General features: G+C 39.4%; 4 protein-coding genes across 7 annotated transcripts; 1 reads left to right on the forward strand and 3 right to left on the reverse strand.

The window, feature by feature from the left end:
- Window positions 1–15014: 15014 nt before the first annotated feature.
- LOC127625194 (disks large homolog 4-like) lies at window positions 15015–206193 on the reverse strand. 4 transcript variants are annotated; one of them, XM_052100337.1, is made up of 22 exons: window positions 206120–206193; window positions 116871–117032; window positions 109674–109730; window positions 58940–58993; window positions 58338–58388; window positions 58127–58251; window positions 50571–50740; window positions 49758–49894; window positions 47919–48063; window positions 47361–47499; window positions 44629–44785; window positions 41385–41487; window positions 39018–39132; window positions 35532–35708; window positions 35298–35340; window positions 33461–33491; window positions 33290–33337; window positions 31465–31566; window positions 30814–30986; window positions 30616–30728; window positions 22673–22764; window positions 15015–20710 (listed from the first exon to the last, which is right to left on the reverse strand). In XM_052100337.1, exons 1-22 carry the CDS (start codon window positions 206147–206149, stop codon window positions 20604–20606), a joined length of 2331 nt encoding a protein of 776 aa, XP_051956297.1. In that variant the 5' UTR covers window positions 206150–206193; the 3' UTR covers window positions 15015–20603. The 4 variants fall into 4 exon arrangements, with proteins under 4 accessions (XP_051956297.1, XP_051956279.1, XP_051956290.1 ...); XM_052100319.1 differs by lacking the exon at window positions 206120–206193 and adding an exon at window positions 200754–201015; XM_052100330.1 differs by lacking the exon at window positions 206120–206193 and adding an exon at window positions 144774–144890.
- Window positions 206194–219025: 12832 nt separating this feature from the next.
- Window positions 219026–229099, reverse strand: mepcea (methylphosphate capping enzyme a). The gene is made up of 5 exons (XM_052103727.1): window positions 228540–229099; window positions 223535–225533; window positions 221280–221498; window positions 220589–220712; window positions 219026–220480 (listed from the first exon to the last, which is right to left on the reverse strand). Exons 2-5 carry the CDS (start codon window positions 225503–225505, stop codon window positions 220428–220430), a joined length of 2367 nt encoding a protein of 788 aa, XP_051959687.1. The 5' UTR covers window positions 225506–225533; window positions 228540–229099; the 3' UTR covers window positions 219026–220427.
- A 4251-nt stretch (window positions 229100–233350) lies between these two features.
- her1 (hairy-related 1) lies at window positions 233351–235241 on the reverse strand. The gene is made up of 4 exons (XM_052093859.1): window positions 235200–235241; window positions 234912–235007; window positions 234719–234812; window positions 233351–234135 (listed from the first exon to the last, which is right to left on the reverse strand). Exons 1-4 carry the CDS (start codon window positions 235239–235241, stop codon window positions 233351–233353), a joined length of 1017 nt encoding a protein of 338 aa, XP_051949819.1.
- Window positions 235242–247674: 12433 nt separating this feature from the next.
- Window positions 247675–248596, forward strand: her7 (hairy and enhancer of split related-7). The gene is made up of 3 exons (XM_052094196.1): window positions 247675–247719; window positions 247852–247947; window positions 248078–248596. The coding sequence occupies exons 1-3, from the start codon at window positions 247675–247677 to the stop codon at window positions 248594–248596; spliced, it is 660 nt and encodes a 219-aa protein (XP_051950156.1).
- The last annotated feature ends 23025 nt before the right edge of the window (window positions 248597–271621 follow it).

The following is a 271621-nucleotide window of genomic DNA, read 5'->3' on the forward strand; positions in this document are numbered from 1 at the left end:
AAATTTTGCATCTCATTTGGAAACCAAGGTCCCAGAGTCTGGAGGAAGAATGGAGAGGCACACAATCCAAGATGCTTGAAGTCCAGTGTGAAGTTTCCACAGTCTGTGTTGGTTTGGGGAGCCATGTCATCGGCTGGTGTTGGTTCACTGTGCTTTATTAAGTCCAGAGTCATCGCAGCCATCTACCGGGACATTTTAGAGCACTTCATGCTTCCTTCAGCAGACAAGCTTTATGGAGATGCTGACTTCATTTTCCAGCAGGACTTGGCACCTGCCCACACTGCCAAAAGTACCAAAACCTGGTTCAATGGCCATGGTATTACTGTGCTTGATTGGCCAGCAAACTCGCCTGACCTGAACCCCATAGAGAATCTATGGGGCATTGCCAAGAGAAAGATGAGAGACATGAGACCAAACAATGCAGAAGAGCTGAAGGCCGCTATTGAAGCATCTTGGTCTTCCATAACACCTCAGCAGTGCCACAGGCTGATAGCATCCATGCCACGCCGCATTGAGGCAGTAATTAATGCAAAAGGGGCCCAAACCAAGTACTGAGTACATATGCATGATTATACTTTTCAGAGGGCCGACATTTCTGTATTTAAAATCCTTTTTTTATTGATTTCATGTAATATTCTAATTTTCTGAGATTCTGAATTTGGGGTTTTCATAAGCTGTAAGCCATAATCATCAAAATTATATCAAATAAAGGCTTGAAATATCTTACTTTCCTTGTAATGAGTCTATATAATATATTAGTTTCACCTTTTAAGTTGAATTACTGAAATTAATGAACTTTTGCACGATATTCTAATTTTTCGAGTTTCACCTGTAATTTCCATTTTCATCATTTCCACCACAGAATTCTACAGAATTTAAGAGTGTGAAAAATGTTTTAACAAGAAGAAACACCCATGTATGATTTTTTATTTAATATAAAAATATACAGACTGAGTCTAGTAACGTGAGGTGTGAGATTTGTGGAGCTCGCTTTTCCATCACCTATGGAGGCCGCACCTACATTGCGCAGTAAGCTCATACATGTTCGCACTGCGATATTTACCAAAACATTGTGTGATCCGAAATTTTCTTCTGCCCCCACAAAATCTGATGCTGTCATATGCAACATACTCGCTTTTGTGCAGCTGCACTATCAGAAACTAGTGCAGCATGGCAACACACGTCTCCTCTCTCTTGGTCCAGATCTTGAAAGAATACGACACATTATCAATGGTCTGCGTGCATACTATCATTCTCAAGAAAAATGCCCACTGAAGGTAGTAGAGCAAGACCTCATATCAGCCACAGAAATGACTTTGCACATTCATGACCTGAGAAAAGTCTTACAAGCCAGGCTGGATAAATCATTCATGCCCTTTGACATTAAAAAGCATTTGGATGCCCTGGTTGAAGCTGGTGACATGCGAGCGGAGGATTTCTTTTGTGTAGTGAGAAATATTTCTTCAAAATTGGAGCCGCTCATTGGAGAACACAGAAAAACTTGTGTTTTTTACAATAATTTCTTGAAAGCCAAGCTTACACTGAGAAAAATTGCTGCCAGCGAAAAGTACAAGGTGACAACAGTTACAGTTACAGATGCGGATGCACCCTCTACTTCACATTGATCTGATCCTAGGTAGGATATGTCAGTTTCATTTTTGTAGGGAGGGGGCTTTCCCATTTTCCACAAGCAGGAATATGGTCACCCTACTTTCAAGGCAAGTCAGTCCATTCGGCATCCAACTTGGGAACACTCCCGGGCAGCTATTTTCTATCAACACAGCCCCTATATGCTTGAATGGGGAAAGACTGAAATCTCCAAAACAATTGGTCAAGATTTTGATCAAATAACATATTTTAAATCAGCAGTAAAGTCTAACAACAATGTTATCATAATTGTGCTTCTTTAACTCAGATTACGCTACAAAACACTATTTGTCAGCAGGGTGTAAACCCCCCCCATTCCAATTTCTCCCATTTATTTTTATACAAGTGCTCCGTCTTGGGCTAAATAGTCTCTGACATGTTCCAACAGCGGGTAACAGTGTAGCTGAATGCTCTCCCATCATGTTTGGAGGGTCAATAAGTCTAAGCTTACTGGCCCTCCTTCAAAACAGCCTTTGGTCTTCTTGTAAATAAAATGGTTAAAAGAAGTGTGTACTACTCTGCAATGAGTCTGACTTGACCCAATCCCACAAACAAGGCCTGAGACATGCATACACATACACACTTCACATTAATATAAAGAGAATGCAGATCATAATGACCCAACTAGTGGTCAGCTGTTTGCTAACATAAACATCTGTTCTGGAAGTTTGGTGAATTGTCACTGGATGTTTCTCTCTCGATCTCAGGAATGTGTTGTGGACTGAAGGGGTGTGTTGCAGTAGCAAGCGTGAAGAGTGGGATAATGATGAAAGTATCTGAGGAGATACCCAGTGTCAAGACCAAAGAGTCACAGGGGGAGAGGTGAGAGAAGAAAGCGTTAATGGACGAGTTCAACTACGGTGTGTGCAAGGGACAAGATGGATCTGAAACATGTACTGGTAAAGTGTTTTACAAGAAGTGACATACTACGTCTAAATACTAAAATCCAATCGTATCTGTTAGTAACCAGGGCGATTTCGGTTAGGGTCTCATTTAAAACATTGAACGTGTCATAGCGCTCCTAGAAACCATTTTTGCAAAACGAAATTGCGTGCCTTATTACACGTTTCGCTGCAGTTTCCCAGTGAAATGTATAGTTGGGGGGTCACTCGCCAAAAGCAAGTGATATTGTATTGCAATCAGACAAGGTTTTTTCAATAAAGATTGATATTTCTCTGTGATGGAGAGCCTGCGAGTTGGTCTCCACCACGGGATTTTATTGTGTTCAATGGACTTATTTAATATTCAACTTTTCAAGATTTATTGGGGTTTTAATTGTGCAAATGTTTTATCCGTCCTATTTATTGTATTCATTGGTGTTGTTTTTAACTCTCATGTGTCTTTTGTTCATATGTTTTTATTCTATTACATTGTATTTAAGAATGGAGAGTTCATTTTAAGTTAAGCTAAATGGTATGTTCCAATTAGAAAAGGCGGGAAATGTTTCTATTTAACCCAGCCGCCACTAGAGGGAACGATGAGGTGTGTTTAGAGTACATGGACAAGGTTGCTAGCGCTGCTTGGGCTCAATTTACTCTGGCCTCTATAGCTGAGGGAGATGGTACTGTTTTAGTACCTAAAACAGGTCTAGCTTTTACACAGTGTTTTTTTTTATGTAACCTTGGTTTTATATTCGCTTTTAAACACATTTTTATTTGCACATTTGGCACCTCTGATGGATTAAACATCTTTATGGAACACCATTCCTTCTCTCTGGTGTGATTCTCCTTGTGACCGCTCCGGTTCCTATCACATTCTCACTTTGCGCTTTATAGTTTTGAATGAATACATTATATCAGTTCGGGCAGTTGCATACTGTCGCATAGTTGCAGGAGTTGAAATATTTAAATGCAAATCGGAAATTCAATTTTGGCATCCGCAGACGGTCGAAACCCCTCAGAGCAGATGTTTGACTTCCGGCCTGTCGTTTGTCGCATAGTCTCACTCCCACTCCCACTGCGTCTCACACTTACGGTTCAAGTGAACCAACTAGTAGTACCAGTTAGCATTGATCACACCCTAAAGCTTTTAATTCCGCCTGCAGCTACGGTTTCCTCTGGGTTGCATTTACAGTTGTGCCACATATGTCAAAAAAACCTCCCTTAATGCCGTCTTTCCTTTTCTAGTCTCACATCGCTTAGGGCGAGGTAACTCTGACATCCGATATATCCCTGAGAAAAGGGGAATAATGGGTGTGATCATCACAGATATTTTGTTTACTTGCTGCTATGTGCCTCAATCAAAACTGCATACCTGTTATTTACCTTGTAAACTGTAGCAGCCTTGTACGTTTTAAACATGACTTTGGACTGATAAAAACCTGTGGACCCTGACATTTGGAAATTGCATAAAGCCAATCAAATTGGACTTAGTCGTTTGTATAATGTCGGCTGAGCCAGTGCCCACCTCAGGTTATGAAGTCTCAACATTCATCCAATATAAAACTGTAACAATTATGCTGCTTCTTGTGCTTTAAAAAGTCTTACTAAGAAAGCAATTGCACTGATCGTAAAGCTAATTAATTGTCTTAACTCGACAATTAAGATGAATTGAGTTATCAGTTACCACAGTGTGTCAAAGCCACACACAGTCTTTTTGTACTTTTCCTTTTGTCCATTGAACACACTGCCTCATTTGAATATTCAACATGATATTAATAATTTATACATTTGTAGAGTTTGATAAGCACACTAAAACTGCTCTGCACACTTAGTTCACCCATAGTTCACCCAAAAATGAAAATTCCATCATGATGACTGTTTCAAACCTATTTATTTCTTCCATGGAACAGTTAATTTGCAGAATGTCCAAGTGGCTCTTTTCCACACAGTGAAATTAAATGGAAATGGGGGCTGTCAAGCTCCAAACATTTCTAAAAAGCACTATAAAATTATGTAAGGTAGGCCATGAAGAATGTGAATCACCAACAGCAAAAGAAGAAGAATGTGAAAGTGGAAATCTATAGGAAAAAAGGACTTAAATGTTTAACTGTTTCTCTTTCCAAAATCTCAAAAAATGATATAAAAGTAAGTATAGTATAAAAGTAATCCATACCACTCCAGTGGTAAAATCCATGTCTTCAGAAGCGATGTGAAAAGTGTGGGTGAAAAACATATCAATATTTAAGACCTTTTTTATTTTAAATTTCTTCTTTTGTTATTAGCAATTCACATTCTTCGTGCATATCGCCACCTATTGGGCAGGGAGGAGAATTTATAGTAAAAAGGACTTAAATATTGATCTGTTTCTCAACCACACCCATCATGTCGCTTCTGAAGATATGGATTTAACCACTGGAGTCATATGGATAATGTCTATGCTGCCTTTCTGTGCTTTTTTGAGCTTCAAAGTTCTGGCTACCAACAGAGATGAGATATTCTTCTAAATCATGAGAGAATTTTCATTTCTGGGTGAATTATCCCTTTAAGGAGTCCAGCCCTTTGGGAACACTGATAATTTCCTTGCAACTTTCAAACAACAGTTTGCTTTGTTGAATGTGTTTACTTGCACAATCTTACACCGAGCATTCTTAATGTACAACATGTCATATCATGAAAACACGCCAGTGTTCAATTATCAGGTAAAGGTCATAAACAGTTTAAGCAAATACCTGAATTGACAAAACCCTTAAACACAAAAGGAAATACATCAAAACTGTATTTCATTGTGATTTTGAATAGATTTGAAGTCAGAACTGTATACCACAATGCAGCTGGTGGTTGGAAGGGAGGGGCTGAAAAGTGAGAGGGATTGGTGATGTCAGCCAAAAAAGAAAGTCATTTCAGAGGTTGAGCAAGTTATTACATTTTGATAAAAGGTTACTTTAAAAAAGAATAATGTACACTGATGAATAATGCACAATAAAAAACAAACAAACATGTACTAACATAGTAAATCAGGTCAATTTTGTTTTCTTGTTGACTTAACACATCTGCCGTAACACACATGCCTGCTTAAACCCAACCAGTCCCATTTTAATTGGGGACATTAGAATTGAGACGACACATGAAAATGCTTTGTTGCCATGGTGACCAGCCAGGATGGAGAGGTGTAGTGCGGGTAATTGTAAATGTGTGTGTGTGTGCGTGTGTCTGTTCAAAATGTTCAACACCAAAAGCCACATATGCAACACACTCACGTACAATGCGTAAACTAGCTCTCAAAGCTCTTGTTTTCAACCTGATCTGGTGACAGAGGTGAACAAACAGTCTCATACCTGCATGACAGCATATCAAAAGAGAGCTCAGTGCAGGTTACACACTCCCTGCAGGATTACACACAACATGCTGCTGCTCTGTTAAACTGACCCCATTCTGACTAACACCTCCAGAGCTGAGAAAACAACCTGAAACTAGCCATTTTAATTAGGGCTGTCAATCAATTAAAATTGTAATCAAATTAATTGAATCATATGCAGATTAATTAATTGAATGAATCCCATAAATCAATATTTGCTGAGAAACATATATATATATATATATATATATATATATATATATATATATATATATATATATTCAGATATACATTACATTATTGGAACCGTAATAATAATAGACATAATAGACTGATTTTGAACATTCTTCATAGGCAGCAACTCCACGTGCCATTTTTTGCATATGCTTTTCATAAAATCCTCCATAAAAGAGTTGAACCAAACCAACCAGCTCCGAGGTGAATCACAACATGCAAACTTTGTTTTGTGTCAAAAAATGTAGGTACAAGACTGCGTACTTACCGTCTTTCGTGAGAGCACAAACTACAATACAATGAAGCATTGCGAATAATGTAATCAAGCAAAAAACAATGGGAATAACTAAATATATTTATTTTAGATTGTTGATTATAAGTATAGATATAGAAACAATATATTGTAAGTTTATTGCAAAATATTCAGATATGTACAAAAACACTATATACAGTTAAAAAAATCTGCATTATTTATCCTTTTGATTGTTCATTCAATAATTCACAAAAATCTAACCTTTAATTGAAGTAAAACAATTGAAAGAGGTGAAATATCTCATTATTAATTAAACATATTTCATATTAATTAAAGTATATTCCCATTCATATTTTACATTTTGCAGTGCAGCTGGGTGACTAGGAACATGAAATTGTTCAGCCATGACTTCCTGTTTCAAAGGGGTATAAATATGAGGTAACACACAGGCCAAATTCCCATAATCATCAATCACAGTGGGTTAGATTAAAGAATATAGTTCTGATGTTCGACAAAAGGTTGTTGAGCTTCACAAAATGGAAAGTGGCTATAAGAGCCAAAGTATTAAAAATGTCCATTTCCACCATCAGGGCAATAATTAACAAGATCCAATCAACTGGAGATCTTAAGAATCGGCCTGAAAGAGGATGTGTGTCTATATTGTCTCTATACACAGTGAAGAGGATGGTTCAAGTGGCCAAAGAATCTTTAAGGATCACAGCTGGAGAATTTGAGAAATTAGTTGGGTCTTGGGGTCAGAAAGTCTCCAACAACAAACTCAAGCGCCTTCAGATTGCCAGACACTACTGGAACTTCAAATGCAACTGAGTTCTATGGTCAGATGAAACAAAAAAAGAGATTTTTGGCAACAAACACCAGAGATGGGTTTGGTGCACACAGAGATTAAGTACCTAATGCCCACGGTTAAATGTGGTGCTGGATCTTTAGTGGACATCTTGTTCAGATACATGGCATCACAGACTCTATCAAACACCAACAGATAAAAAATCTAAATATGGCTGCCTCTGCCAGAAAGCTTAAAATGGGCCGTGGATGGATCTTCCGGCAGGACAATGATCCAAATCAAATGTCAAAATCAACACAATAATAGTTCACTGACCACAAAATCAATGTTCTGCCATGGCCATCCCAGTCCCCTGACCTGAACCACATAGAGAATTTGTGGGGTGAACTGAAGAGGAGAGTCCACCAACATGGACCTCTGAATTTGTAGAGTGTGTATGGTGGAATGGTCTCGGACCCCTTGCTAGGTGTTCTCCATCCTCATTAGGCATTATAGGAGAAGACTTAGAGCTTGGCAAAGGGAGGTTGCAAAAAGTATTGAATTAAAGGGTGCCAATAATTATGTCCAATGCGTTTTGGAGAAAATTATTGATTTAATAATGAGATATTTCCCCTCTTTCAATTGTTTTACTTCAATTAAAAGTTAGATTTTTGTGAATTATTTGAATGAAAGATCAAAAGGATAAACAACGCATATTTACCAAAGGTGCCAATATACGTATTTGGCCAATACTTTAAGTAGATAAAGTTGAAAGGAGACTCCATTGCATCACTCAGTGTGCTTCATGGGAGTGGGCGGTCGCTCCAGGGCTCGTATAGCTGTTTTTGTTGGCTCGTGGTTCTCTGATTATTGAAGCTTTCTCTCTCTGCTGGATCATGGTTTGTGTAGTTGTTCACCAGGAATTCCCAGGGAAGGATACACATGATGATACCATAGAATTTGGCCATAATGAGATGTCTTAGGGAGCAGTATAAGTAGATACCTACCTTTTGGAACTGCCTCTGCATCGGGAACGCACCTATAATGCCACTATATAAATGCCACCTCCAGAAGGTCAGTAGGTTTTGGAACAGACCGATTGTTTATTTCCAAATTGAACAAGCCTATCATTGGCCAACTGTCATTAGCAATCCATTTTGCCATTGAATCCGTCATTCTGTCCGAGAAAGACTAAGGACGCGTCTATTTGCATGCATCAGACGGACACTTGAAACATCTAATTTTGGATGCATTGCATCATAATAAGCGTTTTAGGATGCATTCGAGTTGCACCCGGTCCAGCTGTGTTTGAACTCAAGAATGCACCTTCATCTTGGGCTGTCTAAAAGGTATCAACCTGCAGCCTAAGTCTCACAAAAGTCTTATTCACTGTTACTAAAGTTAGTGTTAGATTTAGAGGTATGGGGAAGGTGTAAGGTTTCTGTAGTCTCCAAATAAAAACAATAAACACAGTGTTTGAAAATCGCACATGGCTCTCGCATTCTGGGAGGTAAAAGTAGCCAATCATTTTGATGACGGTCTTTCTGTCTGGCATTGCAGAATAACCAGAGCACAATTTCAGATGTCATGCGATGATATTGATGATATTCTCTGAGCGAATTATGTATTCACATGGTTGTTGAGGCAAAGTCACATGACTTTCTTTTTTTTACTTTATAAATTCTATTGGAATATATTTGAGTTCATGCGCATGTCTTCTTATCGAATAAATGTATGTGTGAGAGTTTTTTGCATCTTGTTGTTTCCATTCAAGAAAACCACTCGATTACATAAAAAAATAAAATGCAATGTTTTGAAAGTGACACAGAGACACAGTATTTAAACACTTTCCTAAGTCAACCTATGAGTTTCTTATTTGCACATTAAATTTGGATAGTAAAAAGTATTTTAACATCGAATCAATTACACTCTTCACTTTTAAGCACTTTTTAATCTCCAAAGGACCATCCAGCCAACTCAAGAACTCTATACCATGAATAAATGGTTCTTGATAAGTCTGCTTTCATTAGCCAAGTTGTGATACCCATCCAGAGAAAGGCCAATGGAGCAGTTCCATGCCACACTCACTCACACACACACACACACACACACACACACACACACACACACACACACACACACACACACACACACACACACACACACACACACACGGTAACCCCCTACTGTTCACACTGCATGACCTATTTCCTGTTTCAAACAATGGGCAGATGACACAATCAGAAGGTGCTGGAAACTGTGTTTGTGAGAATGTGTGTGGTGGGAATATTCCCCTCCACCTCAAAGATGATTTAGAATTACTTGCATTTAAAACTGTTTGATACAATAACAATTACAATAGCCAGTATTGCAATACTGCTACAGTACCAGTACCTTCAACTTCATAGTAAGCACTCGTTAGTTTGTGAGGGTTTTGCATTGTGTAAATGTCTTACTTTGTACATTAAATAAAATCTTTGCAATTGTTGCTGTGAAAATGGGCAATTAGAACCATTTAATATTTATATAAATGCATCCATTATTATTTAATTTATTATGCAATGATTGCTATTTTTCATGGGAAGAAATGCTAAAAATGCTCAAGTAATTGGTTAAGTTAGCATATTATATTTGGAAGCAACAATATGTTTTCCCTTTGCATAATAGTGTGAGAATTTTCTTTTTTTTTTTTTTTTTTATAGAAAAAAGTATGAAAATGTGTATTTGCATGTATTTTTATGGTACAGTTCTATAAAGCTTTCTTATATTATACATTTGACAAAATTGTTTTGTACAGTGTAAATGTCAGTCTTCTTTTTTTGCCATTTATTAACCGAACTTGGAATTTTTTTAATCCTTAAGTATACATATTTAGCTTAACTTCAGACAAAGGTTGCACAAACTGGTGCCTTTATGCATTGCCATTTACCTTATTTTTTAAATAAGTAAATAATATCACAAGTGAGAGAAAACATAATGTTATAACATGAGGGTCAGTGCTCGAAATGAAATGTCAGAATCACAAATATCGCAATTTTGAGATCATTTTGCTCTGCTCTGTTGTAAACAAATCAGAGTTTTCATCCCATATCTCTGCAGAAGTTTGTTAAATAGCATGTTTTCATTGCTTGCTCTTTCTGTTTCTCCTTGACCTCCTTTCTCCTATTCCAGCCTTTCTCCAATTTTATTCTGCAATCAGCCCCCCTGTCTGTTCCATTCACATTTAGTGTGACTGAAAGGCATGACCCAAAGCCTTCTGACAGCCATAGCTGATAAAGCAATTGGCAGTCTCAGTGCTTCCTCAGGTAAGACCCTATACACACACACACACACACACACACACACACACACACACACACAAACTTACCATGTTTCACAAAATACACTGTTTGCATGTTTTGCTTTCTGACTAATCACATTTGACAATGATGTTAGGAATGAAAGCCACATTTTCTCAGATCATTTGTTGTGTTTGATGCCCTGAGGGTAAGCTCTAGCTATGAAAAACACTCACACACAGGTTATTGTATATCAGGGCGTTAAGGGAGCATCTTTTGTTGTTTAACTTCCTCACAGGAAGAGGGTGCAACCCCGAGTTGATGGAGATTATGTTCAGAATGGAATTCTACCTTACCACTTACTAAATTTTGCACTGTATACTCTGTTTATTACATACTATTTTAGAAAAATAGTACATGAAACAGCAAAATTCCACGATACACGTTTAAAAGAGGGCTGATATTTGTCAAATGACCCCATTAATTAGCATTTTTAATACAAAAAACATGTTAAAAAACACGGTTGAGATTTTGGTTCATTTATCACATGGGAAATGGAAGGTCAAGTCAAGCACATTGCATTGGGATACAGTAGGCTATTCCATATTCCACATTTAGGCAAATGGAGTTGGTCATCTGGGTATTCTTTGCATACTATGGAGAGCAAACATAATACACGCTGTAGTAATAGTAAGCGTACTACGAAAGCGTGGCACTCCAAATACAATACATGACTATACATGAGCTATCAAGAGAATGTAACTTAGCAAGTTGTGATTGAGGTTAAAACAGAATTCAGAATGTTTGTATTTTTGACAAGACCACTGACTATTAGATAAATATAGGATTCAATTAATTTGCTTTTTAAACAGAAGTCTGGACCGTTCTGAACAGTTTAAGTTTGCAGGGAAATTGTTTGGATACGTGGCTCGAGACACCCACCTGCTGGCTGGTACATGGCTGAAACTTTCAAGTGCCCTTGGGAAGCTAGGCTACTAGTTCGAGTATGTCACACATTCATTCCGAAATAAAATACGGAAGAAGCCAAACTTAAAAGGTATTATAAGGTACTGTACTGTATTTTTGTATAAAATAACACATAGTGAACGTCCCTATTACTGTCAGACATCACTGAAATAGATGTCATGAAATATAACAATTGCCTCTGGAACCACTTTATGCTTTTAAACAGCCTGGGGGTAGACTGACTACGTTTTTAGCCAAAGTAGTCAATCGTTCTGTGCGTTCACATGTCAGCCCATTTTTGGTCAAAAAGAAACTAAGAGCACCAGTCTCAAGTTGTGAGAATGCTAATTTGCTACCATTGCTTTTGACAACTATCCTAGTACAGTTGAAGTCAGAAGTTTACATACACTTAGGTTGAAGTAATTAAAACAAATTTTTTTAACCACTCCACAGATTTTATATTAGCAAACAATAGTTTTATCGTTTAGTAATTAGTTTAGTTTAGTAATCTATTTTTGCTTGATATAAGTAATTTTTCTAACAATTGTTTACTGACAGATTGTTTGACTTTTAATTGACTATATCACAATTCCTGTGGATCAGAAGTTAATTGTGCCTTTAAGCAGCTTGGAAAATTCCAGAAAATTATGTCAAACCTTTAGCCAATTAGCTTCTGATAGGAGGTGTATTGAATTGTACACTGTGGATGTATTTATTCTACCTTCAAACTCAGTGCTTCTCATCATGGGGAAATCAGCCAAGACCTCAGAAAAAAATTGAGGACCTCCACAAGCCTGGTTCATTCTTTGGAGCAATTTCCAAATGCCTGAAGGTACCACGTTCATCTATACAAACAATAGCATGCACGTGTAAACATAAACATAAACAAGTGTAATCAGACAGCTCTAGAAGTAGACGCATTCTGTCTCTTAGAGAAAAGTGCAAATCAATCCCAGAACAACAGCAAGGGACCTAGGTAGACAAGTATCTATATCCACAGTAAAACAAGTCCTATATCGACATAATATGAAAGGCTGCTCAGCAAGGAAGAAGCCACTGCTCCAAAACCAATGAGCCAATACATTAGGTGTGTTCAACTTCATGCTGTCTGTGCTAACAGATTTGTGCTGGACTTGAAGCAGTGCATGTCGGTTAGAAATTTTTTCCGACTTCAACCGGCACCACAGCCACGTCACCATTTCATCAAAGTACCTTGAGAGTTATTCGAAAGTAGCCAGCTGGAGCCACCACTGCTCCAGAGGAGCCGCACTAGCTCTGATGATGACTCAGCTTATTCATGATTGTCCAGACTCACAACCTGAACGGGTATATGGCAGAAATAAAAGTAGTGTATAGTAGGACAATATGCCATTAACATGGTGTTTATTCTGACACCTCCAGTTCAGTGAAAACTTTTACAACACTGTGTTTTAATAACAGTACATCATGTTTATATCATGCTATATTCTGTTTGTCATAGTAATATCATGTTTATTTATATATATAAAAAGGTCTAAATGATTCACGATTCTGAATCCTTTATCAGTATTAAAATAATACAGGCTTTTATTGGACTATCTTCTTGGACACACAACAGGGACTGTATTAAGCAGCACATAAACTTCTCAAATGAACAAGGTCTGGTTATTTTATTTAAAATTCAAACATCTATCTGTCTACATCCCACATCTGCAATAAAGAAAGTAAATATTGCACAATCTTCAATGACTGGTGTAGATTCAACATGCGACTGGAAGCAAAGTGTCCGGCTTGATGGCTCTCTTTTTGACTCCTCCCCTGACTGCAACTGGCAAATCTCACCGTTTGTAAGGCAAGGTGTATTTGAACTCGAACACACCTATTATGACCACTCACAGGTGAAGCGAATAATGTTTATCATCTCCTAACAAGGCCACATGTCAAAGTCTGGGTAGATTAGATGTTAAGCAAACAATCAGTTCTCATATTCAATGTGTTGAATGCAGGAGAAATGGGCAGGAGTGAAGACCTGAGTGACTTTGTCGTCTGGCCATAACAATTTTGCCCTTGTCAGAGCATCTCTGGAACGGCAAGGCTTGTGGGGTGCTCCCGGTCAGCAGTGGTGAGTACCTACTGACAGTGGTCTGAGGAGGGACAAACCAAAATCTGGCGACAGAGTATTAAGCGCCCAAGGCTCATTGATTCACGAGAGCAACAAAGGCTGTCCCGTTTGGTCCGAACAGACAGAAGGTCCACTGTGGCACAAGTCACAGAAAATTGTAATGATGGTTACGGGAGGAGTGTGCCACAACACACAGTCCATTGCACCCTGTTGCGTATGGGGCTGCGTAGCCGCAGACCGGTCAGAGTGTCCATGATGACCCCTGTCCACCGTTGAAAGCGTTGGAACTGGACCTTAGATCAGTGGAAGAATGTCGCCTGGTCCATTCAGTCCTCTTTTATATCATGTGGACGGCCATGTATGCGTACCTGGGGAAGTGATGGCACCAGGATTCACTGTGGGAAGACGACAAGCCGGTGGAGGGAGTGTGATGCTCTGGGCAATGTTCTGCTGGGAAACCCTGGGTCTGGTCATTCATGTGGACATCAATTTAACACGAGCCACCTACCTAAACATAGTTGCAGACCAGGTACACCCCTTCATTGCAATGGTATTCCCTGATGGCATTGCAGGATAATGCGCCCTGCCACACTGCACACATTGTTCGGGAATGGTTTGAGGAACATGATGAAGAGTTCAAAGTGTTGCCCTGGCCTCCAAATTCCCCAGATCTCAATCTGATTGAACATCTGTGGGATGTGCTGGACCAACAATTCAGATCCATCGCGGCTCCACCTCGCAACTTACAGAACTTGAAGGATCTACTGCTAATGACTTGGTGTCAGATACAGCAGAACACCTTCAGAGGTCTTGTAGAGTCCATGCCTCGTTGGGTCAGCACTGCTTTTGGCATCACGAGGAGGGCCGACAGCATATAGGCAGGAGATCATAATGATTTGGCTCATCAGTTTATACTGTATACTGCTCTTTATTTATTATTAAAATCATATGTGAAGCAGTATGCAATGCTAAACATCTCAAAACATTGTACATTGTAATGACCTCATCACAATATATGTTTAATTCTAGCGTTCAGTTATCATCTCGAAAGTAAATACTTGTTTTGCATTTTAGTCCAATTTTAGCAGTCCAATTAGATAATGAGCCAAGACGGAAATGTAACAAAGCAATGTAGGGATTCTGGTTCATTAATCACACTGTGGAAGGCCAAGGTGATGGCATTTTATGGTGGAATACAGTATTTCTCATAGTTGTATATAGTATGTTTTGGCAAATGTAGTACTGTAGGTCATTCAGGTATTCTACGCACACAGAAGAATTGCGTACTATGCACAGTATATATATACTGCAGAATTAGTATGAGTACTCTGCATTGCATTATTGCATACATTATCTCAGGCAGTCTGCTCTGTTGTATACTGGATTGTTTAGCATGGGAATTCCATACAGAAAATTGCAGAAAAATACAGGTAGCATGCTATTAGCCATCCACTCCACAATAAAAGCTTCTACAGAACAGTCTATAACATAATAAGTTTTTATTATTTTTGTAGCTAATTTACAACAAGCATCTCACTGAAATTTAACATTTTATAGTCCGATACTGTCATTGGTAAATCTCTCTTTAAAGATATATCATTTAAATATACTTTTGCATCATATGGCATTGTTGTATTTTCATAATTCTTTTAAAATAAAAGCAGTATGTTCTCTCTGTTGAGGATAATTAGAATAATGTTATGGCAAATACAAATCGATAAAATACATTTGATTCTTTCAAATAAATAAATAAATGTGAACTCATAATTCATTCTAGTTAGAGAAAAGTCATATATTTCTCTTGGTAATACATCGTTTAATGTGTGTGTGTGTGTGTGTGTGTGTACATTTGTGCAGGTGTATTTGCTTCCCCATATTATATAGAAAGCAATATACACTCATCAACCACTTTATTAGGTACACCTGTTCACCTATTTATTCATATAATTATCTAATCAGCCAATCGTGTGGCAGCAGTGCAATGCCTGACATGGTCTTATACTGTTGTAGCCCATCTGCTTCAAGGTTTGTCATGTTGTGCATTCAGAGATGCTATTCTGCTCACTACAATTGTACAGAGTGGTTATCTGAGTTACCATAGCCTTTCTGTCAACTAGAACCAGTCTAGCCATTCTCAAGGCGTTTCCGTCCGCAGAACTGCCGCTCACTGGATGTTTTTTGTTTTTGGCACAATTCTGAGTAAACTCTAGAGACTGTTGAGTGTGAAAATCCCATTAGATCAGCAGTTACAGAAATACTCAAACCAGCCCATCTGGCATCAAAAATCACTGAGATCAAATTTTTTTTTCCCATTCTGATGGTTGATGTGAACATTAACTGACCCATATCTGCGTGATTTTGGGCATTGCACTGCTGCCACATGATTGGTTGGCTAGATAATTGCATGAATACTGTAAGTAGGTGTACAAGTGTTCCTTAAAGTTGTCGGTGAGTGTATGTTCTTATTTTTTATTACTTTTGTATGGCCAATAATATAAGTAGGGAAATGTATTTAAGGGCTATGTTTAAAATAGTATCAATGTGTTAAATGCGTGCAAGTATACGTTTTTAAAATTCACAGTAAATTAGAATTTTTGTGCAGCCCCACTTTGGAAACCAAAGCAAAAGTGCTTGTCTTCACATGAAACCCAGATGTAAACAAAGCAGTAAACAACTGAATAAACAAACAAACAACCCCTTGAGGAAAACAAGTATATAAAATCTATAACAAAAAGAAATGAAAAAAGAAAACATCAAGGAAAAAAATTGCCACTGCACTCCAAACACACTCAAACATCGAAATTTAAACGCATAAAGTCAAAAGAAATGAAGCGAAAGTAAAAATGCCACCAGTTCGCCCTCTCTCGTTCTTTCTCCATTTTCTTCGTTGCCAGAAATCATAGTGTCTGTTGCATCATTCATCTTTCCTTTTAATAAGTGCAAATATTTCACTCTTATTAGTCTTTCACAAAAATTGGGTCAGCTTTAATTTCAAATGGATTGGAATAACCTGGAATTGATTGTTCACAGTCTGTTTAAACCATCACAGATCACGACACTGATTTACATTAAAAAATCATCAAATTAATCAAACGCATCAGTCGAAACCGAATCATTGGACTGTGTTATGAACAAACTGTGATGTTTGTCCTTGTGTTAGTCCTTGGAGAAAGCACTGCATCGATTTTTACAGCATCACTGTCATGGCACAAAAATGGCAAAAAAGCCAATTTATCGATCTGCCTTTCTAATGTTGGCTGGGGTGGAAGTGGGAGCTACAGTGGCCCCAAAAAGTATATGGACGCTTTAGCCACACTTAAAAAATGTCTTTGCTTTATATAACAAAATACCAAACAAAGTGGCAATTATTTTTAAATAAAGATAAGCACAAGCACATACCGGTATTTTAAGCTACAAATCTCACAAATGATCGATATGTTTTAAATGATAAAACAATGGACATACTGTTTAAAATGAAGGTACACATTAGTTGTGAACTTTCTGGATATCAATCACTAACAAAGTTAATGTGATTAACTGCACCCGTGGTTACTCTGATAGGACACCTGTGAGAACTTAAGGGGAACTGACCTTCAATACATCCACTAGAAATCACTTTGAGACTAGTTGATGTCTTTGCAAAATTACTCAAAAAATGAAGTTGGTTCTAACAAAAGCTTTAGCATTATTTGTTTGCATGTGCCACTTGGTTTGATATTTTGTTATCCAATGCAAATACATTAATACATTTTAAGCGACTTACTGTATGTGTCCAAACGTTTTTGGACCAACGTATGTCAAGCCTCACAAAAATTGTTTACAAGTGAGCGCTGAGATCTGAGGAGGATAATTATTTGGAGGCAGGCAAATTGGTTGCTTAGCCAAGCTAAACTCTCTAGCTGGACCTACTATCATATTCCAATATAACAAGAGCTTCAAGACCAGCTCCTCTTCAACTTTTTGATGGCAAAGTAATCAAAACAGCAATAATCTGGTGCAATGTAACTGATGTCTACTGATTGGATGTCGAGATGCATCTACAATTCCATTACAATAGTCAATTATAATCTGATATACAGCATAAAACCATTGTAAAACACAACATTTTCCTGATAGTACGTGTGTGTATGTAAATGTGTGTGCAGAGTTTATAGATGTGCTGAATGGTCATTAAGGCTATGATCACACCGCAGATAAATGTGGCCCAAATATGATTAAATACGGGAAAATAGGCGTCCCACACAGGACCTCTTCATTTCGGCCAAAAGACAGGACAGTTGGCAACCTTACGTGATGGTGGGGCATTATACCTTATTGCTATACAGATGTCTTCAATGTGGGACGTTTCGCCGCCAGACAGCCTTGAGTGTTTCTCTGTTTAAATACAAGATAAAAGGTGTCCCGAAAGGGATGTTTTCATTTCAGCCAAAATACAGGACATCCCAGCTAATACTGGACAGTTGCCAACCCTACACGATGGTGTGGTGTTAAACCTTTTTACTAAACAGATGCCTTCAATATTGGACGTTTCGCCATCTGACCATCATGTGTCCCCATAGGACGTCTTTACTTCAGCCGGCAGGGTGTTATACTTCATTACTTAAATACGGGATACTTAAAAATACTTCAAGGCTTAAATATAAGACACAAATTGTCCCATACAGGACGTCTTGGTTTTGGCCAAAATATGGGACAGTTGGCAACCCTACACGATGGCAGGGTGTTGCATCTCATTACTATACAGATATGTTCAATACAGGACCTTTTACCAACTGACCGTCTAGAGCATTTTGCAAATTATATATGGGAAAATAGGCATGCCCTAAGGTACATCTTCAACCAAAATACAGGATATTTGGCAACCTCATGTGATGGCAGATTTTATACTTCATTACTACACAGATGCCATCAATATATGATGTTTCACCATCCACCGCATCAAGCGTTTCACCGCTTAAATACAAAAAATTCTTCATTTTGGCCAAAATACGAGATAGCTACATAGGCAACCCTACGTGATGGCGGGGTGTTATACATCATTACTATACAGATGTGTTCAATACAGAACCTTTTGCCGACTGACCATCTTGATTGTTTCACTAATTAAATATGGTATAATTGGCGTCCCCTACGGGACGTCTTCACTTTTGCCAAAATACGGGACAGTTGGCAACTCTATGTGATGGCAGGGTGTTAAAACTCATTACTAAACAGATGCGTTCAATACAGGATGTTTCGCCTTCCGATTATGTCAAACATTTCGGCATTAAATACAAGATGTTTTCATTTTGGCCAAAACATGACATAGTTGGCAACCCTATGCGACGGCAGGGTGTACAGATGTGTTGAAAACGGCACCTTTCACTGACTTAACATCTTGATTGCTTCGGTGATATTTTTTATTATATTGATTGCATCCCCTACAGAACGTCTTCAATTTTTCCAAAAATATGGGACAGTTGGCAACTCTATGCAATATATTACAATAAATATATTAATTAATCAATGTCAGAGTATTGCCCAAATCAAAATTTGGGCACTTCGCTTGCGGTGTGAACTTAGCCAATCAGCACAAATGCCAATTAGAACTGAACTGAAATCCAACAATAGGTATGTAAAAATGACCAAATATTTGATGTTTGAAGCTTTTTGATAATTTACCAATGACTTCATGATATAAGCATGGCAAAAACTGGTTCCATTATGAGTAGACTATGGAAGAACACATGCCGAGGATCCTGATATTGCACAATAAAGAGCAGCCTGGAGTCAATATGTTTGAGAGCGGCACGCTCAGGGAGCAAATCCAACTGAGCAAATTAATTTCATTTAAAAGGAAAACATCAATAGGGCTATTGCAAGAAGTCTCAGATAAAAGAAGGCAAAAAATGTCTGTTTGCTTATGTCTAAATGGGTATGTTTACATGTGAGTGCAAGAAAATCTAAGAAAACATAAATACGTAATATGAAGCATATGGAGTTTCCTTGATGTACAGAATGAAATTCACTGTCTGCATTTTCTCCACTATCATCCAAACCCTTCCTTTTTTCCATTCAATGTGATGAAATGGCTGCAAAATGTAAAAGTGAAGTGTGTAATTTCAGAGTCACCAAATGAAATAGCAAAAAAAAATAATTCAAACCATTTTCTGCCATTGGTCAAACAAGCAGACAGTCCTGCCCCAAACTCACATCATTGGTTGAAACACTGTTGCGGGCTGATCAGGATGCTCAAACAAACAGAGCAATTTTTTGAAAGTTTACACTTTTGGGGGAAATCAACCTACAATTTCATAACTCATAGCTCATAACTCTGCATATTAAGATACGATAGGTGAAAGTATATTAACATCGAAAAAAAAAATTGCACACTTCAGCTTTATGGGGAACATTCGAAGAACAAACTTCTTGTTTTGTCAACCGGTCCTTCTTGGATGTCAAAAAGCACAAATCAAGCTCCTCTTCATATCAAATAACTAAAAAGAAATGAAACACCCTTAATGCTGATAACTGGGTGACTGAGTTAATGTCAGTCTCTGAGTTGTAACATCTTTGATATTGAATATTTCAGAGCATTATTAATACTGATAAATACACTTTCATTCCATTCAGTTCAATTCACCATTAGGATTGTAAAACAAGCTCCTTTAATTAGGAATTGCTCTTGAATGTCTCATTCCAGTAAAAGCCAAGGTGGTCGCTCTTCCCTCTCGAATTGTCTCCCATTCGGAGAGAGAGAGAGGGAATCTGACAATATACAAAATTTCTTTGTAGCATCCCTGTTCATAAAAACAGCTCACTAATCCTGTGGAAGAGGATGTTATTGAGAGGGAGAAAGAGAAAAGGACTGAGAGAAAGACCGAGATAGGAAGTGAAAAGCAGAAACAGGAAGTTACAAAGCTGGATGAGGAAACTGGAGGCAGGTGCAGCTCCATGCCATCATTTCCTGTTGCCTCCTTGATTTCTTCCTCTCTTTTAATTCCTTTCTCTCTCTCTCTCTCTCTCTTTGTCTGTTTTTGTGAGCCCTTTAAGTCAGAGCTCCACAGTCCAGGACAGGTAGGCCAAATGGTGACTGGACGAGGTGGTTCGGCTCTGGGTTGGCTCTCACAGACGCTCCCTGGTGGGAATCCAGATATAAGGCCCTGACTGCTCCTCAATCACAGTTTTCACTTTGTGATAGACCTCCTCAAAACTGTCACCCTCCACAATTGCTGTGATACAGGGAGACAACAACAAAAAATGCAATACGTTTTTACAGGAAACCCATTTAAATAAATATAACTTTAAATGAATATTCTGGGTTTAATCGTTGGCTCAACAACCATAATGCTAAAAAATAAATGGCTTCCAACATTTTTAGCATTTCTTCATTCGCATAAATGTGTACAACACAACCTATTAATTATAAGGTGAACTTAGAGTGATACATACAGAATAATTGTGAGTTCCTAGAACTTCTTTGGCTTAAAAAATCCATAAAATTACGATTCAAGCAATCAAGTACAGAACTGAGGTTGTGGTGAATACATGTACACTAGAGGTCTTCATGGGTCCAAAAATGTGTGCCCGAACCCGGAGAGACCCGGAAATGTGCTGTCCGGAACCGACCCAGACCCATCTGTTATTTGAAGTTTGGACCCGGACCCGTGCATAACTGAAAAATGCCGTAAATTTACAACCCGGAACCGACTCGGACACAAAGACCCGATTGAACCCTATCGGCAAAGATCCGACAAATGCGAATTTGCAGCTTCGCAGTTTTTTTGTATCTCTCATAATAAGATAACAAACCACTGTTTGCCCTTTTGAACTATAATAACGATTGCTGGTTCAGTGCCACGACCGCTGATGTTAGCATCCCTAATTTGCTGTCATCTGTGCTCTTTGAGACGTGTCTGGTGGAATAAGTCCCGCCTTCTAAATAAAAGAGCCAATCATCAATTGATAAAGTCATCACGTCACTACAGATGTTAAACAGACCCGGGACCTGAAGCACAAGAATGGGACCCGACCCGGACCTGGCTGACCGTTTAAAATATGGACCCGAACCCGGGTGGACCCGTGAAGACCTCTACTGTACACCCTAGCACTTGAACAATTTACGCACATTTGTTTGGTCAAAAGGAACTTATTATGGCATATAATTGGTTGTTATTATGAATTCATAGAGATTTAAGCTCTTTTTAGTATTATTGATGTTGTTATGTGTAAAGCCATCATTAGGGTGTTTAGTGTTCCCTTTGGTGAAGTTGGATCCTGTTCAATCTGTGTCATTTTTCATTTCATATGTGAATTTGTGTCGCTGAAGTGAAGCTTTATCTGCACTTCTATGGGCAATCCATTGATAAATGACTGACCTCATTATTTTCTTTTGAGCCTATTAAATTAAGTTGAAACAACATGTTATTAGTTGTTAAATCTTATTCGCGTGACATACCTATTTAAGTGAATAAAGTTTGTGTATATCTAAGGTTTTCTAGTTATGCTGACATAGATGACCATAAGTTGAGTGTACTTAAAAGGTGCTACATATATATTTTAAGTAAATTCAACACATCAATTTTTTCATTGTTCATCTGTCAGTATCTGCAGCTTTCGATTACCACGTAAAATTATTTCTACTCATCACTTGTTTATAAAAACAAACAAGAATTCAACAGGAATGCCCTTACAATGGAAGTCTATGGGGCAATCGAATTCAATGTTTCATGCTGTTCATACTTTACTTTAGGTTAGTAATTAATCCTGGATAGTTGAGTGTCGATATATTCGTTTGAGTTTTGCAGAAGAAAGAAAGTCATCTGGTTCGGGATGGCATGAGGGTGAGTAAACATAAGAGGATTATCATTTTGGGGTGAACTATCCATTTAAGCAAGGCTTCATAAACCAGGGTGAAACGAGGTGCTAACCCTATTTCAAATGAAGGCAACTGTGAACACTTTTAACCATCTTAACTTGAGTTTAAGTGTAGTGGGAAAGGCCTAAAAGTGTAGTAATCTCAGCTTAATTTAACACATCTACAATATCCATTTTAAAGTCAATTCAGAAGATTCTCCTACACAGTCAGCACAGAAAAGGCGAAGTAAAGTACACAGTTTCCTGCTGGCCCTGTAATTAGAAATGTGTCAGTTTTCCTCCAGCACACAAGAGGGCAGTGTGTGGAAGAGTCTTACCAGAGAAGCACTCCAGGAAATCTTGCTCCAGTTTAATAGCACGGTCCATGCCTTTCCTGGCCTGTTCCTCAGTTAGACGTGTGTTTATCTCTCTAGATAAAACATCAGAGATAACAGGAGTTGTCAATTTCTGCTGTGAATATGTATGTAGGTCTTCATAACACATACTGTACACTGAGGGGTATTGTTTTCAAGTCAACATTAACGTATCGGTTACCTAACGTAACCTCGGTTCTCTCTAGATGAGGGAACGAGTATTGCGTAAGCTAGCTTACGCTACGGGAAAGATTCATCTTTTCTGAGATATTGAAGCCAAAAAATTATCCTTAATTTTGTATCCATTGTCAACCCAGTGCGGCAGCTGCAGACCTTGAGCGGGCTAGCTAGCGAGCTCATTGGTTGCTCTGCGGCAACTGCTGCAGCCTATAGACGAGCTTGGGCGAACTCGCATCCAATGAGAGGCGTCCGCGCGCTCACTGCATCAAAGCCCGCCAAAAAGGGCGTGACTAGAGTGCATATAAGCGTAGTTCGTAGGCTGGAACCCTGGTTTTCATTGACTGCAGCGAAAAGTCGCTCGTGGCGCGAGCACGGCCGGCTACGCAATACTCATTCCCTCATCTAGAGAGAACCGAGGTTACGTTAGGTAACCGATACGTTCTCTTACGAGAGGTTCTCTCGTATTGCGTAAGCTAGCTTACGCTACGGGAACCCATTGTCAACGCCGTGCGCGCCAAGCATCGACTTTATGAGCCCCAGGGAATTAAGGGGGAACCCGGGGGAGCCCTTATGAGTGGGGAAATAAGATTTGGCCGGCAAGAATGCGGGTCAGTGTTTGTGTAATATATAAGCACATAGTGGGAAGGGAACGACAGAGTGGCGGTGCCGGTCTGTGTGGAATGTGTCCCATCAGTGCAGCTCACCAGGGGAGCTGTAGCGTATTAAACCGCTAGTAGTTTTGCCTGCAGAGCGGGCACTTCCATATTGTAAAATCTGACAAATGTGGAGGGGGAAGTCCATCCCGCTGCCACACATATGTCGTGAATGGGAATCCCGCTGGACCATGCCCACGAGGATGCCATGCCTCTAGTGGAGTGAGCCCTAATGCCCAACGGGCATGGCAGGTCTTTTGACGCGTATGCAGCAGCAATAGCGTCCACTATCCATCTAGATAGTGTCTGTTTCGAGGCAGCGAGACCTTTGGTGCGCCCTCCGAACGAAACGAAAAGCTGCTCAGAGCGTCTGAAAGCGGTGGAGTGCGCGGTATACAATCTCAGTGCTCTGACTGGGCAAAGGAGATTGGCGTCGCGTTCACTATCGGATGCTGGTAGCGCCGATAGGGAAATGACCTGTGCTCTGAAAGGAGTACCGATCACCTTGGGAACATAGCCGTGTCTAGGTTTTAAAATGACCTTGGAGTCACTTGGTCCAAACTCAAGACATGCAGTGCTGACAGACAGCGCGTGAAGGTCTCCCACACATTTGACTGATGACAGGGCAGTCAGAAAAACGGTTTTGAGTGAAAGGTATTTCAAATCCACGGATTGAAGTGGTTCGAAAGGGGGGGCTTTCATAGTTTCGAGAACTATAGAAAGATCCCAGATAGGAACCGATGGGGGGCGCGGGGGTTCATCCTTCTAGCTCCCCTAAGGAAGCGGATGACCAGTTCGTTTTTTCCCCATGACTGGCCGTGCAGGGGTTCAGCGAACGCCGCAACGGCTGCCACATACACTTTGAGCGTGGATGGGGATCTGCCCTTATCCAGCAGCTCTTGTAGAAATACGAGCAGCGACGACACCCCACATGTCGGCGGGTCCAGGTCTCTGTCGGTGCACCATTTTGAGAACACAGACCATTTTGACGCATAGAGTCTTCTTGTGGAAGGGGCTCTAGCGTGTATAATGGTATTTATTACTCCTTCTGGCAGAGCGACGGGTAGTCGTTGATCACCCACGCATGCAGTGCCCAGCGCTCTGGGTGGAGATGCCAGATTGTGCCGCGAGCTTGAGAGAGGAGATCTGCGCTCACTGGGATGGGCCACGGCGCTGTCAGTGACAGCTGCGTAAGCTCCGGGAACCATGTCTGATTCTCCCAACGCGGGGCTATGAGGAGCACCGAGTGACGCGTTTCCCTGATCCTCTGCATTACCTGTGGCAATAGCGAGACGGGGGGGGGAAGGCGTAAAGCGGGCGCCTGGGCCAGTCCTGGGCCAGCGCGTCCTCGCTTTTCGAGAAAAATATCGGGCAGTGAGAGTTCTCTTCTGACGCAAAGAGGTCTATCTCTTCTCTGCCGAATAGGTGCCATAACGTCTGGACTGTTTGAGCATGCAGGGACCATTCCCCTGGGGGAATATTGTCTCTGGACAGTCTGTCCGGGCCGTCGTTCAGGTGGCCTGGCACGTGCGTCGCCCTCAGCGAGCGCAGGTGGCACTGGGACCAACTCAGTATGCGTTCCGTCAGATGGAAAAGGTTCCTGGATCTGACACCGCCCTGACGGTTTAGGTAGGATACCACAGATCTGTTGTCCGAATGGACCAGGACGTGGTGACCCTGAATGACCGGGAGAAAGCGCACGAGCGCGTACTCGACCGCTATCATTTCCAGACAATTTATGTGAAGGAGCTTTTCCTGAACTGACCATAGGCCGAAAACCGGAGAGCCCTCGCAGGCCGCGCCCCAACACGTGTTGGACGCGTCTGTCGAGATGACTTTTCGGCGAGATACAGCTCCCATTGTCACTCCTCGCTGATACCACTCGGCCACTGTCCAAGGCAGCAGAGCTGAAATACAGGTCTGAGTCACCTTGATGGGCTGGCGGCCTGTGGCCCAAGCCCGGCGAGATGCGCGGGTGCTTAGCCAATGCTGAAGCGGGCGCATGTGCAGTAAACCCAGCTGAAGTACTGCTGTGGCTGAGGCCATGTAACCTAGCACTCTCTGGAATTTCTTCAGAGGCGTGAGGCTGTTCATCTGAAAAGATGCGGCTAGTCTCTGAACACGGCGCGCGCGCTGTGTAGATAAGCGAGCCGTCATTGCCACGGAGTCTAGTTCTATCCCAAGGAAGGAAATTGTCTGACTGGGCTGTAGTGAGCTCTTGGTCCAATTGACTGCAAGACCCAAACTGTTCAGATGGCTGAGGAGAACTGCTCTGTGAGACAGAAGCTCCATATGTGACTGAGCCATAATCAGCCAGTCGTCCAAATAGTTCAGAATTCGCAAACCCTGACTCCGCAGGGGTGCGAGCGCCGCATCCATGCACTTCGTGAAAGTATGGGGTGCTAAGGACAGGCCAACGGAAGGACGGTGTATTGATAAACCTGGCCATCGAAGGCGAATCTCAAGAATGGCCTGTGACGGGGATTTATCTGAATCTGAATGTATGCATCTTTCAGATCGAGAGAAATAAACCAGTCCCCCTGGCGCACATGCGCGAGGAGTTTCCTGATTGTAAGCATTTTGAACGGTCTTTTTGCAAGCACCTTGTTCAAAACCCTGAGATCTAATATGGGTCTGAGGCCGCCGTCTTTCTTGGGAACAAGAAAATAACGGCTGTAAAGCCCCGACTCGCTCAGAGAGGGTGGCACTTTCTCTATGGCCCTTTTGCACAGAAGGCTTGCTATTTCTGAACGAAGCATGCACGCTGCTTCCGTGTTCACAGTGGTTTCGAGCCGCGCTCTGAAGCGAGGAGGGCGGCGATCGAACTGTAGCAAATAGCCCTGTTGTATTGTGCTTAACACCCACTTGGATATCCCTGGAATAGCTTCCCACGCTTTGAAGCGTAACGCTAGAGGGTGAATGGCCAATTCGCTCTGATTGCCGCACACAGAGCGCTGAACAAAATGTGTGAGCGCGTTTAGTGTGTTTATGCATGATTGCTCGCAGACAGCATGAACAGGCTGTTTTGTGAGTGACTTCCCGATTGGAATGAATGGGGAAAGAGTCACATCTGTTACGTGATGCGCAAGCATAGTCATGGGCACGGGACTTACACACAGAGGAATGTTTGCTGGCCGTGTAACAGAGCGGGCAGAGAATGGGCACGCGCACGTATTCGTGGGCGCATTTATTGACTCTAGCGCTCGAGCGGTTCGTAACCGCTTTATGTGAGCGTGCTCTGGTGGGGACACGAGACATGCAGTGCTTGTGTGCAGAAGTGAACACTGGATTGTGGGCACGTTTTCTACACATAGGGCTGGTCGTGTGACAGAGCGGCCAAAGAATGGGCGCGCGCATGCATTTGTGGGCGCCTTCATTGACTCTGACGCTCGAGCGGTTCGTAACCGCTTTATGAGAGCGTGCTCTGATAGGGGCACGGGATGTGTTATGCTTGTGTGTAGGGGCGAACACAGGGTTGTGGGCACATTTTCTACACATAAGCTAAAATAAATCTTGTTTGCTCTTTACAAGATTTATTTGGGTCGCCGTGAAAACGGCGTTTGAGTGCAGGCAAGCGGGCAGTGTCACCGGCTTGTTGGCTGCTAAATTCACCACTGCAGTAGCCTGAGAGAAGGGGACTGACAGGGGGCGAAGCTTTGACGGTGGTCCGGCCGCGGCGGGACTGAGCCGTCGTTTGTTCAACAAAGCTAGGAGGACTTCGGTTGTTCAGGTTTCAGCGCAATCTTAGGCCGAGGCCCGCGGGGGGGCGGTGGTCTACGGCGGCTGTCTGAGCGCGATCTGGGGCGGCCGCCCTGTCGGCGCTGGGAAGTCTGGCTTTGTTGAGCTGGGCGCTGTGAAGATGCTCGTGCAGGAGGCTGGTTACGTGGGTGCCCTGCAGAGGAGCTAGCGCGGCGAGGCAGGAAGAGATTCATGGCTCGGGTGGCTTTCTGGACTTCCGAAAAACGGTCAACAATGCCACTTACCGCGGAACCGAAGAGACCGGACGGAGAGAGCGGCGCGTTGAGGAACGTGGAGCGCTCAGTTTCTCCCATGTCGGCTAGCATTAGCCACAGGTGTCTCTCGGTTACAGTCAGCGAGGCCATGCACTTCCCTATAGCTTGGGCTGCAGCTTTGGTGGCGCGAAGGACGAGGTCCGTCGCGCTCCTTAGATCTGTAACAGCCTCTGGGTGCCTGCCTCTCTCATCCCACTCCCGAAGAAGGTCCGCTTGGAGGATCTGCAAGACGGCCATGGAATGCAGAGCAGATGCGGCTTGGCCGGCGGCGGAATAGGCGCGGCCAACACAGGCGGAAGTAGTTCTGCAGGCCTTAGACGGGAGCACTGGTTTAGACCGCCATCTCGCGGAGGGCGGGCAAAGGTGTGCTGCTACCGAATCCTCGACCGGGGGATGGAAGAGTAGCCCTTCTCGGCGGCGCTGTCCACTGAAGCGCGAGCGGTGGAGACGTGGGATCGAGTCCTGGCCGAGAGAGGCGCGTTCCACAATTTAGAGAGCTCGGCGTGGAGTTCCGGCAGGAAGGGAGCGGCCCGGGCGGTGACGGCTTTGAAGAAAACAGCCGTCAAGTCTGTTGGGAGCCTGCTCAGGGGCGGTGACCACTCGAGCCCGAGGCGGTCGACGGCCTGTGTGAGGAGGCGTATCAGTTCCCCTTCGACTCCGGCGCGGGTCCTGCTGGATTCCTGGGCCGTTGAGGAGGCTTGTGACCACTCCTCGCTGTCCGAAGCCATGATGGAACAGCAGCCTTTGTCCTCCGCCTTGCTCTCCGAGGTGGCAGCAGTGCGGCGTCCCGGGGGGGGGGGCGGGGAGGGTGAACGCGATGCTCGAGGGAGGGGCTCCGGCGAGACAGTCGCTTCTAAAACCGGTTCCGGCAGCCTTTGGGAGCGGCGCTTCTTCCGGCGCGGCGAAACAGAAGGCGGCGCGGCAGCTCCGGTTTTGCATACTTCGAGTCGAGCCCGCAGGGTCGACATCGGAAGCTCCTCGCAGAGGTCGCATCCGCCGTCAGCGAGGGCGAGCTCTGCATGCCCCAGTCCCAGGCAGAGAGCGCAGATGATGTGTCGGTCTCCGGCGCTGAGAGGAGCGCGGCATGAGCCGCAGGAAGTGCGAGGCCTCTTTAAAAAGACGCTCGATACTCTTTTGTGAAGTTCGCTGAGGAACTTAGCTTGCTCTAAAAAAGGATACGTCGCCGGATGGCGTAGCTCGCAGGATGGCTGAAGGTGGCGAAGACAGCCGGCTTCTTCGAGCGCTGTCCACGCTTGCTAGATGCCCCTCGAACGGCGACGCGGCTTCCAGTTCAGAGATGCGAAGAGCTTCGCTGAAGAGATGAAAATCAGGGTTCCAGCCTACGAACTACGCTTATATGCACTCTAGTCACGCCCTTTTTGGCGGGCTTTGATGCAGTGAGCGCGCGGACGCCTCTCATTGGATGCGAGTTCGCCAAAGCTCGTCTATAGGCTGCAGCAGTTGCCGCAGAGCAACCAATGAGCTCGCTAGCTAGCCCGCTCAAGGTCTGCAGCTGCCGCACTGCGTTGACAATGGATACAAAATTAAGGATAATTTTTTGGCTTCAATATCTCAGAAAAGATGAATCTTTCCCGTAGCTTAAGCTAGCTTACGCAATACGAGAGAACCTCTCGTAAGAGAACCAGAAGTCACAACCCATTTTACTTCCATAATGCAACATATTTCTAAGCAAAACATATTCAATGAAGATTTTTTACTTTTATTTAGGGACTTTATTTTATCCAGCAGGAATTGATTGAATTGTGAAAAGTTGTCTTTTCAACCACACGCGACTGTGCGTTTGAAGTGGACTGTGGAGAACTACTCCCCTCCTACTACTGAGAAATACCACCGGCACCCACATTTAAGTTGACTTTTTAAAGGTGCAATCAGTAACTTTTGTCTTTGTTTTATCTTGTACTTACACTGGCACCTAGCGGCTTGGATGCAGCATAATTTAAAATCAATAGTTTTCAGTTTCAGCTGACATTGTAGAAATGTATTATTCACAGTCAGCCATTATTACTTTAATCAATGTGTGAAAGTGTCCAATAACAGGACGGTTACTGAGATTAAGCGAGTAGTATTCAGCTGGTCATGTGATTCTAAAATGACAGCCCCCATGTGTGGACCTTCTCCATGTAGAATAAAACAGCTTTTGACTGTTTTAACATTAACCAATAGCGTGGAGTTCTGGAAAATCTTTTATACATTCTAGATAAACTTGTGCAGGTACGTTTTTTTAAAAGACACAACAGCATAAGCGTCATTCTACAATATGAATTTAAGCATGTATTATGGCGCAGTCCCTAAAAAGTTACCAACCAAATGGCGAGTTGATTACTCCAACTCCAACGGTATTATTTCTCCCTCACTAAACCATAGAATATTTGTACGAATGAACAGAGGCTGAGCTATGGTCCATTAAGCTAGAAAATATTAGATTTTATTATTAATAGTAGTAGTAGTAGTAGTAGTAATTGTAGTAATATTTTTTTTATTTATCTATTTAATTATCTTAAAATTGTACTTTATTTTGATTTATATTTATTCCTTGCACCCTCTATTGGATTTAGGAGAGAATGTAGATTCAAAATGCGAAATATGTAAATGGTCTGCACTTATACAGCACTTTTTTTAAACTTTGAGGTTACCGCTGTGTTCCAATCACCCATTCACACACACATTCACACTCACACTCATACACCAATGATGGCAGAGCTGCAACGCAAGGTGCTAGCCTGCCATTGGGAGCATCTTGGGGTTCAGTGTCTTGCCCAAGGACACTTGGCATGTGGAGTTGTGTGGGCCAGGAATCGAACCGCCAACCCTGCGATTGGCAGCCGACCCGCTCTACCACCTGTGCCACAGCCACCCCTAATGTAGTTAGAATTTTGGAAATATTTGAGTGAAAATTTGAATTTTATTTCTTAGCCGTGTTGACAGCCCTAGAGACCAGAAACGTGTATTAAAAAGATAAATGGGGTCTCTTTTGATTTCATGTTGTCATTAAGCATTTACATTTACAAAAAGGAGAGAGTTGTTGTTTGCAGTTACGTACAGGACGTTCTCCAGTGATTTGGGCCGTACGAAGATGGCAATTGGGTGGAGCTGTGCAGCCTGTAGCCTTCGAACAGCATTTGCAGACACATCCAGAATACAGTGCTTACCCTGCTGCTCACAAACACACAGCAATAAATATATTAAGACTTGCAAAGAGGATGCACAAGTTTTTTTTTCACCAGAACTATGTTCTAACCTGTTCAGCCACTTCTCTGACGCTCTGAACACTGGTTCCATACAGGTGGCTGTTGTACTGGCCCGCTTCAATGAATCGATGGTTCTGAATGTCTTTCTCCATCTGTTCCCGGGATGACACAAAGTGATAGTCCCGCCCATCCACCTCATACTCCCGCTTGGGTCGTGTCGTATCTGGAAAAGAGTAATGATGTCATCTTGAGACAATTATATCAGTTAGTTGTAGTCTCAAATAGCAAGACTTCAGCATAAAGTCTTGTCCACATTACTGCTTATCCTGGCCAAGAACTGCTGCTTAGAGAGGAAAAAACATCTGACAAACATTTTTTATTTTTACAAAATCAGACATAACCATAAGAGCAAAGTGCCAGTGTTTGAAAAAAAGTTGTAAAAGTTAAAGTAACTAATGAGAAAAGTACTCAAGTAAAAGTAATAAAGTAGGTGATATTAAATGTACTGAAGTATTTGTGATTCCTGAAACTAATAAGGACTGGACACTGGAGAACTATCACCGAGCTGTTTTATTTTGTGTGGTTTGCCTTCACCAAAATTATAAATGGGTCTGGAGAAATGAATCGGAGAAAAGGTGTTCATTTTCTTTACAAAATTTAGTGTTATGTCTGACAGTATTATACTGAGTTGATATACTTACGAGGCACACAAGAGCCGAACTTATCTGGGAACTCAGAGAGAAGGTCATCATTCACTCTGTCCTTCACTGGACCCAAAATAATGATCGGCCTTGCGTAGTGCACTACAGAGAAGAACAAAGACAGAGACTATATTGGGACATATACTAGAAGACAAAGCAATAATGGAAGGAAGGAGTGAGAAAGTTAAGAGGCTCTATTCCTAACCCTAGTGAGCTCCTACCTAGACAGTAGGGGTGTAACAGTTTAAAAATGTGTCAATGCTTTGTGGAGATAGGAGTTCTTTTATAATTATAAAAAAATATTATTTTAGCATCTGTTCTATCCAATACAAGCAATGTATTATGCATACAATGTTAATGTGGACAATATGCATGCATACAAATGGAAATTGCTTCATTGGCACAAGAAGCTCTAAAATACTACTGCACACTAGTAGACACAGGTGTGGTAAAAGGGACGAATTACCAACCAGGCCAATGGGCCAGTGGGCCCTGGGCTTTAAGGTTGCACGATCTAGTTTGGTGATCCCCCCGCTAGAAAACCCTTTTAGGCATAAACAACAAACACCCTACAATCCACCATGCTCTACAACTTTTGAGCATGAAAAAGGAACAAATGATTTTTGATAAACACTGTTGATATTCAAACTCAACTGCTAAAACAAACACACCCCTACTTTCAGTGCTCCTTTGGAAGCCCCCCCCCCCCCCCAAATTTTATGCACACCAGCTCCAGACACTCACAACTCTCCTGCTACTAAATCTAACATCATAACAAAAGCATATATGGGTTCTGTGAAACCTAGCTACATTTTTGTTACCCATCAGAAGAAAAAGAGCAACTTCTGCATCCATCTTCAAGCCTCTGAGGTCTCTCCACCGCTTAAAAGCCTTGCAGATGTTGACGCGGCTCCTAGCCCTCGACTTATCATAATCCTTCTTTTCTAGTTTATATTTGTCTGACCTTTTTCTCTTGGTCTGTTTCTCAGCCATTTTTCCTCCTTGGAGTTTAGAAAGTTCACATCAGAAAGATTTGCCATCTCTCTTCTAATTAATTTCCCTCTCACTCTACCCCCAACCCCCATCCTGTGCACGTGCAAGAACCCCCCCCCCCCGTTGCTGATTGGCTGGAGTAGTGTTGTGTGGATTGGTCCTATCCACTTTGTTTTTGGCCCATTTACAGAGCCAGAGCTGTGTACAAATACTAGATTTTTTATCACAAATAGGTGATATGTGCCGAATTTGACAAAAAGTGTATTGGATTAAAATTACTGAGTGCACTTTTTATTTTTCTTGATTCAGGCTTAGTTTAAAGAATCATGATACGAACCGTGAGTTCAGTATCGTGAACCGAATTGTGAGATGAGTGAATAGTTACATACCTACTAGACAGTGTTTACAGAAAGATTTAACTGCCTTACTTGCCCACATTTTAACACCTCATTGTGGCAAGCTCAGCGCAAATCTTTTGCCAAGATAGCGGATTAAATGGAGGGAAACGTCCATTTTAAAACTATTCATTCAGTAGTGAAAAGGCTTGATTGAAAATAGTTCCATACAATTTTAAAAGTGATCTATTGTACCCAAAATGTATTGTTTGTGTTATTAGAGTATCAAGTTGTTAGCTTAGCAATTTGCTAACATCAGAATCTATTGGAATCTATTGTGAGTGCTAGTGAATTCTCACATGTACTTAAGTTGCTGACTATTTCTATTCAGTCACTTATCAAGTTCCATTTCAACTAGGATTCCTATGTAGACAGCAAGGCAGCTCACTAGGGTTTAAAACAGAGTATAGATGACACATCATGTTGCATTCTCTAACCTTCCACTTGCGCAACTGTCTCATAACTGTTCACTGGATCTTCCCTTGCTGAAAGAAACCACATACACATGAATCAATTTATTTTTGATAAATACATATGACAAAAAATATTATTTTAATATTTAAGGCTGTTTTGTGCTGTATGCAATCAAACGTTTAGATGTTACTCACCCAGTGAGCCTGTACTGTCTCGACTTCGGTCCTAAGGTAAATGCACATGGGACAATGATTATCAAATTGCAATAGAGTTTAAAAGAAAACGTAGTCTAGTTATTTCATTATTCATCCTGGCTTACAGGGGTTAATGTCCTAAAGGTATAGAATTTTAAAAACAGAGACATTGAGGGAGGAATTCCATAAGAATGAATTGCGCCCGGTAAAAGTGCCGGTTATCACTAAAGGATTTATACAGATCAGGAAATGATGCAAACACGCCCACAGAATTGCTGCAGAACACAGTTTGCATGCACAATTCTGATCTTGCTGGCCGATTCTGAGTGCTATTCAGGGGAGGATGCAGCAGACCACTGTAATCTGACACACTTTGGACTGAACAGCATCACTTACTGTGAGCCAGACTGTGATCAAATGCCGAAAGTGTGCTTGACTACACCGCACATCTGGATACATGCCAGGTAATAACACTCTTCAATATCATTTAATTCTTATTTTGATGAATTATGTACACAAACATATTTTTAAAATAAAAATCACCTGCTTTCATTTGGCAGTAATGGCACGATCTAAATTGCAGCAGGCAATTTTGTGAACAAGCCTAATTTACATTTGGAGGCGTGTTTGCACGGAAAGAAATGACAATTACTTAAAGGTGCTGTAAGCGATTTTAGCTGTTCCACATCCACAAGAATGAACGGTTGGATTAGCCATGCCCACTCTTTCCAAAACTCCCTTCTCCAAAGATACCAAATGAGCTTTACTGAGACCGATATTGTGCAAAAATGGTTAGTAAAAACAACAGCAGCAAAATAGCGCCCTCAACTGACAACTGTTATGAACAACATGGCTTAATAATGAGTCTCAAAAATCTGCAGCAACTACAATACAACACTATGAGAATGAACAAAATGATTGACAGGTCGAAAGTGTCATTGTCCGCGGCTCGCAGACACATTTTTGTTTGTTGTTTACAGAGTTTAGATCTGTCACAGAGACAGGTGAGATATCTTACAACACTTATTTTGGTAATATCTCTCAGGGAGTTGGAAAAGTTTTGCATACCTTTCCATGAAAAAAATTGCTCACAGCACCTTTAATTTTAATACTCAAGGCGCAGCACAATTTCAGTGCTCAATGCACCAGTTTAAACTAGACTGCGGGCGGTTAGTGAATAAGATGCAGTTTGTTAGTGAATAAAATACCATGTGCAAAAGTGGTGCAATTTTTCTGTGAATTAGGCCCTTTGTTTACATGCACAACAATATTCAGAAATTAACCAGAATGTGGCCATATTCTGGTTATGTACGAATCATCTAAACACGATAACCTACTTACAACCTGTTTTTAAAAAATCCAGTTACTAGAAATTTAAAGAAGATTTGAATTATGCTGATAACTATGTACAGAGGAATATTCCAAAAGCTATAAATCATGTAAACCTCTTTGGAATAAAGGCTTAATCAGAATATCGACCTTAATCGGAAAATGATGTGCATGTAATATGGCCACTGAGTGGCTCAATAACAGCAGTGAGTATGTGCTGAGAATTGATGTGGTGTAGTTATCTGTATCTACAGTGAAACTGCACTGCAACACACTACAGGCAGTACAAGCACATAATGCTCAGAGGAGTCAATGCTTTAATAGAACAACTCCCTGTAACACTCCCATGGGCTGTACACATACACCAGAGCTAGTCTAAACTAGACCCTGATTATAGAGAAATCATACAAATCTCCTCATAGGAGACAAGCCAAATGTTTTTGAGTAATTCAAAGAAAATTAGGTGTCTGGCCCAGTGCAATTGTTTGTGTTTTATTAGGCAGCTTACCCTTTCTTTTGACTTCAATCGCGACCACTCTTTTCTCTCAACCCTGGAAGAGAAAATGGTTTGAATGAATAACAAGAGATAACAATCAGGATGGAAATGTCACTCAGTTTTTAATTGTACACCCCCAAAAGTAAAATAATTGGTGCTCGAGTGCTTCTTTGTAAGGGCACTGAAGACTAGAGGTAAAAGTGTCTCAGAATACAGAGGAGAAAGCAAACACACACACATACACACCTTCTCTTGCTTGGAATGAAGCCAACCTCCTCCTCATCGCCCTGTGGGCTGACTCTGCAGGCCTGCCACCACTCCTCATCTCCACAGTCCAGAACATGCAGCACATCTCCAAACCTGAATCCCACAGCCTGACTCAAGAAACCACAGTCTGCTGTCTTATCATAGTCAAACAGAGCCCTGCCCAGAGAAACAGACAGAGACCATTAGATATGGAATAAAGAGAAGAAAAGGCAGGTCTGTAACAAAGTTTGTAAAAGTTCCTTTTCTCCCAATTTGGAATGCCCAATTCCCACTACTTAGTAGGTCCTCCTGGTGGCGTGGTTACTCACCTCTCTCAAGTCTCAGTTGCCTCCACTTCTGAGACAGTCAATCCGCGCATCTTATCACGTTGCACGCTGTGCACGACACCGCGGAGACTCACAGCATGTGAAGGTGCATGCTACTCTCCGCGATCCACGCACAACTTACCATGCGCCCCATTGAGAGCGAGAACCCATAATCACGACCACAAGGAGGTTACCCCTTGTGACTCTACCTTCCCTTGAAACTGGGACAATTTGGTCATGTCACTCAGAACACCCTGGATTCAAACTCGTGACTCCAGGGCCAATAGTCCGCGTCAATACTCGCTGAGCTACCCAGGCCCCCAGCATTTATTTAATGAAAATAAATACAATTAGAACTATAAATATAAACTATATAAATATTTAAACTGCCATAGTTGTAGCAGAAATTAATTGTATAACTATATAATATATAATTATATAACTCACTCCTTGAAAATAAATTTAGTAGAGCTATATTTATAATTTCATATTATTTAGCATGAATATACCACATTTCTTCCAAGATACCATAGTTGATACCATTATCAACTATGGTAAATCCATGGTCATTTTTTGGTAAGAGCGGTAATGTGTGTATTGAAAATCTTTCTAATTTATGTCTATGCATGGCACAATGTTTTGTCCTGTTTGCCTTGTCCATGCTGTTTAGAATGTTAGGCTGTTAAATAAGGTTTTAAACTACACATTTTGGGTTTTCATTTGGTTTTGCAACAGAGAATTCTATCCTGAATTTAAATGGGTTCCCGCACATTGTTTCCCACTTGTTCTTTCAGAGCTGTTTATAATATAATTGCAATTCTGAATGAGATTTATTGCCAAGTATTCACACGTACACAAGGAATTTTTTATTTGATGCTAGAAGAAACAAGTGCACACAGAAAATTACAGTGAGACACAGAATATAAAACAAGGTAAGAGTGCAAATAGGCATACAAAGAATAGGGGGGAGAGTGGGGGGATTTCTCCTGAAATCCACTATCATATCCACTGTTTTAAGTTTGTTCAGCTCAAGGTTGTTTTGACCACACCAGACAGCCAGCTGTTCATCCTGCCATCTGTATGCAGACTCGTAACTGTTGCGGATGAGGTCGATGACCGTGGTGTCGTCTGTCAACTTCAGGAGCTTGACAGAGGGGTCCTTTGCAGTGCAGTCATTCATGTACAGGGCGAATAGCAGTGGAGAGAGAACACATCCCTGAGGAGCACCATTGCGAACAGTGAGGGTCCCGGATGTGAGTTTACCCAGTCTCACTAGCTGCTTCCTATCTGTCAGAAAGCTGGTGATCCATCAACAGATTGGGGTGGACATGGAGAGCTGGGTCAGTTTGGTTGAGAGAAGATCAGGCACGATGGTATTGAAGGCTGAACTGAAGTCCACAAATAGGATCCTTGCATAAGTCCTAGGTCTGTCGAGGTGTTGCAGGATATAATGCAGTCCCACGTTGACAGCATCATCCACAGACCTGTTTGCTCAGTAAGCAAACTGAATGGGGTCCAGGAGGGGTCCAGTGATGTCCTTCATGTAGGCCAAAACCAGTCTCTCAAATGACCACAGACGTGAGAACAACAGGTCTGTAGTCATTAAGTCTTGTGATTTTTGGGTTTTTAGGGGACCAGAATGACGGTGGAGCATTTGAAGCAGCAGGGAAATTCACAATGCTCCAGTAATCTATTGAAGATCTGTGTGAAGATGGGGCCAGTTGGTCAACAAAGACTTTCAGACAAGCAGGTGAAACACCATCTGGGCCAGAAGCTTTCCTTGACTTTTGTTTCAAAAGGACCTGGCACACATCCTCGTTGGTGTGTGTGAAGTGAAGATCAGAGCAGGGGAGGAGTGAGAGACTGGAGTTTTCAAACCTGCAGTAAAACACATTCAGTTCATCAGAAATTAGTTGATGAGGGGGAGGTGTCTTGTCCTTGGTGATGCTTTTCAGGCCTTTCCACACAGATGCAGGATCATTGGCTTCTTTAAGCCACTCTGATTTCATTAGTCAGTGTGTTCTTGGCCTGGTTGTATAATATTTTGACAAAGCTGTCTGAGTTTTCCTGTAAACCATGGTTTATCATTATTGAATGATAAAAATGTCCTAGTAGGATGCACATTTCCTCACAGAAACTGATATATGATGCCACAATATCTGTGAGCTCGGCCGGGTCTGTGGCTGCAGTCTTAAAAGCACTCTAATCAGTGCTGTCAAAGCAAGCCTCTAGTTCCAGCTCTGCTTCATTAGTCCATGTCTTTACAGTCCTTACTACAGGCTTAGCTGATTTTGGTTTCAGCTTGTAGGTTGGGAGAAGATGAACCAGACATTGATCAGAGAGTCCTAAAGCTGCACGTGGCACAGAGCGATATGCATCTTTTACAGTGGTGTAGCAGTGGTCCAGTATATTTCTGTCTCTGGTGGGGCATGTGATGTGTTGTTTGCATTTTGGCAGATCACGGGTGAAGTTAGCTTTATTAAAATCTCCCAGAATAATGATTCCGGGTGTTGTTGCTCCATGTCTGTGATGTGATCAGCTTGTGGCGGGATGTAAAAACTCCAGAATTAATGAGGAAAAATCCAGCGGCTAGTAGAAAGGCTTACAGTTGATGAAGAGCGCTTCTAAATTAGACCAGCACATCTTCTTCAATGCTGTTACATCTGTACACAAACTTTCGTTTATGTAAAAGCATGTTCTACCACCTCTCTTATTCCCAGATGATTCCGCAACACCATCCGCTCTGAACAGTTGGAAGCCCGGTAGATGAAACGCGCTGGGATGGCTTCATTCATCCAGGTTTCCATGAAAGTTAGAAAGTCCTTATTTGTTTTGTTTATACTCGTTTTGTTGGCGAGGGAGCGGACATTCGCCAGATGAATACTCGGCAGCAGAGTCCGTCACGTTGACGAAGCTTCACAAGCGTGCCAGGTCGCTTCCCTCGCATGTGTCTTGTGAAAATGTTGCAAGGTCATATTTGAACTCATATCTCCATCATTAGCACCACAGCCCAATCTGTTGGAGCTTGTACGCTAACTAGGAAGTCATGGCTCCAACAACATTGAATTTTATGTGTAGCAAAAAATTATCAATGAATAGCAGGCAGTGAGATTTGTGTTTTCATTGTGCATGTGTGTGTGTGCTTGTGTTGTATGTTTACCTGATATAGAATCCTCTTTTTGGGTTACTACGTAAGGTTGTGGTCCCAGAGCCCATACTGCTGTTCATTAACTGCTCTCTCAGGTCATGAATCTTTGCCTCAAATCGACTGTACTCTTCACAAACAAACACAAACATTATCAAACAGAGAACAAGTGCTACATCATCAAAATATAATTTGAGCTGGTTTAGACAGTACGTTGTGCTATGTGTACAGGGACTCCAAAATTAACTTTTAGCTACACCTACAAATTAATTGAGAAATTTTACAAATCTTAAAAATGAAGATAAAAAACTTGATTTCAACTGAGTTGCTTGGCTGTTTCTGTATATTTCTAATACTGTATGAATAGAGCATGCCATTGTCTCATTTGTAGTGGTCAACCGATATGGGTTTTTTTTAATGATATTTGCCTTTTTATCATTAGACAAGGAAGTTAAAAGTTACAGGGAAATGTTGAGGAAAGGCTGACAGAAAATGTGCTTTAGAGGAAGATGAGCAATCACAGGATGCTGGATTTGCTCAAGTTTTGTGAGGTTTGTTTATTACATCTGTTTAAATGAGATATTCGCATATTTGCAGACTGTATATGTTATCAGTTTAATTGATATTTGCCTTTTTTATCATTAGACAAGACAACTAAAAGTCAAAGGGAATGTTTGAGGAGAAAGAGGTAGAGTGAACCATGCGAGCACTTTAACTCTGCGAGCATCTATGCGGCTCTAATATGCGGACTGGTGCATGTGTGTTGTACACCGGTCTATTACTGTAGTAATGTGAAGGCACGTAAAAGAAAAAAACTGTGATTGGCTGTTTACATGTCTCAGATGTTTAATATGCAAGCAGGCACCCTCGTGGCTCTAAGAAAAACAAATAGTACAAAAAGGAACATTTATCGGCTGAAGTCGATATATCGGTCAAACACTACTCCTTCGCTGAATCATACTCAAGCCTGTCTCACAGTGAAACACCACCTGTCACACAAACATTGAGACCCAAATTTCTGTTTTGAAAGCTTAGCTGTATAATGTGTCTCCACATGGAGTTCTTGAGTTGTGACAATAAAACAAAAGGAAAAACTCCTTGCTAAACTTCTGAGCAAAAAAAGTGTTGAAAGATGTGTGACAGTTACTCTGCTTTCTTAAGCAGACACTTCACAACAGATTCAGACAAACAAAATAAAAAAACTACTAGCTAACAGTTTTAAAGGGATAGTTCACCCAAAAATGAAAATTCTCTCATCATTTACTCACCCTCATGCCATCCCGGATGTGTACAACTTTATTTCTTCTGCTGAACACAAACAAAGATTTTTATAAGAATATATCAGCTCTGTAGGTCCATACAATGCAAGTGAATGGTGACCACAAATTTGAGCTTCAAAGTTTTGGTCACCATTCACTTGCATTGTATGGACCTCCAGAGCTGAAATATTCTTCTGAAAATCCTCATTTGTGTTAAAGAGCACCTATTATGGTTTTTCAAATATTACCTTTCGTTTGTTATGAAGCTGTTTGTGAATGTAAAAAATTCTGCAAAGTTTCAAAAATCAAAGTGCACGACAAATGGAGTTATTGACTCCCATAAGAAATAACTGATTCTGAACACCTAAAATGAGTCTGTAGTAATTCCAGACTTACTTCCTGTACTAACCTATGTAATTTGGTAACAAAAAACCCACCTCTGGTCTGTATACGTGTACAGCCAGTGCATGCTGTTAGCCTATTAGCAGTTAGCCTCTGCTAACCGGCTAACTCATGTTATTGTCAAACTACATATAAACATACCACTGAGGAACGTACTGTTCATGTCATGCTTGCGATGGTGGTTCGGGTTGATCTTCCGATGTATCATTATCAGACTCAGGCTCAAGTAAGGTAAGGTAAAACTAAAATTTTTTCAGACGGAGCTGAAACTCGGATATGGTAGTGGGCATTTCCTTTCCGACAGGCGCTGTAAGCAGTAGACCAGTCACAACAGACTGGGACATCTGACCAATCAGAGCAGAGTAGGCTCTCTGAAAGGAAGAGTTTAGAATGAATCCTTTACAACGGATCATTGAACGAGTCGTTTTTGACACTGGGAAAAAAAGTTAATGCTGCAGTTTAAATTATGAGCAAATAAAAAGTGTTTTTTTGACCTTGGATGCATATTGTATGAGACCTTTAAAACAAAATTAGGCACAAAAGTTGTACACATATGGATGGCATGTGGGTGAGTAAATGATGAGAGAATTTTCATTTTTGGGTGAACTATCCCTTTAACTACTCTCCAAAGCTAATATTTACTCAAATTTGGTACTTGAGTGTTCATTTTGGACCCTGTGTGTGGGATTGTCCAGCCAAATGTGTGAGTGTTTGTTGTTACCTTCTGGTCTATACTGGGCGATGATGGTGACCGTTTGTCCAGCATTCTTTAAAGCAGCTGCTGCTTGTTCATGCGTAGCTGCTCGCAGATCCACACCATTCACCTGACATACACATGCACTTCATTATAATTACATAACTACAGCATCATCATAACAGCAAATCTGCTGCATTTAATTTCTCCCCAAATTGCCATTACTGTAATGTGAAAAAATGTTATCATCTTTAATGTAACACAGCAGGCAAATTAATATTTTTAATAAAACAATTGCATACATTTAACTCTACAAATACCCATATTTAATGAACAAATACTACCATCATATTTGGAATCACCATGATATTTTTATGTTTTTGAAAGAAAATAATTTTCTTCAACAAAGCTGCTTTAAATTGATCAAGAATTACAGTAAAGACATTTATAATGTTAAAAATGACTATTCCTTTTTAAATAAATGCTATATACTGCTATATGAACTTTCTGTTCATCCAAGGATCCTCCACTTTCAACTTAGGCAATCTAGCTGTCAATTTATAAAGATGAAGTTCAGATGAAGTTGCATCCTTTGCTTTCTATAGCACTTCCTAAAGACGTAATTGATTTGTAGGACACTTTTGTCAGATCTTATGATCAGAATTTTCTAACAGCTGCTCAACACTTCAAATTTAGGCTCATCCATCCACAATACTCATTTCTAATCATTCACAATCCAGTCTTTAAGTTCTTTTGCCTGTTCTACCCTTTTCTTCTTATTTGCCATTGTCAGATGTGGCTTTTTCTTTAAACCTCTGTCTAAATGGCCAGCATCACAGAGTCTTCTCTTCACTGTTGCATTCTGCATGTACTGGTCATTGAAGCCACCAGTTTAAGACCTGTGAGTGGTCTGTTTCTCAAACTAGAGACTCTGATGTACTACTAGTCCTCTTGTTGTTGTGTTGTTATCCGCTTCTCTCTTTGTCCTGGTCGGATTCAGTCACATTGTTTTTCTTTCACTTCAGGGCTGAAAGGTTGCTGTCATCATCGGCAAAAATAGAATTTGAAAAAAGAATGGCTATAAAATTGCAAGTTCAAACAGTTATAATAATATTAAACATTGTAATGTTTTTGGCAGTCATTTTTTACAATTTAAAGCATCCTTGGAGAACAGAAGCATCAATTTCCTTTAAGAGCAAAAATGTTTAAGCAATTCCAAACATTTGAATGGCAGTGTATATTTAAAGTTGTTCTTCACATTTAAATGCTAATAAATATTTTCTTAAATATTTACATAAATATACATCATGGTAGTAGTATTTAAATAATACACAATTTTATTTACAGCAATGAGAATAATTGTCAATAGGGATGCTCCAAAACCACCTTTTCTCTTCCGATCCGATTCCGAAATCCGAAATCTCAGTATCGGCACATACCGATACTGATCCGATACCAGTGTTGTTTTTTGCATAATCGGTTTAGAATTTCTTTAAATTATTTTGTGGAACTAATTGGGTGTGCTCTTTAATATGTAAAGAAACCTCTAACTACACATTATTTCAATATAAATATATAGCTTATTAAGAAACACTTTATTATTAACTAGTATACTGGATAATGGAGCATTTTTAATATTTACTTATTAAACACAGCTTTTTGTGATTCACAGAGCTATCGCACGTCATCAATTGGCTTTGAATAAAATGTATGAGTCATATGAACTGCTTTAATTGTGTTTTAATGGTTCTTTTATGTCATTTTTGGAGCTTGACAGTATCGAACATGACTAACACACAGTATCGGATTTGATCGTGCTCGTTGGCCCAATACCCGATCCCTCTAAAAGCTTCAGTATCGGAGTCGATACCGATCCAGGTATTGGATTGGTGCATCCCTAATTGTCATGGAAATAATGCCACAATGCAAATTCTTATGTTCCTAAATCTCTAAGATGCCTAATTGTCACAGTGAATTATACTCAATCTAAAATTATGATGATCAACATACATAATACAGTGGCAAGAAAAAGTATGTGAACCCTTTGGAATTACCTGCATTTATTTATAAATTTGTCTTAAAATCATGTTTGCTCTACATCTAAATTAAAATAATGAACATACACAATCTGTTTTAACTAACTACACACAAATTTGATACTGTTATACATACTGAATACCTAATTCAAACGTCCACAGTGTAGGTTGGAAAAAGCATGTGAAACCCTAGGCTAATGATGTTAAAAGCTAATTAGAGTCAAGAGTTGGCAAAACTGGCATCCAATTAATGAAACGAGATTGGAAGTGTGGGTTAGAGCTATAATTTGACTTATAAAAAGCACTCAAATATTTTGAGTTTGCTATTCACAAGAAGCATCTGCTCGCAAAAAAGAGATCTCAGAAGACCTACAATCAAGAATTGTTGCTTTGCATAAAGCTGGAAAGGGTTACAAAGTTATCTTCGAAGAGCTTCGATATTCATCTGTCCACAGTTAGACAAACTGTCAATAAATGGAGATGATTTATTACTATGGCTACTCTTCCTAGAAGTGGCCGTCCAGCCAAGATGACTTAAAGGGCACACCGCAGAATGCTCAATGAGGTAAAAAAAGAACCCTTGAGTGACAGCTAAAGACTTGAAGGAATCATTGTAAATGGTTAACATCTCTGTTCATGAGTCTACTATTACAGAAAACATTAAACAGCCATGGTGTCCTGCTGCTGCTTCCCAACAAAAACATTGCTGCACACCTGAAGTTTGCCAAAGACTGCCTTGACACTCCACAATGCTACTAAAATGTTTTGTGGACTGATGAAACTAAGGTTGAAATGTCTGGGAAGAACACGCAGCACTATATATGGCATTCAAAGGGCACCGCATACAACATGAAAGTATCATCCCAACTGTGAATTTTGGTTAGGGAGCATCATGATTTGGGGCTACTTTGGGGCCTTGATCAATTAAGATGAGATGAGATCAATTGATGCAGAAAACCAGCTATTTCCAAAGGGTTCACATACTTTTTCTCGCAACTGTACATAAAATCAACAATGTGAATTTGAAACAATGGCTTGATCTCTCCTTTTATCTTGGTACAATTCAGCAGCTGGGTGTTTGAATATTCTTGAAATGTCTGTACTCTTCTAGTATACTCATGAATTAATCTGTTCTGCATATATCTGCAGAAGATTTCTCACAGGTCCAGTTTCATACTGAAAATCAGTGTTGTTTATACATGTGTAAATGTGTGTATTTGTTTGCATGTTCTCACACTCAGAATCTGATCTCCTTTGCGGAGTTCTCCGCTCAGATCCGCAGGGCCTCCTGCCAGGATGAAAGAGATGAAGATTCCCTCACCATCCTCTCCTCCAACTATATTAAAGCCCAAACCCGTTGATCCTCTGTGGATCACAACACGCCTCGGGTCCCTGAGAACAAAGAAAGAGAAACAAAATAACAGAAAATGAAGATACACCATAAAATATTACCAGGATTTTACAAGACTTTAGGCGCAGGGCTATGCACAATGACTGTGCTTTAGGTCTTATTTAATTTGCATGAGAATGCTAATTCGAAGTAAATGTTTTGTGCCTGGAAAACGTTTAACTAAGCATGCATTAGCAAAAATATAAGCTATTATTTGCTATTTTTGTGAGAAATAAGTCCTTGCTCTTAAGATGTCAGAGAACCATATCTATTCTCAGTCCACAGTCTGTACTCAGTCGGTGAATTTGCTGTTTGGTGATTCCACCAGCAGATGCTTTCAGTTCAAGTCAAATGCCTACATTCAATTAGTCCTGACTAGCACCACCTTTTCCATGCTTTTCCACTGCTTGTGTGACATATCGCATGGCACTTTGCTTAACCTCTTCAACTCTGTAGACCCGCCAGCAGGTCCAAAAGGGGGTGCTATATAGCGAAAAAAGTTTACGCTTAAAATGTTCAAGTCTCCGAATACATAAGTTAGATATATGGAGTATTGTTTGAAAACTTAAAATCTGAACTTTTCATAGATAACCATCACGTCTGCATTTGTTACATAAAAATAATAAAATAAAGCCTGAAATCATTTGTGTGGAAAATCAGCGCTACCTAGAAGTTATGTGTTAAAAATATAAGTCTTTCAGATAGTACTAAAAAAAGACTAATCTTTTATCAAATGAAAGCTCTCATTCTCAGGAATGTGACAGCACAGTTTATTTTGTTGCCCTAATACCACAGTTTAAAAGATTTTCAAAATAATCACAAAGTGAAATATGATTTATGTAAGACATCAAATAAAAAACATCTCTTTTATACACCGAACACAGCTGCTATAAGCCCCAAATAGCCAAAAACATTTTTTAGTTTTTACTTCTTTCTGAGCTTGCTTTTGTGAATAATCAAATGTTAAATCTTAGATGTCCAGAACAAAATACGCAATCCAACAGGAAAGCACAATTAACAAATAATCAGAAATATATGTTATCGACTGTTGATGATAAAATGTTATACATCATCAAAGGGGAGACTCTCAGCTTTCTAATGACACTGAGAATGAGCTTCTAGTCCACTCAGAGGCCGAGATATTCAATGAAACTATGGAGGTGGTGCATGAACTGAAAATTAGACTGAATGTCTATGGGCGAACAAATCTGTGAGGGCTAAAATGTGTTAGAGCGCCACCTACATCTCAGACTGACATTTTGTAAAGGAAGGTGATAGAGGAAAAAAAAATTCTAGTACTTGCTGCCATCTAGTGGAATACATTTAGACTTTTTAGAGAGAGATGGAGTGAAAGAACCAGAATTACAAATGTAGAAAAAAAAAATACAATAAAAAAATCTATTCATCATAAGATTGTAAACATCTACAATATTATTTATGAATAATTGTAGTCTCTTTTCTTTTTATTTGGGGAGGGTCTGTAAAAATTAGACCACAGTATGTGAGCTTTTAAATTTTAGTGTGAAAAATTGCAAGTGCAGCACAAAAAGGATCCAGAGTTGAAAAGGTTAAGAGCACCTACACACTTGAGCTTACGCTGCATCAGAGAACGATGCCAATTTATTGATTTCAATGGGGATGGTGCCTTGGAAGTATAGAGAGAGAAAATGCAAGGGTTTGCGATAATGATGCTCTGACATGTGACCAAAAGTTGAGAGAATTTCACCTTTTGCTGCAATCAATCTGACATAGGCATGCATTGAGTAATGAGAATCTAGGAAAGGCGGGACTAGCTGCGCTATAAAATCGATGGCGGACAAACTTATGCATGCTGTGTATTTATTCCCTATCCTTTATTATTTTTCTCTACCAGGCTAAAATTTGGTAATTGTAGAGAGAGAGCCATGGTAAAGTGGTTCATTGTTTACTGGTATATTGTTGGAAATATTTACGTTAAATAAAAAGCCATCTCTATCCGTGATCGCCACAGCAGGATTGCTGCTTGTTTACAAACTGAACTGAATTTCCACCACGACTAACTAGCTAACTAAAGGAGTTTTTATCTTAACTTTTTATCCTGTTCCCTAAAGACAAAGGAAAATGGTGTAAAAATTAAGCCCAGCCAACAGATCTGCTTTGTTGTTATTTGTGGCGAAAAGGCCGGGAATGTATTTTTCCAATGCGCTCAAATTAAATTCATTTTTTTAAGCAAACGATACAATGACTAAATCCTTTGAGTCATAAATATGAACACTATTGGTGTAACGATCAATCAAGGATTATGACAGACTGACTTTTTGAAGATTTGAATACGTGGGCTAATAATAGCTAATCTAGCATCACAGGAGGTAACATCACAAAATGATTCCAAAGAGCGCACGAGAGCATCGTTTTCTAAAAATAAATAACATATCTAAACAGTGTAGCGATCTCCTGAGAAAATAGTTCTTCTTGTATACCTTCTGACTTGTGTTAGAGTCTTTAATCAAGTCCGAGTTTCCATCTCTTTTTATTTTTCCAAGGTGATGGAACGCTGTTTTGAACCCTCTGTTGAATCACTGTCATTGAGTGCTTTACCTGGGTAAGTCATCATCTCCCAGCAAGCCATGCAGCACAGGAGAAAAGCGGCTTGGTGAGGTGGGAGTGAGGGCTTGTGGGTAATCTGAACCAAGGAAGTTTGGATGTCCAAGATCCATGTCCAGCTGCGGAGAGTATGCTGGAGTGTAAACACACAAAATCATCATGACCAAAGATCCATCAGTTCATATTGGCCGGCTTCTAAGTGACTTCTGGAAGGTAGGAACAGGTTTGTATCTGTTTGCCAGGAAACACTGCTTTGTTTGCAGTGTTATGGTGGTTTATTACTTTGGAAGGAAACTCTGACCCCAGTCTATGCGAATCTTCCACAAATCACCTTGTTGATGTTTATTCTGCCTTTGGCGAAGAATTGTATTATATGAACAAGCTATTGCTTTGCTGCATGCTTGTAGCTCTTTGCAGTATCATTGATTTCATATAGTTATTTTTTTTACTTTTTGAGAGACTTAATTTCATGCCATCACTGTACACACTATTTGTAGAAATAGTTTATTATACCATATCACATAACTTAGATGTACAGTTTTATATACTTACTGCTTGTGAGGTCTGGTGGGTTGTAGTTGTTGGTAAGGTACAGGTTATTTGGCTTTGCCACTCTGAGATAGACCACCTCTGCTGTGTTCTTCAGCGCCCCCACTGCATCCTCATGCATCACATCTTCTAAACACACATTATTCACCTGCAATTGACATATACAGGCAGATACTGAGATTAAAATAATATAATTAAACTTCTATTAAAGGTGAACTTTGAACTTGGAACTACACTGACATCTAGCTGCTTGGATGCAGCATCATTCAAATGCAACATTTTTCAGTTTCAGATGACTTTGTAGAGATTCACTATTCATAGTTAGCATTATTCAATTTAGTCCATTAGTGAAAGTGTCCTTTAACATTACAGTTACTGAGATTTAGCGAGTAGTATTCAGCTGGTCATGTGATTCTAACATGGCAGCCCCCATGTGCGGACCCTCTCCATGTAGAATAAAACAGCTTTTATAAGGTTACTGATATGACTGGAGTCTTCATTTTAATCATGAATGTATGCATATGTTTAAATTATTATTATTATTTTTAAATGAATGTCTTTATGAGTAACATTTTTTTAATAAGGAAAAAAATACTAAGTGCACCTTTTAGAATAAAGGAATTTGAATTCCAGTTTAATTAGCCCATAAAATAAATAATTAATTTGTGTGCCTTTTAGTCCATGTCTATAGATTTGACCCCACTATATGCTAATGTACTTGATATACATTAGATATACACTCTTAAAATGAACAGTTTTTCTCATCCGGGAAAATGAACCAACATTACTGATGAGTCATCCTGCACGCAGGGGCGTGTACAAATGTGTGTCCAATCAAATACTCTCTAGAATGAGAATGTTATGGTTTACATAAATCATGGTTTCCGTTAAAAATGAAAGGCTATTGCCTGTTTTAAAAAGGGACAACCACTTTGATATTCTGTTTCAACAGAATTGAAAGACATAAATAAAGCATTGAATGTTTTGTTTTTTAAAGGAACATACCAGGTTAAATACAGCTTAAACACTATTTCCCACAGAGAATCGAAAAATCGCATGTACAGCACTATAAATCTTGGGATTCAATTGGGTATGTGTCCCATGGGTTTAAAAGCATAAATGCAAAGCTTGTAATAACATTTCTAAATGGTTATTTTCTAGGTGGATAGACTTCTGTTTATGCATAACCAACATACCATAATTCTTTACAGTTCATTACGTCCATTTCTCTGTATCCTTGTGCGAAAACCATGCGCAAGTTACTGGGTTAAGCAGATTTACATGTACATGATTGAGTTGAAAGCACACTTGCCCCATAGACTTTTATTATAAGTGTATTACTGTACATGTGTTTCCTTTGTTTTTACAAACTGAGGGCAAGTCGAAATAATTTTCTGTAGTAAATGACAATACACTTGAGTTGAATTAAGAAGAAGATTAAAACATTACAACATTCATAGAGTCCCTGCAGTGCCTCCACTAAACAGCAGGTGTCATTGAAGTGACATTACAACAATGGCTTGGTGATGTTATTTCAGCTCTAGTACAGCTGTCAGAATCCATAATATTCTCATGATTCCTATTTATCTTTACATGTATGTATTACATCAGCTGGCCTAAACAAAATACAAATAAAACTATAGGCTATATATATTTACTTGTATATTTACAGCATTTTTTGTACTGATTTTGGGGGATTCATTTAAATAAGATCATATGTGTTTTTAATCGTAATGGAAGGTAAGAGCAAAATTAAATGACCAAAAATATTTAATTAACAATCCACATCTGTTGAACATGAACAACAGGTGTTCTAATTCTACACAAATCTGCCAAACTTACCGCCAGTATCTTGTCACCAATCTGTAGTCGTCCGTCCTTATGCGCAGCCCCTCCTTCTATAATCTTTGTGACATAAATGCTGTTGTCTCCGGGAATGTGCTGGTTACCGACACCGCCCGCTATACTAAACCCTAGCCCTGAGAAACAAACACACAAGAAAACTCTTTACAAAGATATAGAAGCAAGTAACAACACTGAAACAACTTTTGAACTTTTCATTGATATTTCAGTCTAAATGTGCACTCTTTCCACTTTAAAAACACTTTATCCACAAAAGAAAATAAATAGTACCTTCGGCAAATCTGTTGGATTCAAAAGTCTGAGAAATGGTAAATTGTCTGCACCTATATATAGCGCCTTTTTAAAAGTAGCTGTATTTAAAGCACTTTACACTGGTGTCTCATTCACCCATTTACACACCAACGACGGCAGAGCTGCCATGCAAGGCGCTAGCCTGCCATTGGGAGCAACTTGGCGTTCAGTGTCTTGCCCAAGGACACTTCGGCATGTGGAGTCCTGTGGGCAGGGAATCGAACCACCAACCCTGCTATTAGTGGACAACCCGCTCTACCACCTGAGCCACAGCCGCCCACATAGGAAATCTTTCATTCAAAATGTAATTTAAACCTGTAAATGAATTTAAAATGACATAAACATGAATGAAAAATATGCCTGTGAATATGGTTTTTCTAAAAGCTTTTGCTTTATGCTGCATCCACACCACTAGGTGTCAGTATAAAATACTTGACCACTTTCTTAATGGCCAACAAAACAAAAACTATATATAAAAACTATAAAAACACAAATTCATACCTTTTGGCCCTTTGATGAGCTTCATTTCGGTGACTTTCTCAGCCACAGGTTTTCTGCGTAATACATAAAGTCTGACGATAGCGCCCGCCTCCTTAAGGGCCTCCACCGCCTGACTGTGGGTCACTTCCCGAACATCAACGTCATTCACAAACAGAATACTATCATTTACTCTGAGAGAGATAAAAAGAGAGAGAGAGAGAGAGAGAGAGAGAGAGAGAGAGAGAGGTAGGGGAAAGAAATAAGCAAGCAGTTACTAAGGCAGTTTTAGCTTCAGTATTGACAATTGACACCTGTCAGAATCAGGGTAACTCAGCCTAAAATGTACCACTGAATTGACAGTTGTCACTCACTTATAGGTTACGTGTCTTTTAACTCAGATACCCAAGCATTGATATTGACGATCTTTATTTTCCTCCTTGACAGTGTTTTTAGGGAGCCACTGATTATAAAGAATCTATATTTTTAAACATATATTGTTTTTTCTTGTTTACCAGAAGAAGAAAATATCCCTAAAACAAGAAATTCTGATAAATCAGAAAATGTATCTTGAATCAAATTGCCCATCTTAACCCCTTTACATAGGTGCCGAAACCTGGGAGGGAGGAGGGATGACCGTTGTCCTCGACACTGCCGTCCACCGAGGAAAGTGCCGCTGCCATCTGCCAGGGGACTGAGTAGCCCGACTTTCCAGAAGCGGGGAAGGAGGAACTGGACTCCCCAACCACCTAGAGTGATGGAGCCGCTGCCAGAGGCGGAGGAGCGCCCTGCCAGCCGCCAGAAAACACGGAGGGGTTGAGTGAAGACAGCCGTCTGCGAGGGGAATAGGGAGTTGACTCCCTCCACTTGGGGAGGAGTGGCTTTCGTCTGCATGAGAGAGTGGAGGTGTGATCAAGGACCACGCGATGGTGCATTAAAGAACCGGTGAGGGATTTTCCTCTCTTTCTCGCTCCGTGTTGGCCTGTCCCTCGCCTTTTTTTTTGTTGTTGTTGTTGTTTTTCCCCTCATGTCTCCTTCCAGATCGAAGAAGGCAGGAATATCCCACCAGCAGACGGGGCACAAGGAAGATGCAGTGGCGGGGAGAATGTACTTCATGCTGGGGGCTCATCCGGCCTGAGGCAACGCAGGGAGAAGCGAAGCGCGGAGGAGGGCCGGACCGGGCCAGGATGACGCATGCCCGGACCCCAATCAGCCTGATGAGGCAAGTGAGGGATAAAGGTGACCGGAGACGGCAGTACGAGAGAGAGCGAGAACTAAGGGCAGCTGCCCTGTATGTGTTTATCATTAAACTTTATTTATATTGTCAAGCGGGTTCACGCCTCTTCCTTGCCCATCTTAACCTCTAATACGGCTATGTATAAAACTTCAACTAGAAAATTTTAAATATCAGATTAGTATAAAATGATTTGGTGTATGCTTATGCAATAAGCAAAGGGGTAATCATTGGTAACAAACTGAATTTCACAGACCACATCTCAAAGACCGCAAGATCATGTAGATGTATACTCTACAATATTAGGAAGATAAGACCCTTCCTCTCTGAACATGCCACACAACTCCTTTTTCAGTCACTTGTCATAACTAGATTGGACTACTGTAACACTCTCACTGCAGGCCTCCCTGCATGTGCAATTATCTGCAAATGATCCAGAATGCAGCAGCACGTCTGGTCTTTAATGAACCTAAGAGAGCACGTTACACTACTCTTTGTCTCTCTTCACTAGCTGCCAGTTGATGCACAAATTCATTGCTCTGATGCTGGCATACAGAACAGTCACTGGGTCTGCTCTAGCATACCTAAAATCATTTCTGCAGAGCTACGCACCTACTAGAAGCCTGCAGTCAGCTAAGGAACATCACCTTACCAACACAAAGAGGCACCAAAACACTTTTGACGTTGGTGGAATGACCTTCCCAACTTCCCAAGGAATAGTTCACCCAAAAATGAAATTTCTCTCATTATTCACTTAACATGATGCCATCCCAGATGTGTATGACTGTCTTTCTTCAGTAGAACACAAATGAGGATTTTTAGAAGAAGATAGAGCTCTGTCAGGTCATTATAATGGAAGTCCACGGGTGCCAGCACTTTGACGGTCCAAATCGATCAATGAATGTCTCACGTAAGAAACAGGTCAATAATTAAAACGTTTTTAACTTTAAATCGGCGCTTCCATCCAGGGTTCTGATGCTGTTTGAAATGGCCGAGATCTTGTGTGATGTTTGTTCTTCTGTTGTAAATAAGCACGCTTCCGAATTCTCACATGAACTCGCAACGCACTTACGTCAAGCTACGTGATGCGTCAGGTGCTGGAAGGAAGTGCTTTGATTTATTTTTTAAACAAATGTACGATTTGCTTCAAAAGACTTTCATGGAGTCACATGGATTACTTTTATGCTGCCTAAATATGACTTTTGGGTGAACTACTCCTTTGTACTACATGGAGGCATTCACCGTTGAACAGCTTCCGGAAGTGACATTTCAAACGCATGAGATGTGTCTAGCTTTATCACGTTAGCCAACCTTAGTTTAACACTTATATCAAAAACAACATGCATATTCACACAGCGTGGGGTGATGGTTAATTTTAACTTACATTTGTAGGGTGCTGTCTTCACTGAAGTTGCACTAGTTGCTAAATTCAGCATTGTTTACAACTGTTTTGTTAGACCAGCATTGCAGTCAGGTAACTGCGCCCCTTTCGCTACGTACGGCAGACCATGAGTGCTGAGTGCATGAAGTGTCCAACATGCCCCACTCCGTTTTTGAAAGTTGAAGAAGTGCATCATTCCGGGTACTTGTGGTACATTTTGTTGCATTTTCAGTTTTACCATAATACTCGCATTACTAACACTACAAAATGATTTAGAATAGTGCAGATCAGAGTTTCCTCTGACATTTTGGTGCCGGCCAACGTGTCCTGGAATGAAAACGTTTGCCAAACAATTTGAAAAAAATCCGGTCATTTCATTTCTGTGTTTATTTTGCACTGTAACGCAATGGACTTTGCATAATAATGTGATATAATAATGACACAGATGGTATTATTCTACATTTGTTCTATATAGCTGCTTTTCTACCAAAAAAAAAAATGGCTGTCATGGAATTAGCATCTAATTAAAAAAAAACATTCAACAGGGAGCAAAACTTTGCAAAGCAAAAAACTAAACAAAATTTCCCTCATGTCCATTAGTTTACAAAGAAATATGAAAATGACAAAAATCGTCAGGTTATGTCTAGGGCTGTCCGATATGAATAATATGCTTCTATCTGACACACGCATCTGTGTTTCATGTGAGTGTCGTGTGCACTTTCTCTGGAGCACGCAAGTGTGGGAGAGTCCAGCAGGCTTCCAGAAATTTACAGGAAAGTCAGAGCAGGATCACTCGTGCTACTTAATCACTTCTGAACCAGGAAAAACCCTGAAGAGAAAAAACATCTCCACAGCAAGAGACGACATCCAAACAAGTCAAGAAAATGAGGAGCTTGCTATTAAAACAGGTGCGACATCTGGTGTGGGTTCAATCTGTTTTACCTCCTGAAAATGTCTGTCATTTATGTTTTTGCAAGAAGTGTTTATAATAATTTGATAAATAATTGTTTACAGTATTTGGTTATTTTCTGCAAGAAGTTTTTATAGGCCTATATATATACGTTGGCAGCCTAGTATTTTCCTTATTACATTGCTTTGAGAAGATTTTTAGTTTTTTGAGGAAAATGTATAATAATAATAATATGGTCAACAACATATACTTGTTGCATAATGTGAAATTTAGCATTATGGTAATGATTTAAAACCAAGTTGTTGTTTTTTTACTTTGATTATTGTCAAGTTCCAAATTAAGAGAAATATAGAGGAAGTATTTAATTTTCTGACTGGATTATCCAAAAAATAGGCATTACAACATGGTTATTTAAACATAAAAAGGACTATAGGCTACTCTGTGCTATATGCTGTTATCGTGATATAACCCCTAGTTATGTCATATATTTTTTCTGAAATGAGAAGCTTCTCACTGTGGGCACGTGAGATGGGAATAACACAGGCTGCTTTTGCCAGTGTGAGTTATAAAACCCGCTGTAGTCGTGGATTAGAAGAGCTAAAACCACAGTGTCAGCGAAGCGCTGTAATCACTCGGATAGTGTCACGCTGTGCATTTGTGGCATCAACTAAAGAAGTGGATGTTGCTTCGTGTTTAATATTTTAACCGGACATTGTGTCTGACCATGTTTGAATTTGTTGGACATTAGGATGTTTTAACAGTCAAAAAGAGTTTGGGACACATGTTTTTTTTTTAAGTTTTTCTCCCTTCTGGGAGTTTGTTTTATTAATAAAGAGTTTATGGTTTTGAACTCTGCATTTGGGTCCTTACATCTCCCCAATCCTGTGACATTATGAACTGGCTAGCTAGGACCCAGCAGAGTTCATGTGCATTTTTCTCAAAGACCTCTTGGGGCCTGCGAGATGGAAGGGCTGGGGCCCATCTCCTTCTGGGATTTTGTGGGCTAAGTCTACCACCGTAAGGAGTGGATAACACAGGCAGCTATCCAAAACTGGCCATTCCACCATTCCAGCCGGAGACTGTCAAGCCCCCAGCCATTCCCAAACCCATACTAGGAGAAGGAGGAAATGGGCACCTTCTTCTAAGTCGCTGCCAGTGCTTCCAGCCATGAAGGCTGCTCCCCTGCTGCTGCCAGCACCCACGGCCAATGAGCCAGCACCCATGCCTGCCATGGCCGATGAGCCAGCACCTATGCCTGCCATGGCTTACGAGCCAGCGTCCACACCTACCATGGTCAACGAGCCAGTGCCCACACCTGCCATGGCTAACGAGCCAGCGCCCATGCCTACCACGGCCCACAAGCAGTTTAGGCCCATGCCTAAACTGCCCACACCTGCCACGGTCAACAAGCCAGTGCCCACACCTGCCATGGCCAACGAGCCAGCACCCATGTTCCCTAATTCTACCACGGTCAACGAGCCTGTTCCACTCTCCAGTCACTGCCAGTGCTCCCAGTCATGGAGGCTCCTACCCAGTCACTGCCAGTGCTCCCGGCCATGGAGGCTGCTCCACAGTTTCTGCCAGCTCTTATAGCCATGAAGCCTGTTCCCCCATCTCTGCCAGTGTCCACGCCTTCCACGGCTTCACCCCCTGAGACTTCCACAGCTCTGCCCTCTGAGCCGCTCCCTCCTAAGTCCTGCCCAGCGGCCACAGCCCAGAACTCTGTCCCTTCTGCTCTGAGGCCGCCTTCCAGGCCTCCAGACCCTGTCTCTGTTCTGGGGCTGCCTCCCAGGCCTACAGACCCAGTCTCTGCCCTGTGGCCACCTTCCAGGCCACCTGACCCTGTTTCTGCCCTGTGGCTGCCTCCCAGGCCTCCTGAACCTATCCCTGTCCTGTGGTCACACCCAGGCCTCCAGACCACCGGATGCCGGCCCTTATTTTAAGTTTCCTTCCTGGTTTCCCTCTCTTTGTTGTGCTTTCTGTTCTGTGTTAGTATATTTGATGTTCCCATTTAGGGATGCCAGGGGGCACTGTCACGCCCCGTCAGACCAAAATCCAGACTGACAGAGAGAAATGGCTGTGGCATTATTGCCCATGTCTGTCTTCGTGTGAGCGTGCGGTCCCTGTTTTATTCCCAGCCATGCGCTCATCTGTCTGTCACATAACTGTATATCTGTATATAACATAATTGAGTAACATTATTATTGCCCTACTGCAGTTTCCTCTTTATATTTACCTGTTGTATCTTATTTTTTTTCATATTTCACTGTTTACATATATGTTTTTATGTATATTTCAAATATTTGTATGTATATGTTGTACAGTACAGTGCAAAAGTTTTAGGCACTTGTGAAAACTTTCAAAGTGAGAATTTCTTAACAAAATAATGACATAAATAGTTTTCATTAACCAATTAACATCATACAAAGTCCAGTAAACAGAAAAACAGATAAATCAATATTTGCTGTGAACACTTTTGCCTTAAAAACAGCACCAATTCTCCTATTTACACCTGGACACAGTTTTACTTGATTGTTGGCAAATAGGATGTTCCAAGTTTCTTGGAGAATTCACCACAGTTTTTTTTATTTATCTAGGCTGTCTCAATTCCTTCTGTCTCTGGGCCCCCTGTTCTTCTATTCTATTCTATTTGCAAAAGGAATGTTTGGGAGTATAACATGTATATTTCCTATTGACACACTAAAGTAGTAGATATAAATAACCATCTTAAGACAAATGTTTTTGTGAAACATCTAATGTGTACATCTTAAGACTTTTGTACAGTACTGTATATGTATATTTTTGTATTCTCTTTGCATTGGAAGCTTCTGTCACCAAGACAAATTCCTTGTGTGTCTAAGCATACTTGGCAATAAAGCTCATTCTGATGGATGGGTGTATAGAATATAGAGGATGGATGGATGGATGGATGGATGGATGGATGGATGGATGGATAATTATGAATAATTGGATAGGTGAATGGATGGATGATGGATGATAGGTGGATGGATGATGGATGGATGGATAGGTGTATGGACAGATGGATGGATGAATGAATGAATGTATGTATGATAGATGGATGGATGAAGGATGGATGAATAGGCAGATGGATGATGGATTGATAGGTGGATGATGAATGGATGGATAGGTGTATGGATGATGGATGGATGGATGAATGGATATGTGGGTAGATAGATGATTGGTGGATGGTTGATGGATAGGTGGATGGATGATTGATGGATGGATGGGTGGATGGATGAATGGATATGGGGGTGGATGGATGATTGGTGGATGGATGGATGGGTGGATGGATGAATGGAGGGATTGGATAGGTGGGTTAATGGATGGACAGATAGGTTGATAGATGATGGATGTATAGATGGATGGATGGATGGATCAATGAATGGATAGGTGGATGGATTATGGAAAGTTGGTGCCAGTTCTTTTTGCTTTCAGAACAACACATCATGTAATAAGGAAAACACCACTATTATTCCTTCAGATTACCATTACCAAGCTTGCATTTTTTAAAAATAATAATATATGAATTTTTTAAGATTCCACACTTTTTATGCTCAGTAATCAAATAAGCATATTTGTGACATTAACTGTAACAAATTTTGTACAAAAGGACTGTTTTTCTTTCAATAAAGCGTTTACAAAAGATGCTTTGGGAAGATTCACATGCACATCGGGTTATGCAAAATATTTTCATGTTTTGTTTTGGGGGGGTGGGGTTGCATCGGCACAGCCATTGACCAGGAAAATAAAAAATGGCACTCCATGTCAAAAAGGTTGCCGATCAGCAGATAAAAAAATACTCAAGCCAGCCCGTCTGGCACCAACAATCATGCCACAGGCAAAATCACTGAGATCCAATTTTTTTCCCCAATCTGATGATATGAAGATTAACTGAAGCTCTTGACCCATATCTATGATTTTATGCATTGCACTGCTGCCACACGATTGGTTGATTAGATATCCACATGAATATGTAGGTATACAGGTGTACCTAATAAAGTGCTCATTGAGTGTATGTGTGTGTTGTGTATTACCTGAGTCTCCCGTCCTGTGCTGCAGCTCCTCCTGGAATGATCTTGGTTATGAAAATGCTGGGATCATCTCCTACATGTGGATTATCAGTACCTCCAGCAATACTGAAGCCCAGACCAGAGTTACCCTACACACAAACACACATTAACTTGTTAATGTTACCAAAATTGGCATATACAATTCTTCTATAAGAATATATAAGCATAATCTTACCCTTTCCAAAGTAATCTCTTCATATTCAATCTCTCCTTCTGCTCCATTCACCTATAAGACAAACAAACACACACACACACACACACACACACACAACATACAGTACAATCGACACACCAACTGTCCTACAGCTATTAATTCTGTATTGAAAATGCTGTGTTCATGTTAGGGCACATTCCAATCAATAGTGACCATCCCTATGCCCTATTTCCTTCAGAGGGAAGGAATGTTGCTATGAGGTTGCTATGGTTTTCTAAGTGGTTCTTAGTGCACTGCTAAGTGAACACTAGGCTGTTCTGGGTAGTGTCTAGGGCATTGCTATGTAGTTGCTATGGTCTTCTGAGTGGTAGTTAGCATGCTGTTGGGTAGCTAGGGCTCCATGATATTCTGTTACCTAGATATGGCTTTGATCTCCTTCAGTGTAATTCTATGGGATTTTTTCCCCCATTTTATTGTCTGCCAGGTAGAAATCATCAAGATCACTTAGAAATGTAATATATTACAGTTTACAGGTTTGTTCAAATCCAATGAGCAACAAAAGTGCTACTTGCCTGAACAAGATTAAATAGACTGAATATCTGCCTTCTGGTTCTAATACTTACATAAGGTGAGCCATCCAATGTATCTGTATTTACCACTACAGGTGGAGAGTTCGCCTAAAGGAGAAAGAAAGAGATAATTTTTAAATCAGTGCTTATTAGGGAGCAGAGAGAGGGGCTACTTTGGAAATACCATACTACTTTACTATCACACTGTTTCTGCAATATGCAGCATGAATACAGTGCACAATATGCACATTTTCCAGACACAGCATACTTCTGTCTTGACCTTTCATTGACAGTGTGACAAATGAACTGAAAATGATTTGAACCATGACTTTTGCATGTTGCATAATGCATTCTGTTTCACATGTTATTTCTAAAAAAATGGGGAGCACACAGTATTTACTGCACAGTGTGCTTGCCAAGGTCTTTAATAGCCTGAACACAGTTTACAGCTACATCCTATCGAAATCAAGCCACTCATACCAGCAAACAGCATATACAATACATCGACTGATGAGCTGTTCTTCAAAGTGCACTACCCTCTATTAGTACAAATCACAGGCACACTACAAACAATTTACAGCGACAACATCTGCCAGCGTCTCTATTGCTTTGCAATAAATGCAATTAGGACACACATACACAAGCAGTTATTCCTTCGTGCTCTGTTCCAAACTACTGCCTTTTATTACACTCACTGCAGCCGCCCACATCATCACATTAGGGCACACTCAAGTACACAAGCCATCAGAAAGTCATTCAAGTGCTCACTGCCCCGCGGGTTACATGGCCACCGGAGAGAAAGTAAGACAAATCTTAGCGAGCTGAACATTTCTCTGCAGCCACAGGGAGGAACGTGTGTCTGTGTGCTTTGACCCTCTACAATATACATACACACCGAGAAACCATTTTTATGGTTGTCCAATCCAATACATCACTCGTATAGCTGGCTACTTCAAAAGAGAGTGTGTTAATAGTGTGTGTGTGTGTGTGTGTGTGTGTGTGTGTATATATATATATATATATATATATATATATATATATATATGGCCTGTCAATTTATAAAATATTTTAATAAAATTAATCCCAAATAATTAATAGCAATTAATCATTTTTTATATATATATAGACAATACAACAGTCAGGTTCCGGTAGTAAAAATCCCATTTATTTTCTCCATGGGCTAACTGACTTTTAACTATAATTATAAACATTTAAAGACAGACCTACAATTAGCACCAAGAATGTTAATCAATGGTATATGCTTTTGTTGAAGCAGTCTGCATTATTTCATATGATATCGGGTTTATCAATGGAAATCATGGCGAAGAACTACACTACCCGGGAATGAGAATCATAAAGTAATTGAATGATTCCGGTTACCAATTCCAATGATTCCGATTCTAATTCACTTAACAATTCCAAGTCAGGTGTTTTATAGAGTCATTTGTTCGGGAATCAGAATTCACTCAGTAGATTGAAAAGAACCAGCTCATTAAAGTCATTCGAATTACAATACAGTGTTCGGCATGTATCGTCAAAATATTGCATGTGTGAGAATCATTAACGGAACTGAAAATAATGAAAATAATATGGTTTCGGTAATTAAAAAAAAACAACAAACCCCACAGCAACCACCCACTCCCATGACACACAATCGAGCTGGTCTGCTTACACTTTCAAAATGGTAGTATGTCACAAACGCCGGCGAGAGCACCTCCGCAACTGGCCACCGGAGATCTGACTCACCTGAATTCTGATCACCCGTGCACCCACATACCGGGCTTGATTAATTCACAGCTGATTCACATTCCAGCTTCCTCTACTTAAGCTTCACGCAGTGACATTGTCACTGCGAAGTCTTGTTTGTTCCGGCTACACTACTGAGCGTTCTAACTACTAAACCTGATTGATTCTCTGCCTACCGACCTTGCTTACCTCTCTGACTACGATTGATTGCTACCTACCTACCTGAAACTCTTGCCTGCCTCTTCGTATTACCACTTGCTGCCTGCCCTGACGATCTGCCTGCCTCACTACGTGCTCAGCCTGTCTACGATTGCCCTGCTTACCCACTGCTTGACCATTGCCTGTTTATCTCTGTGAGTTCAATAAAGTAACTGCTGATGGATCCCAACTTACCTGAGTCTGTGTTACAAGTATATATTTGCATATATCTGAATATTCTGCAATAGAATTTAAATGTTTTTTTTTATTATAATCAACAACTTCAAATATACAGTTTAATATTTTTCCATTGTTTTCAATTTGATTATGTCTTTCACAGTGCTCCACGGCATTATATTTAATGCCCTCTTAAAAAAGACATTAAGTACATAGTCTAGTACCTTCGACTTTTTCTGATTTTTTGCAAAGTTTCAAATCAAAGTTTGTCATAGTGTGATTCACATCAGAGCTTGTTGGTTGGATGCATGGTTTAGAGCTCTTTTATCAAGGACTTTATGAAATCCCTATAGAAAAAATTAATGAGAAATATATTTCCAGAACCAAGACGGCTGAAAAAGCGGGCATGTACTGTTGTGCTCTATAGATCTATATGCTATGCTAATGTATTCCTAAAAGATATAAATATTTTTTACTAGACATATTTAAAATTTACAGTATTTCTCTTGTGGGAGAACTGACCAAATATCTTGAATAGGGCTGTCGATTTAACGCGTTAATAACGCACGATTAATTATACAAAAAATAACGTGTTAAAACAATTTACGCATTTAATCGCATGCTTGTAGTACCACGTGTATACTCCAGAGGGCAGTAAGTGAAATTTCAGCTTTGTGAGCAACACATAGTTTATACAGTGAAGAAAACAACACAGATATGCATTACTAAGGGTTCAAATGCACAATATGTGTTTAAAGACTGAGTATTAAACCATATTTAACTTGACACAGTGACCTAAACATTTTATTTTTATGACGCAACACACCCGAGACGTGACACAAGCATGTCTGACGCAGGTCGTATGGTAGGGTGACTACCTGTCTTAAATTTAGCTTTGTCCCCCGTCCCGCAATTCATAAGCAGTGTCCCGCAATTTTGTCTATATAATTTTTTATCTTTATAATTATTTCGGCATCATTTTATTTCATCGTCCTTTACTTACAAAATCACTATAAAAAAAAAGTTAATAAGAAAACACTGCACATGCGTAGCGCAGCCTTTTTTTCTTGAAAGAGCAGGAAAACACTGGAGAAAAAAACTGCAACAGAAAACGTCTAGGTTACGATTAATTAATCGGGACCATGTAATTAATTCGATAACATTTTTTAATCGATTGACAGCCCTAATCTTGAATCATCTTGCGCTAATGGTTGTATGCTGCATATCCAATAAAATGCTCTCTAGAATGAGTCCCTCCCCCTAATACCACCTGCATCTGACTAGCAATAGCAAGGAGCAAATCATTGTTCATGGCTGTTTAGAAAAAACAAAAACAAAAGAAAAAGTAACATGCCCTTCGATATATCCCACCCCGACATCATGTTTCAACACAGGAAAGAGAACTGCACATTTTATTTTATTTTTATACTGTATTGTAAGGTACCTCAAAGAATCCCATGCATTACCATTGTATTCCATACCATTTCATAACAAACCATAATATTTCCATGCCTTTTCATATGATAGTATACATACGGTAATACCACATTACTTTTTATTCGTAATGGGGGTGATTAAGAGAGAGAGAGAGAGAAAATGACTTGTTTGAATGCAGTGTTCAGTGAGAAAGACTCGACTATGAACCATTCATTTTGACACTGACATTTATTTCACTATACCATTTTCCAAATGTGTGTCTGTTCACCTCGAACTGCAATGGTAACTTAATGAAGAATTCTTCTTAATTATGATAATTAAAACCTGAGAGAATATTTAAAACTAATGTTAATCTCAAGACAACATTCTATAAAGCAGAGCCTATTTATTAGTGAATATATACTTTAAGCTAAAGGTCAGTAATCATGTTGGAAGTGGAGTGATGAGTGCATTTGTGCATTAGCATGAGATGAAATGCGTTATAACTGGGCCAAAGCTTTTGATAAAAAAAAGAGTAGATTAAGAAAATAGAATAGATAGTGTGTCTGTGTGTGTAGCTGTGTCATAACGCACACTACACACTACACACTACACTCCACTTGGCCATTTAGTGTTTGCATTTTCAGTGTAGTATCTTCACAAATGGAACTCTTGTTACTTTACTACACAGAAGCATTCGCTGTTTTTCAGCTGATGGAAGTGAAGTTTAAAACAATATGTTGCCCATAGCGCTTTGGCCAACCTCAGCCCAACACTTATATCTGATAAAACTACATATATTTACACAACGTGAGCTGATGGTAAAGCATTCAAATCACTTTTGTTTTGCCACATTTCTCATTAATTACAACTGTTTTGTCAGGCCAGCATTTTTAGGCCTCGCCCTAATGTGGAGTACTCTGCGTACTCTGCTCATAGCTAGCGCCGGCCCTGGCAACAAGCTTTTCACAACTTTGTAGTCAAATTACAGTCAAGCTACTCTTATAAAAAGTAACACTACAAGCTAACTAAGTAGCTAACTACATTGAAGCTATATTTAAAGATATAGCTTTACATCAAGGGGTCAGGAATTGATTGGCTAGCCGGTCCGTGTTAGCACCTGCTGGTAGATGCTGGAACTACACCCCATGATGGCAAAACGCATATTTCTAAATTTAAAAGTAGCTGTTTTCAAATGGTAAATGGTCTGCACTTATATAGCGCTTTTTTTGCTTAGCAGTTTTCAAAGCACTTTACACTGTGACTCATTCACCCATGCATACACACACACACCAATGACGGCAGAGCTGCCATGCAAGGCGCTAGCCTGCCATTGGGAGCAACTTAGGGTTCAGTGTCTTGCCCAAGGACACTTCGGTATGTGGAGTCATTTGGGCCAGGAATCGAACCACCAACCCTGAAATTAGTGGCCAACCCGCTCTACCACCTGAGCGACAGCTGTTTTGTAATTAAATATTTTTTCCAAGATTTTATTTTTTCGTGAGTGCACAAAGCGCAGTGTTACGACAGTGCGCAACGACTTATCCAATTTTTGTGAGAGCACTAATTCTAAGTGCAAATTTCATGCCATCGCAAATAGCAAGTGGGCGTGGGTAGAAGTGTTTGCACTGTATGTGTAGGTGCGCAAATGAAATGGCGCAATTTGCAATTTTCCTAAGAATTTGGTCTATTTCAATACCACCTCTTATCTCAAGATCAAATAAATTTCCTGCATTTGCAGTTTGGAGATTCCACCAGCAGGTGGTAATAAAGTTAATGTCCTAACTCTTAAAATATAGTGGGACATTCAATTAAATCCCTGACAATCACTGTCATAGCCCTTTTGAGATTTATTTTTATTTTTTTCATAATTATGAAATTGTGTTAAACTATCTAAAGGTCATGGCCTTTTTACAATTATTATCATTATGTTTATATTTACATTTGTATTTATGATCTAATTTATTTTGGTATTTTTCCTCCCCTTGACATAGAGTGAAATTTCTGCAGAAGAAGAGAGTGGAAGAAGTTGGACACGGTAAAATGTTTGGATTTGGTATGATTTTTTTTTTTTTTGACCACTTCTTTATTTTGATATTTTTCATTTCGTTTGAAGTGTATTTTTAATTTAGAAATATATTTGGTTTAATTTTTTTGTGTTTCGATAAATGAATTTATTTGATCACAATCGACTTGTAGAAGTGAAGTGCGTGCCGAGACAATCACTGTTAATACTAGCCATGACAAGGAGAATACATTCAAATTCTGACGAGAATCACATTTTCTATGCGTTTTAAAGAAACTTGACACTGTCACAGAAATATGCCTGACATTCATCAAGGACGTAAGTCCATATACACTAACAACTTCTTATGAATGTGCTGTCTTTGTTTAAATAATTGGTGCTTGAGAGAATGGACTATACAATATGACGCAGACACAGTAATAACCGGAGAAGAACCTCAGAATTAAATTGCACTTGGTCCAGCCTTTTTGCGCCTAGACCCCAAGAAACATTGAAATTGCAATTATTTCATCATAGTGCATACTTTTCCAGTGACATAATATTTTTGAAGGGCTCTTAAAAAGCATGAAACAGAGTAATATTTTTTCATCATCTGTGTCCATTGACGGATGATTGTTCACGTGACAATCGATACCGCATCCGAGCTCCCATGAGCCAAGATAACAGCCTCCATTTAAACAGATATGAATGCTAATGGAAAACCTTCTCCAGCATGTCACCTTCTGTGACAGCATGTCAAAGATGCACCAGTCTGTTGATGTAGTCAAAGCGTGAAACAACAGCATGAACGCTGCCTCCTACACTCACACCACGATTTCTCATCTCCTCATTTAATTTCTCTTTCTCTATCCATTCCTCCACCAAGGTTCATTTCCCAGCTCTCTGTTCAACACAGGGTAACCAGTCTTATAATGAAGATGATGATAATGTAAAGAAAGATTTCCACATTTCTGCTCTGTTACATAACCAGAGCATTTCTATCTTGCTACAGGGAAAAACAGTGTTTATTCACTCAGTATTCCACACACTAACACACTGTTACACTACCAAACACAGCCTTATGTAGGAGTCACATTTGTCGCTTATGACACATAACTCACCACAAAAACCATTATGTATAATTACAATTATTAATAGTGTTTTCAAATATTTCAAAAGCATAAGCAAACTATTTGTAATGAAAATTTTATTTTTAGTTGTTAAAGGTACTGTAAGAGATGTTAACTGTTTTGGAATCTCTGCCAGATTTAACCCACATCCAAGTATGCACACTCTCCCACTATATAGTATGCCACAAGCATACCATAAACATACGAACCATGATCCTCATTTGATCTCGATATCAATTCTTAAATCCCAAGATCAATTTTTGATTTGCAGAACACATACACAATACTGTCTCTTTAACAAAACCAGCATTCCTGTAAAGAGTGTCTGTAGATTAGCGCATGTTAACAAGACAGTACTTGAATGGATTTATCTTACTGTGCCATGCATGATTAGAAAAAAAACTGTTTTTGATCAACAACTGACTGTAGAGAACAGAAAGGGTATTAAAAGAGACATTATTCAATGACAAATGGGTTGCGTGGATCTTGTATTTGGTCACGCATTACACAGAACAACTTCACTATCAAAACACAGTTAAAGGATCTTGCTGCTTAATACTCCACCACTAAACTACACAATTACTGGTGAGTGACACGTAAACATTTACAAGCCAGTTGCCAAATATATATAAATTTTAGTCGCATAGCTAAACATTCGGTTGCAAATGCAAGTGATTTCCTCTTATTAATCGATTTTGGGATTGAAGAATCGATATCGATATTGTTCAAATGAAGGTCACAATGCATCGGAAAATCTATATATTTACCCACCCCTACTAGCTGCTACATTTACAGATTTAACTTACCAATGATTGAGAAGTACAGTGGCATTCAACCCCAATATCTGTTCAATGTATCCAAAGACGAGATCCACGCAATTAATTTGTCATTGAATAATGTCTCTTTTGTTAACCTTTTTCTTCAATGACTCAGATATTGAGACAAAAACTAATGATAACACAAAATGTATCAAATTAATATACCTTATAAACAGCAGAGAAGTCCATTCTTCATCAAATTCAGTACATTGAAAATACATGAATTCGGATACAGCTTAAGTTGCTGACTTAAACACGAGCCCTCACACAAAAAACTAACAACTTGCAAATGCTTAAAAGCCAAATATGGAGTTTAACATGAAAGATTTGCTTCAATTAGCATGCTCTCAGATTCCTGGTTCCCATATATGGGCTGTCCTGTGAACATGTAAAGTTATGGACAGTCAGAGAGCACCTCGAAGTCTTCTGATAAGCTAAACCAAGAAATTAACTGCAGTCCGCGATCTGAAGTAACTGTTTTCACAAAAACAATGGTGAGTGTTACATTACAATTACATTTTTACTCCACTTATGGTTAGGTTTAGGGTTGGGGTTTGGGTTAGAGAGTAAGGGTAATAAAATATGCATTACTGTTGACTGTATTACATAATTTACAACAAAAAATGTAACTCCCTTTTGGCAGCACCCTGTGGACCTTTTAACTCGAAAATAGGTCAACAACTCTTCTAGCTTTGGCCACTGGGGGCAGTGGTTAAAAGTTCGGTATGCACAGACCGATTTCAGCAGCAGAACTTTCTGCTTAGTGTCGCTGAATTCACAATGTGATCAAGCTGGAATATTTCTGATGGTAGGAACATTTTTATTTTGGAATTTACAATGGAGATGAGAACTTTGGTGGAGGGGAGGTTATCAGTGAATAAAAACTTTTGGTCTGTCCATCACACAAAGCTATCTTATGGCTTTACTTTTACGATACTTTTTGAAGTTTTATCCCTTTAAATTGATCAAAAATCAGCTGATGTAATGGACCTGATGTACAAGACAAGAGGAATTTAAGGTAAATGATTTTGTTGCTTGAAAAAGTCTGTTTGTGGGAGGGACAAAACAGCTGTCTGCTGCTCAGACTCATCCTCTAATTATACAAGAACATCTGTCAATTTTTCCATACTCTTCATCCCTCAATCTCTCTCTCAGTCTCTCATTCCTTATTAAGACAGACTGTAAAGGCTCTAATGTATCCTTGTCATGAAATAAGTACGAGAGAAAAATAAAATTTCTAGAACTATGTGAACATCCTTGGACAGACATGATGTAATGCAAGTCCATAAAAGGAAGCTCTGAGAGCTAAAATTAGAGCAAACACTGTGTTCACTGTGTGCGTGCATTGTAGTTTCTATGTGCCTATAATGTCTAAACATCAAGTCATGGTGTCTTCATTTCGTCCTGTGGTAGAGCGCTCAGTCTAGAGTACTGTAAGTGAACCTGAACCCTTGTAGTGCATAGGTCGAAAACTATGTAATATTTTTTCAGTTATTTGAGGATATTTGATATACTATAGTATTTCAATATTTAGGTATTTTCTCTAAAATGGCTTAAAATAGTGAGTCAGTGGAACCATCATTTCAAACCAAAAGTTAACAAAACTGCTAATTAGATTCAAGAAATGTAAGTGCAGCGTAGTTCTAGCAGAAAGACTAGCAGCTGTACATCATCGCACCATTAGTTGGCTAATTCCCAGCCAATCACATATAAGCTGTTGCTTTATAAGCTATCTCATTGCTGTTTCAGTGTGCTATCACGGCAACCTCCACCACCCCACCACCACCAGTTAAGTCCTGTCCTGCACGGGGTTAGGCTGCCCTGATCTGGGGATCAGATTTTTGAATCGCTTAACGGAAACAGTTTGAACTGATTCATGAAAATTAATAATAAATGGTTAATTTTCTTAGGGGTTGAACAAATATTAATAAACAAATAAACAACATTAAATGTAACATATTGTAGTGTAGAGGCAGAGGCGTTTGGATCCATTTGCAGTAGTTTATTCACACATGCGATCAAGCAGAGAGAAGCAGACATAAACAGAAACAGGCTCAGATAAAGGGACAATCCAGTACTCGTAATCAGACACAGGCAAGGGTCAGGGCAGGCAGCAAAGGTTCACAGAGTCTAGAGTCCAGGCAGAGATCTAAGGTCCAGATAATAACGGGAATCAGGGAATAACGCTTGGTAATGTCCGCTGAGCAAAACAACACTTCGCAAAGTAACAATAAAGGGGCAGTCCAGATATAGGGGAGATAATGATGAACAGGTGACGGTGATGAGGATAATCAGATAGACCAGGCAGGGATGGAGATAGATAATGACCAGAGGGAAAGATGGGAAGTGCAGTTCTAAAACTCTGAGAGAGGGAGCGGATGAAACCAGAGGGAGGCGTAGCTGAGCGCTCCGTGACACATATATTACTTTTATATAACTAAATCAAAATCTAGTGATAAACAGCAGCAAATAACAAAATATTTGACTTCAAAAAAAGAAGTCAAAATCCCTTTAAGGCTGCGCGAGGCTCAAATGAACCAGTGTATCATTTATTTAACATAGTTCATTTATATTAATTGTCCGAAAGAATCGACTCACTAAAATGAATCGGAGTACATATTATAACGATAACATATTATAATCAATACATTCAATACAATAACCTTATTATTATTAAGATACATCTTATTCATGGCTTTAACATCAATGATGGCCATTATTAAAAATGCTAAAATATTATAGTCTATTAAGCCTAAAATCTTATGAATCAAAATGACTCATTTATCAATATCTAAAATATTCTGAGAATTTTTGGTACTATGCCATAGGGATTCTTGGGAAATATTACTAAGTTGGTGTTGTGCATCATAATTATTCAAGTAGTTATTCATGACCCAACAAAAGATCTGTAACAATAGGAACACTGCTCAGCTATATTTATCTCTCGTAGGCAATACAATGCGACAGATGTAGAGTTTTGATATGACACAGTGCTACTCGTCTGAAAATGTAGCTCATTACTGAAGAAGATACACAATTGTGAAATTAGATGAGCTACTGCCACGCTACTGAAAAATGTAGTTAAATTAGTAGCATTGCTACTTTTAGTTAACTACTCCCCAACACCGATAAGAATCATCTCAAGATTCACAGTGTCGCTTCATTTTATATTGCAAAATCAGTGCAATGCAATCAATGCCCTAATAGACAGATACTGTAGAAAGATGACATGGCATCACAAGTTCAAGTTCAGCTTAGAAGAAATAAGTCTAAACAAAACTTAAACCATTTTAGGTTGTTCAAAGAATTTTATGATTAAACTCCAAAATACATTGGAGTAAACTGTACACTAAATCTTTTAAAATAGAACAGTTGCGTAATGCCACATTCTTTTGCTTGATTGCTTTCTTCAACAGCTGAGCAATAAAGACATCAAGTAAATGTATTTGCAGCCAGTTGGTTTCACACCAACTTTTTGCCTGCCACAATATTCTCAATTGTACTTTGCCTTTGGGGAGAGTATGGCTGTAGGAAGCAGGCCAAGGTATCCGGAGATAATTTTGTCATTGAAAACAATAAAGGCTCACCACACAGCACTTACATTTGCTATTAAAATATCTTTAAAAATATATCCGTTGCAGCTGTGATGTTTAATAAAAGCACTTTGCAAGCTCAACAATACGCCAAATGTGGTAAAATTACTGGAATGCACGGCCTCTCATTGTGGAAACTTTAATCTGAAACTATAAACTTGAACATTTTAAGTTTAAAAATCACACTAATGTAATTACAATTTAATTCCACATTGAATTTCTAAACTTCAAAGTTTTAACTATTTTAATTGATAATAAAACTCACTATAACCAGTTAAGACGTAGACCAGACAACTGACCTTCACTTTCAAATAGTGACATTTAGATATTCCAGCATTCTTGCGGATCCTTAATAACTCTTAAAATGTCTTAAATTCAGTTTTGCAAAAATAAGGTCATAAAAAGTCTTAATTTGTTTTTAAAGAGGTGTTAAATTTGGGGGCGGAAAGACAGGAATCATAATATGACCTAATGTGATTATAAACTACAAAAGTCTATGATTCAATTAAATAAATGCATCTGGAATTAAATTATATTTGGACTCTTGTAGCCTCTCTCTGGCCCTCCCCATCACAGGAAGGAAAGATGAAGAATATTTATTATAGGCTACCAATTTAAAAAAAAACATTGGCAGAATAACTGCTTTCTTTCAACACAACATCGAATCAGCACAATCCAATTTCAGTCAACCTCTAATTTGTATTTATTTATATAATGGTACATAAAGCAATTTTAATGTGATGTGGAAAAATTGTCTTGAGTATTTTAATCTTGCATATTGCCTACCCTGTTTTACAGATAAGCAATGTTAAGGCCATGAATGTGTACTCCTGCCTGTTTAAGTAAGAGTCTGTGATACATGATTTACTTTGAGATTGTGTGAGTTTGTTTTAGTGTTGGGATACAGTATTATTATTTTTTTTTCAGGTCTTGAAAAGGTCTTAAAAAGTCTTAAAGGGGACATTGTATGCTAAATTCACTTTTACATGGTGTTTGAACATAAATGTGTGTTGGCAGTGTGTGTACACAACCACTTGATTCCGGTTCAAACATATAGAGCCGAACACCACCATTTTTGCTGTCTGTCATATTGCTTATGATGTCCAGTTATCTGAAGCAGAGATGTCAAAACTCTGCCCTATTCTGCATAAATGGCGGGGAGCACCAGCTCATTTGCATTTAAAGACACACAAAAACAGCTAATTTTGGCACCCACCCAAAAATTGGCATATTCAACATGGTATAATAATTGATCTGTAGGGTATTTTGAGCTGAAACTTCACAGACACATTCTGGGGACACCAAAGTTTTAAATTACATCTTGTGAAAAGGGGCATAATAGGTGCACTTTAAGTTTAAAAACCCTGCATCAACCCTGTAATCCAAGATAGGCACATACTGGGATTGATAACTAAGATTTGTTCTAAGACATGCTACTGAGTAATGTAACTGCTTTCAAGTGTAGCCAAAAAATCCAAACATTGATTCCCCATAGTTATTCTACTACCAGACCCTCATCATTACCATTAACATCAGCTTCCTGGAGGATGATCATATGTAACCTCCTGTGACCGCATGCAGCATCATTCGTGTTTGCAAATTAATAAAAAAAAGAAGACTTTGAAAGGTTCTCTGTCCCTGTCTTTTGATGAAAAGGTTTGCATGGTAACAAGGTTCTTCTACACTCAATTGGATTACATAGAGCCATTCTGCACGTGTCTCTCCACCTCATGGACTACACTAAAGTTAATGGTCTATGAAACAGCTCATTTACAGCATTTAAGTTTGCAAATTTTAACCTTTAATACATGCCCATAGCCTACTTCTGGTCTGAGAGTAGCCAGGAAGGTTTATTTTACTGATAACAAGTTTCAACAGAGGCATGTAACCCCCTACTATACAGCCCTGCAGACTGTTGACTTTAAGTTTCAACTTAGGAATTCGGAAGTCATAATTACGTGATTCAATGTGATTAAAGTGTTCAATGTGCTGGAATTTTGTCACAAAACTTTCTATAGTTGTTCAGGACTCAATACACACTCTCTCAGATTAAGTTTGAACTAAAGACTCATCTCTTCAGCCAGATATACACCTAATCTATCCTTCAACTCAGAGTTATAATGCATTAGTCAGGTCTGCCGGAACCTCTAATATTTTATAACTCTGCATTAAAGTGAATGGCATATCTATTCTATTATTCTGATATTATTCTGTTTGTTTCCCTGTCTCAACTTCGGGACACATATTGTGAGTTTACCAGAGCTTGCCAGTTCCAGCTCCAGTCCTGCCCGATATCCTACTCCCACCACTATGTGTCGCTGAGTGATGACTACTAACTGCAGTCTGTGCCAGCCAGACATCCCTTCAGTCAACTACAATGGACCTCACAGAGGCTGAACAGCTGCCAACTCCAACCATAACACATGGGATACATTACTGGCCACTGCCTGAACCTTCGACTTAGGATAGACTTCACCGGAAATTAACAGCCACAAGCTTCCAGCCAAACTGCGATGCACCCCACTGACCTCTGGCTGCATCATTTTGACCAAAGGATGGACTAGACTATCTTAAAATGAAATACATAGACAATAAATTAATTGTCAACTAAAGCTTTCAAAAATATTTTCAAATTACAAAGAACAATGAACACCATAGAGGAGAGAGAGTGACATATCCATTCCCTTAGACAGGGAAGGCAGAGGAACCGTTCGCCTTCGTGCAGCAGCTCCGAGACGCCTGCCGGAAATGGTTGCTGGCTGAGGGGATGAAGACATCGTAGATCTGATGTGTGCACTTGTGTAGTTAATTCGGGATGGACTTTTTGTTGTTAATCTTTCAGTTCATACAAAATCTTTTTTTGAAAACACTGGCCACCAACATTTACTCAGTTAATTAATTTAACTAATGACTAAATAATATTCAGATTATATTCATGCTGTTTTGCCAGAGTGGAACTGGCCCCTCTGGTGAGCCTGGTTTCCCCCAAAGTTATTTTTCTCCATTAACCAAAATCTTATGGAGTTTTGTGTTCCTTGCCACTGTCACATTTGGCTTGCACAATGGGGGTCTAAATACAAATAATATATTTTCTAAGGCATAATATACAGTAACATCATTCATTTCAACCAAACAATGTGGATTTAAGACATTATAGACATTACAGCTTCATTTAGTTTTATAGCTTAATTTTCTGTAAAGCTGCTTTGAAAAAATGTGTGTTGTGAAAGCGCTAAATAAATAAAAACAACTTGACTCAAAAAGTAGTCAAAAAATTACTTCTCTAAAATTGTAATAAGATTTCTGACTGTGGGGATGGGGGTGTGGTCATGTGTCTGATTGCGGGAAAGAGGGTGTGGTGTGGGTCGTCCAGCTGGTTGCCGAAACTTCTAATAGCTGTTTCTTGTTACAATGATAGTGTGGAGAGACCTCAAAAAGCAGCCAAGAGACACCATAGAGGAGAGAGAGTGACATATCCATTCCCTTAGACAGGGAAGGCAGAGCAACCAGCTAGCCTTCGTGCAGCAGCTCCGAGACGCCTGCCGGAAATTGTTGCTGGCTGAGGGGACGAGGACATCGTAGATCTGATGTTGTTGGAGGATGCGGTCCAGTTGGCATAGGACTACATGACGGTGTTTCCAACGAAACAGAGTCTCTCTCTCCTTCCCCCAAACTCCACCCCCGCCCAACCTCTATCTGTCCCATCCCCACCCCCAGGAGACAGCACGGTACCATGCCCAAATCTCTTCCCCCTGCTAACCCTGTCTTTTCCTTCTATCCCTCCCATGGATAGGCATGTCAAGTTTACCACCTCAATCTCCTAAAATCTTGGAAGGAGGCGGGCTCTGTGGCCTTGGTGATGGTAGTCCCAGAGAGAGCAGAGCTCGGGCCGGAGGTGACTCTCCAACCAAATCAGTTCACCCCAGTCCCATGTGGAGACAACCTCTCACTGTCGCAGCTCACAGAGGAAGTCAAGTTGCAAGTGGAATTCACAGAAGTGTTCTCACCTCTAGAGCACCACATCGAGACCACCCCAGGGTGGTGGTTCTTAGCCACCCCATAGCCTTCCTGAACACAAAAAAGGTAGTTCAGCAAGAATTAGAGGCAATGCTTGAGAAGGGCGTAATAGAAGAGTTACACAGCGACTGGGCCAGCCCAGTGGTTCTGGAACCTAAGAGAGGCAGGACGGTCCGATTCTGTGTGGACAGGGAACGCGTTGTCTAAATTTGACGTGTACCCAATGCCCCAGATTGACGAATTGCTCGATTGGTTGGCTGTGGCTCAATTTTATTCAACACTGGATTTAACAAAGGGTTATTGGCAGGTCCCCTTAACTCTAATCTCCTGAGAAAAAGCTGCTTTTTCCACACCATTCGGTTTTAAAACAATTCGGTTTGTTTGGGGCCCCTGCCACATTCCAGAATCTCATGGAAAAAATTATCCGGCCACATACGCCATATGCTGCACATGCAACACCTGAGAGCCGTCCTGAGGTCGCTGCGATGGGGCCAACCTGAAGAAGTGTGCAATTGGTTGGGTGGAAGTTTGGTATCTGGGGTTCCACTTGGGCTATGGGCAGGTGCATCCCCGTATTAACAAATCCGCAGTGATCGTGGCCTGCCCAACGCCCTTGACCAAAAAGGAACTGAGACCGTTTCTGGGGCTGGCTGGCTATTACTGAAGGTTTGTGCCTAGTTACTCTGATGTCACCAGCCCGATACCAATGTGTGGATCACCTGTTGGTACGTGGCACTTCAGCCTTTAAAATTTGAGGTGATCCAAAGACAGGGGGCGCAGATATCTGTGGCTGACTTTCTCTCCAGAAATGGGGGGAAGTTGGCAGGCCGGATGTTGCCCTGGCCTGAGTTGGCTGGTGGGGGTATGTGGGGGTGGTCGTGTGTCTGTTTGTGGGGGAGAGGAAGTGGTATGGCTCGTCAAGCTGGTTGGTATAATTTAGAACAGCTGTTTCTTGTTACAGTGATAGTGGGGAGAGACCACAAAAAGCAGCCAAGAGATGCTAGAGAGGAGAGAGAGCGACACAAGAGTGCGAAATGACATGTGTTCTAAGAGTGTTTGAAGACTTTATGTTATTAAGAGCTTATTTGATAATTTATGTTCAGAGAGTGTTTTTTGTTTGAGTGACCAAGAGTGTGCAGTGTGAAAAGGAGACTGAAAATAAAGTCTTACTTGAACTGCTTTGTTGTTTCCCAACTCCTCCTGTGTCCAAACGTACAAAAGTATCACATTGACTTTACTGGTTACTTCCTCTACAAAAGCAGTCACATTACTAATTACATTTAAGCTGCTTTCTAAAAACACTTCTCACAGAAAGGTTTTTTCTTTTCCACTTATCATGTATTCTACATAAATAATTGTAGAGCAGAGGAGGGTGGGGCCGGGCTGGAACGTCACAGGCCCAGTCCCCAAGGATAGGATTATCCCCTGGATAAAGGCGGCTGGTAACGACAGTTAGAGAGAGAGAGAGAATTATGGGCAGCTGCCCTGTGTGTGATTATATTTGTGTGTTTTTGGTTAAGTTTATCATTTAACATTATTTATATTGTTAAGCCGGTTCTTGCCTCCTCCTTTCCCTTTAACCCCCCCTTACATTGGCGCCGAAACCTGGGAAGGAGGAGGGATGCCCGTCGCAGTGTCCTCGACACTGCCGTCCACCCAGGAGAGAGCCGCTACCATCTGCCGTGGGACGGAGTAGCCCGACCAACAGGACAAGAGGATCGGCCGTCGTACCCAGGGCGAGTGGGGACTGGATTCCCCGCCCACCTGGCACGATGGAGCCACTGCCAGGGGCCAGTAAGCCGGGTTACGACAGTTTGAGAGAGAGAGAGAGAGAGAGAGAGAGAGAGAGAGAGAATTACGGGCAGCTGCCCTGTGTGTGGTTATGTTTGTGTGTTTTTGGATAAGTTTATCATTAAACATAATTTATATGGTTAAGCCAGTTCTTGCCTCCTTTCCCTTTAACCCCCCTTGCAATAATATTTTAAATATAATAACATTTAAATGTATTATATATATTATTTTAGAAATGTGTGAACTGAGTAAAAGTAATTAAATTAACTGAAATTCAGTAACTACAATCTGACAATTTAAATGTAATATTTTACACTACTTTTTGTACAAAATAGTAACTAATTACTTTGTAATTATATTATACCCACACTGTCTAATTATATACTGTAGTGTTGACCCTGTTCACTAAAAATCATTACTGCCATCTATCATAAACATTTGAAAATACATTTTCCCATTGGCATTTAGGTCATTGTGGTGGCATTCATGTGCACTCATCATCTAAATCTGATCATTCTGATATGACAGCATATATAATCATTGTTACGTTTTGATTAAGCTGGTAAGGCATCTAAACCAACTTGCTCATTACGTACAAATATAATGATTTAACCTCACAGTCTAGAGAAGTGTATTGAGCTACTCTAGTTAGCGAGGGAAGGTGGTATTATACAAACGAGCACAGCAGGGAAGAATGCTGAGTGTGGATTAACCGAAGAGTTACCCAGTTATTACATAACATAGACAGAGATAGAATGAGAGAGGGGTAGGTGGTACATCAATGTCAGGGTGCTATTCAACACATATCAGTGTGGGCATTTATGTTTGCCAGAGACAAAATAATGTATATGAATGTGAGTGCTTGTGATGTGCAGTTTTGCAGTCAAAAAACTTTATTTAGGTCTGTCCTTTGGAATGGTTGAGCACAGGTCACGGACTGACAAATACATTTAGATAAACTGCTTTCACACCAAACAAATGAACTGAAAACTGATGTTAAACAGAATCAAAGATTAAGTGTGAAAGCGCATTAAATATTTTCGACATCACTCAGGTTTAGCCTCGGCTGATATCTGAATATACACATAAAAATGCAGGTCACAAAATTGCCGACCACACACACTATAAAAAATTGCTGACCATCAGCCTTTATTCAGCAGGCATTTGCAAGAACCCTCTGAGGGATTTGAAGGTTGGAGGGAGGTGGAGTATATATATTAGTGAAATGAATAGAGAGAGAACCAGTTAAAGGAGAGGATGTGCAAAGAATAAGGGAAAATGAAAGAGTGAAAGCATGGGAATAGTTGACACAAAAGTGAAAACTCTGTCATTATTTACTAACCCCAATATCATTTAAAACCTGTATGCTGTAATTTGTTCTGTTGTCAAGTTCTAAAATGAACAAAAAAGCACTATAAAAGCACAATAAATATAGTCAATATGACTTGTTGTAACTTTTGGTGTCCAAGGAGTGGAAGAGGAAGAGGGGAGACGCACGAATTAGAATCTTTCAAACTTTTAATTACAATCACAGGAGTGGAACAAATGCTGGAGTAAAACAAACACTAGAGTAGAACTCACTAATAAACTAAACTTAGCACAACATAACACTTCAAACATTACACTTCAAGGACTGACAAATAATGAACAAAACTAGAAGTTATATATACACAGGGAAAATGATGGAATGGCATATAGGTGGGGATAACAAAGAAGTGATTAAGGCGGTGGATTCTGGGAAACGTAGTGCAGGAGAAAACTTCAAAATAAGAGTCCTTGAATATGGTGGAGACAAACTGTGCCACTTGTGTGGTACTTCTGAAGCCATACGATAGTTTTGCATGAGGAACAGAACTAAACTGAAGTCATTATTCCATCAAAGTTTTGCTCTCCACTTCAGCTCTGAAATCTCATTCTCCATTCTGTATTTTCAATGAGAAAACCAATGCTGTTTTGGCTTCAATGACATCAAACATGGCGGGATGCAATTACGTGCCATTATTGAATCAGAACACATAAATTATTGGGATGACTCTAAAGAGTCGATTTCTTTTTTTTTTATCTACAGTGTGACTGGTGTAGTCTGAACCCCGAACAAATTACTCTTACAAGTCAGTTCTTTTTAATCTACATCGCAAACCACACAGTGCAACCAGTGTAGTCTGATTCCAGAACAAATTACTCCTATGAGACAGTTCTTTTGAATCTACAGCACAAACCACACAGCACAACCAGTGTAGTCCGATTCCTGGACAAATTACTCTTAAAGACTCAATTCTTTTGACTCTACAGTGCAACCGGTGTTGTTCGATTCCTGAACGAATGACTCTTATAATTTTTTTATTTTTAATCTAAAGCACGAAACACATCTTGTGACCAGTGTAGTCTGATTCCTGAATAAATAACTCTTGGTCGATTTATTTATTTATTTATTTTTATTTTATCTACAGTGTGACCAGTGTAGTCTGATTCCCAAACAAATTACTCTTACAAGAGGGTTTTTTTAATCTTCAATGCAAAACATACAGCCAACCAGTGTAGTCCAATTCCCGAACAAATGACTCTTAAGAGTCGATTCTTTTGAATCAACACTGCAAAACGTGCAGTGCAACCTCCCAAACAAATGACTCTTATCTGCCAGTTCTTTAGTGGATGAAAAACTTAATGAACTGCAAGTCCTTTTATAATGGACTCTAAATGAACCAAGAGCTGTTACTAAGTTATGTATACATAAGGCTCATGACATTTAAATCTGAGTAACTACTGGATGCTGGTTGATATGACAATTTGTAGTTTAAGAGACACAATATGACTTTTGTCATTAAAACATGCTTAATACATGCTGCATCCCAAAACATGATAAAATTACTTGCAAACACATTTCCAAAAATCATACTGTGTAAAAATAAGATATTTTATGTTCTTAAAACAACTGAAAAGATTTGAGCAAAAAATCTGATTGTTCCAAAGGCATAGAGACCATTAACGAAAAATATTTACTATAAATATTTTTTATACATCTCAATTCTTCTGTTTTGTTGGATTTTAGAGGGTTAGTTGTCGATCTCTGTGGATTTTTGCTCCAACGTTTTGAATGTTTTTGTCAGTTCAGTGGTTTTTCAGAGCAGACAAGCATGGGTGGCGACAGATTTGAGCTTGATGGTAGTTAACAATAAAATTCACATTTAATAAGCATTAATTCAACAAATTAATCCAAAGTGAGAGAGCAACTAATCCAAAAAATGAGATGCACAAAATTAATTAAACTATAATCAGTCTAAAAGCCAGCTCTTTTATATTGACTAATCGAAAAAGAAAACAGGACACCCATACACAAATTGCACAGATGCACACACCTTATACAGCACACATACATTTGTAGGCATTGTATTTGCTTCAAGGGTGCTACACAGAGCATGTCATTATTAGTGTTGTACATGATTATTTGCTGTTTTGGTTTCCCTGAATGACACGCTTGATTTGAAGGTTAAGACTGGCAAGGGGGGGAGGGCAAACTAGGCACAAACACATAAAAACACTCATTTGCATAAAAGCTACTTATATAAACTCCCACTCATGAGCTCTGTGCATGTGTATGTGCATGCGTGTGTGTGTGAGTGAGTGAGTGTGGGAGAATAAAGAATGAAATCCCCACCCACATCCCACACAAGCACCTGAAACCGGCAGCACATTCAAACAATCAAAACAGCCCTCTATATAGCCATAAAGCCAATGCATTTTTTCATAACAACTACTGCTTAACAGTAATAACAGTAATAACAAAAATCATTCAAGAGCCCATCAATGCTCGGTCCAGAATGTCAAGAAGAGAGATAATATTTGTATTTTAGGCATTCATTGGATCTTTCTGAATCTTTTCTTCAAGATGAAACCTAAAATCTGTAAACCTTTTTTGTCTGTACAGTTCACATACACACAAACATACAGTACAAACAGGCATACAATAAGACATTAAAGACGTCATATCATGCTTTTTTCCCCCACTCTTTCCTGGACCCTTTATTCCTGCTGTACCTTTAAGTCGTCTGTGAAATGGCCTCTTTGCATGTGAAATGAGCTGTGGGTTTGCTGTCAGTGACAATATAGTTAGCACTGCATCATCCTTCAATAAAAGCCTCCTTGCAAAGCATGCATTACATTTTGACAAGTTCACAAAACAATCCAAACTGAAATGTATTAGTTCCTCTGGGGCCGTTGCACCAGTTAAGTCCAGGTTTATAGAAGCAATACGAAATGATGTGCTTGCTTCAAAAACCAAATTTCACTTCAGCATTTTAAAACACTAATGGTTTGGTTTAGGCGCTGATAAGGTAAACGTCTCATTTATATTTTAAAACACTATTGGTTAGGCTCATGCAAAAGTTTTAGTTTAGTGAGGAATGTTTTAAAAAGGAAATCTAAAATTCACCTTAAAACCGCTTCTGAATACGACACCATTTGAATTGCTTTTGGCACCCCCAGCTGGACATTTCACTAGAAACCTGCAGCCAAACGTGTTATACAGCAAGCGCATTTTGAATGGCAAAAATTGTGTCATGTTCACGTAAATTTCATGAGACCAGGCTGGAAATATTTTAGGGTTGCACCATTTAAATTAGGGGGAACGTAACCTTAAGTGTAATCTAAATATTTACGGAAGCCTCCGACCAGGAGCAACGGTTGGAGATCGTGTTTTGCGTGACAGGCTTCAAACTTTTAAACATATACAGTATGATAATGTTGACATTTACAACCATTTACGTTACGAGAGAATGTTATGTTAAAACTTGATGTCTTATCGGCTCTTAAACAGAACAACAATCTAAACAGGTGCACTTCCTGTGTGTGTCGCCCGGTGTCACTGGTATGCCAAGTTTTAAAACACAAAATGTACAAGATAATAAAATTAATACATATATAAATATATATATATTATAAATATTATATATATATATATATAAAATAACAGGTGCTGCCAAATTAAGTATTGACTTAATTACAAATAAGTAGTAGCTACTAAGCCCTAAGTTATTTAAGTTCACAATCACAGGATATTTATTTCTTTGTGTATTACAAGAGAAATTAGCACTATATTCATACAAATACACTATATCACGTTGATTTTCTAGGCAACAATGAACTGTCAACAATGGTGAATTATCAGTATTTTATATGCATATACACATAAACAAAGTATGATATGACTATTGTATGTAGTATGTGTATCTAAATATGTGTTTGAGAGCCAGTTACATTTCATGATATTTCAGTGTGAAAATAATGAAGCCTGTTCTGATGTCAGAAATGTGAGGAAGTTCAGAAGCTATTTTAAGCTTAGTCTTTTCAGACTAGGAGAAATTGTGATTTTTGAAAGCTGCAGTATGTTATTAACAGAACCATGAATTTGTTTATTTTGAAAGGAAATATTTTTTTTATTTTTTTTTATGACATGGCCCTTTCTACAAAATCTTTATGTTGCCATCTTTCATGTTGACACTAACTGTGGCAGTAAATTCTCTCTCTCGCTCTCTCTCTGACTGTGTGTTTCTTGTAGATAAATGAACGTTTCTCAAAAACAATCAGACAGAAATGACACCCACAATTTATGATACCAACCAATGAGCAGAGAAAACACATCCACACACCCACTCACACACTCCAGGGCAGGAACACAAGAGATCTGTTCTTGGCAGATATTATTATAATTTTCTCTCTTTTTTCTTCACTGAGAGAGTACTATAAGTTTTTCTTTAATAAGGCAGTCTCTTTCTCTCCTCTGTAAAAAATATGAACTTGGACATTTCTGCCTGGAATTGCTTTTTCCCAATCATTAGAAGTAATAAAGATTTTATAGTAACTTTCATTAATAATAACATTAACAAACATTATTATATTAAATAATAATTAACAGATCTGAAGTTAATATGCATAAATCTTAAATTAATCAGTATAAATGTGATGATTTACAACTTTTTTATTATATTAGTATTTCACATAAAAAATGTAAAAAAACATTCTGCTAATTAATTGTTTTATACCGTAATTATTATGCATGCAGATTTTATAACCTCATATTAGAGATTAAGATATTTGTACTTTTAAAAATGTATTTGTCACTCTGCAGAGCCATTTAAAACAGAACGAATGAAATGAAAATAAAAACTGCAGAAACACATAATGCATGTGACAAGTTTAATATGCATTCATACTTTGAAATGTCATGAAGCTTTGATTTAAATATTTTAGAAATTAAATGAACTACTGATCTGTTAAACATGATAATGTTCATGTTTAATAGTTTAATACAGTTTCATTTAGTTTAATAGTAATGATGAATTGATAATAAAAGTAATCTTAAACTATTTCCCAATCCAAAATGTGATACTACATCCACAAAAGTGCTACCAGGTGCCCCATTAATATATTTTATTTAATCATCCCAGTTTCATTAATCACCTCATCTATTATTTAAGGTGCTGGGCCATTAATCTGAAGCACCATTTCACACGAACAGTCACCCTAATTTTAACTTTCCACATTTTGCAACTTCTGACGCACTAAGCGCCTTTGAGCACTGTCTGTCTGTTATGAAGACCAATCTGTAGGCACAGTGGCACTCTTCTATATTAATATTAGGTAGCCTTTTATTCACATTATATATGCATATCATATATTTTTATATTAGATATTCTATTTATACTAAAAGGCATCCTATTGGAATTTTAATCATCATTTGGAACCAGTTCTTAAGGATCCTAATGATAATTGTCTTAAAGGATTCCAGCACAGTGTGAAATAAACACTAAATCTTTTAGAACACCTTGTTTCCAACAGGACCATTCATATTCCATATGGAATAAAATGCCCCTGTATGACACCAATAGGAATTTAAAGACAATCCAGTCCAGTAGCAAGACATCATTCCAATACAATACAAGATAAAGATGACAAAATATCCAATAGGAATCAGATAAGGAAGACAGTTCTGTAGAACTTCAGTATGATCTTAATAATGATCCCCATTAGGATGTGTTCCACATTATAGACATTCCAAAAGGAATCATTCCGTTTCTTTAAGGATTTTGACTAGGGATGAACAGCCAGCAAAACCAGAAAAACGTGTCAATTCCTACCATGATGCAGTGGCGTTGTTTTTTAGCTTTCCGGACGTTGTTGATGAAACGCCGGCCCATTTTCTTAGCGTACCACACGGACACAAACATCCTGCCCGAGCGCTGAACACCGACGAGCGTTCAGACTGACAGCACCGAGCGCACGAGAGGAGGAGGAGAGACACGCGCGCGCTTTAAATGTGCTTGTAATTAAAAAACATCGGACAGTTGAACTGGTTTTACCTCAACACGCAGGTCTTTAAAAAACGCGACGCCAGACAGAACGCATATAGACCAACCATTACAGCGAAGACGGAAATGCTGTATATTAGTGAAATTGTGTTAGCAAGCTGCCCGCTCGCACTCCCTCGAAAAACAAGAGGGGAGATGGAGAGTTCATGGAAACACGCAAACCACACACACACACAGAGAGAGAGAGAGAGAGAGAGAGAGAGAGAGAGAGAGAGAGAGAGAGAGAGAGAGAGAGAGATGTTATCACTGCACAGAAAAATAGCACATTATACCATGATATTGAAGTACCATGTAAATAAATGAATACCATGGTATGTGAATATTGGGGATGACTTTTGGGGTAGTGCTGTTTTATTGATTTAGAGATAAATATGATATATCACGTTTTTGGACATGTCCTTGATATGTCGGTGGTATTATCTTAAGTATCTTGGAGTATCATGGAAATACCATGGTACATGAATATGGTAATCATTAGCCGCTTTTCCACTTTCGGGCCAGTGCGAGCCTGGGCTATCAACTGGCCAGCTGGGGCCAATAGCCTCAGACCTTCAGGACCAAAATCGATCTGCATTCCCACCATCAGGCTAATAGTCTCGCAGCATTGCCCTAAAACCCGCCCTCAATACACTGGTGCCAACGTCACACACCCTACCCATTTCATAGATAAGGTATAATGTAATCTATGTAGAATATTGAGTTTATATCGTTTGTAAACTTTAGCTAGCTATCAAGATAAGTTAGCATTGACAACACACCGACGGTATGTCCATTGTGTGTTTTAACGAATTTAACGAATTTTGTACTGTACCCGCAAATTTCTTTATATTTCCCGAACCTGTACCTGTAACCTGGCAAAACGCCGCCTTTGACATCAACCCTGCTTCAATCCTCCAAGGGTAATTGGCGGGCCAAAGGCCATTGGCCCCGAGAAAGCTCCGGAAGTGACACAGGGAATGCAACTGGCCTTGACATGCACTAACTCACCTCATTAGTGGACTCGATAGTGGAAATGCGGCTATTCAGTACTGGTAAAAATCTAAGTAACATGCTTTACCATTTCATACCACCAGTCATGTATTTCAAGTTTCCTTGTGCAGAACGTGTATGGGACATCAAGACGGTTTAGAGGGAATGTTTGCTGAGGGTGTAAGTCTACATCCATATTTTATTGGGGCTAAAACTCACTGCATTTCAGAATATTATAAGTTAATTTATAACCTGGCATTGGCCTCATTCACTATCCTTGAAAACACACAGCATTCCAAGAGAACATTGAATTATCCTGCCCAGCCTGGCAATGCACAATAGGATACTCATTTGGGAAATAAGGCCTATGATAATGACCTGTCTTTAACGCCATTCCCTTATACATTAATATTGCACAAAGTGTGGAAGGTTATGCTGAAAACGATGCATGAATATTAGCAGAACACGTCACAATTCATGCATCATGTTTTCAGTGCTGGCTATTAAAGGAATCTGTAGGAATCTGGAATATGTACTTAAATTACAAAAATTAAGTCTGAAACTTCATTTTGTGCTTACTACTGTACAATTACATTTAAAATTATTGTAATCAGATTACAGTTTCTTTTGTGTGGATTAAGTGATTAATCAGGCGATGGTTGTAAATTGTACATGATTGATTTCCCTAAATGTTTATTTTTAAATCAGCCTACTGCTGATATACATTTGGTAAATCGTTGAGTGTTTTTAGAAGAGAGGGGGATGGGAGGGGGAGGGATGTGAAATTGCACACACAGATCTGATACTTGCCAGGTGGCTATAATTACACTGAAAACGGAGCAGTCTCACTCAGCATTTGATCACTGGATTTATAAAAATCCTTACACTTTTAAGAAAGCACAGGGCAAAAACGAATTATGCAATGTGAACTCTGCCTTCCAAAATGTAATTATTATTTTAATCATCACTCTGTGTGTCACATAACCATGTGTAACTACAGTGGCGTGCGCAGACCATAGCAGAGGCTGAAGGATAAAAAAGGGCACTGATGTTTTTTTTTTTACTGAGTAGTACTTACGTATAAATACTTATTTATTTGCTTTAACAGGTTTTAAGCATTTTCGTGCATTATTCTTTTATTTATTTATTATATTGTATTGTATACATATCCTAATTTTAACCTATACTGTTACCATATAATAACCTATTCTGTTATCATATAATAACCTATTCTGTTATCTTTCTCATAAAAAGTACAAAGTACAATGTTTTTTAGACATGGTCTCTGGTAATGCCCATGATAGTTTTGTAAATACCTTGAAGTGCCATATATATACATATATATCCACTCACTGAGCACTTATTTCACACACTTATTTTTATGTTCGACGTGTTGTGCATTCTTAAATGCTATTCTTTTTATTTAAAGGCACCTCCGCCTAATTTTCTTTAATACTTCCATAATTTAGCAGGAAATCTCACACTGACACATTATTGCTGTTATTGTGATATTATTGAGAGATCTAAATTTGTTTTATTTAATCATTTTATGTACATTATTACAATTTTCCCCCTTTTTCTGCATGACCAGAAAGCCACCTTTAGGACATTTGTGAACAAAACGGGTGCCCTGCTGCCCTATTTCTGTGCACACAATTGTGTCACACAAGTCCCAAAGGGGTTAGCCCCTATTGTATCCTTTAGTATTATTATTATTATTATTATTCTGGCAGGGAGTCTATGGCAGCCCTATTAACCGTACGTATGAAAATGATGAAATTTGGCGCACTGATAGGGGTGGGCATGAATAGCCCCTATACTAAATTTGGGGTATCTAGTTCATACTCTATAGTGCCACCACCATTTCAAAAATGCACATTCTTTTGCGTGTATCTTTTGATCAGTTTGTCCTAGAGACCCAATTATTTTTTGTCTGATTACTTTCCTGCTGATGATTCACATTTAAACTCTGCCCATTACAGTGACCGTCATCTTGGATAATGACGTTTACAGTTTAAACTTTTCAAGTCCTTCAAACTTTGTCTGATTTTTCCTAAAGATGGCTCAAAATAATCTCCAGACCGAGCAGCACAGAACTGACCAGAAATAATTTTAATATGTGCTACCATTCAGAAATTATGCCAGCACAAAGTTAACAAGTTCGACTTTTTGAAAATTGATTTAAGGTTGTATCTCCGCAATGCTTTGTCCAATCAAAACTAAATTTGGTATGCTTTACCAGGACCATGATCCGAGGCAACATGCAAAGTTTGGTGACAGTGTTGCCTATGGGTCAAGAAATGTTGAAATTGTCTATTTTTGCTCATAACTTTTAAACCATTTGTCCTAAAATTAGAATTTAGTGTCACTGGATTCCTTGGGTCATGAGGATTTCAACTATATACATTTTCCAAGATCAGACATATAACTTCTCTGCTATTTTGAATTTTCTGTAAAAGTAATGGATGTTTAAAACGCTTTGAATGAAAATTAGAAGGGGTCTTCGACATCATGTCCTGAGGGTACTTAAGCAGTTTGGAGAGAGCGCCAAATATTGGTCAAAATGCTTATTCAATCTGAACAAAACTTTTAATGTATCATTGCTTCCTTATTCTAAGTCTTCTGAAACTGACAGAGATACATTTCTAAACTTACATTTTATAATATTATTTTTTTTTATTCAAAACCTGCTGCTCTCAGCTTGGAATGTCTCTTTGGCACTTTTGGACTGTGTCAGTTGAATGGCCCAGTAGTTAAACCTTTTGACCAGTGCTCCAATATGTTGAGTCCAGGAAAGTGTGGTTTTAAAATGTTTACTTCTGTTGATCTCTGAATCTTCATTTTGTGCTTACTACTGTACAATGCAGACTGTAATTTATTGTGTCATTCCAGCTTCAGTTAAAAAAAAATAAGCTTTAAATATTTTTTCAGAAATAGTTGTGTACTCTTAACCAAGAATGTCTCTTTGGCATTGTAACAAAGATTCAGATTGGGCAGATAAAGGAGGAAGCGGGAACCAGTTTCCACAGTTCACGAGAGTCTGTTTTATTCACAAATAACCAGCAATCACTGTACAGCTTCACTCAAAACAGAAGACGGCTTTTCAGCATCAGTCAAATAAACAGTGCACTTTTCAGCGTATCTCAAATAAACGGTTCACTTTTCAACTTCACGCAACACAAGATTCTCCACCAGGGAACAGACACAATGGTCTCTCTCCTCTCTCTGAACTGGTCGTATTTTTTTATCTCCACTCTCACTGTGAACATAGAGATGGTAATTAGTCATCTCTAAGACTTCTCTTATCACAAGACATTTCAAATATTAAGTGATTACAAATTAATCAGGCAACGGTGGTACGTTGTACATCATTTATTGATATCCCTAATTTATTTATTTTAAATCAGCCTACTATTTGGTAAATCGTTGAGTGTTTTTAGAAGAGAGGGGGATGGGAGGGGGAGGGATGTGAAATTGCACACACAGATCTGATACTTGCCAGGTGGCTATAATTACACTGAAAACGGAGCAGTCTCACTCAGCATTTGATCACTGGATTTATAAAAATCCTTACACTTTTAAGAAAGCACAGGGCAAAAACGAATTATGCAATGTGAACTCTGCCTTCCAAAACGTAATTATTATTTGAATCATCACTCTGTGTGTCACATAACCATGTGTAACTACAGTGGCGTGCGCAGACCATAGCAGAGGCGGAAGGATAAAAAAGGACACTGAGGTTTTTTTTCATCTGCTCACTACAATTGTACAGAGTGGTTATCTGAGTTACCGTAGTCTTTCTGTCAGCTCGAACCAGTCTGGCCATTCTCTGTTGACTTCTCTCATCAACAATGTTTTTGGCATCATTCTGAGTAAGCCTACTTCAGTGGCTCTGTACTTCGGAGAGAGCAGGGCATAAACATGATCACTTTCGTATTGGAATTAGCCCCAATCTGCAGTAGCGCATGCTGTTAAAGGCACATTCGCCTCATTTTCTTTAATACTTCCATAATTTACTAGGAAATCTCACACTGACACATCATTGCTGTTATTGTGATATTATTGAGAGATCTAAATTTGTTTTATTAAATCATTTTATTTTTATAATTATAATTTCCCCCCTTTTCTTCATGACCAGAGGGCCACCTTTAGGGCATTTGTGAACAAAGCAGGTGCCCCTGTTGCCCTCCTTCTGTGCACACCACTGTGTCACCATATCTTAGGAAGGGTTTTGTCCATTTGTGCATTAGCATGGTAAAGTTCGTTTTGTTCCGCAAATTGCTTTTGTACTTGGCTTCAAAAATGTACACGAATGAGCTTTTGCAATAACTTCTGAGACATTGATTCAAAAATATAACTATTCTGATCAGTTACCAAACATGGATGCCATTTGTACTGTAGTACCAAAATTGCTGGAGTAAGAACACAATTGTTAAACAAGCCCTGGATAACCTGTCCATAATTCTAGATACTCTGTCATAAGAAATGCAAGTTAATCTACTTTTAAACAGGTATGTTGATAGGGGATAAGTCCCAAAGGGATTAGCCCCTATTGTATCCTTTAGTATTATTATTATTATTATTATGGCTGGACGTCTATGGTGGCCCTATGAACCGTACATATGAAAATTATGCAGTTTGGAGAGAGCGCCAAATATTGGTCAAAATGCTTATTCAATCTGAACAAAACTTTTAATGTATCATTGCTTCCTTATTCTAAGTCTTCTGAAACTGGCAGAGATACATTTCAAAATTTGTTTGATATATTATTCTTTTTATTTAAAACCTACTCTCAGCTTGGAATGTCTCTTTGGCACTTTTGGACTGTGTCAGTTGAATGGCCCAGTGGTTAAACTTTTTGACCAGTGCTCCAATGCGTTGAGTCCAGGAAATATTGGTTTTAAAATGAGTCTTCATTTTGTGCTTACTACAATGCAGGCTGTACTTTATTGCGTAATTCCTGCTTCAATTTAAAAAAACTAAGCTGTAAGTATTTTCTCAGAAATAGTTGTGTACTCTTAACCAAGAATGTCTTTGGCATTATAACAAAGATTCAGATTGGGCAGATAAAGGAGGAAGCGGGAACCATTTTCCACAGTTCACAAGAGTCCATGTTATTCACAAATTACCAGCAATCATTGTACAGGTTCACTCAAAACACAAGCATCACTCAGCATCACTCAAATAAACAGTGCACTTTTCAGCGTCTTTCAAATAAACAGTCCGCTTTTCAACTTCAGGCAACACAAGATTCTCCACCAGGGAACAGACACAATGGTCTCTCTCCTCTCTCTGTGAACTGGCCATCTTTTTATCTCCACTGACTCTCACTGTGAACATAGAGATGCTATTAGTCACAATTCATATCAGGTGGATGTCCTTACCGCTTTTTCTCTCCCCAGATGGTCGCTCAACCACGCAGTCACCTACACATACCCCCTCCACCTGACTCAGGCCGGGGAAACTGTCCGGACAGCCCACTCCCTCCCCTTTTTGGAGAGGAAATCAGTGAAAGCCATCTGTGCTGGAGTGCCAGATACCAACGAGTGATCCGAGCTTTGGCATCCTTCATGCGGTGGAGCCATTGGAGCAGGGTGTGGTCCAAAAATAAGGGGAATGCTCGTCTCAACAAATAGTAGCAGAGAGCGAGGACTGCCCACTTGATGGACAAACACTCCTTCTCTATATTGCTGTACTTAGTCTCTCTCATAGAGCTTTTGACTAATGTACAGCACCGGGCGCTCCTTCCCTCCACCACTTGGGACAGAACAGGACCCAACCCCCTGTCCGATGCATCCGTTTGTAAATCAAAATGGAGAGAGAAATCAGGGGAATGCAGAAGCGGCCCGCCACAAAGTGCAGCTTTTAATTGAGTGAAGGCTTGTTGGCTTGTTGGTCTGGGGCTTCCTTTTTAGAGAGATCAGTCAACGGTGACTTCAGAAAAATTAGGCACAAACCTTCGATAGTAGCCGGCCAGCACCAGAAACCTTCTCACCTCCTTTTTGGTCTTGGGTCTAGGGCAGGTCGTGAGCGCTACGGTTTTATCAATTTGAGGTCACACCTTCCAGTGACCAAAGTGGAACCCCAGATACCGTATCTCCACCCGTCCAACTGCACAATTCTTTGGGTTTGCTGTCAGAACCACCCCCAGATGCTGCATATGCCTCTGCCAATCATTACTGCAAATAATGCACACTGCTTATTACATCCAAATAAGCACTGTGCGGTCTGAAGATTCTGTCCATAAGTCGCTGAAACATAGCAGGGACCCAGACAAACTGAACGGAAGGGTCACAAATTGGTGTAATCCAAATGGTGTGGAGAAGGCCATTTTTCACGGGACATCGGTGTATCTACCAATATCCCTTTATCAAATCCAGTGTCAAATAAAGCTAGCTGAGCCCACCAATTGAGCAGTTCGTCAATATGAGACATAGGATACACGTCAAATCTAGACACCGCATTGACCTTTCAATAATCCACACAGAACCGGACAGAGCCATCGCTCTTAGGGGACGCTCTCACCGTAGGATTATTCTATTACGCCCATATCGAGCATGGCCTTTAAATCTTCTCATACTACTTTTTTTGTGTTCAGATAAGGAGCAGGGACAACTACGTACCACTACCCTGGGGGTTGTCTCGATGTGGTGTTTTATGAGATTAGTGCAGCTGGAGAGAGGCGAGAACATGTCAGAGAAATGTTTTTGCAATCTGGCAACCTAGACTCACCTCAGGGCCAAGCTACTACCTCTCCAGAATTACCATCACCAAGGATACGGGGACCACCTCTCTCCATTGTTTTAGTAGTTTGAGGTGGTAAAAAGCCCCACCCCTATCTGTACATACTACCTCATAATCGACTTCCCCAACTCGCTGTGTGACCTCAAAGGCCCTTTGCCACTTTGCGAGTAATTTAGAGCTCGATGTGGACAGTATTACAAGTAATTTCCTTCATGACATCTAATACACCAGGGAGCTTACAGCCATATAATAATTAAAATGGGGGAAACCCCGTGGAGGCTTGCGGGACCTCTTGTACTGCAAATAACAGGGGTTCGAGCCACCTATCCCAAATCCAAGCACCTTCGTGCATGAACTTACGAATCATATTTTTTAAGGTCCTATTAAATAGTTCGACCATGCCGTCCATTTGTGGATGATACATGCTCGATTTAATACCTAATAATTCATAAAGCTCGCGTAAGTGTACAAGGCATAAATGTAGTGCCCTGGTCAGTGAGGATTTCTTTCAGAATCCCCACTTGGGAGATTATTCTGAACAGTGCCTCCGCAACTCTTCATGCTGAGATGTTGCGAAGAGTCACTTCCTCCGGGTATCGCATTGCATAGTCCACCAGAACCAACACAAAGTAATGCCTGTGTGCTGACTGTTCTAATGGCCCGACGAGGTCCATGCCAACTCTGTCAAAGGGAACCCTGATCAACGGAAGAGTGCGCAATAGTGCTTTTGGAGTGGGCGACTATACTAAGATGTATGGACCTATACTAGAAACAATCATTCATCTTCAACACAGCATAGTTTCTCATTACTGAAACAATCATACAAATGTTCGGTAATAATTAAGTGTATTGACTAAAACAAAAACACTTATAACCGGGGCACCCAATCAATACAAGTGAGCAAAGAATATTGCTTCATCATACAGAGTAGTTGTTAAAATGTATAATTAAATCCATTGTCTTAATTTCAGCATCAGTTGCGGTAATGAAAATTGCATAGTGTTGTAAAAAGACCATACAGACACAGTTAAAAAAAAATTATTGAAAAAAAAGTGAGGTGACAATTATTTAGGTATTTGCGTCTCATAGCAGAATAAGTCTTCACAAATATTTTTTGAAAAGACAAAATACAAATATTGTTGCGATAAAAAGAAATGGCTTAATGGACATCAGTTTTTTTTTGTTTTGCCCAGATAGTGATGTTTGAAAAGTCAAAATATTTGTAATTTATTTATTATTGGGTCTTGGGTACAAAATTATTTGAAACGTTTTATAAAATTGTTATTGTTTTTACTACATTTAATAGTCCTAATTTTGAAGTATTTTTCTATAAATTCTCCTTCCTGTTCAGTAGGTGGCAATATGCACAAAGGCCAAAACCAAAATAATGTGAAAGTGGAGAGTAAAAAAGGACCTAAATATGATCTGTTTCTCACCCACACCTATTATATCGCTTCTGAAGATATGGATTTAACCACTGGAGTCATATGGATTACTTTTATGCTGCCTTAATGTGCTTTTTGGACCTTGAGAGTTCTGGCCACCATTCACTTGCATTGTATGGACCTATAGAGCTAAGGTATGTTTCTATAAAACTTTGTTTTCTATAAAACTAAGTCTTACACATCTGGGATAGCATGAGGGTGAGTAAATGATGAGATCATTTTAATTTGGGTGAACTATCCCTTTAGCCAATCAAGTTAGAGTGGTGTAGCTTACAAATGATGTTCCAACTGCCTTTTTATTGGGCATAATCATTGTAAATTCCATTCCAAATGAACTACTTTAACCTAAAGATATGAGCTGGATTTAATTGGATATGTAAACACAAATGCATCGCAATGCTTCACACAGCACTCTTTTCCAATGCGTGCACATATGCATTACGTAAGAAACTCCAAGTTGACAGATTCACCTATATGAGAAATCACATGGTCTCTCCTTTTCTCTCCCTCCCCCTTTCATTCTTTCTGTCTTCATTTCATCTCTACCACCCACTTCATCTCTACCACCCACTTCATCTCTCTATCTCTGTATTGCGTTGGATCCCCCAGACCATTTGTCTCAGCAAAAGTCTGTTCAGTAATTACCTCAGAGCTGCAGGGACAACTTTAAACATTCATTAGTGAGCAAGAACCTCTGAATGGAGATTCAAGCCTTATACATATACACACACTAACAGAAAGAGGTTAAAAAAGGAGAGGGAATGCTGAGTGTAGTGCCTAAAGGAGAGCACTGTAGCAAAAGCAGGGTTCGAATTATGATTTCATCTTTGTGGGGGTCTCTTAAAAAAAAAAAGTAGCCTATAAGCAGGCGTGGTGTGTGTGATAAATAATTGCTTGACACTGCCCTTGATTCTTTTGATTTCAATGTTTATTAATACAGGAGTAGAGAAACGAGTAGACTGTCCTCTGATGATGTTTTTTGTTTTTTTGAAATAAACCCGAATTTTGCCAAAGTTGTACCTGATGTTGGTAGCAGTCTTTTTATTTTTGGTGGCATGGTTGCTGGTTCTGAACTTTACACTATTTCTAAAATATTCTAACTGATCCCCCAGCGTGAGTTATTCTAGGTGACCATTATTTAGAACCTGTCACTTTAATGTTTCCATGGTGACGCATCATTGCTTGTCACGTTACACAGCGCAACCACAACACAGCGCTGAATGAATGATGATCTGCTTTTATGTCATTTTTCCTTTTTATACAAAATATTCACAAATGTATTAGCTATAACATGAAACACTGTTATTCCGATTGTCAAATATGTGCAAGTGGATGTGTTTTGTTGTTTAAACGCCTTTATAACGATCGCGTTAAGTTAGTTGAGCTGTATGTGCGATGGGCGGCGCAATGTTATTTTACAACACGTCAATTCCTCAACTTCTCACGCAATACATGAAAGTAAGTGGCCGGTGAACTGGGAGAAGAATAGAGTAAAATGTAAAGCTACTTACACAATGTGTATCTGATATGAAAACGTGTCTTATTGTAACGTAACGTTAATGGAAAGGATTATTATTGCCGCTTCCCTAGACATCAGTGTGTATTTTACAAACTCAAAATATTTTTTGCTAGTACTTATGTGTATTTAAATGTCTGAAACCTAAAATAAACATTATGTGGTTGAAAACACAGAACAGTTGATCTGTCTATGGTTGTGATACATGACAGCAGCACTGAGCGCGTCTGTCTCTGGCTCAGCGCCAGCCAAAGCGCGAAAGCACGTTGAATTTAGCAGTTGATCACGTGATGCACTGACCGTTCTAATCACACCGGTGTTGATCGATCATACGTGCAAAAGGGTTAACATAAACATTGAAGGAATATATTGAAGGAAAAAATGCTTTATTTGTAATTTAAAATAATGGTGCTGATGATTTTTAGAGACCCCCACAGGTGTATGATTTTACTGCTTTCATGGGAGCTCATCCTCTCTCTATGGGAGCTCAGCTCCCACTGGCTCCCACGTAATTCGAACCATGAGCAAAAGGTAATCAAATCACTTCCAAACAAACATACAAACACACACACACAGTCACACACATAAACAGAATGAGTGGTGTTTGGCTGTGCGTACGACAAACTGTGCATTAAAATCGTTTTAAAAATGTATTTGTCTTTTACAAAATGCATAATGCTAGAGTGTGGTTGCCAGGGGCATTACTATGCAATTGCTGAAGTGTTCTGAGAGGTATTTACTACATTGCTGTGTGTTTCTGTCACCAGTCCTACTTGACACACTGAGTGGGATTCAAACCGGCAAACCCCGGCATGGGAGTCGGACATGCTAGCAAGGAGGCTATAAAAGCTAAGGCCGTCTGTGATGTTACGGCCCTGTTGCTAGTGTGTCTCTTAAGGCCAGGAAAGTGAGGTTTACACGCTGCACAGCTATCATGTACCAGCTGGCTACCATTACGTTTGCAAGCGTTTTCTGGGTTGTTGCTAGAGTTTTTCTTGATAGTTACTAGGGTGTTTTTAGTGGTTGCTAGGTGGTAGCTTACTGACACCAAGTCTCTATGATATTCAAGTTCATAAATATGGCTTGGGTTCCTATTTCAATGTAAGTCTATAGGAATTTTTCACCTGTTTTATTGTCCACCTAGTGAAAATCCTACATCCAATTGCTGACAAAAAGTAATATCAAATCAAATCAAATCATATCCCTTTATTGCCACTCAACCATATATAAAAGTGCAACAGTGGGTGAAAGTCTTGGGTGTGGTTCCAAGCAACATAGCAGTATGACAATTACAATAACATCTGATTTACACATAACACAATATACAATATACACCTAATAATATACAATATACAGAATACACAAAATAAAAAGACTGTACACAATAAAAATACACTTATTGTAAATAAGCTCACATAAATATGAAGTGTTGTGTTGACATTGATCTATAATAGTACACCTATCCTTTTAATTTCAGGTATCATTCAAGAATCATTTGATATCACATGAGTTTTGCATATAAATTGTATTCTCGGGATTAGGGGTTTGTTAGGGATTGTGCTTTTTCACTATCTTCGACCTCCGGATACAACTGTCTAACGAACTTTCAATTTGCTCGCAATGGATTGTATATGTTGCAAGAGACAAGGCACTCGCAAATCGCAATGTTGGAGCACAGAGTCCCTTGATACATATAGAAAGATTTTAAAAAAATTAAATGAGGCTCTGAAGAAAGTTAGTAAATTTGTTGGTTTTGTGAGTTTGCCAAACCTCAGAATGACATTACTATGTGTGATATTGTTGTGAAAATGAATGAATTCAATTGAATTCATGATAAATATTTACTCAGTATTTAGGGGCCAAGCACCAAAGTTGCTGTGGCACCTATTGTATCCATTAATATTATTATTATTATTCCTCCCCAATGGGGGTCTATGGCAGCCCATAGAACCGTACATAGCTGCCCTGCATGTGGAGATCACGACCCACACTGGAATGTCGCGGTAGAGCCTGTCCCTCCAGCCGAGTTGAAGAAGGTGTTCTAAAGCCCCTACTTCATCATACCGTGTGCAAATGCATGCAGCTGCGGGCTCCTGGACAGGCCCGTGACTGCATTGGCATTTCAACTGCCTCGACTTGCTGGCAGTATTGCTCACCCTGTGGAGGCTTCAGCCGTTGATCCAGGGCAAGCATGTGTTGGTCCAGACAGACACCATGGCAACGGTAGTGTACATTAGCTGCCAAGGTGTCTTGCGCTCACGTCTCATGTCGCAACTCGCCCGCCGCCGCCTCCACCTCTGGAGTCAGCATCGACTCAAAACGTTACGAGCCACTCACATCCTGGGCAACCTCGACAGCTCGGCAGATGCGCTATCGCGACAGGTCATGCTCAGGGGAGAGTGGAGTCTCCAACCCCAGGTTGTCCAGCTGGTTTGGATTCGATTCGGTCAAGATTCGGTTTCATATTTCTGCTAACTAGATTCTGTGTCTATAACGTAGCCTGTAATTTAACTATCTATCACTGAGATTATTGGGCTGCTGTGAGAGATTAATGCAATGTTGTCAATAGGGCAATAAAATTATCTAGATGTTTATCGGAAAATAGAGAGATGTCCTCGATCAAACTATTGAGTAGTTTTCTGTATTTAGCCTGTCTTTTACATCTAGAACAGGCTAAATACTGCTGCGTGTTGTTTGATTGACAGTTTGATTGACAGCTAATGTTTGAGCTTTATTGCAGTTACGTGCCTAAATGGTCAAATACACTTTATAATTCTGCAAATGCCCGTCTTGATGAGGATTTAATGTAAACGCAGTCGTTTATGTCTAAAGTGAATTTAAACAAAAAGCGTATTTGCATCAAAATGTCTGACTTGAAGTGTACATGTATGTGAATTGAGCACTGTCTAGTAGGCTATGTCATATACAGGCTATTAATCAAACAACATTAACAAGGAAATGAGAAATCCACTCACTTCTTTTGGCCAAATAACTTTAGTAGCTTTAGAAGTATTAATGTAATAGAATAAAACAGTGACATTTTTAATAATAATATTTTTTGAAAATATTGTTAGTTTTTTAATAATACTGACCCCTGATGTAGAGTGTTAATTTGTATAATAAATTACAAGGAAAGTAGAGATGATAAAATAATTTATAATTATGCTTTTATAAAGATAGAAAAGTATCAACATTTGCAGAGCAATAATTCAACAGAACATTCCACAAACTTCAGAAAAATCATGCATTAGAATGAGAACACAATTATTTCTTGGCTTAAAAGATACCAGAACTAAATCATTGTGGAACATTGTATCTCAAAAAGGAGGACAATGTGGCCCCCCCATGTGCTACTTAAAGAAAGAAGACATGGATTAAACTTCTGAAGACATGGATTAAACCACTGGAGGTACATGGATTAGACTAATTTTGTGATGATTATTGTGATTTGTGGAGCTTCAATATTTTAGCACCGATTCACTTTCATTGTATGGACCAAAAGAGCTGAGATATTCTTCTAAAAATTTTAATTTGTGTTCTGCAGAAGAAATAAAGTCATACACATCCAGGATGGCATGAGGGTGAGTAAATGCTGAGAGAATAAAAATTTTGGGGTGAATTATTCCTTTTTAAGCATGATGTAGCCCCTGAAACAAACAACTTTTCCCATGCCTGCTCTACCTCCTCTATTGTGCAGGACATGTCGTGCCAAGTGATCCTGCTTATTTAGCATTTTTTTTCCATTCCTTGCATTGTTTGAACATGTTTTATGCACAACAATAACGCTCTGTCGGCATTAAGGTATATTTAGGCCCAACACATAAACTGATTTTGATGTAATTGTTTCATACATTACGATTTAAAATGGAGATCAGTTTAATGAAAATACATTTTTAATCATTTCCTTTCTGTTATCATGTCTCCCTTTTATTTTTTGGAATCAGATTCATGTATTGTTTATCATAGTTAAGTGATGTATTTTAAAAGTTGGCATACAATGTTAATTTTAATGGGGCATAGGCTGTGCAACTCGGTACTCAATACTCACTACTCATGAGTACTTTTAAATGAGCTACTCTTTTACTCTTACTTGAGTAGTTTTTAGGACAGCTACTTTTACTCTACTCACACACATTTATTTTGCTCATGCACAAATTCAATTACAAAAGCCTTTTGCGATATATTTGCAACATAAATGGTCAGACATTCATAACCATCAATCTACTGAAGTAGCAGGCATTTTTAATAATGTTTAGGACATAAGCTGCTGATTTTTGTCATAGTTTTGAATGAATATATCATATCCGTTCGTGTAGTTGCATTCGGTCTAGTCGTACAAGTTCAAATATTTCAAAGCTCACATTCAAAGCTCAAATTAGATCTGCAGATGGCCCCCATGCGTCTCTCCAATGGAAATGAATGACTTCCGGTCTATCATCTGTTGTTTGTTGGCAATAGTAATAGTGATGCTTGCCTGTGAAGCAAACACCATTCATTATTATCTACAGCATCACTAACCACCCAAGACACCCTAGCAACTGCATAGCAACACATAAAAAACTAGTTTTACTCATATGTTCTTCAGAAAATGTAAAAGTGTAGTTAATTAAATGTAGCACATTAATTATGTTCCCTTAAACATGCACATTGACAATTACATAACAGCAATTTGTGAATAATTTCATGTGCTGATTTGTTTTTTTTTTTTTTTACAGCACAGCATTGTTTAAATTTTAAATAAACTTTTTTTGATTAATTTGCTTTAAAAACGTAATGATCAGCATTTGTACAGTCATGAAACCATGAAGACAAAAATGTACTACAGTACTCTCTCTCACTCTCTCTCTCTCTCTCTCTGCAGTACGTCCTGAAGCATTGGTGATGCCCATGCAAGCATTATGGAAAGCAGTGTCCTTTCAGTGCCCCCCACTGGCACACAGATGGGCATGCTGGCATACACATATACACTGATGCCCAGACGCAAGCGTTTAACCACCTGGGCACTCCATTTGTGACTTGTAGAGGAACAGGCTTTATCAAAGCCAGTTTTAATGGCAGTTTTTTCTAGTTTTAAACCACAGTTCAATGTGCAATCGTTTAAAGGGATAGTTCACCCAAAAATGTTAATTCTCTCATTATTACTTACCTTCATGCAAATGAAGATTTTTTGAAAAATATTTCAGCTCTGTATGTCCATACAATGCAAGTGAATAGTGACCAGACATTTCAAGCTCCAAAAATCACATTAAGGCAGCATAAAAGTAATCCAAAAGACAGTAATCCATGTCTTCAATCCTTACTTCCCATAGGTGTGGGTGAGAAACAGATCACCGTCTGTGCTTTTTGGAGATTTAAAGTGCTGATCACCATTCACTTGCATTGTATTGACCTACAGATATGAGATATTTTTCCAAAAATGTTGTGCTGCAGAAAAAATAAAGACTTACACATTTGGGCATGAAAGTAAGAAAATAAGTAAAAAGTCTGATTGAATGAGCCATGTTTGGGTAGCGTGTAGGAGATGTGCTGTAGACGTGTTTGCGGTATGCTCCTAAAGGAGACATTTTTATTGGCAAATAAACCACTTTTTCTTTACTAATTTCACCATATAAGCTCCTTTATTATTGTTTCTAACTTTGCTGATAACCCTAAGACAGTAAGTTAATGGTGAGGACAGTCAAGTCAACCAATTAAGCAATCACACGGGCCATGGCCGCGGCCAGCTCAACTGATCCATGTGATAATAGCAATAAACTCGCTGTGGATGTTTAAACGGACTCTAAAATCATTTAAAGGACACAGTCTGTACAACGGAAGCAACAGTGATTGGTTTGCAGGCTGATGTTGCCTCTGTAAAAGAGGAGCTGACAACGACAGTTGCAACTTTGCAACAATCTCTAAACTCTGACAGGCTGACAGCAGTCAAGGTCTCCACGACGAAGACAGACGATGCCCTGACCCAGCTGGAAGGCACAGTGGCACCACTTCAAGCTAAGATAGAAGAACTGCAGTCAAAATGAAACGACTTGGAAAAACAGGCCAATGAGGAACAACCTGAGGCTGGTGGGCATAAAAGAAGGTAAAAAGGGAAACAATACAAATGAGTTCATCTCCACACTTCTTCGGGATATTTTTAAGCCTTGAAGAGGTACCTCTACTGGATTGAGCTCATCAGACATTGCAGCCTAAACCCAAACCTGGTCAAACACCCAAGGTATTAATCATCAGGGTCTATTTTGTCCATATCTGGCAGCAAATCCTTTGACATGCCTGTGAGAAAGATACTGTACAAGAGAAGTTTTCCCAGGCTCTCGGTTTGGCTTTCGGTATCTCTTGATGTTTTGAGTTTCGTTACGCAGTGGAACTGAGCAACGTTTAACGGATCCCCAAACAGCGATGGACTTCACTAAGCCTACAAGTTATGTGACTGAATAGGCACAACAGATGGTGTTAAGCTAGACTGATTTTTTTTACTCTGATGGCCTACTTAATATACACTCACCAACCCCACTTTATTAGGTACACTTTTACACCTACATATTCATGCAATTATCAAATCACCCAATCAAGTGCCAGCAGTACAATGCATAAAGTCATGTGTATATACTGGTCAGGAGCTTCAGTTAATGTTCACATCAACCATCAGAATAGGAAAAAATTTGATCTCAGTGATTTGGACCATGGCATGATTGTTGGTGCCAGATGGGCTGGTTTGAGTATTTCTGTAACTGCTGATCTGCAGGGATTTTTACACACAACAGTCTCTAGAGTTTACTCAGAATGGTGGCAAAAACTAAAAACATCAAGTGAGTGGCAGTTTTGTAGACGGAAACAACTTTTTGATAACATAGAATTGTTAGACTGTTTTGAGCTTACAGAAAGTCTACAAGAACTCAAATAACCCCTCTGTACAATTGTAGTGAGCAGAATAGCATCTCAGAATGCACACTCGTTGAACCTTGAAGTGGATGGGCTGCATCAGTATAAGACCACATCGGTTTCCACTTCAGTCAGCCAAAAACCGAAAGCTGAGGATTCAGTGGGCACAGGCTCACCAAAACTTGACAGTTAAAGTCTGTAAAAACAGGTCTGATGAATCTCGATTTTTGCTGAGGTATACAGATGGTAGGCCCAATTCTTTCTGTTCTTGGTTGACAGAAGTGGAACCTGACGTGGTCTTCTGCAGTATTTGTAGCCCATCCTTTTCTCTCCAGACTGATCTATTTTTTAGTGTTAAAGGAATAGTTCACCCTAAAATCAAAATTCTCTCATCATTTACTCATGAAACAAATTTAGATTTTTATATGAATTTCTCAGCTCTCTAGGTCCTCACAATGCAAGTGAACGGCACCCATTTACTTGCATTGTGTGGATGAACATTCTTATAAAAACCTTAATTTGTGTTCAGCAAAAGAAAGAAAGTCATACATATCTGGGATGGCATGAGGGTGAGTAAATGAGAGAATAACATTTTTTGGGTGAACTATTCCTTTAATACCAACTCCTTTTGGGAATTTTATAAGGCCTGAATAAGGCATCAAATTATATCCCAGTCTTTTATTTTATATCCAGTATTTTAGACCTTGATAGACAGATTCTGAGTGCCCCCTCACATGATCTGTTCAAAAGCGTCTTAACCCCTATTGTTTACTGTTTCCACTGAGCCTATGGCACTTGTGTTATGTCAAATAACTAAACTAACTGGTATCTTACAAGAGGAGCAAGAACACATGGTGTCTTTATATGCAGATTATCTCCTTTTGTATCTGTCTAACCCCTTTGTTTCTTTTCTCAGTGCCCTTCAAATTATAGAGACCTTTGGCAAGCTGACTGGCTACAAAATTAATTAACAGAAAGTGAGTTATGCCCCATTAGTGGCAGAAAAAGTATGTGAACCCTTTGGAATTAGCTGATTTGATTAATTCATTGGTCATAAAATGTGATCTCATCTTCGTCAAAGTATAGACAAACACAATGTGCATTAAGCTAACAGCACACAAACAACTATAATCATTCATGTCTTTATTGAACACATCCCATTAAACATTAACAGTGCTGTGAAACATATAAGCAAAATTTAGGATTTAATAATGTGTCAATCCTCCTTTCGCATCAATAACCTCAACCAAGCATTTCTGGTAGCTGCGGATTAGACCTGTACAACATTCAGAAGGAAGTTTGGATGGTTCTTCCTACGGAACTGCTTCAGCTCAGCCATAATTTTAGGATGTCTTGTGTGAACGACTCTTTTGATGTCATTCCACAGTATCTGTATTGGGTAAAGGTCTAGGCTCTGAATGGGCCACTCCAAAAGGTGGATTTTCTTTTTTGAAAGTCATACTGTAGTGGATTTAAATCAATGTTTAGGGTCATTGTCCTGCTCCATCCCCCAACCTCTACTGAGCTTCAGCTGGCGCACAGCCACCCTGACATTACTATATATCTTGATAAACTTGGAAATACATTTTTCTCTTGATGATGGCATGTGGTCCAGGCCCGGAAGCAGCAAAGCAGCCCAAAATCATGATGCTCCCTACACCACACTTCACCATTGGGATGTTTCCATGCCCTTTTTATGCCATACATAGTGCTGCGTGTTCTTCACAAAAATTCAACCTTAGTTTTATCAGTCCACAAAAATATATATCAGTAGCATTGTGGAGTGTAAAGGTGGTCTTTGGCAAACTTCAGGTGCCCAGCAATGTTTTTGTTGGACAGCAGCAGCGTTCTTTGTGGTGACCTGCCATGGACACCATGCCTGTTTAATGATTTCTGTATCGTAGACTTATGAACAGAGATGTTTACCAGTTCCAATGATTCCTTCAAGTCTTTAGCGGTCACTCTAGGGTCACTTTTTTTTTTTACCACATTCAGCATTCTGTGGTGTGGTCTTTGAGTTAACTTGGCTGGACGACCACTTCTAGGGAGAGAAGCCACAGTACTAAATCGTCTCCATTTATAGACCATTTCTTAATAGTAGGTCTTCTAAGATCTCTTTTTTAGTCCATGTGAGCGGATGCTTCTTGTGAATAGCAAACTCAAAATCTTTGAGTGCATTTTATAAGTCAAAGAAGCTCTAGCCCACACCTCCAATCTTGTTTCATTATTTGGATGCCAGTTTTGCCAACTCCAGACTACAATTAGCTTTTGTTGATGTCATTAGCCAATGGGGTTCACATACACTGTGAATGTTTGAATGATGTGTTGTAATATGTACAAGAACATTACAATAAAAGATTGTGTTTGTTCATTATTGCAACTTACATGAAGATCAAACCAGATTTTAAGACAAATTACTTATTTATACATAAATGCAGGTAATTCCAAGGGTTCATATAATTTTTTTTGCCACTGTACCGGCACAAACTTTTTTTAGCACATTCCCTTTAATGTAACCCATAATTCTAAGCATCTTGATGTTTGTGATACAGATACGCTTCTAAAACTTTTCTTTCTTAACTTTGTTAACAATACTTGAGCAAAGTATTTCAAGCATTGGTCCTCACTTCCACTATCTGCTGTGAGTCATATTAATTCAATTTAAATGACTATTCTTCATAAATCTTTAAACTTATTCCAAAGCATCCCATCATTTATTTCCTAAGTCATACAGGGTTCTTTCCTCATTTATATAGAGTATAAACTTGCTAAACATCAGAAGAGGCGTTTACAAAAGCCCAAAATCTTAAGTGGCATGGCTCTGCCTGACTTTCAGTGTTACTATAGGGCTGCAAACCTTCATTCTATACTACACTGGTGCTCCAGGTGCTGATGCCCCTTCACAAAACTTTTGAGTCTGCCTTGTGTAAACCAACGCCTCTAGCTGCCCTCGTCTTTGCCCCTCTTTCCTCCCTCTATATTGAATACACAAATAATCTGATAGTAAGATCCACATTGAAGATTTGGGTCCAATTGAGGAAAATGTTTGAATGGCAGTCTTTTTCATTTAGAGCTACTGTCTATGCCAACCATCTCTTTAAGCCACTTTAAGTCACAACAAATAAGGCCAATCAATTTGCATATATTTTCTTTGTCTAACATTCAAAATGCATTAGTTATTTGCAGGTAAGATGTTATATTGTAGTGCACTTTGAGTTTTCTCTCTGAAACCCTCCTCCTCCCCAGCACCATCTGTCTAGATCTTCTTCAAATAGATTAATGTATGCATGTCTAAAATACTTAGATCAAAGTCCATAAATGAAATAGGTTATTGAAAGTTTCTCACCCAAAGCAATTGTGCTGCTTCAGAAGACATGGATTAAGCCACTCATATCATATGGATTACATTTATGCCACCTGTAAGTGGTGGTCACACTAGGCTTTGAGAGCACATATTTTTTTTGGACAATGCTATGAACCAGAATATCATGTCATACGGGAGGGCTTCTGGTATAAGTAAATAATGAATCACAAATAACAAATAATGTTTTATTAAAAATGTTAAAATATATTGTCAACTTCCTGCAACAATAAATATCACAGATTTAAATGTTTATCCTTTGAATTGAGCCAAGAGGCCAGCGTGTGACGTGTCTCCTATTGGTCGCACATCGTGTGAATTCATGGTTCAGAGTTCACCAAGCTTGAACTTTGCTCTACTGCATTTGGATGCATTTGAATGGAGTGCGAAGTGTAGTGTGACCGTCCCTTTCCTGTCCTTTTTGCAGCTTTAAACATTTGGACTCCATTGACTTACATTGCATGGACAAAAACAACTCTTCAAAATATCTTTGTTTGTGTTACGCAGCAGAAAGAAAGTGATATCAATTTGGGGTGGCATGAGGGAGTAATAATTTTCATTTTTGGCTGAACTAATGTAAAATCTCTTGTGGTTTAGTGTTTTATCTAATCCTTTTCTATACTAGTTAACTTCCCAGCTAAGATTTAAAAAAACAGACAAATAGCACACCTCTCATCAAACAGTACAAGCTAAAGTTTAATACTTATGGCCAGAGGCTTGTTCAAATTCCTAACTAGAATTCAACCGATTATTCGTTTTGCTGATTAATCAACAATAATTATCAGCAATAACCAATCTTTTGGAACTATCAGTTATCTGCGAAAATCAATGACAATTGTAAACCAATAGTTTTTCACCATGGATGGCGCTGAGTTTCCAAAGTACGACCCTAGTATGGGCAGACTGCCTTTTCAATAATCTATCTCTTTACAGCCACAACACATAGAAACATTTTCAGGCGTGCACACCAGTTCAATGTGCATTTTCTGTAACTCTTGAGCTGGCAAAAACTCGTGCAAAATTCACCCTATCTATACTACAAGTAACAAATGCACTCTCGTGAGTGTTTTAGGGGCCTTGGTTACAGTTTGTTTAGTTGTTGATTGGTTTTCGAGCAGGGGATCACCAAAATACATCGCACAACCTTAAAACCCAGGGCCCCCCTGGGTAGTCAAGGGCCCCTGGGCACTGGCCCCATTGGCCTGGTCGGTAATCCTGGTCGGCATATTTCCAATGTAAATCTTATCAACTGTTTTTAACCCTAATGAGATGCTGGTGACTGACATGACGGCTCTATTTCTTGCTCTTGTGTAATGCGTATAACTTATGCTTAAACGCTTATACGCCCAAACATAATTAACGCAAGTAATGACACTGTAAAGAGAAAATGGAGGAACAATTGGAAAGGCGTCCGTAGCGGAGATGCCGCAACTAGCTATGGTCATTTTGGACATATTTGGATGGCTTTTTGACTTCATAAAACACCGGACACAGAGTCAAGTTTTCGTGATTCGGTTTCGTGGTGCCTAAAAAAATAATAGTGCCCCACTGTGGTGTGAGGTTTGTAACCGCCAGAGCAAAGCAAGAGCGCACATAAAGTATGTACAACGGGACCATGCACAGGCCATGCTTTGGCCTCGCGTCTACATTCGCGTACTTGTGTGAAGTATGTTTCGGCCTTAAGAGAGGGGGAGCGCGAGGGTTTCCAACAGATATCTCAGATAATATAGAAACTGTTGTTTTGATTAAGTGTATCTAGCTTTGATACCGCTCAAGCCTTCGTTGCTAGTTCAGAAATGTCAAGTTAGAACTAATGGATGATGCACTGCTTTTTGGCATTGGAGTAAGAAGTTAATGCGTGTGTGTGAGCGAAAGAGAGGGGGAGGGGTAGAGCAGTACTTTTCATGTGAGGTTGATTAGGGCGAAATACATTGAAACCAAAAGTTTCACATATTGAAAGTGAAAAATGTGAGTTTGAGTGTGTGTGTGTGTGTACATGTGTATGTGTGTGTGTGTGTCTTTGAGTGAGCGTGTGTGAGTGCAGGGGAACGACTTCATAGCTGTGCATTTACTTGAAAAATAATTTCACACCTTAGAATGTCTATCAACCAATCAGAATCAAGCATTCAACAGACCTGTGGTATAAATTTATATAACCTTCTGTTTATTTCAATTTTGATTGATGGTATCCTTTGAGAAAAAGAAAAAATTTATAGAATTGAATACCAGACAGTTATGAAAAGCAATCGCTGATGATCTACTATTGATGAACAATGATCTATTGTTGATAAATTACTGCTCATACAGTTGATACACTTATTACCCTATATGACAGTGCTTACTTTATATTGTATATATTGTCAAAGAGTGTCTGTTTGAAGCACAGACATTTCAAAATCCCCAGTGTATTTCGGGCTTATTTATAGTTAAAAGTCAACATTTTGTTATTATTGAGATTTTGGTCGCACAATAAACTGCATCTGGAATTGTATTCATTTCGAAAAGCACTTTTCCACCATGGGGCCAAACGGTTCTGAACACGGTGAGAAACGATGCCAATAGCATTTCCACATGAGCACAGTTCGATTACAATTGTAAGTACGGCTACCTACCTATGTACATACAGTACCTACATTCTTCTATTTTCCCACCCATGTTCTCAATGGATGACTATTTAATGTTTGCTGGTTCCTGCTGTGACTCAATAGATGTCTATGTGTGTGTATTTCTGCTCTCCTCATCTCAATACCTCTCATCCCACAGCCTTTACTTTAGCATTGGAAAAAGAGAGAGCATAGAGGATTCCACTCGATCAATCACCTCTTTGGCACTCGTCAAATGTGTTAATATCAGTAGAAGCAGTCACGTTGCTATGGAGGCTCAATGTCCTGTTGAGTGTTTGTGAGTGTGTTTGTGTGTGTGTGTGTGTGTGTGTGTGTGTGTGTGTGTGTGTGTGTGCCCATAGGAAAGAAAAATCCCCAAATAAGATCTCTTTAATATCTCAATTGTTGAGGGTAAATTAAGACAGTTGCATAGGTCTCTTTCTTTTACGCCTAATTAAAAGAAACATACGCAGTAAAACAACAAATTTTTCAGCAGATTCTATATAAAGCTTATCCACAAATAATGTCATGCCAAACATGTTGAAGATCAGCAGCAAGACAATCAATTTAGGGGTTCTGACTGTGTGTGAGAGAAGGTTTCATGCCATTGGCTTTTCATTTTCTGTAGACCTCAGTGCATTTGGCAGTAGAACTCCACACTGTCCTCTACTGGAGGCATTGAGGTATTGCATTAACATAATAAATAAAAACCTGTGTGTGTGTGTGTGTGTGTGTGTATGTGTGTGTGTGTGTGTGTGTGTGTGTGTGTGTGTGTGTGTGTGTGTGTGTGTGTGTGTGTGTGTAAGCATGTATTTATCACTTTGTGGAAGTGATGTCAAATGTCCCCATAAGGATAGTAAAACCTGACATTTTTGACCTTGTGGGGACATTTTGTCGGTCCCCATGAGGAAAACAGCTTATAAATCATACTAAAATGTAAAAATGCAGAAATATTTCTGTAACGGTTAGGTTTAGGGGTAGGGTTAGGGGATAGAATATAAAGTTTGTACAGTATAAAAACCATTATGTCTATGGAAAGTCCCCATAAAACATGGAAACCCAACGTGTGTGTGTGTGTGTGTGTGTGTGTGTGTGTGTGTGTCTGTGTGGTTTAAAGTTGATACTCTGCATGAGAGCAATGAATTTGCTGATATTACTGCAGTGGATAAGACAGTACAGAGAAAATTATGACTTCAGGCGACAGATAAATACCATGGAGAAATGTGACAGAAGGCGCTTTAAAAAACAACTGACATATATGCAATAGAGACAAAAACAGAAGATTGCACAGGAGGTGAGTAAAAAATGAGTCGCAATCATGGTGATGTCATCGGGACCACCATCACATGAAATTCATGGATAATTATGAAGATAATGACAATCAAACAAGTCATATGCAAAAGACAAGCAGAATTACGATGTCATGAAGATGTCACTGTTAAAGCTGAAGTATGTAACTTTTTCAGTGTTAAAATACTTCTATCCGAAATTAACTATAAGTAAGCCATTTTTAGGTAAATTTTCTCGTAAACTGTAAACACTGTGTAGCTGTGGCCCTATAAAAAGTCCTGGAGTGTCCAGTCTCAATAGAGACATTGACATTGACTCAACCAATTATGTGAGTTGGGGGGTGAGACTCTCTCTTTGTTTGACCAACGGCAGGAAATCCAATCGGTGGCGCTAGTGGAGTAGAAATGACATTGTCAGCTGTAAGGACATCTTCATTAAAGAAAGCATCATTCATACATTCTTAAAAGGCTATATTTACATTTATGCATTTGTCAGACGTGTTACTCAATGCGACTGTGGCAGGGCGGAGGGCGGGGCCGGGTCGTGATCCTACGCACCCGGTCCCGTATTAGGCTAATTAAGCCTCCGAGAGGGATAAAGATCGACTGCAGAGGATCGTGCGGGAGAGAGAGATCGTTTACAGACATGTCCATCATATGTGTGTGTATGTCTTTTAAGTTCATCATTAAAACTATTATTTATATTGTTAAGCCAGTTCTCGCCTCCTCATTTCCATTGATCCCTTCACAGCGACTTACAGTGCATTCAAGGTATAAATTGTATAAGCATATGCATTCTCTGGGAACAGTACCAACATATTCTGACATAAATGATGTTCTAGCTAAGATGTGAGCAAGCAATCTGAACCAAATATGATAAGAGAGGTTAGGACTAATTATGTGTGGTGGGGGTGGAGTCATGATGCTACACACCCGGCCCCCAATCAGGCTAATTAGCCCTCGAAAGGAATAAGGGTCGACCGAAGATGGCAGTGTGACAGAGAGAGATTTACGGACAGATGTCAGACACCTTTGTGTGTTTGTCTTTTTGTTTAAGTTGCTGATTAAACTATTATTTATATTGTCAAGCCGGTTCTCGCCTCCTTTCCATTAATCCCTTTACATTGGTGCCGAAACCCGGGAAAGAGGAGGGATGCGCCGTAGTAGAGTCCTCGCCACTACCACTACCCCAATGGAGCAGCCACGGCCATCTGCCGGGGGACAGAGGAGTCCAGCCGCCTGAGAGCGGAGGTATGGCCGCCAACCGCGAAGGCAGAAGGGGCTCCTAACTGACCACCTGGAGCGGTCAGGGCCACTGCCAGGGGTAGAGGAGACCCCTACCAGCCACTGAAACGTGGAGGGACATTCCCTCCGCCAAGGGCCGGCAGACTGCCTCCAATCCGCCCAGGGAGGCGTGGCTGTCGTCCATTAGAAGGTGGAGGAGTGGCCGAGGACCAAGCTGCAGCATATTGGAGAACCGGCAAATCATGAATGTATTTATTAAGGAACTAGAACCATTATGTGGAATCAAAAACATGATGGGGATGACAAAAAATAAATAAAAAATTTTGTTTTCTAATAATGATGTCATATGGCAGTCATTGATGAAATGTCATGAAATACAGTACAATGAAAATGGTCACATCCACAACCAATTAGTGAGTACAGCCCACAGATGTAGTTCTGCCTTCCATACAGCAGGGGCAGCAAAGTAAAAGTGTTCTTACCAGTGTGGAGACTGCAGAGGTGTACAGAGGGGTTTGACCAGAGGATAGCAACACTGGCTGTTGAAAAAGAAAAAGAAAATAGGAGAGGAAGGAGGATAACTCAAAACCATAGGATAAAACCAAGCATTAAAACAGAGCCTTTAATATATATGCCTTGATGCATCACAATGCAGTATGAAGCATCAGTGCATTCCATCTTGTATCTGACCATGAAAAACCAATGCATTGATTGAGGATTTTTTTTTTTTTTTACTATGGGAAAATCCATTAAACTGTGAAAGTTTAGCATATATATTTTCATGATATAAGAATATTTCCTACAAAGCTGTAAACAAAATTAATCGAGAATTTACAGTAATGCCCCATTAGTGTTTAGGAACTATTCTAAGCTCAATAAAAATAGAATTGTTTCATTTCATCAGAGGCTCTGAACAGGGCAGGAAAAACAGAAATGGAAGAGATGTGTATATATAAAGTCCAGCAGGTATTAAAGGAATATTCAAGAGTTCAATACAAGATAAGCTCAATCAACAGCATTTGTGACACAATATTGATTACCACAATTTAAATGTTTTATATTACTTTCCCCCTCCTTTTCTTTAAAAAAAGCTCAATCTCAGTTACAATGGAAGTAAATGGGCCAATCTGTAAACGTTAAAATACTCTGAAGCTGATTTTTCTTTAGGTAGATTATTTTAAGGCTTTTAATTACAGTAAAAAGGGGGTTGCAGGTTAAAGTCAACATGAAATCAAAACTTGACCAATTTACTTCCTATAGTGCACATTCCCAGTCATATGTTTGTCTTCGTAATCTTTTACCAAACTGTAATAACTTCCTCCACCTCTAAAACAACTTTACTTTTCATCTGACATCACCAAGTCCTCTTATTTTTCAACCCCTCCCCTCCAAACTCCTGGTTCCATTATAGAATGCAACACCCACTTTTGAAAATCCAATCAATTCCTGATGCATAAAATCAAGTCCCACTCTATATTGAATATCTTGTTTGACTGAGAAACATGTCACATTATGGAAGTTTCACATTGACTTTAACAGATTAAATGAAGTTTAAGAAGATAAAGATTTAATTAATTGGTGTGTGAGCAAGAGAACAACTCAAGTAAGATACAATAGTGAGTGCAGAAAAGGCAGGAAAGAAAAAAGCGAAGGGTAACTGGAAAGTGGAGACCCAGAAACTGTGGAGCTCATGTCCAGAAGATTAAAACAAAATAATGCAAGAGCACAGTCTGTATCATTTCTGCATGTGTTTGCCTGAGGAACACAAGCCCCTTTAGAGTGAAACAACAAACTATTGCTCTAACCTGTAGCTGTTCTTGCTCCTGAGACACAAGCACGGTTCAATGTCTGAACAGCAGATGGCAATGTTTTTCAGTCAAACTTTTCAGCGATTAAATCGCCTCAGGTATTTCTCCTCAGCGTGACAAATCCATTACATGTATGACATGGTGTGGTTTCCAAAAATAAAAAGGAAAATGTGAAGATAAGCTCACTCACACTACATGTTCCCTGAAGCTGTAGGACAGTAGCTCGTCATCTTGAGCTCCTTTTAAACCCATGACCCAAATCCATATTGAGAATTTGATGATTCCTGAAGGAATGTCTCATATTCCCTAGCCTTCTTTGCTCCTTTACTCACAAATGCATAAATAACATAAAAACCCCTTGAGATTTGATGTACTACAATAGAATATTTCTAATTCCATTGTACCACATCTTGACAGAACCCTCTGCATGACAGTAAAAAGTAGAAAGAAAATCAGGATGGATGGATGGATGGATGGATGGATGGATGGATGGATGGATGGATGGATAGATAGATGGATAGATTTCACGAGGCAGAAAAATACTGACATTATGACTTTTTTACTATAAATTCTCCTCCCTGCCCAGTAGCTGGCGATATGCACGAAGAATGCGAATGGCCAAAAACCAAAGAAGAATGTGAAAGTGAAAGTTGAGATTTATTAACAAAACTGACTTAAATATTGATCTGTTACTTTGATCTGTGTGGGTAATTGATCTGTTACCCACACCTATCATATCCCTTATGAAGACATGGATTTTACCACTGGAGTCTTGTGGGTTACTAGTTTGCTGCCTTTAAATGCTTATTGAACCTTCAAAGTTCTGGCCACCATTTATTTGCATTGTATGGACCTTCAGAGCTGAGAGATTCTTTTAAAAATCTGCTTTTGTGTTCAGCAGAAGACAGAAAGTCATACACATCTGGGATGGATTGAGGGTAAGTAAATGATAGAGTAAAAAAGTAAATTTCATACCCTGATTTCCAGTAATATTATATGGGGCTTAAAGAGGTTCTGAGTTATTTAGTGTATCTGAACAGGTTGAAGACTAACAGGATGTAGGAGCTCTTATGTGTCATAATACCACATATGAAACTGATTCATACATGTCATGCAAAGTCCACAGCATGTAGTGTATATAATGCCACATACAGTATGTCCAGTGAGGACATGTGACGAACAGGAGTAAAACTACATATAAATATTATTATTATTCTTTCCTAGCGTTTTGTCCTGCGTGGGTGCAGGGTAATTTATCTATTCACTTTCTATGAAGCTCATATTTATAATGCATTGCAAAGTCTTAGATGCATTATACTGCATTCATAATGTCTCATAATACACCTTATAATACGTTATAACTTCTCATAAATAATTATAACTAGTTATAATACATTGTAATACGTACCTATTCATAGTTATACTTTAGAGTATAATGCATTATAACACATTTTATCTTCATTGTTGTTACAATTATTTATGAGAAGGTATAACATATTATAAGGTGTATTATGAGACATTAATAATGCATTATGATGCCTTTACAATGCATTATAAATATGGGCTTTATAGAAAGTGTTACCAAATTGTTTATATTATATAAAGAATCTTAATCAAATTGTTGCCAGAGCAAATATTTACACTCATATGTTATAATGTAGATTATGATATCATGAGATTAGTGACAGCCAAATGAGATACACTATCAAGCCATACAGTAAAGGTAACCACAGGGAATCAGGGATAGGTGTGTACTGTATGTTTGTGTGTTGTGTTCCACAGACATGAAGACAGATGGTACCAGAGAGAGAGAGAGAGAGAGAGAGAGAGAGAGAGAGAGAGAGAGAGAGCTGGGAGGAGGAGGAGGAGGAGGAAGAAGAGGAGGAGGAGGAAGCGGCATTTGGTTACTGACCTTCACATGCAGGAAAACGCCCTTGACACACTGAACACAGCAAACGCTTGCATGTTAATGAGGTTCATGCTATAGTGCTTTTACAGAATACATACTACATGAGTGAACCATAAACTGCAGCCTCTGTTCCAAAACCAAGTGAGCTGCATACATAGATAGCATTTTATTTTATCATAAGCTCCTGACACAAAAGCTGTTTGAAAAGGTTTAACATGCTAAGACACTTTCTTTTGGTCAAATTTTAAGGCAGCATTGCATGTATCCGTTATGGTGAAGGCAATCCCAGAATGCACTGCGATGAGCTTCATAAACACTTACTTTTTGTTCTTTTTCTCACCTAATGCTGTTTTGCAACATCTAAACACTTTTACTCAGGGGCTAAAAAAAGTTTTATATTTCAATGCGTTCTGAGCAGAAACGGTATTTTTACCTTCTGGTTTGGCCGTTATTGCACAGCTGCTAACCAAATCATTACTGTATATCAATGAACATTAAACATTTTTCCATTTATTAATTGCATTGAAATTATGTAATTATATGAGAAGATCCGAAATCTACAGTACCTCTGGTTTGAGTCTGAGATGGATTGGTGTTTATTTTGTAAATAATGACAGTCTGACTGCTCATTATACAGCCTTTTACAAGACTACTTGCCAAATAAGTAAATAAATGGACATGAAACATTGATTTGAGTTGAAATAATTGTATTATCTTGTAGAGATTGTACAGTGATACAAGAAACAGGAAAGATGACTCGCAATATCCAGGTCACTGAAAAGTCTTAATCCTCGGATGTGCAGTTGTTACTCTGAGATATCAGACCACTAGATGGTGCCATTGACCAATCAGAATTGAGTAATCCAGAGAGCTGTGTAATAAAACTTGATAGAGCAATAACTTTAAATAATCTGTTTGGGAGAACATGTACTGTACCTTGCTTTTAGCACCACACAGTGGAGATTTCACCTGAGAACTGTATGTGTGAATATATGTGTGAAGGCTTAGGTATACTTTTTTTAATGTTCCAGATCGGATTGCACCCGATCGACCATATTGTCTTTCAAAGTATACTCTTTTGTACACAAGCAAATAAGGACGCGGTCACTGGTGATGGGAACAGACGAGGACTGTCTCAAGAAAATTGGACTGCGTGCGAATGGACAGTTCGCACGGACTGTGATGATGGCGAAATTTGCGTCACGAATACTTTGCATGGAGCAAACCATAACATGGTCATCGGAAGTATAGTTTGGCCTTAAGGGTCTACGCAATATCAATTTGCAAACATTTTGCCACAGTCACATAATTATAAGATTTGAACTCCAAAGTCCAATTGTGCAAATGTGAAATTGACTAATAAAATTTACTCTCCTATATTTAAAAATAATTTTATACTGAAAAGCACTTTCGATCTGATTTGAATTCATACATTTTCTTATTTGTTTTTTTTATTAATTAATTGTAATTCTAAATGAAATTTTGGAGTAACTATAAGTAGTATACCATTTTGAACAGACTATATGCATATGTAAGTTTGTGTTGAGGGATTATGCAAGACTGGACTGAGGTGTGTTTGTGTGAGTCAAGTTGTCCACAGGAGTTGTGGACACCTCTGCTGTGTGTAGGCAGATCAAACCCTTCCAAACACTCTACACTATTCCTGCAGCTGACACACACACATACTGACACCATCAGAGGATATGAGGAAACTGGGCAGGAAATGAACATAGAGGTCAGACAGACAGACAGTGAAATGGAAAAAGGAAAAGTAGAGAAATGTATAAAGGCCTTTGCACACAAACGTGAATGTTTGGTGCCATTTCTCGCAGCAATCAACATTTTGAATTGAAAAAATAGATTCCTAACCATCCATTCTCCCCTAACACGAACAATCGAGCTGGATCATGCAGCAACAAAGCGAACCTTTTTTTTAAGGTGAGTGTGTCCATTTTTTTCTTCAGAGGGCCTGACCAATAATATATAAGCTTCATGTGTCAAAAGCTGTTGCAGTTACCAGAACCAGAGCAACTGGTGATGCTACAGCACAGAAATCTTTTTTGACCAATTATATCAAACTCTGAAGTAACTCGAGCAGTGAGGATGTGTAGCTCATTTGCATGAAATGCCTTAAAAACTGAAAGAATAATTTTTCTCATATGGGTTCTATTAACATGTAAATGATACTGCTGCATCACTGCCTTGCATCCCCTTAAAAAATGATCTGATCTTATGCGGATTGTCTTCATAATTTATTCCATATTGCTGCATTGTTTGGCAATTGCATTAAATCTTATGTGAGTTTTCTTATAAGTATAATATAATATATATCTTACCATCTTTCCCTTTGTATCACATTTTTAATAAAAAACATTACGGATACAATAAGATACAATAAGATACAGTCAAACATTTGATTTAACAGTCATTATGAGTGTGCATTACGCAGTGATTTTAAACAAATATACTTAACACAAGTATATACAGTATGCGTGGCAGTGGCGTATAATGAGTTTTGTTCCAAATTATAATATGTTTGTAACGAGGAGGAGGGCAGGGCAGGGCCGGGCCGGGCCGGGCCATGAAGACATACGGAGGGGGGGATAAAGACGAGCTGCAAGTACTAGTTTGAGAAAGAGAGAGAGAGAGAGATGCACACAGCTGTGTTGTATGTGTGTCTGCGTTAGTTTGTTTGTTTTATGTTGAGTTTATCATTAAACTTTACGTTGACTGTTTAGCCGGTTCCCGCCACCTCCTTGCCCATCCCTTACCCCGTAAGAGGAGGGAGTCCTCCATCCACCAGGGGAGCAGCCGTGGCCATCTGTCTGGGGACAGAGGGGTCGCTGCCAGCTGTTGAGAGCTGGAGGAACCGTTGCCAGGTGCCGAAGTAGGGGAGGAGTGGTTCCCCAAGTGGAAGTCTCCACTTGGGAAGTCTCCACTTGGGGAGGAGCGAGCTGGCATCTGCCAGAGGTGGACGAGAAGTTTATATACTTCTATGGAAAAGGGTCATTCGTCTGTGATTCGCCTCTCATAATCGTGACACTTTTGGTGTGAAAAGGCCTTAACACTGGCATAGAAAAATATTGTAGACCTGAGAGAGAGTGTTTAAACAAACATACAAACAGATCAGAGGCAAAACCAATGAAAAAATTATTGCATGGATAACATTTGGAAAACTTAAAAACTCTGACAACAGTGAAAACACACATTCAACATGCAGAAAATAAATAATGTACTGTGCTATAGTGAATTGTAGATACTGTAGCAATCATTGTTACTGTATTATGAAGTGGTTTATCTTTGCAAATAAAACCCCATTGAAATAAGTGTCATTACCACTGTATAATTCAGTAGTGTGGAAAAAGGACTAAACCAGAGCATTCACAAAGGACACATTCTTTTGTTTAGTCTGCACTATTTTTAAATTGTTGATTTATCTAAACATGCATCAGTTGGATGATTCTAGCCATGCCAAAGTGCTCAGTGTTTTTCAAAGGTATATATAGTAACAAATTAATTCAACAAGGTTGCCATGGGTATAATTAGTTGTGCCAATATTTTTGTCATTCACCTGTACTGTACATTTGTAATATTATTTACTTTAATACTTTTACTTACGTATTTTTCCCTAAAAAGAGCTGGCCGATATGGCTGATATCTGATTGGCTAACAAAATCTTGTTCATAAATCATTGCTAATGTTATGTTAAACAATTCAAACTGTGGATTGGCTCTTCACGTGCCAGTCAGACGATCTTTTCCTAAGTGATCAGTTTTTGGCCAGAATAGGCTGAAAAGTGGACCAGACCAATAGTCTGGCTATACAGGATTAGTTCTATTCAACATGAGCTCACACTGACCTCACTGCAAACACTGGTTTTAGAAAATGTTTAGGAAAGCGAGTTGAATTCGTCACATACCACTGTGTTAACATCTATTCTGTGTGTGTGCAAGTATCCATACCTTTATTGGTGAGATGTGTGTGTGGGGGGCGTAACTGTGCATGGAATCCATGGCAGCCAGATTCTTATCACTCATGTGAAGCATCTCAGCACTTTTACTGTGAGCCAGATGGGCGGGGCTATGCTCCAAGGGCGGAGTCTCTTCATCCTGATATCGATATTTCTACGAGAGAGAGAGAGAGAATGCACTCAAAAACTATTTCTGCAGCATTGCATATTTAAAGTTGTAAAGTTCACAAAACTGATATCTCTCTGGGAATGACCTGATTGTACAAACACAAACAAATGAAGATTTATTTGAAGATAGCAGAAGATCAATCAAACATCAAAAGACTTCCTACAATCAAAGCCCTCAGAAAGGATTAAAAGTGCTGGAATGAAACATTTTGACACTTATTACCACTAGTTAATTTTTTTAAGTAACTGGATATACAGTAGCTGCAAGATGAGGTGAAGCACAACCATTGCATTAAGCAAAATGCAAAGAGTCTAGGAAAACAGAGTGAGGCTTTATGATCACCCCATGCAGGATTCCAGCCAACAACCTTTGGGTTTTCACCACAGAGATTTACCAAATTGTTTTTCAAGGAAATACACTAAAGAAACACTAAAGAGGTACACTAAAGAAACATAAAAAGGAAGATAAATGCTGACATCCACTCTTCCACTATTTGAGCAGTGAACATTTATTTATTTATACCATTATTTTCAAATTGTATTGGTAATTTTCTTACTGTTTCCACCTGGTATTAAGATATGGGGTGTGTTTCTTGTACAACTACGTAACTCACATCTTAACCACTATAGTATGATGCATCAATGGAGAAATAACCTAGCTAGTGACAACTGTTTCCTGAAACCGTACTAACTATGTCACACATCCATCATTCGAACCACGTTGGTTTAACAATATAGAGTGGTCTTTAATGACGATACGCAGAGGGTGGAGTAATAATTTCTGCAGATATTAAATCATAGTAGCTCATTTACACTATTACCCCAGAAAGCTGTTTAATGCACGAAAGCTGCTGAAGACATGAAAGCTGCTTGCACTGTGTAAATGCGACAGATCCATTTCCTGCAATAGTGGGATTGCCCTTTACATCAGACATTGGGGTTCCCCCGACACACTTGAGCACATACACACATGTGCACTCTTTAAAAACATACACAACCTTCACTTATGCATTAACAAAGACACATATGCCAAGTTCTCTGACAAAAGATGTGTGTGTGTGTGTGTGTGTGTGTGTGTGTGTGTGTGTGTGTGTGTGTGTGTGTGTGTGTGTGTGTGTGTGTGTGTGTTAAAGGGCTTTCTCTTAACAGTCTTTAATCTCTTAAACGGCTGCATTTGCATCTACATGACGTTTCATAACGCAGCTTTCTGCCAAACCAAACAAATAAGCAGTTTTCTTAAGTGTATGTAAAAGTGGTCAAAGTCTTGACAGAATTAATATATATACATATATATACAATATATATAATAAAAGATATAAAAGCCTCAGAGAAGTGAAATGATGGTAGGAATGATTTGTTTATCAGCGTACTTGGTCGTGATTGGTGAATATATCAAAGTCATTTTCATGGTGTAAAGTGATCAATGGAAATGGAGGCGAGAACCGGCTTGACAATATAAATAATGGTTTAATAATAAACTGAAACTTTAACAGACAAACACACATGACGGACATGACCGTAAACGATCTCTCTCTCTCTCCGCACGATCCTCTGCAGTCGACCTTTATCCCTCTCGAAGGCTTGATTAGCCTAATACAGGACCGGGTGTGTAGGATCACGACCCGGCCCCGCCCTCCGCCCTGCCACATTCCTCCCTCGTTCTCTCAGGCTGGGGAGCCTCTTTCCCTGGGGGAGGGCGTGCCCTAAGCCCCGTCTGCTGGCAGGTCATCCCCGTCTACCTGGACGAGGGAGGGGACAAGGGGAGGGAAACAGAAATAATTAAACTGGGGGGGTACTTCCTGTAACAGTGTAGTACCCCCCCAAAAAACACTGTAAAATTTAAACAGAGGGAAAAGGCCAACGCAGAGCGGCAGTGAGAGAGAGCGAGAGAGAGAGAGATGAAAAAAAAAAAACTCTTACTCGCCTGTTCTCCGATACGCCGCAGCTTGTTCCTCGGCCACTCCACCACCCTCTATCGGACGACAGCCACGCCTCTCCGGACAGATCAGAGGCTGACCTCCAGCCCCTGGGGGACAGAACGCCCCGCCGCGTTCTCGGGGAACAGAAGGGGTCTCCCCTGCCCCTGGCAGCGGTTCGCCCCTCCCCGCTCATGGTCGGCGGTCGCAAACCCCGCCGCGTTTCAGCGGCCAATAGGGGACTCCTCCGCCCCTGGCAGCGGCCCTGACCGCTACAGGCGCTAGGTTAGGAGCCCCTTCTCCCCTCGCGGTCGGCGGCCATCGTCCTCTTCCAGGCGGCTGGGCTCCTTGTCCCCCGGCAGATGGCTGCGGCTGCTCCGTTGGGGTGGACGGTAGTGGCGAGAAATCTACTACGGCGTATCCCTCCTCCTTCCCGGGTTTCCGGCACCAGTGTAAAGTGATCAATGGAAAGGAGGAGGCGAGAACCGGCTTGACAATATAAATAATGGTTTAATAATAAACTGAAACTTTAACAGACAAACACACATCCCTCTCGAAGGCTTGATTAGCCTAATACGGGACCGGATGTGTAGGATCACGACCCGGCCCCGCCCTCCGCCCTGCCACACATGGCAAGCCAGTCCAATTGGTGGTCATCGTTGGAATGCTTTTGGGCAGGCTGGGCAACTAGTTTCTTTGTGAACAAGCTACATAAAAGTACAGCTCATATCTACTTGAATGGGGAAAGACTTACATTTCCAAAAAGCTTGGTCAAGATGCAGACGTATAAATTGTAGTGCATAGTTGGTTTGGTTTAAATATTGTTTATTTGTTTTTGTTTCTTTTCTAAAATCTCCTCTTAATTTTAGTATTCTAGTGCACCCTGAGATACTGAGTTCAGCGTGAGCCAAACAACAAAAATAGGCTTGTGCCAAAACTATCCGCTCACTGTCACGTCTGGGACGCAGAACTCACGCTTGCAATGTGAAGGGCGTAATCTGTTAATATGGGCGTTGATAGGAAAACGTGCTGTTCACGCCCTGCTCACGGAGAATATGTGAAACCAGCGTAAGAAGGACTTGTACCTAGATCAGATAAAAGCCATCCTTCAATGCAATTAGGAAAGAGAAGAGTGAAGGGAGGAAGTGGGGGAAGTTAACAGTCAGCAAGCTCACATTACCATGAGCCAGCAATACCACAGAGACTGAGAGTGAGAGAAAGCAAGAGGAGACAATAGCAAAAAGCAAAGATGTGTCCATGCAGTGTGAAAATATATGAACCTGAACCCAAACCCTAAACTGTTACACTGTCACAACAATTTTCCAGTTAGCCTAAAATCACAAGATAACATGTAGGTTTATGAGGTTTCCTCACTGAATGCCAAACAGTCTGCAGTTTATGATAAATAGTGTTTATGATAAATCATAAGCAGCATGAGAAAAGTAAAATTAACTAATGTTCATTCAAGTAATGTAATCTGCTTTTATCCTACATGAATATGTCCATAGAAGTCACTAGGGCTGGGCGATATGCAAAAAATATTTTTACGATATTTTATAGAACAAATATTGTGATATCTGTTTACATCGTCAACCCACCTGCAGAGGGGGTGGTGAATATTCTTTATTTTGCATTAAAAATTAAATAAATTTACTGAAACGTGAAAAACTTCAAATATATTTCTAAATTTAAATTGCACTTTAAACAAAACAAAAAAAAGCAATTCAAATTACAATGTGTGATCAAAATATTTTATATAACCACCTTCCCAAATCCAAACATTTACCGTCTCCAACGTCCCATTTGCCATCACGCAAGTATCCTTATACGACAACAGGTGGAAAATTAATAATAGCCTACAAATTAAGAACTAAATACAATTAAGAATGTAAAGATAGTAATGATAATAATAATAACTGAAATATAAATAAACCATTATCTATAGATCGTTCAACACAACCCTGCAGAGTTGCGTTCACAATGCATCTTAAGCGCGAACTGCTCCGTGGAAATAAAGCTAGCTAAATTTTGAGCACCTACCAAGATGGTCAGACATCATTTGCTGCATTTTCAAATACTACATTATTCTTGCAAATGGTTATCAGATGACTGAAACAGAAAATAATGAGCTCTGTTACATGTGCGTGTTCCACAAGACATGCTCCCGCTGCACGCCTCTGAACAAAAAAAGAACATCAAAGATGTCATTGACGGCTTTTCTTTTTTTCTGTTCTTAAAAATATTATAAAGTGTGTTTATTTAAGGGTGTCTTTGTGTCTAACACATGGTTATGTGTCATTCCGAGAATCTTACAGTTAGCCTGCCACAGTGGTGGATAGATGAGCAAAATTATCCACATACAGTATGAAATATCTGCTTTTGGACGAGGAGCTTGCAAATAAGGAGCATGATTCAGCCTTGTCGCATTTGGTGGGTGCTAATTTCAATCGGCATCAGGATATTTGTAAGATATTGTCGATATCCGATTACATCGTCCTATCAACCAGCCCTATTAAACACATCACCCATAGAGCCCCACTGAAGCCATACTGTACTTTAGAGTCTAGACAGAGTCTAGAAGACACCTGTACATTAGATTAAAATGGAGCAAACATCAATGTTCACTGGACTCTAAATACGCCATTTTGGGTGTTGCCCTTATGATGCGCTTCACTAAAAGTCTATGGGAGCATTATGAGCGCTATTTGTATTGGAAAAAGCATCGGATTGTTTATTGGACATTGGCCTTTCAATAAATAATTTTTGTCCTGCCTTTTAGACATATAGTTTGCTAAACATGAACACACACACAGAAAATAGAGAAGAGAATATACTGTATTGTCTGATTACCTTATAAAGATTAAAGTACAGTTGATCCCTAAAGAGGCTTGTGTGTTGGCATACTATTTGATTTTAAAGTAGGAAAACAGCCTTCATGCACTACTGAGCCTGCACACACACACACACGCACACACACACACACACACACACACACACACACACACACACACACTCCCGCCTTAGAAGGCAAACAATGCTCATTCAGAGGCTTGGTGCATAACAAGTATTGATTAGCTGATTGTTCTGAAGCAATGGATGACAGCTACAACTTGGTTTATGCAAATACAGACACCCAACCTTACCACTGAGCAGAGACCTTTGGTAGAGCCAGAGCTTGTTTACACGGCCCCAACAGCATCTAAAACACCACGATTTCTATGGAAAATATAACTTTCAAAACTTGTTGTTTTGAAATCTCTTTCACATCCATGTAAAATTACAACATCTATCACCCTTTATACTGTATCTCAGAATTTTCTTTTTGGACCTCACCATGCCATGTGATTTAATTTACAATCCCAAACATGACATTGACTGAATGTTTAAAACATTTTAACCAGCAAACTGGTAAACAACCTCTTTTTGAAGATTTACCATATAACATACAATATTCACAAGCTGATTATGTTTTCAGGCTGTTATTAACGAACTTGTAATGCGGTAAGTTGGGCAAGGAGGAGGTGGCAACTGGCTGAACAGTCAACATAAAAATTTAATGATATAAATTAACTTAAAACCACATAAAATATAAGGACACAGACACACGTATGCAGCACGGCAACGTGCATCTCTCTCTCTCTCGAACTGGTGGCTCAGGCTCCCATTTATCTCGCTCTTCCACTGAACAGCTGATTCAGCTCCGGCCGTGAACCATCATGACCCAGCCACGCCCTCCTCCTTGTCACAAAACTGTTCCACTGCAACTGGCAATATGCATTGTCAAGTCAACTGGAACATCTTACCCTCAACTTACAAGAGTTTAACTATATAATATTCAAGAGGTAAAAGTAGGGTAAACTAGCTGTACCAGCTAACTAATCCTGTGTGACATTATGGTAGGCATTGTCAAGACTTTTACTGAGAATTTTTCATTAAGTGTTATAAAATGCTATATTTTGTAGGCAAAAGTAATGAATAGACTTATATCAGTGCCAACACATGTGGTAAGATTGATATACATGAAACAATATGCATGGAGTTGCATGTTACTGGAAATGGTTTTCCCTGAAGGTAACCTGTGGTATCTGGCACCAAGACATTAACAGCAGATCCTTCAAGTCTGGAGCCGCCATGAATCGGATTGAGATCTGGAGAATTTGGAGGACCTTGACCATTCCCAAAAAATGCAGTATGGCAGGGCACATTATCCTACTGAAAGAGGCCACTGCCATCAGGAAATACCACTGCCATGAAGGGGTATATCTGGTCTACAATGATATTTAGGTAGGTCTCACGTGTCATATCATGTCCACATGAATGGACGTATCCAGGGTTTCCCAGCAAAACATTGCCCAGAGCATCACACTCCCTCCACTGGCTCGTTGTCTTCCCACAGTACATCCTGGTGACATCACCTCCCCAGGTTAACGGTGAACACGTCCACATGATGTCAAAGGAAATGAGATTCTTTGGACCAGTCGACCTTCTTCTGCTGCTCCAAGGTACAGTTCTGACACTTGTGTGCCTATTGTAGAAACTTTCGATAATGGACAGGGATCATCATGGATACTCTGATCAGCCCCATACGCAGCAGGGTTCAATGCACTGTGTGTTGTGACACATTTCTCCCATAACAATCATTAAAATGTTCAGTGACTTGTGCTACAGCAGATCTTCTGTTGGTTCGGGATAACCTACTGTATGTTGCCCTGTCACATCGATGAGCCTTTGTGCCCAACACCCTGTCGCCGGTTTGTGGTTTGCTTACCATCATGACAAATTTGTGCTAGAAATGCCTGCTTTCACTGCAAAGATTATGTTTCCGCCCATGAGACAAAACTTTTCCTTTCCTTAGCTTTCAGAGATTCAGGACGATATCTGTGGTCCACTCTGTATAAACTAAGGCTGTCAAATTTAAAATTGAAATTTGATTATTGATTGAATTTAAAATAAAATGCATATTCAAATGCAAAAATTTGAATTTTAGATGTGTGTGTCAAGCACTGATGATAAAAAAGACTTTTAAACGTGCATCTCAAGATACCTGTGTTACATGCGTTGTGCGGCATCTAGCATTTTTAGCACAAGAACAGTCTGAACGACCCATAAGCAGTGTTGTGAAAAACGCTGTGATAATTTGAAAGGAGTTCAATATCGAAAGCGCATCTCCACATCCCTGCATTCTGTTTGTGTTGCACTCTGTCAGGTGTCCTGTTTAAACAGCCCCTATTATAGCAATGGGCTCAAATACATGCCATTACTGCAGTGATGCAGTCTAAACCTCAAATGCCACTTCACAACTTAGTTTAAAAGAATACCACTACTGCCTGGAAATCTGGAAAGCTTGAGTACCATGGCAGTGGGGTACTGTGCAACACTAATTTAACCGAACTGTTTATTGAAGCATTATTTATTTATTTTTCTATTTAATTTGAGAATATTGACTGGCTAAAAATCTTTTATTTTCATAATTTTATGCACTTCAGTTTAAAATGTAATGCATTTTTATTTGGTATGTTCTTTGCAATAAGTGCAGTACTGTTTGGAAGATTTATTTATCCCTCCCTCTTGTTAGCTTAGGAGAAAAAAAATCTGGTGATCATTGCCATCTTGTAGCTTTTTCCCTAATTGAAATAATGTCTTTAAAATTTGAATGTAATTCAACTGTAATTCAAATTTTGATAATATTTAAGTGAAATTTCTAAATTACTTTCTCAGCCCATTTGATAGCCATAGTCAAAAGCTTTTTTCTTGATCCAGTGACAAGGCATGACCTACTTTAACACTGTAAAATTGATCTTTGTATATAATTGCATTAAAGATATTCTCCAATCTCTTAGATATTTGTACAATATCTTGTAATCAATGTTTAAAACTGTAAGAGGTCTCCAATTTTTTAAAAGTACTAAGTCACCCTTCTTGGGTTGCAGTGTCAGAATTGCATGTTGGCAACTCTCAAATCCCACCTGAATTTCAGCAATACAGCTACATTATTTTGCACCAATGACACTCCAGAATTATAGAACTCACTGAGGCACAGCCTGGGGAAACTTGCTTAGTACCTTTTCTGTCACCTCCTGAAGGTTGTGCTCAGTTTCTAGAGTCTTTTGGTTTGACGGTTTCTCTGCTTTTGCCTTGTGACAGGGTTTTTGTTCTGGGAGTCTCTCAGGAGTTCCCAACTGCATATAAATTAGAGTAGAAGTCCACAGCAAGCTTTAAACTGAAGCCATTACTTGTACAGTCCTCTGCACTGCCCGTGTTAACCTCACTGCTAAATGAGAGGCATACTGCTGAAAAAGACATTAATTTGCACACTGTCCACCCCTGGATGCATCTGTTATACTAGCTGTTTTCAACTTTCCATGTTTTCTAGAAATATTTAAAAAGACAGGTTTAAGATTTCAACACACTTCCAATTACACTTTCAATTAAAATTATCTAGTGCTTCGGGAGTTACATAGATTAAGTAGTCAGACCACTCGTAAATCCATTATGCATAACTTTAATGGATATTTCTCTCTGATCTTTCAGTTTATAAGGGATTAATGCATCTTGATCATTATAAAGTCACTGTACACTATTTACAAGAATTTAAATAAAGTGTGGTAAAACAAATCACAATCTCTGCAGTCTGTTCATGCCAAGTGAAAAGGCCTGAATTTACATTAAAGATGATATGGAATAATAAGTAAATATTGGGTTTTGTTTCGCTTCAACTGGACCACCAGCAATATTAACAACAGAAAACACACAATAGTTGCACACAAACCAGAGAACAGAACTTACAAACATTTCTTAAGGGTTTGTAGTGGAAGAATAGATGCATTTCAATGTCCAATCCTCAATCAAAAAGTGGGATGGAGGAGGCTGAGGTTAGCTACCACTACCGCCACTCACTATTTGCATATTACACAGTCTGCGCAGGGCACCAACTCCCTAAGGGGGTCACCATCTTAGCCGAGGGGGTTACCAGAAACCCGAAAGCATTCACAGAACATAGGCGATCGCCTCGTGCTCGCACCATGCTCCACATTTTGGACGGGTGCCAGTTCATAGCGGACGGGGTTACCGGGCGCAACGCCAAATATAGAAAACAAACAATCGACAGAATATCCTGTTACCCTTCGCAGCTGCTTAGGACAAAACTAAGATTAACACAGAAAAGATAACATTAATTGTCTGTCGTTTGGTGTCTGGGTATGACACGGTGTGACTTTAGATACCTTGGGCCCAATCTCTGTTTGATGGAGAACAAATAAATCTGGACATTTGTGTCCTGATAACAAATTACAAAAAATAAAGTTAGTATCGTAATCTTGTGGATTATTTTATTTTGGATTACTTTTGGATTACTTCTGGTCTAATTATTGTTTATATGATGTCACATGCATTTATGTAGAATAAACTTGAACCATTTTGACAATATTGCTTAAATGCATTAAAGAAAACTTAATGGATCAAAATATGAGAATTGATATGATTTTTTGTATGTGTTTTATTTGCAATTTGTCTGTTTCTGAGTAAAATAAAAAAGGCACAAAAAATATTTATTGCTCCAGAAATTTTGGCATTTCAAACACCATCCATGTGTGGTAACATATCAGACCAGTTATATTTGTGAATCAATGTAAAAAAAAAATAAATAAATAAAATTCTAAAAAGATGTCACAAGAGCAAAAACTAGTTAATGTAACAAACGATGGTAGCTCAGTGGTAAAAGACGCTGGCTACCACCCCTGGAGTTTGCTGGTTTGCTGTAGAGTGGGGCGCGTGGTGAGCTGGGTGGCGTGAAGCCTCCACATGCGATGTGCCTACGCGGTGGCATGCACAGCGAGCCAGATGATAAGATGCACAAGTAGATGGTCACAGACTCGGAGGCAGCTAGACTGAGGTGAATCACTGCGCCATCACAAGGACTTAGTGTGTACATTGGGTATTGGAAATTCCAAAAATTTAAAAAAATCTGATCATGGATGCGTCAGTAATTCAGCAGAATGGGGTCGATTTTAGGGTACAAGAATATTTGGAAGCAGTATGTCCATTTACAGTGTGACCATGTTGTTATTATAACCCACACTGCATGCAATCACAATAAATTCCTTTAGCTTTCATAACTTTCATTTATCTCTATAAAGTTTAGCATCAATATTTCTAAAATCATGTCATACCAAAGCCATCATTATTTATTTTATTAAATTCAGAAATGTTTATTAACGTTCAATTTTTGGCCTTAGTTCACCCATTTTGGTCCTGACAGCTCATGTAAGATGCAAGTAAGTTCTACATAATAATGAGCGATCTGCATGCTGGTTTGTGAAACAGGCAGTATTCCATTTTCAAACAATGTATAACATTAGTTAAATGGATAGTTAATCCATCAATGAAAATGCATCCTTCATTTAAAAACTCTCATTTTGTTCCAAACCTGCTTGACTTACAACAACAACATAACATAACACAACAACACAAAATTTAGACAATTATGACAGAATTTCCTTTTTTGGCTAAACTATTCCTTTAAGAGTTACCACATTATAGGGAAATCCAGGCCAGATGACCACTAGGAACACATCAGAAGCGCCCACCACTGGCACACACCCACACTCGTCATGGAGCGATAGTAGCAGTATTCTCCCTACAGGGACAGATGCTATGACAGGATCTAACTACTTTGGGGGGCACAGTGTTGTACACAACAACAAAACCCTTTTGGGTACTAAATAACTGAAGAGGGAAAAACAGAATAAAAAGAATACATTACAGCATTAAGAGTGACACCAAACACTCTCTGACACACATAGACACACACTCCAGCATTCACAAGAGAGAGCTTATTTTAGGAGTCCACTATCTCAAGAGAATTATAAAAAGCACAACAAACACATACAAGATTTTATCAAAATGTTTGATAATTTCAAACATTATCTTTTTTCTTATGATAGTTCTTAAGAAATAATTTAAGACAAATTTAAATTCTCGATTAATAATTAGGGATGCCCCGATCCAATACCTGGATTGGTATCGGCTCCGATACTGAAGCTGTTAAACGGATCGGATATCGGTCCAAACGAGCTCTATCCAAATCCGATACTGTGTGTTAGTCATGTTTGTTACTCTCAAGCTCCAAAAAGGACATAAAAGAACCACAAAACACCATTAAAGCAGTTCATATTACTTGTGCAATGGTACTGCTCTGTTGACACAAACTCGCGCACAGGCTGGTGATGCACACGCTGCTATTTTTGGCCTTCAAAGCAGTGCGCAATATTTGAGTGCTACTCAAGAATAGCATCTCAGATGTAGATGCTCAATAGCTCGGTTCAGTTAAATCAATGAGTTCTAAAACATTAAGCTTTTATATTGGCAAAATCTGCATGAAGAGTTTGTATGTAGCTGTTAGGATGTCCAATTCTTTTCCACGAACCAGTTCTTTGGACGGTTCGTTTCAATTAACTATTTAAAAAAAACGGTTCACCAGTTTTACACCATCGAGTAATGACGTCACTGAACATAATGCTAAAACCCTGGTGTCGTGGAATACACTCTCAAACACAAGCCATATGCATGCACATATTGCTGAATATTACATTTTTCTTACTTTATAATAATAAGGGTGTTTATTATCATCAGTGTTTCATTCAGTGATATTACATTTATGCATTTGGCAGAATTACATCTTGGACAAGTTTCCAACAGTAGATTTTTGCACTTAAAACACCCAATACTGACACTAATATACAAACGCAGATGTTCTACGTGTCTAAAGCATATCAAGTGAATAAACTATTCTTAATAATCTCACTCTTTTTACAGAAACCATGATCCGAATCATAACAATTTCAAATATAATCTGCATGCACAATCCTCAATAGTAAAATTTATTTACATCTCTTGACTGAAACATTTCGCCCCCTCATTCAAGTCTTCGGTTCATGCATGCTCATCAGCAGCTCACTCATCAGTTCTCAGTATGTCCGAAAGAACCGATACTCAGTTCAGTGTACTGGTGACTCGAGAACTGCTGTGATCGACTCAATGTACTCTGACTCGAGAGTTGTCCACGGATCAGTGTACTGTTGAATGTTGACTCAAGAACTACAGTGACCGGATCACCATCATACATTGATCAAACGGTAATACAATTAAGTCATAAACATATTTTTTGTTATACTTTCTGAAAGAAGAGTTAGGAAAAGCAGTTATCACCTGTTCTAGGATCATATTACTCCTGGTTATCAGAGTGTCAGTCATGTCTGAAAGTCAGATTAAGTAAGAGTAACTTGTGTGTCAGTGTTGATTCGAGATGCAAACTGTTTCAAATGTTTCAGTCCGATTTGGTGAACTGGTTCATCTCGTTCACTGAAAAGAACCAGTTCCCTTTCGAATTACCTTCTATGTTGCGTAATGATGCAATTGTGAACACGTCAGTGAGCCCCTAACAATCACACCAATTAATTGGCTGATGGCGCTTATGTGATAGTTTTGATGCAATTTCCTTTCTTCAGTGCACAAATTGTCTCAGCCCGTGTTTGTTACTAGCGACTCACCCAGTATTATGTATGGAGGTTTCGTCGTTGGACTGTAAGAAAACAAAATGGCTTTGTCCCTTTTGTCTTTTTCTGTGTCGTTCTGGGTGAATACAAATGAATAAGGCAATGGAGGCATGGCCTTGGCAACTCTCTCTCTCTCTCTCTCTCCCCTCCCTGTCAGAGTGCTGCTCACGGTGGAGGTGATCCTGCATGGACCAGTGAACCTGTAGAACGAGGAGGCTGGAATAAGAGGATATTCCCCAATTGATTGATGGTTAACCAACATGCGAGTGCTTCATCGGTGCCATTTTGCTCGAGGGTTTTCTATCAGGAAAGAGATATTTTAACTAGTTTTTCTTATGCCATTTCACAGAATACGTGAGAGAAGAGACTCTGACTACTATCTTTGCTCAGTTTTTCGGTGGCAGCATGGATTTGGCTACAATGACTGTTGGATTTGCACACAATGTTTTTGCAGTCCAACCAAGTGTTAAGGAGTATTTGATAATAAAAAAACAGTTATTAAATTGAAAGCTCCACTTGTTTTTTTCCTCAATCTCTCCCCATGGCTCACGCTGGAGAATGAGTGAGTCAAGGCGATGCTTTTGCTTGCTAAAGAGATATGGAAAAGGGTTTATGCCTCCTACTATGATTTGAGGTTTGCAAAAAAATTTCCTGCACAACTGCAAACAAATGGTGTTTGGAAAAGCACCGTTTATTTGGCCAGCCGAAGCCCCATTTAGTAGATGTAACAGACCATTCATATGCTGCTGTCACTCCCTGGTCTGCTCTAAGGACATTATCGAATGATGTTGAGCCACTCATCACGCCTCGAATGCTCGAAACTGTGCCTCAATCATTCTTTTCCCTGTTTGCAAGAGCACTTTGTTTCAAGCAGACAACAAACTTTATTTCAATAAGGGCATGCTTAACAGAATTCAATGTGCAATAAGCACAAGTGTACACATAAAGCACTGTCAAAACCACACCCAATGTCCCCCCATAATAATGCTGGGGCCATTGTGACTAACCTGCTTGCTTCCAATTTCCCCCATGTTCACACATTCTTCCTTGTTCAAATGCTAGGGAAGATGGTTTATCTATGTGTCCCTGCTGTAAATATATTCAGAGTGACCCTTTTTTATACTTGACTGGTCGAATTCGGACTCTGTCCACATGACCAAGGGTCTCGGGACAGGCATAACAGAATTGTATGTACAGTAAGTACAAATGTTCACAATTCCCAAATTGTTAGATCTTCTTGTATGTGGCTGAACCAATATCAGGTGGCTCACCAATGTATTAGAGTTCTTCTAATACATAAAGAAGAGTAAGCCAAACCAAGTGCTCCTGGGGAAGTGAGTTTATTGTTGTTGATCAGGTAGCAAAGCTCTTCTGGATCTTAACCCAAAGTTCTGTCTGTGTGGCAGAACTTTATTTCTAAAGAACAATAGTGTTAAGTCCTCCCTGAAGTGCCCCAGATGCAACTGATACAATGTTTCTCCTCTGATCAATTGTTTGTTTCCCTGAGTTTAGGGACCCTTTGTTTCACACAGATACACCATAGAGGATCCTGCATGGGTGCTACTAGACTCTGTTGCCATGCAGCTGCTTTCTGCGGTCAACGTTAAATGGGACAGATGTGATGCAGCAAAGTGATAAAGACAGATGCCTCCTCCGTGGGTTGGAGTGCTGTGTATGCAGGTCGTCTAGCTTATGGAGTGTGGAAGGGTCAGCGGCTGGATTGGCATATCAAATGTCTGAAAATGTTAGCGGTGCTGTTGGCATTGAGGCTTTTGCTTCCAGAGTTTCGGGACAGTCATGTCCTCATCAGGTTGGACAAAAGAACGGTGGTGGTTTACTTCAACCATCAGGGAGGATTGTGCTCTCGTGCCATGCTGAGGCTGGCACATCATATTCTTCTGTGGGCACAGAACAATGTACTGTCTCTGTGAGCCGTACATATTCTGGGCTAATTGAATTTTGGGGCAGATCTCTTGTCCAGACAGGGTCTGATACCCGGATAATGTAAATGACATCCTCAGATTGTGTAACCAGGTTTGGCACACTAGAAGTGGACCTGTTTGCGTTGTGCGAGACATTGCACTTTCCCCTCTGGTTTTCTCACTCACCCCCGGCACCATTGGGCATCGATGGCGCATCAGTGGCCAATAGTGTGTATTTACGCGTTTCCTCCAATCGGCCTGCTGCTCGCAGTTCTGTAAAGGGTTCTGTAGGATCAGATTCGGCTTCTGGTAGTGGCGCCATATTGGCCACCTCACGTATGGTTTTCAACTCTCGTCTCTCTCCTGGAGGAGATGCCTTGAGAGATTCCAGTCTTGAGAATCCAGAATCCAAATGCATCTCAGAGAGATTCCAGATTGGTGTGCAGTGCAAAGTGAGGATCCTGCTTAATGCCCTATTGGTTCAGTGCTGGAGTTTTTTCAGAAATGTTTTGGGTCCCTGGCAACGCTTTAAGTTTATGTTGCCACTATAGTGGCTGAATGCACGCTCGTGAATGGAGTTTCTATTGGTAGACATTCTCTTGTCTCGTGTTTTATGCGCGGAGTAGGCAGGCTGGAACACTTCTGTCCCGTTTGCGTCCCTTTATGGGATTTATCTATGATGTTAGAGTCACTCTCGGCTGCCCCGTTTTAGCCCCTAACGTCAGTTGCTGATGAGTTTTTGACTCTTAAAACGACCTTGCTATTGGCATTGGCATCGTTTAAGAGGGTTGGTGACTTACATGCTCTGTCAATCAAAACCTTGTGAAACTTGCAATTTTGAGTGCTTATGAGGCTTGTGGTTTGCCTTCACCTCTAGGTATTTGGGCCCTGCTTCCCAGGTACTTTCTGTTGGAACAGAAGTGAATTGATAATTTTTTTAATACTTCAGCTCGCTTTTGCACCACTGTAGGCCTGCCCACACAGGCTTATATAGTTGACAGCTACTGTTCACATGGCGTTAGTCCAAAGTTTGCAAGGTACAAGGTTTGTGGACACAAATTTCTGCTTGTTTTTCGGTATTTTCTATATAAACCTACCCCAAAACAGTACATATAAAAAAAAAACAAGAACTGTGTTTGCTGTTTTCCTGTCTATGTGGGCGGATCTTTGATAATATAAATTGTAAGGTGGACCAGACCATTATGCCAGTGGTCAAAAGTCTATCTTAAACTTCCCTTCAAATGAGTTTCAACACACAAGTTTCCTTGCTGTTTTATAAAACTGCACCATGTGACTCAACTCTTTATTCATGTTACCATTCCTCGTTGTCTGTCCCGTGTTTTCTGTTTCACCGTTCATATTCCATGTCACGTTTTCCCTGTTGTCCGCCCAGAGTCTCACTGTCCTTGTGAAAAACTACACTTCCCACAATTCCCAGATCTTCTCACTGCCATTATTGTGTCATTGTTTGCACCTGTTTGTCGTTTGTGATCCTCCTGTGTCTGTGTATATAAACCCTGTGTGTTTTCCACTCCTTGTTGATCGTTGTATGTGTTAGCTCCTTGTTTCCTGCCCATGTTTCCTGTGATTACTCACTCGTTTGAGGTTCCTGTGCCCCTTGTAGATGTCTGCGTTCAGTCTCTGTTTTCCCATTGTGGATGTTTTCTTTTGTTCCTGTGTTTTTATGTTATTTTAGTTGCCTGTAATAAAGTTCCGCGTTTGGATCCACACCTCCCGTTTGCCTCTTCCTCTATTCTTAACAGAACGATCGACCCACTATGGATCCAGCGGTACAACAGGCAAGCTACCGGCTGCTCTGCCTAAAACAAGGGGACCGACCGGTAGAAGACCACATCCGCGACTTCCTCATTCTGGCGAGCGTTTCGGACGTCCCTGACTCTTCCCTTGTGGTCTTCTTCAGGGACAACTTTAATGACTGGCTAAAAGAGCGGTTGCCACCGGCAACGCGCTACTGGAAGCTCCGCGACTTCATGGAGGTAACTTTACTGGTCAGTGGCTCACCGTTCACCGTGGGCACCGCTGAGGAGGACCCTACCTCTCCTCCCTCAGGGGTGACTCTCCAGTCGCCCATGGTACTTTCTGTCACACCAGCCCCATCTGTCAGCGAGCTCACCCCCACGCCAGTCACTTTCCATGAGCCAGCGCGGTCCACTTCGTCTGTCCGGAGGAGGAAGAGAAAACGGGCTTCCGCCTCCCGGCCCACGCCTGCCCCGGTCTGCGAGCCAGAGCCCATGCCTGCCCCGGTCTGCGAACCTGCTCCATCGCCTGTCACTGTGAGCGAGCCTGCGCCCACGCCTGTCACTGTGAGCGAGCCTGCGCCCTCGTCACCCATGGTGAGCGAGCCTGAGCCCATGTCAGCCACGGTGAGCAAGCCTGAGCCCTCGTTAGCCACGGTCAACGAGCCTGAGCCCTCGTCAAACCCGGTCAGCCTCGACCGTCCCTGAACCAGCGCCTGTAGCCTCGACCATCCCTGAGCCAGCGCCAGTAGCCATGACCGTCCCTGAGCCAGCGCCAGTAGCCATGACCGTCCCTGAGCCAGCGCCAGTAGCCATGACCGTCCCTGAGCCAGCGCCAGTAGCCATGACCGTCCCTGAGCCAGCGCCAGTAGCCTCGACCGTCCCAGAGCCAGCGCCAGTAGCCTCGACAGTCCCAGAGCCAGCGTCTGTAGCCTCGACCGTCCCAGAGCCAGCGCCAGTAGCCTCGACCGTCCCAGAGCCAGCGCCAGTAGTCTCGACCGTCCCAGAGCCAGCGCCAGTAGCCACGACCATCCCAGAGCCAGCGCCAGTAGCCACGACCGTCCCAGAGCCAGCGCCAGTAGCCATGACCGTCCCAGAGCCAGCGCCAGTAGCCATGACCGTCCCAGAGCCAGCGCCAGTAAGCCAGCGCCAGTAGCCATGACCGTCCCAGAGCCAGCGCCAGTAGCCTTGACCGTCCAAGAGCCAGCGCCATTAGCCATGACCGTCCAAGAGCCAAAGCCTCCCGAGCCTTCCAGGGCTCCGCCTCTCAAGGCTCTCGAGCCTTCCAGGGCTCCTCCTCCCGAGCCTCCCAGGGCTCCGCCTCTCCAGTCTCTCGAGCCTCCCAGGGCTCCGCCTCTCCAGTCTCTCGAGCCTCCCAGGGCTCCGACTCTCAAGTCTCTCAAGCCTTCCAGTGCTCCGCCTCCCAAGTCTCTCGAGTCTTTCATCACCTCCCTCGGCTCCGCCTCCTGGGCCTCTCTCGGCCCCGCCTCACGCGGCTCCGCCGGCTCCCCCAGTGGCCACTCCTCCTCCCAGGCCTCTTGAACCGGTCCTTGCCCTACGGCCACCTCCTAGGCCACCTCAACCAGCCTCTGTCCTGTGGCCACCTCCCAGGTCCCCTGAACCGGCCCATGCCCTTTGGCCAGCTCCCGGGCCATCTAAACTGGCCTCTGTCCTATGGCTACCTCCCAGGCTCCCTGAACCGGCCCTTGCCTTGTGGCCAGCTCCCGGGCCACCCAAACCTGTCCCCATAGCGTGGCTGCCTCCTAGACCACCTAAACCAGACCCTACCCGGTGGATGCCCCCCAGGCCACCTGACCCTGGCCCCATCTCACTCCCCCGTGGACTGCCTGTCTGCCCTCTCGGCCTCCCTGGTCTGCCTGTCCGCCCCTTGTTCCTCGGTGGACTGTCTCTGTGCCCTCTTTGGTCTGTCTGTTCACCCCCAGTTCTAGCCCCTCTCTCCTTGAACATTTGGTTGGTTTTGTTATTTTTGTGTTTTTCAGGACCGTCTGGAATCCGGTCCTTTTGAGGGGGTTATGTTACCATTCCTCGTTGTCTGTCCCGTGTTTTCCGTTTCACCGTTCATATTCCATGTCACGTTTTCCCTGTTGTCCGCCCCGAGTCTCACTCTCCTTGTGAAAAACTACACTTCCCACAATTCCCAGATCTTCTCACTGCCATTATTGTGTCATTGTTTGCACCTGTTTGTCATTTGTGATCCTCCTGTGTCTGTGTATATAAACCCTGTGTGTTTTCCACTCCTTGTCGATCATTGTATGTGTTAGCTCCTTGTTTCCTGCCCATGTTTCCTGTGATTACTCACTCGTTCGAGGTTCCTGTGCCCCTTGTAGATGTCCGCGTTCAGTCTCTGTTTTCCCATTGTGGATGTTTTCTTTTGTTCCTGTGTTTTTATATTATTTTAGTTGCCTGTAAAGTTCCGCGTTTGGATCCACACCTCCCGTTTGCCTCTTCCTCTATTCTTAACAATTCATAAGCCCAGGTTAAGTAATGCAAACTAACAATTTAACATTCTAATACTAGCCATCTATCAGTAAATTGTGAGCTGTACACATGTAATTTTACCAGAGGGGAACTGGCTCCCCCAGTGAGCCTGGTTTCTCCCAAGGTGTTTTGTCTTTCTCCTTTAACTAACATCTTATGGAGTTTTAGGTTCCTTAACCCCGCTCGAATTTGGCTTGCTCACTGGGGACCTTAAGATAATAATTTTTAAGGCATTTAAACCACACAATGAGGACTTCCAGACATTACAGATATTACAGCATCATTTTCTGTAAAGCTGCTTTGAAACCATGTGTGTTGTGAAAAGAGCTAAACAAATAAAAACGTCTTGACCTGTAAAGAGAAAAGAGACAGTGTCACACCCAATATAAACTACACAAGGTGTGGTTTACATCAGTTATCCTCAACTGGTTTTGCCTCAGGACCATTGGACATAAAGTGGTGAACCAACATAGTTCCATTGTTTATCTTACATCATGTTAAAATACAATGGTTTTATGTTCTTGGAAGGCAAATAATTCACAGCAAAAAATCACATTGTTTGTCCTCATGAAACCGTATTCAATGTACTATGGTCTGGGTCATATTTGTTTACATTGTGTAGATTTGTTCATGGTTTCCAAGGATGAGGGGTGCCATGTAACCCGTCCAGTTGGCATTTGCCAAAATTAATAGAGCTTGGTTGGATGAAAGGCTTTTCAAGTCAACAACAAAAGATATGGGTAGTGTCTTCGCCTCCCATTTAAAAATGTATATGCCTGTTTATTTTGCTATCCTAACTATGCACAATTATTAGTTGCATTTTATTATTCACATTTAGCATGTTTTTCCCCTACTGTTGATGAATTGTTTTTTTAACCACATTACACATTATCTCCTGCACTTTTTTGAAACAGATCAGAGGTACAGAAATCAGTATATGTCACTGTGGCAGCGGGGGCGTGGTCAAGCGCCCGTCCGGGAGAGAGAAGCGGTAAGGGCGCTCACACCTGGGCCAAATTATGACTAACACCTGTCTCTAATTTCAGTAGAGTGAGGAGAGCGGTTAAAAAGCCAACAGCCGGAGAGCAGAGACAGAGGGGAACAGAGCAAGCCAACTGAGTGCGCTTGTGTGTGTGTGTGTATATATAAAGTGGTTGTCAGACAGACGAATAAAAATTCCTTACCTTACGTTGTATCCTCCGTTTCTTGTCCTCCTTCCTGTGAGGGTGTCACAGTCACCAAATATGATACAAATACAAGCCATTCCATCATTTAAAGATTTTCTGTCCTGCACCGTGCACACTATGCATTTCATAACACTATATTAGCATCATTCTGCTAAATGTCATAGACTCTGGGAAAAAGAACAAAACACAGATTCAAAACAGCTGTACATGGTATCACCATCATTGTACCATGTCCAAACAACCATATTGTAAGAGCTGACCAGGAAAAAGAAATGGGGTTATAATCTGTCTATAGCTTTCCATATGTTTGCAAAGGCTAAAGACAGACCATTTTTGCTTTAGCATGTGGATTTACAGCATTGTAAGCAATAAAAAGCACACCACTTCAACATCTAGCAGTCTCTCTCCTACTCTATTAACTCTTATTAGAATTTCCTTGTCAATTTCTTAACAGACACATCTCTTTTAATACTAAAAGCATGAGTAAATAGCCTTCATAACTGTTGCCTACTGTGTGGAATCTGAATGCTGGCAGACAGAGAGATAGACATGGATATCACTTACTCATCCAACATCATTCATTATTCATTAAAAACCTGATTATGCTCTCTCGATTTGTGTGTAAGTGTTTGTGTGTGCATATGCATGTCTTTAAAGGGCATATTTGTTCTAAATGGCAATAGAGTTCAAAGATTGGATCTAACACACTGCATATAATAAACTGCAGAAATGTAGAAATAAAAGAGAGATAATGAAAAACTTCGAATAGACATAGACAAAACATGAAGTGGAGTGGAAAAGGAGCCAAACATTTCACATTTTGATAAGAAAATGATGGGAGGTGTTTGCTCATACAAAACTCACTCCCATGATTCTCTAAAATCCATGATACATACCGGCAGCTAAATGCAACATTGAGCAAAACTAATACTGACTAGTTCCTCTCTATTTTGTTTCCTTGTATTCAGAATCCTACTTCTGCTTTGGCCATTTTTCTTCTCTGAACAACTTTTTAAGCTGTATCCCAACATGCAAACTTACTACTATATAAAATGCCAAAACAGTATGCAAATATTGAAAGTATATGTGCGACTAGAGAAATACCCGGATGACCTATCATTTCCGATGAGATTCTGAATTGCACACCGACAGGACACTTTACTATCCCATAATGCCTCTAGAGCTGAGGAGACGTCACGTTCAAATGCTGGATTTAAAAACAAATAGCACAGAACTGTGAGTTAGATGGTTCTTTGTCAACTGTAAGTGCTATACAAGTTGTTCCTTGTGCTTAAATGGTGCTTCCTCAACAAACACAAGAGTAGATTATTTTTGCGATTGCTGTTATTACTTACAATTTTTGCACACGTTTCTGGATGAAGTATGTCCAGAATGTATACATACTACTCACCTGCATACCTAAAGACAATAATTTTTATACCGGCCGAGAAGTGCAACCTTCATCAAATACAGTACAAACTCTAGCACGGCTCACTGGAATACTTGATCCTGATTGGTAAATTGCAGCATTCTGTGGTCAAATATTATTTGTATAATGACCACTAAATTGTATATTTGACTGTTTTCACTGGCAACAAATCTCCTACACTGAGCTAGAATGTCTTTTTCATGTCTGAAGAATTTAATTTCAACTCAGATGAGTATTTATTTACTTTTTTAGCAATTAAAGTCTGGCTTTGTTTTGCTATAATGATGGGCTGACCGTACATTATGACTTATCTGGCATCCATTTGTGGCTCCTGTGGACCCTAATAAATCCTGCAGTCCCACTATTTCAAACTCTAGAGCTCTCACTGACCAACAAATGTCCCTAAAAACATTGAGAGGATACTTATGACTAGGGATATATTTTTGAGGCATTGATATATATAAATTACCTGAAATGAGTTAGAAGCCCAACTGGCATGCTTTCCAATTCACTCAGTTGGCCTCTGCTTAATAATCTGGCGTAATACAGTAGGGAGACTACAAGAGGGTGATGTACCATTTACTGAAGCCAGTCGTGGTCATGATCCCACACACACAAACACACACACAGGACAAGCTGAAGCAGTGCAGATGGCAGTCCAAAGTTACAAAGGTTTTTGTACTTCTTCAACAATGAACAAATTTACGTTGATGAGTTTGCATGTTAGTGAAACTGGCGTAACTGTGCAACGTTTATTATGAATTTTCTCGGTATGTAGCCATTTCATTCAAGCTGTCAAACCACAAAAAACATACTTGTTACTGAAAATACATTGTGTAGGCTCTGTGAAAGATACTTATACACAATATATAATCCAGTTATAGTAGATTCAATTAAATCATTCTCCTTTGGGTCGATTTTAATGGGAAAAATTGCAACTTGTGCTCCATGGCACTTCAGAATGTTGACGCTGAGTGTTGGCTGTGTGTGCGTTCCTTTGTAGAAACAAAATAATTTTTTTGAATGCACCATGTCATCCGGCAGGCGCGTCTGATGTGCGACCCCTTTAATTAACCCTGCCCCTCACAGTTTACCAAAGTTGAGAAATATGTCAGATATGAAGAGACAAAGACTGATTGTGCAATGAGCAGCCCTATTTACATCTGGATAAATCTTCTGCTTAAGTGCGTGAAAAAGACATCGATCCCAAGCCTACTTATGACACAAGTGTGTATTCGCAATTTTACCATAATCCCACCAAACAAGTCAAAAAACAAGTTTCCCATAAAACGACGTCACTCACTGCGTAACCACCATAGTACAATGCATCGTTGTAGGAGTTAACAAGTTTGTCACAACTGTTTCCCAAAACCATAGTATTCATGTTGTACATCCATCGTTCAAACCACTTTGGTTGAGCTATCAATAATGATGTTGCTAAGGGGGTGGAGTAATAACATCCGTTTAAGCCGTTTAATGCAAGAAAGCTGCTGAAAACACGAAAGCAGCAGGCACTTTGTAAAGTGACCGATTTGCACTGCAATAGATGGGTTTCCCTCTTCAGTATATTAGACATTGTTGTTCCCCGATGCATCCCGAGCACAAACGTACATGTGCACACTTCAAAAACATATTAACCACTTATGCATACATAAACACATAAAAGTCGTGTTCTCCGACAGAATGCTGCTTTTTGCAAAATCCCGGAATAAATTGTCTTCTTAAATACATGAATGAAAGCTATAGAAGCCTCGGAGAAGTAAAACGATGTCCACACAGCAAACTAACAAGAAACTATGCTTCTAACCACAGTTAAAGAGCTGTAGTTCCAGCCACACAACTTTGCAATGCAGTTTACGAATGTTCGTTAGAACTACGGTTTCGGGAAACACCAAATCGTTGAACATATTTGGCTAACGATGCTTTTGGGAAACGCACCCCTGGTCTCATGACAAGTTTGCAAGAACAAAAATTCACTAATTATACTCCTATAGAGAAAAATTCATAATAAGAAAAGATATTGTTACGATTTCTATAATGTTTTACCCCTAATGCAAACCCTAGACCAAAACCATGAATTTAACAGGAAATAACTTTTGTGTACCATGGAAAAAAGAAAACTTCGGGGTTTGGAATGAGACAAGGGAAGCATATTACAGGTTACTGACATAAATAAATATATAATAAGTAGCCAATTTTGATGGCTGAATTGTACTGATATGAAATTCTGCTGGTTGGTCTCTATGGGATTAGTTGTACCTTTCTCTTCAAGCCAAGCTGTATGATATTTTACGATTTCACCATCTTGTACAAATTATTATGAGTTGTCATGAGAATATGTTGCAAAAAACACAACTGATTTAAATATGCTATAGAGTCTGCAACACAACAGACTGAGAAATACATGATGGGGTGATCACTTTCTTTAAGAAATGTTCATATCAATATATAGGCTAAATCAATATATCAACCAATATACTCTATGAGACAATGTATCAGATATCTATACTAAATACAATTATTAGTTTGTAAGCAGGTGTTCAGTCTAACACTATATAATTGTCTTTAACATTCTTTCAGTTTATGCTTTCCTCTTCTCTTTCAATGTATTCTATTGTGTTCTTTCTTTGTCATTTTTCTGACTCCTCCTTTTACTCAGAGTTGAGACACAATCAGGAAACACTTCATGAATAATTACTCAGCAATATGTTAGCACAGACATTCAAAGATGTCAAATGTGTGGCTGTATTTGGCTAAACTGATGCCACATCCATCTGCCTCAGAGATGAGATGATGGATAGAGACAAAATTAGTTTCTACAAAACCTATTTCAGGCATTTAAGCATATGCCTTTGGGAAAAAAAGGTTTTAAGATCAAGAGAGACATTTAAGTCAAGTGTGTTCAAACCTTTATATTGTAGAATTAGCTTCATTAAATGGCACCAAGATTTGGAAAAAACAGTGAAACAATAAATATCTAATGAATAGAAAAAAGACATTATAAGATATACAAAAGCATTATAGGCAGCTGTCTGAGTATTAGAACGACTGCAGCACATTTAATACTTCAACTCCCTTTTTGTCAGTGCTTTTCAGTACAGTGGACCTCTCCACACTCACAGTTTTCCAAGGTCATCATCTCATCCACTGTCTGTGTCTCAATCTATTTCACACAGGACGTATCGAGCCTGCTCAAATCACAGTGCTCTGACACTGAACCAAACTGCAGCACCAGTCACACAGCATCCTGATCAATCCAAACACATCCCATCTGTTACTGCTATGGTGATGTTTTAATTTATCATTTATGTTGAACACACAGTAATGTTTGGCTTGTTATAATGGAGAGACTCAAGAAAACATGACTAATCTATGTTCAAATGTTCTTGACATAGAAAAAGTATGAGTTGGGGCATTGTCAAAGTTAGTATCTGTATTTACACTGATTAGCCAAAACGTTATGACCACTCACAGGTGAAGCTAATAATGTTGATCATATCCTAACAAGGCCACATGTCAAGGTCTGGGTAAGTGAACAATCAGTTCTCATAATCAATGTGTTGAACGCAGGAGAAATGGGCAGGCGTAAATACCTGAGCGACTTTGACAAGGGCCAAATTGTTATGGCCAGACAACTGGGTAAGAGCATCTCTGAAACGGCATGCTCCTTGTGGGGTGCTCCTTGTCAGGAGTGGTGAGTACCTACCAACAGTGGTCCGAGTAGGGACAAACCACAAACCGGCCAAAGGGTGTTGGGTGCCCAAGGCTCATCGTTATACAAGGGCAAGGAAGGCTATCCCGTCTGGTCCAAACTGACAGAAGGTCTACTGTGGCACAGGTCACAAAACATTGTAATGATGATTAGGGGAGGAGTGTACCACAACATACAGTGCATCGCACCCTACTGCGTATGGGGCTGCGTAGCCATAGACAGTTCATAGTGCCCATGATGACATCTGTCAACCATCGAAAGTGCCTACAATGGTCACGCAAGCATTGGAACTGGACCTTGGAGCGGTGGAATAAGGTCACCTGGTCCGACAAGTCTTAGTATCTTCATCATCATATGGATGACCATGTACATGTGCGCCGTTTACCTGGGGAAGTGATGGAACCAGGATGCACTGTGGGAAGATGACAAGCCGGTGGAGGGAGTGTGATGCTCTGGGCAATGTTCTGCTGGGAAGCCCTGGGTCTGGCCATTCATGTGGTCGTCAATTTGACACGAGCCACCTACCTAAACATAGTTGCAGACCAGGTACACCCTTCATGGCAATGGCATGCAGAGGACCAACAGCATATTAGGCATAATGTTTTGGCTCATCAGTGTATTTAAGGGAGTCCGGTGCTAGTCGTCACACAATAAAGTTGTCACAAAGTTTATATCTCAGTTATTAGAAGGTTTTGTGTCAAAGGTCCAAATGCACTAATGCTTGTTTTCTCCAGGAGTTGTTAAATACTTTATGTTTCAAACACAATGTTCTAAAAGATCCTCCAAACTAAAATTCCAATGTCCTCATATTTTTCTAATAACTCTTGGGTAATCAATTGAACACAATAAAACAATACTGGGATATGCTATGGCAAGATTCAACTATAAAATGAAGGCAGATTTTAACAGAAATTTCTCACACAAAAAACCCTAATAAATGCTTCCCTCTGTTTATCACTCTGCTTGTGTTCGTCGTAAACTAAAGTGCAAATGCAGTGCATATGTGTAAAAGCTACTGTAGGCTATGTGTTTCTTTTTACATCTATTTTTTTTTACATTACATATGTTAGTCAGCAGGCGGTGGCAAAATATATTTTTTGTGTGAAATATGAGCCAGTTGGTGACGTGAAGTGAATCCGTTAGTGATTGATTACATTGAACAGCGTTCTGTCATCGCTTGTATTACTATTACATTCTAAAGCTAGGAATGAACTTTAAACGGCTTTAAATGAACAACTTCATTAAGACTCATCACAGCTCAGAGACACAACAGACTGATTGAATACAGAACTCAAGGTGCTTACCTCTTTCCGGAGTTTCCACATTGGATACATACTGTTTAAAATGGCGGAGGACATTGTGGTTTCTATAAGAAAAGACACCGGCTACCATGAAATAGATAGGAAAACCCCTCTTGGACGGCTATTTTACCATTGAGAAAGCTGATCTTCAAAAAGCTGACAATATCTCTGCTTGGGTATGGCAACAGGTGATCGCACATGCTCTCTCTCTCTCTCTCTCTCTCTCTCTCTCTCTCACACACACACACATCCATCCTTGTTTATCCAATAACTTGTTTGAAACAGCACAAGCCGTGATACTATTTCTGATGTGACATTTTTTAATTACTAACGAAGGCTTGGACGCATCATTTGATCGATTATTGAAATGCCATATGTGTTCCTTTTGACCAAGGAAACATAATTAAATTATTTAAGTGCAATGTATTATGGGTATTCCCCAAAGCCTCAATTTTGAACTCAATAGTTTGTTCTCAACACTATGGATTTTTAGGAAAAATAAGCTCAAGGTACATTATCAGCACATACACTAAATATGAAATTGGGTGTTGTTGTCATATGTGGTTTATAGGTTGTCATTTTTTACATTTCATGGTTTACCATTTTTATTGGCAAACATATTGTTTTTCTATTTTTGTTTGGTATGTTTGTCCAATTTTTGCAGTTTCATTGTTTTGTGTTTCCTTAATGTTAAAATACTGCTGAAAAAACCTTAAATAGCGTATAATACATTTTTAATGCAGCTATTCTGCGGAATGTGACTTTTTTTCTTCAGGTAATATTTCATATTTCATCACGTATTCTTCTCAAATCAGTGTCAAAAAACAGCAGGTCCCCTTTGTGACAACTCACCCCATACAATGTAACATGCTCCGCTATAGGAGCAACTTTTTCCTGGGCAAAAACGATTATGTCATAGTCACACTTAACCGTTCAGCCTGGCTATTATGGATTTTCCAGCTGTGAGATGGGCACTTTATGTAGTATTGTAGACAAGAGAGCCATAATACAATAGCATCGCCTAAGAGTGGCACTGACCGTCAAGCTGATCCGACAGATCACTGACCGACCTTCCGATTTCTCTGGAATTCATGCAGCTTCAGAGAGGGAGGTGTCTTTTTATGACATAAAACAAGCCTTTAATAGATTGCTTTTTTTTTACAAACCTGCTGCATTGTATGTGGAATCGGGAAAAAACAACGACAACAACTTCAGTCAACCGGAACCAATAATGTCAATTCGTTGTATTTTCATTTATTATTTCATGCGCGTGCACTCAAAAAAAAACACAACATACAATTTTTCATTCATCTTTTTTTTTTTTTTTTTTTCTCAACCAAAACACTGGGGTTGACACATGGTAAGAATTATAGCCACCAAACATAATTGTAACGCGTTTCTAACATCACATTTTCTCACGAAAACCCAATATAAATGGACTCCTAGCTTACCTTACAGCCAAACATAAGCGAAAGCGTCCGGTTGCTACATATAAGTTTGCACTGGCACATCACTGGAGAAAAGCACTTGAGGTTCCTCAGAGGAGGAGACATCACGTCAACACCCATAGACACGATACACACCGATCACCGGCCGCCCGCGCTCCGCTCAGCGCGTAGCCAAAGCACCGTGAATCTCGCGACGGTCTGCGTGGACCGCGATGCATTCAAAAAGCGGAAGAAGTCCTAAACTCTCTCATCCTCAGTGCTGCTGATGCTGAGTGGGAGGTTTAAACGGTGACGTAGACGAGCTTGATTTGATTAAGGCCACTGACTGAGCTCACTAACTCAAGACTGACGACCGGTGGTGTGAAATCGATTGGATCTCCTTCATTTTCTCTTCAGATTAAAGAAGATTTGTTGGCAGGATCAGAAACACGACACAAACCCATTTGTCAAAAAAAAAAAAAAATTCTAAAGGAGTGCTAATTTAATTTATCTCATGATTTGGCGCTAATTCTTAAGGGATCACATATAAATCTTCTAAAAAACAAACATGATCCTACTGGTTAAACTGACATTTTGGAAAATAAACTGGGATTTTAGTTCATCCAGTAACCTAGATGACTCTTATTTGATCCCATTAGTTCCAAAATTGAAAATTAGGCCTATAAAGGATTTTTGAAACAACATACACACATAGCCTACCATTGTTGAACATAGTTACAGTTAGCCTACTTACCAAATGTTTCTGTAACTTTCAGTTTAATAGATATGTTAGCATGCATGTTTGTAGGTTTTGTCTCTATAGTCCCCACCAATATACCATAGTTTGCAGTTATTGTTATTATCCTTCTGTAAAACTGTGGTAACTTGGTATTCGCCACCACTGTCGTCAGAACAGAAAGTAAACAACATGACATAAAGATTCGGAAAGTTTATTTGTTTATTTGAGATATTTGTGGTATTTTGGTGGAAACAACCATGGTGATTTTTTTTGTAAGGAGTGGTCTGTTACAGTGGACAGGATCTCTCTCTCTCTCTGTCTCTCTCTCTCTCTCATCCAGGCACACCTTTTCACCAAAGAATGCAGATTTAAAGGTCTGAGGCGACCACCAATTTGTGCCGTGCGTCTAGAGCGCCCTCTGCTGGTGCACATACGTTGTGAACTATCCGTGGTACTGAAAGACAAGGCTGTTTAGCTATCTTTAGCGTGACCGCGCATGACCTGCGCGCCCCCGTGCACACTCTTTCAGTATCCTTCATAGCTCTTGATCTCCTCAAGACACGGAAACGCTGCAAAAACAGTGAGAGTAGAACCAAAACATGTCCCAGACTTAAACAAGTTGTTATTAAGTCTTAGTATTTAAGCATAGGCTTTTGAGGCATACTTTAACCACCGGAAAAATTATGGCTGCTTCAGGGTTGTTCATAATCGATTACTTAGCACTACTTGGGCGTGTTGTAACAGTCTTTATCGCTCGTTTGATGGCGCTCGAGAGCCAGGTGACAACAGTATTGTGCATTCATCTCAGGACCGACTGCGGCGCAAGACTTCTGCTCGTCGGTGACGTAAGTGCACAAAAGGCAGCTCATCAAACTGTTCCTTTACAACAACAAAAACAAAACTGTTCCTTTACAACAACAAAAACAAAACTGTTCCTTTACACCTCTATCACATACACAAGCAGCACAATTATAAATAAGTGCTATTTATTTAGAAATATTTGCATCATGGTGTCACATTTTCTGGGTAACACTTTACAAAAATGTTCTCTGTTGTTAAGGGTTTATAAAGGGGTAATAATTAATTTACAAATGCATTATAAATCATCGATATGCAGTTATTATAACATGCATAGCAAGGGTGACTTTCATGCAATACTTGCTATATAGTGAGACATTTTACCACACATGTTATAAATGCTTAATTACACTTATTCAACATCAGTAACATATGAAAATTGACCTTAATATTAAGTGGACATGTGTGAAGCATTTATTAATGAGTGGCCAACATTAGAAACCTATGCACGTAAAGTTCAATATGGTTTAATGGCCAATCGGCTTTATTAAATTATATATGATGTGAATGAGAACGAAAACTGTTTTTGCAGAGGACTTCACGTAACTAGGACTAGTTAAGTTGGGACAATCGGAGTAGCACCATTCTTTTCACATCAACATGACAAGGGAAGTGACAACACAAGTGAGTTAAGCCATTACAGTAATTAATTAAACACAAAGCAGAATGTAGCTAAATTATAAATCTTGCTGCATTGTGACATAAATCATGAATTAGGGTGTTTCATGTTTTTGATTAATGTAAGTATAAATAGATGTTATTAAGCATTTATAACATATTAGTTAAAATGCACACCATTTGGCAAGTATTGCATGAAAGTCGCCTTTTTATTCATGTTGTTATAACTTCATTTAAGGGATTTATAATGCATTTGTTAATGATTTATTAGTCATTAATGAACCACTTTATAAACCCAAAGGGAACATTAATGTAAAGTGTTACAATTTTGTGTATTCACTGATCTATACAGAAAACTGTGCAATCACATCATACATGGTCATATATGTCATATAGGCCAACTTTATCTCACATTATTTATTAGACTAATGCCAAATAATGCCAGGGTTCCCACACTTTTTGACCATTAATTACCATGACTTCCAGGCGTAAACATTTTAAAAATATTTTCATAGAGACTGCACTCCAAGGGCAATTTCTTGCTAATTAAATACAAGAGCAAAACAAGACATATTTGTATTCACCAGAGATTTCCATGACTTTCAATTACCTTTTAAGACCGCTTGAAATCACATAAAAAGCACAGTTTTCATCATATGTTGACGAATTGCCTACTGTAAAAGGAAGTTGGAGCAGGTCACATCAAACGGCATTTAAATAGCCAAAATCCTTTAATTTACATCATAGAAATGAAGCATGATTTGCAACTTGCTATTGCTTGTCAGAAGATGGTATTAAGGGGAGAGATTTTCTCACCCAGCTGAGCGTTTAATTGGACAAATATTTGGATATCCCCATGAGAACAACTGAATTTTTCAGCTGTCTTGGTTCTGGAAGAATTTTTTTCCTATTCATTTCTTCCATAGGGATTTCATAAAAGAGTACTAAGCCAGGAATCAAACAAACCAGCTCAGAGGTTAATTACAACATTAAAAACTTTGATTTGAAGCAAAAAAAGTATTTGAAAATTGGACAAAATACAAAGGTACAAGGATCTGTACTTATCGTCTTTCATAAGGGAATTAACTACAATCCCATGAAGCACTGCAAATAATTTAATGTATATCTAATAACAATGGAGTGTATGAAATTACTGATTTTGATTTGTTGATTATACGTTTAGAAACAATATATTTAAAGTTTATTACAAAATATTTAGATATTTGCGAATAGTTTTAGAGTGTAGAGAGACTCACTTGCATCATTCACAGTGCGTCATGCGAGTAGGCGGTCACAGCAGAGCTCTTTTGGTGCACTTTGTTGGCTGTGATTCTCTGATTGGTCTCTTCAGGATCATGGCTAGTGTAGTTCTTCACCAGGGATTTTGCGATAAATATGATTTTTAAGCATTGATGTTGAATAATGCTGACTGATGGCTTAAAAAGAAGTACCATCGATGTACCATCATTCTGTCTTTAAAGGTGTTTAAGTTATCGTTAAAAATTAGTTCGCCTATAGAAAACAACGATAGGATTTTAACTTCAAGAACCAGACTGTTGCGCTCTATTTTTGGTCTGTTTTTCCAGAATACAAAGTCTGTAAATCTTCAAGGTATTTATCTGTTAAAAGTTTATTTTGTCAACTCTTATGTTTGAGTTGGCCTCAAAGCTAACAGACACGGACTAAAAGCCACAAAACTCTAAATTTTATTTCATTGAATCATTAAGATTTAATTATTAAAGATTAAAGTCAAAGCTTAAAATTCCCTGATATTCTTGTGCTGTATGTAATGTATAGGTCTCATTTCTGTGCACAACATCTGCTACAATATGTTGTAATCAGATTTTGATGAAATCACACAGTTGTTTTCAGTCTCTTACACTGCCATCATTTCTGATTTCGCTGTAAAGCAAAAGTTACAATTTCACATCTTTAAACCTATAACTCTATATTTCTTAATGTTTAGCTCAGAGTTCCTGAAGAATATCCTTATACATCCCATGCATTATCTTGCTTCCTGTCCTGTAATGCTTTGCAGCCGGGCAGAGCACTCTACAGCTGGCAGTTAATATATTTCCGATTCAGCTGAAAGAGCAGAGAAAAGGGGGACTCCCTCCCTAGTCCAGAAAGCGTTGCCATAGTAACATCTGCAGGGGCGGGGATTCCCTAGCGGTTAGTGAGTTGGCTGGCTGTATGTTCATGTATATTTATGTATTTGTGTGTATATATGTGTACCTGTCATTATAAGAAGATATTTCACAGAATAAAACATATTAATTGTACAATCAAACACCCAAATCTAAGCTATCATAGTCTTATCACATTTGAAAGAAACTACACATACCCCCATACCAAGAGCTGCATTCCATACAAAAACTAACTGCTGAAATATTTATTAATGCCACATTCTTAGGAATATGCATCTTCCTACGATCTAGTACTGCTATTTCCACCAAAATTACATTAACTCTATTCAATATTTTAATGCAGACTGCATTTAAAGGAAATTAGCAACGTGCAAAACATGAAATACCAAAATAGCAACATGATTTTTGAAATATGTTTAATATGCTTTAAAAAAATAAACTCTGAATCAAAGACCCATAAATGTTATGTGTACTTAAATACTTCACCCTATTCATACTACACCCTATTCCGGAATATATATATCCTATAGCCGGAAAGAACCGGCTCATTAAAGTAATTCGTTCAAGAATCGGACGAATAGGGTGTAGTATATCGGACTATTCAAGTGTTAACCTGAGAAATACTATACTTTCAGTCACTCAAAAGAATTCCTTGATTACAATTTATTAATTCATTATAATCCCTCCTGTCAGTCTACACATGCATCTTCTTCCAGATTTTATGTAAATATGTTGTCTTTACGAGCCTGATTTCACACAAAAATCGGCATGTGTGTGCCGATTTTTCTTTAGCCGAAATCGGTATATGTTGACCGAATTTTAAAACACTGCCTCCAGAGGCTAAAGTGGTAAGTGTTTCAGAGCATATAAACAAGTGTGACATAAAGTTATATCAGGAAATTGTATTTAATCTATCCCCAACCAAAACCCAAATATAACCATTAGTAGAGACAAAATGCAATGTTAGGGATAAAAATAATAACTCATTGTCACGCTTGTGATTGTTTATACAAATGTGATTACTTCCTCATTTGAATGAGGATTGAACTGTGGTCTCCCATGCAACTGATGCAATGCATGACGGAAAGTAATCATTGTTGAGCCGTTCCAAATATGTCCGATGGGAGATAGGGCATGTCAGTGAGTCGGCATAATGTTGCTGATCCTAGGGTAACGAAACTTTCGGAAAAAGCATGCTGACTTCCCATGTCATGCTGGCCTTTACACTGCAAAGTGGATGCTGCATTTAAAGAAAAAAAAACGATGCAGAGCTCACATAAAAGTATTTACACAGGAATTACATTACTATTGCAGAAATAATGCTATGAAATTAATGTTTGAAATATAAATTAAAAATTATAACTGAATATATGAAATTACAAAATCTATTCTGTTATGACAAGAACAAATTTAAGGCTGCACTGAGGCGATTTTCATTTACACAGAACCAAAGCAGCATCAGAGCCGCCTTTGAGCACCAAGTCTCATTACTGAACATGTTAGCATCTTGCTGAAGTTATCACAATTTTCGGCACAATTTAGTTATTTCCAAACAAACATTTGTTCTTTAAATTGTTCCTCATTGATTGATAATGTCTATTCAGATTTTAAATGATTGCTCCTTTAAGTAAACAGGGGTGGCTTTGGCAGTGTAAAAAGTTCCTTCACAGCATATTAGAGTGATTTGTTCGAGAGGTCGACAGTAAATTATCTCACTGAGCAAATATCCTGTAATAAAGCTTTAACACATGCCTTGCTGGTTGACTAATCTCATGAAAATTACGTGACTGTAGCGAAATTCTTGCAAAATGGCATTATGTATTCATTACATCATGGCAGTTCAGGGGAGGAATGTCCACCGTGTGGCGCTAAAAGCAAGTTAAACGTTCTCCCAGGCAGATTGTATAGAGTTTTGAATCAACAAAACCTACCTCTCTACCATAACCTTAAACCTTAACCTAAACGATAGTGTCATACAAGCAAATGTGAGATGAAAAACATGATTGCAAAAGCAGACACTCCATTTTGTTGTGCTTCCATGAGAGTTTCGAATCACAGTTCATAAGAAAGAGAAAAAATAAATCAAATCGAGGTCCACTTGGTTACACTGTTAAAATTGGGCATTATTATGACATCAACCGGTAGGTGGACATGTAAATCAAAACAAGCAAGTGCAACCCCCAACCCAGTATTCTAGCCAAATCTACATCCTTGACTACCAGGGCCATTTCTGAGGATATGGGGGCCCCAAGCTAATTCCTACTTAGAGCCCTGTACACAGACCCACCCAAGAACGACACTGCAATACAGTCTTAAAAATGTTTTAATATATTAACTTAAAATTTAAATATACACTACCAGACTACCAAAGGTTTTGAAATGCTTGATGGGAACTCCTTCAATACTGTTTAAAAATCATCCCAGGGTGATACCTCAAGAAGTTGGTTGAGAAAATGCCAAGAGTAAATTTCTGCAAATTCTAGGCAAAGGGGGACTACTTTGAAGATGTTAAAATATAGCACAGATTATTTTGGATTTTGTTTAGTCACAAAATAATTCCCCCTAGTTCCATTAATGTTATTCCATAGTTTTGATGTCTTTACTATTATTCTAAAATGTGAAAAGAAAAATTATAATAAAGAATGAGTAAGTGTTTCAAAACATTTGACCGGTAGTAATAAAATAAATAAATATTAAAAAAAGCCACCTTGCTTTGTGGGGCTCCCTGGTGGCCGCTTCTACCATTTATAGCCAGAAACAGCCCTGTGCACTACTTTTAAATACTGACAAGCTCTCTCACACCCTCAGTTCCATCCTCTGGGGCCCATACAGGGCCGACTAGTGACACAATCATTCTTTTAGAAATTTCCCCTCGCTCCTCTTTCCAGCTACTGTATTTCTTCATTTTTCCCTAAAGTGATTAATATCGGTAAAAGGGCTTTTTTCAGTATAGAATACTTTTCATACCCTGCCTAAAAGACTAGAATAGCTGGTCACCAGCATTCATTAGCTTCTATTCCCTAGTGAGCTCCCTACATATAGGCAGCATTTAAGGGAACAAAAATGGGGCCTGGAGAAAATTTGTCACTGTGTTGGGATGGAAATGTGTATCGCAGTCACTTTCATATCGCGGCCCCATTCGGCATATCGAGGCACCATTTCTCGGCCCCTTCATCATATTGCGGCCCACTCTGGCGGCCGGCCCACCAGAAAAAGTCTTGGTTCTCCCGATGGCCAGTCCGCCTCTGATTTAAGGTATTATAAGTGTGCTCCTGATGTAAAAGCTTTTTTCTCGATATTGTGCTGCCTGATAAGATACCTTGCTTTGACCAAATTCTAAGGCAGCATTGCATGTATCCTTTGAGATATCCTACAAAAATGTTCATCCAAGATGGCATACAGAATTGAGAGAAATGTATCAATATACTTATATTTTATTCAATACATTCAATACATTCAATACTTATATTTCATTCAGTATTGTTAACATAGTTCAATATAATTTAAAAATATCCCTCACAGCCTTGTTTTCCATTGTGAAAATATAAATACACTGTCTACCCTGACTTAGGTCTATACTGGTCCACTATTTACACCTGAAACAAACCAGCATAGACCAGCCTGGATTAGAATGGAAATTAATTGCACATAAGGTACTTTAACACAAGCTTGGAGACACTTTAGAGAGTTTTAGAGTTTAATATGGTATATATCAAATCAGCCAACATGTCAAACTCACTCTTTTTGCCCTACCCCGCCGAGCTGTCATGCACACAGACTTCTCTCCGTTCAGCTACCTAACTTTGACATAACACCATGTTCTGATCAATCCATTTATATTTACAGGCATATGGTCTCCTACATTTACAAGCATATGGTTTCTAGTCAGGCAAATCATCCACATATTGACTTAAACAGAGATACACCAAAAACATCGCACACACACACACACACACACACACACACACACACACACACAAACATATTGCATAATAAACTCATCACATGTGGGCGGGTAGTTGAGATGAAATACTTTTGGAAAGTTAACATGTCATGTGGTGTGATATTGCTAATACGCCATCTAAAATTATTTTAAAAGCATTTTAAAAGCATCTCGAGATATTATATTGAATATTTGTACTTTTAAAAATATATGTTTTACAATGCAGGGCCATTTAAAATGAATTAGTGAAGGCAAAAGGTGCTGAAAACAACAATCTTATTTTAAACTAAAATCTTGATGTTCATAAAAAATGTATATGTCATGCAATGGACTTGTTATGCATCAATTACCCAAATACCATAAATAATGAATATGGTACTGTAGTATTACCATCTGATATCATCACTGGAATATGTAGGGTTGTCACAATATCACAATTTCAGAAGTGGGTACCAATACCAGTCAAATTTCAGGATTGTCTATACCAATTTCTATACCACAGCTAAAGATAGCCAATATGCTACTGAACACATTTTTTTTTTTTTTTTACTCTTTATTCTTCTGTAAAGATCCTCACAGCATAATCCAAAACACAACATTGGTCTTTCTTCTTTTTTTTTGGTGCTGCACAACAGAAAAACATTTATTCACAACAGCACTTTTGCTTGTGAGATATTGATTAAACAGTATTATTATAATTATTATTGTGGATATACATTCAAGCAAATATTACATTTTACGATACTGTATTAGCATATTTCTGTCGCAAGTTGAATCAAGCTTTTATTTTGACATGACGGCTTTTCAGTTTGTGTGTTTTTGACGGTAGCTTTACACCTTCAGACAAGCAGTTGTTTAAATGGCCCAGTGTGATTATTAAAGCGATTTTAATTATATAAAAATAGTCTGCAGGCACAATGCCCTTCACAGTTAATAAGCACTCTGTTATGTCATCTATTACAAAATTCACAGTTCACTTGATGCACTTAATCTGGTGATTTTATCATATAAGTGGCTTCACACATTCACACTAAAGCGTGCAGCTCATGTAGACACTATATTTATTTAAAGGTGCACTCAGTAATTTTTTCCTCATTAAAAAAGTTGAAAACCTTAAGACATGAATTGTAATTTTGCAATATATGTAGGAAATCATGAGAACTCACATTCAAATGAAGACTCTAGTCATATTCAGTAACATTATAAAAGCTGTTTTATTCTACATGGAGAGGGTCCACACATGGGGGCTGCCATGTTAGAATCACATGACCAGCTGAATACTACTCACTTAATCTCAGTAACCGTCCTGTTATTTGACACTTTCATTCAGTGATTAAAGTAATCATGGCTGACTGTGAATACTAAATTTCTACAATGGCATCTGAAACTGAAAACTATTGATTTTAAATGATGCTGCATCCAAGCCACTAGGTGTCAGTGTCTAAGATGTCACAAAGACAAAATTACTGAGAGCACCTGTAATTTAATCGCATCATTTTGCTGTTTAATAGCCATACTAGGATCTATCAAGGTTTTTATTATAATAATTGTGCATTATTTTTTTCCAAATAAGTCAGTCAGAATTACACATATCGATTTGAGTCATTGCACGGTAGTACCGGTACTGCATAAACACTGGTTTCGTGATATCTTTTTTATTTTAGTATCGACTTGATGGTACTTTTGACTTCCCTAGTGCCATGGTACCACCACAGTACTTTTCAGTAAGTGTTCCCAGCTGAAAGAAAAAAAAATAGCCAAAACCAGCCTAGGCTGATTGGCTGGTCTTAGCTGGTTGCCCAGCATGGTTAGGGGACCTCGGTGGTTTTGGGCATTTTTTAAGCTAGTCAGGCTGGGAGACCAGCTAAAACCAACCTGAGCTGCAAAAAAGAAAAAGAAAAAAAGGAAAGAAAAACAAAGAAACACATTTAAAACCAGCCTGACCAGCTATGACCTAAAACCAGCCAACCAGCTAAAGCTGGTTTTAGTTGTTTTTTTTATTGTTGTTGTTTTTTACAGCAGGTCAACATCTAGTGTTATATATATCTGTGTATACACCTAAAACATACACTTTGCCTTATACATTCATACATTGTGCCTTAACCTAAGATGTTATATCTTAAAGATTTAAAGAAAATGGTAATGTGATGCGTCAGCTACCCATATGCACTTAGACATTCAGTATACTGTGACAACAGAAAACATACTGTATGTGTTTACTGTGAGCACAATTTATGGACCCAGTTCACAGTTATTGTTACATGTATCCAGAGCATAACAAGAAAAATGGTGGTTCCATTTCTTTTTCAACATATAAACACACATGTACGCACACGTGTATATAGTCACACTCTTCCTGATACTCACACACTCACATGCATCACATCATAAATCAAGAGCAGCTAGTCAGACACAAACACACAAATCGTAGATTCACTCAGTCAAGATATCAACAACATGAGCAACAGCAGCCCTGCAGCATAAGACATTTTGAAGGAAAAATATACGTACCACACACGAGCACAGAAGAGGAAGCTTAGCACGAGCCTTCATCAGACACAAACAACCGCCCAAAAAGCCCGCAATGAGGGGGAAAAGAGGGATGAAAAGTGAGGAAAAGAGACAAGAAGGGAGACAGTGGCTGGACAAGTGGGTGAGGGAGGGGATGAGGGGATTTAGAGAGAGACCGTGTTGATGTAGGTCTAGCCTGGAAATCTGGCAGACTGCTCCACCTCTGAGTCACTGAACAGGTTTGTGACAGAGACAATAAAGCAAAGAGGGAGGGAGGGAGAGATGAGAGGAGGGATATGAGAGACGATCTCACCTACGCTATCTGGAAGATTTCCCTTCGTACATGCTGTTCACATGCTCATAATAAAGGTTCTTTGTTTAAATTTCTTTAAGTTCAACAAGGACCCCTCTTTTGGAAGAACCATTTTTACTGTACAAGGTTCATGAGTTGGCTTGAGTTCTTTGAAGATTAACAGAGTTCTTGGTGTTGCTTTATATAATAGATTTTTGTCAGATGTTTCTTAAAGGTGGTAAATAATCAGCTGCTCTAGTGGGGTTTAACAGGTCGTTCCACCAGTGAGGAACAGTTGAAGCGAATGTCCGAGAGAGTAATTTTTTTTGTTCTGTAAGCGAGCATTAATGCCTTCAACTTGATGCAAGCAACCAATGGCAACCAGTGTAGTTTGAAGAAGAGAGGCATGACATGTGCTTTCTTGGGCTCTTGGAGACTAATCATGCTGTTGCGTTCTGGTTCAATTGCAGTGGTTTGACTGCACATGCTGGAAGTCCTGCTAGAACAGCATTACAGTAGTCCAGTCTAGATATAACAAAAGCCTGGACAAGGAGTTGTGTAGCATGCTCAGAATGGAAGGGCCTGATCTTCCTAATGTTATACAGCACAAATCTGCATGATAAAGCTTTTCTTGTGATGTTTTCTGTGATGTTCAACTGATCGTCAAACTCAGCCCCCAAGATTACTGGCTGTCCTAGATGGTGTAATTGTTGATGAGTCTAGTTGAATGGAAAAGTTATGATGAACTACATGTATCATTCTCAATGCATATTATGAGTTAACCAAACTATCAAGCATCTACATCTGAAATGAAGTTCATGAAGAGCACTCACATATATTGTGTCACTCTGAGAGCGCTGAAAACAGCAGCACATCATGAGCCCAATGCGTGCAATGATTGTGTGACACAACAGAGCAGTCCTCATTAAGTGAAGTGTCCTGGGTATGCAGACTGTATATTTATTTATTAAACAAAGCTTTTTGCGATTCACAAAACTATTGTACATCTTCAAGGTAATTTGAATAAAATACATAAGTAATTTGGACTACAAAATTTTCAAGATGGCTGCAGGCAAATCTCTGGCGCATAAGGTGAATAGAAAATGAAAACTTTGTTATCATGGTAGTCTTGTCCCTAGATAAGAGTCCCTCCTTGTAAGAGTATTTATTTTTTTCAAACATTTTTACATAAATTCAAATGTATTTATCTTTTCCTGTGGTGTTACTGATGTTGCGCATGCAGACTTAGAGGCACAGGTAGTGGTCCTATGCCAACCACGAAGTAACCACATTCACAAATTCAATGTTGAGCACGATTCAGTGATCAGTGATCTCTTAGATTACACGTTCACTCCACTGACAGTTAAGTTTAGGGTTTAAGTTTGGGTTACTGCGTACAGTCAATAAAATATGCATTCCGGTTGATTTCATTTACAACTTCCTTTTGGTGCCAGTGTTTGAACATTTCACCCTGAAACTGGAGCTCACACGTGCCCATATGTACAACAACACTTCCAGCTATTGGTTATAAGACCGATTTCAGCTGAAGAACTTTTGGCCTACTATCATTTAATTTTCAGTGAGTTCAGTTTGGGGTGTGTTTCCCTAAAGCAGTGTAAGCCAACTATGGTCTCAAGTTCCATAGTTACTAAAATAGTTGAACATTTGCAAACTGCATCGCAAAGTTGTGTGGTTGGAGTTCTTCTCCTGTTGTTGGAAGCGTAGTTCCTTGTTAGTTTGCTTTGTGGACATCATTTGACTTTGTTGAGGCTTCTATATTTTTATTTTAATTCTATCTTTCATTCTATCAAGAACTTGACCATGTTGACATGCACTTAGAGAAGCTTATTCTGGGGTTTTGCAGAAAGTGGCATTCTCTAACGTCTCGTAAACACAAACACAGCTGTTTAAGGGATTAAAGGCTGTTAAGAGAAAGCTCTATATTCATAATAATATAAGCAGCATATTAACACATAATTTAAGTTCTTACATGCAATCTTACATCAAGTTTTTACATTGAGGAGTGTGCATATGCGTCGGGGGAACCCCGGATTCTGATGTAAACGGCAACCCCACTATTGCAGTACAATGTACTTGTCGCAGTATATGGTGCATATAGCTTTTCGTCTTCAGCAGCTTTCGTGCATTAAACAGCTTTCTGGAGTATGTGTAAATGAGCTATTGTAATTTGATATCTGCTGAAGTTAGTACTCCACCCCCTGCATTATGTCATTAATTATAGCTCTATATTGTTGAACTAATGTGGTTAGAGTGATGGATCTGCAACATAGTTACTACGGTTTCGGGAAACAGTCTTGACTAGCAAACACACCCTTGATCAGTTCACATAAAATGCCTGAAACTTGTGATACAGTAGTAAATGAACAACAGAGCATCAAAGCTGTGGCCTATGAATCCAGCTAATTTCCAAATATCATTCCGCTCTCTTATTCCCATAATTTCCTCTCTGTTCGGTACTACTGTGTAAATAAATTGATAACACAGGGCTAAAAAGTGATAACTAAAAGTGACTCCACACTTATACAGTATGTTAAACAAAATGAGAAAACAGACTGGCTAAAAATGTGGAAATCACAGAACACTAGCTACTTTGAACGGACAGCTTAGTTTGAGACCATGTCAAACACAGATGGCTGAACTTTTCATTTGGACATATCCATTTATACATTTGTTCAAAAATATGTATGAACATTGCCGGCAGCTTGTAAGATCACTATTACATGACAATATCCAAAATGACACCCTCCTACAAAAGCCCAGTGGGATACTGAAAATGAAGTTTGTATGATGATCAGACTTACATGTGATTGTTGTTTTGTGTTGATAGGTCCAAAAGGAGACCTTTGAATAAATACAACTCAGGGGAGCACAGATAGATGTATCCAGAATTAAACATTTCGACTGGTGGAAACCAAAAAAACATTTATCCTTCTTTTTTTTTATTTCATTCTGTGCATATGTGCGTGTGTGCATTTGCGGGGGTCTAATGATGCAGAGTGACCTGTCAGTGGGGGCGATAACTAATGACCACAACTGTAAACAAAATCAACCACATAAACAGTGTTAAACACTCACAGAAGGCACATTAAACAATTCAAAACCAACTAAACAGGATAAACAAACACTGAGCCAGGCCTAACACCCTGCGGCCCATGACTCTGCCTCCAGCCACAATGAGAAAACTACAGATACAGCAATGCTCAGCACTGAACAGCCCATGATGAGATGGAATGGAATAGGATGGGATCGTTGGACAGGACAAGATGGGATCTCAAGTTAGGACAGGGCAAAACAGGACAGGATAGGAAAGCTTATTGTAATTTCTATATTTGCTTTCCATTAAATATTTAATTGAGAAACAATTGGATTTTTCAGTCCCACTGACTCAGATGTGCTAGTATGTGTACAGTCATGTCAATTTGAAGCTCTCCCGTCTTTTGCTATTTTCTGTAACTCAAGCCATGCATTTCACTGCCATATGAGTATATGCCTTGCGTATGAATACGCCCCCTTACATACATTTCTGGTTATCTACGATTAGGTCATCTCCTTCTTGTCATTGTGTTTAATATGATGAATTCTCCTCTCGCTCTCTCACACTATTTATTTCTATACTGTATATGTTTCTATCCCATTCCTTGCTTGCTGACGCAAACATAAATGTAATCATATGAATTCACTCATACATACACATACATTTTTTTGCTAATTTTTATCTTTCTCATTTCTTCCCCCCCCCCTCTATTCTCTGCATGATACCCTGCCATGTTGTCATGGCAACAATCAGGACCCGAGGGCTTGGTTGCTATGCAACTCACATCACCCATAAGAGGAACATGAAGATAAAAAGTCAGAAACAAACAAACTACGTAAATCAAAGGATGTTTTTCTCATTTTGGGTATACTGTATATATGTGTGGGTCAGGTTTTGCCAATATTGTGAGGACCGAATTTCCCACACAAGGAGAGTAAAACCTGAAATCTCCTACATTATGGGGATAAGCCAACGGTCCTTACAAGGAAACCAGCATAATAAATACTGAGTAATATTTTTATGAAAATGAGAAATGCAGAATGTTTTCTGTTAGGGGTAGGTTTAGTAGTAGGATAGAGTTAGGGGATAGAAAATATAATTAGCTCATTAAAAACATGTTTTAACTAAATCAATGGAAAGTCCTCACCATGATACTTTTAGTAGTTCGCAAGTTAATGTAATCCTGCTTAGAGGATAGTGTAAACGTTAGTGGCTCCTGGCTGAAGGGCTTGAGACTCGAGGCTTGACCTGAACAAAAATACCCCTCGAAGATTCCAGAAAATGGGACAGCGATCTGTTGTCTATGGAGTCTTGTATTTGAGATGAGACTAAATATTTTATGATACCTCTTGCTTTTGAGACGAGACAAAGTATTTATGACACCCCCGCGTTAGGGCCGGGTTGCCCCAGACAGAGGCGAGAATCCTAGCCACCCAGACCGAACCTTAAGGCTCCCTCCAGGCTTGGTGTGTTCATCAGATGGTCCCGTGCAGCGAATGGGAAAACCCTGAGGGACGGAGCACTGCTCCGTTCGAGCAGGTGAGCCTGCGATTGAATGAGGGCTCTCGCTGCATTTCCCAGCGGATCATTGCCCAGAGCATCACACTCCCTCCATCGGCTTGTCATCTTCCCACAGTGCATCCTGGTGCCATTACTTCCCCAGGTAAACGGCGCACACCTACATGACTGTCCATGTGATTTAGAGGAAAACAGGGCCAGGTGAACTTCTTCCACTGCTTCCACTTCCGTCTATGCAGCCCCATACACAGCAGAGTGCAATGCACTGTGTTTTGTTACTCATTCCTCCCATAACCATCATTAAAATTTTCTGTGACTTGTGCCACAGTAGGCCTTCTGTCGGTTCGGACCAGACAGGATACCCTTTTTTGCCCTTGTGCATCGATGAGCCTTGGCCGCCCAAAACCCTTTCGCCGGTTTGTGCTTTGTCCCTCCTCGGACCACTGTTGGTAGGTACTCACAAGCCTTGCCATTTCAGAGATTCTCTGACCCAGTCCTCTGGCCAAAATAATTTGGCCCTTGTTAAAGTCACTCAGGTCTGTACTCCTGCCCAATTCTCCTGCATTCAACACATTGACTACGAGAACTGATTTTTCGCTTACCATCTAATCTGCCAAGACCTTAACATGTGGCCTTGTTAGGAGATGATCAACGCTATTCGCTTCACCTGTGAATGGTCATAATGTTTTGGCTCATCGGTATATGTATCTTTACATAAAACCAATAAGTCTCGGGTATGTCCTCATTTAGATAGCTAAGTAAACATGTATGTGTGTGTAGGAGCAGTATCTGAATAACTGTCATTCTATAGACACATTTGTCAAAACCCAATTTAAGGGTGTGTTCACACTTGTATTTCGGTTCTCTTGGTCCTCTTGGTCCGGATCAAAAATGAAAATGATACATTCAGTCCTGGTTAGTTTAGCATTCACACTGGCATTTTTAACACAGATCCTAATGATACAAAACCAAAGGCATGAAGGAAAAGTCACGATCTGATTGGACAGCTTTTATGACGTATATTTTTTGACGGAACTTACCGAACATCCAAACAATGCTGGCGAAATGCATTCGTTGGATGTATATACCAGCTGAGAACAAACGAAGAGTTAATAAAATGAGTAAAGGATTCAAAACAATGCCAGGAAGGAATTCCTCCGTTGTACACACAAACGAAGATATGCTGCAAAGACGGCTAACGGTGGTTCCGACACAGTACCAAACTGTAATGGGAAACATAGCTGCTATGATGAGAAAAAACAGATATGCTTGGGGTCAGTATTAGGCAAATTACTTCCTGTTTTTGGTCCGTTTAGACGTATTTTGTCCATGTTGCGTTCATATATCAATCGAACTGTACCAGAGTTCATTTGGAAGCGGACCGAGACCCACTTTTCAGGTGGTCTCGGTTTGCTTGTTTAGTGCGCACCAAGGTTCGGGTGACAATGTTCACACTTGTTCAAATTAAACGTACTAACAGAGCAATCGCACCAAAGTTCGTTTTAATCTAACTAAACCTCCCAAGTGTGAACACACCCTAAAACATCAAGCACCCAAACTCTTACATATGTTGGTTTTTAATTTCCTATGTTATAGCATCTGGTTCAGAGCTCAAAGTAAAAGAGGAAATGTGTCATTTTTACTTTTAAGTTCTGAACTGTGTAGTTATGCAGCATTAGCATTGCAAACTGGAATTGCAAAAATAATGATTGTTTTCAAACAGGTTTCCCGAACTCTCACTGAACCAAAAGTCCCACCCCAAATTCACTCCATTGGTTGAGCCAATGTTGCTGTGTTGGGCTGGTGTCGTCACTCAATCAAACAAAGGAAGATTGTTAGCACCACAGAGCCACAGTGTTTACACTTTTCTGGGAAATCAACCTACTTATGGCTTACTTATAATTGTCTCTGCATATTAAGATGTGATAGTAGAAAGTATAAACTTAGAAAAATTAAGCACTTAAGCTGCGTACACACTGCCAGCGACTTTGTCGCTGCAAGTCGCCAGTGGCTGGCGGTGAAGTCGCTAGTGGGTGTTCCCACTACTGGTTGCCTAGTAACGTTTATAAATGACATTCACGGATGTCATTCCATTGCTGTTGACAGCGAATCTCTTTTCTTGCCACTAAAAACAAACATTTTGGAGGGAAAAGACAAAATATAAATGGAGTCAGTACATAAAATGCTTTATATCAAAGATGAATGAGAAACAAGTCGTGCTGTTTGCCATAGCGGCTGTTTATCTCCGGCGAAAATGCAAATGCCGGTCTTTCTGGGTCCATAAAATCCCCGCGATCTCAGATACACCTTTCCACGCAGTATTTTTCTTAAAAATGTCCTTGTACGTGGGAAGAGACATATCATAGAGCACTGGGAAATTTCTAACAGCAAGAATTAGCCTGTCATCCGTCTTGATAGAGAGAGAGAGAGAAGGGACACGTGAGCTCTCCCATCGTCTCTCCTATTGGCTGTCGCTTCCGTTAGTCGCTCCAAAGTTGAACTTTTCTCAACTTTGTCGCGTCGCTGGACACGCCCACATCTAGCGCCAACGGTCGCGACAGCTCGTGTCGCCGGAAGTCGCTGTGCTCGCATTGAAAATGAATGGTATTGAGTCGCTGTTGCGCGCGATGTCGCTGGCAGTGTGTACGCACCTTTAGGCATTAAGGAGATATTTCTGACCTTTAACAATGACTTTCAATAGTGTAACCTAATTAAAGGATAGTTCACCCAAAAATGAAAATTCTCTCATCATTTACTCACCCTAATGCCATCCCAGATTTGAATGATTTTCTTTCTTCTGCTGAACACAAACAAAGATTTTTAGAAGAAAATCTAAGCTGTGTAGATGAACAATGAATCTCCAAAAATCACATAATAAGTGGTTAAATCCATATCTTCCAAAACTATATGATAGGTGTGGGTGAGAAACAGATCAATATTTAAGTCAGTTTTTACTCTAAATCTCCACTTTCACTTTCAAAATGGGAAAGAATGGGAAAGTGAAAGTGGGAAAATAGGACTTGATCTGTTTCCTCACCCACACCTATCATACAGCTTCTGGAGATATGGACTTAACCACTAGAGTCTTATGGCTTACTTTTATTCTGACCTGTATGATTTTTGGAGCTTCAAAGATTTGGTCACCATTCACTTGCATTGTATGGACCTTCAGAGCTGAAATATTGTTCTAAACATCTTCATTTGTGTTCTGCAGAAGAAAGAAAGCCATACCCACATTGGATGGCATGATGGTGAGTAAATGATGAGACAATTTTCATTTTGGGGTGAACTGTCCATTTAACATTGATTCAGTCATATTTAATAATATTTTGACTTGACAAAACAGTTTTTACCATACTGAATATCCTATAAGATTGGGAAAACAACAGTTCAGTTCAATATTATTTAAAATATTATTTGAATATAATAATATTTATAAAAGATGCCTTTTTCTCTTCACCTTAGATGGCAATAAATCATACCTCAACATATTTATTGAGTAGCTGTGCTCCTCATGTCATCTGAATATCATAATTTGTGAGTTTAATTCTATCAGAACAGTTTTTAGGTTAATTGATCTAATTTTGTGTCATTGGAAAATCTGATGTAATCTGTCACATTTTATTTGTATGTAGGATATTAAAAGTTTCCACTGTATATTAGGTGTGTTTCACTACTATGTACTAACCTTACAATACATACAATACAATGTATTTATTGTGTAATTACGTGTTGTTTTGCAAAATGATCACAAGATTCACATTTTCTTCTACTGAGGTAGAGGTACGGGTAGGTTTAGGGTTACTGGTAACAGTGTAACTACATATTGAATTATATTCAGGTACTCTAAATGTAAGTACAATGCAACAATACATATGTACATAATAAGAATAGAGTATCAAATGCTTAAGGACATAGTAGTTAAAGACACCTTAATATAAAGTGGGTCCAAAAGTTTTTGTGGACACAGTAATGTATTTAGATTTGAGGAATAAAAGATATTGCTTTTTGGTTTTGAAGTTAAAGGGTCAAAATACCCCAGTGGCATGTTGTTGCTGGTGCTATTATTATTATTTAATATAGTCATTATTATAATGAATGATGTTTGTTTTAATTATTTGTTTTAATTAAACCATGAGTTAGATGTACATTTCAAACATCTTCACTATTCATTACAACCTAAAGGCTAATAGGGTGGAATTCAATCCTAATTCATAGTATTGCTTTTATGAATTCCCTTCAATTAAAAATACAGGTATCTAAATATGTTTATATTCAACACAGTATTTACTTCAGAATAAGTTTACCTGACTGGGGATCTGTTATTGGATTTGTCTGTCATTATTCGGTTATTCAATATTCAACTAAATTGTGAAAATGTATAATTACATGGAATATTTGATTTAGTATTTTACATTAAATGAAAAAAATACACTATTAATAATATCTAATTCATTTGTGAACGTTTCTATTTATTGCCTGTGATAATATATCATTTGATGCATCATTATCCACATTATATACATGCTAAACTTTTATCTAAATATGTTACAATTTAAAAGCAAATCATCATTGTTCTTAAGGAGGGCATCTTGCCCCATCTTCCCCATGTCTTTAAGAGGCAGCAATGTGTTGTTTGAATCCGAGGAGAGAGACTACTGATTGTGGGCAGCAGTATGCTGATGCTACACTTCTGAACCGGGCCACTGAGTGGCAGTGCATGAATCAGCAATCCAGCAGCATCCAGCACACCAGCTCCTGATCTCTTAGTTATGGACTCGGCGTGTTTGTGTGTTTGTGTGTGTGGTTAATTGCTGAGCATTACACTATTCAGTTGTCAAATCCCAAGATAACCACAGAGCTTGAAATCTAGGCTTGTACAGACGGCACAGTTTTGTATGGAGACTTTGAAATGTTTTAAAGCACCCTAAAAATGGGGATTTAGAAAATTAAGACTAGGCTTTTACATTTTCGGAGGAAAATGTGTGCCGGTTACACTCTGTTATTGTAATTTATGATGACAATGATTCTGCTGCAAAGATTATTGCATAAAATTGTTAATGTGCAGAATAAAGTCAAAAGAATGATGATAAGCTTACTTTAGGCAGATGTGTAAATGGGTTTCACTGCAGATGGAACATGAGTGAATGGGCACTTGAGCGTATTGAAGACCACTGAAATGAACTCAAAAACACTTTCTTTTTGGCCAGGTTTTATTCTAAATGACGTCACACCCATTTGTTTTTCAAGGCCTTAAGTTGAAATTGCAAGAAATATAGTAGCAATTGTGAGACAAACATGTTGAAATTGCAAGGTATACACTCACCGAGCACTTTATTAGAAACACTAAGTGACTTAGAGACTTGGTCTTCTGCTGTTGTAGTCAATCCGCCTCAATGTTCGACATGTTGTGCATTCTGAGATGCTATTCTGCTCACTACAATTGTACAGTGTTACCGTAGCCTTTCCGCCTGTTTGAACCAATCTGGCCATTCTCCCTTGACCTCTCACATCAACAAGAAGTTTCCATCCATACAACTGCCACTTAATGGATGTTTTTTTGTTTTTGAGCACCATTCAGAGTAAATTCTAGAGACTGTGTGTGAAAACCCCAGGAGATCAGCAGTTACAGAAATACTCAAACCAGCCTGGCTGGCACAAACAATCATGCCACGGTCGAAATCACTGAGATTGCATTTGTCACCATTCTGATGGTTGATGTGAACCTTATCTGAAGCTCCTGACAAATATATGCATGATTTTATTCACTGCTGCCACACGTTTGGCTGATTAGATTAATTGCATGAATGTGTACATGTACAGGTGTTCCAAATAAAGTGTTCAGTGAGCGTACAATTGCAATGTATAAATCCAGAATTCTAAATCCTAGAAGTACCAGATTGACTGCATCTCGCTATGCAACTGTATATCTCACAAAGTCTAATATATCTTGCAAATGCAAGTATTTCATGCACTTGCAACTTTATATCTTGCGATTGTGACTTCATATCTCACAAAACTTTGACATATGTGACCCTAATCCTAACCCTTTATAACTTGCAATTGCAAGAATGAGTCACAATCACTTAAATCGTAAGTCTGACAAGCTGCATGATTTGAGGTGTCATTGCGGTATCAATGCCAAAGTACAAATGGTGCGGGATAAGATATGCACAGAAGTTTGTTCAGTTGTTAAAATCCCTAACTCTAAAGTATGAGCAATAGTAAGAGTGATCCTGGCCTTAGGATACACCACTAATAACTGCCATGTGACCTTCAAAGGTAACAGGACAAAGTTTACCTAAGATTTTATTTCCACTGTGATACGGTTCTAGTCTTCATCTCAGGAAAGTCCAGACTGGCACCTGGTGTGACAGTGGCAGCCTACGGTGTTAAAATGTGAGCCCTGTCATGTTTCACCTTGCTTGGACAGAATTTACACTGAAGCCTGTTGAGAGGAGAGTGTGACCCGCCAAATTATCACCCTGCCCCCAATTCATTTTGTGCCGTTATTTTGCCCTAAGCCAATAAATTCAGATTACACTCTACTTTACACCAATACAGTTTACACAATACATTCACTCAGATGTTTAGTGTAAATCTAGTGTTTAAACTTTAATTAAACAACTATTAAAGGTGCTGTATGTAAGATTGACAACAAGCGTTTGCAAATTAGCCAACTCAGCATCCGTTTAAAAGGATTTCTGGGCTTTAAGCTGTCTCCATCGTCCAAAGGCATCTCTAATATTTATCCTTGTTTTACTACGCCTCTGGTCATGGTGGTTTTTAGACGGATGGTGAGGCTTTTTAGGTCGGGTGGAATCTGTTCGTTTGCTGGCTTCCATGGCTAAACTTGTTCAAATCTGGCAACCCGGCGGTGTGGAAATACTATTGGTGTGTGGGCAGTGGGCGGGATCACACAGGCCAAAACATAAACAGAAATTCCGGCCAGAATGGAAACTTCAAAGTAGAATATACTGGCTGTAGCATTGTTATCGGAGAAGCCAGTATTTCAACTTAGCATGTTTCCTAATTATCTAATGACATATTATAGTCATTTTATGATTTAGTACAGTAAAAATATGACATATAGCACTTTTAAACACATATGAATGACTTTAGGTTTGGTCATGTGTACGACAGAATGATACATAGATACAGTAGATAGTATAAGCTTAACATTTTCTATAATTTGGAGGTAAAATATACCATATACAAAAAAATACACCATGTTGGAAAGTTGTACAGAACTGTAAAAGCACTAAAATTAACACCTAGTACTTCACTACGTAGAACTGCCTTCAAATGTAGGTGTTTTATTCACATGTACAGAGGGATGATTGGAGTTCTGCCAGCTGATAGTGGGCTATAGTTAAACCTACTTTATAGAGTTCAACAGTAGGGTTGCAAAAATTAAGACACAAAAGCACACAAATTTATGTAGTATATGCTTTGTGGTGAAGTTATGCACTATTCCCTTTCATCCTATGGCAGTTGTTTAGCTGGCACATGAACTCCTAAAAGTTCACAATTTGACAATTTGCCGTATTTGCTCATAGACGCTCAGTTCTAGGAATGGTTTGAACCAATCACATGAGCCATTAATGCCATTTGACTAATTACTCCAGAACTACAGGAACATTATGTCATGACAACACTGATTGGCTGATGGTACCACAACAATGCTCACAATTCCTAGCCATTTGCTATTGACTATCCAGAGCTGTGACATCAAAGGCAACAGACTCCATTTCATGCTTTTAAGAATATTTAAAACAACGGTCACTGGGAAAACATCTACTAAAAGATAATGGAATATTTGTGATTTATAAGTTCCTTGCAACAACAACAACAAAAATAGTTATTTTATAAAAATATATTTTGATAAAAAATACTTTTGAATGGCCGTCAATAGAGCGCAACAGTGCGCGGTCACTTTTTCAGCCATCTTGGATCCCGGAGTACAGTACAGTTTTTTTTACCATAAATAATTATTCCATTATGGACTACTTTTATGTCATTTTGGAGCTTGGAAGCTAGAATGTTAGCATGTTAGCATATGTGTTGGCATGTGTTTGTGTTTGGCAGGTAACCATGTGTATTAATACATACTTTATGCTTGGTGACAGAACGTTTGCTGTATGCATCACTACCTTATGCAGCTGAGTGTGTGAACTTGTTTATACACCATATGTGTACGTGTAGGCTAGTGTATGTAGGGTTGCCAACCGTCCCATATAATATGGAATCGTCCGTATTTGGGGGAACAAAATTACGTTCAGTGTGAAACCCATACCGGATACAGTTTGTCCCATATTTTAGCATTTCACACCCAAATATCTGAGAATGTTTCACAAACCAAGAGAAATTGACCTTAAACAAACAGAGATATTGTCCATTAAAGGGATAGTTCACCCAAAAATGAAAAGTATCTGTTCATTTACTCACCCTCATGCCAACCCAGATGTGTAAGAATTTTTTCACCAATAGAACACAAACAAAGATTTTTAGAAGAATATCTCAGCTCTGTAGGTCTTTACAATGCAAGTGAATGTTGATCAGACCTTTGTAGTTCCAAATATAAAATAAAGGAAGTATAAAAGTTATCCATATGACTTCAGTGGTTAAATGTATATGTTCATAAGCACTATGAGAGGTGTAAGTAAAACAAATCAAAATGTAAGTTTTTTTTCTTTCTCTAAATCTCTACTTTCACTTTTACATTTGAAAGCCGCATGTGGTGCCTGTTTAATTTTACTTTTACATGTGAAAGTGAAAGTTAAATATTGTTGTCTTTCTCACCCACACATATTCTACACAAAATACAACTCCTGTGATTTTCTTACATTTTCCATGTAATAAACACTATTTACTGCCAAAACAATGACACTGTAATCCAAGGAAAAATACACTATTTCACATTTAGTGTTTTCTCATAAAAAGCCATTATAATGTATGGTTACTTAAAACAGTACTAAGACTTGTGCTGACAGTGGCCCTGGAAGGCCAAATTATTGTTTTAGTGATATATAGCCTACTATTTTTTAGCACATAAGTCATATACTTTCTACAAACAGATGAGCCCAATTTTAAATAGAAAGCTGGTTCATTTAGCTCTAAAGATGGCAAAGTCTTTTTTAATTATGGAGAAGAATACGCTCGACAGAAAAAATATTGTCTTTCCATTGATTGCAGCTTCCTTCTTTTGGCGAAAAGGTGTTTTTATTAAAAGTGATGACTGATAGAAATGTGGTTCTTCCTGGTCGTTGTATGTAAGCATATTATATAATTATATATTATATTTGGGGGCATTCACACTGAATGTATTTTTGAGTCCATCCATGCTCTTTTTCTATTGTTTTCATTAACCATTGCTCAGAGTCTCATGCAGAGCCTCGCTGGAAAATAATTCCCGAATTTGGCTAGTAAAAAATTGGCAGCCCAAAATGTGTGTCAAAGGGTGTATGTTAATGCTATAAATAAATAGAAAGACTATTTGTAAGGCTATAATATTTGTATAATTTTTTTTTATGTGTACGATAAATTATTTTCAAAATGCCTTTAACCTAGAAACTGTGTTTACTTCACTGCAACATCAAATGCAACTGCCTTCTCAATTCAGAAGTCCACACTACATTGGTGTATTTCACAAGTTCACCTCCTTACCTGATCGTAGGAGGAGAAGGTAGAGTAATCATTGGCAAGGGCTTGAATGAGAGAGACTGATTTTAGATTCCCCAAATATTATTTACTAGAGCACGTTAAGAAGAGTTGGAGTTGGGGAGGTGAAGAGTTGGCAATCCAATGATGGATTGTCAATCCATTCAACTCGGAATTTCGGATTTGCTAACTTCCACCTTGGAAAAATGCAATACAATGCCAACGGAAGTTAGGCTGCCAACTTGGAAACTTGTGCGCAAATCCACAACGAATATTTCGCTGAAATGCAGGTGCATGACGTAACACAATCATGTATCCCGGGAGATTTGCAAAGTTTATGCAGATTTTAAGCACTCTTTTAAGCAGATAAAAAGCATCAGTGAGTTAAAGTTCCTACATGATAATAAAGCTTGTTTAGGACACGTTGCAGAGACAGGTGTGTACAATACGGTAAATTATGCTCTCTTAAAATTGTAGAACAAATGCTAGCATTGCATAGTTTTATTTAGCGTTAAACACCAGCTAAGCTAACGGAAGTGTTACCGTTTTCTTTCCTTATACATCATCTTTCATGGTTGGAGATCGGAGATATTAAGTAGGAATCTCCCATATCTGACTTTGAACGGAACACAGCATAATGTACATCATTACTCTTCTTTTTGTTGCAGTAGTGCAAAAAAAAAAAAAAAAAAAAGCGTCTTTGTTGGTAGGAGAAAAAGAGAGGACATATACAACTGTCAGACACATCTGTTGTTTTCAGACCAACATCTTAAAATTCCATTATATATTATAGTAATAATTACTTCCGAACTCATGAGTAGGAACCTCCCAGGTGGACTAGCAGGCCGCATTTCTTTAAGCCTGGACTCTCTGAGTTGTTAGCATATCAGCTGAAGAAATCATGGCATAAGCTAAGTGGTATTGGTCATATGTATGTTGTAAATGTGAATGCTAAAGAATACAGTACATTACTCATTAAGCCAGTTTATAGGCTTGCATGAAATAAATACATTTGCAATCATGCTCTGAGGCGGTACGAGAACAACAAAATACACATAATATGGCCAAAGGTAAGTGGACATCTGAACACCACAATCATATGTGCTTGTTGAAAATTTAATTTATAATTAATGGCCATTAATAAGGAGTAGGTTCTCCCTTTCTTGCTGTAACAATTTCCACTCTTCTGGGAAGACTTGCCACTAGATGTTGGAACACGGCTGCGATAATTTGCCTGATGTAGGGCGATGGGGTCTGACTCACAGTCAGTGTTCTGATTCATCCCAAAGGTGTTCAGTAGGGTTCAGGTCTGGGCTTGTGCAGGCCAGTCAAGTTCTTTGACACCATTTATTTATGGACCTCATTTTGTGTACTGGGTCACTGACATGCTGGAACAGAAAAGGGTATTTACAGAAAAGGAAATATGAAATTGCTTTTGAGGGCATCTTAAGAGTTTTATCTCTGTGAACTGCGTGCACACCCAATCATACAATGGCAAGAAACAGTATGTGAACCCTTTGGAATTACCTGCATTTATGTATACATTTGTCTTAAAATCTGGTTTAATCTTCAATAATTTACAATAATTAAAAACACTATGTGTCGATTAACTAATAACACACACCATATATTGTATTGTTGTTGTACATATTGAATACATCATTAAAACATTAACAGTGTAGGTTGGTAAAGTATGTAAACCCCAATGCTAATGACATCAACAAAAGCTAATTAGTGTTAGGAGTTGTCAAACCTGGAATTCAATGAATGAAACAAGATTGTAGGTGTAGGCTAGAGCTACTTTGACTAATAACATTTTTTCTATTCATAAGAAGCATTTGCTGACGTGGACCATGTCTCACAAAAAAAAAGATATCTCAGAAGACAGACGATCAAGAATTGTTAATTTGCATAAAGCTGTAAAGGGTTACAAAGTTATCTCAAAGAGCTTAGATATTAATCTGTCAATGTTAGACAAATTGTCTATAAATAGAGATGATTTAGTACTCTGGCTACTCTCCCTAGAAGTGTCTGTCTAGCCAAGATGACTGAAAGGGCACACCACAGAATGCTCAATGAGGTAAAAAGAGCCCTAGTGTGATAGCTAAAGACTTGAAGGAATCATTGGAACTGGATAACAACTCTGTTCATGAGTCTACTATATGGAAAACATTAAACAAGCATGGTGTGCATGGCAGGTCACCATGAAGGAAGCCACTGCTTTCCAAGAAAAAAAATTGTAGTGCACCTGATGTTTGCCAAAGGCCACCTTGACACTCCAAATGCTACTGAGAAAAGTTTTTGTGGACTGATAAACTAAGGTTGAATTGTTTTGGAAGAACACTCAGCACTACATATGGCATAAAAATGGCACTGTATAACAACATGGAAACATCATCCCAACAGTGAAATACGGTGGAGGGAACATCATGATTTGGGGCTACTTTGTTGGGTCAGGGCCTGGACCACTTGCCATCATCGAGTGAAAAATAAATTCTCAATTTATCAAAATATCCTACAGGATAATTTCAGGGAGGCTGTGCACCAAATGAACCTCAGTAGAAGTTGAGTGAGGCAGCAGGACAATGACCTTAAACATCGAACTAAATCCACTAAAGAATGGCTTCAAAAAAGAAAATCCACTTTTTGGAGTCACCCAGTCAGATCCCTATATACCCCATAACCTAATAGAGATGAGGTGTAATGACCTCAAGAGAGCCATTCACACCAAACATAACAATATGGCTGAGCTGAGCAGTTCTGTAATGAAGAATGGTCCAAAATTCCTTCTGAACATTGTGCAGGTCGAAGCAGCTACCAGAAATGCTTGTTTGAGGTTATTGCTGCCAAAGGAGGATCAACCATTCATTAAATCCAATGGTTCACTTACTTTTTCCACAGCACTGTGAATGTTTAATGGGATGTGTTTGTTTGTGTGTCATTAGCTTAAGCACATTGTGTTTGTCTATACTTGTGACTTTGATGAAGATGAGATCACATTTTAAGGCCAATTAATGCAGAATTAAAGCTAATTCCATAGGGTTCACATACTTATTCTTGCCACTGTAAAAAAAAAATTACGTTTAGAGATGGCTCATCGTGGACACATACAGCACAGAGCCACAACTGGCAGGATGATTCTCAGATTTTGCCAGATAGAGAGACAGAGATAGAGAGAGAGAGAGAGAGAGAGAGAGAGAGAGAGAGAGAGAGAGAGAGAGAGAGAGAGAGATACTGGTGTCCTTGAGTGGAGATCAAATATGACCCCTCTAATTTATCTGCTGACATCATAGACAAATTATTGGTCTATTAAAAAACCTAGTGATCTGCCTCACTGCCTACATAGGCAGCTGCCTTGTCCAACAGAAATTGAACCTTAAAATGTAATGATTTAAATGCGGATGTGAACCTTTGTGGCATGAACATTCACTGCATGGTGGTGCTTTTCTGGATCAGGTTTGAATATGGGTGGTAAAACATTCTGAACTAATATGCTGATTTTACATGTGATCATGTTGCAGGCACAAAGAGGAATTCTGGAATTGGTGAGATATCCTAATAAGCATAAAACTACAAAACACACACAAATTTGGATTTAAAGGACCTTTATTTATTTATAATAAATATTTCTCTCACTTTGTCTGCCATTTTTTAGAATTTGGTCAAAAAAGGTATCTTAGAAGGCAGCATAATTAAGTTGCCTACCTTTTGGAACAGCGTGTGTGTATAAAGTGCACCTTTGAAACCTTTAAAATGCCGTCTCCATTAAAAGCTCACAAGGTTTTGGAACAGAGATTTTAAGCATATGTGACATAAGGAGTTGCAAAACAAAGTTCAGGAGGAGCATGTTCAATTAATCCGACCAATCACATCGAGAGAGTAAGCATATATAAACAGCTGCTTACATCCATGCTATGATGATTCCTCCATTATTTGGCTCCACCCACTTACACGCGACAGATCCATGCGAGAGTTTTGGATGACACACTACACAAAGCATTTACCCTCATCAGATAAGCTCTTCCATAGCAATCGTTACGTTATTCACGAAGCTGCCGCAGCAGCCGCTATTCATATTTCTTGGCAACCCTGGCTCCCAATTTAACCGTTGTTTTTGGTTTTGTCTTTCTTTTATTCTCATCTATCCTTATCAAAGCAGACCTGGCGTTGAGTCTGCCTCTGCACAGGCCACTGCGTCGCTGTATACATGTCGTACAGCCCCCATATGGCTGTTCACAGGTCCTCTCATCCTATTTTTCTGCCCATAGTTTTCTCTATAGCGTGAGGTTGCCTCTACAAATGGGCGCTGCTCCGGCTTCATGCCACTTGAGCTCTATTACAGCTTTAATTTAATGTGAGGAAATCAAAAGATTAACAATATAACATTATTATTCCAATGCACTCCAGTGTTTCAATCCGGTTCTCCCACACAGGTGATTCCTGTCAGTCTGATTACCTCATCATGCAGCTCGTTTAGGCCGAATTTGGCTCCGCAAGCAGTGGGTCACGCCCCACGTCACAACTCCTTTATGAAATATTCCACAAACGTGCTTCGCCTCCTTGCTGCTTTTGAGCTCACCTCGCCTATTCATGTCTAGACTATAACATGAATATCTATCCTCCCACCCAGGACAAAATTTTCACACAGGTGAATCAATCCATGATTGAAATTTTGCCCAAATCACTGGATTACAAACTCTTAACAAGCTTGACCATAGAACCTAATTGCTGCATGACTTTAAAGTGTTTAAAGTGCAACAATCTGTCATAATCTTTCTCTCCACTCAAGCTTAAGTAACAGGTTGAAATCGGCTCCGGATTATACGGATTTGCGTTTTCCTTCATCCTCACAATATTTTAGTTTTTCTACAGAACTTATTACAGGTTATCAATATAAATAAGTCATATTTATTCACCACACTACTACAAAACGGTGCCCGTATAGTATCTATTAAATCTCAAACTCCAAATAATTTTGTACGTCCTGGTAAAAACGTGACGAGTCACCCCGTGCCAATAATACAGAGTTAATTGAATTACTCGCATTACGTTGGAGAACCATCTACAAAGCTCCAAACCAAATGCTTAAGTTAAATAAATATCAGAAAATGGTATTCACCTTTGTACTTAGTTTCAGATGCCTTCGATTTAATGACAAATCACAACTTTTAATGACGTTGTACCTGTGCACATGCAAGCACAAATGTTCCAGATATTAAATCTAGCAAACAATTAAGTTTAAGGTGTCCTCAGATTCTATGTTTAATTATGTTTCCCTCAACAAGTGTTTGTACAAGCGTGTTCGCAGGTGTCTTGCAACACCTAATCGTGAAAAAAACACAAAAAGCTCAAAGTTCTAAATATCTTCCTAGTAGTGCTTTTACAGGTGATCCTTTTACGATCCTGGCTCAGCTATTCGTATGTTACCCCAATTGCCAGCGGCATTTAATGCTAGGCGTTTCTGCAAATTTCTTGTATTACGGTTTACATTTTCCGTAAATGTTATATTATCTACAAATTCCCTCTAGGAAGCAGCAAGTAGTGGAAGCCCTACTTCCAATGTTTCCAACGATGTACATCCACTATCAGCGTGCTGGGCTAGGCCGTTATCTCAGCAGAATGCAGATGCCTGCCCAACCTTGAGCCCTGATGACTTTATGGAGGTCTTTTGCATAATTTTCTCTTATCAGCTTCTTGTAACACAAGGGGCCATTCAAACAGAACAAGTTTTGTGTCCATCTATGATGGTCTCGGTGAGTGCGCTAGTTTACATGTGTTTACATGTTTCCTTGATTGATTCAGGTGTCACTGGCTCGTGTAATCAGCATTGCCGTGGGAAACTTGATTGTTTCCAAGGGAATGCTGATCATTCCAACTTGCTGTGAGCGAGTGGCACCTGATCACTATTAGTTCCCTGCCTATATCTACCTCACTCTGTTTTGTGTTCGTCGCTCGATTGTTGTTTGAGTCCTGTTACTTACCACTCTCTCACTCTGCCCTAGTCAGTCCTATATTGTGTTGCCAGGATCGTGGTTAACCTACGAACACACTACTCTTCAGAGGATTCCTTGTGGATCTATGCTCTACAGTTCCACTACGCACACAAGCCTTAGAACACACTCTCCAACTCCATGCTGCAGTCGGTGCCAGGTACCTTTGATGCTTCACCAGTTTAATCTGTGTTAATGTAATAAACTGTTCCTTGCCTCTGCACTTGGATTGTTTGTCCCATCATTTCTGACAGAACAATCGAGCCAGAATGGATCCAGCGGAGGAGACCAACCTGCGATCTGCGCTCGCACAGCAGGGAGTGTTTTTGGGTCACCAGCAGGGCCAGATCTCCGCCTACAACCACGCAATTGAGATGATGCTGCCCAGCTATCGGCGCTCACATGACTGGTCCAACGACTCCCACAAATCCATCAGCCTCCTGCTTTCAACTCCACTGTGAAAGTTCCTTCACCGGCCCCGGCGGTTCCCCCAGCACCGGTTCTGAGCTTCATGTCAATCTTCCACCTCCATACTCAGGTGAGGCGGATCTATCTATGGTCGTGAAGCCACTAGGATTCTGTCCAGTTTGTCTCAGGGTAACTGTTCTGTTGTGGACTATGCTATTGATATCTGCACCCTCGCCGCATCCAGCGACTGGAATGAGGCAGCCCATTGGAGTCGGTTCCTGGATGGTTTGTCATTTGAAGTCAGAACCTTCACCACTCCTCCGGATACCATCCTCCCATGGTGTCTTGGGACGTGGAGTCTAAAGTCTGTTCCACGCTGCGTAACACCACCTCACCTGCCACATACCCAACGGGTCTGCTATTCGTTTCTCAGTCAGACCGGTCTAAACCTCCAGCTTACATCTATGGGTAGAAGGTCTGGTTGTCTATTGAAGAAATTCATCTCTGACTCTCCTCTCGTAAGCTGTGGCCAACATTCATCGGGCCAGTTGTGTCTATTCCCTCGATGCTTCTCCTGAGTTTCATTCAACAATTACCACACTGCACTTGATCTGCACCTCACACTACCATGATGCACACAAACCTACGAACACACTACTCTTCAAAGGATTCCTTGTGGATCTAGAGTGTGTTTATTACATAAACACACTCTCCATCTCCACGCTGCAGCCGGTGTGAGGTACCTTTGACACATCACCAGTTTAAACTGTGTTTATGTAATAAACTGTTCCTTGCCTCCGCACTTGGATCTTTTGTCCCATAATTTCTGACACTGTCTGCACGCTTTTCCAATAGTTTTTATATGTAAACATGCGCTAGACTGATGACTTTAACCATTGCACCACAATCCATCTGTTTTTTCAGCATCCTGTTCAGGAAAGCAAGCATTTTTAGACACTGTGAAAGGTAATAAAGAATGGCAACTTTTAAAAGTGTGCCTCAAGACTCCTGCATTTGGTTATATGCTTTGCGCTATATCTATATTTGTAATGCAAGAACACAGTCTTGAACAGCCACTAAACAGTGTGTTGTGATGTCAAAAGCAAGTCAGCGTTCTGTTGTGCTCCATCCAGAGTCAATTTTGAAAAGAACCTATTGCAGCACTGGGCTTAGACCACGTCCACATTAATACTTTTTGTTTGAAAACTCATCTTATTCTCTACATTTGGCCTTCCATCCACAAAAAACTGAGCTTTTCGAAGATGCTTTCCCAAGTGGATAAAAGTGAAATGCCGTCTTCACGTATTGTGGACATGGAAAACTGAGATATCTTGAAAACAATTACATTTTTCACATGACACAAGTCATGTGACCCATTCAACCAATGTCCTGATGTGAATGCTCCCAGGCAGGCTGGGTACCTATGGGTACCAGCTAATGCACATGCATGTTCTCGAGTTGATTGACAGGTGATATCTGTATCTTAAAAGTAATTGGCTTGTTTACCTGTAAGGCGGGACTCCCTTTTCCAAATTTGTTGGCCATTAGGCATTTCAATTTCTCCCATTCATTTTTATAAAAGAAGTCATTCTCTGGTAAATAGTCTCTGATTCATCCCAAAACAATGAAAATGGTGGCCTATGTTGTAACAGCATTGCTGTGCCAACAATTCACTTTGATAGCATTGTTAAAGATAAATGTTACTTTATATAACATTCACATTGTATTACTTAAAAAGCAAGGGAAGTTTACTCAGAATTGCTTTCCAGAAAAGGAGCACAAAAACCATTGTGTTTCAGACCGAACATGTAAACACAATTTTTCACATGTGCAGTAAGGGGATTTTAGACTTTTCATACATTACAGTTAGGACGAGCAACTTTGGGAAAATGCTTGAAAATGGTAGTGTGGACAGAGAGCATTTTGAAAATGAAAAGGCTATTTTCAAATGTATAGGATTAATATGGACGTAGTCTCTGTTATATACTATTACGGTGGTGAGGCAGAGTCTGAGCCACAAATGCCGCTCCAACGGAATACCACTACCACCTGAAAATATCGGCACCATTTAAACATCTGAATGAAATACGCTGAAAATGCCACCACTGTTTTGAAGATTGAGTACCGTGGCATCAGTATACCATGCAATATTAAATTAGAAACTGTCTTTTGAAGCATTTTATTTTTTACTTAAGATTTGAGAATATATAGTGGCTAAAAATCCTTTGATTTTGTAATTTTATGCAATTCAGTTTAAAATGGAATGCATTTTTGTTAGGTATGTTCTTTGAAATAATACAATATAACATGGTGCTCTTTGGTGGGCTTTTTGGGCTTAAGGGGTGTTCGCACTAGGCTTTGAACATGCAAAATTTTGTCTGAAAACTTAACGGAGCAGGATATGATGTCACACAGGAGGGCTACTGGTTCCCCTTCTGTCGCTCTCTCCACGTTGTGTCCGAGAAGCGACACTAGGGGTCTCTCTTGAGCGCTGATATTCACCTCTGACCTATTGAAAAGGGCCAATGAGAGTTGGCAGTCAGTATTTGCATACCCCGCCCCGCATACGAGTATTTAAGCGGGGCAAATACGGAAGTTTAGTCCGAAAATTTCTTCGGAGCCGATGGTCTGTTTGCAGTCTGCTGCGAGAATACAGAAGCCTGAACGTTCCCGTTTCTCTGACGATCTGCCTGCTGTTGGATTTGACGGCGCACAACAGCGGGTTTCTCCTACTTTGCACGGCGTGCATTGTTGCCCCTGAGCGCTTCGACAGCGCAGACACATACACACTGTGTATTAAAAGAGTAAATTTCCCTAAAAGAGCAAATTTCTCTAAAAGAGCAAACACAGTGGCGTTGAACGTCCTCTTTTTCAAGATGCCCTACCGCCCCTGTGTCGTTCCCGGATGCGGTAGAAGCTTCTCCGCTTCAGACAGCCACAGGCGCTGTCTCGTGTGTTTGGGCCGCGATCACAACGAGGCGGCATTTGTGCATGGTTCATGTTCTCACTGCGAGAACATGACCATGACCACGTTGCGGTCGCGGCTTTCAACAGAAAGCAAGCCACCCCAGCTGCACCCCGCATTGCTCCTTCTTCCCACGGGATTGAGGACGATGCGGTTGGCGCTGGGGGCGATTTGGGGGCGGCAGCGGGTGCAGTTTTGCCGGGTAGCCCCCCGCGAACCTCCCGTTCCCCGACACGCTCGCTGGTCCCCGTCCACGCTCGCGGCGATAGCGGCTCGCCTCGCGGCCTGGCTGTCTATCCTCCCGAGCCCGAAGCAGATGAGCTCGCCGCTGCAGGCCCAGGCTGAGGCCGATGCTCAGATGTCTGACATGCTTTCCCGGGCCGCCGTGAGCGTGGGGTTGGATTGGAACCCTCCATCCTCCCCACAGCCTTCACTGTTGGATGACTGGTTCCTGGGGACAGCGCGCCGTTCGCGGCCTCGCATCCCCCCGGTCCCGTTTTTCCCGGAGGTGCATGACGAGCTGACGTCTACGTGGAGAGCCCCGCTCTCCGCTCGTCTAGGTGCCACCCACTCCACTCTCACCACCCTCGACGGCGGAGAGCCCACGGATACGGGCGATTCCCCAGGTCGATAGGGCAGTTGCGTACCATCTATGCCCCGGTAGCCCTACCTCCTGGCGTGGCCGCCCCGTACTCCCATCCAAGCCCTGTAGGACAACATCCTCGCTCAACGCGAAGGCCTACAGAGCGGCTGGACGCGCTGCCTCCACCCTGCATGCGATGGCCCTCCTGCAAGTCCACCAGGCCAAAGCACTCAGTTCTCACGGCAATGTGCTTTCAGATTACGACAGTCCCGGTACACCGGACGCGGCGATCCCGCCTTCCGCCTGCCCACGACTGTCCCCCGGCCGGCCGGTTCAGACGAGTCCAGAGGACGCCAACATCAGACCTCCTCCTCAGTCACGAACCCGCCCCTGCCGGGCGCGCGGAGCAGGGTAAGTGCTTTGAGTCTATTCTCAGCACCTCAGCCTCAGGCCGCAACGAAGCCGCCCGACGCTGCATTACCTGTTCCGCCCCGCTGTGAGGCCCCGCCGGGTACGCATCACGCTGGCTGCACCGGACCATTCGACTCGGTTACGCAATTCAGTTTGCTCGGCTCCCGTCCCCCTTCAGGGGCGTCCGCTTTTCCGCAGTACACGGCGAGCATGCCAGTTCCCTGTGCACGGAAATCGTGATCCTCTTAGCCAAGGGCGCGGTAGAGCCCGTCCCTCCAACCGAAATGAGGAAGGGTTTCTACAGCCCTTACTTCATTTTACCCAAGAAAGGCGGCGGCTTACGACCAATCCTGGACCTGCGAGTTTTCAATCGGGCCTTGTTAAAACTCCCGTTCAAAATGCTCACGCAGAGAAATATTCTGGCTGGTGTTCAGCATCTAGATTGGTTCGCAGCGGTAGACCTGAAGGACGCGTACTTCCACATCTCAATTCTGCCACGACACCGACCCTTCTTGCGGTTCGCGTTCGACGGCCAGGCGTTTCAGTACAAAGTCCTCCCCTTCGGCCTGTCTCTGTCCCCTCGCGTCTTCACGAAGGTCGCAGAGGCGGCCCTTGCCCCGCTACGAGTAGCCAGCATCCGCATTCTCAACTACCTCGACGACTGGCTCATCCTAGCACACTCTCGAGAGTTACTATGCACACACAGAGACCAGGTGCTCCGGCACCTCAGCCGCTTGGGGCTTCAGGTCAACTGGGAAAAGAGCAAGCTCACTCCGGTTCAGAGCATCTCTTTTCTCGGGTTGGAGTTAGACTGAGTCTCAATGACAGCACGTCTCACGAGCGAGCGTGCTCAGTCGGTGCTGGACTGCCTCGCTTCCTTCAAGCCAGGCACAGTGGTCCCTCTAAAACATTTCCAGAGGCTCCTGGGGCATATGGTGTCCTCTGCGGCGGTCGCGCCGCTGGGGTTGATGCATATGAGACCACTCCAGCACTGGCTCCAGACTCGAGTCCCGAGACAAGCATGGCACCACGGCACGCATCGGGTAAGGATCACTCCCGCCTGCCTCAAAACACTCCGACCCTGGACAGACCTCTGCTTTTTACGGGCAGGAGTGCCCCTGCAGCAGGTGTCCCGATGCGTTCTGGTCACAACCGACACCTCCCGGTCCGGGTGGGGGGCCGTGTGCAGCGGGCACGCAGCAGCGGGCCGTTGGAAAAGGGCCCTGCTGCGTTGGCACATCAATTGCCTGGAGTTGCTGACCGTCCTTCTTGCTCTCAGGAAGTTCCTCCCGTTAGTTCAGGACAAACATGTCCTCGTGAGATCGGACAGCACCACGGTGGTGGCGTACATAAATCGCCAAGGCGGCGGACGCTCCCGCCACATGTCACAACTCGCCCGCCGTCTCCTCCTATGGAGCCAGCTCAAGTCGCTGCGTGCCACTCACATTCCCGGCAAGCTCAACGTCGTAGCGGACCAGCTGATTTGGGAACGGTTTGGCAAGGCCCAGGTAGACCTGTTTGCCTCCCAGGAAACCTCCCACTGCCCGCTCTGGTACACCCTAACAGAGGCTCCCCTCGGACAGACACGCTGGCACACAGCTGGCCCTCGGGGCTGCGCAAGTACGCATTTCCCCAGTGAGCCTTCTTGCACCGGTGCTGTGCAAGGTCAGGGAGGACGAGGAGCAAGTCACATTAGTGGCCCCCTACTGGCCCACTCGGACTTGGTTCTCGGAACTCAGACTTCTCGCGACAGCTCCTCCCTGGCGAATTCCCCTGAGAAAGGACCTCCTCTCTCAGGGACGGGGCACGCTCTGGCACCCGCGCCCAGACCTCTGGAACCTCCACGTCTGGTCCCTGGACGGGATGCGAAAGAGCTAGCCGGCTTACCGGCGACCGTTGTGAATACAATCAACCAAGCCAGAGCCCCCTCTACCAGGCACCTTTACGCCCTAAAGTGGCGCTTGTTCACAGATTGGTGTTCTTCCCGAACTGAAGACCCGCAGAGATGCGCTGATCAAGTCAGTGCTCCTGTTCCTACAGGAGAGGCTGGACAGGAGGCTGTCCCCGCCCACCCTCAAGGTGTATGTTGCCGCCATTGCCGCCCACCACGATCCTGTAGACGGCAAGTCTTTGGGTAAGCACGACCTGATCCTCAGGTTCCTGAGAGGCGCCCGGAGGTTGAATCCCTCCCGGCCAGGCCTAGTTCCCTCCTGGGATCTCTCGGTAGTCTTGGCAGGACTCCAGAGACCACCCTTCGAGCAGCTTGAATCAACTGGACTCAGGGCCCTCTCTCTTAAGACGGCCCTGCTGATCGCGCTCGCCTCTATCAAGAGGGTCGGGGACCTGCATGCGTTCTCTGTCAGCGACACTTGCCTGGATTTCGGTCCGGCAGATACGTCTGTGATCCTAAGACCGCGACCAGGCTATGTGCCCAAGGTTCCTACCACACCCTTCCGAGATCAGGTAGTGAACCTGCAAGCGCTGCCTCGGGAGGAGGCAGACCCAGCCCTTTCGTTGCTATGTCCAGTGCGCGCCCTGCGCATTTACCTGGACCGCACACAGAGCACCAGACGCTCTGAGCAGCTCTTTGTCTGCTTTGGGGGACGGCAGAAAGGGAATGGCGTCTCCAAACAGAGGCTCGCCCACTGGGTTGTCGACGCCATCACACTGGCTTATCACACCCAGGCCGTGCCCCTACCCTTGCGGATCCGAGCTCACTTAACAAGGGGTGTTGCGTCCTCGTGGGCACTGGCCAAGGGCACCTTCCTAGCAGACATCTGTAGAGCCGCGGGTTGGGCAACACCCAACACCTTCGCGAGGTTTTACAACCTCCGCGTTGACCGGCCGGGTGGATTGCTTGCACCCAGCGCCCTTTTCCTGACGTCAAGGTAAAGTAGTGCGCCTTCTTCCCAGTGCGCCCCACTCCGAGTTGGGACCCTGGTCGATTCGTCCCCAGCCCTCCGGGTCCGCGGTTCAGCGGAGGAACTTGCCGACCCAAGCCACTGCGGGTACCCTGATGGCTACCCTGTACTGGTATAGGTGCTCCATAGGTAAGGCCTCCTGCTCGGACTCCCCCTGTGTGTAATTCCACAGTTCTGTCCCCTTACGAGTGGACCCCCGTGTCTCCCTTAGGCAGTTACAGCTGCCCCGGTCGCCGTGCTGTAGCAACTCCCCCCTTTCGAGGCTGGATCTACCACCGCACCATACTTTCCACACGAGCCCTAAGACGGCCGTGTGACGTGTCTAGCACTTTTCCTCCCCAAGAAAAAGGGCAGGTGTGGTCTCCGCAGGGTCTGGGTAAGACCCCCTTCCCTATATGCATGTAAGGGCCCCGGCCGTGATTGCTCTATGCGAGAAACATAGAGAGAAAAGAGGCCCAGCCAGGCTGGCCCGTTCCCATGTTGGCAAACATCGCCTTGTTCCCTCCCAGGGTAACTAGAAGGATTCCGATGTTCTTATGGGGCATTGGGGAAGGGTACGTGCAGCCAGGTACAGACGATGCGCGGCACTGGATGAAATCCCTGCCCGCCTCTGTATCGGCGGTTCACGTACACGGTTCAGGGCATGGCAAGATTGGAATGGGTCCCCTAGTGTCGCTTCTCCGACACAACGTGGAGAGAGCGACAGAAGGGGAACGTTTGGTTACGTATGTAACCTCCGTTCCCCGAGAGAGGGAACGACACGTTGTGTCTTTCCTCCGCCATGTCACTGAACCGAGCCACTGTTGTGGCCGGACCATTCCGGCTCCTCAGAAAAATCCTGACTAAACTTCCGTATTTCCCCCGCTTAAATACCCGGATGCAGGGCGGGGTATGCAAATACTGACTGCCAACTCTCATTGGCCCTTTTCAATAGGTCAGAGGTGAATATCGGCGCTCAAGAGAGACCCCTAGTGTCACTTCTCCGACACAACGTGTCGTTCCCTCCCTCGGGGAACGGAGGTTACATACGTAACAAAAACGTTTTCATAAATAACATTTCCCAAATAACAAATAATATAATATTCAAAATGTTAAAATATACAGTTTTCTCGCTTTCCTGCAACAATAAAAGCACACAGCAATATGTAAAATGTATACTTTGAACTGAACCAAGAGTTCACCTCTATTGGTCTTGTCACCCATTCGCATTCGAGTTCACGAATCTTGAACTTTGGTACACAGCGTTGTACGAAATTTGTTCACATGAGCTTGCATTTCCGTATTCTGATTTGTTTCACTGGGAGTGAGTGGAGCGCGAAGTGTACCGTGACCGCCCCTATGGGAGACAACATTTATTTAAAACCCTTGTGATCTGTGATTTTCTGTAACTTTTCCCCTTACTGAAATAATCTTTAAAATATGCATATAATTACAATTTTGTTAATATTTAAGTGAAAGTTTCTAAATTAGTTTCTCAGCCCTTTTCACAGCCCTACTGTCCCATGTTACGAGTTTATCACATCTGAAAACATCTTGCACAAACAAAAGCCTTACCGTTGCCCATGCAAACAAACACACACACACACACACACAGTCTGACTCACAGCCATATCAAGTGTCCTGATACATGAGGTAGTGTTCGATCCTTTTTACAATAACATTTAGCCCTAAATGCAGCAGCAAGCCCAACTCAACATGTACACACTTTCCACTGTTAATCAACACAATGCATACTTGACCATGTCACCTACAAGTACGTGCACACACACAAACACATTCACCCACACTAATTCTACTTAAACAAGCCCTGACATATACACACATGTGGAAAAACTCTGACACACTATTCCATGACACACTTGTCAACCTAAACTGAGCCGAGAGCTGTGGAGGCATAAATGAATAATTAACCAAGGCAAGTTGATTTGTGTGTGTGTGTGGATGGGTGGGTTTGGGTGGTTTTACTCATAAGGGAGTCCTCATAAGGATAGCCACACCAACATGTGTGTGTTTGTGTGTGTGTTAATGAATTCAAAATGCAAAATAGCCTAAGATAAGATATTGAGATACTAAGATAATAACATGGTGCTTATCACATTTCAAGTGACAACAGTGTAGCATAGTACTGTTAAAAATGTTTACCATTACATAATGCATTATTTGTTACCTTAATATAAAAATGTTGGCAGAAATTTGCTGTAGTTTTTGGAGTAGTCAGCAAGTAGTATGCTAGCATTCTGAATATAGCCACACAGAAGCTCACACACTGGAGGTGGTAGCTAAATATACCATGCTATGCTTCCTAAGAGATAATTTTGCTTTAGTATATACCCATATGTTTTATTTGAACCAAACTGAAAGCCATTTTTGGGATAGCTATATACTGTAATTTAGGTGAGTATTTTAATTATATCATTTTGTGTGTGCTAGTTGGCTTGGTAGCTCTGCTGCCTCGTATAGGAGCGAACCCTGGACACAGCACAGATGTTGACATTCACCAACTTACATCTCTAACATGTATTATTCATCTAAACAGTCTATAATAAGAGAGAAAGGGAGGAAGAGAGAGCATACTATGAGCAAAAATATTAATTAAATAAAGTAGGACATATCCTAGCACGTTGTCTTTGGATCTATCTATGGGTCTTCATGTGTGTTTATTATATTGTTGTGTTTAGCTTGTTTCAAAATAATAATAAAAATTGAAATATAAAGAAAGGAGGTAATATTTAGACACAGGCTCTAGCCCAAAGTCGACAGAGGTTGCATTTGAAGGCATCACAGGTGCACTCCAGACATGAAAGCTGTTCCAACAGAATGATTATGCGGCCTTCTAACATACCTTCTTTTGCCCAAATTCGAAGGCAGCATCATTTGAATCCTTCACAGAGAAGGAAATCTGAGAATCCATTGTGAAAAGTTCAGTCGAAAAAGACCCCTCTATGGCGGGTTGGTAAATAATGGAATACATGTAACGTGATTACGAATTAAAAATACTAAGTATGGGTACAATTTAAATTGTGGGTAATACAGTTACATTCAAAAAGTATTTTGATTACTGAAGAGATTACTTTACATTTTAATGTCATTTGTTTCATTTTATATTTAGTTAATTCACTATTCAGTGTTACATTCATACGGACAGACAGAGAAGTAAGTTTGATGTAAGTTTGGAGCAGCAGAAATAGAAATAAACCTTAGCTTTACGCTAAGCTAAAATGCGATTTCTAGCCATTTAACAGGCACCTGTTACCAGACACAATCATTAATTTTTTATCAAGAAAATCCACGTTAGATCATAATTGTTTACTCTGCTAGGACCTTTGACATTAAAGCAAAAATATTATACTTGATGAGAATGTTTGTATTGTTTTTCCATACAAATATCTAAAAATCCATAAACCAACATCAGTTTGCTTTTTCTTGTTTAAGAAGCAACACTGCATAAGATATTTAGGCTTTTCAAATAACGTATTTTTACATTTAACATATTTTTTGTCTTACTGTACTGGCAGTTCCCCTTCTGTCGCTCTCTCCACGTTGTGGCAGAGAAGCGACACTAGGGGTCTCTCTTGAGCGCCGATATTCACCTCTGAACTATGAAAAAAGGCTAATGAGAGTTGGCAACCAGTATTTGCATGTCCCGCCCCCGGACATACAGGTATTTAAGCAGCGCAAATATGGGAGTTCATTCAGAAAATTTCTCCGGAGCCGATGGACGTGTCTGCAACTGCTGCGTTTACACACCGAGTTCCTGCTATCCTCTGCTGCATGCTGTTGGATCTTACGGCGCACAACAGCGGCTTTCTCCTGTTTGCACGGCTGTGTATTTTTTGCCCCTGAGCGCTTCGACAGAGCAGAATATTAAAGATCTCTTTCGAGTTCTTTTTTCTTAAAATAGTGATTTTATTTTAAAAGAGTAATTTCCTCTAAAAGAGCAAAACACAGCGGCGTTGAACGTCCTTTTAAGGACGCGTCTTTTTCAAGATGCCCTTCCGCCCCTGTGTTGTTCCTGGATGCGGTAGAGTACTCTCCGCTTCCGACGGCCACAGGCGTTGTCTCGTGTGTCTGGGCAGCGATCACACCGAGGCTGCGTTTGTGGATGGTTTATGTTCTCATTGCGAGAACATGACCATGACAACGTTGCGGTCGCGGCTTGCTTACAACCATAAGCAAGCCACTCCAGCCGCCCCCCGCGGGATTGAGGATGATGCGGCTGGCGATGGATGCGATTCGGGGATGGCGCCCCGACACGCTCGTTGACTCCCGGCCCCGCTCAAGGTGACGGCGACTCGCCTCACAGCCAGTTTGCCTACCCTCTTGCGATGGAAGCAGACGAGTTCGCCGCGACATCGGAGGGTGTGGGATCTGACGCCGAAGACTCCTCTGGGCTGCCGCCTTCGGGCTTGCACGCCCAGGAAGAGGCCGACGCGCAGATGTCCGATATGCTTTCCCGGGCAGCCAACAGCGTGGGCTTGGACTGGAACCCTCCATCCTCCCCACAGCCATCACGGCTAGACGACTGGTTCTTGGGTGCTTGGCACCGTTCACAGCCTCGCCCCCCCCCCCCCGGTTCCATTCTTCCCGGAGGTGCATGATGAGCTGACGTCTTCGTGGAGAGCACCCCTCTCCACTCGTCACACCGCCACCTGCTCATCTGCCCTCACCACCCTCGACGGCGGAACGCGCCGCGGATACATGGGCGGGGTCGCCCTGCACTCCCTTCCCGGTCATTTAGAGCAACATCCTCGCTCACCGCGAAGGCCTACAGCGCTATCGGACGCGCCGCTTCCGCCCTGCATGCCATGGCTCTCCTGCAGGTCCACCAAGCCAAGGCACTCCGAAACATGCACGGGGGTGGCCCTGATCCCGACACGCTGCAGGAACTGCGCTCAGCGACCGACCTCACCCTAAGAGCAACGAAGGTCACAGCGCAGGCGCTCAGGCAGGCGATGGCCACACTGGTGGTCCAGGAACGTCAGCAATGGCTGAATTTGGTTGAGATGCGTGAAACCGACAAGACTCGCTTTCTCAACGCCCCTGTCTCCCAGTTCGGCCTCTTCGGCGACACCGTTGAGGACTTTGCCCAGCAGTTCTCCCTGGTGAAGAGAGAAAAGAGGCCCAGCCAGGCTGGCCCGTTCCCATGTTGGCGGCCATCACCTTGTTCCCCCCTCCAGGGTAACAATAAGGAGTCTGATGGCTTAAATGGGGCATTGGGGAAGGGTACGTGCAGCCTGATGCAGTTGGTCATTTTGCACATAGGTATACCTGCTCGTACACGGCTCAGCGCATGGCACTTTATAAGTGGACCCCTAGTGTCGCTTCTCTGACACAACGTGGAGAGAGCGACGGAAGGGGAACGTCTAGGTTACGTATGTAACTCCGTTCCCCGATGGAGGGAACGAGACGTTGTGTCTCCCCTGCCACGTCGCTGAGCCGAGCCACTGTTGTAGCCGGACGATTTCCGGCTCCTCAGAAATATCCTGAATGAACTCCCGTATTTGCGCCGCTTAAATACCCGTATATCCGGGGGCGGGACATGCAAATACTGGTTGCCAACTCTCATTGGCCTTTTTTCATAGTTCAGAGGTGAATATCGGCACTCAAGAGAGACTTCTCTGACACAACGTCTCGTTCCCTCCATCGGGGAACGGAGGTTACATACATAACCTAGACGATTTTTATAGTCTAAAGAAGTGAAAGAAAATCTACCAGTGCTGAAAAAGTACTCCAAAGTATTTAGATTAGATTACTGACCTTGAGTAATGTAACTAAATATGTTAATATTTAGTAATGTAACTAAATATTAAAAAATGTAATCTGTAGTAGAATACATTTTAAAAGTAACCCTCCCAACCCTGATGGCGGATGAAGCAAGCTCAATTTTTATAATAACATTGCTTAAAAAATGTCATCAAGTTAAGCTGGTGTTAGCTGGTTTAAGCTGGTCTAGCTGGTCTCCCAGCCTGGTCAAGTTGGTGGTCAGCTGGTTTAGCTGATCGGCCAGCTGGTCTCAAAGCCTGGTCAAAGTGTCAAAATCCTCTAAAATCAGCAAACAGACCAGCCTGATCAGCAAGCCAGATTAGATTAGAATGGTTTATTATATATATATATATATATATATATATATATATATATATATATATATATATATATATATATATATATGTGTGTGTGTGTATATACAGTAGATTAGGGCTGTCGATTTATATAAAATGATATAAATCGATGATATAAAAAATAACGTGTTAAAAAAATAACGCAAATCATCATGTTCCCGTAATGTAATAAGGAATATTCCTACCATCTAAGCAATTCAAGCTTGAAGTACCATGTGTTTTCAGCAGGGGGCAGTAAGCTCCAGCAATTTGCAGCTGTACAAAGAACAAACCACACTCAGGCTTGCTTGACACTAGCAACAGCACAAGATGAGAACCCGTTCTTGTGTTTCAACAAAGCTGGATGTAGTTCAATTCCGAATGCAGGGATTTTGAAGCCTGTTTTTCCTATTTTAACCTGATACAGAGACCTAAAAATGCAGTGTTTATGATGCAAAGCAACAAAAGTGAGACACTGCAAAAGCGTCTGTCTGACGCATGTGTACACTGGCATGGCCTTATAAAAGCCCTTTTAATAAATGTATCTTGGATAGATTTACAAAATGGATTGATGTGGACTGTAGGCCAGTGATAGTCTAATGTTCACTAATATGGAAATAAACAATACGTTGCCTGGCTTAGGGGTTGGGTTAGGTGCTCAAAAATATCTATTTAATAGTGTAATGTAAATAAACTTATTGTGACATTACATGTACATTTATCTGCTGTTACATCTTTTATATTGTTGAAAGGTGGTTAAGTTTAGGCATCTGTTTAGGGGATCTAAAATATCAATATGATTGTGTAATGTAACTACACTAATATATTTATAATAAATATTATAGGTGTAATAAAACTTATTGCGGTTAAACACATGATAATATAAGATAATTGACACCTCCATTGCCATTGTAGACAGCAAGGCAACTCAGGTTTTACAACGGAGCCATTGAGAGTGATTTCAAATAGAGGTTACCGTTGCAGGACGATGGGGAGGGATTGGATTAGAATGGATCAATTACAGGAACATTTTATTGTGCAGAGTTGCTCTTTCGTATCTCTGGAGACTTAATTGAGTTCAAAGTTATTTTGCATTGAAATTGCAATTTCATCTCAGATAAATGTAAATAAAAATATAAACCTATAGAAAATAGGAAATAGGTGTTCTGAAACTCTAGAGGAGATATGTGAGATTACTGGGGAATTTTTTTCAACATTTTGAGAAGCAGGAAACCTAATCAAATGTCTCCATTTGCTCTTCATCTGATCTCAATACTGTAAACAATTGAGAAGCAAAGTTTCAAACAAAAGAGAAAAGGTGTTGAGTGCCTACAGTGACTAAGAGCAAAAAGACAGATGGGTGGAGGGACACATGAACTCAAAGACCTCAGAGTAAAAAAAGACCAAATCAAAAGACCATCCTTATGAGGACTCGTGACATAATGATTTTTATACTGTACGAACTATAGATTCTATCCCATAACCCCAACCCTAAATCTAACCCTCAGAAAAGAACAAAATCTGCATTTTTACATTTAAAAAAACATCGTTTTTAAGCTATTTGAATTATGGGGAAACTAGAAATGTCCTCATAAACCTCATTTAGTGCATAATACCAATATGTATCTACCAGTTTGTCACCTAAAAAATTTCCTCGTAAACCACCTAAACCTACACACACACACACACACACACACACACACACACTCAACAGTGTGTCAATGGACAGCAATGTGAAAGTTTATCTCTCGTTTGTGGGTACATCATACCCAGGGCTTTACAGTGGGCAGAGATAAGATCCTCTATTTCCCTTTGCTATTCCTTACAAATCTAGTTCTCTCTTCTCTCTCTGTCCACCTCTTTTCTCTCTTTGTCTCTATTTCTGTCTCTTCTAGACATACAAACCCACATTTTATAAATGCAAATCGGTATTTGGCATTTTAACAGCGCGCGTGAGATTATTTCCTCAGCTTACTTGGTTGTAAAACTGTGTGCTTAATATAATGTAACATAAAACAGCAATGTTGCATTTTGTAAAGCTACACCCATAATTATTGGAAAAAGCAGCTTGTTAAAGAAAAAAACTACACTCTTTTGAAACATCTGAGATACTCTCACGCTACTGACACTTTTAGGTTTGTTTGTTTGTTAGTTACTCACCGACACTGGTTATTAGTATTTTCTAAAAGAAAAAGGCAAAGTCGTATAGGTATATAATATAATAAAGGTTATTGGTCATGACTTCAGAATAGATACTGAATGTCTGAATTGGCCAAGTTTACCCAAATACACAAAGTATACAAAATGTATAATATATATATATATATATATATATATATATATATATATATATATATATATATATATATATATATATAAAATGTATACCTTGGGTCTTTAGTGATCCTCTCATCATTTTTGGAGTTATGCCCCCACCTCTTTAGTGCCCTAAACCTTTCTTTTACCAATAGTGTAACAAAGCCATAATTTCCACAAATAATTATTGTTTCCAATTGCTTAGTGTAACGTGGAGGAGGGAGGGCCGGGCCGGAATGACGCACGCCCGGACCCCAATCACCCTGATGAGACAAGCGAGGGATAAAGGCGACCGAAGACGATAGTTTAAGAGAGAGAGAGCTTCAGGCAGCTGTCCTGCATGTTTTGTTGTTATTTGGCTTTTGTTTAGTTCACTATTAAATTATGAATTGCACCCTCAAGCCAGTTCTCACCTCTTCTTTTCCCTTTGAACCCCTTTACACTTAGTTACTAAAAGTGTATAGGATCGTTAGTGACCGGAGATGAGTAATAGTTTCACAATGTATATTTGCGCTTCTATAAATGATATTTTTATGATTATTTCATGTCTTTATAAGTATACTATCACATATTATCTATTTGCTTGTTTATTATAAGTAAAATTTGTACTATATTTATGCAAATTACTACTATATCTGGTCACCATATTTGCAATGATGGTGAATTATCAGTATTCCATATTCATGTTCACATACACTCAAAATGCTGGGTAAAAATAATCCAATTCTCAACCCAGCGCTGGTTTAATATTGCACCAACGTTGCATTGGGTTTAATTAACCCAGCTGTGTTGGTTACAAAGACTAACCCATGTAGTGCGCTGGGTTGCACCAACTCAGCACTGTGTTAATCCAACCCAACAACTTGGGTTACAGAAAACAACCCAGCACCTAACCTAGCTATCAACATAAAATTAAAGTTTAAACCGAGCAAGGCACTCAATCTCCAAATACAAAAGTATTTTATTAGGCAAAAAACATTACAAAGCCAAAACATATCAGCAGACTTGCTGCCTTCATCAGGGCATGAGAACAAACACACACCAGTACCTTATTAAGTGATTCTTAATTGGCAGCGGCTAATGAGCTTCAATCATTAATCAATCATTCAATTAATCACTAAGCAGAGTCCACATAATATAATATAAAGACAAAATACCACCCAAAAAAGACAACAACATCATCATATACATGCCAAACACTCCAAATGTTAATGGATATGCACTATACACACAATTGGTATACATTATACAAATTTGTTAAATCTTAAACCTTTGTTAGGATGTAGGCCTTGACATCTTAGCCTGCTGTCACAATATATATGTCACAATATTTGTTTCACACATATTTAACCTATGAAAGACAGACAGAAAGATATATATATATATATATAAGCCTCAAAGAATACAGGAAGCACAGTTAATAAATATGTGTCTAAATTAATATACATCTGTCTTTTGACGCGTTTAAGCAACAAGTAATATTTAAAAAACGAAATCGAATTTCTCATAATTAATTTTTATCCATTAATAATTACATTAATGTTCTTTAAAGTTAAAATTTTAAGTCACCTCAAGCATATCCCAGGACATTCAATTTAATACTTTCTGCAAATGAATTCGCAGGGCTTTGTTCTACTCTAACCTCAAATACATGTTCTCAGACCAATGCTTTTCATGTGTTAGTCAAAGCTCCAAATGACACTTGCGTTGAGCAATATGTTGAAGCTCTGAAGCCTGTGACGCGAGTGATGTGAAACGGCTTTTATGTTTGTGCCACACCGCTCAAGTCCTTTGTAGACTAGGTGTTCTAGACTTTTAATTAAGTCTAAGAAAATCAAGTATGTGACATATTTAAGATTTAGAATGCAGGGTGGCCTGTGTAGCTCAGCGAGTAAAGACGATGACTACCACTCCTGGAGTCGTGAGTTCGATGCCAAGGCATGCTGAGTGACTCCAGCCAAGTCTCCTTAGCAACAAAATTGACCCTATAATGTGGTTTGCTCTCAATGGGGTGCATGGTGAGTTGTGCGTGGATGTCGCAGAGAATAGCGTGAAGCCTCCACACGCACTATGTCTCCACAGTAAAGCGCTCAACAAGCAACGTGATAATATCCACGAATTAACAGTCTCAGACGTGGAGGCAACTGAGATTCCTCCTCCACCACCCAGATTTAGGCGAGTCACGACGCAACCATGAGGACTTAAAGCACATTGGGAATTGGGCATACCAAATTGGGTAGAAAAAGGGGACAAAAACATTTAGAATATAGAATTTTGACAATAGGTGACGTTTGAATCACTCAAAAATCAGGAAAAGTGAAAAACAAATGCATTCAAGATCCAGTGGGTATAACAGGTTAGCAAAGTCAAAGCTAATGAGGCTAATTAATCGTCATATGAGCTGTTCTGTTCTTATTATGGAACAGCATCTTTGCATTTTCTAGTGTGAAGTACTATTTTTATATATATATAAATAGATTGACACAAACCTTATTTCACCAAATCTCCAATTTGCCAGCGCTGGGAACCGCGCACTCCTGAAGATGATCCAAAACTAGGAAAACAAAAGAACTAGTCTCCTTTTAAAATAGAATGGAAGCTTTTTAGAATAGAAAATGTTCATTGCAATGGGCATTACATCTTTTATACTCTCATCCTCCACAATATTAATCAGACTGCAGACTGTAATTAAATAGCATTTCTGTAATAAAGTGGATAGCCAATCGCATCAGGGTGTCAGCGTGAAGTGCCTCCTTGAACTCCACATGAAAAGTGCTTGAAGACAAAAATATTTCATTCTGTGTTTTGGTGATAGTTACGACTTGGAGTTCCATCTAGGCTTGTTTTGTACAACAAATAACAAGCCTAGATTAAGAAGTCCTTTCTCAATCATTTAATCACTAACACTGAATCACTGCTGTTTGTGTGTGTGTGTGTGTGTGTGTGTGTGTGTGTGTGTGTGTGTGTGTCGCCTAGAATCTGGGCGGACACATTACAAAGGTTACGTCCCTTCAACCAGTGTTTATGTTGGTTTATGCTGTATTAACGGTAAATATGTTAATCCCGATTAACAAAAATTAACTATTTAATGAAAAAGCAATGTAGTAAACAATGGAAGTAAACAATATAGCAAGTGTAGCATGTGAACAATTTGATTTGGCTATTAACATTTGGGTGTACAACTGAAATTCTGGAAGCCATACGTCTATTTAGACTCAATAAGTGCTTGAGAAAATACATATGTGTAGCTCAATATGTTTTTGAAAGCCAGTTGCATCTTATCAAATTTCAACATGAAAGTAATGCATCCTGTTCTATCATTTGTTGCATCAATATTTTCATATAAAACTTCAATATGTAACAGAATACTTTCTAGTATATACATTTCTAATTGTCTCGAAAATGCTTTGAAAATGTTACACTATCTGGGCATTTTGTACATTCTTTATTGATATGTACCGGGTTGCTAAATGGTAAATGGTTTGAACTTATATAGCGACTTTTTTAACCTTATACCTTATATAGCGCTTTACACTGTGTCCCATTCACCCATTCACAAACACATTCACACTCACACACCAATGGCGGCAGAGCAGCCATGCAAGGCGCTAGCCTGCTATTGGGAGCAACTTGGGATTCAGTGTCTTGCCCAAAGACATTTCGGCATGTGGAGTCGTGTGGGCTGGGATTCAAGCCGCCAACCCTGCAATTAGCGGCCGACCCACTCTACCACCTGAGTCACAGCTGCCCCGGCTATACACCAATGCAAGGTGTGAAAATAATATTTTTTTATAGAACTTTCCACAACTTTTAAGATTTTATTATTTTGAGGGCTGGAAAACACTATTTTAAATTCCTTGATGTTTCCATTTTCCATGACCGTGGGTACCCTGCAAAGTGTTAAATTTAGTGTGTGAAATATGATATGCTGGGTGATCTGGATCTGATGGGCTGATTTGAGAACATAATAATGGAGGGTGAACACCAGTTAACTTGGCCCGCCAGTGAAGCCTTCCCATTTTAAATAGGCCATCTGCCTCCTGTATGTTAGCCAAACTGGTCCTGTCACAGCCAGTATTCATACAAACACACACAGGTACACACACATACACACACACACACATATTTTTTATTTACGTAATCACACGTTGTGCCAATCTCCAGCTATTTCCCACTCTCACAGACGTGTGAACGGTTTAAAAAAAAGGCTTGTTAATATCCATGGAGACATACTTCAGTCTGTCTCAAATCACTTTCAAAGTTCTGTTACTGCAGCACATCACAGAACTGCACACATTCTCCTCTTCATAGCTGGGAACGTCAATGGGTACATCTGAAACAGAAGGCAGCTGCCTTGATACCTCACTGTGCTGTCAGTAAGTGGCTTAACAGCAGGTACCTTTAAGTAAACTGCTTTCAGACCAGCTTTCAAGGTATCATAATGCCACATCTGATGATTTAGAACAAATTCAAGAGAGCTTTAAAGCAATGCTTATTACCTGGTTGGCTGCAACCTGAAAATGGGTTGCAGGTCTGTTCTTATATGGTGACGGACAGCAGGGAGAAAACAATGCTAAATGTAAATTACAAAATGAAACTGACCAAATAATCGAGCATAGTTAAGACCGCAAAAAAGAAAAAAAGAAAACTTTTAACAAGGAGTAAAAAATGCATCCCATATCTTTTGGACAAACAATTGAGATATTAAAGAGGTCTTATTTGGGATTTTTCTTTCCTATGGAAAGACGTTCTCGCCTGTATCTTGAACACACCCCGAGAGCTACATGAACTGTCCATTAAATTCTCTTTCACAGGGTTAATCAAAATGAACCGATCATTTAATTTCAAAACAAGCAAATCTCACTCACAGTCATTAGCATGAAATAAATCTGCCTTGTGACAGCTGAGAAAACAGGATTTAGCTGTTTGCACCAAATCAACTGTGGATGAGGCACAGAGCCGCCCCGCCACCATTACAAGCAGCACTTGTTTAAACAATCTCAGTCATTACTGACAACAAAAGCTGTGAATGAATCACACTTATACTCCCCAAAAATCTCCACTATCGACTCTTTTTTGCTCCTGTTGGTGAGTAAAAGGTCAAGTAAGAGTTGTAACTGTTAGAAAATTTTAAGAAATTTTAGTAGTTGTTAAACTGAAAGTTTAGTGGTGCTGATTAAAATGTGTTCTGCTGTGGTTTATTCAGTGGGGGCACATCATAGTTTTAACACACACCTACAACCATATCCATAAGTATTAATTACAAAAAAAGTGTTTTATGTATCATTCATTTTTTATATATTTTTCACTGATGTCCTTTTATATTCTAGACAAGGTTTTTCTTTTCTTTTTTATCACAAACAACCATAATTTGGTATTACATTGCCATTTTCCACCCTTTCACTAATTCCCTTACAATTAAATGCCTGTTTTTTTGTTTGTTTTTAGCTGCTATGCCTGCATGTGAAATGAGAAACAGCACTGTGCTGCGCTCGCACACAAGCTGCGAGTTTGCTGTCGGGACCGATATAGGTGTCACATGATCATCCTTCAATTACAGCTTCTTTGAAATTAGTTTCTTACACCTGAAGTACACCTATTTTAGCATCAGGCATCAGGTTATATATAGCTTATAATCAGTAGGCTGGGTTAAAATATTCACCATGTTGGGTGCATTTACACCTGAATTATAATGTCACATGTTTATGCCAGGTGAGTTTGAGTTCAGAGAGTTTTCTTTTTTACCATTCCCCTTTTTGAAGTTGTGTGCATTTATGATGGCATCGTTTTATGTGTTTAATTACGGAAAAGGGGTTGTTAAATGATTAACTGACGTTTATTTGTTCGCTATTAGTTTCCGCCATGATCAAAATTATTTCCATAGACTTGTGATGCATCACAAGTGACTAATTAAGAAATTCTGAATGTCATCATCATGTTTAGAGTGACTGAATCATAGTGTTCCTTAATATGTCACAGCACATACTGTTCATTAATAATATTATAATAATGCCATCTGTTTAGTCTGCGCCTTGACTGTGACTGCAGTTTAATATATGAGACTGGCAGACATTGACATCGAAAAAATATGACATATTTGTTATATGTGACACAATCATGTGATACATTCAGCCCAAAACAATCAAGATGGCGGCCCATGTTGTTGAGGCATTGTTGTGCTTGCTATCCACCTTGATATCATTGTAAAGTAAAGTTTTACAACCTTCAAATTGCATTCTTTAAAATGCAAAGGGAAGTTTACTTGAATTGCTGTATGGCGAAGGAACATACTGATAGTGGGGTCATGAACAGTGACCTTTATTGATGCGAGATAGGCCTGCAGTTCCTTGGTTGTTGTCCGTGGCTTTTTTGTGACTTCCTGGCTGAGTCGTCGCTGTGCTCTTGGAGGAGTTTTGGAAGGTCGGCCACTTCTGGGAAGGTTCACTACTGTGCAAGTTTTCTGTATTTGGAGATAATGGCTCTCACTGTGGTTTTTTGGGTCCCAGAGCCTTTGAAATAGCTTTGTGATCCTTCCCAGACTTATGTATTACATTCGCCTTTTTCCTCATAATTTCTGGAATTTCTTTCGACCTTGAGTGCTATTGGGTGAGACCTTTTAGCCAACTTCATGCTCCTGAAAAAGTTCTGTTTAGGTATTGATTTGATTGAACAGGGCTGGCAGTAATCAGGCCTGGGTGGGTCTAGTCCAGCTATATCCCATTATGAATGCAGTTTCATTCTGGGATTTAGTAACTAAGGGGGCAAATACTTTTTCAAACAGGACCAGTTGGTATTGGATAACTTTTTTGCTTCAATAAATAACATTATCATTTAAAAACTATATTTTATGTTTACTCAGTTTGCCTTTGTTTTATGTTAGATTTTAGTTTGAAATACACAAAAAAACAGGATGGGTGAAAATTCTTTTTCACAGCACTGTAAATACCCTTTGGTTTTATATTTTTATTTGTGCAGTATGTATTGGGAAGACCGGGGCTAGTTGTCACACTTTTTATTACAATGAATATTTCTCAGGGTATATTTTCTTTAAAGATGTAAAAATATTTACAACTTTAAAGAACTTTTTGGGCCAAAACAAAAAAAATATTGTTTTGGCCCAAAACTATTTTAATTGAGAAATTTCAGATATTTAAAACACATGACAACCTGCCCCAATTTGACTTTCTTGAGAAATACCTATAATTGTCCCAAAAACATATTTCACCAAGAGCAGTAACAAAAATATTATGCAAGTGAAAATTTCCTTTGAATGGTAGAATTCACATTTGTGCATTTGACTTTTGACTCTCTGAATCTGAAATCTTCTGACTCTTCTGTTACAGAGGTATAGCTATGTGGATCTTCCTAGTGTGATGACTAGCCCTGGTCTTCCCTACATACAGGGTTGGGGAGTGACGGAATACATGTAACGGGATCATGTATTTAAAATACAAAATATAATTAACTGTATTCACTACAGTTACATTTTAAATCATTGGTATTTAGAATACAGTTACATTCAAAAAGTATTTTGATTACTGAAGAGATTACTTTGCATTTTATTGTCATTTGTTTCATTTAATATTTAGTCCTTTCAGATGAAAAACATTTATACATATAAATGATGTGATCCAAAGTGCATTTGAACAGCGGTGAAACATTTTCTTATGATGTGTTACATTCATACGAGCAGAAAGAAAAGTAAGTTTTAAGTAAGTTTTGAGCAGAAGAAATAGAAATAAACCTTGTGTAAATTGTCAGCTTTACACTAAGCTAAAATGCTATTTCTTGCCATATTACATGCACATGTTACCAGACACGATCATATTTTTTATTAAGAAAATTCACGTTGGATCATAATGTCTTTTTTTCTAGTAAGACCTTTGAATTTAGGGCGAAAATCATATTCTTGATAATAATTTTTGTATTGTTTTCCAGTAAACATATCTAAAAATCCTTAAAATAAGATATTTCAGTTTTTCAAAGAATGTATTTTTAACATGTGTATTTTGTCTTACTGTACTGGTAGAGTTTTTATAGTCAAAACAATTGGAAAAAAATCTCCCAGTGCTGAAGAAGTAATCCAAAGTATTTAGAATACATTACTGACTTTGAGTAATCTAACGGAACACGATACAAATTACATTTTTACAGCATGTGTTCTGTAATCTGTTGTGGAATACATTTAAAAAGTAACCCTCCCAACCCTGCCTACATACTCTTTTATATCTCAGTGTCCTAACCAACACTTTATGGCAACGCCCATCTAAATCTGAACCAGCACAACCCCACCTACAGTTGGCACCTGGAGTGCATCAGGAATACTTTGTTTTCCTCAATCCCAGTGACCTCACTATCTGAAGCTGTGTGAGACCTCCACTGCTTTGATCCTGCAGTACCTGGTGTGCATTCTGACAGAACATGTGGCCGTTTGAGCCACAACTAGAATCAACTCACTGTAAAATCTATAAATTTCTGCCTAGACAATTTGAAGAATTCTGTATTGTTTGAACTGTGCAACTGCAGCTGGCCATGGCCTTGTAGTGTACCATGAACCATTGCAGTTGCTTTTTAAAGTGTCTGCCAAATAAATATATGCATGTAAAACTCCTTTTGCAACAAAAAGGGCCCATTTGAATACAGCGAGAGAACATTTATTGGTCAATGTGTGTTAGATTAATCCACTGTCACAGTCTGTGGAGCCAGATTTGGCTCAATTTCATTCACCACAGGGAGAGATCCAGTTTCAGTCCAACCGAAGAAGCTTTAAAAGTGTAAACCATTACAGTATGTCTATGCACACACACTCTCTCACACACACACACACACACACACACACACACACACACACACACACACACACACACACACAGATAGAGACAAATAGGCCATCTTCAGACACTCCAACAAACAACAGCATAAACAAGAGATTGTAACAAAGGCACACACAGATTAGTTATCACATACACACCTCTCCGAATAAGCAGAAATCTTTTCTATCGCTCTCTTCACTCATCTCTCCCACCCACTTCATATTGTCTGCTTCTGTCAACTGACGAATGGGCACCCGGTTCTGTTGCCAAGGGAACAGGCTTAAATCAAATGAAGCCAACAGGAACTGAGGGACATTCACATGCATCTGTGGCCGCAGATGAGCTAATACACACAAACACATACACACTAACAAAAAAGACAACAAAATATGACACACATGCTGACGAAATATAAAACATGCCTTTATTTCCAGCAACACAATAAAAATCTCATCCAGAATCAAACTCGACAAGAAAACAGGAACATAACGTACTACAAACTTTATGAATCTTAAGAAATAAAGATGCAACAAAAAGTCATGAAATGACTCACAACGCTTGGGGAGAGCAGGTGTTAAGTCCTACAGAGAGACACAAGGCTATTGTACTAAATTTAACAAAAAAAGGATTAGTCAAGAACAGTGTTAATTCCATTCTTTCAAGTACCTATGAGTACCATGTAAATACCATGGCAGCTAACTATGGCAGTCCTTTAATACTATGGTATATATATATATATATATATATATATATATATATATATATATATATATATATATAATGTATGTCAATTGGTTAGTGATTAGCTTAGCAGTGTGCTAAAATGAATACATAATAGGATAAGACTGGGTTAATTTGTTAGATTGGTGAGTTTAATAGACTGGGTTAAGTCACAGTAGATTGGCTTGAGTGCAGTTGTCTTTCCTTTGATGATGAATTTCCTATTGAAAAAAGGGAAAATGTGGGACATTATACCACAGACATGAACATGATTAGATACTTGCTATATAGTCAGAAGCAGGTGGGAGATATTCTCATTCTAGAGAGCATTTATTAGGAAACAAATGAGAAAGGCACCAATATATTTCTAGAAAAATCAAAGAAAGTGTGACGTCATTTCGAACTAAATCAAGTAAAATGGGTGTTTTTGAATTTGTTGTGGTGGTTTGAAACAATTTGCTAGTTCAAAATATCAAGAAAACTTTGTACCTACTTTTAAATACATTTTTATTGACAATTAAGTCTACCAAAATCTATCAAATATAATAACAGATAATAACCGGTGCATTTTATGGACATGTATAGCATGTTAGCATTAGTGCCATGAATGCAGGATGTAAACATGACAGATAGCACATTTGTTACTTGATACTGTATATATTACTTTAAATCATCATTAAATAATTTGTATTCTAGTCATATAATGAGGCATGTACTCATCAATAACTCATTGATAGTCTGTTGAAAGGACAATGCAAATCTCATCTTTAAATGCTCCTCTAAACATCGGCCCCAACAGTGTAGGCGATGTCCAAATGTTCAACCTTATTTCTAGCTGGGAGTGAAGAGTGAAGAATTTTGCTATAACTATATGGGAGTCTTAAAGGTGCACTCAGTAACTTTTGTCTTTGTGTCATCTTGGACATATACTGACACCTAGTGGCTTGGATGTAGCATTATTTATCAATAGTTTTCAGTTTCAGAAATGTAGTATTCACAGTCAGCCATGATTACTTTAATCAAAGAAATTGAGACTTTTGCTTGTAAACGTCTCCTGCTTCTCTAATATTTCTTCTGAGAAAAAGAATCAGATTAATCACATTTCTCCTCTAGAGTTTCAGATTTGTTAAGATACCAAAGTTTGCAATCAAAAGTTAAAACACTACTGACAAACACAGCTCAAACCTGCTTAAGGGAGTTAGCTGATTTTAGTGGGGTTTGAGGCATGACTGGTCAGACTGGGGGGTTCATCTAAATACCAATTTGGTCAGGCTGGGTGACCAACCAGACCTGCCTATCCCAGCCAATCCAGCAATTCATCATAGCCTGGTTTGAAACTGGTCTTTTCAGCAGGAAGATTTCAATATGAACTCACATAATTCTTCTATTATAATATTGTTCCAAGACCAAATTATCAGAGATATGCTATCCACATTACTTGTATAGCTCTATAATCTTATTTATGTCTCATGTGTGTCTATTTTTATGTCACCAAAGGACTTCAAAGAGAAATATATGAAACAAAGTATATCCATAAACAAAATGTATGATGAAAGAGTATTTGAGTGATGAAAGAGCAACCTCTGTGGAAACAACCGGGGTGCTAAGTTCCAGTTTTAGCTAAAAACACCTCCTTTTTCTCATTAATAAAGTACATCCAAAGACCAGTGCAGCATTTCTATCTCATCCCACACATAAGCCACTGCGCTAATTTCTCCCTTCTCATCTCTTTCTCCCTGTACCTTTCTATGTCTTACGCATACATTCAGTGCAGTAGGTCTGTTGGGAGTGAGGTCAGTAGTGTTGAGAAGGAGCATGCGAGGTGGGAGTCAATCTGAAGACATTGAGCGAGAGAAAAAGTGAAAGAATAGACACCAGCACAGGAGAGAAAGCACCAGCCAACGTTACATAAACCATTCGGAGTGCTCTGCCAGTAACACGACATGGGCAAGAGGCACATGCCATCAGAAGCAGTGGGATGTGTCTCACCTCAACACATACACACTTACACACAAACTGCCCTCAAGGCTTTGGCACCACGGGTCTGTTAAACGCTACAGCAAGGTCAGAAATTAACCATTATGAAATTAAGCCACAACGAAAAAGTGGCAACACAATGGGAATTAGCATTATACTAGGACATTTTACCATAACACAACTAAATTAAGGCACAACATTATGAAATTAAGGCACAGTATAACAAAATGATCAGAAAACAAATACTTACAAAATACTTATTGGTGTCTAAATTTTGTTGTTTAGTGTTGTGGCTTATTTTTGTTGTGCCTTAACTTAAATTTGTGTGTTGTGAGTTATTTCCCTTAATAGTACCACATTCATGTTTTTGCTAACAGCAGTCAGCAGGGGGCAATCAGCACAACACCAGCTCTACAGGCACAATGAGGAACCTCAAACAGCAGGACGCATTCTTGTGTTCACATACTGCTGGACAGAGCATAACTGAATGCAGGGACCTCGAGACCACTTTGTTTTTCAAAGTTTCAAACTTGACAAAGCATCCTAAAATGCAGAGTTAAGGTATGAGACAGTTGAGACAGAAAAGCATCCTTCTGATGTATGTGTACACAGACCAACAAAAATAATGGTGATGGAATGCAAAACTGTGTCATGTGAGAACAGTTCAGACCGATTGGCGAAGTCAGTGTTAAAACTGATTACAGACCATTGTGAGACTTATGTTCAAAGATGTGGAAAACAAGCAATATATTGACTTATAAAGCCACTTTTGTATTATACATTAAATGCTTTCCTCAACTGCTACAATAATGAAATGTATTTGAATTATTATATACACAATGAACCAAAACATTATGCCTAATATGCTGTTGGTCCTCTGCTTGCTGCTAAAACAGTGCTGACCTGCCAAGGAATGGACTCTACAAGACCCCAGAAGGTGTCCTGTGGTATCTGGCACCAAGACATTAGCAGCTGATCCTTCAAGTCCTGTAAGTTGTGAGGTGGAGCATCCGTGGATCGGGCTTGATGGTCCAACACATCTCACAGTTGCTCTGTTGGATTGAGATCTGGGGAATTTGGTGGCCAGGGCAACACCTTGAACTCTTCATCATGTTCCTCAAACCATTCCCAAACAATGTATGCAGTGTGGCAGGGCGCATTATCTTTCTGACAGAGGCCACTGCCATTATAGAATACCATTGCCATAAAGCGGTGTACCTGGTCTGCAACGATGTTAAGGTAGATGGCATGAGTCAAATTGACATCCACATGAATGGCCAGACCCAGGGTTTCCTAGCAAAACATTGCCCACAGCATCACACACCCTCCACCATCTTGTCATCTTCCCACAGTGCATCCTGGTGCCATCACTTCCCCAGGTAAACAGCACACACGTACATGGCCGTCCACATGATGTAAAAGAAAATGGGACTCATAGGGCCATGCGACCTTCCACTGCTCCAAGGTCCAGATCTGACACTTGTGTGCCCATTGTGGGTGCTTTCAATGGTGGTGCATTACTCCTTTAACCATCATTAAAGTTATTTGTGACATGTGCCACAATAGACCAAGCATTGATGAGCCTTGGGTGCCTAACACCCTGTCGCCGGTTTGTCATTTGTTCTTCCTTGGACCACTGTTGGTAGGCACTTACCACTGTTGACCGGGAGCACCCCACAAGCCTAGCTGTTTCAGAGATGCTCCGACCCAGTCGCCTGGCCATAACAATGTGGTCCTTGTCAAAGTCGCTCAGGTCTTAAATCCTGCTCATTTCTCCTGCATTTCACACATTGACTACTAGAACAGATTGTTAGCTTACCATCTAATCTACCCGGACCTTGACATGAGGCCTTATTAGGAGATGATCAATAATGTTATTCGCTTCACCTGTGAGTGGTCATAATGTTTTGGCTCATCATTGTATATTAAATATATCAATCATTTTAATATATTATATTTATATCTATCGAGATATATATATATATATATATATATATATATATATATATATATATATATATATATATATATATATATATGATTGATCTTTTATTTATTTATAAAAAAAAAATGTAATCAATTGACAGCCCTAAGAATTACATTTATCATTAACAATAATCATACTGAACAATTCTTCCACTAAGTTCATTTGCCTGTTCATTAACTGTAGGCTGATTATGGTTGCCAAGCAACATACTGTAGCAACATTGCACATTAAAATAGAATGTGCAGTGGCAGGTGTGGGTTAATTGGCATTTTACAATGGCTTCAAATGCAACATGTCCAATCAGAATTCAGGGTCTAAGTTATCATTTTGTAAAGATACTTTTGTATTTTACATTGATTTGCTTACATGGGTATAGATTTATTGAAAGGAACTATTTGAAATAAGTTTGCTTTTATTTGGTTTAAAAAAAGAAATGCCCTCAAAAAGGTAAAGCGTGCCTCTTAAAACCAATTCTAGGGGTCAGATATTACTCCTCAATAAAAAAGTTCCTTTCTGACACTGCACCACAGTGAGCTGCAGTTTCACACTCACAGAAAACGCACAGGGAGGCAAAAGGGGGGAATTCAAATGTATGCTGCTCCTTTAAACAGCTTGGAATTTCAATCTGAGCTCGGATAATCAGCTAAAAGAACAAAGAAGTGCTGAACCCATAAATATCACTGCAAAGAGGGATCGGAACAACATGCTCCCTTCACATTAATGCATCACGCTGGCAGAAGAGGTTAACTAGCAAACAAAAGCCTGAAAGAGAAAGAGTAGATTGGAAGAAACTTTGCCCCTTGCATCCATACCAGATATTTCCTGGCTGAATTGTCTTACCTTTGTGGTCACTATGCAGAGGCAGTCCATGGCAGAGTGAAAACAGGCGGAGATGTATCCAAACCCCCGTTCCCCCCTCTCCCCTCTCTCCCTCCAGCTTTTCTCCTACTCTCCTTCTCTCTTTCACTCTCTCAGCACCTGACAATAGCCCCTCGTTTCTTCTCAGGATCTCTTTTGACTGACTTAAGCATTGAGGAACAGAGAGTATGAAGGGAGGGAGGGGGGACATAAAGAGGAAGGGGGAGGGACGGAGAGAAAGAGAGAGAGAGAAAATAAGAGAGGTCTGGGTTCAGGATTTAGAAAACGTTGAAATGACGAGGAGAGAGATGCATGGGAGATATAAAAAAGGTACGGAGAGACGGAAGAGAGGATACGAGCAAATGAAAGGAGATGGGTAGGGGAGGATGAGGGCAGAGATGAGAGGTGTTGAAGAGGGGGAGAAAGAAAAAGGAAATAGATTGAAGCTGGAGAAGATGTGGAGTGAGAGAGAGAGAGAGAGAGAGAGAGAGAGAGAGAGAGAGAGAGAGAGAGAGAGCATGCGGAGGGAGGGGACATTAAAAGATGGAAGCAGAGGTGAAGATGTGAGAGAGAGCGATGGAGAGAGAATGCAAGTTAAAGAGCAAAATTACTCTTAAAAAGGTCAACAGTTTGAATGAAAGAGACAGAATGGGTGTATTAAAAGGAACATATGAAAACAGGACACTTAAAGATAGACAGACAAAGAAAGGATATGAAAGATGATAACAAGGGTAATCTGGTTGTCATGGCTTTCAGTAATCGTTGCCTTGGCAACACTGCAGAGTTGTTTCTGTGTAAATAGCCAGGCTGTTGTCATGAGGCCGTGGCTTTGTAGAGTGCAGTGAAATCAGTGAGCTGTGTTCAGAATGGGATTCTAGCATATTGCTTACTGCATACTACATAGTAGTGGAATACAGTACTTCTCACGCAATATCTCGTACAGTGTGCTTTGGTTATACACAGCACATTTTGGTAAATGTAGTAGGTTATCCAGGCATTCCATGCATACACAAAATGTACACAGTATCCACATTATTTTTCAGTGAAATTAGGTTGCTGCCATTATCAACCTTGAATGTGGACCACTTTCAGCTATTTTAGCGATACAAAAATACTACATTATGCTGCTTTATATTACAGGCTGGCAATAAATGTCATATGCTTTAACTTTCTTTCCACAAAAATTGCATCTTGTTTCATCTTGGCAAAATAATAAACGTATTTTACTCTCCGTTCATGTCAGAGAGCATTCTCTCTTTCTTAGCGGTGTATAGTAAACAGACACACATATCAAGCATCCAGCATGGCTTATGAAACATTGTTGGCATCATTGGAGGTTATACAGGTACATTTGAACAGAGGTTTACATGGAGACAGGACTGCATTGTTACAATCTCGGTAAAATAAGAAGCAGATTTTATTTACATCTCTTTCATACAACACACATCAACAAGTTAATGATTTACTTACTCTTTTAATTAAATGTTGAAGTTAGCAAATTGGGATATTGGGCCAACATTTCACTGTACATGATGCAGAGTACATACAGTATATCACTAAATTCTTATCCTGCTATTTATTTACATTGTGGTCAATAACAGCTGAACTTTTACACATTTGCTGGAAATGTAGCCGCTGCTTACTTCTGCATTGCAAAATAAGGTGGATACTGTATATACCACATAAAGCAAAAACAGTCAACCTGGTCTTATAGAATCATGTTACTATACCTACATTGTTTCTAAATTATTTTTACTTGGCTCAATTTACGTAATGCACAGTCTCCTGGTGATATGAACACAAGAGGTGCATCAACAACAACAACTTTTATTCACTTTCACACAAATAACGAAGTTCAAAAACACTTAATTTTCAACCAGGTCCTCACACAATTCTTATGACATCTAAACACTTTTACTATAGTGCATGACTATACATTTACATGCTGTTAGCACATGATCAAATTGTAAAGGGACATGGTATGAGTCAAGAAGCACACGAATCAACACGTAAGCTGAATGTGTCAAAGAAGCACCAAATTAGTTTTTTATGACACTATTGGTTAGGTTTGTGGTTTAGAGTATGGAGGTAGGTTTTGTTGATTTAAAACTCGATAGACCATTAACTTTCTGTTTAGGAGATCATTTAATTCGATTTTAGTGCTACACAGTGGTACTACATAATGTTATTCTGCAAAATGATGCCACAGTCATGTAATTTTCATGAGAAAGTATGCCATTTTGAACATACCCTATTTGTAAGGCTGTCAGGAAAAAGACAGTTCATTCATTTTCATTCCTCTAAAATAAGAGAAAAAGATAAGAGACAGGGAGTGTAAAAGATTGAGATGGGGAGATCATTTTTAGTGAAGCTGTCATCTTATTTGCTTCTTTTTGTGTCTTTTTAATATTACAACTGTTTCGACAAACTTATGCAACGTCACAACATTTATTTCCGATCAGAGTTGCATTAATTTTTGGCCGAGATCTTGTACTGATGACGGGAGAGTCGAACTACTCCTTAAAGTCAACTCCAGCACATCCCAAATACTTTCAATGGGGTTAAGGTCAGGACTCTGTGGTGGCCAATTCATGTTTGAAAATGATTCCTCATGCTCCCTGAACCACCCTTTCACAATTTGAGCCCCATGAATCTTTCTGTCCTGGAATATGCCCATGCCATCAGAAAAGAAAAATTCAATTTATGGGATAATCTGGTCATTCAGTACATTCAGATTGTCAGCTGACTTCAATCATTATGCCGCATAACGGTGCTGAACCTAGACCTGACCAATTGAAGCAACCTCAGATCATAACACTTTCTCTAGAGGCTTGTACAGTGGACACTATGCATGACGGGTGCATCGCTTCATCCGCTTCCCTTCTAACCCTGACCCGCCCATCACTTTGGAATTGGGTCATCAGACCATATTACCTTTTTCCATTGCTCCACAGTCCAATCTTTATGCTCCCTAGCAAACGGAAGTAGTTTTCCGATTTGTATCATGAACAAGTGGCTTTCTTGCGGCCACACAGCTGTTTAGAACCAATCCTGTAAGTTCTTATCACATAGTGCATGTGGAAATGCTCTTACATTCATAGCCATGAGTTCTGTTGATATTTGACGATGTCAGATGCAGGAGCAGATGGACTATTGCCTTGGTTGATTGCATTAGGAAAGCCAGAGCGGGGGGTACTGCAGTACATCATGGAGAGAAGCAAAGCAAGAAGAAAACTAGGGTGACCAGAAGTCGTTCCCGGTTTTACAAGGTGTGTTTCGGTGTCCCGTAATTTCTCTAAAAACTTGTTCCAGTTGTTAGACACACTGATTTATTTTTTCTTTGAAATTAAATATCCTAAACGTACTTCTTGGTATCGTGTCTAGTAACGATTGCAAAGAAGGAACATATTGTATTTCATTTCATGATTTGACAATACTTTCATTCTAATTTTGCAGCAATCCATAACAACGACTCAGTGCTTGGCGCTCTCTGCTGCTCTCTGTCATCATCAAATGCAAATTAGAAATGCCCAAATGAAAATGCATGTTCAACAAGCTGAAAGAAGCCGATCTATTTCTACGCACAACACAACAAATGGAATTGAAATGCTTTGCTGTTACTGTAAATGTTCACATTCCCATGGCCAAATTGTTATATAAGGGATTGCAGGTCATATTCAAACAGATGTATTTTTTTTTTAGTAGTACAAGAACTTAAATGTGGAATTGTATTTTAACTTTTAAGTTCCAATGTTGCACATTTTGTGTAAAAATGTGTAGCTGACAAGAAATTTCAAGTTAAAAAATATCTAAAATGTGGTTAATATAGAATAAAACAATATATAATAAAATAAAATAACATTTCACATACTAAAAGATGTTATACTGAATTTAGCTAGATATTTTAATACAATGGATACACACACCATTAAAACACAACATTAAAAACCCCTGCCCAATATTGAGTAGGTCCCCCTCGTGCTTACAAAACAGTGTGAACCCGCATCTCAGAATAGCATTCTGTGATGCTATTCTTCTCACCACAATTGTACAGAGCGGTTATCTGAGTTACCGTAGACTTTGTCAGTTCAAACCACTCTGGCGACCTCAACAAGGTGTTTCCTTCCACAGAACTGTCACTCACTGGATGTTTTTTGTTTTTAGCACCATTCTGAGTTAATTCTAGAGACTGTTGTGTGTGAAAATTCCAGAAGATCAGCAGTAACAGAAATACACAAGCCCATCTGGCACCAACAATCCTCCATGAGATTATCTAATCAGCCAATCATGTGGAATCAGTGCGGTGCATACAATCATGCAGATATGAGTCAGAAGCTTCAGTGTGATCTCAGTGAATTGGACCGTGGTATTATTGTTGGTGCCAGATGAGCTGGTTTGAGTATTTCTGTAACTGGTGATCTTCTGGCATTTTCACAAACAACAGTCTCAAGACTAGAATTTACTCAAAAAAACAAAAAAAATCCAGTTCTGTGGATGGATGGCCAACAATATATTAAGCACACACACACACAAAGTCTTTTCACTCATTCTGTCTTACACTGTAAGTCAGTTATTTGTTTTACATTTCATTTGGAAATGGTATAGAGTTTTGTTTGATGTTCAGTTTTCAGAGTTGTAACAAGACTTACTTTCTCATGTCAAATGCAGTAAAGAGGACTTTCTGGTTAAAGTTCAATAAAAGAAAGAAGCATTCTTAAATCGGAATTATGTCTTTTCTTTTACTGTAATATCAGTAATGAAATTCAGTTTGTATTATTAAAATTACGATTTGTAATATTATAAGTATTATTAACAAACTGTGCATTTGGGTGTCCAGCTATATGACCCACGTTGCACAAATGCACATTTTTCCCATTCTATATATATCACTTGATATAAATACTAAAATAAATCTAAATGTAATGAAAAACTAAACTAAAAAATATTTTACTAACTAACCTAAAACTAACAAAAAACTAACAAACAAAACAAAATGAAAACTAAACTAATTTGGAGTGAAAATGGATGGATAGATGGATGTATGGATGTAGATGGATGGATGGATGAATTATGGGTGTGTGTGTGGGTGGATGGATGGTTGGATGATGGATGGATGGATGGATGAATTATGGGTGTGTGCATGGGTGGATGGATGGAAGGTTGGATGATGCATGGATGGATGGGTGAATTATGGGTGTGTGCAGGGGTGGATGGTTTGATGATGGGTGGGTGGGTGGATGGATGGATCAATGGATGGATGGATGGAAGGTGGGTAGATGAATAGTTGGGTGCAAGATAGATCGATGGACGTGAAGAAGTTTTACTATGTGTTGTCTATAGGACAGGATGAATGTATCATCACCCCTAAAAGGTTCATTCTATAATAACATTAACATCCCCTATTCATGATATTGCTGAAAGGGAAGTTATCATAAGATGGAAATTGATCAGATGATGACATTTGAGGAAGAACATAAGAGATTGTCTGAATGTTCATGAATAATAAAATTAACATTTTATCTCATCAACGACCAATCAAACAAAGTGTGTTTCACATTTGCACTTAGAGTAAGCAGAGCAGAAGATATGTCAAGTTTCCTTAACTGAATGTAAGCCAAACCATCTGTGTCTTCCACACAGCATGCATTTAATTAAGTTCTTGAGTTATACGAGTAGAATAGTGTGCCATGTAGTGCTGCTACGACGTTCATGCATGTTGCAAGAGCACACAAAGGGAAATTGGTGTATACTAGAAAAGAAAGAGATGTGAGAAAGCTGGCAGTGAGCTAGGAGAGAGGATGTGTACTTTCACTACAATGGGTGTTAATAAAACAGCAAGGAGACAATGAAACAAAACAAAAACACAACAAACAAAATGAAAACTAAACTAAATTGGAGTGAAAATGGATGGATGGATGGATGGATGATGAATGGATGTAGATGGATGGATTAATTATGGGTGTTTGCATGGGTGGGTGGATGGATGGATGTAGATGGATGGATGGATGAATTATGGGTGTGTGCTTGGAAGAATGGATGGATGGATGGATGGATGGATGGATGGATGGATGGATGTAGCAGGATGGATGAATTATGAGTGTGCATGGATGGATGGATGAATTATGGGTGTGTGCGTGGGTGGATGGATGGTTAGATGATGGATGTATGGATGGATGTAGATGGATGGATGGATGAATTATGGGTGTGTGCTTGGAAGGATGGTTGGATGGATGGATGTAGCTGGATGGATGAATTATGGGTGTGTGCGTGGGTGGATGATGGATGGATGGATTGATGAATTATGGGTGTGTGCAAGGATGGATTGATGTGTTGATGGATGATGGGTGGGTGAATGTATAGATGGATTGATGAATTATGGGTGTGTGCAGGGGTGGATGGTTTGATGATGGGTGGATGGATGATGGATGGATGGATGGATGGATTGATTGATGTGTTGATGGATTGATTGATGGGTGGGTGGGTGGATGGATGGATCAATGGATGGATGGATGGAAGGTGGGTAGATGAATAGTTGGGTGCAAGATAGATCGATGGATGTGAAGAAGTTTTACTATGTGTTGTCTATAGGACAGTATGAATGTATCATCACCCTTAAAAGGTTCATTCTATAATAACATTAACATCCCCTATTCATGATATTGCTGAAAGGGAAGTTATCATAAGATGGAAATTGATCAGATGATGACATTTGAGGAAGAACATAAGAGATTGTCTGAATGTTCATGAATAATAAAATTAACATTTTATCTCATCAACGACCAATCAAACAAAGTGTGTTTCACATTTGCACTTAGAGTAAGCAGAGCAGAAGATATGTCAAGTTTTTGTGTTCCTTAACTGAATGTAACCAAACCATCTGTGTCTTCCACACAGCATGCATTTAATTAAGTACTTGAGTTATACCAGTAGAATACTGTGCCATGTAGAGCTGCTACGTTCATGCATGTTGCAAGAGCACACAAAGGGAAATTGGTGTATACTAGAAAAGAAAGGGATGTGAGAAAGCTGGCAGTGAGCTATGAGAGAGGATGTGTACTTTCACTACAACTGGTGTTAATAAAACAGCAAGGAGACAATGAATATGGAGGAAATCTTTCATTGGTTTAGTCAGAATCTACCAATAAATGGATTGTCCTGTTTAAATCTTCACTCCTACATCACTCTTACATAAGTCTGTGTGTGTGAGTCTGTTGAATTGTGTATGCTCTGATGTGCATAAATGTATATTCATTTACTTGATTGTACATAAATGTGTGCATTGATGTGTGGTTGTAATTGTGTGCATTAATGTGTGTGTATTGGGGGGGGGGGTGCATGAAGGAAAATGGCACACAGAGGCAGTAGGGTGTAGCAGTGATGTTGAGTCTCTGTTGGATTTTAATGTATGAAGTTTTATATAAAACAGGTGAGTAGCACTACACAGCTTATCATCATAAAATTACATAAACATAAATGCATGCACAGACACAAATGTTGGATTGTCTTGGGGGCATTAATATTTAAAACACACATATCTGCACTAAGAAATGTGTTCACATCTCACTATGCACACTCAGGCATGAATATACTAACACGCATATGTTTTCAGAAACACATACTGTAGATACTGTAGGCTATATTTATACACACATGGCTTTTGTAATATGTGTCTTAATGGGCTATTGGTGTCTGAAGTTTAAATGACACACACCGAAGGCTTAATTTAGTCATATGTTTCAATACTTGATATATAAAATATTTGTGCTGTAGAATAGCATGAGAAAGCAATTTCCCTCAAGTAGGTACAAGAGGTATCTTTTTTTTTTTTTATAAAATTGCTCTATCTTCTGGTCATTTCCGATACTGCAACATGGCATGTCTGTTTGGCAAGCAACCACCTCTTCAAACTGGGGTCCAGAAACAGCAAGAGGTGCTAAGGTTTTTTTTTTTTTTTGCTGTGCTAAAAAATTAATAGGAATTTATTTTAATAAATAATATGACATTACATTATTACAAATTAATTCTGTTTTCTAAAGACTGCAAAATTGAATTTAAGTTTATAAATGTAACATTACATGTCCATCCATCAGTCCATCTATTCATTTATCCATCCATCCATCATCTCACAATATGTCAGACAGTGGAAACAAATTTCCTCTTTGAGGACAATAAAATTATCTATTACTCTAATAGTGGGTTGTTTTGCCACAGAATTGCAATCTTAACACCTAATGCCTTGAATGACATTTTTTTATTTAATTTAAAGCAATTTTAAGGATATATAAAAATGGTTAATGACTTAATTACAATATAATTTCCAGAAGATCTAAAAAAATTTCAATAAATAATTATATTTAATTATTGCAAAAATGTTAAATGAATCAGTTAGCAAATTTTGTTTAATTAAGCATTAAAAATGGATAGATAGATAGATTGATAGATGGATGGATAAATGGATGAATGGATAGATGGATGGATTGATAAATGGATGGATGGATAGATGGATGGATGGATAAATGATGGATGGATGGATGGATAAATGAATGGATGGACTGATGGATGGATGCATGGATGGATGGATGGATGGATGGATGGATGGATGGATAAATTAATGGATGGACTGATGGATGGATGGATGGATGGATGGATGGATGGATGGATGGATAAATGGATGAACAGATGATGGATGGATGGATGGATGGATGGATGGATGGATGGATGGATGGATGGATGGATGACTGATGGATGGATGGATGGATGGATGGATGGATAAATGAAAGGATGGACTGGATGGATGGATGGATAAATGAAAGGATGGACTGATGGATGGATGGATAAATGAATGGATAAATGGATGGATGGATGAATTTTGGATGGACGGATGGATGGATTCAAATTTATATTATATTAACTCTACATTTATTTTAACAAATAGCATCAAACATATTTACATACATAAAAGCTTATCCTGGACAGTTCTAAAAATTTGTCATAATGTTAGCAGACATTTCAGGTGATTAAAGCTGCCAAATATTCACAGATGCAGAACTATTAACAGAACTTCAAGTAGAAGGTAATGATATTACTTAATCAATCTGATGTGGTTGTTGAACTTTGCTGTCTTCTGCAGTTTGTGTTTGCTAACTCCACAGCAAACAGTGCAATATAACAACAGGTTTTATGTATTTAGCGTCTTTCCAAAGCTTAAGGAACCTTTACACACACAATATTTCTGTACGTTTTTAAGAAAACACGTTTATTTGTTGTGAAGTAATAAGTGTTTACCTCAGAAAAACGAACTCTCCTGTCAGACGAGGCAGAAGTCAAAAAATGCCTCAGAAATACGCATTGTCCTGTTAAATCTGTCAGACGAGATTCCGTCCGACTTTATTTAAATATGGAAATATTCTAGTGTTATGTTCATAACATAAGACATTTTTATATTGTGTTGTGAAATAAAGTGTTGTACCTCAGAACATTTCCGAGTTCAGGTGGTGGCGCGTGCTGTTACAGTATTGCGTATTCTCATCCCTCCCTCACGATATTAAAAGATCATTGTTTATGCGTATCATGTTAAATATGTTTTAACTTTGCAAAAAGCTTCCTCTAGAGCAAGAAGCTCTATCTTCAGAGAGATTTTCTTTTTAGACGTTTTATACATTTGAAATAGCTAATTCTGGTCATCAAAACACAATGCAAATTTATTTTGTAATTTTGTGGATGTCTCCCAAAAGATCTTATTCAAATACCTGATTTTTTTTATTGAATTTGACATGCAGGCTCTCATATTGTGCAGAGGATTTATAATATTTGTAAAGCAAACAGATACAAAAGCAATGCATGAAATACTAATTAGTATCATCAAAATAATGTGTACAAACTTGAATGATAGCCATTTTTAAGCTATTACGACAGAAATATGTCATAGAAAGGCAATTTCCTTTGTTGTGACTGGACCTTTTTTTAATCACATAGGAGAATGTAAAAAGTGGAACTGGAATTGGAAGTTGAAGTGATATTTATTTACGCACCTATGATGTTGCAGTTACATAGCCAATAAGTCACAGAATTACCCAAATTTCACGAATGCATTATGTAACTGGACCTTTCTGTGTCATCTTGGAACATTAGGAGGACATAAAGACAACGTTGTGAATTAGTCATTTAATGGTAATGAAATTATGGTCCCATGACATTGCAGTTACATTGTCAGTAAGTCATGGAATTACCAAAATATTACGAATATATTACGTAACTCGACCATTCTGGGTAAGCTTGGAACATCAGGAGGACGTAAATGTGACGTTGTGAATTGGTAATTTAATGGTAATGAAGGGCCTGTGGCATTGCAGTTATATTGCCTGTTAGTAAGTCATGAAATTACCAAAAGGAACGAATAAATTACATAAATGGTACATCGTGTGTTAGCAGGGTAAGCTTATATGTTTCGCCATGCACACTTAATAGACCATTTCATTCTAGTGCTGAATACTAAGGAGGAGTCTAGACTACATCCTCAGAAGGACTGGTCTAGGAAGGACACTAGGCTGCAGCATCCCATTTAAGAAGCACCCATAGAACGTATTATGTCCATATGCAGCTTTTGGTGAGTTAAGAAATTACGTTCAATAAAAACAGCCTGTTGTGCCTCCACTTTCTGATTTCACTAGTCATTTTAGTGACAGAAACAACAAAAAACACTTGGTGACAGAATCACTTAGAATCATCATTTGTGATGATATGTTGTTTAGTGCGATCACTAATGAAAGCGCTGAGATCAGCTTGATATCTTGTCAGTTCTTCAGTAAAAGAAGTTAACTGATCACTTGACAAGATCACAAAAGCCCAGCCCAGCAACAGAATGATTTTTCTAACATGTTTGTTTTGATTTTCCAGTTGTCAGAGCCTTTAACTTAGCAGAAAATACAGACGGTCAAAAGATTAACAACCTGCCGCTGACAGACGCTAATCTGTCTCTGAACTACCAGTGATTAAGTAAATGGTTACGCCTGAAAATTGCTGGAAATATTGGCTAGTGTGACACTGGTTTAGCAACCACCTATCAACGTCTTAAAACCAACAAGAACGCCATAGCATTAGCAACCACAAAAAACACCCTTGCAATAATCTCGAACAGCATAGCAAATGCCAAGCAACACCCTAGCAACCAGCCAGAGCATCATGGAAACTGCCAAGCAACACCCTTGCTACCACCTCAAACACCTTTGCAATTTCTTTTCAACCGCTCACAACACATTAGAAACAAGGCCTATCCATTCCATTAAACTATCAAATCTCTCCTCAAACAAGGAGGATAAAACCACCATTAAACATATAGGGAGCCCCTTAATCAAACCTAACCTAAACCTTTCCTTAACCTTAGCAGTGCATGGAAGTGATGCCCACTTTTGGAGTTGGTACCACCCATATTTGGAGTAACCATGCACACTCTTTCTGATATTCCACTCCCATTTGGAGGTCTCCAGCCTGAAGCTATACCTACTTGCCTCAAACTGCATAAGTATTCAAGGCTTATAACCTTTAAACCTTGAATTTCTCTAAGAGATACTAAAGGATTCAAAGTACACATCAGAATCATCTAACATAAAATCTCTCTTACAGCTACCAAAGCATTCAGTGCACAACAGAACCTTCAAACTTCTTTCTAAAAACGTTCAGGCTATTCTTTGTCTAGAGGAAATTCAAAGTTTTTCAGAAGATCTTTCTCTTTCAATTTAATATATCAATATATTTCAATATCAATATGTAAAATAGTTGTGACGTACAGCAGGAGATATCAATTTCCATGTGCGGCGGGGTTTTTGTAAAATTGCTCCATCTTCTGGTCATTTTGGATATTGCAAGGTAGTTTCTGTGGAAAACATATCGGATTTTTCCAGCATGGACTAGTTTAGGTCGCTGCAGAACAACAATGGGTGTTTTCAAATCTGGGGCGTTTTCAAATCAGGATGGGCGTTTCTAAACTATCCAATAAAAGTAGGGAATCTTAATGGTTTGAACACATTTTTGGTCTGCAGAGACACATGTCTGCAAGTGGAATCAAAAAACCTACCGTTTATATTACACACAACAGCCAAATTATGCCACGTAACAAACTGTGACGTCCTTTGCTAAAAATTGTGCATTGACTGAACCATTTTACAAAATCCCGCCTCACAAAATTTGCTAAGTGATAACTTACTGTATTTTCTGTCGAGTTGTTATTCCACGTCCACCAGGGGCGCATAAAGGCTAACTAAACAAAATTCTCCATTGATTCGCAGTCAAATCTCAGAACTTTGTCATATTTGAGACATTTTACGCTTAAAAAAAAAATATTGAACTGTGTTATTAACAAAGACTTATTACCCACGGCAAATCTATAATATATCTATCTAATCTTAACCAGTAAACACAAATGACTGTGATTGGTCAATTTTGACAAGCGCCGAGTAAAACGTCAGGTAGGATACAGTGGTGTGAATGATAATTTATTAATTTACTCCCAAATCATGATATTTTAATAATCATTATATCGAAAATACACTGTGAAGAGTAAAAAAATATATAGTTATTTATGCCAACCATATTTGAAGAGACAACTTCAAGCCATTCAAAAATCATCCTTTATTTCTACTAAGTGAACACAGTATTACTTAACTTCTATAATATAAGGTCTGGTCTGATCTAATTATAAACGTTGAAGTTTCTAAATCAACTGTAAAGGGGTAAGGGACCACGTTTGAAGTCGACATCACTGCTGCCCTTAATATTTTTTATAAAACTGCATAATCGTTTAATATTCAATTAGGCGATTCAAATGTGGGTGATTCATAATTTCAGGTCATGATTCACCGTTTAAAACAGACAAGACAATTCAGTGTTGTTTTGCAATTTATTTTGAAATCGCTTTGAATTAAAAGACCCTTTTCAGAGATACACAACAACTTTACATTTGCACATAAAATACAAATATGGGACACAAATATTTTCCCTCATTTTAGTGCAATCCTTTCAATTGTAATAAAACGAACAACAAGGTGTCATATCTCAGTGATATGACCTGGACGAACATTTCACAAAATGTACCTCTATTTTTGGTCAACTTTAGTAGTTGGAGTATCGGAACAAGCTCATATAAAAAAATAAAAAATAACTGTTTTAGGTTAATTCCCTATGATGCACCACAAAGGAATCACATCCTTCTGATATCAGCCTGACAGCTTATTGGGGACATAAGATTGAGGAAAAACCTCACTTTTATTATTACAAACCAGCAGCATCAAAACTACCAAGGACTGAAATTATGGAGAGCTATTGGAATGAAACAGTTTGTAACTAAAAGTGGTGCCCATAGCCTTGCTGAAAAGACAAGCTTAAACCAGTCTATAGTGGTTCTGGTCTCCCAGCCTGACCAGCCGTCAAGTGCTCATCTAAAACCATCAAAACAGACCAGCCTAAACAACTTGATCAAACTGGGAAACCAGCCAACCACATTAGACTTGTCTGGCTGCAAAACTTTTGATGGGATGTTGATGGAACTTGGTGACTTGGGATGGAAAGATGGACGTTAAAATTGTCAAAAGCTTTCAGCAGCTTTTGTGCAAAAAGGAACTTCCTATTTACGTTAATAGCAATACTTTGCTTTAACCTTAAGAGAAAAGATGACAGTGCAAGATCAATAAAGCACAGAAACCAGAGCTTCGACTGAATGAATAATAATAATAATAAATTATATATATATATATATATATATATATATATTTTCCCCAAAAACATTTCAAATCATGAAACCTTCAAATCCTAGAGGTTCACTTATCAGTTGTGTGCTGCACAGGAGGGCAGACTTGCTTTAAGTATTCACAATTTTGAGTCCAACTGTCCAAAAGTTAATTCAAAATGAAAAACAAGCGGAGTTTGAGGATCTTAGAATTTACTTGATGGGATCTGATTCGATTTAACAATGCAGTTCTCCAAAAGACTGTTCTTTTTGAGAGATACAAGTAACACCAGCTCTTTGGGATGGTGGAAAAACTCTGATCTGTATTTGAAGTTTTTAAATTTTGGGAAATATCATGATGGAGGGGGGAAGAAATGTTATCTTTCGCAGCACCAATGAGATTCCATTTAAGAGTTAAAAATGTTGAAAGTGTCAAAATCAGTCATAGTCTTATTCCAGTTTAAAGAAATATGGAAAATGCTCAAATGTTCCAGTGGCTTCGAATGATAGTTGTTTTCAATACCCAAGCACTGCACTTTCTGATGTAATCTTGGCAGTTCTAACTGGTAGTCACTTTTGAGGCGAGGATCCTTTGTGAAAAAGGTAGATTGGTCTTTGAAAACCTAGGAGAAGAGCATGAAAGAGTATGGATTGAAATTAAGGATTAGCAAGCAATTATATCACAATATCATAGATTAAGACCAAAAATAAATATTGCAAAAGGCTCTGACCTCTAGATAAACTCTGTGGAGTTCCGATGAGCTCATAACTTGAGAAGCCCACTTCGGTAGTCAGGTAGGAGGAAAACTGGTCTGGTTTGAAGCTGATGCTATGATAATTCTTATAGATGGCCTCCTGAGAAATTAAAGAATATTAAAATAAAATGTGCTAGTAAAAACAAATCAACAATAATGTAATGAATTTTAATATATTTTTATTATTATATTTTATTGCTTTGCTTTATTTCCAGATATTCCAGAGTTGTTGCTGTATTTGTTTCCTTAACTTTCTATCATGACCAGCAGCAGAATTGCACTTCATTAGTGGGGCTTCCCTCTTACGTAAATCTCCCAGATTCCCCCAATGTACAATTGCATATATGCAAAATGTGAGGGGCCGTCTATATTTTACATTGGTGTATCTAAAAGGGCATAGTATATAATGGATGTGCTTTTCCCACTGTACTCCCAGAAATATTTCATTCTTTCCACTTTGCTGACTTGTTGGACTCCATCCAGTGACGTTTGTTATCGGGTCCTTTCACGCACACTCAAACAGTATGCCGCTTACTGCAAAAACTCTGGAATAAACGGTTTTCTTAAGTGCATGTAAAAGTGGTCCGGATGTGAGATGTTAGGCAGAATGACTGATCCAAGTTTATACCAAACATCTTGGCTGACCACTTGTGGAACAGAGCCTTACAGTGAGTTTCTTTCTCTTGCTGTAGGAGTTCCAAGGCTGGGGCTCCAGTATGAAGAGTCCTCCTGGCTGCAGGTGCTTGAAAACCCTGTGAAATAGCCGTTTGAGTCCTGCATCACCCCAGTTCAAGTGTACCCATTTTGTCACACTTAAACACAGGATTACATCATATTCTTCAATTTGCACCTGCAGCATCGCATCACTTTCCAGCACATAGTTCCCCTGTGTGCATTAAAGGGAACACAAAAGAGACAGAGAACTATGAATCAGGATAGACACAGTGCTGGGTGCCTAAAAGAAGTATTAACATACACAAAAATCTTTAACTTGTGTAACATCTCTTTCTTAAGTAAATGTTACAAACCCTGACAGCACACATAAGTCACCTGGACTATTTGAGGTGTACGTTTTCATCTAGAAGATGCTATTTTTAGGCTGTTGGCTCATCTCAGTTCTCTAAAATGTTCCCAGTTGGATGTTATAACGACCCTTAGTTGATGGTTTGAAGCAATTATGACTTAGAATGTATGTTAATCTGCTGTTTTTAAGATGTTTATTAGATGGGTCAATGACATGATGCCCAATTTTTGTTCCGGAACTTTTTTCAAGAATACGTTAAAAATGCAATTCACAAAAAACAATTACTAGAACACACCTCTACTATGATCACCATGCTTTCAATTTTGAAGTTCTGATATTTTTTCAGGGTCAAAAACTGGTGGTGTAAGAATCTGGAGATGGTTGAAAAATTTAATTGAAAAGAAAAAAATTAAAGCTGAAATTCTTGAAAATGTTAAAACAAGTATGGAATAATCTTATTATTCAAAGCAGTGAAAGAATTCTGTTATAAAATTATATATTTATAATATATTTAAACACTTTTGTCCACCAAATCAAAGTTGGGTGATGTAGCCAAAATGAAAGATACTCATTTTGTTGGCATGTGACAAAACCAAATAGAAAAGACCCCTCATGACTTTGTGTGAAGTTTTTAAACAATTACATATTTTAAAATTTTTATGAAAAGGCTCATTTTGTTCACGTCAAACGGAGTAAGCCTAATGGCCCGTGGTTACTTTGCGTTTTCTGCGTTCCGGATCGTGCCTGGTCGACCCTGTTGCCTTTCAAAGTATACTCATTTGATCATGAGAGAATACAAACGTGTTAGACACATACGCACCAGGACTGCTTTGTGATGCTCTTTTAGTAAAGTCATGGACACCTCCCTGTGCAGCACTCTTCAAAAAACATCTTGGAAGTGTAGGCTACTGAGCATTTCAAAGTTTGACTTATGGATCTGCAGAACAAAAATGGGTTCCCAATCAGTGGGCATTTCCAAACCATTGAGATTCCCTACTTTCATTGAATTATTGAAAATGTCCATCCTAGTTTGGAAATGCCCACTGATTGGGAACCCATTTTTGTTCTGCAGAGACATGTCTAAATTTGAAAGGCTCAATAGCCTACATTTCAAAGATGTTATTTTAAAGAGTACTGCACAGGGACGTGTCCACATGAAAGATAGCGGAATGCAATTTGACAGTGAAATATTTGGCAAAATATTTACATTTCAGTGCTGCTTTTTAATAATGTAAAGCTAATGACTTACCCTTTGCAATTTGCTTTATTTAAATTAATCAGTAATTATTTGTATGATACCATGTATCGGTTGTGTAAAAGTGAAGCAGGTGCATTCACATAAGCTTATCTACCAGTACAACATAAAAAAAGAAATACTTTTGCAAACGTTCACTGTGTATCTGTTTTAGTCTGGCTTTCTTATTTTGTTTCCCACATGAACGCAATTGCATCAAATAACCACAATCAGATGATTACTGAAATAACCGTGACATGCTTAGTAAGTTATTTAATGAATAGGGATGACAAAAGAACTAAACCAATACATAAATAAGTGTAAATATTTAACATTACCAGCACTCACAGCACTTAAATGAATTTCTTTGTTCTGTATTACTGACTGTTTATGCGAATAATTACCTGAAAAATGAAGGATTGTAACTTTTTAAATAAACAAGGGTGCATTCAATAGCATATTAATTATTCAAAATTCATATGAAGAATAAAGAAATTGGTATTGAATACTGAAGTTTTGGTATTGTGACAACCCTAATATGTACTAGATATGGCATGTTTACTGCGTTCTTATGCTTAAACCACCAAGTCAAATTCCTTGCAAATGAACAAAAATCCATGTTTGACAGAAGCAAGAAACAGTCCACTGCCACTTTCAGTCTTACCTTGACAAAGGTGATGTTGGCAGGGAAATCTCCAGGAGGGAGACGGTTTGCGTTTGTCTCAGGCAAAGGGGGGCCAGCTATGGGTCCTCTTGAGATTCGGAGTGAGACAGGGAATGAATGCTTTGCATCAGTGAGGCCTACATATTCTCCATCCTCCATGTTTCCACTCACTCCATGATAAGCCTCTGTGGACTTATTCTCTGCATCATACCCTTTCTCCTCCCATCCCTTCTCTCGTTCTGCATGTCCACCAACTACTATCCCTCCTTTGTATTCAATCATTCTATCTGAATTTTTTTTATTTTCAAGTGCAAAATGCTCCTCTTTTGCTACCCCAAACTTTTGTCCATCTTTCTTTCTCTGGCTTTTTTCTTCTGGTAAATCATGCTCTTTCCTGTCCTCCACTCTATGCCTTACTCCATTTTCCCCAGAACGTCGGGACTGTTGCGTGTGGAGTTCAGAGAGGTAGTGGCGTATGTTCTGTCGGGCAGCATGTATCAGTGCTCCATCGATATCTAGGCCCACAATCTGTGCTGGTCGCCAGTTCTTGGCGATGGACAGAGTCAGGTGGCCGGTGTTGCAGCCCAGATCCAACACAACCTTTCCTTGGAACCACTCGGGTTTCAGAATACAGATACGTGGATCTTCGTTCAGCCCTGGGTTCCGATAACCATAGTATTTGTTATAGTTGCCGTACTGAAACTTCTTTTTCTGCTGTTGTTGGTGCTGGTTGTAATTATACTGTGACCTCCAATTGTTTGAATGCTGTTGAGGCCTGTCCATACCCCCTGTATAAGGTCCCGCCCCTGGGGTGTGAAAGGGCTGAGAATGCCTACCAGACCTTGGAGCCCAGCTTCTCGCCCCATATGAACTATCGGTATTCTCCAATCTTCCCATAGCCCGATTACGTTTGCGCTGCCTGCTTGATGAAGGGTTGGTTGCGTTTCCAGATGGGGGTGCCGCAAAATTGTCATCGGTGGGTGGAATGCATCCCTTTTTCTCCTTCCCCTCACTGCCATTTGCAGTTAAACTGGGTTTGTTTGAACACTGAGCCTCAATAGTAGAGTTCAATAGCATATGGTCCTCTTTCAGGGCCTCAGGGGCAAGGCTGTCCACCACACTGCTTGACTCAAAATGTGATGTGGTTCCAGTCTGTACTTCTGTACAACCTTTAGACTCAGGTAAATCAGACTGCGTGGCCATTCCTCCTCCTGCGCTTGCTCCTCCTGCGCTTGCTCCTCCTGCGCTTGCTCCTCCTGCGCTTGCTCCTCCTGCGCTTGCTCCTCCTGCGCTTGCTCCTCCTGCGCTTGCTCCATGGTGTTTGTTACGATGTCTTCGCTTTCCTCCACCACTTTTTAAGGGAGAAACCAGCCTATTGCGGCTTCCTACATTAGGGCAATTGAGATTGAGGGGGTCTGTGATATCTCTGGGTATCAGGATCTCTACAGGATCTCTGTTTTTGGCCGGCAATGGGGAGGACTTGGGCGTCTCTGCATTGAGCGCCCGATTCACCTCTTCATCAAGAAGGCTGTTGAGGTTGAGTGGGTCAAAAATGTTCCCGCCCAGCAGGAAGTTAGTTGGCAGGACCGACTCGCTTTCAGAGTTGGCACGGCGTCGTCGCTTCCCATAACAAGGGTGCTTGAAGCCAGTGCTCATAGTGTTGCGCCGTTTGTTGAGTCTCTGCTGTTGGAATTTTGACTGTTGGGTGTCATGCTGGGTCTTTGTAGATGATTCGGCCCCAAGCACACTACTTTCACTCACTGCTGTGTTACCCGTTGTGGAATTATCTTTGTGCTCCTGTGACGTCTCAATTCTTGGCTCTTCATTATCCTTATTGCGGAGGTTTGTTCCTGTGGTCTCTCCAGGTATGCTGGTATTGTTTCCAGAAAGTTCTGTAAGTTGTTGGTAAGCGGGGTATCTTAGCCCCTCACATGATAAAACAGTTTCTTTGTCAAATGACATCTCTATCATTTTTCAGGCTTGCATTAGAGGAATGAATCTGAAATCAAAGCATAAAGCTATGATGTAAAAAGCCATCTATTCAAGCAAGAATACACAAACACAAAATCATTACCTACTTTCGTAAAAAAAAATATATATATATTAAATGATTACTTTCTAAATTGCCATCACTATTTCGAACCAATCCTTAAGGATCCTACCTTGTGATGGACAAATATATAAAACAATATTTTGCCATTTTACAGAAACAGTCTTTTGACCAAGAGTCAGTTCCAATCTACCAATTTCACTTAAGTTGGAGTAAATCTTGTGTACAATGAGTGTTCATGTAAATTCAGCAAGTTATTTACACTGTCTGGCCAAAAAAAAAGTTGTTTGGATTTAAATAAGCAGATATTTAAGAGCCTATGATTGGATCATTATTGCAGTGAAAAATATGTTTCAGCGGACAGCAATTCTTTTAACCCTAACTGATGCAGTGTGTAGCTTCTCATTTCTTAAAAAACCATGTCGGAAGACATTTCCCGTGGTTGTGGTAAAGATGTTACCGCGTTTCAGATTATTGGGCAAATCAAGCAAAGAAAACAATTAAGGAGATTGCTGAAATCACTGGAATTGGTTTAAGAACTGTTCAACGCATTATTAAAACCTAGAAAGATAGTGGTGAACTGTCAGCTTTGCGGAAGAAATTGGTCGGAAACAAATCTTGAATGATCGTGATCGGAGAACACTAAAGCGCACGAAGAAACATTTAAAAAAAAATACATAATAAATTAGTACAACTCATATGTTTAATAGTGAAAGTAAGAGCATTTCCAAACGCACAATGTGATTAAATCTTAAAGGGGTCATGACATGGTTTTTTTTATTGTATTATTATGTTCCCTTAGGTGCAATTATAGTATTAATATATTTATTTTTAAGAAAAACGTTTAAAATCTAGTGATTTATGACCTTTTCCCACCCTGTTTCTCATCCTCTGATTCAAACAGTCTGTTTTGGGGGCGTTTTCCATTTAAGACTTCAGTGTTAACGCCCACTGTTATGATTGGCTAACGTCAGTGCCTATGTATCAATTATTGACGCCCCCAGCCAGAACAATATGCAAGTAAACTAAGTAAAAACACTGTGATTATTCATAATGAATGAAATTGCGCTTTAAAAAGTAGTTTAAAGTTTAAAATAGATTACTTACAGTTTGCGTCGTCGTTGTTCCCAGAATAGTCGGCACGGACTTATCTTTGAGCAACAGTTTTCTGGCAAAGCCAGCATCATATTGAGATTTGTTCTCAAAACAGTCATCCTTAAAATGTACAGAACAAACGCTTAAGTTAACACTGCCGTGACTGGGTCGTCCGCAAAAAATAAACTGCATCCATTTTTCCCTGATGTCTGGATCTTTCGGCAGCTTATTCAGAGGTTTTGTTTGACCACAGCCAGGAACAGCACATCTGTGTGGCATCGTAATTTTCCTGTGCACAAGTCCATCTCTCAGCACTCGCTGTCCATCGACTGAACACTTGTGAGGCGCACGGCGATACGAAATGAGCGTAGTTGTCTTGCGCTTAAATCGTAGTTATCTTGTGCTGGAGGCGGTCATATGCAAACGCTGTTACGTCACTTCTAACCGACACGTCACTTCTAACCATGAATCCAGAACGAGCTGTATTTTGAGCTTGATTAAATAAATGATTCGTTTAGAATGGGGAGGACGTCTTAAAATATTAAACTTGCAGGACGTTTTAATGATACAAAGACCTCTTATATACCAAAAGATCAAGGCAAATTTGGTTTCTCATGTCATGACCCCTTTAAAGGATTGGGACTAAACAGCAGTGTGTCCACAAGAAAACCACTTGTTTGTGAGGCTAATCGGTAAAAACGACTTCAATTTAGCTAGGGAGCATAAAGATTGGACTGTGGAATAATGGAAAAAGGTAATATGGTCTGATGAGTCCAGATTTAACCCATTCCAAAGTGATTGGCGATTTAGGATATGAAGGGAAGCGCATGAAACGATCCACCCGTCATGCCTAGTGCCCACAAGCCTCAGGAGGCAGTGTTATGATTTATTTCGGTCCAACTCTGGACCGAAATAAATGTTGTGACACTACATAAGGTTGTCACAATGCCACGACGAATGCGCGCCGTAGTTAAAGCTAAAGGCGGTCCAACTAAATATAAAGTATGCAACTTTTTTATGGTTAGGAAGTGCATGTCGTATTTGGTATCATTAAACTGTAATTATGTATATATTTTATATTAAACAAAATCTTAAACTATTCTTTCTAAACTTTTTTGTGTGTGGTGGAGGCCAGCGCAGACATCGCAACAAGCATCTCTGTTCTAGCCTGTACTTTGCCAGGCAACTTTGTATTGAAACACTTGATATTGCCGCCTTAGAATGAAATCGCTTATGTGACATTCCTCATTTGTTTTGTATAAAAGCGTCTGCTCAATGAATAAATATCAGCATTTTCTCATACATATGTCACATGACAACAAATATGAATTTTCTTACATGATTACAAATCTTACAAAATTAACAAAAACTTGACATTTCAGAACACTGTTTCCAATAGAACTATTCCGATTATGAATGGGACAAAATGCCCCTGTGACATCTAAAATAATTAAAAGAAAATTTCAGGATTGCAAAACTCCTATAGCTCCACATGAGCTTTCTTTTAACGGTCTAAAACGCAAATACATTTTTTTAAAAAAATAAAAAAAAAAATAAAAAAAGGTTCTAATACAATATATTTTATACACTAAGAGCATTCATATTATACCAGTAAAGGTTCCAATTATGATAGACATTCTAATAGAAATCATGTAAAAAGTTAACACAACAACCCACAACTAACGTTGTTATCTTGACAGATTAATCAAACTGGACAGCATAATTAACATCTGCATGTATAATCTCTCATACTGTATAGAGTTTGCATTGCAACATGAAACAACTGTTGAATGATGTCAGGCGCTGCTAGCATATCAAGTGTGCAGCAAGTGTGCATGAAGTAAATGAACGTTCACCCACCTTTACTGTAGGCGAGCCCGCCTCCTCGGGACTGCTGTAATACTTGAGACCTTGTATGAACCCCGCCTCCAAGCGTCACTCATTAAAAACACATAACGCAGTAAGATCAGCTCGAAGAAAATAGAAGAAACTAAATAAAAAGATACATAAACAGCATCAGCACTGCGCTCAACACACAGCCCCGGGGCTCTACTTTCTCCGCCCTCTCTTAAAGGTGCACAGCCCACTTGTCTGCCTCCCTCGCCAATATTCCTCCACGGCGGACGAAAAAAAACCACAACAGTGTAGCGACTGCTGTCCTTGCACATCCCGCACTGATTGCGCCAGTGCATTAGTACGCACAGCTGTCCGCTGACGTCATGTCCAAATTCAAAATAATAAATTCTGAGGACACACGCCTTAAAAATCAAGCTTATTTATGTACAAAAAAAACACTTTTTCAGAATATTTACAGGGCTGTGTGGAGATAAGGATCACAACGAACTTAATCGTTTTCTTTTTATTATTTTAAACCCCAACAGTTCGACTGCACAAATGCTCGAACTCTAGTAAACTTCCTAGTCAGCTGCAGAATCTCGCTGTGAGGAACGGGGCTTTCAGCGAGATATTTATACGACAAGCTTCCTGGTGACGTCACGATTAGCAGCTGAGGAAGCCAATAGCACTCGAATTGTATGGAAACGCTCGTTTCACTGTCCAATTATGGACATTTCGGGGAGGGATTACCCCAGTTTCCACTTTACAGGTGTCCTAAGCAGGTGCCTGCGTTAAAAATTCAACTTTCCTAAACAGGCTTCGCCACTTCATGAATTGCGGACGGGCCTCGTTAAAACCCCCAATATACGGCGTATGTTATATTTAACACATTACAATATGACCAGTGACTGGTTTCGCACATGCATTATTTTCGGTTGTTGTTCATACATTGCACACTTCCTCACAGGCAGCCACAAAAATACCTCACAGCATGTAAATAAATGTCATGTTGTAACATTTGTTGTATAGACCGGACTCTAATATGCACGTGTTTTAGAAGATTATCTTGCAATGCTAAATAAGCTTGCTTTACCTCTGATGTTGTTTGTATTGACATTATATTGAGAGAAGCGGTCGCTTGGTTCCCGCCCCTGCGTGTAGTTACAGTGCATGGGAAACTGGGATTTGTAGTTTTTCGTGTCTTCTGCGACAGACTCGCAAAGTCAATGCAACGAACGTTTCAACTTCTTTTGACCATATAGAAAGTTCCCCAAGAGTGAGAAACAATCATATAAAGATGTCCATTTTGGCTTCCAGATTAGTTCTAGAGGGATTCAAAGGTAGTAAGTTAGACCTACATTAGCCTAGATTTTAGGAATCCTGTCGTAACAACTCAACACGTCTCTGTTATGTTCCCAGTGATGGGAATTAAAACATTAGTTGTCACCGTTTTTATTTGTGAGTTTGGACATGTGAGTTGCCGCGTGTGTCTTGAAGATTTGCATAAAATGAATAAAATACAAATCTAATGAATCTTCAAATAAATCAGGTTCGTGGGGAATAAAACGTGACAATTGTTTAACAATTTTTTTTTGTGGAGTTAAAATATTGGCAGTAACTCTCTTTGTCCTGCAGAGGGCATGATTTCATTGGTCCAAAAATTGAGAGCCATCTGTATCTGAAAACATGTTTTCTGCAAGACATCACACTTTTTACCTCAGGGTGGATGATTTTTCTCAGGGTGGATGATTTTTAAGATCCATTTCTGTACAGCCACATACCTTAAAGCATTGTCTACATAAAAGCTATCGAACATTTCCTCCATTATTGCTCAGGGGAAAAGATACAGTGCAGCAGAAATGGACATGGTAACATGTTCTGTTCAAACTAGACTTGCCATTATCTGTTGACTTCTCTCATCAATAAGGCATTTCCATCCACAGAACTGCCGCTAACTGGATGTTTTTTTTTTTTTTTTTTTCGGTTTTGGCACCATTCAGAATAAATGCCAGAGACTGTTGTGTGTGAAAATTCCAGGAGATCAGCATTTACAAAAATACTCAAACCTGCCTGTCTGGCACCAACAATCTTCTAATTATCTAATCAGCCAATCATGTGGCAGCAGTGCAGTACATAAAATCATGCATATAGACTGGTCATGCAGATAATTTGATATTAGTGTTTTATACCGTGGCATGATTGTTGGTGCCAGATGGGCTGGTTTGACTATTTCTGTAACTGCTGATCACCTGGAATTTTCATACACAACAGTCTCTGGCATTTATTCTGAATGGTGCCAAAAGCAAAAAAACATCCAGTGAGTGACAGTTGTGTGGATGGAAACACCTTGTTGATGAGAGAGGTCAACAGAGGCCAGACTGGTTCGAACTGATAAATTCAACAGTTACTCAGATCTGTACAACTGTGGTAAAAATGCTATTCTGAGATGCAGGTCAGAGCTGTTTTGGAGGCACAAGGGGGACCTACACAATATCAGGCATGTGGTTTTAATGTTGTGGCTGATTGGTGTAATTTATTAATGAGTTGTTAACATGACATGTGAGAGCACCACTCTTAGCAGAAAAGGTTTGATAGAAACCATAAGGGTTTATAGAAGAAAGTAAATAAAATACATAAACAGCATCAGCACTGCGCTCAACACACAGCCCCGGGGCTCTACTTTCTCCGCCCTCTCAACTATATATATATATATATACCATACCACTAGGGGGAAAAAATTAAATAACCATATAAAGACACATTTAAGCACTATTTCATAAAGTTAAGCATTTTTATAGTCTGCATTTACAGTAACACAAGCATAAATTACACAATTCTTAATGCAATAAGAATGAATAAATCTATAGGTTTGTAATAATAAGTTAAAAGTCTAATTAGTAATAATATTCTGCAGCCTATTTAAATATCATTCAACTTTAATAATTTAACATTGACCATGAGTCAAAATTGTATGCATAAGACTAATAAATAAGTTCAAAACTTTGTAAATAGAACCTTTTTGGCATAAAGGGTCCTTTTGAGATGGAAAAAGATCTAGGTTTCTATTTAGAACTCCAAATAACCTCTTGCAATGTTACATGCTATACTCTCATTAAAGGATCTAAAACTATTTAAAACAAATATATTTATTGTATAATTAGGGCTGGGAAATTTAATGCATTAATTTCTGCGATCTTATGACTGTTTAATGTGTTAAAATAATTAATGCAGAAGGCCTATCAGGTTTTTTCACTTCCTGAATCTTCACTAATGTTTTCCCCACCTCCTGTGGCTAAAATTGGCATATATACATTTCCAAGAGATACATGCTCCACTGAACTGCACATCCTTGTGCAGAAATAACTGAATGTGTGGAGCATTGCATGCTTTATTATGTGCATAATATAATAGTTTTGTAGAAAATATAAGTTTTGAGCTTTTAAACATCAGCAAATGTAAACTTTTTTGTCTAATAATGAATTGGCAATATAGCCTACACTTACAGTAATGTTATCTTGCCAATAAACCTTGATATGAATTCAATCTCCCAATTTTATCCTATTATTAAAAAAGTCCAGTGAAAAAGGCCAGAAGATTTTTCCCAACGTTTAATTACAGCATGCCCTATATACATAAATCAAAGATTATACTTGTTAAAATGTGTCTAATTAACTATCTGCTAAAAATAAATGTGCATATTTAAATTTTTTAAATACATGATGACTAACCAATTACTTGCAAGTTCTTTGAGACAAAGTATAAAGTTAATATATATGTACTGTATGATATTTGAATGATTTATTACACCATGTACCTTGATTAAATACAGAAAACTGAGATTGATTCGTTTGACATATTTTTATAGATTCACAGCCCAAATAATTATCCTATACATGCAGTTTTTATGCCCTCATATTAACTGAGAAACTAAAATGAAAACTCATACAAAGAATTATTGTACTTAAATAAAAAGGCATACAAATTAACAAAATTATATAGATTTATTAAGTGAAAGATGTACAATTAATTTACAATGTACATGAGGAAAAATATAAATATATTTACACATTTTGTATACAATAAAGAATTCAGAAAGGAAGATAGTATGCAATACAAAGATGGAATGTGGCAGTGGCAAGTACAAAGATTCCAGAATGCACCCAACTCATTGATAACAACTACGTCTGTTTTAGAACTATGACTTTGTGTGAAGGGATGCACCGATGTATTGGCTGCCGATATGCATGTAATTATTGACCAAATTAAAACCATCGGCATGCAAAACGCTGATATTAAAAACAAGGTTGGTTGATTTATAATTAATTAGTAACACTTTGTAAAAACTCTGAATTTAAATGCACAATCCAGAAATAATAACCACAATACATAGATGGGTTGGCACTCCAAAGAACATGTAATATTTAATTTTTATTCTCTCTTGTTCTCACTTTAATAAATGGACAGTTGTGAAAGCAGCACTTACCTACTTACCTAAAAGCTTTTGTGCCTCTTTATACATTTTTTATGCATTCCTAATTGATCTGATGACAAAATAAATATTGGTATCAGCCTATAGTTTTGTTAAAATCAGTATCAATATCACCAAATATATTTATATCGGTGCATCCCTCATTGTGTGTGACTAGCACAGACCTCTTAATATTACGCTCTCACCTTCTCACTTGTAGAGATGCAAAGAAAACTCCCATATTGATGATACCAAGAACACTTTTCCTGTAGAAGCCAAGCCTCTGTCACAACCTTCTGATGGAAACTGAGAGAACAATGCTCTGTATTTTACTGCTATGTTTTGAGTCACTGTTTTTGGGGGTTGCTCACCAGGGCCTCCAGACAGAATGTGTCTGGTTCTGGAACAGAGATCGTCTCAGAGTCCGTGGTTGGCAGGGCGGCACTGAGCCTGTGGGTAGCACGTGTTTGGGTGAGCCAAAGGAGGCCTGAAGATGGGGTCCAGGAACTACTGCCGCTGCAGGAGGTGAGATGCTGAGAGAGGATGATGACGATGAAGAGTCAGTGGAGAGCGGGGAGATGGTTGGAGGGAAATGGAAGTGGCAGGGTACAGAGAGGTAAGTGGGAGAGCTGGAGAAAGGGGGAGTGCTGCTTGAGTAACAAGGAGAGGGTGGAGGAGAGTTGGAGTATGGTGGAGAGAGGTAGGGGTGTGTCATGGACTGTCCTGTGGGATGAGGGTGGTGGAGCATAAAAGAATTGGGATACAAACTAGTGTAGGAAAAAGACTCGTTGTTGGCTCTTGTGGGTCCCATTGCAGGCAAGTCCAGCCTGCATGTCAACTCTGCACTTGGGATCCAAGTATGGTGAGCAGTCTGAGCAGGAATCCTGGCCTGGGGAAGAGCACTGCTGTAAGAGTCAAGGTGATGGCACAGACCCTGAATGAAGCCATCCCGCTGAGAAGCCTCTACACACTCGATGAAGCTGGCCAGGCGAGAGACGCACTCCTTAAATCCAGCTTTGTAGATTGGATTTGAGGGTATCTGTTTCTGGGCATTGACAGGCTCATGGAATGAAGCAAATGGTACATGGGGTCTTCCAGAGAGCAGAGTAGGAGTGTTAGCATCATGTCGGTCTGAGTTCTTGTTAGAATCTCCTGAAGTGGGGGTGGGTTTAAGGACAAGGGGGGTCATGGAGTAAAAGGTGTGTAAAAAAAGGAAAGAAAGGAGATAAAGGGGAGTAAAATGAAGCAATGTTGAAAATACAAAAATAATGAGGGGGTTAAAAGCAGTGTTCAGATGAGATGAGAAGGAAATATTTATTGTACATTGTTGTTATTAAAGGTTTAATTAAAAGTTTGGTTAAGAAAAGTTGAGAAGGTAATCAAGGAATTGGGACAAATGGAGTAAAGTCAGAGGAGAAGTGTTTAGGGGTAGGACCATGGTATTATTGATTGCCAAAATGAGTTGGAAAGTTAGGAATATGGAGTTATTTTCAGGTTAGAATAGCATAGTGATTAAGGATCAGATAATGATATAAAGAGGAGGGGGAGAGACAGAGACATAAAATAAATTAGAATCTTTCAGTCAATAAATCAGTCAATAGAAAGCCAACGTTTTAGATCCCTACATAATTACGAGGTCAAAATATGTTCATATTGTCAGCTAAATATAACAGATTGGTATGGGCACAGTTCAGTTCCCATTTTATACTTTTTTAAATGTAGACAGAAAACTTACCTTGACTTTCCCGCGCATCTTTCGCTTTTTTCTTGATGTACTCGACAGTTAATTCCAGAATTTCAGCCTTCTCCAGTTTAGGGTTTTGGAGTCGCTGTAAAAGTTCACGTCATCAATGTATTATGTTGCTGAAACATTGCCGTTTCCACTCATGTTAAAAAGTCTTTGTTTTACAATGAAACATTGAATTTACCGTGTCTAGAGTGTTATCCAGGAGAAGCTTTCGCAGCTCATCTAAACGCTGGTTAATCCGGTCTCTCCGTTTCTTCTCTATAACCGGTTTCAAGATCTAGACGGACATTATATGAAGTTAGAAAATGAAACTTTAAAACATTCAGTTAAAAAATTAAAAGCCTAAAATGTCAATTGAAAATGAGTAGGCTAAATATTATGATGCGTAGTCTGAAAATCAGTTCAGAAACAGTGTAAATTAATATAACAATCAGAAATATCACAAAAAGTGACCAATATAATCACTCACTCTTTTAGTTGCTCGACGATTTGCCATTTTTGGAATGACCATAATCTGTTTGCAGGAGATTGCAGCAGCAACTGGTTAGTTGAAGCGAGAGTTGCGTAGAGTTGAGCTGGGGAAAATGTAGTATATTCCAATTGGTCTTGCTTACATGAGGATATTCTTCAAATAATGAGGGAACATGCTTGAGCGAGTTTTTATAGGGGCTGTCGGCCTTTCATTGGTGGCGAGGTGTGAATGACGTATTAACAGTATGGTCGCGTTCCCTGTTATGATTCTTCGCTGGTTAACCTGTTAATATATTCCAAGATAAGAAGCTATAAATCGATAAAATGTAATCAAAGATCGCTGCTGCATATTTTGTGCTAGCGAATCTAAATACCATTTGCAAGTAGCCTAATAGTAATGCAAAATTGCGAAACTAAAATGCGTCTTATTTTGTTCTAAAGACTTTATCTTTAAATAGATCTGACCACCTTGATTGTTGTTTGTAGGATGATAAGAGTAACCAGTCACTTAATTGAACGCTTATGCCTTTATTGACTATAGTTTGTTCACTTTATTGCGCCAATAAGTCCATACAGAGGCAAGTCAGTGCGTTTTGAGGACTGACTTCTTGACACTCTCCATGCAGCACGCTCCTCTCAAAGTTCACGACCTTTAAGCATACGTACACAAATGTATAATTTACCATTGTCCAAATGCTATACTTACTACACGCAACAGTAAATAACAATGAATCAATATTTTTTCCAAGAAACTCTTGTAGGCCAATTTATAGAAACCACATTCTCCCAAAAGTCGATCATTGAGGAAGGCAGCAATTTAAGACTTTGAATTACATAACAAGGCACGCGATAATAATGATGTCTCAAAGCCCTTCCAATGTTATTGCTGTTAAAATCAAATGTTACCTATAATATGTAGGCTACATGATCTTCAGTCATGGCAGATTGTTTTTAATGTTGATCTGTGAACTTGCCCATAATCTGTGTTCCACTTTTTAAACTAAATCACCTAAAATAAAAAGTAGCCTATTTGTGCGATGGAAAGTCCAGATTTTCTTGAGGGAACAGAATGTTATGGAACTGCAAACGTGTAAAAACGAACACACTCACACTCCGAGACTAGGGTGCTCAACTTTGCAGGGGTGTTTAGCATTTCATCAGATGCGCAACGCTTCTCGCGCATTGCCTTCGCGCCTGTAGCGCGTGAACATGTTGCCTTTAATGATCAGAAGAAAATAGCGCAGAAACAAATAAACACCCAATACGAAATATGGCCGACTTGGTCTGGGCTTAACTTTGAATGACCTCCGTACAGAGTTTGAGCTTGCATGCGTAATTTAAGATATTTTATTATATTATTCAAATACATAGGCCTATCAAATATGTCCATAATTGCACGCATTGTGTATCTGTAGGTCTTAAATATTCGCACCTGTGTTTGGCGTGTTCCAACTTTTTCAAAAATGTTGCTTAAAAAGGTGAAACGGCCGGGATTTTATTATTAGTCATATTTCGAAGGTTTCCATAAATAACAAATTCAATGGAGAAAATAAATCAACTCAACCTAATGCATTTACGTTTGAGATGAGAACATAATCATACTGCGTAAAGTCCAAGTAAAATTCAACACAGTCATAAAAAAGTGATATGATTATTGAAATGAAATGATCAAATGGATTCAGACTTCTAACATATAGTGTTCACTCAACATTATTTTTACTGCTTTCTCAATTAACTTAATTAAATGTAGTTAATCCAACACAATTCTTTAACATTGGGTCTCAACTTAATTTCATGGTGTACAATCCAACTTTGTTTACTTAATTCAGTTGTGTTGGAAATATATGAAAACATTTTGTTGCATAAAAGTATTTCTGAAAAGAGACAAGGGTTTTACATTTCCCATGAGAATGGATTGGGAGAGTACATTTTGAAACTAAGTTTTATTTTAATGTATTTCTGTCATGGTGGATTATTTTTCAGAGGTTGTGGAGAAGAGTGAATGTAATGGTTAGGTCGAGAATATAAGTGATTTACAAAAGTGTAATTTCCATGTGTGTGTGTGTGTGTGTGTGTGTGTGTGTGTGTGTGCAATACGTGGGTATTGTTATTATAATGAAGCAAAGAGTGAAGGATCATCCTTATTGAGAATCAGTATATCCTCAACAGCATCATCATTATGAACAAATTGATACTATGCTAGTATGTGTTTTGCTGATATAGTATTAAGCTGTTAAATTGAGTGGAGTAATTTGCACAGATGTTTCTTGTCTAAAATTTGGAAGACATACAGTTTCATTATTTCCTATAATATGATTTCACGTGCCATGTGTTGCTTAACTTTTTGACCCCTGTATATGGGCACCATGTATGCCTTAAGAAAAATCCTGTGGGAAAGTTGAATGTGAGTTCGAGCAGAGTGATGGCATACACACCCTTGCTCATAATTCCATTAGTGTTATGATTATTTTAACACGTCTGTTTAACAGTGAATATGGTGCATGGCCAAACGGTCCGGATTGACATCTTGCTTGACCACAAAGGTTGAAATGGGGGATGACATTTACATGAATGTTGAAATAGAATTGAGTTTTCATGAACTAAGAAAGTGACCATAATTTGATCAATAGCGTTGTGGGAACTCTCTTTGACTGGTCTGCGGCTATGCTGCCCCATACGCTGCCCAAAACAGGGTCTATATAATCCATGTATGTAGGTCTAGTTAAAAAAGTTAATGTATGCAATATGACTTTAATAGAACATTGTGATTATGAGCATGAGGTCCTAAACGGCAAGAATCATTGTGAAACTTTCTCAAAATCCCCGAATTGTTATTTTTTACATCACAGGACATTAAACCAGAAATCAGACTTTGAAGTTGCTTTGTATAGAGAAAGGTGCTTGAGTAATTTACAATCATTTCCATCTTGCACAATGCAAAATCGTTTGATTTGATCAGCTGTCTGATGGCCGTCGATCAATTCGGAAATGTTAAACTTGGCGCAAGCTGCTGGACCATTACTGAACAACGCAACAAATGGGCACGTGGAAACATTCGGCACCTGAGCGCCTGTTGCGCCCAAGTGTGAATTAGTCACGCTTAGAGCAAGGTGTGAGCACGTGTCGCCTGAACAGACAGGCTTCGTAGTTTCTGATAGGCGTGTAAATTGGAAATATCCTGAAAAATAGCCTATTGTGTGAAGAAGTATTTATATAGCCTAGAGTATAATATTTATATTTGTATTATATAAATGACACACACACACACACACACACACACATTTTATATATATATATATGTGTGTGTGTGTGTGTGTGTGTGTGTGTGTGTATGATGTGCAAATATAGTGAAAAGCTTTCCATTCAAAGTATCGCACTACAGCACATGAAGTAGCAGGGGTTTAGATACCATGAACAATGCAAATATATTGTATGTAGATTTGATTCAATAAATAAATAAATAAATAACATTATTGGTATTTTGAAACGACCGTGAGTGTTCAGAAATCTTCAGGATTGGCGCGTTCGTGGGCCAGCGTGAATAAGCGCGAGCTGTATCCTACGTAAACGTGCTGCGGAAGTAGTTGGTGAATATAGTCATGCGGTGGCGCAATTGAGCTTTATTAACGCAATGGAAAGATTATTCTTGCTCGCTCAAATTCTTATGGACGCACAGTGTATGAGTAAAAGAGTAAGTTAGATTCATACGATGTACTGTATGCTACATTATTGTTTGATTTAGGAATAGTTCACCCAAAAATGAACATTCTCTCATAATTTACTTAACCTCATGCCATCCCAGATGTGTATGACTTTCACAAAGATTTCAGAAGAATATTACAGCTCTGTAGGTCCATACGATGCAAATGAATGGGCACCAACATTTTAAGGTCCAAAAAGCATATACTGTCAAGGCAGCATACGACTCCAGTGGTTAACTCAATGTCTTCAGACCTGGTATAATAGGTGTGGATGAATAGGTGTGGATGAGGGGGGCAGTGGTGGCTCAGTGGTTGAGGCTCAGGGTTACTGACCAGAAGGTCGGGGGTTCAAGCCCCAGCACCACCAAGATGCCACTGTTGGGCCCTTGAGCAAGGCACTTAACTCCAGGTTGCTCCGGGGGGATTGTCCCTGTAATAAGTGCACTGTAAGTCGCTTTGGATAAAAGCGTCTGCCAAATGCATAAATGTAAATAAATGAGAAACATATCAACAATTAAACATTTTTATAATTTTTTTTTACCGTAAATTCTTCTCCCAGCCCAGTAGGTGACAACATGAAGAATGTGAATTGCCAAAAACAAAAGAAGTACTGTATGTGAAATTGAATGTGGAAATCGACAGTAAAAAAAGGGACTTAAAAGTTGATCTACTTCTCACCCACACTTATCATGTTACTTCAGAAGACATGGATTTAACCACTGGAGTTGTATGGATTACATTTATGCTGCCTTCGTATGCTTTTTTGAGCCCCAATATTTTGGTACCCATTCACTTGCATTGTACTGAGCTGAAATATTTATCTAAAAATCTTTGTTTGTGTTCAGCAGAAGAAAGTGTGTAAATGATGAAAGAATTTTCATTTTTAGGTAAACTGTCCCTTTAATGCCTTGAATGTTTGTACATATGTAATAATTTTTGGTGTTTATTACTAATGAAGACATTAGAAGCAGATCCTTCAAGTCCTGTAAGTTATGAGGTGGAGCCGCTGTGGATCAGACTTGTTGGTTCAGCACATTGCACAGATGCTCAATTGGATTGAGATCTGGGAAATTTGGAGGCCAGGGCAATACTAAAATAAAAAACTCTTCATCATGTTCCTCAAACCATTCCCGAATGATGTGTGCAGTGTGGCAGGGCACATCATGCTGCTGAAAGATGCCACTGCCATTAGGGTAAACCATTGCCATGAAGGGGGGTACCTGGTCTGCAACAATGTTTTGGTGGGTGGCACGTGTCAAATTATCTTCCACATGAATAGCCAGACCCAGGGTTTCCCAGCAGAACATTGCCCAGAGCATCACACTCCCTCCCACTGCTTATCATCTTCCCATAATGCATCCTGTTGCCTTCACTTTCCCAGGTAAACGGCACACACGTACATGGCTGTCCAGGTGATGTAAAAGAAAACAGGACTCATTGGACCAGGCGAACTTCTTCCACTGCTGCAAGGTCCAGCACAGACACTTGCGTGCCCATTGTAGGTGCTTTCGACGGTGGACAGGGGTCAACATGGGAACTCTGATCAGTCTGCATCTATGGAGCCCCATATGCAGCAGGGTGGGATGCACTGTGTGCTGTGACACATTCCTCCCGTAACCTTCATTAAAATGTTTTGTGCAGCAGCAGACCTTTTGTCGGTTCGGACAGGATAGCCTTCCTTGCCTTTACGCATCGTTGGGCTTTTGGCACCAAACACCCTCTCGCCGATTTGTGGTTTGCCCCTCCTCGGACCACTGTTGGTAGGTATTCACCACTGCTGACCAGGAGCACTTGGCCATAACAATTTGGCCCTTGTCAAAGTCACTCAGGTCTTTACTCCTGCCTATTTCTCCTGACCAACTTATTGTTCGCTTTCCATCTAATCTACCTGGACTTTGACATATGGCGATGATCAACGTTATTCACGTCACCTGTGAGTGGTCATAATGTTTTGGCTTATCAGTGTATACACTCACTGAGCACTTTATTAGGAACACTATATTAATACTGGGTAGGGCCTCCCTTTGCTCCCAAAACAGGCTCAATACTTCATGGTATGGATTCCACAAGATGTTGAAAAAAATTATTTGAGATTCTGGGCAACGTTAACATGATTGCATCATGCAATTTCTACAGATTTGTCAGCTGCACATTCATGCCGCAAATCTTCTGTTCAACCACATCCCAAAGGTGTTCTATTGGATTCAGATCTGGTGACTGGGAAGGCCACTGAAGAACAGTGAACTCATTGTCATGTTCATGAAACCAGTTTGAGATGATTTTTGCTTTGTGACATGGTGCATCATGCTTGAAATATCCATTGGAAGATGGGTAAATTGTGGAAATGAATGGAAGCACATGGTCAGCAACAGTACTCAAATAGGGTGAGGCATTCAAGCGATGATTGATGGGTGTTAGCGGCCCATCCGTCTCAAGGATCGACATGTTGCACAATCTGAGATAATATTCTGCTCACTACAATTGTACAGAGTAGTTATCTAATGAGTTACTGTAGCCTTTCTGTCAGCTCAAACCAGTCTGGCCATTCTCTGTTGACCTCTCTCATCAACAATGCATTCCCGTCCACAGAACTGCCACTCACTGGGTGTTTTTTTTGTTTCTGGCACCATTCTGAGTAAATTCTAGAGTCTGTTGTGCTTGAAAATCCCAGGAGATCAGCAGTTACAGAAATTTTCAAACAAGCCGTCTTGCACCAACAATCATGCCACGGTCAAAATCACCGAGATCAAAATTTTTCCCCATTCTGATGGTTGTGTGAAAATTAACTGAAGATTGATGATTTTATGCACTGCACTGCTGCCACACAATTGGCTGATTAGATAATCACATGGATGATCCTTGGTGCAAGTTGGTTCCATATGATTGATTTTGTTGTTACTGCCATAAAAAACGAATAGCCTTATTTGGATAAACAGGCACTCCATTAGAATCTGCTTCTCTTGGGTAATACATTTGGTAAACACATAGGCCTACTGCATTTAGTCTTGATCTACATGCACAGAAAATGCTTGGAGGTCGATTGTTATTTCATGAGCATTGTTAACTGTTATGATGAAGACCACTTGTTGTAGGTTAGTGTATTTCACTTTCCAACAGGATTCCAAGTATTTTTTATTAATGTTTTTTCTTTTGTGCTGCACGATTTGAGGCACGGCCCGGGTTACAGACAGTCTGAGAGTGCAGTCTACTACCGTTCCCGTGGGAAAGTTACACTAGTTCACTGAAAAGTGAGGGAGCACACGTCCATCTCTGCGTGGTTCTATTCTTATTATGGTTCTTTTGACACATCTCGTTAACACCAAACGTGTGTCGGTGAACCAAACGTATGTACTGGACAAACGACCTAAGACTTCACACGTTGATAACTTGAGACAATGCGGAAAGGGTCGACCTAACCCCCTCCTGATTGTTATATATTTGTGGTTGCGTATTAGTTTTAGCATTTGGCTTTTTGGCCAATCAGTAATAATTATGTTCTTTATTTTTTGCTAATGTGTTAAATTTTAAAATTGACGTTGCACCTAAGGATTTAAAATAGTCTACTCGATTTGCCCAATTGACTCTAATACGTAACAAGGCTCTGTTTTCACGTAAATGGACAATATCAAGCTAAATGTTTTTTTTTTTTTTTTTTTTAAATGGTTGTGTAAACATTTACAATTCGACAATAACCTACAGGTAAGTTCATGAGTGCTATGATGGGAACCAGCAACTAACCGCACTCTCCTAGTAACACGGACTGCTTAGACACCTCACTTCTTTTTTATTATCTGTCAAAATGTGTACATTATTAACCAAGCATGAAGGTTCCCACGCTACTCTCCAATAAACACGAGAGTGCATGGGATGCAGCCTGCGTTCACACATAGTCTTCATTTCCATCACTTTGGTGGTACTTTTGGTGAACGGTCATTTATATAGTTGTCCATCAAGTCAAAAAGGCAATGTTACCTTGTCCTTGAGTATAAAAGTTATGGAAACATTTTCTTCTTCCAACTTTTCAAAATCGAAAGTTTCACAAATTTGTTTTTGCCTGCCTTTTACTCAGTGACACGCAATGTATCTTGATTTGCACATTAAAGCCAAAGACTAAAGCAAATGGCACGCGTACGACCATTAAGTGTGATGTAGCCAACCAAAGGGTCTACTTGTTTGCTCACATGTGAATGAGAATGGCGTTGGTTCATGAATGGAGACATGGCTGCTTCGGGTGATATATGCATAGCCGACTTCTATTTGCGTATTTACATTATTAAAATATGTTTTATGCCATCGTCGGGCTGGTTTGTCATTTAAGATTGATTTCATTTAAGTAAACACGTTTGTAAAGAGGAAAACCCTTTAGAAAATGCACGTTTAAGCGTGCCTTGCTTTCTTTTGTGATGTCACATCATGGGCATATTACTATTTGTATATTTGTGTATTCTCAACAGGTACATTCAAGGTGCTATGATGGGAACCAGGGTTTAACCACGCTCTCCCGGTAACACTGACCGCTTACACCTCACCCTGTAGGCCTACCACGAGGTTTTATTACCTGTCAGAATTTGTACATTATCAACCGAGCACACAGACGGTTCCCACGCTAATCTCCAATAAACACGTAAGTGAATGGGAAAATGCAGTATGCTATAGAGTATCCTACATTCACATATGGTTTCTATTTTCATCACTTTGGTGGGACGGGTGATTAGCCATTAATTGCCGTCTTATCAAAGTTATTTACTCTGAGTAGCCTTATGAAGTCATGGGGACGTCATTTCTAAACTTTAAAATGAGACGTTCCCGGCCATTGCCCCACACCAGAAGATGTTCCGGGATTTATGGTTGGAAACATGTTGGGTTGGTATGCCGGTTGATGTCCCCATCGGGGCATAAGGCTCAATTGATTTGATTTTCTTACAAAAACACAAAATAGCATCAAAAACTACCACAGTACTTTACTAAACACCTGTTTGTCACGAACCGCAAACATTTCCTGATCAATGAGACTATTGCGTGCAATACCTAAAGGGTGATTTTGAGGCAATTTGATCTAATATTTAATCATTTTTAAAATGTTGTACATTTTTGTAGCTGATGAATATCCTGGAAATTATCACATTTATTTTGAAAAAATAAATCTTATTTGTCATTTTCCTTTTTGTTTAAAGTAATTAGAATTAAATCAAAAGTTTTTTAATAGCTAACTGTTCAACAAGTGAAAGAATAGCATTTGGGGTAAAAAGCCCCCCGGTTGCAGGGGCTAAAGGCTAAAGTGTTTTTTTTTCAAGTGCAGGGAATAGATTTGTTATAAAACTACAAATAAAATGTTCAAAGTGGGCTAACTGATAAAGTCACAATGGAGATTCATTTGTTTATTTATCAATATCAATGTGATTGAATTGGACAAGAAATGATGCACCCTTTTCTGAAGTGGTATTTTGAGTAAGCATTATCTTAATTTGTTACTAGTATCTTGCTGTCTCATAAGTCTCTGCATAAGTTGACAAATTGTGCCCTATAACTATTACCCCGAACTGCCTTGGGGACCTTTTACCCCAAGTGAGGCAGTGTTTTATCCCAGCTGTGGGGTAAAATGCTCCCTTGCCACCTTTTTTAAACAGAATTAAAATATAAAACAACCTTCTGATGTTATTTTTTTCTCTCGCACAAATTATGTTGCTTCATCATTATTCAACAGTTTCTTAATTTTTTTGACAATTTGTGACCATAAAAAATGCTAAATTTTTTGTCCCATTGTACCAAAGATAATTAATTAGTATCCAAATTAATTTGCAACATTTTTAAAATGATTCAGACAAAAATACTTATTTGTCATTTTCATTTTCGTTCAAGGTTATTAAAGGTGCACTCAGTAACTTTTGTCTTTGTGTAATCTTGGACTTACACTGACACCTAGTGGCTTGGATGCAGCATAATTTAGAATCAATAGTTTTCAGTTTCAGATGCCGTTGTAGAAATGTAGTATTCACAGTCAGCCATGATTATTTTAATCAATGAGTGAAAGTGTCCAATAACAGGACGGTTACTGAGATTAAGTGAATTGTATTCGCTCATGTGATTCTAACATGGCAGACCCCATGTGCAGACTGCTCGAATAAAACAGGAGTGATATGATATGATATGACTGGAGTCTTCATTTTAATGTGAGTGGTCTTGATTTCCTACATATATTGCAAAATTACAATTCATGTCTTTAGGAGTTAAACTTTTTAATGATGAAAAAATATTACTGAATGAACCTTTAAATCACTCAGATTTTGGTCTGGATCCTTAGTGTTTGTTTTACGATCAAAAAAGCTTGTAACAAACATACGTTACCTTCTCTAAAATATCCAAGCTCTTTTCATAGACACATGCTCATGCACACGTGGAGCCTGTCTGCACACGCGTGTATTGTTCCCAGGTGTGAGGGTGCCACGCGTCCATCCATGTTGTAAGGAGGTGTGAACACACGTTCTCTCTCTCTCTCTCTCTCTCTCTCTCTCTCTCTCTCTCTCTCTCTCTCTCTCTCTCTCTCTCTCTCTCTCTGACCCCCTGATGTTTAACACCTTTAGAACCAACTGCAACTTTGTGCTTTAGAGCAAAACAAACTTAAAAATATCAAAAGGAAAAATAATACATATGCAATTATAGAATTGTAAAACCAAGTAATTTAGGTTCCGTATTGTATAACTCATAACATAACGGCAGATGCACTTTCCCCGTTTTATTACAAGCTACATATATGTTTTAACAGGCTATATTTTATAAAATGGTTTGTTCCGACTTGGATGAGTCGCGTCTGGAGCCTCTATAAAATGCCAACAAAACCACATCTGTGAACGCACATTCACGCAATAGGCCTATATATATATGCATTATATATGAGTATATATATAATGCAATTTTCTATATTGCTTAAAGAGACAACCGTAAAGAGCCTAGTTGCACTAATGAAGCAGCCTGACATGACATCGACGATACTTCCTATTTAGTGCACATTTACAAATCACTATATTTGTAAATGCGAATGAATGAACGAGTGAGCGGTTTCGGACACTCTTATATTCCTACTTGATGCAAGAACTGTTACTAATCTTATAATGAAGAACCACTTTAACGCACGATTCCCCGGTTTATTTATTCAATAGTCTATTAGTTTCAAGCTGCATTAATACAATATTCTGCGTTCAATACAAGTTAACACAATATTGATTACCACAAAAATTATTTTTACTTGTCTCTCCTTTTTTTTAATTTAATTTTTATTTTATTTTTTTTACAAAAAGCAAAAATCTGGTTCCCGTGAGCCACTTACAATGGAAGTGAATGGGGGCCAATCGGTTAAAGTTAAAATAGGCTACTCATGTTTTCAAAAGTATAACCACAAGGCATAAACAACATGTGTGTTAAACATTATTTTAGTGTGTTGAAATCGCTTATTAACATTTTTGTGTAAAGTTAAAGCCAATTTTACAACTTTGTTGCCATGACGATGTAAGAATGTCAAGAACCCCTAAAATGACAATGTAAATAACTTTACAGGTCAAATAATACAGGAGTTGTAACAGAAGAATTCATGTTGCCTAAGTGGTCATATAAAATCAAAAACTTCACATTTCTGCCTTTAAATCCTCCCAAAATTGGCCCCATTCACTTCCATTGTAAGTGCCTAACTATAACTTTGATTTCTGCCTTTTTTTTTAAAGAGTAATGTTGGTAATCAACATTATGCCACAAATGCTGTTGATTAAGCTTAACTTGTATTGAACCCGTATATTCCTTTAATCATGTGACACATGGGGACGATTACCTCTGATAAAAGTTTGCCAAGTTGATTCCTACAAAACAGGAACGAGAGAGTACAGCTAAGATACAGACAAATAGCCGTTGCGTTAAATTAGACACTGGAAGATAAAATGGGAGCGCTCACATTTTTGTTACTGTAAAGGATTTGTCTCACGACCGGCGCGTGGGCTATTGATATGCATATTCGCTCGTGCCCACGGAGGTCCAGGTGTTAAGCCGCGCGTGCCTTCAATCACTTTGATCTAAGGTTACTGAATGTCTTAAACGCAGACAGTATTAGCTAACTACTCTAAACTACTGAAACGTAAATAAAAAAAAGAAAGAAAAAAGTAGATAATGTTAAATATGTCGGCTTAAACATCATTCCAATTAGGCTACTCACCTAACAGGTAACATTCCAACAACATTGGCTAACATTATTTTAAGGTTCGGAACAAATGTTGTAAATAAAACGTTAATGGAACATCTTTAACCTTAAAGAATGGTCTTCGAACGTTAAGAAACCTGGACATTTTCATGTCACAATGTAACGTTTGGAAAATGTTTTATGGAACGTACATTTACTAGCTAGCTAATTACATCGTCTAACGCTTCAACTACTTGTATCCTTCTTTAATATTGAATGTGTATGGCCTATATCACAATTTATATCATAGTTACTTTTAATAATATAATATTAGAATGATAGGCTGTTCGTTTAGTTATTTTGTTGTTAGGCTTTTAGTTGTGAACAACTGGGTCCAATACCATATAGTAGCACCACAGGGATTGGTCTGTGACAGACAGTGGGCGTGGTTTGTTACACGGTTCGCCTAAATGCCTATAAATACCTGTGCTTAACCTCAACTTTCATTTCACAACTGTTTGCGTGAGCGAAGAGAGATTTTTCCAGCATACCTAATACAACGCTATTTGGATTTAAGCACTAAGCAATTTGTTGAAGTACATTGAAGTACAATGAAATTGCTTGGAGAGACTGAGAACATAAAAATGGACAGAAAGGTAAATATTCATTTCTATCTTTAAATCTGGAATTCTAACAAATATTGTAAACACTGAGCAGACTGGTGTGTATAGTGATACAAGTTAGTATAATCAGGATTGTCCACTGACCAATTCAATTTGTTTTTTCAGTTGTTAAAGCCTCAGGTAGAAAGACGAAGAAGAGAGAGGATGAATCGGAGTCTGGATAACCTGAGGACTCTACTAATGCAAGGCCCTGAGCACAATGTAAGAACACAGAACACTTCCCAAATCAATGACTCTCTGATAATGTCATCTTCTGGCTTTTATTGTCTACACATGCATGCTCTGAATAGGTTTGGAGCCTTTTCTGAATCCAACTTTCTTATTATTGCAGAGTTCTACCCAACGAAGAATGGAGAAAGCAGAAATCCTGGAGTACACTGTCCTCTTTTTGCAAAACTCTGTCACTCAGGCCAAGAAAGCAAAGGATGAGGAGGGACGAGAAAAACACCAGTTTATCGAAGGCTTCTCAACATGTCTTCAGAAAGCTGCCCGTTTCATGATAGATGAAGGTGAGGCTCGTGGAATGGAGGGTTCAATATCAGCCACACTGTGTCAACGCCTGAGCCAGCCCAGTGTGCCGGCCAACATCAAGCTGCCTGTCAGAATTCAGAACTCCTCCAGAATTCAGGTTCCAGGTTCAACTGTACAGCATGATCTGCATCTGCAGAAGCAGCAGCAGAATTCGGTTTGCAAACAAGGGCTTTCATCGGCTGGCAGGAACATTGTGGTTCCGTTCAGAAGCACAGAACCAAGCACGATGCAAAGTCATGGAAAAACACATACAGCAGCCCAGCCAACCTCCCAACACCAAGCACCAGTCAGTGAAACTGTCTGGAGACCTTGGCCTTAATAGAAATAAAGACATTTTAAGAGGAATGGACTCAGAATGCTGGGGCTTGTGTAATAATGTCATCTCTTCTAAATTAAGCTGTAGAGAGACATGTTTATTTCCAAAAACTGTTATTGTGTAATGATTTTATGATCTGACATAACAAATGTAAAACGTGTACATAGTGTATGATAAATGATGGCAATCTATTTTTGAAAACATTTTTTTTTTCTTTTTTGCATGATCTGTACTGAGTGTATGATCATTTAGAATACATAACTGATGTATGAATTTATCTATTTTGCACATTAATTTATTCATGCCATTCCATTTTATGCTCAGATATATAGTTGTATATTTTGGGGCTGAAACAAATACATTCCATCATTAAAATCTTAAAAAATTACCTTTCCATTTGTATGTATTTATTATCATTATTATTTAAATAGCATGTTTTCATTATTATTTAGCGTAATAAAATTTTGAAAGGCAAAAGGCGTGCCATGCTTTAACAATAAAGCTATTTAAGACGTTTGCTGCACGCGCCGAAGATTTGCAATCGTCTTTGATCCTCACATCCTTTGAAATGCGCGCTCCCAAATGTGACGCGCAAGTGTCAGCCTTTGAGGCGTCCCGAGATAATTTACACTTGCTGGCACACTTCCATACGACTCCTGTTCTAACACCTCTGGCTTCCTCTGTTCATTTGTCGGCGCATGCAAATAAATGCATAAATAGCCTAGGGTGCAAAAAGGCGCCACGTGCCATTATACATTTTGAAAGACGGCTACTTTTTACTAAACTTATCTATATGCTTCAAACCACAATGTTTCCAATCTGTTGTAATTATAGGCTATTTTATGTGTGTGTTTTTTAATATCCCATTACACACATAAAGTCTCCCGCGAGAACACTTCTTATGAGTAGGCTAGCCAAAAAAAAAAAAGAAAAAAAAAAAGAATGAGCATATTTTGACTGCTCTCGTGGTAACTATTTTGCGGTTAAAACTGCAGTTTCAATGGGTATCAGTATGATTTGCTCTTCTCTGGTGCACTTGAGCTTTAAAATGCTGGAGAGAGACTCCCAGACATCAGAGGGATGCTAATGATGGGACAAAAGGCTAAACTGTGACCCAGTTTAACACGTCATGGGCTTACAATTGTGGCTGGCAAGTGTCAAGTCGGCACGCGCGTTTCCATCCGTTCGAATCGGAGAAGCGCGACTTTTTGTACGCAATAAACTCTGTATTGGCCAGGGAACGAATGTCAGATGTATTTCCCACGCATTAGTATCACACTCTCAGGTTGTTCATATCAGTGAGTTATCAGCTCTCATTCGAAGCAGACCAACGTAAATAATAATAGTAATCTGGAATTGTAAAAAAAAAAACAACAACAACAAAACAATAGTTTACTCAAATTAAGCTTAAGTTTTTACTATTCTTACTCATTACATTACTTGAAATGTCACTTTTTGGAATCCTTACTGAAATATATTACGTTCTTTAAACATTTGGTCAAAACAACTTATGTAGAAAACAATTATAATTGGTATTTAAAAATGTATTTGAATTCTTATGACTATTTTTGTTGTTTTGCTGTAGCAATTCATTTTTTAATTTATTTTTATTAGTGTTGAGGGTGATTTTATTATTATTAGTTTTATTATTATATTTCTTCTTTACTCAACTGAACAAAAGTGCAGATGTATGTGCACTAAGAAGTACTGAATAGTACTCATATGTGCCATATGGCTAACAGAGTCCAGTCATAATTTCCCTTAGCCTACTGCATAAGTATGCTATAACCCAATTTAAATAATTAAATAAATACAACACTACTTTAATCATAGATGAGTCAGGTTTAATTGTAACTAGTTAACGTTACTTTAAAAATAAAGTTCAGTTTACTTGAGCCAAAGATGTACGTTTACAATTTGTGACGGCGGAGGGCGGGACCGCGGGTGTGTAAAATCATGAACTCGGCCCCGCCCTCCGACCTTGTCACTTTCAAGGCAGTTGGTTTGCATGTTTTTTCTAAGGTCATCTGATTAGATTTTCAAGTATGTTATTCATCAAGAAGGATGTATAATATTCCATACTGCTTTGTGAAGCACAAACAAACGAGAGTATTTGGGGTGAATTTGGAGCTTGCGGGGGGCTGAGTGACCTCAGAATGACCTATAAATATTCTTTTAATATCTAAAAAACCGAAGCAGCACAAACGAAAATTTTTACAGCACAAACCAGCACAAACGACAGAGACTATTTTGTAGACGTTTTGCGTTGGGTGGGGGGCCAACTTCACGCAGGTCCCTTTTATTCAATACTTTTTGCAACCTCCCTTTGCCAAGATAACAGCTCTGAGTCTTCTCCTATAATGCCTAATGAGGATGGAGAACACCTAGCAAGGGGTCTGAGACCATTCCACCATGCACACTCTACAAATTCAGAGGTCCATGTTGGTGGACTCTCTTCAGTTCACCCCACAAATTAGCTATGTGGTTCAGGTCAGGGGACTGGGATGGCCATGGCAGAACATTGATTTTGTGGTCAGTGAACTATTTTTGTGTTGATTTTGATGTGTGTTTTGGATCATTGTCCTGCCAGAAGATCCAACCACGGCCCATTGTGAGCTTTCTGAGTGAGGCAATCAGGTTTTTTTTATTTATTTTTTTAAAAACACCCCCACAACATTAAAGATCCACCACCATATTTAACGGTGGACATGAGGTGCTTTTCAATATGGCTACCTCTCCGTGTGCGCCAAAACTCATCAGTGTTTGCTGCCAAAATGCTCTATTTCTGTTTCATCTGACCGTAGAACCCTAAAGATCCAGTAGTGTCTGGCAAACTGAAGATGCTTGAGTTTATTGATGGATGAGAGCAGAGGCTTTTTTTCTTGAAACTCTCCCAAACTTCTTGTGGTGATGTAGGGGATGTCTGATTGTAGTTTTGGAAACTTTCTGACCTCAAGACCCAACTAATTTCTGCAATTCTCCAGCGGATATCCTTAAAGATTCTTCGGCCACTAGAACCATCCTCCTCACCGTATATGGAGATGATATAGACACACGTCCTTTTCCAGGCCTTAAGATTTCTTAAGATCTCCAGTTGATTGGAAATTTTCTTATAGCCACTTTCCATTTTGTGAAGCTCAACAATCTTTTGCCGCACATCAGAAATATATTCTTTTATCTAACCCACTGTGATTGATGATTATGGGAATTTTTCCCTTAATTTTTGTTACCTCATATTTATACCCATGTGAAACAGGAAGTCATGTTCCTAGTCACCCAGGTGCACTAAAAAATATAAAATATGAATGGGAATATACTTCAGATATATTTTACTAGGGGTGCAAATAATTGTGGTAAACATGTTTTGGAGAAAAATATTTATTTCATAATTAGATATTTCCCCTCTTTCAATTGGTTTACTTCAATTAAAGTTGAGATTTTTGTAAATATTTTGAATGAACGATCAAAAGGATAAGCAATAATGACATTTTTCACAGCCTTCTTTGCCAATATTTTTGCTTAAAAGATTTAGTACCCATTCACTTGTATTGTATGGACCTACAGAGCTGAAATATTCTTCTAAAATGAAAGTCATCCACATCTGGGATGGCATGAGGGTGAGTAAATGAGATGAACTATGGGTGAACTATACCTTTAATAGAACCCATAGAACTGGACATCCATCACTACAATTTCTAGAAAATGATTAAATAAAACAACTGTAATTGGTCCATCCGGTCCATCTCTGCCAGCGCTGAGAAAAACAACCATGTGACCACACGCTTATTCAACTTTGCTTCAGCAGTATTTGGATGACAATGGCTTGCTCGAAACACTATAATAAAACAAAATGATATACTATGCTTTCTCTGAAATAAAGAACTTTAGAATTGCAGTTAGCATCAATGTAAACTTGAATGCGGTCCAAATGAGCACAGCAGTTTCCGCCCACCTTTTCAGCCATCTTGGTCCCAGAAGTATTTTTCCAATTCATTTCTTACATAGGGATTTAATTAAATCGTTCATTCTAAGTCATGATCCAAATCAACCAGCTCTGATGTAAATAAATTTTAATTTGAAGCAAAAAACTAATTGAAAATAAAAAAGGCTGTGTAGTTAATGTCTTTAAAGACAGAATGAACTACAATCTCACGAAGCAGTACGAATTACTTTAAAACTAAAACTATTGATTATAAGTTGTTGATTATAAGCATGAAAACAATATCTATTTTGATATTGACTATTATATTGATTTACAAATATATAACGGGTTGAGATTGTAGGGAGACTAATTTGCATCATTCACAGGTCATACAAGTGGACGGCCGCAGTAGTGCTTGTTTGGTGCGCTTCGTTGGCCGTGATTCTCTGGTTGGATATACCATCGCTTAATCTCGGAGCTCTGACTGTGAAGCTCTAGTATTTAGCTTTTCAGGCCATTTAACTACCCCTAGATATAGAAACCATTGTTTCTCATAGGCCACAGTTATTAGCCGACAGCATTTGCTACCCAATGGTTGCAACAGACCACTTCATGCAAACTGCCATTCTACTGCTCTTAGTTAATTTAGTGCAACTGCAATGCTAGTCCTCCCAGCAAACTACGCATGTTGTATAGGGCCCATTGAGCCGCCAGAGGGCCCCCATGCTGTCAAAGAAGTTAGAAGTACTGTAGACAAGTAGCCTTCTGGTATTTGTGATGCAGGCTGAATTTGAAATGAAATTTTATTTAATGTGTTCGCAGGCGTGGCTCGTCTATATGGGCAGGTAAGGCAGAGCCCCACCTAAAATATTAATCCCATTGAAAACAGATCCATACTATAAACTGCCAATAATGTCATTTGTTTGCCTGTAAATTTGTTCAGAATGCTGACATAATTTAAAAGCAGGCCTTGTATACGTTTTTATTCTATTTTTAAGTCGTGATGTAGCTGAAAGCTCCGTTACACTGTGTTTGACATACAATACATAGGAACATGTGGGGCAGAGAATCTGCTGCACTCCCGAACTCAACAGCGCCTCTCTGTTTATCCAATGGAAATCTTTGGGGCTAGGGATGGGTGATCCGATACCATGTACTTTAAGGCCAGAATCGCCAATATCGATACCAATACTGATACCTCTAATGAATATAATTTTTACGAATTCTTTGGATAAAATGTTTAACTTAAATTATTACTTAATTTTTGTATATATTTATAGGTCTAAGCAGAAAATGATTAGGCTGCTTTGTTTACCATTTAAAAATGTGTAAGTATAAGCAACATATAAAACCACAAAATTAACCCTAGATATTATTATATGGCTACTATTACTAAACCATGTTACCATATGGATACTACAGTAATGCTGTAGTAAAACCATGGTTAATTTGATTTTTTTAAAAAATGCTTACTGCCCAAAAAAAAAAGAAAAAAACTTTTACTTCAGTCGTGGTTACTAGTCATGGTTAATAAAATATTACTACAGTAAATCTAGTTTTCATAAGGGTATCATTTATTAAAGAGGATTAAAGATCATTGCCAATGTTTTAACATCTGAATTTAAATAAACCTGTATAAATGGTCACACAAGCCCATTATACATTATAATACATGTCATGTCTAGGTTTGTAATTACTTGGTGTGAATAACTTCAGATGCTGTTTTTCCTGTCATTACCTCAAGAAAGCACTGCTCCCTCTTTGAACAAGCGCTTTGACTGAAAGGGTGAGAGCTGTCTGTGAATAATGTATTTAAGCATTTCTGACCGTCACGATGAGCGGAAGAAAAAACAGTTCCGGTGCCATGCAACAATTCGCTCATATCATTATTATGTTCCACTTCGAAGCTTATGAGATGCATTAATATTCATGTTAACTAAATAATACGATCAAAGGTTACAAAAACCCCATTCAGAATCAATATTTTAATGTGAGGATACCACGTCAGTATCGATAGGGTAGAGCAGAGCCATATATAGAGAGAGTTGCAACAACTCCATTGACTCCAATGGAATGTTTTTTTTTTTTTTCAGCAATGGCGGCTCGTGGAGCCTCTCAATAGTTCCCGGAAGTAGCAGCAAACACATGCCGCGCCGTAAAGATGCAGCAGAACAAACCGTTTGCGACGCACTTTTAAAAGGTGAGACGTTTAAAGAATAATACTATCTTATTCTGTATATTATCAGTACATCTAAATAAAAATAACTTGTAAATTAAAACCTTATAGTTGAGTATTACTCATTAAATTAGGAGATAAGGGATGTTATCGGATAACTAACAGATTAGGCAAGGATTGGAGCTGGATAAAGTTAGTAACGAACACCCTATTAATTGTAAAATCTGTTCTCTTGATTCAGTTTCATCCATCGTTTAAAAAAAACGATGTAAAATGTAAAATAACTGTTTTCTATTTTAATGTATTTTAAAATGTAATTTACTCCTGTGATGCCAAGCTGAATTTTCAGCCTCATTACTTTTGAATGGCAGTTTATATACGAGTATGCTTAAGTTGTTTTAAAGCTGAATATATTGTGTATATGAATAAGTATTGTAAGAATTATACATTAGATATATAATATTTATAATACATAAATAATTATATTACTATATATAGAATTGTAACAATTGTAAACAATAAGCTTCATTTCACAAAATTTTACATTTACCTAACTGCTGCTAATAGTTAATAGTTCATTGACCAATTGTGTGGTGCGAGCTGGAAATCACCTGTCACCAGCCTGTCTCTGTACTATCTGAAAAGTCATAAATATGACATTAGTTACCATGAGATTAGTGAAAACAATGAACATGAGGTAACATAAAAAGGCAACAGAAACCCTAGCCTGAAATAAGTTGAGGCAAATAACGGTAAGCTGAACACTAATCCTCAAATATTAGCTGATTTGATCTTTAAAAAACAACATCGCTGTAACAACATACTCATGCTACATACATATGTCGGTGTGTTACATAAATATATAAAATAAATGCATTTATTGACTACTAATTACCAGAAATCGCAGTTCTGTCACTCTACTCTAACAGTTTGAAATGCCCGCCAAAGCACTTCCCGGAACTATCTGAAGTCTACGTGAATCACGTGACGTCGATCAAGCATTTATCCACTGGGATAAAACGTACCTCACCTGTTTTTACCAAAATAACCACTAGAGGGAGTCATGATACATTTTTACTGTTGCTATGCACTACGTTGAAAACGGGGATATACAAATCTCCATGCAGAAGCTGACACCAGCGACGTATTTGAAGAGAAGAGGTGCTATAATTTTCAGATATTAGTAAACAAGTGTTTAAGAGAATATTGTTCTGCAGGATATCACAGTGATGTTATAAGAAATGTAATTATATTTAAAAAATTAAACTATTAAAAAAAAAAAGTCATATCTTGTGGAGTAAAACGCCCCCTGGCGCTGAGGGGGCATAGTTTCTCTCTATCATAATTACTATAATAACATATTTATGTCTATCAAATCCTTAATGCAGTAATAGGTGGTAAAATCTAAATATTTGAACAAAACATGAAAAAATTACCTCAAGTAAACATAAGCTAGCTAGCTTGCTAGCACAGTTAGCTCACTGATGGAAGGTGGTTAGGTGACCCAATGATAAAACATAGTGGCTTTTAATGCATTTATTGAATATATTTCCCTACATATATAATAATTTATAATTTTAATATTTATTTAGGGTTTCTGTTTGTCTTGATGATAGTGGTGAACAAATAAATCAATTATCAACCCGATATAGGCAGTGTAGAAATTTCAACCTGATATAGCCTATATTTTTTTCTCTCCTTATAGATACGGACATATAAGAAAAAAAGTAACCGTGGTGCTTATACAGAGCAAACTCTAAAAAATGCCCTCAGAGCTATTAAAGAGGGAACTGCTTTGAAGGCTGCAGCCCATCAATTTGGAGTCCCCCCAAAGACCTTGAGGCAGCATAGGTATACAATTTTTGGAGCCTGGATCAAAATGTTTAGGCCACAAAGCAGTTTTTACGTCATCATTCGAGCTCCAGTTAACTGAGCACATTCAATCAATGGAGAGGGAATTGTTTGGGCTTTCAATGATGGATGTAAGGAGGCTGGACTATGACCTGGCAGAGAGGTTAGGCTTGAACCATTTTTTTATTCAGAGCGCAAGATGGCAGGGAAAGACTGGTTCTATAATTTTCTAAGGAGACAAGGAACCCTGTCTGTCAGGACTCCACAGGTGATGAGCATATCTAGGATGGTGGGGTTCAACAGACCGAAGGTGGACCTGTTCTTCTGTATTTATTAGGACGAACTCCATAGGCTTGGTGAAAATGTTGACCCCACCCGTCTGTGGAATATGGATGAGGTGGGTGTCCAGAATATACAGAAGCCAAACAAAATTGTTGGTACAAAGGGGAAGAGGCAGGTGGCAAGAGTCATAAGCGCGGAAAGAGGCTTTACTGTCACTGCTGCCTGTTCCATGAATGCCGCTGGGCAGTTTGTACCACCACTGTTAATTTTTCCAAGAAAACGAATGAATGAGCGCCTGCTGTATAGTGCCCCAGCAGGATCGATTGGTGGAGTGACTGACTCAGGGTGGATGGACAGTACACTGTTTCTCCAGTGGCTGAGACATTTTTGTGACACCATTGGATGCACTCCTCAGAGGCCTCACATTTTGATATCGGATGGCCACCACTCGCATAAGACCCTCGAGGCCGTGTTGCTCGCAAGAGAGCATGGGGTGATAATGATTACCATCCCACCCCACTGCAGCCGCAAGATGCAGCCATTAGACTGCACCTTTTTCAAGTCTTTTAAGTTAAAATACAACACAGCTGCAGATAACTGGATGACCTCTCACCCAGGACAACAAATTGATATTTATGTGTGTGGGCTTTTCGATAAAGCCTACTCAGCTTCAGCGTGTGTGGGGAAGGGCCGAAAGGGTTTCAAGGCCTGTGGGATGTGGCCTGTTGACAAGACCGTCTACAAAGATGAAGACTTTGAAGGAGCCGAAGTAACTGAGGAGCCAGATCCAACCCTCGAGGACAGCAGGGAGATTGAGGAGGAGATAAGTGCTGGTAAACAATTACAACTACTATTACTATAAGGCTAGTGTCATCGTCATCTTCATCATCACTAAATTGTGTGTGTGTGTGTGTATGTGTGTGTGTGTGTGTTTTCTTGACAGGCCCCAGTGGATCATCCGTGGTCCCCAGCACTAGCGCCCACTCCCAACCACAACCTGGGACAAGTCTCCAGAGAACACCTGAACATGGTAAGAAAAACGATGTATTCTAAAGAGCTTACTGTCATTGTCATCATCGTCATCATAATTCATCACTAAATACACATACGTGTGTTTATGTGTGTGTGTGTGTGTTCTTTTGACAGGCCCCAGTAGGTTTCTGTATTCAAATGTATTTTTTATTCCTTTTTAAAGGACCAAGTCAGTCACCCTCCTCGATTCTAGAAGAGCTGTCCCCTAGGCCAAGAATAAAAAAAAGCGGCCACGAAAGAGGGCATGTGAATCTTCAGCTGTGCTTACCTCCTCACCGTATATGTAAATGTTAGCTGTACGAAACAATGGCACACAAAAAATGCAGTGCAAAAGTGTAGCTGAAGTGAAGAATAAGAAGAAAGTAGATGATACAGAATGCCTCTACTGTGGGGAGTTATTTTCAATAAGGTGTGAGGGTTGCCAAAATTGGGCACATGTAGATTGTCCCAATGAAATTTGCATGGCTGAACAGTGAATGGCTAATGAATGAATGTTTGTTTGTTTATTTATTTATTACAGCATATTTGTTTGCATGGCTTAGTTATATGTTATATGTATAAATATAAATGTAAACAATTTGGCTATTTTGGACATTCCTGAAATAAATATTAATATACATGTTGATACATTACTTGTCTTTTACTTTTAGAGATTAAAAACTATAGTCTGATCATTTTGCTGTTGATCTATGAAGTAAACTGGTTGGTAAGAAAGGGGGCATTTTACCCCACCTTGGGGGCGTTTTACCTCACTGCTGGGGCAAAATTCCCCTTTGTACAAAAATATTTTCAGTCAAAATACTAATTAATTATGAAGGCTGAGCAATTTTATTATTTGGTGAATAACTCCTGCCATAGTCACTCAAAACTGGGATGGCAATTCTAGTCACATTTATGTTTTGTTTCACAGTAATGTCACATTTTCCTTAATTGGGGGGCATGATCCGCCCATCCCTAGCAGAGGCAGGCTAAATACATACAAATTCTGCCGTTGTGATTTAACGTGCTGAGTAACGTCATTTTTTCCCACCGTGTACGATATTAAAATCAGTGCGACACAATTTACAAAAGGCGTGGGCATTGTCGATATGGCTTCGATATATGAAATTTAATTCTTCCGTCCAGCTGATGTTAAATTTACGTATATATTTTTTTTTTTTTTTTCGCCGGAGGACCACCTGAATCTTCTCCTCCCATCTACCTGCTTGATTCAACTTCCCGCGTCTACTACCTGCGCAGATATCAACAGCTCAACTGGGTTGTTGGTTGCAAGGTTGAGGTCACAACTGGGTTGAAATGTGTATGATGTGTCGATTGTGTGAAAGGACGCGTTTTGTACAAGACCTGGCAACTGGACAACCTTGGAATAATATATTGATGTGATTATTCATATAACGAGGTTTGGGCCATAATTACGGGAGTTTCCCGGGAGAAATAAAAAAACATGAGGGGGCGGAGATCGGTGTGAAATACGGGAGACTGCCGGGAAAAACGGGAGTTTTGACAGGTATGGTTGAGAGAAAGGTTTAATCCGGATAAAATAAAAGCTGAAGTATGTAACATTTTCTGTGTTAAAATACTCTCTCCTATCCAAGCTTAAAATGCAGAAACAACTATAAGTAAGCCATTCATAGGTTACATTTCTTGAAAATTGTGAGAACCGTGTTGCTGAAGCACTATAAAAATCCTCTAGGCCTATTTGTTTTGAGAGACATTAACATTGACTCAAACAATGTTGTGCTATATTTGTTTGACCAACAGCAGATGGGGGCATATTCAGATAGCTGTTTTAAAATAAAGAGTATTTTTGCAATTTCATTTGGTGGTGCAGAAATTACATCAGTTTTAACCATGGTGTAATATTGTAGTAATAGTTTTTTTTTTTTTTTTTGCGGAAGCTATAGATTTATACAATTAACCATGGTGTTACTACAGAAATATGTTTAATTTTTTGGTAACTATGATTTTACTACAAAATACCATGCTGATGCTATGGTAACTGTAGTAAATCATGGTTCATTTTTGTAAGGTATAGTTAGGGTTAGGTTTAGGGGTAGGGGTTGGTGTATAGGGTGTCTGTGGGAATCTAAATATTACAATAAACTTGCTGCAGTGATGCCATTACACTGTATATTAGTATTTAATTAGGAGTGTAAATAGCATCTAACACTCTTTGCTTGCAGTGCAAACAAGATGCTTTTTGTTGCTATTTGCATGTTGTCCTCCACACTGCAAATAGCACTGCCATAAAAAGTAGTTCAGCAATCAAAAGACAAGGGAAGGTGATAAGACATTTTATGTTTTCAATGACGAGTGTGTCAAAAGCCTTTGCTCTGTGGTTGGGTTGAATTGAATAAATTACATTTTCAGTCTTTTGCAAGGGGACAAGGGGATGCATAAAGTAGCACAGGCCGGGTTGGGAGGGTTACATTTGATATGTATTCTACTACAGATTACATGCTGTAAAATATCATTTGTATCATGTTTCATTAGATTACTCAAGGTCAGTAACGTATTCTAAATACTTCAGATTACTTCTTCAGCACTGGGAGATTTTTTCAATTGTTTTTACTACAAAAACTCTGCCAGTACAGTAAGACAAAATACACATGTTAAAAATAGATTATCTGAAAAACCTAAATATCTTATATTTGGTTGTTTCTAAAACAAGATTATTCAAATTGATCTTGTTTTAAGGATTTTTTTTATATTTTTACAGGAAAACAATACAAATATTATTATCAAGGATATGATTTTTGCCCTAATTTCAAAGGTCTTACTAGAAAAAAATCAATTATGTCCAACATGAATTTTCTTGATGACAATACATGATCATGTCTGATAACATGTGGATGTAAAATGGCTAGAAATAGCATTTTAGCTTAGCATAAAGCTGACAATTTACACAATGTTTATTTCTATTTCTTCTGCTCCAAACTTACTTCTCTGTCTGCTACATATAGTATATTATAGCATATATTACAGTTTATCGCATTTTACCATCATTTTATCACATTGTTGCACAGGAAGAATAAATGAAATCAGGCACTGACAGGACAGTCCTCCGCACCATCTGACACGCCTCCACAAACTTTACACAACCAGCAGAGAGCAGAAAGCTGCCTGGAAAATGCTGCTTTAACGTTCTCTGCACCAAACCTCATCTTATTTCATCTTGGCAAATTAATAAATGTCGTTTACTCTCCGTTCATGTCAGAGAGCATTCTCTCTTTCTTAGCAGTGTATAGTAAACAGAGACACGTATTTCGCATCCAGCATGGCTTATGAAACATTGTTGGCATCATTGGAGGTTATACAGGTACATTTGAACAGAGGTTTACATGGAGGCAAGAAACACGGCATTGTCACAATCTCGGTAAAGAAAGAAGCAGGTTTTATTTCCATCTCATCAATTTATTTATAATAAATGTTGATGTAAGAAAATGTGATTGATCCCATGTGTAGTCATGAAGGAGGAAGCGGGGGCCAGGTAAACAGTCAACGTGAGACTTTTATTGACAACACTTTTCAATGAAACACACGCAAAATAATGCTTTTCAGCAGAGCATTCAAACACACACATTATGGCTTTGTGCATTGCTCTCTCCCCTCTGGTGGTCTGGACTGCCCTTACATCCCTCTCCAGCTCTCACTGCAACACCAAAGAGCTGTTAGGTTTAATTTCCCACAGGTGTCAATCCATACCACTTTCATCTTCCGGCCTCGCTCTCCACAGAACGTCGCTCGACCACGTCCCCATATCCCCAAAAAAGTATCCACATTATTCTGCTGTACATCTTGTGGTTGTGTGATAGTTTATAAACCTATATCACAAAATTCTGGTATTATAACCTTCTATTTATTTACAATGCGGTCAATGCCAGCGGGACTTTCTCACATTTACCGGAAATGCAGCCACTGCTTACTTCCGCATTGCAAAATAAGGTGGATAGCTGCAGCCAGAGACCTCCAAATAAGTGGCGCAATCTCCAAAAGAGTGTGGGGTTACTCCAAAAGGGGGTGGTGCCAAGTCCAAATGAGTTAAGGTTAGGGAAAGGGTTAGGTTAGGGGCTCTTTATATCTATTTTTAATGGCGATTTTATTTATTTTGTCTTAATTAGGAAATAGCTCTATTTTGTACTAAGAGTTATACCATAGCTTTCTCTCTATCTCCTCCCTGGGGTTCTTAAACAACACTTAACATTATAAAACAACATTTGATTTAGATTTTGATCTACAACAAGCCAAATATTCTAAAATAAAGTATTTCTATTTAAAATAAACATCTTATAAGTGTGCCGCCTTGTGGTGGAATAATGCAAGGACAACACATTTCTGTTCAGTAGCGTTTGTGTTTAATAATGAGTTGAAGGAGTTAAATGCGGCTTTCCTCACAGGAGTGAACAGTTGGGGACACACACACACGCACACACTAGGCCTGTGGCAGTGGACTCCCTGAAGCAACGCATATACAGCAGGCGAAATTTTCAAACAGCTAGACAGAGCGCAGCTAAATGGAACAGAATACAGCGTATTCAAAACTGAACTTCAACTTAACACGCATATAAAAACGCGATGGTTATGGCGTCTCCTGTTAAGCCAACTGCGATTTGAAAATAGATGGTTCAGACATTCACAAACAAACTGGTGCACGCTTACTAAGATTACTACGGTAACCTGAAGGAAGAACAGACATATGCGCATGTGCACATTCTTTCATTGAGCTGGGCAGCGTGTCTCCCATAATGACAAAATATGATGCATTATATTTTGATTATGCAATCTTTTGTACACTTTTTAACAGATTATTTTATAACAGCCTATAATAATGAATAGACAATGCACTGGAATAACAAGACGCAGTGCATTAGCCAAAGACGTTTGTCAGTTATTATATTTATTATGTACATGCCATTGCCCCTCGAGTAGCCTATATTCCGAGTACTCGAGTAGACAAAATGACCAAAATGTGTTCCCATATCAAGTAGTGATGATTGGCCAAAATGCATTGTCATTGAAGCTGTATCACCAGATTTGACCAGTCACTAATCTTTCCCCTTTTGCCATTCATAAGGATATTGCAGGAATAGCAGAAACAGTGAAAGAAGAAAATAATAAAAATAAAAATAAGATCTGGTCAAATTCTGGTGGAATGCTGTAAAAGGCCAATGCTGAGAACCTTCTACATGGAAACCTGTTAGCTGGAGTACAGATAAAGGCATCTCCTGATCCAATGCTGAATAAGAGTAAAGGATTGATCCATATCATAGAGCTGGATGATGTAGACGAAGAAGCAGTAACCCACGAACTCAAGACTGAAGGTGTAATAAATGTGAAACAATATCAGAAAATATTCAAGAGAGAAGACGGAATGATAAAGACTCCTACGTACATCATTACTTTTAACAAAACTCTACCACCAGAATCAGTTTTAATTGGATATCTAAACTTTCCAGTGGACTTATTTGTACCTAACCATTGCAATGTTTTAACTGTCAAAATTATGGACATGGACCTAATGGCTGTAAAAACAAATACATCTGCTGCAACTGCGGTGAGGAAGACCATAATAAGGAAAATTGTCAAAAAGTACCCATGTGCTGTAATTTAGAGCTGCATCAAAAGAATGCCCCATGTGGGTCAAGGAGAAGGAAATACAGAGGATCAGATGTACTAAGAAGATGAGTTAGAAAAAAGTTCAACCACTGAAAATCAAACTTAAAAAAGAAATACAAAAAAATTAGCTCCTCACAATCAAAAGTACCCCAACATCAAACTTCAAAGACGAAATTAGGGCAACCGTCCTGATAATGGAGATTTTTATGATCTAAATTGATCTGTTGTGGCCTCAGGGCTAATTTGACTGAGTTACAGCATTTAATTTCAGTTATTAATCCTCTTGTCATTTGTCTTCAAGAGACACAACTATCATTAGATTGTACCCTCTCTTTTAAACATTTTACAGCTTTTAATACCTTTGGACTTAACAATGGACGGGCTTCTGGAGGTACAGCCATTTTAATCAGAACTGATGTGATTCATAGCCATATCAGTATTAACAGCAATTTACAGGTCACATCAGTGCATTTTACCCCGCAGAAAACCATTTCAGTCAGTTCTATTTACTTTCCTCCTGATTTGAATATAATATATAGTGGACCTGGATAATCTAGTTGCTCAGCTCCCTTCTCCTTTTATACTCATGGGAAATTTTAATAGCCATAAGATTTTATAGATAACCATGCCTTATGTCCTCTAAATGATGGATCACATACTTATTTACACCCAGGGCATGGAACACACTCAGCAATTGATCTAACTCTCGGCCAGCCCGAGTTATATTTAGACCTCTCATGGAAGGTTTAGCATGACCTCTGTGGAAGTGACCACTTTCCACTCATTTTAACCATCAAAGGAAGAGAAGGAACAAGTGTACGAAGATGGCAAATTAAAAAGGTTTAAAATCCTCTGTTATGCGAGGTTTGCAAGAGAAATCCGGATGCTACAAATAACTTTACTGAAACTAATCCATAACACATGAGACTATTCCTAGAACATCTTAAAATAGAAAATGTAGACTCTTCCATAGTTTGATTATAAAAGCTGTAAAGGAGAGGAAAAAGGCTGGAAGACTGTTCTTCGGACATCTAATTATTATAAATATCATTAAAATCAAAAGACGTAGAACATATAACCATCCATTTACCATGGAAGAGCTGCTAAAGACTATAAAATATCCCACGACACAGCCAATGGACCAGACAAAATCCACTACCAATTACCACTACCACAAGAATCTACCTCACACTACTCTAACTATGCTTCTTAAAATTTTGAACTCCATCTGGATAAGGAAATATTCCACCCACTTGGAATGAAGCATAAATTATACCCATTTCAAAGACAGGGATAGACCATAATGATCCCAACAACTATCACCCTATAGCCTTAATCAGCTGCATATGCAAAACAATGGAGAGGATGGTCAGTGATCGTCTAGACTGGATACTGGAATTCAAACAACATTAAAGTAATGCCCAGTGTGGATTCAGGAAGTGTCGAAGCACAATAGACCATCTCGTCAGTCTGGAAAGCTATACGTGATACTTATCAAGAAAGAACATGTGGTAGCAGTCTTTTTTATTTGTAGAAACCATGGAAGTATGGCATTTTAAAGGATTTGTATCAACTGGGATTTAGAGGACTTTTAACAGTTTTTATTGAAAGATTTTTTATCAAATAGACTTTTAAGAATCAAGGTAGATAACACCTTGTCTGAGTGCCTCAAGGAAGTATTTTATCATTAACACTTTTTAGTACTAAAATAAATAGCATTACAAAAGTAACTGGTTCAGATTTTTAATGTAGCTTATATGCATATGACAATATTGAGCGGAAAATTCAACTGAAGATAAATAACATACAATCTTTTCGATGCCAAATGGCTTAAAGTTTTCAAAGGTAAAAACTGATTGCATGCATTTCTGCCAACTTCACTCTCTACAGAATGATCCAGAGTTGCATATGGTGGAGTCCCATTAAGGTTGTAAAAGAAACCAAATTTCTTGGCATCACATTTGACAGCAAACTGTCCTTTATCCCTCATATTAAGTTATAAAAAAAGAGATGTTTTAAAGCCATGAACATTTTAAAGGTTTCATCGAAGACTAAATGTGGTGCAGACAGCTCGATCCTCCTAAATCTATATAGAACACTGATTCGCTCAAAGCTGGACTATGGAAGTATAGTCTATGTCTCAGCTAGAAAATCATACATTCGACTTTTGGATTTTATTCACCACCAAGATATATGACTGGCTTTGGGAGCTTTCAGAACATCATTGATCCAAAGTCTATTTGTGGAGGCTAATGAACTTTCTTTGGAAAAAGTCACCTGAATCTGGCTTTACAATATGCAATCAAGCCTAACACAAATAAAGAAAATCAGGCCTATCCAGCAGTTTCCACATCAACTTTCAGTAATGTATGAAAAAAATAAAAATGACATCCAGTGGGACCATGTCTGCAATATTTTTCAAACACAATATTTTTACTATCAGGGGAAAATCCCCCCATCTGTGCATTATGTCAGAACCCACTCTCTATCAAAAAAAACTTTATAAGATTGTAATATTTCTACTCCTGTGAGAAAACTCTTTTAATCCTTTTGACACCCTTGAAAAAGTTTTTAACTAAATTATTCCAAATTTACTCTTAAAAAAAATCCTGGTTCTCCCTATGGCCAGTCCGCTCCTGGTGGGAGGAAGTGGTGATGCATTGTCCATCTTTATATACAGTCTATGGGCGAAAACAAAGAGTTCTAGGGAACGTTCTAGGGTGAAGGTTCTACCTGTCAGTCAACCGCTGCGCTAAAACAAGGTTTTTAAACGTTGCTGGTTAAAGTGAATACATATATGCAAAAGTGTACAGAACTTTTTCACTGTCCCTGATTTGAACATAAAGTGCCTCATGAGAAGCACATCTATGAAGCTCAGTTAATACAGCTACTGCACTTAAATAACTGGCAATTCTGCTCTGACTGCTGTATACACTCACCTAAAGGATTATTAGGAACACCTGTTCAATTTCTCATTAATGCAATTATCTAATCAACCAATCACATGGCAGTTGCTTCAATGCATTTAGGGGTGTGGTCCTGGTCAAGACAATCTCCTGAACTCCAAACTGAATGTCAGAATGGGAAAGAAAGGTGATTTAAGCAATTTTGAGCGTGGCATGGTTGTTGGTGCCAGATGGGCCGGTCTGAGTATTTCACAATCTGCTCAGTTACTGGGATTTTCACGCACAACCATTTCTAGGGTTTACAAAGAATGGTGTGAAAAGGAAAAACATCCAGTATGCGGCAGTCCTGTGGGCGAAAATGCCTTGTTGATGCTAGAGGTCAGAGGAGAATGGGCCGACTGATTCAAGCTGATAAAAGAGCAACTTTGCCTGAAATAACCACTCGTTACAACCGAGGTATGCAGCAAAGCATTTGTGAAGCCACAACACGCACAACCTTGAGGCGGATGGGCTACAACAGCAGAAGACCCCACCGGGTACCACTCATCTCCACTACAAATAGGAAAAAGAGGCTACAATTGGCAAGAGCTCACCAAAATTGGACAGTTGACTGGAAAAATGTTGCCTGGTCTGATGAGTCTCGATTTCTGTTGAGACATTCAGATGGTAGAGTCAGAATTTGGCGTAAACAGAATGAGAACATGGATCCATCATGCCTTGTTACCACTGTGCAGGCTGGTGGTGGTGGTGGTGTAATGGTGTGGGGGATGTTTTCTTGGCACACTTTAGGCCCCTTAGTGCCAATTGGGCATCGTTTAAATGCCACGGCCTACCTGAGCATTGTTTCTGACCATGTCCATCCCTTTATGGCCACCATGTACCCATCCTCTGATGGCTACTTCCAGCAGGATAATGCACCATGTCACAAAGCTCGAATCATTTCAAATTGGTTTCTTGAACATGACAATGAGTTCACTGTACTAAAATGGCCCCCACAGTCACCAGATCTCAACCCAATAGAGCATCTTTGGGATGTGGTGGAACGGGAGCTTCGTGCCCTGGATGTGCATCCCACAAATCTCCATCAACTGCAAGATTCTATCCTATCAATATGGGCCAACATTTCTAAAGAATGCTTTCAGCACCTTGTTGAATCAATGCCACGTAGAATTAAGGCAGTTCTGAAGGCGAAAGGGGGTCAAACACAGTATTAGTATGGTGTTCCTAATAATCCTTTAGGTGAGTGTATATGGCTGAAATGTCTCAAAAGTGTGTCGACCCACCGGGAAAATGCCCGGTGAAAATTAAAAAAGAGCTTAAAAGCCGTAAGTCAAGTCTACCATACCATCAAAGTGGCTTTTGACACAATGGGCCTATTTATACTGAGTCACTTCATGCGTCATGATCGATCGAATGCCTGTCCAATTGGGTATGCACATTCCACTTAGCCACGTAAATGTGTCTCTGCAAAACTGATATTAAAGGGATAGTTCACCAAAAAATGAAAATTCTCACCCTCATGCCATCTTAGATGTGTATGACTTTCTTCTGTAACAATTTTTTCACATAGCCTTTTGAGGTTTAGTAATTTAGTAAACTGCGTTAATGGATTTCATACAGATATCGCAGAAGCCAAAGTCTGCTGGTTTCAAAACATTTTGAATGGTTTCCTTAAGTTATCGGTAAGTGCTGCTTTCACAACCATCACGTCCATTTATGGCTTTTTTCTGCATTAATGTGAGGAGACATATTTAAAATTCTTAGGTTTCATATCGCATTTTCATGCTTATTAACGATGTACTTGTGTTTTTAATTTGGTCAATAACTGGCTGATAAACATTGGCAGCCGATACATCTGTGCATCCCTAGTATACAGTGATTTAGTCAACAAATCTTGATGGTAAGGTTAGTGCACACCACACAACTCAAGCTCATCTACTTTGATATTTTGAGTTGGTGACTGGTCAGCAACGAAGATTCTCAGATCCTATGGCCAACGGTCATGTAGTGTGCATACTTCTGCGACATGCCCAGACTAGTCGCAGACACTACGACGGATTTCAAACCTGCTTTATATCTAGACGTCTTGTTGTCAGGTGTCCCGACGAGCGAGAGACCGATAATGAGCAACTGCAAATAAAAAAAGAGAGAGAGCAGAGTAGATGCATTGAGAAGTAGGAGACAAAAAATAATATGAAAATAAAACAATACAACACCAATGTCTTCATACCTGATGACTCATCAATATGTTTAGCTGTTTTTTTTTTTTCATTTTGTGCAAACCAGTGCACTAAACTGGTGCAAGCCATCTCAAAGGTCTACTTCTGTTCCGATAATGCAAAACACATCTTAGCGGGTTTTCACACTGAGCATGTTTGATGCGGTCCGATTCCGAGTGTGATTGTTCCCGGTGCCCCCTGCAGCGTTGGTCTGGTTTCACACTCACTTGATTCAATCGAACCCTGGTCCATTTGCATTCATCTTATGTCATCACAAACACATGGTGAACACAACTTGACTCATCATACTTTTTGTTATTTTGGAGCCATTATGCACAGCAGAGTGAATGACAACTGCATATATGTGCGCTTCATGGCGTTTCTCATCAGATATCCAAGGGAAGGTGGCTTGCTGCTGCTCGCAAACGGCGTTTTTTGAGGAGACAGCTGATTGCAAGGATCTCATTTGTATCTTTGTTTACACTGCACGCTTACTCGTGCTCGTGTCCAAGGTGAAGTTATCGCCACTGTCATCTCCAATTATACCCTATATTTATAGCTAACCTATAATTATGGTGGCCCAGTAGTGCACAACACAACGAAATTCAAAAAGCAAACATAAGTTCACAACACAACGGAAACAAGCCACAACACAACGAAATAGCCACAACACAACGGAAATGCTCCCGACCACTAGAGGGACAGGTGGTCTCCGGAAACGGTAAATTGCTCTCAATCTCCCATGCGTTATCGCTGGCGGTCTGGATTAGTGATGGGCAATCTGGCTCTTTTTCGTGAGTCGGCTCGTTTGACTCAGCTCACTGAAAAGAGCCGGCTCTTTTGGCTCACAAACGGCTCTTTAAAAAAAAATGTTTTCTCTATGATAGGTGTGAAAACAATTCTAATTCAATTATTAAATGAACTCATACTCGCAATGTCTCACAATTTCTTTAAAAATGCATTGATTTGTTATGAAAAAATAATACTATTAAGCATTTGCATTAGAACTTTTTAATGTATAGAAACAACATTCAAAACAAATACAATCTGAACATAATAGAACCCATATTAAAGAAAAAGCTGTTTCTCGAAGCTCCGCTAGCTTCACAGTTGGGTGCACAGTTCGCATATGCCGGTGTAGGTTGTGCGTAGAACCGGCTTTATGCGATATTTTTTTTTGGCAAATTCTACACTGTGCTTTAACATTGTCCACATCATTAAAGTGGTTCCAAATGCTGCTGTGCTTCCGACTCATTTTCCTGCTTTTGCTTTGTTTTCACATGTGTTTTTCCTCTCCAGTCCTCCGAGTTTGACGCTGTGTGTGTGTGTGTGTGTGTGTGTGAGATGGCTCGGCCCCTCCCTCATGCCGTATAATTGGTTGACACCTTGTGTATGATTGACAGGAACAGAACGTGAGGCTGATCAGACAGTCAAAATTTAGTCATTTAGTGCCGACGTTGTGTTGTGGCTATTTCGTTGTGTTGCGGCTTGTTTCCGTTGTGTTGCGGCTTTTTTGCGTTGTGGCTTGTTTCCGTTGTGTTGTGAACTTATGTTTGCTTTTTGAATTTCGTTGTGTTGTGCACTACTGGGCCACCGTATATAATAGTATTTATATATAGCATTTATAAGGTGTACAGACAGATAGAAAGACAGTATTTATAGTGTTGATTGTACTTGTATGTCATTGTGGTGTCATTACTTTTTTTGGGACTTTCAAGAACGTGTGGATCCTCATGTGTTGTCTAAAATAATGATGTTGTCATCAGCTAAAACGCATGCGCAGGTTACTTTACTTCTGAACGAGTGCGCACCCGAGTCCGAGTTGCTTTTACATTCACGCGAATTGCTCTAGTTCCATTGCAACCGAACTCAGAAAACCTCCTACAGGTTGTCTCGGGTTCGGTACCACGGTGCGCACCCCGTACCGCATGAGAGCTTTCACATTACCAATTTTTTATGCGAACCTTGCTCTTGCTCTGATTACCAGTCCAGCCCTGATTGTGCCCCACCAGAAATTATGATGTGTGTATGTGTTAAGATGTGTACACATATATTCAAGCTTATAGTTGTACTTTTTATTGGATGGCTGTACCACTTTTTTTGATAATGGGATAAATGTTTATCAAAACCATATGAAACTAACATACAAATTCAAATATTACATTTCTTGTTGCTCATCCACACTGAAACGTATGAAAAAGCTTAAATCATGTTACTGCCCATGCGGAAAATCCCGTTGCATGTTCGGTCTGTATCGCAATTGTCCTCGTGTTCGGTGCTTAAGGAGAGCAACAAACATTCGGAAGGACAGCTCTCATCCCTCCACAGGACTGTTCTGCCCATTACCATCTGGAACAACACACTTTATCAGTACTGCAACATTTGTTCAACTGTTTCTGTAATGAGAAACTATTCTGTTTTTTAGTATTTCAACTTAAAATTGTCTTTTTATTTCCAATATGAAAGCATTTTAACATTATGCATATATTGTTATGGCAATAATTTTATTGTTATGGCAATAATTAAGCGATAGAACAATATTGGACAAAACAATGTTTTAATATATTTGTGTTACTTTTTCCATTTAAGTGTTTCCATGAATAGTTGTGTGCCTCACTGTGATAGGCTGTTTATGTGACAACTTAACCCATATAGTGTGTTAACATGCCCCGCTATTGGTCAATATTTCACAAAAGCTGTTTATTTTTTCCCGAGCAATAACTGAAAATGTTCATTAGCATTTTTTGATAGCAAAGACTTTAAAGGTGCACTCAGTATTATTTTCCTAATTCAAAGGTTTTACTTTAAGAAAAATCATAAATTCAATATTCATATATAAAAATAATGGAAGCATTTTAGGAAAATGAAATGTCCTCTTGTCCTTATTTTCCATATATATATATTTTTTTTTTAAGTACCTTTTTAAAACCATTATATAATTAGGGTCCAAATAAGCAGTAATAAAATTTAGCCAAATCAGCTTCCCCAATGTTAGCACAGCATGCCAAGTTTTATGACAAATGT

This window comes from Xyrauchen texanus, chromosome 3 (assembly GCF_025860055.1).
Source record: "Xyrauchen texanus isolate HMW12.3.18 chromosome 3, RBS_HiC_50CHRs, whole genome shotgun sequence".
In the NCBI taxonomy this organism is placed as follows: Eukaryota; Metazoa; Chordata; class Actinopteri; order Cypriniformes; family Catostomidae; genus Xyrauchen; species Xyrauchen texanus.

What these genes read in the sequence shown, in the direction of transcription:
- LOC127625194 (XM_052100319.1), bottom strand. Translation starts at nt 200,957, where the DNA reads ATGTGTTTGTGTGTATTAGCTCATCTGCGGCCACAGATGCATGTGAAT. An exon ending in GCACAGGACGGGAGACTCAG is followed by an intron (nt 50,741 to 58,126) that starts GTAATACACAAC and finishes TATCTCTCTCAG; the next exon opens with AGTAAATGATAGTATTCTGT. An exon ending in CCCACCAGACCTCACAAGCA is followed by an intron (nt 47,500 to 47,918) that starts GTAAGTATATAA and finishes TTTACACTCCAG; the next exon opens with CATACTCTCCGCAGCTGGAC.
- mepcea (XM_052103727.1), bottom strand. Translation starts at nt 225,505, where the DNA reads ATGATAGAGATGTCATTTGACAAAGAAACTGTTTTATCATGTGAGGGG. An exon ending in CCAACATCACCTTTGTCAAG is followed by an intron (nt 221,499 to 223,534) that starts GTAAGACTGAAA and finishes TAATGCACACAG; the next exon opens with GGGAACTATGTGCTGGAAAG. An exon ending in TCCACAGAGTTTATCTAGAG is followed by an intron (nt 220,481 to 220,588) that starts GTCAGAGCCTTT and finishes CTCTTCTCCTAG; the next exon opens with GTTTTCAAAGACCAATCTAC.
- her1 (XM_052093859.1), bottom strand. Translation starts at nt 235,241, where the DNA reads ATGGTCATTCCAAAAATGGCAAATCGTCGAGCAACTAAAAGA. An exon ending in ATCGTCGAGCAACTAAAAGA is followed by an intron (nt 235,008 to 235,199) that starts GTGAGTGATTAT and finishes ATGTCCGTCTAG; the next exon opens with ATCTTGAAACCGGTTATAGA. An exon ending in TGGATAACACTCTAGACACG is followed by an intron (nt 234,813 to 234,911) that starts GTAAATTCAATG and finishes GAACTTTTACAG; the next exon opens with CGACTCCAAAACCCTAAACT.
- her7 (XM_052094196.1), top strand. Translation starts at nt 247,675, where the DNA reads ATGAAATTGCTTGGAGAGACTGAGAACATAAAAATGGACAGAAAG. An exon ending in ACATAAAAATGGACAGAAAG is followed by an intron (nt 247,720 to 247,851) that starts GTAAATATTCAT and finishes TTGTTTTTTCAG; the next exon opens with TTGTTAAAGCCTCAGGTAGA. An exon ending in TGCAAGGCCCTGAGCACAAT is followed by an intron (nt 247,948 to 248,077) that starts GTAAGAACACAG and finishes TTATTATTGCAG; the next exon opens with AGTTCTACCCAACGAAGAAT.